General features: G+C 41.3%; 12 protein-coding genes and 1 pseudogene across 18 annotated transcripts in view; 9 read left to right on the forward strand and 4 right to left on the reverse strand.

Moving 5' to 3' along the window:
- The first annotated feature begins 24,387 nt into the window (after positions 1-24,387).
- On the forward strand, positions 24,388-42,132 carry nudt4b (nudix (nucleoside diphosphate linked moiety X)-type motif 4b). Its single transcript, XM_074698618.1, has 5 exons — positions 24,388-24,858; positions 33,231-33,341; positions 36,522-36,566; positions 36,707-36,794; positions 38,610-42,132. Exons 1-5 carry the CDS (start codon positions 24,763-24,765, stop codon positions 38,828-38,830), a joined length of 561 nt encoding a protein of 186 aa, XP_074554719.1. The 5' UTR covers positions 24,388-24,762; the 3' UTR covers positions 38,831-42,132.
- Positions 42,133-47,060: 4,928 nt separating this feature from the next.
- pkp2 (plakophilin 2) lies at positions 47,061-67,494 on the forward strand. Of its 2 annotated transcripts, none has more exons than XM_074698455.1 (13): positions 47,061-47,294; positions 48,398-48,468; positions 51,249-51,841; positions 52,177-52,315; positions 54,805-55,012; positions 55,149-55,326; positions 60,685-60,802; positions 60,904-61,065; positions 61,346-61,522; positions 65,861-66,011; positions 66,183-66,375; positions 66,535-66,622; positions 66,698-67,494. In XM_074698455.1, exons 1-13 carry the CDS (start codon positions 47,087-47,089, stop codon positions 66,764-66,766), a joined length of 2,355 nt encoding a protein of 784 aa, XP_074554556.1. In that variant the 5' UTR covers positions 47,061-47,086; the 3' UTR covers positions 66,767-67,494. The 2 variants fall into 2 exon arrangements, with proteins under 2 accessions (XP_074554556.1, XP_074554557.1); XM_074698456.1 differs by having other exon boundaries at positions 47,061-47,282.
- Positions 67,495-73,611: 6,117 nt separating this feature from the next.
- On the reverse strand, positions 73,612-75,653 carry LOC141810719 (uncharacterized). Its single transcript, XM_074698492.1, has 2 exons — positions 75,482-75,653; positions 73,612-75,046 (listed from the first exon to the last, which is right to left on the reverse strand). Exons 1-2 carry the CDS (start codon positions 75,595-75,597, stop codon positions 73,837-73,839), a joined length of 1,326 nt encoding a protein of 441 aa, XP_074554593.1. The 5' UTR covers positions 75,598-75,653; the 3' UTR covers positions 73,612-73,836.
- Positions 75,654-90,576: 14,923 nt separating this feature from the next.
- Positions 90,577-98,177, forward strand: prdm4 (PR domain containing 4). Its single transcript, XM_074698752.1, has 12 exons — positions 90,577-90,837; positions 91,153-91,220; positions 91,425-91,540; positions 92,088-92,276; positions 92,391-93,161; positions 93,485-93,634; positions 95,898-96,016; positions 96,104-96,189; positions 96,315-96,442; positions 96,527-97,072; positions 97,239-97,407; positions 97,516-98,177. Exons 3-12 carry the CDS (start codon positions 91,426-91,428, stop codon positions 97,871-97,873), a joined length of 2,631 nt encoding a protein of 876 aa, XP_074554853.1. The 5' UTR covers positions 90,577-90,837; positions 91,153-91,220; position 91,425; the 3' UTR covers positions 97,874-98,177.
- Positions 98,178-98,940: 763 nt separating this feature from the next.
- Positions 98,941-108,533, forward strand: tmem209 (transmembrane protein 209). Its single transcript, XM_074697673.1, has 14 exons — positions 98,941-99,043; positions 99,362-99,523; positions 99,606-99,664; positions 101,162-101,523; positions 101,665-101,869; positions 101,961-102,136; positions 102,229-102,300; positions 102,448-102,544; positions 102,682-102,807; positions 103,439-103,536; positions 107,087-107,201; positions 107,395-107,492; positions 107,641-107,714; positions 107,922-108,533. The coding sequence occupies exons 2-14, from the start codon at positions 99,384-99,386 to the stop codon at positions 107,974-107,976; spliced, it is 1,677 nt and encodes a 558-aa protein (XP_074553774.1). The 5' UTR covers positions 98,941-99,043; positions 99,362-99,383; the 3' UTR covers positions 107,977-108,533.
- Positions 108,534-109,420: 887 nt separating this feature from the next.
- ahcyl2b (adenosylhomocysteinase like 2b) lies at positions 109,421-177,086 on the forward strand. 2 transcript variants are annotated; one of them, XM_074698071.1, is made up of 17 exons: positions 109,421-109,784; positions 152,302-152,410; positions 158,433-158,576; positions 160,175-160,275; positions 160,369-160,471; positions 160,585-160,679; positions 160,792-160,898; positions 161,174-161,290; positions 161,411-161,474; positions 163,624-163,712; positions 163,804-163,874; positions 166,746-166,840; positions 167,508-167,606; positions 170,719-170,787; positions 170,883-170,961; positions 171,602-171,722; positions 174,303-177,086. In XM_074698071.1, the coding sequence occupies exons 1-17, from the start codon at positions 109,476-109,478 to the stop codon at positions 174,307-174,309; spliced, it is 1,779 nt and encodes a 592-aa protein (XP_074554172.1). In that variant the 5' UTR covers positions 109,421-109,475; the 3' UTR covers positions 174,310-177,086. The 2 variants fall into 2 exon arrangements, with proteins under 2 accessions (XP_074554172.1, XP_074554174.1); XM_074698073.1 differs by lacking the exon at positions 109,421-109,784 and adding an exon at positions 151,088-151,254.
- Positions 177,087-182,888: 5,802 nt separating this feature from the next.
- Positions 182,889-227,202, forward strand: strip2 (striatin interacting protein 2). 3 transcript variants are annotated; one of them, XM_074697960.1, is made up of 22 exons: positions 182,889-183,149; positions 194,421-194,490; positions 197,686-197,760; positions 201,700-201,834; positions 201,941-202,061; positions 204,330-204,398; positions 204,976-205,082; positions 206,380-206,507; positions 207,607-207,795; positions 208,120-208,170; positions 213,673-213,905; positions 214,765-214,830; positions 214,907-214,970; positions 217,424-217,495; positions 217,620-217,694; positions 217,927-218,024; positions 218,515-218,641; positions 220,944-221,044; positions 222,257-222,323; positions 222,414-222,518; positions 222,610-222,814; positions 223,421-227,202. In XM_074697960.1, the coding sequence occupies exons 1-22, from the start codon at positions 183,042-183,044 to the stop codon at positions 223,669-223,671; spliced, it is 2,517 nt and encodes an 838-aa protein (XP_074554061.1). In that variant the 5' UTR covers positions 182,889-183,041; the 3' UTR covers positions 223,672-227,202. The 3 variants fall into 3 exon arrangements, with proteins under 3 accessions (XP_074554061.1, XP_074554063.1, XP_074554062.1); XM_074697962.1 differs by having other exon boundaries at positions 182,889-183,062; XM_074697961.1 differs by lacking the exon at positions 208,120-208,170.
- Positions 227,203-227,561: 359 nt separating this feature from the next.
- Positions 227,562-235,533, reverse strand: morn2 (MORN repeat containing 2). 2 transcript variants are annotated; one of them, XM_074697964.1, is made up of 6 exons: positions 235,508-235,533; positions 235,278-235,384; positions 235,068-235,118; positions 234,889-234,995; positions 234,656-234,792; positions 227,562-227,922 (listed from the first exon to the last, which is right to left on the reverse strand). In XM_074697964.1, exons 2-6 carry the CDS (start codon positions 235,282-235,284, stop codon positions 227,796-227,798), a joined length of 429 nt encoding a protein of 142 aa, XP_074554065.1. In that variant the 5' UTR covers positions 235,285-235,384; positions 235,508-235,533; the 3' UTR covers positions 227,562-227,795. The 2 variants fall into 2 exon arrangements, with proteins under 2 accessions (XP_074554065.1, XP_074554064.1); XM_074697963.1 differs by lacking the exon at positions 235,508-235,533 and having other exon boundaries at positions 235,278-235,482.
- On the forward strand, positions 229,261-233,641 carry LOC141810905 (uncharacterized; annotated as a pseudogene).
- A 959-nt stretch (positions 235,534-236,492) lies between the features above and the next one.
- On the forward strand, positions 236,493-254,167 carry dhx57 (DEAH (Asp-Glu-Ala-Asp/His) box polypeptide 57). The gene is made up of 25 exons (XM_074698251.1): positions 236,493-236,584; positions 237,170-237,202; positions 237,299-237,481; positions 237,592-237,888; positions 237,995-238,198; positions 241,175-242,061; positions 242,151-242,335; positions 242,425-242,546; positions 243,705-243,900; positions 244,009-244,133; positions 244,210-244,343; positions 244,433-244,487; positions 244,630-244,844; positions 244,940-245,056; positions 245,158-245,254; positions 247,724-247,897; positions 247,995-248,195; positions 248,384-248,660; positions 248,778-248,873; positions 248,961-249,044; positions 249,146-249,283; positions 249,471-249,545; positions 252,092-252,226; positions 252,306-252,506; positions 252,948-254,167. Exons 3-25 carry the CDS (start codon positions 237,303-237,305, stop codon positions 253,089-253,091), a joined length of 4,338 nt encoding a protein of 1,445 aa, XP_074554352.1. The 5' UTR covers positions 236,493-236,584; positions 237,170-237,202; positions 237,299-237,302; the 3' UTR covers positions 253,092-254,167.
- Positions 254,168-254,773: 606 nt separating this feature from the next.
- On the reverse strand, positions 254,774-256,239 carry stmp1 (short transmembrane mitochondrial protein 1). Its single transcript, XM_074698255.1, has 3 exons — positions 256,093-256,239; positions 255,733-255,786; positions 254,774-255,337 (listed from the first exon to the last, which is right to left on the reverse strand). The coding sequence occupies exons 1-3, from the start codon at positions 256,105-256,107 to the stop codon at positions 255,266-255,268; spliced, it is 141 nt and encodes a 46-aa protein (XP_074554356.1). The 5' UTR covers positions 256,108-256,239; the 3' UTR covers positions 254,774-255,265.
- Positions 256,240-256,343: 104 nt separating this feature from the next.
- On the forward strand, positions 256,344-274,856 carry LOC141810572 (dynamin-1-like protein). Of its 2 annotated transcripts, XM_074698252.1 has the most exons (19): positions 256,344-256,553; positions 257,007-257,148; positions 257,664-257,710; positions 257,794-257,865; positions 261,443-261,529; positions 261,867-262,029; positions 262,107-262,227; positions 263,290-263,421; positions 264,885-265,091; positions 265,307-265,427; positions 265,614-265,769; positions 265,852-265,941; positions 266,047-266,139; positions 269,209-269,262; positions 269,528-269,608; positions 271,795-271,926; positions 272,010-272,119; positions 273,770-273,929; positions 274,018-274,856. In XM_074698252.1, exons 1-19 carry the CDS (start codon positions 256,452-256,454, stop codon positions 274,072-274,074), a joined length of 2,127 nt encoding a protein of 708 aa, XP_074554353.1. In that variant the 5' UTR covers positions 256,344-256,451; the 3' UTR covers positions 274,075-274,856. The 2 variants fall into 2 exon arrangements, with proteins under 2 accessions (XP_074554353.1, XP_074554354.1); XM_074698253.1 differs by lacking the exon at positions 269,528-269,608.
- An 83-nt stretch (positions 274,857-274,939) lies between these two features.
- The window catches only part of LOC141810946 (troponin T, cardiac muscle-like), an 18,002-nt gene continuing 8,520 nt past the window's right edge, over positions 274,940-284,421 (reverse strand). Inside the window, exons 10-14 of the mRNA XM_074698811.1 lie at positions 282,261-282,374; positions 282,022-282,134; positions 281,808-281,898; positions 280,879-280,916; positions 274,940-275,110 (exon numbers count right to left, since the gene is read on the reverse strand). Of these exons, the coding sequence (XP_074554912.1) occupies positions 275,071-275,110; positions 280,879-280,916; positions 281,808-281,898; positions 282,022-282,134; positions 282,261-282,374 (396 nt within the window). The 3' untranslated portion in view covers positions 274,940-275,070. The remainder of the gene's footprint in view (positions 275,111-280,878; positions 280,917-281,807; positions 281,899-282,021; positions 282,135-282,260; positions 282,375-284,421) is intronic.

The raw sequence follows: 284,421 nt of genomic DNA on the forward strand, positions 1-284,421 counted from the left end.
GTTTGTTTTAGAAATGAATGGAGCTCAGATCTTTTGAACTCTACTTTCTTTGTTCAAGACTACTTTTCACCTGATACAAGATGGCATGGTACGGTATTAATCAACAGTTACATAGAGCGTGACAAGTAAACTACATCCATTTGTACCATAGTTTAGTAGCTGGCTATATTTAGTGCTACTGGCAGTCAGGTGCTCTGAGACTGTATCACTTTAGTAAACCCTGGTTATGTTCTGCCAGTCATCTACCAAGCAGAGCTCTCATTTTCACTCTTCATTTTATTAAATAGACTCTCAAGTTTGAACAGACCACTGCAGAATAACTGCTGACTGTGGGTTGGAATCAACATCATCACAATTTAGCTAGTGTTTTAGCTTTTAGCTCGTGCTCTATCTCTCTCCAGTTTATCTTTCTTCTGCTCTTCTGTCCCTTTTCTGTCTGACAGTTAGGCTCCAGTGTCCACAATCACTACAAAATTAATCACAGGAATCGTTTTCAGCAGAGAAAAACACAGATCTCTCTCTTCTCACTGCTAAACTTCATTAGCCAGTGTGGTGCTGTCATAAAGTCTAGACGTGCCGTAAATCAATCCAGTGCTGATCAATCCAGATCAGGGAAGCCAAGAAATAGCATTAGGAATAACCTATTTTAGTGCTGATAATCTCACTGTAAAGTGAGGATTACAATCAGGGATATATCTAGTAGGCAGACTTTTTCAAGATAATTTAGAAACTTCTCACAGCCACTTTTTATAAAATGTATCTGTCACTGACGCTATGTTATGTTGTACCTGTTGTATGTGGACTTCATGAAGAGTAGCACCTAAATTCATGCCAGTTTATTAGAAAATAATAAAAGAAAGAGGAAGTTTTTAAATCAAGTTCTTTTCAAGAAAATGTTGATCTAATAACAGATCAGTGAAAAATAACAAAACTGGTTAGCAAAGTTTCCTGTTCTCTCCTGTTCAGTTTTAACTTTAATCTAGTTGGTTGTATTTTTAGATTTACACGATACAGTGCATAAGATCTAGCTTCTGAAAGCTCAACAATTGCTTTTGACAGTCAACGATCAGACATCTTGTTTGCTAGCATCTTATCTGCCAAACTTTGGGGGTTTGTGACGTCCTGCATCTGACTGTGTGACTCCAGAAAAGGGTAGAAATCTAAGTAAGTGTTTACATCTTATGTAAGCAACAAAAGAAAAAAAAGGAAGGTTTAATATATAAGCTTTTCTAGATCCTATCTTCCATTCCCTTTCTGCTGCAGTACCATGATTTGCCACAGGATGGCGCTACAAGTAAACTTTACCTTGGCTGAACCACTTTACTTCTCTTGCCTGACTTGAAATCTTCTTTGCAGTATGTTCAGAAGTGACTGATACGTTTGTTAAAAGTAAAATAAAAAAGAGTGAATTAAAAAAAAAGTCATAGTGAACAGAAGCTGCTTGCTCAGGTAAGAGACAGAACAAGTACATTACAACTGTTGTGTCTGACTGAACAAACAAGGTTGTGATCAGAAGAATAAACAACACATATAGAAATATAAAAGGAGACACTAAAAAGCTCTTTTAAGTGTGTGTATTCCTGGGCTGAGATCTTCATATTACTATAATTTTACGTAAAAGAAAATGCACACCTTTTTCTCGTTAAACTCATTTAGCTAACTGCATTCTCTGTCTCTAGCAACAGTTTTGTCCGTCTGTGCTGGAGCAGACACCTGTCCAGGAGGCCCCTGTTTTCCATGTTTCACAATGGTTTATGATGATGGCCTGGTTTACATGGTAACAGTGAGTCATTCAGGCTGGTATGCAGTCGTTCTTCGAGTGGAATTGCAGGAAATGATTCTCCTCACTATCTGAAATATCTGACAAAACATTAACTAGTCCTGGAGGCTTCAGTCTGTGGGAGGAGGGGTTATGTACCCACCCCTCAGTAATGACAAGTTAAAATGCTTCTCCTGAATGGTAATTATTATTGGTTTCAGTTTATTTGACAGGGACCATGAAAAATGATCAAGCCAGAGTTAGCTATGAAGCCAATTTTCATTTGTGGTCATTTGGCAGGAAAATACAAAAAAAATGTAAAAAAAAAAAAAAAAAAAAAATTAACACAGATTAATCCCATCATCATGATTAACCTGATTAAAAATTTTAACACAATCAACTCATCTGCTGCACAGAATGATTCACAATCCTTGAAATGTCTCTTGCAACAAACTTTGGGCAGTTTATCATAATAGATTTACAAAAATACATGTACAAAAAAAAGTTGACCAACATAAATGATTACACACTCTGCAGGGAGGGGTTTTCTTCTCTGCTAGCACTTTGGCTAACATGTCATTCAGCTAGCTATAATCCATCCTCATGAAACGTCAAGGCCTTGGTAAGTCTACCTTGGACAAATTGACACAGTTGCTAAGTGGACAAACAAACAAAACAACAAACCCCAGACCCATTAATATTGTCAAGGACATGGTTTTTACAAAGATTTTGCAAGTTGCCACTCAAGACACATTGTACAAGGCTCCATCAAGAAGCACAGGCCAAGGGGGTCCAGCACGGTCTAGTTACTACAGCCTACCCTGTTCTGCTAAATGTTTAGTGCGCCATCTTTAATTTTGTCGATTTCTGTAGCCCTGTTTCCACCAAGCAGTTCAGTTCTGTTTGTCTTGGTAGAGCACATATTTTGCAACTTTTTCTTTGACTAAAACCTGGACATGTCCTCACATCACCAACCCGTACCGTCCCACTTTTTGGTACCCTTCTGCTGGGGAGCCAGACACACTGATCCAACATTAGAAGGTGGAGCTAGAAAGACTGCAGTCCATTGATTGGTTGATAGAATTGTCACAGTGGTTGCTGTATTCCTCCTCATGGCACACAGTCGTCACTGAAACAAAGTTTGATTGTGCTTTGGAAGACAGATTGCTGGCTATCTTCCATTGTTGCTCTTTTTTTTACTGTGAGGCCTTTCTCTTCTTCATTGGATTCATGGTGCATCCCATTTACATCAGAACAGGGAAATGGGAAGTGGGAACGACGTCATCTCTGAGTGAAAAGCATTTAAACAGCTAAGTCAGAAAAACTTGCCATAACAGCATTATTTTTATATGTAAACATCGAATAATACTATGCGTACAGCTGATTTAGTGCAACAAACACTGGTCAGAAACGCTAAAATAAACAGAATATAACAGGAAATTAATTCCTTTTTACACCTGGGGCAGCCATCTTTGATTGTAAACTCCTATTCCCAGTAGGAAATTCTGGCCTTGGGGTCAATTGAAGTTGAAATTTCCCACTCGGAAGTCATAAATTCCAACTTCTAGTACAAATGTAACACACATTAGCAGGGTACACGGTGTCACACTGCTATGGCGTCATGCTATTACAAAGCTGACGCAGCTATCAGTATCCAGCTCACAGGCTGACTACCCAGAAGGGCATGGTTGGCTGTGGAAACACAAACAGGATCAGGCCTTAACGATCCAACCCGTACCAAACTGTACTGATCCATACTGGACCGCTTAAAGTACTCAAGGCTTTACACTACAAAAAACAGAAATCTTATCAAGTGTTTTTGTCTTTTTTTTAAGTAAAAATTGTCTTATTATACTCGATATGAGCCACTTTCAACTTATCAATCCAGAAAAATGTCTTGTTTAAGTTATCAGAGTACAAAAATGAGGTTTGAATCGCTTGTAACCAGTAAAAAAAATCTGCCAATGGAACAAGAAAAAATTGCTTGAAAATTTCCTTGAGACTAGAACGATGTCTTAATACAAGTAACTTTTCTCTTGTTCCATTGGCAGATTTTTTTTACTGGTTACGAGCAATTCAGACCACATTTTTGTCCTTAAATCACTTTAAACAAGACATTTTTCTGGATTGGTCATGTGAATTTGGCTCATATCGAGTCTAAAAAGGAATTTTCTACTGAAAATAAGACAAAAACACTTGATAAGCTTTCAGTTTTTGCAGTGTAGCCATAGACTGAAATCTTGTTTCTTAAACCTCTCCTACCTTTTCTGTGCTGTATAACAACTTTATCTGCTTTAACCACCTTAAAATAAAGTTTATCTTCTGTTCTTCCACAAAAGTCTGTGAAGTTAGCCTGAACCAGAGCAACAATGTGCTCCTTACAGCAAAGTGAAGCTATCATGTAAAAATACATAGTGTTACATGTTGCAACAGGAACACTGTGACTGAGTTTTATGGTCTTCATAGTGTTTACTGTAATATCTGCAGCAACTTTCTGGGAAAGGTCTTTTAGTTTATGACAGTTAGCAGCAAAGGATTGTGGGAAACAAATTATTTTACTGAAGAAGAAATTTAAAGTATTCGTTATAAATCAATCAAACCTACTGTAAAACAGCTTTTGACCTTAATACAACACAGAGGTTTTTGTTTTTGAGATGAAATGTTATATTTTAGCATCATTTTATTATTTAAAAAAAAATCTGGTCACATTTTAAAGCTTTTTAAACTCTTGAATAATTTGTTCAAGAGCAGTTTTCCAGCTTCACGTGTAAACTCTGTGACATTCAGAAAATCCAGGTTATAAATAGCACTGGAGGCTTCAGCAGCAGCGCTGAAAAGAATCAGAAACTGAGAGAAAAGAATGAAATCTGCCGTCTTTTCTGTTGTCAGTCACTGTCGCTGAGTTTGTGACAATTCGGCGCTCAGACTCCAGAAACCACTGCCACAGAGTGACGTGGAGACAGCGCTCTAAACTTAGCCGAGCTGCTCTGACGGATCATTTCTCACCGTGACTGCTGACTGCAGGTGAAAACCGTCACATGTCTGCGATGTCAGACCGACTCTTGATGACAAACATCCTGTTTGGGCTGTCGGGTGTCATCAGCATAAGCAGTTATTTGAAAGATGATAACCGTGCTGGGTGGAGGTTGTTGGACGAGGTGGTTTTCAAAGTGGGTGAAATGTTTGTCGTCTGTTTATTTCTTCCTTTTTGTTCAGGTCTTCTCTCTTTTTGTTTCTTTATCTCTCTTTGCTGCCTCTGTCTTTAAGTGTCCTCAGTCAAGCTCACTTACTTTCCTCATTCCCCTCCTCTTATCCTCTCATCCACTCTCTCTTCCTCCTTACTCCATTATCGCTCTTTTCTATTTCATTCTACAACTTCCTGCTCACACCTTCTACCTAGTTTCTGTCTCTCTTCTTTCCTCTTTTTCTTTATTTCTTGCTAACCTTTTTTCCTTATTCTTCTTCAATCATTTTTTCTCTTCTCTTTTCTTTTTTGACCTAGTCCCCCAAACCCTGCTACTTGTCATTTTTACCTCTTTCCACGTTGACCTCTTTTGTCTCCTCTTTTCTGTTTCTTTTCTCTTTTCTTCCTCCTTCCTTTATTACTTAATTTCTCCTTATCCATTCTTTCCCCCTTCCTCTCTCTGTTCCTCTTCTCCCTCCACTCATCCTCTCTTTCTTATCTCTTCTACCCTCCTCCTATGACCCTATACCCCACTTGTGTTCTTTCTTTCTTTCCTTCTCCACCTTGTCTCACCTCATTTACCTCCTTTCTTCAGTTCCTCTTGTCACCCCATCTTTTCATGTCCTATGTTTCCTTTTCCCCTTAAACCCTTGCATCTCTCACCTTTGCCTCATTTGATCCTCCCTCCTCATTTTCCCTCTTCCTACCTCCTTAACCATTCCTTATCCTCAGTTTCCTCTGTCTCCCTCTTTCCCCTTCAATTGTCTTCTTCTAATTCTTTTTCAGCCTCTCTTTCTTTTGTCATTTATTGTTTCATCCTTAATTTCTTCATCTCTTTCTTTGTCTCCCATTCACTCTCTTCATTTTACATTCTTTCTCCTTTCAATCCCTCTTTTCTTTGCCATTTTCACTTTGACTTTTTAATCACTTTTCTGCTTCATTGTTTTTTTCCCATCCTCTCTCTTTCTCCCTCTATCCTTTCATTTCTCTGCTCTGTCATCTTGCTGCTTTTCTCACCTCTTTCTCTCCTCCTCCTCCCTCTTTGACCTCCATTCATCCCATTTCTCCCCACTTCTTCTTTTATGCCCCTTTTGCCTCCTTCCTCTCTTGTTTTTATCTCACTTTCTCCTTGCTCACCCTCTGTATCTCCTCCTCCTCCTCCTCCTTTCTGTCCCACTGCAGATGAAGTGAAGGGGGCTGCAGTCAGAACCCTCCAACCTGTATAAGGCTCTTATATAACCATCCTCGTTACTCCATCATGCAGAAAAGCTAAAGTCAGCAGGCCAAAAGGAAATCCCTGCCTCAGTAACTGCGGCTATCAGGACAGACTTCAGTCTCATTCTGCATCTTTTGGTCCTCTGTCTTGAGTTTGATGAAGTAAAAGACCTTCTCCGTCAGAGATGTTACACAACACAGCTGCAGAGGAATACTGATGCAGGCAGAACCCAGTAAATGTAAATTAGGAAAGAGGCCTGAAGCAGTGAACATCTGTTACTCCTCTGTGTTCCAGGGTAGATTCTTAACTGAGCAAAACAACGAAAGATGTTCCTAAGCTGAACTGCCTAAGAGTTTAAAAGTGTATGATGATAAAAATAACTTCATTTATTCATCAACTTTAAAAATAAAGCAGAGCACATTAAAAGCACAGCAGGCAGGACACAGTGGGACCAAGATCGCAAAAGATATTAGATTATAAACACAGCAGAGAGAAACCAGGCTCTTAAGGTCATATCAGGACACACATACCACTTACGACTGAACTTGTGGTAGTTCCAGGCCAGTGCCTGACTTACAGCAACAGTTCTCTGTGTTTCCACTCACAAAGCTCTGGCTCCAGTTGCTCAAATCTGGTGCTTAAGGGGAAATTACATTTCAGTTTTATCCCTTCTAAGAAACATAAAAAGACAGTGACATATGACATGGGGAGTACATGAGCAGGAGAACTCTGTTATTTATATGACATGTCACACACAAAGAGGTAAGTGCACTACATGTAGCAGACAGAGAGTTGGGAAAAATAATGTCACAACCATAGACTGAAAAATAAATAAATAAATAAATATAAATAAATATATATATATATATATATATATATATATATATATATATATATATATATATATATATATATATATATATATATATATATATATATATATATATATATATATATAATATAATTTTAAAAAATGATATGATCTTGCTTTGCACAAAGCGAGATCACCACAAAACTGCTCCCCCTGGTGGCTGGCTGCAGTTTAGGTCAAGAACTCTGTCTCCCCAGCCATTCCAGATGGGCTGTCGTCCAGCTTTAAAAAATAAATACACATGGTACAAATGTTTCTTGTACGCTGTGGTGATAATAAGATACAATTGGGCAGCATTGTGTTCAAGTTTCTTTTTCATGATTTATTAGACTTTAAAAACAGATTTTTAAATCAAAATCTTTTTTACTGACATTTTCACAGAACAAAATAATTGCACAGTCCAAAAGTATTAGAGAGAGAGGTAGCACAGAAATACTTAAATCGTGCATTTTACTGTATAACAAAGAAGAAAAACAAAAAAAAACAGATTTTTACGTCATGTTTCAGGATGATTGACAGCTGCTATTCTTGCGTAGTTTTACAGCAATAGCAAGATACATCAGGAGGGAGAGTTGAGAAGAGATTAGATTATTGTATCATATAATTATATCATATTATATTATATTATATTATATTATATTATATTACATTATATTATGTTATATTATATTATATTATATTATATTATATTATATTATATTATATTATATTATATTATATTATATTATACTATATTACATTATATTATATCATATTATATTATATTATATTATATTATATTATATTATTATATGGTATTATATCATATTATATTATCTTATATTCATTATTAAAAAGATTGCCCTGTTGTATTGTATTGTATCATTGCTTTCCAGCAGCATGGTGTCACACGTCCACCATACACCACAGATCTGTCAGCGACAGATTTTGCAATGTCCTTTTAGTTTGTTTCATGAACACTGTCAAGCCAGTCAATTAAATTTGCCCATTCACGTCTATAGCTGGGAACCTTACACATTTGAAAACATGCCACACTGATCCTTGGTACCTGTCATTGGGTATTGGTACTCATCGGTACCAATTTTTTGTACTTTTGTGTGTTTAAGCTGTAATACATATTAATATGTGTAATAATAAATCTCGAAGTTTTTCAATTAAACATATTTATTCTTCAATACATATCCTTGAAATGTTATGTTCATGTCCAGCATGGAAAATCACCTACTCTTCCACTCCCTCACAGTCATAAGGATGCATTTAGGTACCTAAACATGGTACAGTTTGATTCTATGTGAATTGGTACCTCATACTACATATGGGGCTCCCACATATGTGGGATTTGGTTGGTACTTTAAAAGTACCTAAATCGATACCCTACTCACATCTGTACTTTTGCATCCTTCTGCTTTTCAACTTGGATGTCCAGATGCAGCCACAGGCACAGACATGTTTACCTCTGATTTCCAATAACTTTCTCTCACCCAGTCAATGATGAGCACTTATTCCACGCCTAAAACCAATTAAACAAACCAACTGCTGCTATTAATAGATGAAAGTAAGCTCTTGTTGAATGCATGTGCTTGAGCAGCAGCCTGTCTTCTCCATGTCTACATGATGAAATGTATACAGCTGCTGCCATGTGATTGGCTGATGAGATATTTGTGTCACCAGGCAGTCTAACCTGATAAAGTGGCCTCCCTCATGATGATATATAACAGGGGGCATTCTGTTCCTCACATGTAGAACTGTACATGCACCTGTCATGTTTTATAGCTGTGACTCACTGTAACAGTTATTGTTCTGCAGTAAACACTCAGGATCATCCTCCCTCATTCCTCAGAACTTTCTGGTTCTTCGTGCCAATTAAAACACACAGAAATCAGTCTGGACTCGTTTCAGAGCCCCGCGCTCTCGTCTATTCTCCTCCCATGATTCTGCTCCTTTACAGATCAAGATGGCATGTGAGAAAAAAAAAGCAAGCAAAGTGTGGTTTTGGATTGGAATCTAAATCCAGTGTGTGATTTGTGTTTCTTTAACAAGTTTCAACATGGCGCTCCAGCAAACCTGTCAGTGGTTTGTATCAGATTAACATGGCAAACAAATCCAGCCTGACAAAGTGCCTCTGTTTTGATTGGAACTGATTTCAGACACTACAAATAATCATGTCTGAGAGCCAATGCTGTCACACGCTTAAAGGACACCTCCTTACACACACACAAACACACACACTCAGATTGTCAGACTTGGCCAAGGTCTCGCCCAGACGTAAATAACTCTCTGGCTTCATTCATGAGACTTCCCTGTGCAGTCAAACCACTGAGACATGGAAACAAACCCACGTTTGCTTCTGTAACTTTATCAGGACAATGCTGATCAATAGCCCGTCAACAGAGCTCTGATAGTGAGGTGTTCAGGGTTCAATACGTCTCCACTGTTTGAGTCTGTTTCCACTGAGAGGTTGGGTCAATAGACTGATTAGTTAATCATCTGGAAACCAAGTTTTACCTTAGCTGCTTTTAAACTAATGTATCTTTTAGCTATGCAGCTCTGATTCTCATTATGTAAAACTTGAGTTTGAATGTTTTAACAGTCTTGCTCAGCAGCCTCTTTGCAAACACATGAAAGGTTTCAGAGCGTCAGTAGATTCAGCAGAGCTGCATCAAGAGGCAGATGCTAGTTTGTATTTTTTGCAGGATGTCTTCCACTGTGACAGCTTTTTCTCTACACTCCTGAAACTTGCTTTTTTTGATCTGTGCAAAAACACTGCAATATTCATCCTTTTTAAAGATCAAACAAATCTGTGATACATCAGAAAGTTTTAAGTGTAAAAAGTGTTTTATCAAGGTCAGATTGCTTACTTGTATCTCTTTTTTTTAGGCTGCTTTAACTTAAATCTCTGATTTTCATATGCATACTACCTTCAGGAAGAGTCAGTGGTCCGTCAGTTAGAAGGTGGGAGTCCAGTCTATGCACAGCAAAAACTGAAATCTTGTCAACTGTTTTTGTCTTTTTTTCTGTAGAAAATGTCTTTTTACACTCAAATTGAGCCACATTCCACTAAAAAGTCCAGAAAACTGTCTTGTTTCTAGTTATTTGAGGACAGAAATGAGTTCTGAATTGCTTGTAACAAATTAAAAAAAAAATCAGCCAGTGAAACAAGAGAAATTGCTTGTTTTAAGACATTATTCTACTTTCAAGCAAATTTCTCTTGTTCCATGGGCAGATTTTTTTTTTTACTTGTTGCAAGCAATTCAGAGCTCATTTTGTCTTTAAATAACTTGAAACAAGAAATTTTTCTGGGCTGATATGTTGAATGTGGCTCATAGCAAGTGTAATACGACAATTTCACTTAAAACAAGACAAAAACACTAGATAAGATGTCATTTTTTTGCAGTGAGATGCTTTTGTTCACTGTCTTTGGGCACGAGTTTAAGAACTGCGCCAGGTTGGGAGCACCAGGCGTCTTTCACAAGCAGAGCATAACGGGCGAAAGGGAGTGTAGACCTGGATGAGGGACCCCAGGTAGGCAGGGGCCGTTCTTGTCACTGTTTTATAAGCCAGAAGAAGAGCTTTGAATTTGATTCAAGCTGCTACTGGAAGCTAGTGAAGAGAGATCAACAGCAGGGTAACGTGCTGTTTTGGGCCACTTAAAGACATAGACTGTATAATTAACCCAACGTCACCTGTCTGTTTCTGAAATGGATTTTTGAAGCAGATTGGCTATTGCAGCCATATTAGAAGTGAGGGGGGCTTCAAGTACAGCTAACGGGTGCCCATCAGTAGGGATGGTTTCTAAATTAGGTACTTTTTTAGGTACTGACAGAATTCTGTCTGTTGTACCAAGTATTGATTTACTTAAAATCAAAGGTACCATGGTTAGGTACCTCAACACATCATGTGACTGTGAGGGAATGGAAGAGTAGGTGATTTTCTATGCTGGACATGATCCCAGCATTGCAATGTTTTATATTGAAAACTAAAAATTTTAATTAAAAACAAAGTGAGATTATAACGTTACCCAATTAATATGTATTACCACATAAACACACCAAAGTACCAAAAATTGGTACCGTTGAGTACCAATACTTATTGCCAGGTACTGGGAATTAAAACCGTATTGTTTCAAATGTGAAATGTACCCACCCCTACCCATCAGTCACATGAGCTGAGTTGTACCTCTGATTGGGTGAGCTTGCGATCTTAATATCCTCTAAACTGCCTCGTTAGAAAAAATTCACCCCCTACAGTGTGTGCCAATAGTGAAGTTAACGATTCAGACAGGAGAAGTTTTTTGAACCAGGATGTAAATGTGTTCATTTCTGCTGTGAAAATGTCTTTTTTGACTTGGTGTGTTTGTGACTTTTGGTACTTCCAGAGCCAGCCTCAAGCGAACATTCAAGAAACAACAGGTTTTACCACTTCTGCATTGTCTCATATTCTTAGACCAGAGGTTGTTGCTTGGTTAAAGAAAAGACGTGCTGCTGCATTTTGGATCATCTGCAGAGGTTTAAATGTACACACACACAGGGAGGCCTGCTAGAAGAGAGCTGCAGGAGTCGATGCGTGAAATCCCAAGGGCCTGTACCAGAAGCTGTGTAGCCTGTTGTGTCAGGTAGGGTCTGATCCTCCTGATGTAATAGAGGGCATATCGACAAGATTAAGCAATTGAGGCCACATGAACCTTAAAGGTCAGCTGGTCATCAATCATGACACCCAGATTTCTGGCAGAGTTTGTGGTCACAAGTTGATTTGAATCAAGCAGGACACTGTTCTGTGGTTGAACCACGGGTCAAGCTGGAAGGACAATAAGCTCAGTTTTGGACAGATTTAGCTGAAGGTGGCGTTCCTTCGTCCGTGTGGAGATATCAGCCAGACACGCTGATATCCGTGCTGGGAAAGTTGTGTTGTCAGGTGGAGCGACAGAAAAAGCTGAGTGTCGTCAGCATAACAGTGGCAGGAGAGGAGTAGAGGACCAAGTGTTGACCCCTGGGGTACTCCTGTCCATAAGTCATGTGACTTCTTGCCATGACACCCTGAAGGATCCACAAGATAGATCCTCAGATGCTGAGTTCAAAGAGTGGGGAGAGGAGAATTTTGACAGTGATACAGCAAAGACCAATAATTTAAATGTCTAGGCCATGATAACTTTAAAATCGGCCACTTTGCCCATTTGACTTACCGGTAAAACCTTACTGAAAGAGGATACCCAACCCTGAATTCCCATAACCCAGAGAAAGATATAAGACTTGGTGGATTACTTTAAGACAACCAGCTGACAAACACTGAAGAAGCTCCAAGCAAGTCATTCTTTGTGAAACCAACACACACTTATCCTCCAATCAGCCTCAGTCAGGAAGAGAAATTTAGCCAAGGGCAGAGGTGTGGACATGGATTTTCTTTCCAAAACAGCACATAGCGTTAAAGTGTTTCCCTGTGAGGTTGTCAAAAACAAATTCCCACATGTGTTTGGGAAACCCCTGCTTCTCTGTCCTGGTGTCACAGCATCCAGAGCACATGTCATGAACACAACTGGTGATTGTTATTGTTGTGTTCTCGTGACAATTACAACTTTAACACCTTGATAAACAGCAGCAGCTTTAGTTTTGATGTGCTAACACCAGCAAATACAAAACATATTCATAGGCTGATGGGACTGATCCAGAGCAGATGTCGTTCAGCAGCAAACAACCACAACAGAGATGAATCATGTTGTTTGGGATGACACTGTGATGTCATTTCTATTGCAGCCTTACAGTACCCCCTCCATCCCTCCCTCCCTCCTCTCTCTGTCTGTATTCAGGTCGCCTTTTCTTGCATAAGAGCTCATTCATAAAACAGCACCACACCTCAGGGAAGGGATGAGGAAAAGGCTGCAGACGGCTGCTGAGAAATATTCAAAGCGTCTGCACAGGGAGGATTTTTGCTGCAGTGTTGGAGAGGAGAGCTGCGTGAGGTCATGTCACGCTGTGGTGCAATGTACTTACTGTAACTGTGTTATGAAAGACCTCATATTTCTGCCTTCAAGAGTCAGCAGGTTTCGGCATTCATCTCAGGTCAGATCAGGTTTGGGGCCACTGTAAAAATGCTCGAGTGAAGAAACTTCAGTTGATATGTGTGATTGGAAACAATCTTTTTGAGCTGTACAGACGAGAAGCAAAGGCCTTTATTTGGTTTGATTGGCTCTGAAACATTTATAATATTCTCAAATACGTCGAGTTATATACGCCTTTAATTACTGTTCATCTAAAAAATTCAGCTGATGCGGAAGTGTCAGAGTAAATGCTCACATATATCATAATTTCTTCATTAAAACCTCCCAAAGTAACTATTAAAAAACATACGTACACACACAAAACTCTTGTTATGAAATTATCTGGGTCTCCCAGATGTAAACAATGAATATTTTTTTGTTTTTAAACATGAAATTAATCTTATCCAGTTTGTGATCCAGTGTATTGCTTGATTAGTAATTAAACCTAGAGTTGGGTTAGCTGTCTTTGCTCAAGCTGTATTAAATTATTAAGTGCAGAGGTCTTCAATAGGGGGTTCACAGCCCCTAGGGGGTCCATGGAGGTACCACAGGGGGTCAGAAATTAACACCTTCAACAACACAGCAACTCTCTCAAACTGTACACAAGGTCACCCACCATTCACTTCAAGCTCCTCAAGACAGAGGAAGACCAATCACACATGTTTTATAGTGACTCTGTTTCTTCATCACTTGGGGGTCCTTGGTCTGAAAAAGTTAAAAGACCATTGGTTTAGGAAACTGTTTAATTAATTTCCAGCAGATTATTTTCTGTCTGACATCATTGAACCATCAAATTAACTTTTTGTTATAACTCTGTACTCAATGAAAGTTACTCCAAAACAAAAAATCCACAAACAGGAAACATACTGGTCAGAGACTTTCCTTTACTCTGTTGAGCAAAGAACAACTCAAGCAACTTTAATCTTAATGATTAGATTAACACAGATCAGACTATGTTGGTGTTAATTTGCAAAAACTTAACCTGCTCTGTAAAGTGCTCTTTAAGCTGTGAGCTGTGCTACTGACTTATCATGAGAGTGAAAAACTATGTGTAAACTGTTGTGTAAACTACCCGTTTACACAACATTTCATCTGAAAAGGCTAAAACGCAGAAAAAACTGTGTTTACACAGAAATGCCGAGAGACTGAAAATGCTTTAGTAAGCATGCCAGGCCTGTAGGTGGTGCTATAACTGTCCTGTCCAGGGGCCCCTTTTGGGAGCTCTCCAACGAAGTAGAGTTGGGCCGATCATATGGTGTATTGGGGAATACTTAGTGCAAAAATGGAGCAACAGATGCTCATTTTGTATAAAGACAGTCAGCAGATTCAGCAGATAGAGCAGCACAAGCACAACATGGTAGTTTGCGCTCGCGCGAAGTGGAGCGTGACATCAGTGTTTCCACTGGGAAATCCGGCTTACTGTTTAAACGGCAACGGTGTCGGCAGTGTTTAAGAAAAATTCCACTGTGGAGACCGTTTTCAAAAGTTTGCGTTTTGTGTCTGCTGAGACACAATTTCTGTGTTTACGCAAGGCTGAAAAACTTTTGCGTTCCAGCTTAAAACCGTTGTCGTGTATGCGACCCTTAACCCCTAAATTCCACCGCAGCGCAGCGGTGCGCTGTGGTCTTCCTCCGATTGTCAAACCTCACTGGAAGCAGCGTGCTGCGCAGTGCAGCACTGCTCAATCCGGAGGGGGAGGGCTGGTCCTGGAGAATCACAGGCTCTCGTGTGAATAGCCATATCACACGATCACCATCCACTCCCATAACTTTTGATATGTCAGTCCACACCTTGCCCTTTCTGCCTGTATACTTATTAAAAGGATGTTTGGGATCATACAGAATGTTGAACTTCTCCACTTTCAAGATCAGCTTCTCTTCATCCATGCCTTTGTGTTGCCTCTGGGACCCTCTGACCGACTGTTTACCTAATGCATGTGCCTTCAGATGTGACGTATTTTTAACATATGGGGGAAATTTACGTTCGAGAGTTCATGCATTGTGTTTTATTTGGAATCTTCCAGGTATTTCACACAGTGACTTCCTGTCTAGTGCTTTCTTATTGACAGTGAAATTACGAGGTTTGGAAGCGGCCGTGCAGAAAATTGACTTGAAGCGTATTTCTCGCGCCTGGGCGTGCATCGGCGCGTTAGCAGCCGCTGGCAGTGGAATTTGCCTGATAGATTACAATGGAATCTAAGTTCTCCGCAAGGGCGCAACGCTGCGCGATTCTGCGCTGCGTCGCGCGACACTGCAGAACGCGACACGTGCAGTGGAATTTAGGGGTTAGCCTTTGACTCTGCTCAAACCATATCTTTGACATGTACACATTACAAGGCGACTTTCAGAAACCCACGTCCCCTACATCCAATGGAAATATAATCTATTCATACATCTTCCACCTCTTATCACGACCCAGCAGCATTGCTGTCAATAAAGACTAGCGGCCTCTGTCCCCAGCCACTTCCTCCAGCTCCTCTGGGGGGATACCGAGGTGTTCCCAGACCAACCAAGAGATTTAATCTCTCCATCGTGTCTTGGGTCTGCCAGAGGTCTTCTCCCTGCTGGGCATGCCTGAAACACCTCCCTAGAGAGGTTTTCTGGGAGGCATCCTCACCAGATGAGGAGATCTTGTCCTTTCAGTCACTACCCACAGCTCGTGGCCATAGGTGAGGGTTGGAACGTAGATTGACTGGTAAATTGAGAGCCTTGTCTTCTGGCTCCGCTCCCTCTTCATCACAATGGACTGGTATGGCATATGCATCATTGCTGACGCTGTCCTGACCCATCTATTAATTTCTAGCTCATTTTTCCTTTTTCCCCCTCAGTTTTTAAAGAAGACCCCAAGAAATATTTAAACTCCTCCACTTGGGGCAAAAACACCTCGGGCCTAGAGTTGGCAGTCTTAAGACCTCCTTCCACCACTTGGCTGAACCTGGAAATCCTGTCCATAAAAGTAATGAACAGAATCAGAAAACCAGAAATCTACTTGATCTGTTTTTATATAATCAGAGTAAACTCATCCTCTTCAAGCCTCCTTCTTCTTCTAGCTGCCTCTTTACCATCAGCAAACATTTCTCATTCATTAGCTCAAAGTTAACTGATACATATGAATGTTTTCAGATGGTTTGTTAACCATGATTGAATAAATTTAAACAGTAAAGCATTTTTAATACATCACTGTGTTGCTTAGTGTTTGATTTCCCTCTTTGCCTTTGGTTTTTAGTTTTTACCTTCTTCTCCAGGTGAGTCACTCCTTTATTTAGCTCCTGTGTGTCACCATTATCATCATCATCATCGTCGTCGTGGGGTTTTGTCCCAGACAACTTTCCCACAATCCAGTGATCACACTGTCACTGTCCGCCTTTGTTTATGCCTTTTAAAACCTACTCTTCACATGATTATAGAGTGTGAGTGTTTTTGTTCTACCTCAAGGAGACAGAGGCGTCATTGTAAGAGAAACATTTGGTCCCAGGTCACCTCAACAGACGGAGCCTCATGACAGCATCTGGTATTAAAGCTTTGAGGTCATCTGAGAGTCATTCATCAAAAATAGGTTCACACATATTCTCATAAATACTGTTTATCTAATTTCTAAATTCATCTGATGATGAAAAACAAAAAGCATCAGTCCCACCCCAGCCTGATGTCCCTGACTCTGATTCATCATCTCTAAGTGATGTTTACACTGTTGAGTCTCTTATCCACAGCTATCATCATCACAGGCTGTAATATGCACCAACAAGTCGGCATTGTGTCCTTCAGGCTGCACAACCAACTTATTGTCATTCCTTCTCATGCAGCCTTGAAGCCTGCTATCTGACCCGTTGGATAAACTGTTAAGAGAGATGTTGATGTGAAATGTTCCCCACTGCGATCTCATGGAGCACGAACTGTTCCTTATTCCAAGCCAGTTCCTGAGTCTCGTACAGGCCTCTATTTCATAACAATGGTTCAAAAAACAAAAGAAACATTTTCATTAACTGTGCTAAAAATGTTTAGTAAGTGCTTTTCATAATATTTCAAGCATAACAAATGAGTTCTTTTTCAAACTTGACAGAAAACCTACTTGATTTTTTTCTTAATAATGTTTTTTTGTGTGCAACCAAAAATTCTGGGCTGGCAGTAATAAACAAACAAAACACTAATACATGTTTCTCCAAGTTGAATTTTAATCTGCCTCCTTCATCTCTTCATTATAAATATCACTATAACTCCTCTGACGTGTCTCAAATTGTCACTTAAAAAGGAAACAAAGCAGAAATCTCCAGGGATAGGTATAGTTTAGTATAGTTTTACAGAGATCCTACATGTAACCATGGTTGCATTGTTGACACATGAGGTGTAAGCAGCCTGTAGGATTGTCACTCATCTTGTAAAATACAGACATGTCACACTTCAAAAACATTTTGTCCCGTTTCTAATCAATACATGACGTAGTTTGTCCCAATCTGTACTTCCAATCTGCTTTGAACACAGCACCATTCTAGCAGACTTCAACACAAGCTCACTCTGAAAGGATGGAATACATTTATAAAAATACTGTAAAACTTCTTACTTATTGACTTGAAAGGTCATGCTAGCACAATTTGCAACAGAAAACTTAACCTTCTCCACTCCTGCTGCTGGGGTGTCCATTGATTTTCTGCCTCAAATGTGGCAACCCTAGCAGCCTGTAGCCTGCCAATGCTAACCGGTGCTGTGACTGGTGTTCTCTGTGAGCTGAGCTCAGCTTAAGACCAGCTGGTGCTGCTGCGAGAGCCAAGAGAAGATGTCGACTGGTCCTTCCATCCATGGTTATTGGAATATAAGAGCTCTCCCCAGTAAAATGTAGGAGCTAGCCATGCTAACCCAGCATCAGGGGGAATACCAGAAAGCAGAGTAGCATCATGCTATTCACAGACATGGCTAATGCTAATACTGGACATGAACACCACATTGGAAGGATTTGACCTTCTGAGAGCAGACAGGATACAGGAGACAGAGATTGAACAATTTTTCTAGCTAATTATATCATTCTATTTACATATTCTTAAATGTTTTACACTATATACTGTCTCATATTGCTTCTGTGACAGTGTCAAGGTTTGTTTTTTTTTTCAACGTTTTAAGATTCACATGGCTCTAAACTCTCCTACTGAACACATACAGGATGCTAACTTAACAACTTGTCAACTTAGCTGCTAGCAAGAGCGGGGTTAAACCACCTGATAAAAGGACGAATAAATTCAATGAAAGCTCAATGAAATGAACAGTCTTGGTTTGGTTCAGTTGTTTTTACCACAAACTTCATCATTTTAAATCATGTGAGCACATGACTATACCAAAAAGGAGCTGGCTAATGTTGAGCTAGCTGTTTCTCAACTGGGCTACCAGTTAGCTACTAGGCCAACCTCATCTGTTATGTTTGAAAATAATCTGTAAACATGTTGAATTTTGTTTTTTGGCGGGCTGATTCAAAGAATCTCAGTCTTTGATTCTCTGAGCTTAGCTTCTATCATGGGGTAGAAACAGCTTGATGGTGAGCACAGATCCATTTGCAGAAGTGTCACAAGCTCTATTTTCAACAGTGACAGCAGCTCATATCCATCTTTGCAGCCTTGGCTGGCTGTCAGGAGTTTGTTTCATCACTGGATGGGCTCCACAGGGACTGTTCCCTTCACCTGTACTACCCGCAAACAGCTGTCCTAATGCTGTTTGTCACATAAATACGTAAAGGGGGGCTTTGCTAAAGCTTTCTTATGATCTGAAATATTACAGGAAAACAGATGACATGATCTAAAGTTAGCCTTCAGCCACTGCATGCTCTAAATTTAGGAGTGATTAAATAATGCATCAGGATATCTTTTGTTAGAAGGCATACCAGTGCAGCTCTAATTTCCCCTGTTGACCAGCAGCCATCCCTTCACATACTGAGGGGCTCTGCAGAGGTCCAAGAAGAGACTTAAGGATGAGCTAATCAGCTCAGGATTTGATATGGTAATCGCTGTTGGCTGCAAACGCTGAGCGGATCACAGGGGAATGAAGAAGCAGATTACGTTCTGTTGGTTTGAATTCTTCTGGCTGTGCATGAATAGATACGAAACATCAACACTAGATATCTGTGTGCACATGAATGTGAATGTGTGTTAGTGTGTCTCACGTGTCGTCAGGAAGCAGATGTCCTCTGACTTTCCTGTTAAAGCGAGGTATGGTGATGGGCAGGCGCTCACTTCAAGCTCCCATCTCCTTCTCCATCTGTTTCAATGTGAGCCAGGAGAAACCGGATCTTTCTATTCCCCTCACACCTCGGCTAAAAGGAGACCTCTTTAATTACCTTCCTCTGCTGTTCAGGAAGATGATGTCGAACCGCACCCTCACAAGTACTTCAATGACTCATCTGTTTTTTTAACTTGATAATTCATTTATCATGCATGTTTAGAGCTGCATTTATCCTTTAAGTAATCTCTTTGTCATTTAAATCATATCGTGACCTAATAAACTGCTGAATTAGGACAATGACGTTCTCTAACATGCAGTAACACAATGACCCAGAAGCTTCTTTGATTTCTGTCTCGTAATACTCAGCTGCCGTTCAGGTGACAACATGTCTTCTACATGAAGTGATTTTTCATCACAGCAGAAGAATCCTGGAGTTATCTGCTCAGTGATAATCTTGTGCATTCTTTCAAGATATGCAAGCAACCAGATGGGTTATACAGGTTGAACACAGGGTTGTTACAGTTTGTGTTTTATGACTGGAAAGCTCTCCAGTTTGTTTTCCTCATTCAGATCCATTTCCAGGAATGTTGAGTGAATAATTCAGGCCTTCAGTTCCTGCTAAGAGAGACACAGTAATCATCAAACAGTGAGAGGAGAATGCCTTGCTAACCACTCTGTTCACTACATGTAGATTTGAGCTAACTGCTAATGAGACAATAATGCACTCGTTAATCTGATACAAAAAAATTCTGTGACATAGCATTAATTCTTAGGTATGCCACCTTGGTATGTTAGCATGCTAGCATTTAATATAAAGTAGTTAACTTAGGGTAAATCTGAGGATGATGGTAATGTCTTTGATAGGTTTTTGCAGTAAAACTAAATTCAAAATAATTAAAAGTAATAAACAACACGTGTGACTCTGAGCTGAAACAGTCATATATAGGATCATCCTCTGGAGATCATGTCTGTGCACTGTAATTGTTGGCAAACCAATCAATGGCAATTCTGATGTCTGGGTAAAATACATTTGAAATATGATATTCTTGGTAGTTCCTGAGCAAAAATTAAAAAAAAATCAAAGAAACACTAAACTATCTTCTGGAGAAACTGAATCAGTCAGATATTATTAAACACACAGGGCTCTAATTTCGTGGACCAGGCGCAAGGGCACGCGCACCTGCCCTGCGCCGGCCTTCGCCGTCCGGACAGGGCGTGACCGGCGCACTTTGCAAGTTTCCTGCGGTGCCAAGAGAGGCGAAGTCAAGGCGCAGAGGTGCGCATCCAAGCCTCCCTCCGCGCAAATGGCAGAGAGGGAGGAGAAAAGCCATGAGTGGGTTTAACACAGCCGAGTGCTGTTTTCACCAATCAAATGAGCGCCTCTCCTCGCCTTGAAATGCGCTGCGGCCGAGGCGCATTGAAAGACTAAAACAGAGAAATATGGGAAATCACGGGTAAATCCTGAGTGACATACATTTATTTTATCTCTTTTTTCTTCGTCTTTTCTCTCCTTCTTTTCTTTGAGTTAAATGAAATGAGAGAAGCCAGATATATACTCAGTATCAGATGTTAAGGTTGTTTATTGTTACGGGACAGTTAATATAGATACAAATGTATATGCTGGTTCAGACAGTTACATTAAATAGTGATTGCTGTGATTGTTTATTGCATTAAAATGTGCCTGACACTCAGGAAACATGCCTCTGAGGCTTTGTTGACATGTGCGCACATGTGCGCCTGTCACCAAATTACAGCTGTGGACGGTGCGCTCTGCTTTGCGCTGAGAATAGACCAGGTTAGAGCTGGTGAGCTTTCAGCGCACTTTCTGCACTGTTTTTGGCATGAAATTGTCACTGCGCCAACATGAATCTGCTGACACCTCCCCCTGGTGCGCCGTCAACTCCCCCTGGCACGCAGTCACACCTATCTCTGCGCAGACGGTCTACCAAATTGTCAAATTGGTAGACGCACAAAATTAACACTGCGCGGGGTGCACCAGGCTTGCGCCCCCTGCGCTGCGCCACGAAATAAGAGCCCCAAGAGACTAAAATTTCATGCTCTCAACCAGATTAAGAGCAGAACTTTTTTTGGAGTTCTTATTTTTTTTATTTCACCTGATATAATGTTCATACGGGACAATGTGATACTAACATTATTACTTACAACTATCAGGCCATTTTTTAGGTAAAGGACGTTGTATGGTTAGTGGGTGGTCATGCAAAACAGATACCTGACAGGATGAGACAAGGCCTCCACTTACAGCTTAGCACCATGCATTACTTTTTATAAACAGTTAACCATGATTTCACAGCGGTTTACATTTCACAGTCATAGAAAATTATCTGCTAGCTAAGGTCGAGTTAGCATTAACCTAACTGCTTCAATTCATGGTCAACCATTGACAGTTAAGTTGGACAAGGTTAACAAATAGAAGTAGAAGTTCTGCAAGATTAATAAACATTCTTACTTGTTATTGTCCTTGTTTGGCTCTGTGGTGTTTTACAAACATCAAGAAATCAACAAGGCAAATGTCACAAGATTTAACATTGCTCATATCAACACCACCATTCACGGTTGGAGTTTCTTTGCGGCGACTACAAACCTGAAGTTCTCCCATCTGCTTGGCTAACTTTGCTACAGTCGCTGAACAGGATCCAGAATGAGAATATCTGCATTGTTAAGCTAGCGTAATTAGCCCTGCTAATTGAAAACAACATTTTTGCTTCATCAATGTGATGCAGGCGAAGGCTAATGCAGTCTATGGTATTAAAAAGCAGAAGCTAAATGTAGCTGAATTTCTTTCTGTGGGTTGATTTGACACATCCTGTGTGATCTGGTCGTCTCTGGTGTTTTTAATTACTGTCAGGGAGTTTTCACCAATCAGAAAAGAAACATTAACAAAAGTCAGGTAACATCTCAGGATGGGTGCTTTGTTCTGTGATAGCCAGAGGTTTTGGTCAACATTAAATAACTTAACGCTTCAATTTGTGTATTTAAGTAGTGTGTGTATGTGTGTGTGTGTGTGTGCACCTACTATCTCTTCACCTGTTGATTGTCCATCCTCTCTTTTTGTAAGAGGCTACATTTTTGTGTGTAATCAGATAAGATAAGGAGTTAACCATCTCACTCTTTGCCCTACTCTGATCGTTCTCACTCTTGGATAAATCTTTGTCTCTTGGGAGAAGTTTGACTTGATGTTATCTGAGCGGGTTACAACATACAGATCATCCTTCGCATGCAGGTCAAAGGTGAACTGAGGATTCCAGTGCACAACCTCCAAGAAATTCCAGCCCATAACTACATGTTGAAACAAAAACATTTTAATGTCTTCTCCTTTCCTCTTGAGTTTTGTAATAAGTACAACAATAATTCTTTTAAACAATGATGAACTGCAACTGAAAACAATGCAGTTTAAGATAATCAGTCAACAAGGGAGGGCCATCAGATACTGTTTAACACTGATTTGACTCAGTTTTGTCAAGAGGAAGAAGGTGTGGTGCTTTTTCACAGGGACAGCTCACTGTAAAGCAAACTTTCTTACAACACAATGACCCTTGACCCTCAATCAAAACTTTGTATTTTGGGAATTTCCCCACCCATAACCACATCAGCTCAAATTATTATGCAAAAAAGATAATAATGATTTTCTTTTGGGAGAATTTGATGTTTACTTCTTTTAATTTGCCATTTGACAAGTTTTACTTTGTATCTCTAAAACTGTAGTTTTTCTTCTTTAACTTGGATAATATAACATCTCTCTTCTCTACTTCAGGAGGAACTTTAAATCTTTATGTAACATGTCATTCACGGTTATCCCTGAGCAAACACAGGTAAGCTCCATGTACACATGTGTTTGAATGGGTGGAACTTTCAAACATGGAACACCCCGAAAGAAAAGTCTCATAAAAGTGCAATAAACGTGTCACAGCTGACTGTATCATGACAAACACAGGGCTGGTTTTATTGGTCTAAAGCTGAGCTGAGCCTGAAGCTTAATACCTCAAAAAGCGGAGAGGACAAAAGCTTGGTGGACTCTAACTTTTACAGCATTATTAAACTCATTTTGAGGATTTTACTGCTTTGATTCAAGAATGGGCTTTCATATTGTGTTTTTTTTTAATGACTCCTTTTGGAACCACTGGATTTAACCTATTATTGACATAGCAGCCCTGTTCTGACATAATTTTTTTCTTTGAAATCCTCTTCAATAAGTTTATTTTTGACATAGAGTCTATACGGTCAGGAATAACTGGATTCTTTTCTAACTGTGCAAACATTTCTGGCTTGTATTGTAAAGCTGTCTTAGAGGTATAAATATTTTTACGATGTCTGCCTAAAGATTTTTGTGATATAACACTTTACAAGCCTCACTCTACATGGGCATGCAGGCTTCAGCCACTGAAGACACAGAAGTGCTTTTTTTCTCCAAGAACTTGGGTAACATGGAAGACTGTTTGACAATTCTGTCTTTGAATTGTGTGATTTAAGAGGTTATAGACTCCTCTGCAGTGAGGATTGGAAATTATTCACATCATTTAGAAGCTTAAGTCCAGTCAAGAAAAGTCAAACTTGATTTCTACCGCATTAAACAGCCACAGTTTTCAACCAAAGTACAGTTCAAGTAAAAAGATAATGTCAACAAAAGTTTTTTTTTTTTTTTTTTTTTTTTTTTTTTTTACAAGTGGGTTAGAAGTAAACAAGTAAACACAAACAGATGTAATACTTACAGGTTAAAATTCTGGTTAAAAAAAATGTTGTAAGCAGAGATCCAGATCTGATATCTGTTTTTGTACACTCCACACCTTTAGTCTTCTACAACTGATGCCAATATAAACAAACAGATAACACCAAACACTTAACAGCCTTCCAAATGGATCCTTATCAAGAAACATGCTCTGCAAAAGGGGAGGTCAATTTCACAAACAGTCCCGTGTCCTGTAGCGCCACTACCACCACGGTTACACCATGCATAATCTGGTGCAAATTGACCCAAATTACGCATTTCTTCATTGTCACTGTTTTGACCAGAAGCGTAGCCCCGCCCATCGAGACCAGCTCAACCAATGACCACACTCCTGTCTCAGAGGAGTGATCTGTGTATCTCAAACCCCAGTCAGGCCGTTCATTGAACTGAGTCAGCGGCCATGCGCAGATGGATCGTAAGGAGGGCTGTGCTGTGTAGCCTGGTGTCTACATAAACTCCGTGCCTGCGGGACTAGACACACACAACGCCGACTGGAAATCCCTGACAGCAGCTGGAGCCTTGACTTCATTTATTCTCTATTCAGACGCACTGATTTCTGTGAGGACAACACAAATCAAGATTGTCTGACGGGTACCTTGGGATCTCTCCAACCCCTCCTCTCATTCCTGACCAGCTTGGACGACGGATGCAGAGAGCAGCAGCAACGATGCGGCGGTTGTGCTGTTAACTCGTTGGACTCCTCTTTTTTTGCCCCTATTTTGCCGGTTTTACCCTCAAGAGGCAAAATACACCCAGAATGAAGCTCAAGCCGAACCAGACCAGGACATATGATGGCGAGGGCTTCAAGAAACGAGCGGCATGTCTGTGCTTCAAGAATGAACGTGAAGAAGAGGTAGGAGCTGTCTTACGCTATGTTTTCACTCAACCTTATGAATAAAACACAGGAGTTATGTTTGACTTTGTGGCCTAATCATCCCCAGTCATTCAAACAACAGGGAGATTATTTTTATCGGGCACAATTATGATATGCTTTATTGATGTGAGAAATATAATTGTGGCGCGCCCTTTCACTGTGAAGCCATATTTGCCCTGTTTTTTAATTATCTGTATTATTCGCAACGTTTCGATGTGTGTTGATGCACCTTGGGCCATCCAGTTCAGTCTAGTTTTGGAAGCACGTAGGGAAAAGAGAGAACGGCGTGTTGTCGAGTTAACGTCAGTTGTCAAGTAACGAGTGTGGGTCACTCGCTTCAAAATAAAACTGACCCGACGAAAAGTCTATTCGAAGCTTGGCTAAAATTAACGCAATACTTTTATTTTGAAAACGTATGCTCCCCGTTTCCTTTTAGCGTACAGCTAGCTTAAAGCCGCAAACAGAGGGGGCGAGGTTGCCCGTTTATGTTGATAGCGGGTTAAATGTTGGGTTTTGTCGGGTGAAGACATAAAAATAAGCAATAAACCTAATGTTTATGATCACGCAATGTGAAGTCACGTCGTTACATTTTATAAAACCGTAGGTTCAGGATTTATGCCATTCATACTGCATCCCGCCGGCCTTGAGCGGGCAGCTGAAGAATTGAGTGGACGATGATTTAAAGGGACCTTTACCTAATAAATAGTGAATGTGCTGTGACTGACTGAGGTTGTTATTGCGTCTTTAAGACTTTCCCCTGTAATATGCAATGCAGTAAAATCACTTAAAATGGTATAATGTGCATTTTATGTATGTTTTTTCCCATAACGTCGTTAAAATACACGATACAGGTTATGTCAGCAATAAACGTTGCATTAATACAAATTACACGTTTTTTTAACAGTGTAAATTATAAATACACTTTTACAACATAGAATGTGGATAAGAAGAATTGAGGCTGACGGAACAGGATTTGATTGAATATTAATAAAAAATTATAACAATAATAATAATAAAAATCAGCCCAACATATCCTAAGACTGTCACATCTGGATACAAGGACAGAAAGATGAATTGATAAAAAAACTACATGTGATTATCCAGAAACATACATATTTGCAGTAATGTTTAGCAGCCAGTCTGCTGTCTGGATTGAACCCTGTTATATTTAGGACTATAAACTGTGTTTTGGGACACTCACAAGTTATCATTCCACATATTTACGTCCAGTAAGTTACAGGTTCCCTTGTGGGACTAATAATAACCATGCTTCTATTTTATTGGTACTGGCAAGCCATATTTATGCCCAAACATCAGGTCCGTTTCTCTATTATTGTGTCACGTTCTTGTGAATCTAAATTAAGTCTCCTGTTTGAGCATGGTATAAACAAAGTGTTACACAATCTACTGTAAAAGTAGTCCAGTCTGTCTCCAGGGCTGGCACAGAGAGCTCTGCCCGAGCCCCCTAGTGTTTGGCTATACAACACAGATATGAAGCTTTTAAACAAACACACAACAGAGTATCCTTTTACTTATGCACAGATGTTATGTCATCCTGGTGCTATTGCATAATTTTTCCTCAGAACTTGTTGTTCCCTTTGATTCTTTGCTTTAAACTTGAAGTCACAGGAAAGGATGGACAGATTATTGTCACAATAAAAGTGTGTAGGTGTGACTGTGAACCTCAGGATTTCAAGTTTTGACATGCTTGTCTGTTCATGCAGAGGATTGTGCTTGACGTAAGAGAACCAATCAGGGGGTTCTGGTTGTGATATAAGGTGCTAACAATGGCAGTTCTCCGTTTAAAAAGAGTTAAACTATGAGGCATTGTGTTATCAATACGTTCCCCACACACATGCTTACACACGGACAATCAGTTTCTAGACACATGACACCTGACTGTGGTGAAATCAAATCCATACACGCTGCTGGACTGTTTTGTTTCGGAGAGGAGAAGAGAAAGCTGAGCTTACAGGGCGAGGAACTCCATGACAGCAATTAAAGTCCTGATGGGGGGAAAGGGACCTGACAGGGGTGCAGATAGACGCCTGTGATAGCTGAGTAGGTCACCTGAGTCTCAGTGTATGAACTGCTTGTGGCTTGTCTGCCAAAACCTCTTAAATGATTTTACATCTCGACAGTTCAGTGATAAGTTATAGATGTACTCAGATTAAGGTCTGTTCATTCAGAGATTTAATTTAGTGTAAATGAGAATTAGATCTTTATTAATGATGTTTTCTTTGTGCTTCATGTCTGTAAAGAAGAAAGTTGTTATTGCTGGTTTTTATTGCTGTAAAGAAATATGTGGGCATGAAGCTGTGAAGTTTCCCTTGTCTGTGCAGAAACTGCCCAAATGCTGCAAAGAGTCTGGATTTAAAGCTGCTGTTGCCAAGTTTGTAAAATCAGCAACTATAGTGACTTCATGATGTTATAAACAATGTTGAATTATTGCTCTTACTTATTGCTCTAAATAAAAACTCTGACCTGGCCCGGTAATTTACCTCATTTGTAGAACGGCGACTTTCACCTCAATGTGATTTCAATGCTCTACTTTAGTTTGAATGTGTTTTTTCTTTGTTTTGTTTTTTTGTTCATTAAAAAAGTTCTCTAAACTTCTTGCAAACTCACTGCTTGCTGAAAGAAAGAAAGGAAAGATATTATACGACACATTTCATGACAAACATGACCAAAATTTTGCTTTTAAAAATGTCATGCTCAGTCAAAATGATGATGAAATCGGATCAATCCTGTGAGTGTGGAATCAAAGCAAAATAACTACATTTGTTTTAAATGATACAGAGGAAGTGCAGTATTTTGTAGCCAGATGTTTCTCTTTGGATGGTGGTGGAGACCAAAATTGAGCTTAAAGTACGATAAAAGAACTCTTCTTGATGTGTAAATATGACACTGTTAGCTTAATAGTGCACCATAGTAATTTAAAAGGTGATAATTTGTTGGTGGTCAATAAATTTGCCACATTTATCAGTTTAATCCTAAAATCTGAATCTCTCTCCTCCCATGTATCACTGTATCACATAAAACTGAATTGAATACATGTTCAGTCCATCTGCGTTTGCTGCTAAGCCTCTCTAAATCTTTATATAGCTCCACAAGTTCATGCATCATTAAGATTGAGGGAGAAATTCTCTCTTCAGCTAAGCTCCATGTTTATCAGATTGTAACCCAGAGGCTACATATTGAAAGCACTGCAGCAGATTGTAAATAATGCTGTACTGGAAATGGGAGGAGGCGGTTATCAGTTTGAGTAGATCCTCTATCATAAAGTGAGAACCGTGTGTGTTCGTCCTCTCCGTTGTTGCCTCTCCTGCTGTTTGCCTCTGCATTCACTGTTTATGACTCCTCTTATTTGTTGATACCCGTGTTATGCTGCAGCTGTGTTACTGTCTTAGCGCTATCGATTCCACCCCTGCTCTTGTGCACTTGTGTGTCTGAGACTTTCCATCATTCTCTCCTCTCGGCACCCAGCCTGACCTGGCATTTGGAGCCTTCTTTATTTGACAGCCACAGGCGTTCCTCCTCAGGGAGGAGGAGGAGGTGTTAATGTCCTCCAGAATATCCCTGCCTGCTGTCCCTGTCTAAGACCATGCCATGCCAGAGGACTGGCTGTCAGAGCCTGTGTTATCCTGCCAGTGCCAGTGCCAGTCACAGAGAGTCAGAAATTGGGCAGAGAATGAATACTAATGGATGTTTCTGGTATGAATGTTGTATTTTTTTGTTGTTTTTCTTTTGATAAGCAGTGACACCCCACATATCTTGACATGTGTCTGCTGTGTTGTTAGATTTAATTTATGCTTTCCCCAGAATTGTCCAACTGCCTTTCCTCATTCAGGGCCCCCTTGGTAAGCAGGTTGAGTAGCAACAGAGTAAAATGTCATCAGGAAACACTACAGGAGGGGGAGAGGGGTTCTCCTTCACCCTGCCCCTTTCCAAATATAAGTGGGTTTTCTGAGCTCAGAGTCCAGCTGTCAGCTGACCGTTGACCCAGCTATCATGACAGTGTGAGTTATTTTGTTTTCAGGCAAAGCTGCTTTTTATGTTCATTATGAAGACTAGAGAAATGGAGTTGAACCATGAGTCAGCTTTCTGTCTCAGTACCTAAACTTTAGACTATTAATACATTGATTGCCAGCTATCTAATGTCAGGACAAAGGAAGCAGGTTTCTGTCAGCTGTAACACTTGAAAACTGAAAAAGGAAGATTGAATTTAAGAGAAGAAAAGGATTAAAGACAAAATAAAGGGATTGTATATTTGTCAAATTGTTGCAGGATATATAGAATAATCAAACAACCAAACTAGTGGCAGTATGATGGTACAGTAAAAGATAATGCATGTTTGACAGTAAAATGATAGTTAATTTGTATAGCACATTTTAAACTCAGTTATTAGTTATTTTCCCCAAAATAAAAGAGCGGCAGAGGTTAGATAAAAAATAACTTTCAAACATTAAAAAACATCAGCTGCAAGAACTAAACTGTAATTTATGCAAGATAAATCATTTAAAATAACTTTTCCTGTGCTTGAGAGTTAGCTTGAATCAAGCTATGAATGTAGAAGTTTGCCAAAAGTAGTAACAACTGCTAGCATTGACTAAGTTCTGCCTGGTAGAGTGCTTAAGGTAACTGAAATCCCAGGTATTCTGTTAGGGATAATCGTTAAATGCTCCACAGTTAGCTGAAGGTAGTAGCATCTGCCTCGTTAAAAAAAAGCGCTAATGCTGTGTTTTCAGCTAAAGGTAGTGGCTAAAACATCATGGCTAGCTGAAAGTTGATATATTTAAAGTTATCTTGAGGTAACTGGAGACAATACTACTGGCAGACTATTAGCAAAATGCAGTGTTAATCCTTGAAAGTGAACACCATTTGTTAGCAGTAATGGATAGAAATATGGTTAGCCAGTGTAATGGATACACGCTTGTTAGCTTAATGTATTGAAAGATACCCAGTATTTAGCCAGAGGTTATGAGTAAGTGCTGGATAGCTTGCTGAAGGTCATGTGATAGCCTATAGTGTTAGCTTATGTTCCTTGAGAAAGGACAAATATTTAGCCAAGAGGGTTTTGGGTGTAAGCATTGGCTAAGAACATCACAGCTTGATCAGGTTTGATGGATAAATCAGTCTATTTAACTTGATGTTAGCTTGATTTACTTGGAAATAGACAAAAGTAGTTGCTAAATGCCTGATTTTCAGCTTTGAGCAATCTCATAACTTAATACTTTAGCTTAAAGTAGATTAAATTGTCAGAAGTTAGCTTATAGCATCTGAAGATAATGCTTGCAGACAGTTAACTTAAGGGGGTAGATAAATGCATACTAGTGTAATGAAATGGAGAGTGGTTTGAGATGAAGTTTAAAGGAATGCTTCAGTTAGTGAAAGATTAAAGAGTAGTGCTTGTGTGCTCCAGGAAATGAATGATTGTTTAATAGGCATGATTGAATATGTATTACAGTAGTTGTATAAAGGGAAAACTCGATAAGGGCTGTCTACAAATTTGAAAATGCTTGTGGAAGGTTTTTAATCTAAATGCAAAAAAAAAACATTTGCAACATGATAATGTTATAAAAACTGTAGTTAAGGTTTAGGAAACTATTGTTTTTAGTCAGGATGGAGTCTTACGTAGCTGACCTGTGGAAAACCTTGTGTTTTAGCTAATTTGATAATAAACTTGTTCAAAACACTTTATGGTTAGATGATAGGAGCCTTCAGTCTTCATTTCAGTTTGATGACCAACGAGCCCTCTGTTCACCATCCTCTGCTACTCCCTCTCATGAACATGTAGCTGTGTTGGTCTCATAGCTGCATGTGAACTAACAAATCTTAATTACACACACTTTGTAATATGTCGATTCAGTGTTCGACATTCCTGCATCCATAAAAGCAAAAACCAAATGTAGCCTGTGCTGTAGTCTGAGGGGCTCCTCTGGCACAGCAACGAAAGATAAAAATGGAACAACCAAAGCAAAAAACTGCTTTGTCCTCACTGCCCCGGAAGCTCCGTGGCTTTTGTTTTGTATACATCTCACGCTGTTGGCTTAGTACACGTTGACACCCGTGATCTCCTCCTAAGCCACACTGGCTGTAGCTCAACACATGGGCACACAGACGGCGAGGGCAGTGAGTTTTCTCAGATATCAGACAACTGAAGTACAAAGAAGGAATGAAAGAGTTTTTTTACATTGTCATGACACTGTAAAAGCCTGCTGTGTGTGGAAAAGGAATGTGTAATAGCTCCAAAATAACACTATTACTCTGTTTTTTCAGCTTTAGCCTCTAACAACTGGTTTTTCACAGGACTGAAGTTTATTCTCAGTTTGTGTGAGATCATCTTGTTGCAAAAGGCTTTCTCTTCACACAGCTTACATAAGCAGGTAATGATGTTCAGACTTTTTTTACGGTTTGCACCAGACTCAGGAGAAATTATGTTCTGCACCAACACTTTCTGTGTGATTGGTGTGGAAGTCCCTATATGTTACAAAGCCAACACCTGCCCTTTAATATAAACACATTTTATTATTAAATCTTTCCATCTCTTGAAAATTTCCTCAACATGAACCTCCTTAATCCCTGTGCTTGACATTCATACAGCTCTGCTCATGCAACCTCGTCCCCTCCTGCCCTTCATCCTAACCCATATCTGTCTGGGAATAAGCAGGTGGCTCAGCTGAGTGAGCGTGGCACGTGAGGGAGAAGGACAGCCGACAGCGCTCGCCGTCAGCGCTCCGAGCATGTGCCGACCAATCGGTTTTTCCCTGGGCCTCAGTCCTGAGCAGATCCTCAAAAAGCCTCTGGCGAGTTTCGCCGTAATCCCATCAGAGAGCGTAAGGTTAGATATACGAAAGCTGAGTTAGGATTAAGAGACAGACTGACTCCTTCAGCAGATTACTGGGTTTGGTGATCAGATGAGTGGCAGAAGTGGACGACCATATGTTTTACAAGCTGCTCCACGTATGTTTCTGCTGGTACCTCTGTTTTGGAAGTGACACACATCTGTCAACTTGATGTTGGTTCTGTCATGGTTTTTTCTAATCAAACAATCTTTATTTATTAAGTGGCAGATCATAACAAACCTGATCTCTTGGCACTTTCCAAAATCATTGATAACGTTTATAAAAGGGTCATTAAATTTGATTTTGTTAACAGAAACCTTGAGTCAAGACGAGGTCATATCTCATCTTAACTCAAAATCTTTAGCCCACCTTTATGGGATCCATAAAATTGATTGAATCCATGTCATCAATGTGTGTCAAAGTTTGCAGCAGGTGTGCTCACGTCTGTTGTGGTTGCTGTATTCATGCTGCCAGGAAACTGCAGACACAGGCACATCTGATCCACGCGTATCAGACTACACTGCAACTGTAGTGTAATTCAAGCAACACAGGTTGGCAGGGGAGCGCTGACAGAAACTGAGCACATCATGCTTGGTTTACTGGACTCGGGTTGTTTTGGAAACGCATCGACTCTGGTTTTGATTTGATAGCAACATAATGCTGTAAAAACACAGAATGAGCTGTTTGTGAGAATTACTCCGACAGCTGTTCTGAAATAAACCATGACTTTTTTTTTCTTAAATGGGAGAACTGCAGTACACCCACAAAAACACAAGAGTAAAGTCAGTCCACCTGGCTTGGACCATAGTATCAAAACCAGAACCAGAACCTCTTTATTGTCGTTGTGCCCGGAAATCCGTCACAACCTAATATGTTAGAATGGAATGAAACACAGAGAAATTTAGAGTCTGTTTGCCACAACAGAAAATAAATTTCAGGAGCAGCACCCGCCATCAATCACATCCTGTCCCTGAGAGCCGAGTGAAAGGGTCAAAGGTCAAGTCATATGTCAAGTCCTCAGTTTAAATTTGACAAAGTCAAGGCCAACCTAAAATGGTACCAAGTTATGCAAATAAACACAAGCACCAAAGTAAGGAAATCTTGTCCATATTGAATCTTAAACTGTTGGAAAACCTCTGCATGTCTCTTTTACATGGCGCCACATTTGTGAGGAACATGAGTTTGTGTGATAAGCAGCAGAGCTCAGTTTGTGGGTTGCACCATTGAAGAATTTGCCGAATCTCACCAGTGCCAAACAGCTTTCTGTGCTGTTGCTATTGGCTCATGTTTTGAGCTTCTGGTACCCCAGGTGCCGATGTTGATGTTGAATTGTCACGACAAAGAAAGACTCCACCTAATACTGATTGCTGAACTTTTGTGCCGAGTTTTGTGCATACGCAACTGTGCAAGAAAAAGGTGTTATACGAAATGTACCTCTGAAATATCGTGGTGTCTCTGCAACACCAAGTCAATGACACGCTCTTGATTTGTCTTTCTCTCTTACAGGTTCTGCTGGTAAGCAGCAGTCGGCACCCAGACCAGTGGATCGTCCCTGGAGGAGGGATGGAGCCAGAAGAGGAGCCATGTGGGGCAGCAGTGCGAGAGGTGTTTGAGGAGGTGAGTTAACCCTGCAACACATTCTGTTAGTAAATTCACACAAACTGAGTCTTATGTCTTAGGTGGGACGATGGATGAACATTCCAATTAACCGATACCAAACTTTAGACATTTGATGGATATGCAGATCAAATCTATATCCCGTCTGGTGGTCCAAACCCAAATCTGGACATCTATGTTCAAATTAGGTTTGCCATTTGGACGTCCAACCATGACCCCACTTGGACGTCAATATGCAGTTCAACATTTGAACGTCGGCTTTTTGGAAGTCAAATGGATGACTAAGCCTGAGAGAGTCAGTAAGCCCACCACATAAAGAGACGTTCCTCCAACGTCATTTTTGGACGCCTAATTTTGGACATTAGTTTTGAATCAAAGTAATATTTGGTTTCTTTGTTTCTATTTCCTGCTCTTCATTCTAAAATGGTGATGTGTTTTCCTGTAGAGGTTAATTTTCCTGTTGCTGCATTTGGCTCAGCAGCAGCTTGAATTGGAAATGTATAACACCTTTGTTACCATCTGCTGCTGAGAAAATCAAATGAAGCTACAGGAAAATGAACAGGAACAGTCTGACACCTTTAGAAACTGGACGACAGTTAGACACAGAAACTAGAAGGAGGATGGAAACAATGAGAATACCTAAAATAGACACGGTGGCAGTAGGTCAGTTTTTAGGGAGGGATGCTGGTTCAAGGCCTGACATGGACAAAGGTTTTAGTTTTTTTGGGTATACATCATAAATAGACGTTCAGTCGACGTCATTTGGAGTAATAGGTTGCATCTTCAGGAGACCAAAGTTAGACAACCTTTGAATGTCTCTTTGCTCAGCGAGCCCCTTTACTACTTACCTCTTCATATAGATGCAAAAGAATTTTGGCAACAGTTCCACCCATTCAGATGAGTAAACATTTGTTAAATTCTGAATGAAACCTGTGAGCAGAATAAAAATGTCTGGTTGTTCTGTGGTCGGTCGTAAAAAAACAAGACTCCATCGTGGTTTTGAGTTCTTTGAATGAATGATTGTCAGCTGACTGAAACATCATGATGTCTGTGGCTGCAAGTAATGAGTGATTTCTGTTTCTATCCTCAGTCTGTCAGGTTTGACCTTGGATAAGTAATGTTGACCAGATAATGAAAAGATTGATTCTGGGCCGAGGTGGTGGTTAACCTCCCTGCATCATTTGACAAGCTCAGCAGAACTTTTCTGTTTACAGACAGTAAAAGAGTCTTTTGTGTGACCAGAACGTTACATTATATCAACCTGACTTTTTGATAATCTGCATGGAAGCCTCTTCATAGTATTACAGATACGCAGAGCAGCATGTACAAATATTGTACACCTGTTGAAAGGGATGAATGGAAATCTTATAAAATGTCTCCACACATTTAGTATTCACGCAAGACCAAACAACTCCTTCCATTACCAGTAAATAACACAGGGGTTATAACCAGAAGTGGAGTTCCCAGATCCAAACATTTGTCTGCATGCTATGGCTGGGATTCTTAAAGGGCCACAGTGCGAGTCACCAGGTGTCTGAGGTGTGCGCTGGTATCCAGAGGTCCCCCTCTCTGGGAAACTTGTGGTCTGAGCCATGTCACTGTTCTAAACTTGGCTGCTGGCTGGATTCCTGTACAGTCACACATCGTGCAGCCAAGTCGAGTGGACACATCAGTGGGACAGAGTGACAGTTGTGAAGAATGCTGAGCGGGGACGCTGAAGGCGAGGAACAGACAGATGTCGTTACCAGTAATTTGATTCATGGGAAATAGATCCCAATTGATGGTTCTCACTGTTATGGAAGAGACATTATGACATTTCTTAGGGTGAGCGCCAGGTCAAGATGCGCTACCAAGAAAATCTATTATTAGGATCACTGGAGGTCCATCTGCAATAATGTCTTTTAGATGTTATATCACCACCTGACTATAACCAAAGTATCCCAAAGTCATGGCTCCCTTAAAGGGGCTGCGAGGAGTTTCTAAGTGTTCGAAAAAGTCTCTTCTAGAAATGCCTGATTGTAATCCCCACTTTAAAATGAGATTATCAACACTAGTAATGGTCATTTCAAAATGCTACTTTTTGGCCCCCTGATTGGGTTGAGCAAGACTGGATTGATTTACAGCACATCTAAGTTTCTATAACAACACCACGCCGGCTGACAAAGTTAGGTAGAGAGAAGAGAGATCTGTGTTTTTCTCTGCTGAAAATGATTTCTGTGATTAATTTTGTAGTGATGGTGGACACTGGAGCCTAACTGTCAGACAGAAAAAGGACAGAAGAGAAGAAGAAAGATAAACCAGAGGGAGATAGAGCACGAGCTAAAAGCTAAAAGGGCTAAGCTGTTTGTGCTAATGTTAATTCCAACCCACAGTCAGCAGTTATTCTGCAGTGGTCTGTTCAAACTTGAGAGTTTATCAATAAAATGAAGAGTGAAGTTACGTTAGCTCTGATGACTGACAGGACACAACCAGGATTCACTAACGTTACACATTATGGACATGTCTCAGAGCAGTAAACTAGAGTAGAGTAGTAAATATAACCGGCTACTAAAGTACAGTACAAACTGACGTTTGTTTCAGACAACAGCACAATGTAACTGTTGATAAACACCTTACATTGTCGCGTTGTATCTAGTGAAAAGTTGTCTTGAACAAAGAAAATTTGTTTTATAAAGAAAGTCTGATCTCCATTCATTTGCAAAACAAACACACGCCTTGTTAAAAGTCATGTCTTCATGACAGTGTGCGTGAGACTCTGGCCAAAAGGTGGCGCTGCAGTCCAACTAAAACCTATTCTCCTCATAGTGTCTTTAAGAAAAGCATTAAGCACAACTCTGCTGACCATTTCTGAAAAGAGCAATAAAGTCACAAGGCCACAAAGAAAAAAGAATCAACTCTAAAATGATCCAAACAGAGATTTCTTCTGTGGTTTAAGCTCTGATTGTTTGTGTTTGTGTAATTGTTTGTCAGGCCTGCGAGGTTAAAGAAGGGTTCAGTACATGGGGGTGGACCTGAACTTAAGAGAAATGTTTACACAATACCTATTGTTTGAAAGAGAACACAAGCTTTGGTTCAAGCTTTAATTTTTTCACTCAGTTTTCATCTGACTGAGGCCACAGCTGCTTGTTAGAATAGACAATGAAAAAACCTTTTTAACGCTGCTCTTTGTTCTTTCTGCAGGCCGGTGTAAAGGGCAAACTAGGACGTCTACTCGGTGTATTTGAGGTAAGCATTTATGGCTTTTCACGCATTTACACATGAGATTTATGTGTGAAAATGTGTAGAGGATTCAGAAGTTATATAATCCAACTCTGTCTCTTCTTATAAGTGAAATACTGAACTTTTTTTTTTTCTGCTCTCTAAAGCAAAACCAGGACCGGAAGCACCGAACGTACGTGTATGTGTTGACCGTCACAGAGACACTGGAGGCCTGGGAGGACTCAGTCAACATAGGTACGGTTTCACTGGCTGACTCACACAGTGCTGCCTTGTGTTATTTATGTGAAAGGTAGTTTATTGGAGGGTTGCTGTATGGGTGTGCAGCGACAACAGGTAACCATAAATCTGGGCTTCTGGTGTCAGCTGCAGTGCTTTCAGCTTGGTAGAATGGGCATCACAATCCTGTCTGTACTCCTCTACCTCTTATTCCTGCTTCTCTAAGACAGTGGTTCCCGAATGGGGGTACACCTGCCCCTGGGGATATGCAAGGGCACTCCAGGGGGTACACAAGAATAAAATATATATATTATAAAAATAGCAACCAAGCAAAACATTTTAGACACTTTCGATGTTTGAGTCAAATATAAGTTTGAGTTCATAAACTGAAAATTATATCCAGTTAGTTATTCAATTCTGTTATACCCCTACAAATAAGAGTCCCTCTCATACCAGAATAACAACACAAATTACAGCATCGAGGTTGAAGCATGGCAGCAATGCTGCTGAAAACACAGAGGTACAGGCACTAAAGAAGGACAAATCAACCAGCAAAATTCTGTCAGTATTTAGAAAATATGCTTGGTTGGATTATGCCCACCCAAGGCACTGTGATTTTCTGAGGGGAGAAATTAGCATTAAGTAGCATGAAGCTGCACATCTTCTGCAGCATTTTTATTTTTCTTATTTTTAGAAAATCTTTTATTTAAAATGAAGTTAATATGTTTTTTGGAAAAGAAATATTTATCTAATGTTAGGTAAAGAATTTCAGTTTGAGAACCGCTCTTTATTTTGATACCAAAAGAGGGCGCTTTACGTCGACAGTTATTTCTTAGTGCACAAATCCTTCTGTTTCAACTCATCTTTTGCTATTTTTATTTTGTATTTATTACATTTGTGCTTATCTGGACACAATTTTCAGGGTTAATGACAATGTTATTGTTTATAAAGAATAGGGATGGATACCTTTTACATTTGAAGTGATACCGTACCGATGACCGGTACCTGGCAATGTGGTAAAAAAGCATTATTTTTTGATAATTAAATGTATGTATTTTTTCCAGTTTAACAAATTTATTCTTCAATATATAACCTTACAGTGCTGTGTTCATGTCCAGCATGGGAAATCAGCCACTCTTCCACTCCCTCACAGTCACAAGGATGTGTGCGGGCACTTAAACATGGTACCTTTTGATCTTTCATGAATCGGTGCCTGTAAAAGTCCCTAATTCAGTACCCATCCCTAACAAGGATATTTCATAAATCAGACACTGATAGTACAGCGCTGTGTTTCACGTCTAATTTTCCAACCAAAACTGCTTTGCGGTTGTCAGGGGGTACTTGGCAGAAAAAGTATTTCACTGAGGGTACACCACTGAAAAAGTTTAAGGACCACTGCTCCAAGATATCAAATGCACATGTCTTAAGTGCATGCATTAAGGTGTGTTTTTTTATCATTCTGTAAATACACACCTTTGTCATTCCAGTTTCCTGTCAAAGAAACAGCTGAAAAACGTGAATGCCTGATGTGGTGAAATTAAACTATACTTCTGCACTGTGTCGCATTAAACTTCCTCATCTCAGTTGAAAAAGGGAAATAATGCAGCCATTAAATGACACGACTTCCTTGAACCTTTTTTCATTTTACACAGAGGAAATAGCCAGTAGTAGAACTGTCAGTGTTTGTGTTTTTGATTCTGTCTCCTTTTAATAACACAAACTGTCAGAATCTGTTTTATGACTCATATCTGACACTATTTTTGAGATCCAAGGCAAACAAAGTAGAGAAATATTCCTTTGAGTTCTTTCATTGTTCTCTGTCTCCCCCTGCAGGCCGTAAGCGGGAGTGGTTCACCGTGGATGAGGCCATCAAAGTGCTGCAGAGCCACAAACCCGTCCACGCAGAATACCTCCGGAGACTCCAGCTCAGCTGCTCCCCAACCAACGGGAACACCATCCTCCCAAGCCCCCCACCCAATGATAACTATCCCCATTACAGCGCTACGGCCACCACTGCCTCCACGGGCAGCGTGCTGGGCACCTCCTGCAGATAGGACTGCACTTTGAACTGTAAACCTATCCGGTCCAGACATCTCACTCAAAGTCTGTACAGCCATGCATGAATCTAACGACTCCTCAGAGTAGCGGCTCCCCTGTTTCTTTCATTTCCGCTGCGGGACAGACCAAAGCCGTCGCCAGGACTGTTAAAGACTCTCGATGGAGCTAAAGAAATCTCTGACAAGAAAACTGTGGATATAAATATCTCAAGAACACTTTTTCTTTGGCTGGCAAACACCAGCCTGATGAGCTGCAGCTTGAGGAGACAAAGCTGCAGCTTGTCAGCGCTGGCATGAAAAACCTGGTGAAGAATGCCTTACAATAACTTTCTAAGAGTTTTATATTTGATTTGTTTTATTTCACTGACACTCGTTTTTTATTTTGTTCTTAACAGAAAGGCTATGATTTCTAGTCAATAAAAGAGGAAATGACCCCAAAGCACGTCACTGTGGGGGATGTTTCCAGAGTTAGTGATCTTTAACCCACCATGCAAACAGATTGTTTCATTTCATGTAGCGTGATAGCATTTTGAAAAGACAGCCCAGTTTTAAGGATGTCTTTGGTTGCCTTTAATTTCAAGTGGGACTTCTGTTGGTAACACAGTGCTACCATCTTTTATTTCTATTTCTCAGATCACCCAGAAAATGAAGCTGTGCTAAGCATTTTGTTCACAATAAGATCAACAGTTACTCAAAATAAATGTCACTTAAAAGGACTGTGAGGAGGATCTGTTATATTAGACTGCAGAGGGGGAGTCTCACTCACACTGTCGTGAAGACATGACTTTTAACAAAGCATGTGTTTGTTTTGGAGATGAATACAGATCAAATCTTCTTTTAAAACAAATTTTCTTTGTTCATGATAACTTTTCACCAGATACAACGCCACGAGGTTAGGTAGAGCTACGGTTTGAAACGTGACAACAAGCTAACTTTGTCAATTTGTACCATAGTTTAGTAGCCGGTTGTACTTGGCTCTACTCATAGCCTGGTGCTCTAAGACATGTCTGTAATGTGTAACATTAGTAAATCCTGGTTATTTCCTGTAAGTCATCTACCAAGCAGAGCTAACGTAACCTCACTCTTCATTTTATAGAAAGACTCTCAAGTTTGAACAGACCACTGCAGAATTTTATCCTTTAGCTCGTGCTCTAGCACTCTCCCTTTTAGCTTTCTTTGTTTTCAGCAGAGAAACTGAACCGACATGGAGACTTTGCCCTTCAGCAAATCAGTTTGATTCTAGTCAACCCAATCGGGAAGATAAGAAAAGGTATTTAAGAATACCTTAAGATTAAGAATGCTCATAATCTCATTTTAGAGTCAGATGACAAGCAGGCATGTATCCAGAAGGGACACTTTTTGTAGATCACTGAGAAACTCCTCACAGTCTCTTTAAGTTAAACAGTCTCTTAATTAAGGGATTTAAAACTAGTTAAAATGCCAGAACTGGACCTTTAGCCTCACATAATACCTCAGCAAACTCAAACTGGGTCAGAGTCGTGACACTGTGTTTGTTAACCTTTAACACACCTCTGACTGTGTTTGTAGTCACTCCTCAGCCCCTGACACGACAAGTCCTCTCACCTTGACCCATCCAATAAAACCGGCCCCTCGTCTGTTTAAAGCCACGAACCTTTCACACCTTTCGTCCGTGTCGTCTGTCCCCCCAGGCTGTCACACTGAAAGCATTTCATGACATTTCTGTCTTAAGGTGGCGTGTGCTGAGAGGATCAGCTGACTTTGTTCCAGCTCCGGCACCACAGTTTTTTTTTTCCACGTATTTCAAATATTGTTCCACTGAAAATTATGTTTAGCTGGTTTTTTTTTCTGGCTCATGGTGCTGCATGTTGAATCAACCATTGGGGAATGTAATTTCCACACACCACATGATTGTTCCAAGAAGACTGGGACTCTTAACAAATGTCTTCATCAAAATGTTTTGATCACAGATTCTATCAGTATGTTATCATATCTGGATCATCGGCTCTTGGGACAGGATGGGATGTCATTTCTGTTCCATGTAACCTGAGATAGTCGAGGATGTGCACTTTTAGCCGATTGAACAATTTGAGTCATGAACTCGTCAGCTCAACCTGGTATTTACAGTTTCATTGTTATAGGCCTGATCTGGAAAACGGGGATGATGTTAGATGTAGGCTGTTTCTGTATTGAAGCATTGTTTAACCAGCACAGGGGTGTGTAGGATGACTGAAGGCTGGTGTTAGCTTTGTTAGCATTAGCCACACTATGGAAGCCAATCTGACACATTTACCCACAGATGCTTGATCCCATCAGCCACGTCAAATAGATTCCACTCACTGAAGACTGTTTTCTGTTTGTTTTGTAACTTTCAGACTCAGTCAGAACTTGAACTTATGTCCAAATGAAGACCCCTGCTTTCACGTCTCAGGTTTAAACTCGTCCCCACAGTCCCTCCTTGTAACAATACATGATAATTTCAGTCTGAGAAGTGCAGTCCAAAGAGAAATGCCCAATTTGAATGTCACATTTCATTTCTTCTCTGCGTTGTTGTGTTTCCACTGAAGAGAGACACCCACTCACTCCTGTGTTGACAGCTGAATGATGAGTCGTAACCACACAGAGATTTGTAAATAGCTTTGAAGAGCAGCGTTGTGTTTTTAACTTGAGCGGACGTGTAAATTTCCTCTTAATATTTTATATATTTTTTAAACCGTGTGTAAATGACAGGAAAACAATGTACAGAAACCCACTGAGAACAGTATGTACAGTCTATTTGTATCAATAACAATGTGCCACAGGTTTAGGATGCTGGTTTGGATCCAGTGTGAGAACAAGTTACATTTTCAGCTGAATGTGTTTGTGCATTAAGAAATTCTTCTGGATGAGATCTCAGTGATTGTGATAAGGGAAAATTAAGCACGTGTTAATTTGGTCTCTTTTTGGAAGCTGTGTCTCATATTGCTGAACAACTCATGTGTCACAAATCCACAATGAATATAAAGAATATAAAATCACAAAATTGGCTTTTCATAACAATAAGGGGTGGATACTACAGAAGAGGAGAACGATCAGGGTTTTTCCTTTTTCTAAAGTGCTGTGTTATATCTCATGATAGCAAGATATAACAGGTCGTTTTCTTGTGAAAAGAAAGGATTTTTTTATTTTTTGTTATCTCAACATAACACAGATCATTTTCTCATGACAACTTTTTTTTTATCTTGGCATAAAGAATGTTTACTCATGATAACAAAGTTAGAATTTGGTTATCTTGACATAATCATTGTTTTCTCTTGAAAACAATTTTTATTTTTCATTATCTCGACATCACAAAGATTGTTTTCTTATGATAACAAATTGATTTTCCTCTTAATATCAAGAAAAGTATTTTTTATTTCGTTATCTCAGTATAACAAATCATTAAATATAACAGATTTTTTTCTCTTGTTAATGAACTAATTTTTTGTTACTTTGTCAAAACAAAGAGTTTTATTGTGATAACATATTATTTCATTATCTCGACATAAAGATTTTTTTTCTAAAGGCAATACATTTTTGTTTCGTTATCTCATTATAACAAGATTGTTTTCTCTTGTTAACAAATTAATTTTTGTTAACTCAACGCTACAAATTTTTATTTCGTTGTATTCATTATTTGTTGTCATTATTTTATTATCAAGACTTTTTTCTAGTGATAAAGTATTTTTTATCTCAATATAAAAAAATGTCATTTTATTGTAACTTTTTTTTTTTTTTTTTTTTGCTATCTCGATGTAACAGAAAGAAGTTAGTTGTCTTTGGGTTAATTTTCAAGTCTGGATATTGCTCTGTGGTTATTTTGATCAACTGGATTTCAGTCATTAGGAGCTGACACTGTCTGGTCCTGGTGTGTCCCAGGGAGGTGAACCAGAATCAGCCAGATATATATATATAATCCGCCAACAAACAAACAAACCGGGCCAATTAAACTAAAGTAAAGTGTAACTTACCGGTCAGCTACAGCTACAGCCAGTGTATGGAAGCTGTTGGTGGGCTCTTATGGGTTAAAATCAAAACAAACACATTATTAATTAAACCGTTAATATGAGAAAAACTATCTTTATTATGTTGAGATAATGACAAAAATGTATTTCTTGTCACATGAAAACAATCTTTTTGTTCACATGTTCAATTATATGCAGATAATAAGTTGTTATCACAAGATAACAGTGCATAAAAAAGAAAACTCCATGGCCGTTCTCGTCTTCCATAGGATACAGCTTCAGAAACAGTTTGAGTTGTTTGAAATCTGTCCTGATTTATGTTTGTGAAAAAATGTTCTGGGGCTAAAATTTTGATTTTTTTACACAGCTCCACAAAAATAATGTCTCAAACAAATGTTGTGATCACAGTCGCACAAATTCAGCTTCCAAGTGTCAGCCTTGTTTGATGAGTCCGACATCTTTAACCTCCATGTGATAACTGTTGAATGAATGTGAAATATGATGTGCCAAATTTAAAAGTGTGATAGTGTCTCAGCAGAGGATTCTCTTAGAGGTTTTTTAGTCCTGTTGTTTTGTTGAAAAACTCATTTTAGTTATTTTCAGAAGAAGTTCTAGTTGATGTTCTGACTAATGAACCACTGGCACTTACTCTTTATACTACATCAAGTTTTTCAAAATCCAGAATCTCAGACTAAAATACAAATAACATCAACTAAACTGACCCCATGGAGTTTTTTGCAGCTCTAATTCATTTTTTCCTTCCACTTGTTGGATTCTGTGTCACCTTTGGGTCTCTGTTAATTTACAAATGTCCCTTTATGGATGAATCATGACAGTAGGGAAACAAACCCCCTCCAGTCAAACGTTTGTGCTCAGGTAACAAACTGTAACACATGAGCATCCACGAAATGAGCGCTGTTATGTGACTTTTGGACAGCATGATTGTTTGTTAAACAATTTGATGTTGCATGGATGTATCCAGTGCATTTTTTTAATCAAAGAAAAGATTTACCACCGTTTTATCATGAGTACTATAATGCACAGAAATGTCAAATGTGAAAACCTGGACTGGAACGATTGTTTTTGAGAAAAGATTGCATTAAAGGGGATCTTATTGCAACTGTTGTTTGATGTCTTTTTTTTTTAGTCAGGGGATCAAGTGGAGAGAAGGAGCATGAACGTTAAGACTAAATATATCAGCTTTAAAGCCGCTCCACACCTTTACTCTCTGTTCCCAGCAGAGATTAGCATCTAATGATCCCATTTACTGGCTGACATATTTGGGTTTGTGTATCAGATGACAGCTCGTGTAAAACTAACCCAGCAGCACATACACACTGACCATGATCCTTCACCACAGCCTGACCCATGTGATCCAGCTCTGTGGGGAGTAACACACAGTATCTGAACAATGGAGCAGACTGGATGAGACAAGCTGATCTCCTCTGAGAGGAAAAACTGCTCAAAAAGCTTCAACCAGCAGAGGGAACCCCAGTCAGATAAGTCACTGTGTCATAAATGTTAATAATTAGTCTAAAGTTAATTAGTTAAAGTCTGTCTGCAGACTCTGACAGCTGATTTAGTTCCTGGACAGACACACCTGTTCCTGTGTCTGGCTGTGGTTAACCACTCACTACTGGAGCCAGAAAAGAGGGCGTTGCTGTCATCCTGAGTGGAATGAAACTCCCTAAAGTCAACTTTTACTTATCAATCCACAGATGAGCAGAGATACCTCAACACATGTCCCTAATTTTACAAGACATGATGCTCAAAAGTTTTCACAGTGAACTGCTGAAGGGATTATTCAACCTGACCACAAGTGAGCAGCATAGCATCCAAAACCTCCATCCATATGTCTAAAGTCACTTCTCCCTCAGGAGTTATATTTTTTAACAGTAGCAAGTATCTTTTTTTTTTTTACAGTAGTATTTGCACAGAATTAGTTTTACATGATGACCTCTGGTAATTTTAAAGTTACCCCCTGATGTCAGTTTTTGGTGTGGTGTATTCACACAGGATAAGCAAGGCCTGTACATAACTTGATGTTTCTTGTGTTTCTGACTGAAAATGCTGCACAGACCCACCGTGCTTTAGTAGCAGCACTTCACTCTGCAGCGCACAGCCAGCCATGCATTTATGTAAAAAAAAAAAAAAAAAAAAAAAAAAAAAAAGATGTACACGTAAGCTTAAGTCCAACAATGTACATTAAAGAACTTCAGGAAATGTAGAATAAATTGTATTGTCTAAAACTTAAAGGCTACTACACAAAAGATCAGTTCTTAGTGAGTCCTACCCCTGATATTTAACCATCAGATAACGAGCCTGTTCAAGTGAGCTTGCAAAGCAACAATAACCAGAGGCTGAGATCTTACTTTAAATCTAGAGTCTCCAAAAAGGAATTGAGTTCACCTGCTGCTTTGCTGGTGGCATTCCCATGATGTGCACACTCTGATTGGTCCATAATGGCAATGAACATGTTCTTCACTGCAGTCTGAAGCAAAATGATGACTGTAATGTTTATAAAAATAATTATAGAGTTGAAAACTCCCCCTGAAGCTGACAAAAAGAAAAAAAAAATGGCAATGAAACATTTCAACTGTTACAAATTGCAGTGGTATTAAAACGTGTTGGCAACAACGATGTTTCATTGAAGGGAAAAACACGTCAAATGATATTATTATCATTATTTCATTGAAATGACTTTTTGCATTCTGGTGTGGTTATATCTCATATATCTGTATGCAAATGATATGTAAATCACATCATTGTAACCCCTCCCCCAAAGTTTCCCCTAAACGCCACAAGGTGACAAGAATGATAAACAATGATAAAACAGTCACATCAAATAATATAATTCCTCAACACGTGAGTATGCAAAAAAAAATAAATCAAATCAAATTTGATGTCATGGTTTTCAAATTCCAATCGTTCCTTTTTTTTCCAGTTTCAAAGTGTTTTCAATGCAAAATTTTATTTTCAACATCAAACATTAAAGTTATCCTTTAGCCCACTAAAACTGATTGGAAAAACCTGCAGACACTGTCCTTAACAAATATAACCACATGAAATTACAGAGATGCCAAATCATACTGGATTACTATTATCAGAGGACCTGTGTGTGTCTCAAAGTATGGACGGTGATTTGCACAGAAATTTTAACTTCAAATTGCAGACAGGGTAAATTCCCATGGGATTAGAAACACAATAATGAACACAAGTGTTACTAATTATCAGAGGTCCCCAGATGAAATTTATCCTGTGCAAACAGAGATTATTACTGTAATTTAGCTACAGATGCGTACAACTGAATTTCCACTAAATCAGTTGACACGACCTCCTGTCTGTCTGAGCCCTTACCCATCAACACATCTCATTTATTAGCATTAACACTATACGCACGGTAAAAATCTTTGCGTACATGGGCCCATGTCCTGTGAAGCACAGACGGCCAGTTCACGATTTGCTGATGACAGAAACGTTGGTTTATTATGTGAACTACTTGTGTTTTAAGTTTTTTAATATGAATCCTTTGCTTTACGAATTGTTGACAACACAAATTTTGTTTATTATACAAAGTTACTGTTTTTGTCTTTTCATATAAATAATTATTTTTTGCACGGTTCATATATGAGGAAAAGAAAGAATGAAAGACAGAAAGAAAAAAAAGTGGGCCATTCAGGAAACAGCCAACAAACAATTATTTTTTGCATGGTTAATATATAAGGAAAGAAAGAAAGAAAGAAAGAAAGAAAGAAAGAAAGAAAGAAAGAAAGAAAGAAGGAAAGACAGGCAGTGGGCCGTTCAGGAAACAGCCAACAAATAATATTTTTGCACGGTTAATATATGAGGAAAGAAAGAAAGAAATACAGGCAGTAATACAGGCAGAAAGAAAGAAAGAAAGAAAGAAAGAAAGAAAGAAAGAAAGAAAGAAAGAAAGAAAGTGGGCAGTTCAGGAAACAGCCTCCATCCATATATTAGGGGTCTTCCCCACCCCTTGGCCACCCTCTGAACACGCCTCTGGGCCATTGTAGTCCATAATAATTCATTCAGATAGACTGAAGTAGGCTTCAAGCGCTTGAAAAGTGCTGCAGAATATGTTTCCAGATACTTTCATCTCCTCTAACAAGAAGTGTTGCGTTAACCGACACCACCATGCAGGCAGTGACACCTGACACCTCAGGTGCGTCTCCCCTGGCCCCGCCCAGTCTCAGTGTCAGTCCGTGGGTAGATTCACCTGAGAGGCAACAACAAAGCAGGACCGAGCATTAATCCAGGAAATGTCCCTTTCTGCATGAACTCGCTCACAATGGATGAGGTGTTCTTTAAATCGGCTTTACCTGTGCAGGAGTCCTTCGTGCTGGATGACACGACCCTGGCTCTGCCCGCCGAGCCGAGCCCGAGGTCCTCGAGTCGGGCGAACTCCAACGAGAGGAGCCTTCGTGTTCAGCAGCAGGTCCAGCTCACCCTGGCTCGGAAGGCGAAAAGGAGTGCGTCAAATGGTAAAGTGTGGATTAATGACTGATGGTTTATTTGTGGATTAATGACTCTGATTGTTACTGTGTGGTTTCATGACTCTGATTGTTAATCTGTTAACACCGTGTTTGAGACTTTTCGGTGTTTCTGCACAGACAGATGCAAACCAGCCACTCCTACGAGCTGCTGGGAATATAGCTCATTTATTTTAAGAAGTGCCTGTTATTTTTATGAGTAAAATACGTTTTAAAGCTCGATTAAATCTCTTTTCATTAATCACTGTGCAGGAAGCATGTCTCAAACGGTTGAATCACACAGTATCTTATCTTTATTGACATAATTCTTCCTAATTTCCTGAGGTTGAGCCCTGTCTGAGGAGCAGTTCAGTTATTGCCTTTAAAAAAAAAAAAAAACTACTGACCCCTGAAGATGTGAAGCTCTTTTTGTTCATATAGTGAAAAAATGAATCAAATGTGTGGGTTTGGTGAACCATATTTCTCCTGTCTTCTTCTGCTCTTTATCCTGTGAGCTCCTCATAATGTTCCAAACATGCTGTTTATGTCACATATTTAAGATCTAGTATCATCCTGATGTATCACAGGTCCAGTTCTGTGACTGGGATGCCTGTGGTACAGTAGTTTGCCTGTCCAACAGGTTTCTGCAGTTTCATTCATCAGCCTAAAGGAAGATGAAAGTGACAGCTGACAGAGTTTGAATATGACATATCACCCACTGGCCTCCTTTCTGAGGGGGTGTTTTACAACTTTTTGTTGCCTTTACTTACAATGAACCAGTGGGGGAAATATTAAAACTACATGAGACCAGGTCAGGGCTGAAACTACTTGCTTATTGATTCATTCCACATGAGATAAATTTCTCACAAGTCACCCTCTTTGATATTTTTATTGTATCTCCTCGTCACATTTCTTTGTTTCTCACGGAGATTTCACATGTATTTGTTTTGCTCTACTTTAAAGTCTGGCCTGCAGCCCTGTCAGCTTGTACTCACGCTCTGCTTCTTTTAACACAGCTCCTGGAGGGGATTCAGGAAGACTCTCTGTTGCTATGCCTCTTGGTAAATACAGTGTGAAATTTTACACTCTGACAAAACCTCCTTAACTTGTTTCAGGTAGTGTCCATTTACAGAGAAGCACAACAAAGAGCTTTGATGCCACAGATGGACCTGTACCACACATGAAGGTAGGGAACGTTTCACCCCTGAACGCTCACTCTCTGTTGAGCAACATCGCTCGTCTGACTTTAACTTGCTGCAGGCGGTAGGGATGGAACGGTTCATGGTTTGATGTACATCGTTGTTTTTAACACCCCAGAATATTCTAATACTCCACCATTAACAGTTTTTAATCAATTATGTCATGTGTAGTCATGTAAAATTGAAAGAATGAGGCAGTTTGCCATTTAAAACATCATTACAGCTGGGTGAGACATTGCCAGTTTCAACATGCCACCTCCTCAGTAAGGAAAGTCTCTATTGGCTTTCCCAGAAGTCACTAAAAGTTGCTTAATGATTTGCCTGATTTGTATAATAAGCATTTGCATTTAATGGTCGTGGATGCTGTATGAGGGAAGAATGACGTGGGAGAGACTGAACGCAGGTTATAAAACAAAAGTCAACCCTCCCCCTTTATTATGGTGTGGGATAGGCGAAAATGACCCAAAGGAGACGTGTTCTTACCGTAGCAGGTGGAGACAGCTGCATGTCAGGAGGACTTATTTGTCTGTGTTACAGATGAGGACAGGCTCACGGCAGCACCTGCCGCTCATTGAGTAGAGTAAGATCAAAACATGCTTCACGCCAGAGACTCCAAACTCCAGAGAAGTAGCTAGACTCGTGGCTAAAGATGTTTGATACCACTTTTTTTCAGACCAATACCTGTACGAGTACTCCCTCTTGAGTACTCACTGATACTGAGTACCAATACCTCTAGTACTTTGATACATAAAATGTAAATTAACAGTGACAGATCATTTTGAACAAAGACAGCACAGTCACTCTGACATTAAGTCCAAAGTAAAACACGAACAACTCTCTGAGTTTAAGATTTAGTCGCATTTCCATCAAGCAGTCAAGCTTTGTTTCAGAGAAGTCTGTGTGCCGCCAAGAGAGCTTCTGAGAGCAGATTGGTTCAGTCTGGCACCCGTACGGAAGGGTGCCAAAAAGTAGGCCGGCTCGTCTCGGTTGTTTGGGGATCTGTCGCGGGATAAGTCAGTGGAAACATCACAAAATGTGAGCCGTACCGAGACGAACCGAACCAGTCCTCTTGGTGGAAACGCAGCTTTTGTTTTTAACTAACTAACAAAGTGGAAAATAAAACTAACAGATGTCAGAGTTCTAGTAATTTTGAAATAAACTGAAGTGCAAAATAAAACATTTCACCTCTTAACTCTTCCTGGTTCGTTCATGTTGTCTGAACAGCACCTGACCATAGACTGTATAAAACATGGACGTAGTCTCGCCGACGTCACCCGTCTGTTCCTGAAACGAAAAATGAAGCACATCAGCTATAGCAGCCATATTGGTAGTGGCAAGGGTTTTGCCTAAAGCCATAGGGCGCCTGTTGGTCATGTGACCCTCAGCTGTGCCTCTTATTGGGGGAGCTCGCGATCTTAATATCCTTCAAACGGTCGAGTTAGAAAAAATTCACCCCCCGTACAGTGGGAGCCAGTAGTAAAATTAGCGACTCAGACAGGAGACGTTTTTTGAACCAGGCTGTAAATAAGTTAATTTCTGCTTTGAAAATAGCTTTTTTTGGCTTGGTGTGTTTGTGAACTCCAGGACTTCTGTAGCCAGCCTCAAGCGAACACTCCGGAAACAGCAGATTTTAGCACTTCTGCCTTGTCTCATATTCTTAGACCGGAGGTTGCCGCTTGGACCTGACGTACCTTTGCTGTGGTGTCACTACAGCGATGTAGTGCCATCCATTGGCGAGGAGGACTTACAAATTTTTTGCCTTGAGTATTGGCTGCCTATCGTCAGCCTTCATCAGTACCGATACTTTGAAATAAGGCCGGTATCGGCCCAATACTGATATCAGTGCTCCCCCATCTGTTTTTGTGGTTATCAACATTTTAGCAACACTCAGACGCGGTTTTATCGACACATCCTCTAACTCTGACCGTCTCCTCTGCTCACCATGTACACAACACACATGTTGCCTTTCACAACTGTCCTGCTCTACTCTTTCGCCTCGCATTGTGCATGACTGAAAGTACACATATGCTCCAAACTGAGCAGTAAAACGAAGAAATGAAGAATAAACATGAACTGAACAACACACGTGTCCTGAATCGAGTCAGGTTAACTGAAGGGTTCAGATTTCTTTCGTAAACCGTTCCATCCTTTGCGGACAGTCTGTATGGCTTTTGAAGAATTAATGTTTCAAGGCTGTCGGTCCCAAACTTGTTGTGCTTTTGTTTTCCTTTTTCTCCGTTTTGTGTTTGTCTGTACAAAAAAAGCATTTTGATGTTGTCAAATACTTTTCTGCTGCTGCATTATGCTGACAACCTCAAAGGCTTTGTAGAGAGAAGATTATTTTCAAATTTAGCTCCATGTAACTAAACAGATTTGATCTTTTCACAGTGTTAGCACAGGATGTAGAACTGGTCAAATTCCTTTTTTGATTTGCCAGATGATCAGAAAATAGATACGTTAACTACATCTCTTTATAAAGACATTGGCCAGCCTTCCAAAGGCCTGTCAGGGGCAGAGCTTCGGGCCAACTTTGGTGTTTGAGGCCCACTCATCCAACATGTCAGGATATGCTTATTTGATGACCTCATATTTCAAGTCTCGTGAAGATCTTGTGAAGGTCTCGTGCTGTTTTCAGAATGGACCATTTTAGCAGTTTCAGACAGATTGAGGGATTTCTACAACAAATAAACATTCAAAGGTTTGCATCTCTGAAAGAAACTCACAGTAAAGTCTAAATCTTAATGTTTCTCATTGTGTTGATTGACAGATGAATGGATACAGCTTCACCAGCAAAGCCTACACAACCAACCACGCACGGAGACCGTCCAGAAGGGTGGAAGTTTCTCCACCACCAAGCCCGGACTTCCCCCTTCGCTACGCTACCTACACCCACCCAGGACCCCGTCAGTTACACCGGATGGGGACCCTGCTGGACAAGCTGGACTCTGACTCCTTCCAGCGTTACGCCTTCTCAGAGGTTCCCTGCATCAGGCGGCCGCAAGCATCCACATCCACTCTAGGGAGCTTTCGTGGGATGTCCCAGCGACAGACTGCGGCTCCACAGCCTGTGTTTGCTAACGCAGCGTTTCAGCAGAACGGAGATTACGTCTCTCGCTGGAGTCAGAGCCAGAGTGTTGTCAAACAGGACAAACAGATGGTGCAGAGTAAGCAGATGATGCTGGGCGCCAACCAGCCTGATGAAGGCTTGGTGTGGTTGGCCAAGGTCAGGAGGGACGGGCAGAAGCTCAACAGACTGAACTCTTACCCTCCCTCCGTCACCAGCATGGAGGTGGACTTTGGGAGGCAGGTGGAGGTGGAGACACCGATCCAGCAGATCCAAACACAGAACGTCACAACGCTGTGAGATCTTATTTTCTCTTTTCACTTTGAACATTTGATGATGCATTTTTAAGGGTTCGTGTCCATTGACAACATATTACGAGCCATTTTTCAATCAGGGGGTGGGACTACTGATAACACCTGTTGACCTGACACATACAACGCTAGTTTAAGATAGTGTTTATCACCTAGCAGCAGCAAAGGCTGATGGGAAACTGAGTTCTGGGCACAGCCAGATTTAAAAAAATGCTGTAAGTGGACACAGGTCCTCCTGACATGTGATCCAGGCAGGTTACTGTATTTGGAGACATTTGAGGATAGTAAACTGTGTCATAAATGGCTCTCTTATCTCACAGGAAGTCGGGGAAAAAGCCTCCAGAGATGACGATAGAGAAAGCAATAAAACAATTGGAGGAGGAGAACGAGGACACCCTGATCTCTGCAGCCAGCTACATACAGAACCAGTGTTTCAAGAGTGCAGAAGCTAAGAAGATGGTGAGTTTAACACATAACACACAAAACCTTTCTGTGCTGTTTTAGATCGTTTTGGATTCTGGCAGGCATTTTTGCGACCTTGCCCACTGTGCAAGAGAAAGAGTCGTTCAAAGGACGTCTTTTCACCCTCATTTTTTGGCATCTAGCTTTGGTCCCCTGAAACTAGGAATGTTCAATACCTCCCTTTTTTCAGACCAATACCAGTACGCATTCTCCCTCTTGAGTACTCAACGATACAGAGTACTGATAGCTCTAGTATTTTTGATACATACATTTCAGTTAACAGTATCAGATCATTTTGAACAAAGACAGCACAGTCACTCTGACATTAAATCAAAAACACAAACTCTCTCTGAGTTTACAATTTTTTTAGATAAATTAAGAAAAGTGAAAAGTAAAACTAAAACTAACAACTCAGAGTTTGAGTAATTTTTTAAAAATAAACTGAAGTGCAAAATAAAACAGTTGACCTCTTAACTTTCCCTGGTTTGTTCATGTTGTCTGAACAGGACTTGACGCACATTTACCGTGGTGTCAAACTGCAACAATGTAGCACCAACTACTGGTGATGAGCACTTACTCAACTTATGATATTTTTCTTTGCCATGAGTATCAGCTGCTGCTATCGGCAGCCTTCATGAGTACTGATACCATGAAATAAGGTCGATATCAGCCTGACACCTGATACCAATACCAGTACTTGCCCATCCCTACTTAAAACTACAGACTGTTCCTCCAGATGTAGGGGGTGTATGCTACCGCGGTGTTGTTTACATTTATGCCGGCATTAGCTGTTGGTTTCGGCACGTTTGCGCATGTCACATGGGTGTGGGCGGGGAGTAGTGGTTAGCGGATGAATGAATGGATATAAACACCTGTTCACGGTGGTGGCGAGATAGAGAGGGGGTGAGTAGGGAGTTTGTATTTTTTGTTGACAGCTTAGAGCAACTGAAAACAAGTGCTTTATCATCCTGTCGTGCCCTGCCTTGCTTTGATTGTTTGTTTGCTGCTCGAGAATAAATACTAACGCAATTCAAACCTGGGAATGGCTTCCTCGTGTGTGCAGCGCGTCAGCAGTGCAATGCTCCCTTACTTAGCCTCTCATTGACTTTGTGATTGGTTTTGAGTCACTACATCCAGACGTTTGCTGAATGTCCATTTATGACGTCCATAGTACCTCTGTATGAGAGCTACCCACTGGGCAAAGAGACATTCAAACCTTGGTCCATGCCAGTTCCAAAGCCAAGTCCCTACCAAATGAGCTATTGACGCAGCTCTGACCATAGTGGCCATTCCAGTCATGTTTTTGTTTGCATCCACCTTGTAGTTTCTGTGTCCAACTGTTGTCCAGTTTCTGAAGGTGTCAGACTGTTCCTGTTCATTTTCCTGTAGCTTCATTTGATTTTCTCAGCAGCAGATGGTAACTGTAAATACAGACAAAGACGTTTCCACTTCAAAGCTGCTGCTAGGCCAAATGAAGCTACAGGAAAATTAACCTGTACAGGAAAACACATCACCATTTTAGAGAGGGGAAACAGGAAATGGATTCAAACAAAATATTACTTTGATTCAAAACTGTTTAAAATTAGATGTTCAAAAATGATGTTGGTAGGACGTCCTTTGAACGTTTGTTTGTACAGCAGGCTCACATTAACGTCCGCCTGATGTCCAAAAAGCCAACGTTCAGATATTGAGCTGCATATTAACGTCCAAGTGGGGTCATGGTCACGTCTGTGTAGACGTTCAGAATCGATCTTGGACAAACAGACGTGATGAAAACTTGAACTACACATCCATTGGATGTCTAGTGTTTAGTGGGTGTTGTCAGTGTTTTGCGACCGTTCAGGGGGTCCAACCCCCACTTTGGGAACCACACTGACGAGCTGTACCAGTGGCCCATATGGGGTCATTTTAAAACGACCTTAGTCAAATTTCTGTATGATATAAACTCCATTTTTATTTAGAAATGAGAGAAAAATAAGGCCTCATACTTTAAAATACAGATTAATTAATTGGTTAATTTGTTATTTTTTCTTCTTGTTGCTCGGGTAAATTGAATCTGGCAGCAGTTTAAGTGAAAACGATCAATGTTTGAATCTGATTTTGCTTTAAGAAGGAAATCTGCATTGATAAAATCTGTGTTGCATCAGTGACAGTATTGCTGTTTTCAAGGATTTTTGCACATTCTGCCAAAGCTGTAAAATGGTTGTTATGAAGCACAAGGTAGAATTTAAACAGACATGGAAGTGACCTGGAGAGTTAAGGCGGACAATAATATTGCAATTTAAGCCACAAATAAAGTAACCAAACTGTCGCTGAATTTGTTATATCTCAGTCCTTCAGGTTCAGTTCTTGGACAGCTTGATGTTCACTTTAGGAAAGAGCCGTCCTGGTTTTCATGTTGTGGCTGACTGGGTTCAGAACTTACCACTGATTCTGACAAAACATTTGAGCCGTCAGGTTTTCAGATCACTCACTTTTGTCTTCAGGTATTTTATCTGCGTGGAATTGGAAAGCTTCTGCAGCTCCTCCGCAGCGACAATGAGGAGGTGCAGAGTGCAGGCGCCGGGGCTCTACGTAACGTTGTTTACCAGAGCGCTGAAAACAAGATGGAAGTGAAGGAAAACAACGGCCTGGCTACCATTCTACGAGCTGTGAAGACCAGCCGCGATGTTGAGACTAGAAGAGAACTCACAGGTCAGTTATTTCATTTTTACAGTGCTGAAAAAACTCAGGGGAACTAAGGTGGTCAAAGCACCTCGTCGTGGATATGTCACTGTCACTTTTCAGACAGTCTGTGCAGACTCCTGAGTGTATCCCCCCTCCTCCCCAGGTCTGTTGTGGAACCTCTCCTCTCACGACCTCTTGAAGGAGCGCCTCTCCAAAGAAGCTTTGCCCGTCCTCACCCAGTACGTCCTTGTGCCCAGTTCTGGTATTTCTGAGGGCGAGAACCCAAAAGACGAGCTCCTGGCTGATGATGCTGCTTTCCACAATGCCACTGGCTGCCTGAGGTAGGCCTCTTTGTTCTCTCTGAAAGCAGACACCCAGAGGTCTTCAGCAGTGTGGATTGTTGGGAGTAATCAGATAGTGTTAGTGGTGTCAGATAATCAGCTGATATCAAAGGAAAAGAGTCTGCAAACCCAGTCTCAACCCCAGAGCTCAAACTCTGAGCAGGCATCTGTCCAGAGCCAGATAATATTAGCTAGTATTAGCTTATATTAGCCTCCATAAACTATTGATATTTGTGATTTTAGCACGCTAACAGCAGTGTTAGCATCTAAAGTGAATTCAATCATCACCTGTTATGACCTGCAGTGATGTCACCACAGCACTCTGCAGCTTTCACAGAAACAAAGAAAATGCAGCGATCAGCTTACAGAGCAAGGATAAATAGAAACACCTATCATCAAGGCGCAGAAATAGAGAAACTCTGCAGTGAAGAGACAGCTCACTGAAATGTTGGAGTTAGAGACGTCTCTGCACCGTCAGACCAGAGACCGAGAACAGCTGATCCACCAGGAGCTGGAGGACACTAAAACTGAACTGGTGAGACAGAAAAACCTCAAAGAAATGTTTATCAACCGAGGGAAGGAGACCCAGAGAGAGCTGGAGACGCTCCAGAGATACAGCTCAGAGGAGACGCTCTCTAGGCACAGGATCGCCCTGAAGGTGAGGGACACCAACCGGCAGAAGAAGAAGAAGCACCTTCACGCCGACTATGAGGAGCTGCAGGTGGCTTATATCGTGGACACAGAAAAGTTGACTGCAGAAATCAAAGAGGGAGCCAACAAAATCAGGACCCTACAGGAAGAGCTGCACAGGATGTCAGAGTCGTACCAGGGACTCCAGCTTCAGCACAACTCCGAGATCCAAAACGCCAAACTGCAGGTCCAAAGCCAGCAGGACCAGCAGGTCATCCTGGCCCTGAGACAAGAACAGGACCTCCTACGTCAGAAGATGAACGAGGAGGTCGCTGCCCTGCAGATGAGCAGCTTTGAAAAGGAGATGATGTTCTGCGCCGAGCTGGAGGAGCTAAAAACCAACTTATAAAGCCAGCAAGGACCCAAACACCATCCAAGAGGACCTGACAGCTGAGCTGAACCAGCAGCTCAGACAGAAGTATGACGCTGATCTTCAGTCCGTCATCAAACAAGCTCAGAGCCAGCAGCAGGAGCTCCAGGATCAGATCCAGAGTCTGAAGAGAGAGATCACAGATAACCAGCTGAAGATGAGCATCATGAAGACTGAAGTCAGCAGGACCCAAGAAAAGATGGCAAAGGAGATCAACGCCCAGAAAACCAGCTTTAAAGAGGAGGAGATCACCCGCTGCAGGGAGCTGGAGGAGCTGAGGAGGCAGTGTGCTCAGCTGCTCTCACAGAACATGCAGCTCTCTGACCAGCTACAGAAAATGAGGAGGGAGGAGACCCAAGAGGAGCAGGCCATGGAGGTTAACGTCAGTGACATGGGGGAGACTGCAGGACCTTCTGGGACCCAGGGACTAGTTAGAAGCTCAGGACCTGAGGAACCAGCTGGGGCTGCAGGAGCTGACGGACTGCCTGAGACGCCAACATCAACGCCATCAGCCTGGAAAAGAACTCGGCACTTTCTGGGCTTAAAGAAACCTCAGCGATGGAAGAAGAAGTGAGACCACCACCACCCCACCACCCCCTCCTGAAAAAAACAACAACATCAACAACAACAGCCTGAAAAAACACGAAACCACCCCAAAAAAACAACCTCAACAAAAAACACTTAATTCAAACCAAAAAAAAATGAAAGAAGACCCAAAAAAGAAGGCTGCACAGTGGTGAAACTGCAGCCTCGCAGCAGGAAGGTCACTGGTTCGGTTCTCAGCTGAGCCCGTGGTCCTTTCTGAGGTTGCATGTTCTCCCCGTGTGTGCGTGGGTTCCCTCCGGGTGTTCCGGCTTCCTCCCACGGTCCCAAACAAAACTCTTGGGGTTCATTGGTCACTCTGAGTTGAGAGGTTGTTTGTCTCTACGTGTCAGCCCTGTGACTGAGTGGCAACCAGTCCAGGGCTTGTCCCGCCTCTCACCCTAAGACAGCTGGGAGAGGCTCCGGCCAACCCTGACCCTGCACAGGATCAGCGGTATTAAAAATGAAAGAATAATGAAATTAAATAAATACAAATAAGTAACAAAAAATATCAATAAACTAAAAAAGAATATATTTCTTTCATTGATGTTTAATTTTGTTTTATGAAGATGTTTCACATAAAAGAACTTGTTGTCAAATCTAACAAAGTTCACTAAGGTCACTGAAAAATGAGAAAAACAACCAAAACTAATTTAATGTTAGAACAAGGGTTTTGTAAACATTTCTTAAAGAGTATTTATTAAAAAAGTATTACAAATAAAGGTTTTAGAGATGACATTTGATGATCAATAGATTAGATAGATAACGAACTTGAAATGGTTTAACTGTTTATATTTTCTTTTTACTGAGTCACTGTTTAAAATAAGATCCAGAGGTGATCAGCTGACGCTGTCATCACTGAAACCTGATTGGACATCTCATTGCTCTTAAAACAAATCTCCTCCATCCTCTCTCCTCTCTTCATTTCCTCACATCTCCATCATCTCTGGTGGGAGGGACTCAGACACAAGTGAATGACGCGAGTGGAAGAAAGGAAGGAACTTTGGAGCTTTGAGCACCTACCTAATTCTTTAATCTATGGAAGATGAGTTATTTAATCTTAATTTTATTCTTTTTCTTGTTGCCAAACTACATGAATTTCCCTTCGGGGATTAATAAAGTATTTTATCTATCTATTATCTATCTATCTACTGTCCAACCTAGTCCGCTATGCACAGAGCCTTTTATGCAGATTATAAATCAGACTATGAGCTCAGTCAGCAGCAAATCAGACTCAGCACAGCTGGATCGACACGCATAGATAATGTGATTGGTTGAATTCAGCAGGACGCAGAACAGAAGCGTCATGGAGGAAAACTCAAACACTGAGCTGACAGCACAACATGAGCAGCTTGGACCCAAAAGGAATTCAGGGTCGGTTGTTTGGACACACTTTGGCTACGATAAGGATGACATTGACTAAAGTAGTGATAACTTTCACCTTTTTCATAAGGTGAAAGTTATTTTCTACTTTAACACAGAATTAAACTATTGTTTTGCTTGCAAGAAATACACATACTTTTTAAAATCTTTTTTTAGCATTTCTTTTTTCGTCACACATTTCCATTCTAGCTGATGTGTGTTTTCAATTCCATTGTTTCAATAAATAACCCTTAGTTGTTCATCTCAGCATGTTCATTTCAGTGTTCATTTCAAAATTATACAAATATTTACTGAGCAAACTGAGTTCACAGTGAGATAATCCTGCATTACCAGAAATCAAGGTTCAATTTTTTTTTCCCATCATCCCCCAACCTCAGTGTTTATAGAACTTCACAAATGCAGAAAGTTAAAAGGATTCAAGCAGTGAAGAGCTGATGTTGGGTTTTGGAACATAAGTTAACTTTTGGCAGGTTAAACTGACTGTACCTCCACAGAGTGTGACTCTTAGAGGTCAAAAATGAACACATTAAAAATCAAAAGAGGTTGGTAGTCAATGGAAAACACTTTTCTCCAGTTCTAATGGTTTGAATAGATCAACAGTCCGCTTTCTGAACATGTGTTTGAAGGGAATGCCGGCACCAACATGACAACAACAATCATCTTAACATGCTTGTTTCTGGCAGGTGGAATGTTTGTCATGTAAAAACTTTCAGATATTTGTACATTTGCATGCAAAGATTTTCTCAGAAACACAAAGTAAACACGAGCTAGGCCTGGTTAATCTGGGTTGTTTGTCAGGTGCTTTGTTCTGAAGCATGAAACAAACTAAAGTCTCCAGGAGCGTAGTCCAGATTCTTCAGTCAGGTTGACGTGAGAGGTTTTTCTTCAGGAAATTCAAGCATACATCACAGTAAACTGGTGTTGTTAAAACTAATAGTTGTTTTAGTTAGACTTGATCTCTGAATTCAGTTAAGTCTTTTTGATGATTGCAGCACGATGCTCAAAGTTTTTTGGTAATAGTAAAATCAGTGTGACACAAAGTGCATTAACAAGTGATAAGTTCTCTAGTAAGTGCACAGATATCATCAGTGTTTACAAAGCAGGAGGCACAAGATGTTCAGCTCCCCACGAAACCAAAGCTAGATCAAATAAGTGAAGACCTGAATAATTGATGCTGCGCCCTCCTCTCCTCTCCTCACCTCTCCTCTCCTCTCCTCTCCTTTTCTCTCCTCTCCTCTCCTCTCCTCTCCTCTCCTCTCCTCTCTTCTGAGCTGAAATCACTCGGCCTCTCTGCTCCATTGTTCCCAGGTTCTCCTTTATGTTCTCTGATGTTTTCATGAATGATGAAATGATCCTGTTTCTCTCTGATTTCCCTCTGATAAGAAAGAAAGAGGCTGTGGAGTGGAGGTCGTAATGAGTGGCTGGATGATTTAGGATTGTGCACACTTTGTAAAATGTTGATCCAAAGATCTTCTGGTTAATTTGCAAAGCATGGAAACCAGGTTTACAGGAAAGTAGTGCAACATGTTGTTGTTTTTTATTGTTTGTTTTATGAGAAGTTAATGATTGGAGGTAGCGGTGGCAGACTTTGGTGATTAGTTAACAGGGCTTGGCATGAACTTTGTTCCTCACCAGCCACAGTGGTTAGTGGTTTCCCAAAATTACTAGCCACTCAGCATTTTTACTAGCCACAATTTTGTTGTTGGATAACTATGTTTAATGTGATTGAAGCCAAAAATGACATGCTAAAGTTTACTTGAACTAAATTTACAGCCTTTTTTAAATGTAAATGACTCCTGTTTACGCTCACATAAAGACTGGGTTTGGTGTGATTCGAGCAACATTAATCAAGAGATTTGCTTGGTTACATGTGGACAAAAGTGTTTTTAAAACACTCATTTTAAAAAAATGAGGGGGGGATATTCTTGTTTTAAATTACCTGGCTTCGCGTGAACAAGGCTAGAGTCTGGGTATCTGATTTTGTTTCAATAAACCATGATGCACACATTGTGCCTTTTCTGAGGAGTAGCCTCTTTTAGGGGCTGATTTGACAGAAGCTCTTTGTTGAACAGGAAACCTGGAATATGCAAATGTGTGATTAGAAACTTTGATAACCACTGAGTACAAAGAACAAATCTGGTTAAGATACCTCATCAAATTGCCTTTGTAATGAATTTTTAAGTTGTAAATAGACTTTATGGATATACCGTGCATCTGAAAAATGATGGGTAGTCTTATGATAAAGGTTAAGTATATAATCAACATTAGCTCCAGCAGACCACTGCAGAAACAGGCTGGAAAACCCCTGATTGTATGAACTCACTTGTTTCCAGAAATCTGAGCTCTGCTGGTCCAGACGGCCGGAGAGCCATGAGGGACTGTGAGAATCTGATCGACTCTTTGGTCTACTACGTCAGGGGAGCCATAGCTGACTACAAGACAGATGACAAGGTGAAATAAAAATGATAAGCAAAAAAAACTTTGATTCATCTTTATCCAGCTGGCAGCTTCCATGATTGAAAAGCTTACTGTGCTGTTTCCATGCTCCAAAGTCCACAGAGAACTGCGTCTGCATCCTGCACAACCTGTCCTATCAGATGGAGGCAGAGCTCCCCAACAAGTACGCCAGGGAACTCGGAGAATCTCGGCAAAACTTGGCTCCTAAGCCGAAACCTGTCGGCTGCTTTGCTTATCGCAGCACAAAGATCACAGAGGTAATCTCTTCAGAGGAGAATCCACTCTGACGTTACAGAGGTGTCTTCACAGTGTGGGATTAAGAGCTGTGTGAAAACTGCAGGATTAATCAGCCTCTTAGATTAAATTTACATTTAACAACAAAGAATCCTCACAGGTCTTTTTCCGATGTTAAATCCCTTTAATGATAATCTGTATCCGAGCTAATCTTGGGGGATTACAAATTCTATGCTTGTGGGAATTTATTGTAATCATGTAAATTAGCTCCAGCTTGTTGTCACCTCATCCAAAACAATCCAGGAGCTGGAGCGACACTGCCCCCTGCTGGAGGACAAAGCAAACCCTCACGGCGTGGAGTGGTTGTGGAGCACCATCATCATCAGGATGTACCTGTCGCTGATGGCCCGCAGCGTGCGTCCACAAACACAGGAGGCAGCGATCGGAGCTCTGCAGAACATCACAGCTGGGAACGGAGCGGTAAGGGGAGACGCAACAAAGATCTTTCTGAAAATAACACACTGTTAAAACTGAAATCTAAGACAGAGTTCAGGTCTTATTTCTAAAAGAGAAAATCTGTTAGACTTAACATGAGCCACATTCACCCATGGCCGTAACCAGCTATGAGGTCACCGAGGTCCAGACCTTGGTAAAAATTTCCAAGAAAAAAAATTTGAACAAGCCCCAATCGGTGCATCAAACACAGAAACACAGGAGAGCTTTTATGTGTTACGGGTGTTTTTGACCAACACGATGACAGTGTCTTGTAAACCTTCATGCAGACAGGTCCGTTATTTTGGGTCTGTGCTGATAAAGCAGTATATCACTCTTCAGAAAGAGGAGGAGGAAGCCGGGGGTTTGATCCGAGGTCCAAACCCGCGGAATATTTCAGCAGGATTTAATTCATTTCATTTATCCCATGGTCTGTGTGAATACTGATTCAAACTGGGTTTAAACCTACTGTAAACAGGTAAAAGACATTCCGGTTAAACTGCCTGATGACAGTTCCCCCTGAGGCCAGTTTAAACTGCTGGACTGGCATAACTGTGAGGTAACCATGGCAACATACTCAAAACATACAGTTCGAAAAAGTTAAAGCTTGATTGTTAAAACACAGTTATTTTTTTATTGATATGTTGAAAATACTGATTTGGTTTGCATTTCCATTTTTTCTATCAAATGTGGAATTTTCTGTGCTGCTTTTATGACAAGAACTGACCGTCTCAGTTTTTTAAAACAGAGTGTTTTGTTTACAAAACATGTCAAAAAGGTGAGAGAATCTGCTAAGAGTTTCTGGCTTTAAAACAACCAATGATGCTCTATATAAAAGAATCAGTGGATGTCATTGACTGGTCTGTACCAATATAACACCAAACTTTACATTTGATTTTTTTTTTTTTTTTCAGAAAAAATGTATAGTTTATTTATATATTTACCTTCATGGGTTAAATATGCATCAATTATTTTTTTTTACACTTTCTTACTTTTGTTTTCTTAAATGCTGCGGTGACTCCTGAATTTCCCCTCGGGGATAAATAAAGTATTTTCTAATCTATTCTATTCTATTACATTTACAGATCATATCAAAGTAAAGTGGAGCTTTACTATTTTTTAAGTATGTATATGTATCTATGCAGATAGATAGATAGATTCTCAATAGCCAGGTATACATGGACACAAATATTCCGCTTGCATTCGGTTTATTTGCTCAAACAGAAAGAAATGTAACCTTTGTATACACCTCATTCCAAAAGAAAAGTGCCAATCCGAATGGACATTTAATTGGTTTCACAGGGGTGGAATATTCCTTTCCCCAAACCGATCACTCAAATGGAAAGTTGTCAGGGTGCGTTCTTTCAGCGTATGCTCAGATATGACGTAAGACCCAACTAGAGACGTTCCTCAATTCCAAAAATGGCGGCGAGCAGTCAGCACTGGAGGAAAGTTTGTTTTGGTCCAAACTTTGAAGAACTGAACATAATTTCAAGACTGGACAGACACTCGCAATACGGAGTATTGCAATACCGTGATAAAAAAAACTGTTGTCCTCCATCTTTGATAAATCACGTGATGTTTATGTTTTTCTGCGCATGCCCCATTGACTCTTCTGTTTGATTATAGTGGCGCATGTAGACCAGAGATTGGAATACTTCTTTCCATGTATACTATTGTTTCCGGAAAAGTCATTCAGGAAGATACCATTCGGAAAGACGAAAAACTCCTCATGTAAACGTGGCTACTGTCCATAGACTACTGTCTCAATGAGAATAGGTTTCTAAAGTCTTAACAACAGAAAATCTCTCTCTTCCTCATTTGCTCAAATGTCCATTACTGTTACACGAACAACCCAAAGTAAACTTCCATCATTTCACACTGTATGATTATACGCAGTCTAATATAGAGGAACTTTTAGCTACTACTGGTCAAAACAGATTTTATAACACGAGTTTGTGTGTGTGGGTTAGGGTGTGGGTGTGGGTTGGAGGGTCAAGGTCTGGACCTCACCAATTTTGAAACCCTGGTTACAGCCCTTCATTCACCTGACAAGGCCAGAAAAGACCAATTCCAGGATATTTTAAGATGTAAGAGTTGCTTTAAAGAGTAGAAAGATCCGCTAATAAGGTAAAAAAAAAAAAAAAAATTAGGACATTATTCTATTTTTGAAAAAACTTGACAAGCAATTTCTTTCCCAGCCTATTTGCAGATATTTTCAGTCTTAACAGGAAATATTTTAGGTGAATGTGGCTCAGGAAGTCTAATGAGGTGATTATTAATCAGGGCTTTAAACCAGAGTTTTTCCCCCAAAACAATAAAAATAATAATACTTATTATTATTATTATTTTTAAAAGTTTTATTTGTATAGCACTTTCCAAATTAAACTTACAAAGGGCTTTACAGACAGCTAAAACAACATAGCAATTCATATTCTGGTAAAATCAGGAACAAATCAAAAGTTTCTGGTTTTAATTTTTGTTCCTCATTGTCGTCCTGCAAACCAGTTTAAAGCTCTGTTTTTACTACAGTAAGACACCGACACCTGCTCTGATGTCAGTGGCTACGTTAACATGCAGTAAGTGTTCGGGTTGAGGTCAATATTCCGGTTTCTGAAACATTCGGAATAACCCTCTTACATGCGTGAGCAAACAGGGTTATTCCTGTTAACATCTGAACACACGAAGAACGTCATGACACATTGGCCCTCATTTGTTAAACGTGCGTACACCCTAAAAATGGGTGTACGCTCCTTTCCACGCAGATCAGCATTTATCAATCTGAACGTGTGCGTCAGGTACGCTCAAATCCCACGCCAGGTCTGAGTTTGTGTACGCATGTTTCATGACAGTGGGGAGAGCTGTGCAGCGAGGGAAATCCATCCGTGGAGGATAATTATTAGATCATATGAGGACAAAACATTTTCAGAAATAAGAACTGATGTTCTGAGATTAATATTTAGATCTTACAGACAAGTTTTTTCTGACTCGCTTTACTGCCACTTTTTCTGGCTGCCAAACAACGTGGCGTAATTTCTTTCTACCTCTGTTACTATGGCATTTTCAATTACCAGCATGGAGAAGTTCCCTTTTTCCTGTAATACGCCCCTCCATGTTGCGAAATTCTGTGGGTTCGGCCAGCTGAACCTTGAATATTTAGGGGCGTGTTAAATAGAGCCCGACCGATTAATCCGGCGGTTATAGCCTGTCACCGATTAATCAACATCGGCCAAAATGTAGCCGATAAAAAAATTATTATCCTAATTATTATAAAAATTTTTGCTCCGTGGAGATTCTGTCGCTCCTGTTCCTGTGTGTTAATTAATATAAGGCTACAACACAGCGTCTCACTTTATAATGCCACGCAGGATTAACCTGGTCTTATAAATTCACTGGTTATTGTCTTTGTTGAAATAATTTTTGAAAAGTTTCAATGTATTTTGTTGTAATTATATTTATTGCATGTTTTGAAAGCAGCTACATCGTTATATATATATATATATATATATATATATATATATATATATATATATATCAGCCAATATATCGGATATTGGCTTCTTTTTGCCCCCAGTATCGGTATTGGCCCCAAAAATCCCATTTCTGTTGGGCTCTAGTGTTATGTAAATTACGATTGTTTTCAGCCACCACATTTATCAACACCTTATCAGGCGTACACCGTGATTGGCCCTGGTACGCACGTTTTATAAATCACACGTGAACGTTGGCGTAGGATCGTTTTTACACCCAATTCCCATGCAAGATTAATAAATGAGGGCCTATGTGCTTAATTTGAACTTCTTCTTACTGTATCCATAGCAACAGCAGCACAGCGGACATCCTGTACTCAAAAGACCAAGATTCATTGCAAACAGAACATGTGCAGAACACAAATTAATGTTTCTTTGGATGGGGATATCTTGAGAGGCGCACACATGACCAAATATTCGGGTTATGAAAGGAGTAACCCAGGGGGATTATAAGGTTTTTAAAAACTAGAACATGAGCATATTTTGGTTTTTATGAAAGGTTATTGGAGCACAGTTGGCTCAGTTAAGTTGCAGTCCATGAGGTTCGCCTTTGTCAGGGTGGCCTGGCATTGAACCCAGCCTGGTAAGAATTTTAAAAAAAGGTTTTTATGATTATTATTGAACACAATCTGAACTACTACGATCCTGAATTTCCCTTTGGGATAAGTGAAGTATTTTTCATGTCATTTCATTCCTTTCATTATGTTTTATGATAACTTGATGTATTGTTGTATTTTTATGTCTAGACCTGTAGATAATATTCATGCATTGTGACACATTTCCTGCACCCTCACAGGTAGCTGAAGCCATCACTTTCACTATTCAGCGGGAAAACGGCCTTCAGCAAATCAAGAAGATGTTAGAGGAAGGAGAGACTGACGTGAAGAAGACATCTATATCTTTAATCAAAAACCTCTCCCGCTACCAGGAGCTACACCCTGATATCGGTAACTACACTTTAAGGATAAAAATTAAAAAAAACCTTGGATAATCAGTGGAATGGTCCTTTAGATATTTTTAGCTGTTAAACCTCTTTGACTCTCCTGAGAAGTTTTCTAGAAATTTCCTGGAGTGTGTCAGTGAATGTTTAGCTCATCTTTGAATTCACTGTCCTGAAGTGAATCAGGTGTTGCCGGAGGTGGTACGGATGCTGCCCCACGATGACACGGGCACCGACCTGCCCACTGATTTAACAGCCTCCCTGCTTCACATCCTGATCAACCTGAGTCACAACGACATGCAGCACATCAGAGCCATTGTCAACCAGGGCGCCCTCCCACGGATCATCAGCATCAGCAGCATCGACAACGGGTCAGTAAGAAGTCTGTCCTGTCAGAACAGGAACTATGAACGCTTCGCTCTTTGAGGATTATGTTCAGCACAGCACAACAAACCTGTGGTGTGTGGTTTTAGTTCATAAATTTCTTGTGAAAACAGTTAACAGAATAATTTTCACTTTTATTTTCCAAGGTTTGGACCAACCAGAGCGGGACAGGCAGCTTGTGTCCTTCTCCACACCATGTGGAAACGCAGCGAGCTTCATGCTGCCTACAGGAAGGTGAGTTCCCATCTATGCAACATGTAAAGACGTAAAGTACAACTAAATCTACAACCAACGCCTCTCTCTGAACAGTGTGGCTACAGGAAAACAGACTTCATCAATCAAAGGACAAACAAGGCTGTGAACTCTGGAAGAGACTAAGTGGAAGAAACAGATACAAGATTTTATTGTTTTTGTAAAATCTGATATCCTCTGCAGTACCAAATGATCCACTGCCCTGAAACCTCTGTTATGGACCGTGTGTGAGTGTGTGTGTAAAGGTTTAACAAGTGATATAATGGTGCTCCTGAGCAGACATTTATCCATACATTTTATTTACTCTGTGTGTTAGTTTTTAATTTGACCTTATTTATCTCTTTGTTCTGACATAACATCACTGGTTTAGATGTTGGGGTCAGCAGTTTCCTTAACACCTGGGATCTCATCAGCAAAGAAGACTATAATCCCAGGAGCCAGGGCACTTACACCAATAGATGAAAAAGTGACATCCAAAAGTTTCAAGCCCCTTTTAGGCTTACATGACATTTTGAAATGAGTAAAGAGCATTTTCAACATTGAAAATCCAGGTTTCTGAATACAGATTCTACGTTTTTATTTACAATCCGTAGAGATTGAAACTGTTTCTGTTTCTATTTTAAGAAAATTGATTTGTTAGTATGGGAAACCAAGCTGTTGTCTTTAGGTAACAGGGAAAAACAAGTTGAGATCTGGCTGAAACAACAAGGCACTTTTATGGTGTAACAGAGGGAGAAGAATGTATCATTGAATTTCTGCTCAGGGCCTCTGTAGGTTCTCCGCAAAAGAGGGGGAGAGTTAAGTATTGCTACTTGAAGGGACTGTGAGGAGTTTCTAAGGCCTGACCCACACGTGTATGGATATATTCCTAAACACACATTTTTCTGTCCAATTGGGCCTCTCAACCACACGAACACGGTGATTTCACTCACATAAATGGAGATTTTTAAAAACGGATAAAAAAGTGAAGAAATAAAAAAATATCCGGTTGAGTGGATCCGTGTAGCGGTGTTCAACGGAGCTGGTGTTGACGCGATGACATCAAGCGCCTAGCATCAAGTCACTGTAGCAGCAGTTAATATCCTGTGTTTGACTGCGCATGCTCATAACGTTCTTCTTCTATGGTTTTCACATTTTGCTAACCTGCCACTTATCGGCCAGGCATGGCATTGCAGGCTTCAGAGGCGATTATTTTCAGTTTGGCCTCTTCGTATGGACAGAGATATTTCTGTGGTGTGGACGGAGATTTTTTTAAACGAGGACAAAGATATCCGATCAAAAAAATCTCCATACGTGTGGTTCAGGCCTAAGTGATCTTGAAAAAGTCTCTCTTCTAGATATGCCTGATCATACTCCACACTTAAAAATAATATTATCAGCGCCAATATAGGTTATTCCTAAATGCTACTTCTTAGCTTCCGGACCGGGTCGAGCAAGACCAGATTGATTTACACTGTCGAAGTCTCAACAACACAACACAGCACAACACAGGCAGTAAAAGGACAGAAGAGCAGAAGAAAGCTAACCGGGTTAGTACCAGGGAACTAGAGCACAAGCTAAAGGCTAACTCAGGAGCTAAACTGTTTGTGCTAATGTCCATTCCAACCCACAGTCAGCAGTTATTCTGCAGTGGTCTGTTCAAACTTGAGAGTCTATCAATAAATTGAAGAGTGAGGTTACATTAGCTCTGATTGGTAGATGACTGACAGGACATAACCAGGATTTACTAACGTTACACATTACAGACATGTCTTAGAGCACTGGGCTGTCAGCTGTGCTAAATATAAGGAGCTACTAAACTACGGTACAAACTGACAGTGTTTACTCGTCATGCTTCAAACCCTAGCGCTACCTAACTTTTGATAAATACCTTACCTCGTGTTGTATCTGGTAGTTTTTAAAGGGCATATTGCAGGTTAAAGACAACTGTTAAAAAATTGATAGGAAAATAACTTAAAAACAACATCCTGAAAGAAATTCCTAAATTAATAAACCACAGGGTCTCCTGGAGATGTTTTAGTACGGGTTTTTGTACTTCCACATTAAAAACCGGCATTTGAACGTGACGTCACAGTCGGGAGTCTCGCAGCGTGTGGCTCTGTTTAATGATAAACACGGATCAGACTGTCACTCTTGTTAATGAAGAGGAAGAAAATCTCAATTCCTATCCATATTATGGTCCTCAGGGTTATAATTATGAGCCTGTTAGGAAAGATAGAGACCAGGAACAGAGCAGGATCAGGAGGAATAACATCCGTAGGAGAGCAGAGTTGTGGTGTGAGGAGAACCAGAGGAGAAGGGAGCAGGTGTCCTGGTGAATGAGCGCTGTTAGCTTGTGACATGTAGCTTAATGCTGTGTTCACATCAACATATTTAAAGTTTGAAATCAGATACACTGACTTAAAAAATAGGTAGAATGTGTAAGAGTTAATCGTACAGCAACATGCTTTGAGCTGTCATGATAAAGTCCATAGAGAGAAAGACACAGAGGTCTATCAAAGGTCTATCTACTAATCTAGAGTCAGAAAACCAAGACTTAGCTACGGTGCTCTGCTCACGTTTCTGTCATGTTGAATCTCAGTTGTTTACCTCTGTCACCGGGAGCCGGGCTGGAGGCTGCTGCTGCTGCAGGTGAAGCTGGAGTTGTCTGACGGGAAAGTAGCTGCGTCAGTCTCAACCGGGCTGGCTCCGGTATCCCATCCTGAACTCCATCCACAGTCCTTGTAAAATAGACTCCAACACATCAATCTTCCTGTCGAGAAATGGGCACCACTAACGACTGTGTTTTTTTTAGACCGATGCAGCAGTAAAGTCCTGTCTTGTCAGCTGCATTAAAACAAATCCGAGCATGAAAGCTAACTCACCAAGTCAGAAAAAGTGGACTCAATGTCCTGTTAAGCTAACATTTCTGCATCCATCCATCCAAACACATCTGATTCATCTTAATGGATGGTCAAATTAAATAATACTGAAGAAAAAACACATCAAACACAACACAAAATGCCCGCACTCACTTATGACAACCTGTTATTCACATTAGGAGTAAAGGAATGAGAGTCCCTTTTGTTATGTCAAATGACGCGAGGCTGAAAAAAGAGCATTTTAAACAGTTATACTGAAAACAGCCACTTCTTCCTCTAAATTTGTGCCTTTTTTGTTGAATATCATACAAAATCAGCAATTGACTTGATCTACTGCCTTCATCAGACCATGTTAAATGTTGACTCAAAAATTTTTTTAACCTGCAATATGCCCTTTAAGTCATCGTGAACAAAGAAAAGTAGAGTTAAAAAGATCTGATCTCCATTCATTTTCAAAACAAACATACGTCTCTTTAAGAGTCACATCTTCACGACAGTGTGGGTGAGACTCCAGGCCAGAAGGTGTCACTGCAGTCTAACTAAAACAGATCCTCCTCACAGTCTCTTTAATGTTGCTGTAACATGATTGTGAACACTGCCTACATTCCAAACAACGGTCCCATAAAATGGCTTTTTACATGCTTTTTTCATACTTCATTTTTTCTTTAAATAAATATTAGAGACAAAAAAGGTCATTTTGATGAACTGATGCAGCAAAATGAAAAGCTGACTGATAGCTACAAATAACACAAACATTACAGGACATTTTCCAATTAAAGGGACCTTGTTGACTTAAAATACTTAGTCATAGTAGTATTAGTGTTTATATCATAAGTTGTATTTAACTCTAGAGGCAGCTTCACTCTTCAGCATACATTTTGTGTTTTGTTGTTGTTAGAACTTGATGCAGAACCAAGGAACCACAATGACACTGTTTATATACTGAAGACACTATGTTTATACAAGCACTGTTTGAAACGTTTTGATTTCCTGCTGTGACAAAACAGAGAGAAGCTGATCTCCTGCTTTCTGCCTTTAGTTTTCTCATTGAGTAAATAAACTGTTTGGACTCTGACATATCATTACAGTGATTTTCAGAAACTTTGTAAGTTGTGGAAGCAAAATCTCAAAACATTCATTTGGACTGTGCATAGGGTACTTGTATAAAGCTCAGTCTTTGTGTGACTCTGGGGCCCTGGAGTGGAATTCACCGTGCAGGGTGTGGCAGGACAGTCTGCGCTGTGGTGAAGCTGAGAGCAGGGAGGAGTCGTGAGGCTGAGTGACAATCAGCATCCTGTGTATGTGTATCAGTAAATCTGATTCCTCACACTCTATTAGTTGTGTACTTGTAGATAATTTCTTGTATGTGTCTATTTTTTTCTTCCCACAAATACAACACAAAAATACACATTCGCAGATTTGTAATTCCAGGCGCACAAATCCTTTTCTACAAGTTACAAATTTCAACACTGACACGCTCACATTTTGCACCTATTGCCGCGGGGCAAAACATACAGGCACCTGTATCGTATTTCGTGACGGTGGGGTGAGAATTTGAACATGTGCAAATCTGGATGTGAACTTGTACAATAATAAGTACGTGAAAAAATTTACCTCGAAAATAGCCGTGTCCTCCAACACACGAACATAAATTGCTACTTACAACCACTCGAATACTCCCCAGGAGTCACACATTCTATTTTCTACGAGTGCAAATCATACACTGTAGAAAAAAAAAATGCAGAAATCGTACTTCCGGTTCACAGAGAAATTTGGCGCAAAACTACAATACTATCTGCTCTGAGACTGACAGACTTTTCGGCCAGTCAGAGAGAAACAGCCCAGCCAATCAGAGGTTTTTATTTAATCCATGGTCGTCCGTCCCATAGGTCCGTCCCACAGCCTACTGACCATAGACTGTAAAAAAAACTACTGACCCACCACTAAAAAAAAGAAAGCCTCGCCCCTCTTGGTTACTGTTGCTACCCCTAGCGTGCTTTCCCTCCTAGCATGAAATTAGCAGTACCGGTGAGTGATACTTCTCAGCGTTATCAGATAGAAGCAGACAGAAAGGTCTTCAGTATGCTTTTGAGAACTACATACACCAATTATCCGTTTTGGTATGTTGTCTTCCGCTTAAAGCTTGACAGACCTCTCATGCAAAGTTAAGCCTGGTTTACGCTTGATGCAGTCGCGAGGAGCGCGCGCCACGAATGACGACAGCAGGTCATCGAAGCGGTGGGCAGACATGCGAAAGTAGTTGAAGTGCATTTCCTCATCTACAGCCCGCATTGGTTTCACGAGCTGGGTGTGTTTTTAGGTTTACTTAAAGTCAGTTAGGTTAACTGTTATGTGTTTCTTTATAACAGAATGGTATATCGCAAGAACAGGCTCACAGTCAGCACCTTTGGCTTTGTTGTCCTTCTTTATTCAAAACACTGCTCGGTCAGCACAACCTCAAACACGGAGCTCATGTAAGTGATGGACACCAGGTGATTTTAATCTTCAGGTACTGTATTAAAACATATCCTTTGGTCCTGTTTAGCTGCTGTACAAACAAAACAGATATTTTCTACTCAGACCTCTCCTTCAGTCCTTGACCAAAAACTTTTTTTTTTTTAATTACAGATTTTAACCCTTAAAAAACAACAACCTCACCTATGAAATTGGTATTTGAACGGTTAAAATCCATAATTTAAAAACAAAAAATAAAAACTTTTGATCAGGAGTGAGCTTGATGAAGAGACTTGAGGCTGGTACCTATTACAGGATTCTCCAACAGAAAACACACTTGATGATGACAAAAGACAGATCGCACAAGATCTCTCTCCCCTGATCTTAGTGTGTGGCTGTATGAATAAAAATGCGAGTCGGAGGTGAGTAAAGTTGTTTCAAGTATTACAGATAGATTTCTTACTTTCTCAGCGACTCTGACCAGAAGAAATCACTCGACACACCCCACACCGCAGGAAAATCACACATGATGTCATCAGGCAACTGGGACAAAAATCAGCCGATTATCCTGTGGTGTGTACTGGCCTTTAGGAGGTGAAAAAGGGTTGAAAATTAATTATCTGACATGTTTTAGAGGGCAAAAGTTTAATAGTTGGAATAGAACAAAAGGATTGTAAATTTGCCCACGGTGAACTTTTGACCTTTAAAAATGTTTGAAATCACATTTTCTAATTTTATGTAGAATCAAATTCCCTCACCAAAAATGTTTTAACTCTCAAATAATGCTTTGTAATAATACAAGGTTGTAATAATTCTTACACATTGTGTATTAAATTCTTTTTTTTGCCCGCAGGCTTATGATTGTGGAATTGTTCATGAGCTAAAGGCCAAAGAGGAATACATGAAGTGCACTAGCGTGACAATCCAGGAGAGCAGTGTTCCTCTCTGACAGCAGGCTGCTTGGTGGCTCCCCAGATGGGATGCTATCTGATGACTGCATCATTGAGATAAAATGTCCCTACGCAGCCAGAAAGAAGACCATAACTCAGGCAGCAGAAGCAAAATACTTTTTTCTCAAACTTGATAAAGTCACTGGGTTACTGACACTGAAGCAGACCCACAACCATCAGATTCAGGGCGACCTGTCTGTGACAGGATGGCATCTTGTGTATGGACTCCTCTGGATCTTGAAATCATTCTCATTCAGAAATACCTTGCATGGGGTAACAACATAACTATTTTAGAAAACTTGAATAAGAATTGTCTCCTGCCCCACATTATATCAGATGTTAAATGCATTGACCTGTTCTTGTCATTCTAATCCTGTTGAAGCCTCCTCAAAGTTGACTTGTTTATAAGTTATAGTAACATCTGTGCATTTGTACCAGTTCAACTGTTTTATGTTGTGTTGTTTTATTTATTATTTAAAATATAAGCAGTAACATGATAAAACAAATGCTGTCATAATAAATTGAGTGGGAGCAACATAACCAGTGTGAAGATTTGTTTTTAGTTCAGCATCCCTTGCATGCATGCATATCCAAATGCCTTCCTATTTATCCATTCAGTTGATGGTGGAAAAATTAAATTGTTTTGAGAATGTAATGTTGAAACAGACCAACATAGACCTTGAAAAGAGAATCTAAGATTTATTCTTAAAAATTTCAGTTTGGGAAAATTGATTAGAAAGAAATATTTTAGTACATTTCAAAATTCAAATTTCATATGGACAATAAAACAGATTTGGAGGAGAGAATGATAACACAGGCACTAGGGCTGAACGATATGGACAAAAATTCACATCTCAATATTGATGTGGGAAGTGGTTGGCTATCCAAATAAATTTTTAGGGCTGATGTCACTGTGGCAGACAGAGGCACTTCATGCCATCTCACGGAGAGTGGGTGTCTGTAAATTTGTGAGACAAACGCAAACTTTAAGTAGCTTGTTGGCATGCTTTTTGTACTGGTATGGGATGCAGGACAAAATGTGAAATGTTTTCAGGCGCTGAATGGAACGCTCCACATGCACCCTTGCACTGGCAATAAGTCTGTTGTGGTTAACTTCCTCCGTTGTGAACTGTTCGTTAACAGGGAATGTTGGGACGTTTAGTGATACACCAGCAGGCAAAATGTCATGAATAGTAAAGCTTTTGTCAGCCATCACCATGTCACCTGCTTCTAGCTGTTGAAGTACTCCGCAGTCTGCTGTTATTGCTTTGTCTGATGTGCTTCCACCATATAGGTCACTAACAAAGGTTATAGCTCCATTGGGTGCCATACCAATCAGAGCCTTATGTGTGGTGAATCCTTTGTAATGACTGTACAGATGACTTAGGGTGTCCAAACTTTCTGTGTTGGAGGCAGCCACTTCAGTACAGTCTAGCACAATCCGACAGTTTGGAAATGGCTGGAAGCATTCTGGCAGGGAGGTTCGGTCCTTCAATCTGGAGGGGATTTTGTTTGCCATCATGCCAACATACAAAATGTCATGCAGGGCACTGGAGATGGTGATGAAGATGTTGGTGACTGTGGCACGGCAGCAATTGAACCTTGTAGAAAGGTCTAGGACACCACAATTTAATCGAAGCTTCATTAAAGTCAAGAGCAACTGGTCGATTAGGGGCATATTTTGGACATTCCAATCAAAGTGATACTGGAGATCAACTTTGGAAAGAAGTGCCTCTAAAAAGGAGACTGTGGCAGCATTTGGCAAACCAGTGTAATAGTTGACTCTGTCAGGGTGGGAGGAGATTTGACTAAATGAAAAAGATTGTTTTTGTTTTTCCAGTTCTTGCTTCAGTTTTTCATTTTCTTTTCTGAGCATGTCATTCTCAGTTTGGAGCACCAAAACATCAGAAGTACTTGGGGTCTGTTGAGCAGTGTTGACGTGACCTGGGCTTGGTTCAGATCTTCCTTCATCCTCTGCAGTCGCAGGGAGCATTTTCTTTTTGCGTTTAGCTGTTTGGCTGATCTGGTCAGGGGGAGCCTTCCCCTCATTCCACGCAAACCGCGACGGCCCGGCTGCTTTGCCATGTGGAAAATGCCACCCACAGACCCTTGAGTTGTGGTTGGGGGTGAAATCTTTACGCCTGGAAAAATAAAGAAAGAACATAAAACAATTTGTGCTGTATACAGACAAACTGGAGTGTATGTTTGTTTAATCCCCCATCATAGTATAATGAGTTCACATGCAGCACAGATACCGCAATCCTTTTGTGTTAGTGCAGGAGATGGTACAGTGGATCTAGATCCAAAATCTTAAGTTTAATCTTGTAAACTCTCTTCTCATTTATGACATCAAACTCGTATAACGACTTTATTCTCGGAAATCATTAATTTTTCTCGTTACGTATGACTTTATTGCCGTAAAAAATTACCTGAATCTCTACATCTGTGATTATTTTTGGCCCACACCATCATAACACAAACAGGATACAGTATCTAGGCTAGCGCTAGCTAGTTGACGTTAGCTGCTAGCGCTAGCCTCCATTTCATTGTATTTTTCATGATTTGATCGGACTTACCGTATCACTTGAAGCCATCTCCTCTTCTCGTTTTCATCCAGAGGAAATCGGTAGTACGGGATTGTTTTATTAACATCATTCCTGTTGTAACAACAAGGGACACAGCACTGCACCATTGTATCGCGGTTTGTGTGGGACACGGAAGTGACGCATTGGGTCAAGATGACGTACTTCTTCTTCTTCTTCTTTGAGGTTTATTGGCGGTTGGCAAACCAACTATAGGTGCATTACCGCCACCAACTGGACTGGAATGTGAACGATAGATTAAGCAGGAACAAAACGAACAGAATAAAACCAAAACAGATCAAAATAAAATAAATAAATAAAACAGAACATCAAACTAGATTCGCCAATCTAACTCAGTTTCTTTAATAAATTCAACAGTGTCACTCTGTAGTCTGTCGGCAGTTTTACCCAGAAGCCCTACTAATAGGGTGACCAAGCGTCCTCTTTTGCCCGGACATGTCCACTTTTTACGTCCTGTCCGGGGTGTCCGGGCGGGTTTAATAAATTCACGAAAATGTCCGGTGTTCACTGATTTTCATAGGACCATTACGCACGTCCGTAAATTGACCGGCGCTTGCAAACAATACTATGACGCGCATCACTTACCGAGAGGCTGCCATGTGGGCAGGTCTGCTCTGCGCGTGCACACACACGCATAGAGAGTGAGAAGATCAGAGAGAAGGCGAGAGAGAGACATAGACGGAGAGCGGAGAAGACGGGGCTATTTAGACAGCGGAGCTGTATTGCACGGAAGATGCCTAAGCGTAAGTGCAGCTTCACAGATGAACTGCAAAAAAAAATTTCCGACATACCGTCCCGATCGGGACAAGTGGGAGGCAGAGTATACCGTGTGCAAAGCTGGCACATATGTCTCAGTGTCCAATAAAGGTGCTGGAGATCTCAAAGCTCACATGGACACTGAAACACATGACATGACAATGGCATTTCATACTGTAAAACACCACAACAGCTACAGGTCCATGGATTGCACCAGTGCCTTGCTAAAAACTGACTCTGACGTTGCTAAAAAGTTTAGGAGTGCTGGTACCAATGCCCGGTACCTGGCAATCGGTACCAGTGCTCAACGGTACAAATTTTCGGTACTTTTTTGTAGTTATGTGGTAAAAAATTTCAATTTCTTTAACAATATTATATATATATATATATATATATATATATATATATATATATATATATATATATATATATATATATATATATATATATATATATTTCAATTTAACATATATATCCTTCAGTATATACTCTTGCAATGCTGTGTTCATGTCCATCATGGAAAATCGACTATTCTTTCACTTCCTCACAGTCACAAGGATGTGTTCAGGTACCTAAACGTGGTACCTTTTGATTTTACATGAATCGGTACTCGGTACTTTTGACAGAATTCGGTCGGTACCTTTTGAAGTACCTGATTCGGTACCCATCTCTAGGTGTAAAAGCCCCCCATTCTGTTGAAGTCACTCATGAAGCACTCAAAAAAATCCAGTACTGTGGTGTTTCCACAGACGGGAGTAACCACGGGGCAGTGAAGATATTAAGAATATAAGAAGCATGTCTGAATTTGTGCCGTTGTCCTCTTTTTTGGAAATCAAAATATGGTCACCCTACCTACTAATGTGAAATCATGATGTTTGGTCTTTTTTAAAGACTGGATGAGATTCTTTCTCTGGGTATCATGTTTCTTACAGTATATCAAAACATGTTCCACTGTTTCTAATTGATTGCAGTGACTGCAGTTTCCATTTGGGTGCTTGCCTGTTCTGTGCAGACTATAATTGAGACCTGTGTGCACTATTCTGAGACGTGTTAAAATGTTTTGTTCCCTGCGCTTGAATCGTACTTTCCTCCCACCACCCACATATCTTTGAATCTGATGCAGACGTCTTATCACTGTATCACTAATATCCCAATATTCCTGCCATGTGTCCTGTGCATACTTTTTCACGAATGATTTAATTTCAGCCTTACTTAGTGAAACCACCATGTCTACTTGTGTTGTTCGAAGTGATTGTTTTGTTTGTTTTTCCTGATTCGAGAATTCTGAGGATTCGAGTGGTTGTAAGCAGGGCTTGACATTAACTTTTTTGCCCACCGGCCACTGTGGCTAGTGTTTTCCCAGAGTTACTGGCCACTCAGTATTTTCACTAGCCACAATTTTGTTGTTGGATAATTATGTTAAATATGATTAAAGCTGACAATGACATGCTAAAGTTGACCTGAAATAGATTAAAAACCTTTTTTTGTGTGAATGACCTCTGTTCAGGCTTAAATCAAGACCACATAAATGTTTAATGTTTTGTAACACCACAGGTCATTATCAGGTACTAGCTCTGATCAGGTTGGATTTTCTTAACTGCCTAAAACACTGTCTGCTTAAATATTTATTAACAACAGTCACTTTTCAGTAATAAACAAGTACTATAATTTTTGGACTAAAGGTTACTCCGTAGTGTGATTATGCATTTTTTTAAAGTCGTATTGGTCAAAAAATGCGTCATGAAGAGGAAAACAACAGATATAAGTCACACTGGACCATACGTCGCATTTATTTAGAATGATTTGGTTTGTTTACACTATTTCCAGACATAAATTTTATAACTTTGATAAGTATTTGTATATCAGGAGGTTTAAATATTGTTCCTCATATCTGTGACCTTCTCTTCTCTACGTGCACTTAACTGTTACTGTGACACCAGGAGCTGTCAGGCTGTCCAAGATGGAGGCTGAAGATGAAGTCTGAGAGCCCGTCAGCAGTTACGTCAGCAGAAAACTTTGTGATCAAGCTCTGCTCGAGCCTGATAACAAGCCATTCATTTGAATCAGGTGTGTTGGAGTCGGTAACATCTAAAACATGCAGGGCAGGGGGTCCTCCAGGACCAGGGTTGGGAAACACTGCTCTACATTACTGCGAGGTGGCTTCAGCATTTCCATTTACTGAAAGAATCAGAATCAGAATCAGAATCAGAATCACCTTTATTGGCCAAGTATTTTCAAGAATACAAGGAACTTGACTCCGGTTTAAACTGCACTCTCTCAGTACAAACGTGGATAGAATTAAAAGAGTAGAAAAATAGAGTTTAAGTAGTAGAAAAAGAATAATAATTATTACAATATTAAATAAAGAACTCTGCACAGAGTAAATACAAAAATATATACACAATTTAAGTTAGGAAAAATAGTGCACTGAATAAATGTCATAAAAAAAATGTGCAACTTGCAACAGGGAATGGAAGATGGATGTGCAATAGAAACAGAAACAGAGACTGTGGCTGTACATGAGGTATATGAGTTTTTTTTTTTAAAGCAGGTTAAGTGTTCATCAGAGTGACGGCCTGGGGGAAGAAACTGTTCCTGTGTCTGGACGTCTTGACGCACAGAGCTCTGTAACGCCGACCAGAGGGGAGCAGTTTAAACAGTTTGTGTCCGGGGTGTGAAGGGTCTGCAGAGATGTTGCCAGCCCGCTTCCTGGTCCTGGACCTGTACAAGTCCTGGATGGAGGGCAGGCTGACTCCGATGATTTTTTCTGCAGCCCTGACAGTTCGTTGCAGTCTGTGCCTGTCGTGTTTGGAGGCTGAGGAAAACCAAACCGAGATGGAGGAGCACAGGACAGACTGAATGATGGAGGTGTAAAAAATGATGAGCAGGTCCTGGGGCAGGTTGAACTTCCTGAGCTGTCTGAGGAAGTACAACCTCTGCTGTGCCTTCTTCCTGATGGAGTCTATGTGGGAGGTCCACTTCAGATCCCGGGAGATGGTGGATCCCAGGAACCGGAAGGAGTCCACAGTAGACACAGTGTTGTTCAGAATGGTGAGGGGGGGCGGAGGAGGGGGGTTTCTCCTAAAGTCCACTGTCATCTCCACAGTCTTGAGCGGGTTCAGCTCCAGGTGGTTCTGACCACACCAGAGGACCAGCTGTTCCACCTCCTGTCTGTAAGCGGCCTCGTCACCATCCTGGATGAGACCAATGATGGTGGTGTCGTCCGCAAACTTCAGGAGTTTCACAGAGGGGTCCCCTGAGGTGCAGTCATTAGTGTAGAGGGAGAAGAGCAGTGGGGAGAGCACACACCCCTGGGGGGCGCCGGTGTTGACTGTCCGTGTGCTGGATGTGATGGACCCCAGCCTCACCTGCTGGGTCCTGCCAGTCAGGAAGCTGGAGATCCACTGACAGGTGGGGGGTGGCACAGAGAGGTGGGAGAGCTTGTGGTGGAGGATGTCAGGGATGATGGTGTTGAATGCCGAGCTGAAGTCCACAAACAGGATCCTCACGTACGTCCCTGCAGAGTCCAGGTGCTGTAGGATGTAATGCAGTCCCATGTTGACTGCATCCTCAGCTGACCTGTTTGCCCGGTAGGCAAACTGCAGGGGGTCCAGCAGGGGTCCTGTGATGTCCTTCAGGTAACTCAGCACCAGGCGTTCAAAAGACTTCATGACTACAGAAGTCAGGGCGACGGGCCTGTAGTCATTCAGTCCTGTTATGGAGGGTTTCTTTGGGACTGGGATGATGGTGGAGCGTTTGAAGCAGGAGGGCACCTCACACAGCTCCAGAGATCTGTTGAAGATCCGGGTGAAGATGGGGGCCAGCTGGTCCGCGCAGGCCCTCAGACATGAGGGGGAGACACCATCAGGTCCTGGAGCCTTCTTGATCTTTTGTCTCTGGAACTGCTGGCACACATCCTCTTCACGGATCGTCAGTACGGGTGGGGTTGCAAAGGGGGGGGAGCTGTCCAGGGGGGCAGGTAGTCTTTTGTTGATGGGATGAGTGGGGGGTGTGAAGGAGTCTGTTTCAAACCTGGTGTAAAACAGATTCAGCTCCTCAGCCAGATGAGGGTTCTCCACAGGGTGGGGGGATGGTCTCTTGTAGTTGACGGCCTCCTGAAGGCCCCTCCACACCGACGCAGGATCGTTAGCTGAGAATTGTCTTCTCAGCTTCTCAGAGTAGCTCCTCTTAGCTGCTCTGATCTCCTTTGTCAGTGTGTTCCTGGCCTGCTTGTACAGGAGCCTGTCCCCACTTCTGTAGGCCTCCTCCTTGGCCTGGCGAAGCTGCCTCAGTTTCCCAGTAAACCAAGGTTTATTGTTGCTGTATGTGCGAAAGGTCTTGGTTTGCACACACAGGTCCTCACAAAAACTGATGTAAGATGTCACAGTGTCACAAAGTCCATGAATGTCTGTGGCTGCAGCTTCAAAGACGCTCCAATCTGTGCAGTCAAAACAGGCCTGGAGCTCCTGCCTTGACTCATCCGTCCACTTCTTCACTGACTTCACTACAGGCTTTGCAGATTTTAATTTCTGCCTGTAGGTAGGAATAAGGTGGATCAGACAGTGATCAGAGAGTCCTAAAGCTGCACGGGAAACAGAGCGATATGAGTCCTTTATTGTGGTGTAGCAATGGTCGAGAATGTTCGCGTCCCTGGTGGGACACGTGACGTGCTGTCTGTATTTTCGGAGTTCATGGCTGAGGTTTGCTCTGTTAAAATCCCCTAAAATGATGAGCAGGGAGTCTGGATGCTTCCTCTCCACGTCTGTGATCTGGTCGGCGAGCTGCTGCTGCGCCTCTGTTACGCACGCCTGAGGTGGGATGTAAACACTGACCAGCACAAACGTGGAGAACTCCCGCGGTGAATAAAACGGGCGACAGTTTATGAAAAAGGATTCCAACTGGGGGCTACATGTCCTCTTCAACACTGTGACATCTGTACACCAACCTTCGTTAATATAAAAGCATGTTCCGCCTCCCCTCGTCTTCCCTGAGAGCTCCGTTACGCGGTCCGCGCGCAGGAGCTGGAAGCCGGGCAGATGTAGAGCGCTGTCGGGGATGTGTTCACTGAGCCAAGTTTCAGTGAAACACAGGGCGGCGGATCTGCCAAAGTCTGAGTTTTTCCTGTTGAGGAGCAGCAGTTCATCCATCTTGTTTGACAGAGAGCGGACGTTGGCCAGGTGGATAGACGGGAGCGCAGTGCGTAATCCCCGCTGCCTCAGTTTCACGAGCGCGCCTGCTCGCTTCCCGCGCCGGCGTCTTCTGTAAACTCCATACAGAGCTGCTGCTCCTCCGACCAAAACATCTGTAAAGTTCCCTGGTTCAGTGAAAACCGGTGGAAAAATTGTACCAGATGTCAGGCCAATGTTTATGAGCTCTTCCCTGGTGTAAGTGACCAGAGAAGGAGAGCAGTGTGCACTAAAAAAACACAAAAACGCACAAAGTACGAGAGAGCGCAGTACCGAGGCGACCATCCGCGGCGCCATCTTGATACTATATGAAAGGAGTAGAAAGTGACAGTAGAATGTGTTATGGTGGCAAAGTTTGAATAAAGAAGGTGTTTGCTGGAGTTGCCTAAAGTGTCTGTCAATGATTTATGGAGAATCGTCAAGGTATCGAGTACAACACCATGTAGCAAGTCGTATCAAGGCTTTAAAATGTAGGTGCTTTTGTTTCTTCTGAGCTTTGGTGATAATTTGCTAACACTGTAATGGCTTAACAATGGCTTAATACAAAACTCTCTTACAAGAGATTCCTATTTCATACATCTAACATGTTATTTAGCTCTTAAACTACCAAAATGCTAAGAGCACTTGGCGCTAGCTTGATGCTAACATACACTGGAAATTGCGTTAATATGCTTGCGGCTAGCATACATTGATACATCATTTTCCCATCAAAATGTGAACTTTCATCATTGAAAAAATTAATGTTCATAACTTCCTCACAAGAGATTCATTGTTAATCCATTCAGCATGTTTTAACTCTCCTACACCACATAACAGTGGTGTGAAGAAGGCTGAAAGAGCTGTCAATCCATCTTTAAAAGGACTTTATGTACGATCACACATAATCTCCTTCAGTACATAAATAAAGAAGCCATACTTGAAGATATCAACAAACCTATTAAAATTAACCACACAGCAATGAGAAAAACGCACCATTTTGGATGAATTGATGACAACCATTATGTGACAGAAAACCCCCAGCAACAAGTGTGTCAGCAGATGTGCATTACTTTAAGTGTCCTCTGGAAACACTTCGGTTGTGTTGTAGTGTATTTGCAGCGCTATTTTTCAATGTGTTGTGCACGTGTTGTGCACGTGTTGTTGAATTGATGAAGGTATTTTCTTTATTTGCTTGTGTTTTGTCGTTTTGCATTTGCTTTCTTGCATGTAGCGCTGCAAGCTCTCAAGGTCACCTCCTTCGCTTCTCCTGAAAACATTGGGCCTTGCACCAGTTAGCACCAGGATTAGCCTAATGAGTCTTGATGAGCTGAGGGATCATTACAAAAGATTTTATGGGTTTTTTTTTGATGGTTGAGATTGAGCAGACAGGGTTTTTTTTTTACCCTGTACACCTTTCAGCACCTGCAGCTGCTTTTCAAGATGATATTTTTAATATTTCCTACATATTACAGCAAATCCATCAGTGAGTTATTTTCATGATAACCTGGTTTAGAAAACAAAAACTATCTTCATTATCTTCATCATTTCAGAAGACAAGAGATCCTTCTTCAATGTTTGATTTCTGATTAAGAGTCAGATTGAGCTGAACAAAGCTTTTTTTAAGCATCCTCAACCACAACACACACATCTTTAAACAAAACAATCACTTCAAGATGAGGAAAAATAGAAAATACAATTATGAAATCAAAGACTCAAATATTTTTTAACGCCATTTGTCATTTTAAGCTGTGAAATGTTTAAAAACAATTAGATTTTTAAAGTAGAATTATTGTTTTTTTTTTTTATTATTATTATTATTTGCAAGACACACATTTCAGAACATTTAAACATTTAAACAACAGAGGTATTTGGGAATTGTTGCAATGCTGTCTATGCCTCATCAAATGTTCACATATAAAGAGACACAGACAATCTACAACAGACATGGGGGCCAGTTAAAGGGGGAACAAAGAGGGTTCAGGTTAATGTAAACATAGAGGAGGGCTGAGGGGCTGGATGGTCCTGAGTCAGGTCCTCACTGACCATCACTGGAGGTTTCTCTTTTTCTTTGAAAAAGTCCCAGGAACCTTCTGGTCTTTGATCTTTTTGGAGCTGCCTGGGCTCCCTGGGTGACCTGGGCTGCTTCAGATGCTTTGGCTAGCTCAGGTATCTGACCATCCAGGACCTGTGAACTGTCCTCCACACTGGTGGTTGGTGTCTCTTGGTCCTCCCTCACTGGAGTCTGCTGGAGTCTGCTGATAGACTCCAGGAGAGAGGCCTTCTCCTGCTGCCACAGGGCCTGTTGTTTCTCAGCATCCTCGCAGGCTTGTTTCAGAGAGGCCTTCAACCTGGAGGTTTCTGTCTGCTCTATGAGGAGCTGTGACCTGTCCATCTCCCTCTGGCATTTCTGGGTCACCAGCTCCATTCGGGCCTGTTGCAGCTCCTCTGACTTCCTGTGACTCTCCTCTCTGTGTTGTTTCAGGAGCTGTGATCTTTCCTCAGCCCACTGGTGTTTGAGCTTCTCCAGGTCCTCTCTGGCCTGGCAGAGGTCAGTCTCCATCCTGGCAGCGTTCTCTTTGACAGACAGGATGTGGGACCTTTCCTGGTCCCACAGGTGTTGAAGCCTGTCCGTGTTGTTTTGGGCCTGGTTGTGAGCAGCCTGAATCCTGTTCCTCTCTTCAGTGTGTTCATTCAGGAGGTTTGACTGTTGTTTTTCCCACTCAGACTTCAGGCTGTCTGTTTCTTCCTGGGCTCGTCTCAGAGCGGCCTCCATGGTGCAGGTTTTCTCCTTCTGTTCTTCTAGGAGACGAGACCTTTCCTGCTCCAGCTGCTGTCTCTGGATCTTCAGGTCCTTTTGGGCCGTGTGCAGGGCAGCCTTCAGTCTGCTGCTCTTCTCTTTCTCTGCCAGACCATGAGATCTCTCAACCTCCAGCTGCTGCCTCTGAGTCTCCAGCACTTTTTGGGCCTGGGACAGAGAGGCCTTCAGCTTGGAGGTCTCCTCTTGCTCTGCCAGGCGATGAGATCGCTCCTCCTCCAGCTGCTGTTGGTGGTGTTTCAGGTCTTCTTGGGTCTGGTTCAGGGCAGCCTTCAGTCTGCTCATTTCTTCCTGCTGTGACAGGAGGTTTGCTCTTTCCTCCTCCCACTGCTGTTTCTGGATCTTCAGATCCTTTTGGGCCTGGTGCAGGGCAGCCGTCAGTCTGCTGCTCTTCTCTTTTTCTGCCAGGCCATTAGATCTCTCCTCCTCAAGCTGCTGTTGGTGGTGTTTCAGGTCTTCTTGGGCCTGGTTCAGGGCAGCCTTCAGTCTGCTCATTTCTTCCTGCTCTGACAGGAGGTTTGCTCTTTCCTCCTCCAGCTGGTGGCTGCTGTTTGCTGGATCCTCCTGGGCCTTGTTCTGTGCAGGCTCAGTGTTGCAGGTCTCAGTCTGGGCGTCTTGAGAGAGATCAGACTTGGACTCTGCTGACTGTGCCTGCTGCAGAGCAGTGTGTAATTTATGGATTTCTCCATAAAGGAGATACTTCTCCTGTCCCCACATGTGGCCCTGGTGGTGAAAGTCCCCAACAATGTGGTGCACATAGGCTTGAAGCCTGGTGGTCTCCTCTTTGTGCTCGGCCAGGCTGTCTTCTGTCTCTCTACACCGCTTCCTCTCACTTTCCAGGTCTTCCTTGAGTTTCTCCAGCTCACTAACAGCTTCCCTTGCTGTGTCCTCAGCCAGGAGAAGCTTCCTGTCAGAGGAAACATTGGCTTCATGATGTTGGAGCTGATGTTTTAACTGCTCCACCTCATGGGGCAAAGCCACTTTTTCCTTCTCAGGTCTTGAGACCTGATCCTCTTTGTCTTCTGGGCTGCCAAATTCCAGCTGAGGGACCTGGATCTCAGCCTGTTTGGTCTGCTGATGGTTGACGCCTATCTTCTTCAGAGGTTTCTCATCAATGAGCAGATGTTTGCTAAAAACCACTGCGCTGCGCGGCACTTCACGTGCAGAAAAAGACTTTTTGACAGTTTCTGCTGGCTGTGGTTTTTTTGCTGACTTAACAGGCTGGAGTCTTGGCTGGGGTCCAGGTGTTGGTCCAGGCTGGGGTGTTAGTCCAGGCTGGGGTCCCAGCTGTTGTCCAGGCTGTGGTGTTGGTGCAGGCTGGGGTCCAGGCTGAGGTGCTGGTCCAGCTGGTCCAGCTGGTCCAGGCTGAGGTGCTGGTCCAGGCTGAGGTGCTGGTGCGGGCTGGGGTTCAGACTGGGGTCCTGGCTGAGGTGTTGGTCCAGGCTGAGGTGCTGGTCCCACCTGGGGTCCAGGCTTTCCCTCAGGTGACTCTGCAGGCTGTGTTGTTGGAGCCGCTGCAGAGCTGTTGGTCACTTTTCTGCAGCCCTCAGCTTCCAGTTCCTCCTGAGTGTAATCTCTCAGCAGAAAAGGAAAGGACGAGGCCAGGTTGAATCCTGACTGTGTCTTCTTCTTCTTCTTCTTCTTTGAGCTGATGTTCTCAAAGTAAAAGTTATCCATCTCCTCCTCAACAAGATCAATCGGCCTTAACTCAAACTGAGGTGCCGGAGTCTGGGGCTGTGAGGGGATGTCTCTAAAGACCTTGTTTCTGCCCTTTCTGGCATTAGTCCTTACATTTCTTTCCATTGTTAATGCTCGTGTGTAGATTCGGTGAATCTCAAGGCGTGTCTCTCTGTCTGGCTCAATTGGCTTGACTGAAGATACTGATCTGCAGCATTAGGTACTGATACACAAAGACTCCTTCAGCTAAGGTCCACTGTGACATCACAACCATGATCTAGAATCAAGAGCATTGTGATGTCACAGTGGACCTTAGGAGACTCCTGGCTAGGGTCCACTGTGACATCACAATGCTCTTGATTCTGGAACATGGTTGTGATGTCACAGTGGACCTTAGCTGAAGGAGTCTTTGTGTATCAGTACCTAACGCTGCAGATCAGTATCTTCAGTCAAGCCAATTGAGCCAGACAGAGAGACACACCTTGCGATTCACAGAATCTACACGAGCTTTAACAATGGAAAGAAATGTAAGGACTAATGCCAGAAAGGGCAGAAACAAGGTCTTTAGAGACATCCCCTCACAGCCCCAGACTCCGGCACCTCAGTTTGAGTTAAGGCCGATTGATCTTGTTGAGGAGGAGATGGATAACTTTTACTTTGAGAACATCAGCTCAAAGAAGAAGAAGAAGAAGAAGACACAGTCAGGATTCAACCTGGCCTCGTCCTTTCCTTTTCTGCTGAGAGATTACACTCAGGAGGAACTGGAAGCTGAGGGCTGCAGAAAAGTGACCAACAGCTCTGCAGCGGCTCCAACAACACAGCCTGCAGAGTCACCTGAGGGAAAGCCTGGACCCCAGCCTGGACCAGCACCTCAGGCTGGACCAACACTTCAGCCAGGACCCCAGTCTAAACCCCAGCCCGCACCAGCACCTCAGCCTGGACCAGCACCTCAGCCTGGACCAGCACCTCAGCCTGGACCCCAGCCTGCACCAACACCACAGCCTGCACCAACACCACAGCCTGGACCAACACCTCAGCCTGGACCAACACCTCAGCCAGGACCAACACCTCAGCCTGGACCCCAGCCCGCACCAGCACCTCAGCCTGGACCAGCACCTCAGCCTGGACCCAAACCTGGACCCCAGCCAAGACTTCAGCCTGTTAAGTCAGCAAAAAAACCACAGCCAGCAGAAACTGTCAAAAAGTCTGTTTCTGCACGTAAAGTGCCGTGCAGCGCAGTGGTTTTTAGCAAACATCTGCTCATTGATAAGACTGAGATCCAGGTCCCTCAGCTGGAATTTGGCAGCCCAGAAGACAAAGAGGATCAGGTCTCAAGACCTGAGAAGGAAAAAGTGGCTTTGCCCCATGAGGTGGAGCAGTTAAAACATCAGCTCCAACATCATGAAGCCAATGTTTCCTCTGACAGGAAGCTTCTCCTGGCTGAGGACACAGCAAGGGAAGCTGTTAGTGAGCTGGAGAAACTCAAGGAAGACCTGGAAAGTGAGAGGAAGCGGTGTAGAGAGACAGAAGACAGCCTGGCCGAGCACAAAGAGGAGACCACCAGGCTTCAAGCCTATGTGCACCACATTGTTGGGGACTTTCACCACCAGGGCCACATGTGGGGACAGGAGAAGTATCTCCTTTATGGAGAAATCCATAAATTACACACTGCTCTGCAGCAGGCACAGTCAGCAGAGTCCAAGTCTGATCTCTCTCAAGACGCCCAGACTGAGACCTGCAACACTGAGCCTGCACAGAACAAGGCCCAGGAGGATCCAGCAAACAGCAGCCACCAGCTGGAGGAGGAAAGAGCAAACCTCCTGTCAGAGCAGGAAAAAATGAGCAGACTGAAGGCTGCCCTGAACCAGGCCCAAGAAGACCTGAAAAACCACCAACAGCAGCTGGAGGAGGAGAAATCTAATGGCCTGGCAGAAAAAGAGAAGAGCAGCAGACTGACGGCTGCCCTGCACCAGGCCCAAAAGGATCTGAAGATCCAGAAACAGCAGTGGGAGGAGGAAAGAGCAAACCTCCTGTCACAGCAGGAAGAAATGAGCAGACTGAAGGCTGCCCTGAACCAGACCCAAGAAGACCTGAAACACCACCAACAGCAGCTGGAGGAGGAGAGATCTCATGGCCTGGCAGAGCAAGAGGAGACCTCCAAGCTGAAGGCCTCTCTGTCCCAGGCCCAAAAAGTGCTGGAGACTCAGAAGCAGCAGCTGGAGGTTGAGAGATCTCATGGCCTGGCAGAGAAAGAGAAGAGCAGCAGACTGAAGGCTGCCCTGCACACGGCCCAAAAGGACCTGAAGATCCAGAGACAGCAGCTGGAGCAGGAAAGGTCTCGTCTCCTAGAAGAGCAGAAGGAGAAAACCTGCACCATGGAGGCCGCTCTGAGACGAGCCCAGGAAGAAACAGACAGCCTGAAGTCTGAGTGGGAAAAACAACAGTCAAACCTCCTGAATGAACACATTGAAGAGAGGAACAGGATTCAGGCTGCTCACAACCAGGCCCAAAACAACACGGACAGGCTTCAACACCTGTGGGACCAGGAAAGGTCCCACATCCTGTCTGTCAAAGAGAACGCTGCCAGGATGGAGACTGACCTCTGCCAGGCCAGAGAGGACCTGGAGAAGCTCAAACACCAGTGGGCTGAGGAAAGATCACAGCTCCTGAAACAACACAGAGAGGAGAGTCACAGGAAGTCAGAGGAGCTGCAACAGGCCCAAATGGAGCTGGTGACCCAGAAATGCCAGAGGGAGATGGACAGGTCACGGCTCCTCATAGAGCAGACAGAAACCTCCAGGTTGAAGGCCTCTCTGAAACAAGCCTGCGAGGATGCTGAGAAACAACAGGCCCTGTGGCAGCAGGAGAAGGCCTCTCTCCTGGAGTCTATCAGCAGACTCCAGCAGACTCTAGTGAGGGAGGACCAAGAGACACCAACCACCAGTGTGGAGGACAGTTCACAGGTCCTGGATGGTCAGATACCTGAGCTAGCCAAAGCATCTGAAGCAGCCCAGGTCACCCAGGGAGCCCAGGCAGCTCCAAAAAGATCAAAGACCAGAAGGTTCCTGGGACTTTTTCAAAGAAAAAGAGAAACCTCCAGTGATGGTCAGTGAGGACCTGACTCAGGACCATCCAGCCCCTCAGCCCTCCTCTATGTTTACATTAACCTGAACCCTCTTTGTTCCCCCTTTAACTGGCCCCCATGTCTGTTGTAGGTTGTCTGTGTCTCTTTATATGAAAACATTTGATGAGGCATAGACAGCATTGCAACAATTCCCAAATACCTCTGTTGTTTAAATGTTTAAATGTTCTGAAATATGTGTCTTGCAAATAAAAAAACAAACAAACAAACAAACAAAAACAATAATTCTACTTTAAAAATCATTTTTTTATTCAACATTTCACAGCTTAAAATGACAAATGGCGTTAAAAAATATTTGAGTCTTTGATTTCATATTTGTATTTTCTATTTTTCCTCATCTTGAAGTGATTGTTTTGTATAAAGATGTGTGTGTTGTGGTTGAGGATGCTTAAAAAAAGCTTTGTTCAGCTCAATCTGACTCTTAATCAGAATTCAAACATTGAAGAAGGATCTCTTGTCTTCTGAAATAATGGATGAAGATAATGAAGATCGGTTTTGTTTTTTCATCATGGAAATAACTCACTGATGGATTAGCTGTAATATGTAGGAAATATTAAAAAGTTCCTTTTGAAGAGCAGCAAAAGGTGATGGACGGTGGACAGGGTAAAACAATCCCTGTCTGCTCGATTGCTCGTTCTCAACTAATATGGGGAAGTTTAGCTCCTTTAAGAGAGCCAGTTCTTTTTGCTCATCCCCCAAAGAGGAGCTGGATCTTTCAGCTCCTGAACGGCTCTTTAATCAGTATTATTTGTAGCCTGATGTTTTTGAGTTACTGAATCATTTACTCAGGACGCACACAGAAAACTACATGGGCCACAAAGTTAACAGCTTTTAATGCCTCTTTATACCACCCAAAACAAAATCAAAACACATGAAGGTTAAGTATGTGCAAAAATAATAAAAAAAATTGTAAAAAAAAAAAAAAAAAACCCAACAACAAATACATATATATATATATATATATATATATATATATATATATATATATATATATATATATATATATATATATATATATATATTCAGAAGTTCAGTATTTTTAAACTGGAGCTCTGCTCTAATAAATGTGGCATTCAAAATGACTTCAAAAGATGAAACACGTTTGGGATCAGTCTAAACTGATGAGGACACAAACTTTCATTGTTTCATTCAAAATGAGAAAGTAACAACAGGTTGGATGTTATAGGATAAATGCTGTTGCTGGTCGAGTAGTGTAAGGATTTCTTCTTCTTCTTTTTTTTTTTTTACCTCCATCACACTCAAAAAAGAGAATGTTTAATTACCACGGATTTACCACAGTTCACAAATCACAGGAAAAACAAAATTACACCAAGCTATTTATTGCATTTTTTTAAGTCACGTTGATCTGAACATATTATGTTTTTCTTTTCCTTTTAAAAATCGTTTTCCTCAAATCTCTTAATGGAAATGGATAAAGATATATCTACAAACATCCCATTAACTCATTAAGCCTTTCTGTCTCTGACGGCCCAGGATGCTGGGGTTTGGTCTGGAGTCTGCCTCATCTCGCGAGAGTTGTTCCTGTAGCGGAATACATGACAGACTTCACACAACTTTAACACGCAGGCTTAGACATCAATTCAAATATTTTTCCACACAGCACCCCAAAAATCCAACCTCTTCCTCCAAGAATTTCAAAAATCTTGAAATCCGACCCGGAATCGACCAAACCGCGTCTGTCCTTTGGACGAATTCGCGCATGCGCATTTGAATCAGTAACAGTCATGGCCCCGTCCGGGGAGGCTTTGTGTTGGTATGTTGATATTTTCTAAACATCTTTATTTCCTGCTAATGGTCAGTTCTACTCTACAGAAACTATCGTATATCATTTTGTTAATACTTTTCTCACTCTGTAAGACTTGACAGCCTTCACAAACCTATGTGTTTTTTATTTATCACCGTAACTCAGCGAAGCTAATGTTAGCATTCCGACCAAACTGGGAGATGTGCAGAAAAGCAGTCTCTAAGACATCAGTTTAATGACATTTAACAGTGTTTACACTGTTTAAATATGATTCAGATTAAACTGTGATGCTTTAGTAAATGTCTGATGTGTTTTTTATTCAAGTTATTTAGTAAGAAGAGAAAAATAAGTCCCCTTCAGCTGATCTGATGTACATCAGGTTATAAGTTCAGGTAAGTTAACGTAACTCACACTGTGTGCCTTCACTGTCTGTGTGTGCTGCTTATATGTAAAGAGTTACTTACAATAACTAAATTAATAATTTGTGTAAGTTTCATAGTTACAACCAGTTTCTCACAGTCTCAACAGTTAGCTGATCGTGTGTTAGTAGGGAGCCTGTCCACGGTGCTGGTCTGACTCTGATGTTGTGTCTCCAGGATGAATGAGATGAACCTGAGTCCTGTGGGCATGGACCAGCTCAGTGTGCCCTCAGTGAGTGCCAGCCACCTGGGTCTGCCCACCTCCCCTACACATAACCCCCTCCCCACCCCAGGTAGGAATGACCCAACTTGATAGTCTCTACACTGCAAAAAACTGAAATCTTATCAAGTGTTTTTGTCTTATTTTCAGTAGAAAATTCCTTTTTTGACTCAATATGAGCCAAATTCACATGACCAATCCAGAAAAATGTCTTGTTTAAAGTTATTTAAGGACAAAAATGTGGTCTGAATTTATCGCAACCAGTAAAAAAAAATCTGTCAATGGAACAAGAGAAAAGTTGCTTGTATTAAGACATTTTTCTAGTCTCATGGAAATTTTCAAGCAATTTTTTCTTGTTCCATTGGCTGATTTTTTTACTGGTTACAAGCGATTCAAACCTCATTTTTGTACTCTGATAACTTGAAACAAGACATTTTTCTGGATTGATAAGTTGAAAGTGGCTCATATCGAGTATAATAAGACAATTTTTACTTAAAAAAAGACTAAAACACTTGATAAGATTTCAGTTTTTTGCAGTGTATTGCTCAGACCGACGTCAGGACTTTGTAAAATCCTATTTTCACTGTGTTTCTTCTTCTTTAATTATTATTATTGTTTAGGCATGCCAGTGGCAATCCCCAGCCTGGGTCCGTCCCTGGGCTCCCTCCCCTCCGCCCTCTCCCTGATGCTCCCCATGGGTCCACTGAGTGACAGAGGAGTGATGTGTGGCCTGCCAGAGAGGAACTACTCACTACCACCTCCTCCGTACCCTCACCTGGAGAGCAGCTACTTCAGACACATTCTGCCAGGTGGGGAGCTTTTTGTGTGAGATGAGAGATAATTTGTCTCTTCAGGAGCATTCAGGTAGACATCAGGACTTAAAGTTCAGGTGTATTGAACTTTCCCCTCCATGCCTGTTGCAGGTATCCTGTCCTATCTGGCGGACCGTCCACCCCCTCAGTACATTCATCCAAGCAGCCTCAATTTGGATGGGACCCTTTCTGTTGCCAGCAATAATCCCTCAGGTCTGGACCCCTACAGTGCCCCTGGAGGCCCACTGGAGCAAGGCTTGGTTCCCATGGACTCCAGACAGGTCAGCGCCCAGGGAGACCTCCATCAGACTGGCGCCCATGAGCTGGACTCAACAGGGTTGGCCATGGAGTCTCGGGTCAGCAGCCCCATGTCCTCAGACAGGATGGGGGAGGAGCTAGCAAACATGGATGGGGTTGGGGTAGGGGTGGTCGTAGTGTCTGACACCCAGCAGCAGCTTGGAGGAGGGAGGCAGCCTCAGCCACACGAAGGCCTGAGCGGTGTGGACTCTTCTGGTGGGGTGATGCCCCTCCATGGCCCCCCTGTGCTTGAACTCCCTGTGGTGATGGAGTCCGATCACATGGGGGGCAGAGTGGGGAATGGAGGGGCTGGAGGAGGTGGAGCAGGAGGACTTGGGGAGCATGGGGAGCTGAGCTCAGGGGTTGTAAGTGTTGTGCTCACTGGGTCCATGGCCAGTCAGGGCCAGCTGGAGCCGGTGTCACTCCACGGACACTCTGGGATGGGGCTGGAGGCTGTGAACGTGTCTCCGATCACTGCAGAGGTGTCGCTGGGGCCAGAAAATAACCTGGTGCTGGTGAACTCCACGCTCCAGCTGGAGGATTCTGCTGCTAACAAGGAGAACATGGTCACTGGCTTCACCATCTGTGAGTGCACATGTATAACTCTTTGACTAAATGTTATTCTTTGCAACCAATTTAAGCATCATTTTGGTGTTTTAATCTGTTTTTTTTCTGGACTTTTTAGGAGAATTTAGCTCATATCAAGTCTAATTAGACTATTTCTACTGAAAACAACACACAGGCTCTTGCCTAGATCTCAGTTTTTGCAGTGTATTTGTTATCAGCGGAATCAGAGTAATCCTGATTATGGTTTCACTTTGAATCAAATCTTGCAGAAGTGTTGTGAACATGTTGTATGATAAACTGATCTTTCCTGTTCAAACTCTTGTGCTGTTTTCGTCCTCTAGGGTGCACTCTGTGCGAGCGCTCGTATACCTCAGACTGTCCAGAGCACGGCCCCGTTACCTTCATCCCTGACACACCCATCCAAAGCCGAGCTCGCATCTCTCTGCCGCGTGCATTGTGCCTACGCATCTCAGTGGCTGATGAACCCATGGGTGAGAAAATCAGAGACTTTAAACCCTGTTAACAGAAAACTGCATGAGTTCTGATACTTTAATGTGGTGCCTGTGCTTGTTTTTGTCATTGTTTATTCAGAAGGAATCTGTAGTGCTGTGCTCCTTTTTTCTGTTATTTAAACACAGTGGGAAGAGCTCTCCAAGGATCTCTTTTTGTTTTATTTTCATCATTTTTTTACACTTTCTTCATTGCTTGTACATTTTAATAACAGTTCCAAACACAAATAAATTGACTCCCACCAAAAAATCTGATATGGGTCTGCATTCATGCTTTATTTAGAGAATTTTCAGCGCGTTACTTTCACACAAAAACACCGTTAAATAAGGCTCTAGTTCTCGTCGTGTCGTAAAACGGCGCTACCTCCGCTGCAGAGCCACAGCTGGCTATGAGGCGCTCGCCGCTTAGTGTATCAGTCCACGCGGCGTGCCAGATATAAACAAACGCAGGGAGTCTGCCAGGACAAAGAGACACGATGAGAACTAGAGCCTTATTTAGTGGTGTTTTTGTGTGAAAGTAACGCGCTGACAATTCTCTAAATTAAGCGTGAATGCAGACTGATAGCAGATTTTTTCAGTCGGAGTCCGTTTATTTATGCTTTTGGTCAAGTAAAATTTGGCCCCGTCTGAGTGCAGAGGAAACCAGCAGAGGAGCAGGGAGGGGGTGTTTGGTGTGAGCGCTCTGGGCTTCTGCTGCACAAAATCACTGCTGTAGGGGTAATTTCTGCCCTAAACCTTTTATAGGACCCAACTTGTTCCATCCCCGAGTGTCACTTTCAAGTCTTAAAAGGCATTGAATTCATGAATCTAAAAGACAAGCCCTTAGTTGGCCTTAAAATGTCTTCAATTAATCTTAAAAAGTCTTAAAAAATGTCAACACATGTTAGTATGATTGTAAATAGCCCCAAATCTTTAAAAAAAATGCTGACATCTCTTTTTGTAAGGTAATTTACGGTCACGATAACGAAACTAACAAACATTGATGTGGTTGCAGTTGGGACTCTATTAATTGTCAATAACCCTATGTAATTGATGTAGTATCTTTTCCTATTGTGTTTATTGTGAAGTTGGTATTAAATTTAGTTTCAAATGGCACTAAAATTTTTTAAAAAGTCTTGAATTTAATGTGCCTTGAGTTTTTGAACCCTGTTTAACTGACCATAAACAAACCCCATATACATACAAACAAACAATGACATCCCCCACCCCTCCGTCCTCCCCCACCCACATATTGCCTGAAAAGAATAAAGAAAACAAGGTTAACAATAATAGAAAGTGAATAAAAAAACACAGGATTTTTCAGATTTGGTTCTTTGTCCAGATTAAGATGACGGTCTGTGCTTTTGATATGCGACAAAAACTGGTTCCAAATTTTTCTGAGGTCCTTTCAGATCCAGAAAGGGTTACAGCTGAAATACACCAGATGCACCTCCAGTCCAGCCCCGTCATGGCACCGGATCAGATAGGTTTCCATTCAAGTCAATCCGTCAACTTTGCCAGATTGATTCCATTGTAGTCTCTGGCAGGTTGCCGCTAATAGGCAGCCATCCGATTTTTACTGAATGCCGGGGCTATGATACATAAATTCATCGCAGAGAATTCCAGCAGGACAGACCTAAAAACACTGAGTGACTTTCAAAACAAAACAAACCATTTAAGAACCAGCTTGTATTTATCTTGACTACAACAATAAACGGACATAATGAGCTGAGCCAGACCAGGAGTCAACAGGTTTGAGGTTTTACAGCCCAACATGAATGAAGAGAGACTTATCAATGGAATGGGAAGAGCAGGAACTCCTCAGTCTGAGATACAGCTTGTTGGACTGAACACGCAGCCGGTGTAAATTAACAAACGCAGTCAACCCACAACGAAGCAAATCTGGTGTATTTGAGGTTTTAGTATAATTTTTTCCTGTGTGACAAAGATACCAGGTCCTTTTTATTTGAGTGAAGACAAAGTGCAGGGAGAAACACACCAATTGAACCGGTTGAAGCATTTGGATCAGTATCTTTCCCTGTGGTCTTGGATAGCAAAACAAAAATGTCAGGACAGTGCCAAAATGTATACCTATAGTCAGCTGGAGCCTGTTTACATCAATCAAAAAGAGAAGAAACTGTGTGATATATTTTGGACAGCTGTGCTCGAGAAAAGTGGGCTCGATGTACCATGAATTACTGTAAGGAGAGAGATTAAATGATATAGAAAATAAAACATATGAAACTTGTGTTTTTGCCTCCCTCAGGAGTTTTTGCTCGGGACCTCATCCCTCCAAGGACCTGCTTTGGACCAATGGTGGGTCAGCACTGCAGCAACGTGGATCTCTCTGACTGGCCGGAGAAGGATTCACCACAAGTTTGGAAGGTGAGAGTAGCAGTTTTATTTTCAGTCTGATTCTCACAGTCAGAGTTCAAACCAGTATACAGAGACGGATCCACTTCTCTCTTTCAGATGTACCACAACAACGTGCTGGAGTTCTACATCGTGACAACGGATGAAAACGAGTGCAACTGGATGATGTTTGTCTGCAAAGCAAGGTACAACAGAACTGTGAGGTTTATCAGAAAGCTTTGCCTTTCTAGGATACAGGAATTTCAAGAGTCCCCCAAGTTAAGACAATCTTTTCCTGTGTGTGTATTTGTGTGTGTCTGTGTGTGTTTAGGACCCGTGAGGAGCAGAATCTGGTTGCGTATCCTGCCAACGGTAAACTGTTCTTCTGTACAACCAGAGAGATCCACCCAGACCAGGAGCTGCTTTTCTACTACAGCAGAGACTACTGCAGGCTGCTGGGTGAGAGGACAGATAGATGAACATGTCCAGTTCTGGTTTAAAGAGCTGATCTGTCACTCACACAGCTCCTCCATGTCTCCTCAGGTGTTCCTCAGGTCCCTGAGGGCCACATCTGTCAGTGCGGTAAAGAGTGCTCCTCCTTCTCTGAGCTGAAGTCTCATCTGAACAGCCACAACAACCAGAACCAGCCGGCCCACAGCCACAGCCCGTCCCAGCAGGACCACGCTCAGCAACAGGAGCAACAGGCACAGCAACAGCAGCAGCAGCAGCAGCAGCAACAACAACACACCCACCAGGAGGAGAAGCTCAACAACGGGACATCCAGCTCCTCCTCATCCCCGTGGCCCTGCCACACCGCCCACCCTGCAGGACAGACAAACAGCGAAAACAGAAGCAGCAGAGACGACGCTAACAGGAGCTCTGAGTCTGCCACACCCAGAGCCAAGGGTCAAGGTCACGCACGGGAGAAGAAGTTCAAGTGCAGCATGTGTTCCAGAGCCTTCACCACATCCACCAAGCTCAACGTGCACTTCATGGGGCACGTTGGGATGAAACCACACAAGTGTGAATACTGCAGTAAGGCCTTCAGCGATCCCAGCAACCTCAGGATGCACCTCAAGATCCACACAGGTGAGTTCAAGAGTGACCCTTAGGACCATTTTATGATGCATCTCATAAAATCCAGCTGCTTTTTGTGCTTTCATGAAAAAAATAAACAAATTGGAACAAGAGAGCATGCTCTGCAGCCCAGTCTGAGGGGCATTTAACCCTTTTTACACCTTTCTGTCCCTCGCAGGTCAAAAGAACTACAGATGCATGGTCTGTGAGAAGTCATTCACCCAGAAGGCTCACGTGGCCTCACACATGATCATCCACACCGGGGCAGAGAAGCGCGAGTGTGACCTCTGTGAGCGATCCTTCATCAGGAAACAAGACCTGAAACAACACATGCTCTCTCACACGCAGTAAGTTACTCATTCACTGTTTCATGAAATGAGAGGAGTTACCTCTTAAGCTGTAAAGGAAGTGCAGTAAAGCTTCTTCATTCTTTGTATCCCTTTTCTTTCCTGTAGTGAACGTCGGATCCAGTGCCCAAAGTGCCACAAACACTTCCTGAAAACCAACCACCTGAGGAAGCACATGAACTCTCATGAGGGTCGCCGAGACTTTGTCTGCGAGAAGTGCCACAAAGCTTTCCTCACCAAATACCACCTCACACGCCACCTGAAGATCTGCAAGGGCCCTAAGGCGGAGAGAGCGTCTCGTAAAGAGCAGGATGTGGACGAGGAAGAGGAGGAAGAAGAGGAAGAGGAGGAGGAGGATGCAAGAGGAAGAGGAGGAGAGAGACTGGTGGACTCAGGCAGTACTGAAGACTGTGGTTTAGATGTTGGAGGATATAACTCTGAGAAGTCTCCGTCGCCTCTTCATTGACAACACGGTGCCTCTTTAGTTTTCTTTATTTATTCACTGATGGGACATTTTTACTTTGACTTCTGGTTTCTGCCAAATCTAAATTTTTTTTAACTGTACAACATAGAAATGTAAATCATGTCTCACATGGATCATGTAACCGCTGCTAAAATAATCTCTGCCAACTGATGAAGATCTGATTGTGTTTCTTTCCTGTCTTCTTTTAACTCAGGCTGGTCATTGTTTGTTTTAAATGAGCTATCTTTTTTTAAAGTTTAGTCTATTTTCAGACTCACTAACTTGGGTGACAGGTTAATGTTCATTATAATGTCTATTAATATCAATTAAAACTTTGTTTTCGTGATTTGGTCCTTTTGATATGTTATTTCTCATGACCTGTATATTCATACTTAATTAAAAGCAGGATTTTCATTTTTTTTCTGAAGTGAACACATTGTGTAAACTAGAACAGATTCTTAATTTAGGAGCATTTAGCATACCGGACTATTAATCACATAATACAGTACAGAGACAGCACTGCTCAAAATTGTAAGTGACCTCTGGTCCAACATGGATAAGAAATTAGCCTCTGTTTTGGATCTGCTAAGTGCAGCCTTTGACATGATCGATCACACAATTCTTTTAAACAGACTCCACAGCCTCATTGGCATCCCTGGTACTGCTTTTAACTGGTTTAAAACATCTTAATGGCAGGAAATTTTATGTAAGCACGGGGGAGCGCTCATCAAGAATCTATGAAATGGTATAACTATATATAGTTTGATTGATTGATTGATTGATTGATTGATTGATTGATAATAGGCACCACAAAATAGCAACAGACAGCTGGTACCAGCTGTGATCAGCAAGAACTAGTTAAACAAGTTAAAGGAAGCTGAGAGATAAATTTAAACAAGCAAAAAATGGTTTAACCATGCAGAATATTCTTGTTACTGGTTCTTAGTAAAGACACAAAACAAACATGATTACATTATGAAAAGAGATGTAAATGTGTGCAGAAGTGTGTATCTGTTTTTTTTCGCCCATTGTGTCCCCCACCCGTCCAGTTGGTGGCGGTAATGCTCTTTAATCTTTAAATTGAAGAACGCACTGTAAAAGGAAGTCCGCGCAACAACTTCCGGTTGAAATACAAAAACATGCAGCGCCGCGGTCCTCATTAACAGTAAAGAGGTGAGAAACATATTTTTTTTGTATTTTCATATTACTTTATAAAATTATGTTACATTGAGTTTGATAATCTGTTAATAAAGTTAATCAACTCTCTACTCTTAATAACATCTCTTTGTGTAACTATAAGCTAACTTTAGCTTCCCGCTAACAGTCCTGCTAACTGCTGCTCCGTTACCTGTCAATTATCCCCACCTGTCAGTTCGTACTCTCTTCCTGATGTATGTTAGCTTTTAAGTCTTGACATATGTTCCCCTCTCATTGTATGAAGCCCAACCGTCTCAGCTCCTCTTGTCTCTGTGTACCCCTGTCCTGTCTCAGCTCGGACCAGTCTCCTGTGAAGATGTGGACCCCGCAGAAGGAGGGGAAGCCCAGCATGATCGACAAGGCGCTGAGGATGAGAAGGGAGGAGCAGGCTCGGCAGGTCGTCCTGGCCTGGGCTGTGCTAAACGTGTCCCTGGCTGGAATGATTTACACAGAGATGTAAGATGAGTTAAGTAAGGTGTCTTCTCCTGTCTTAAGCCCACCATGGTCAGTAACGTGATGTCTGTGTTTTTCCTTCGAGGTCTGGAAAGCTGCTGAGCCGGTACTACAACATCACCTACTGGCCCATTTGGTATATCGGTGAGCTCCCTCTTATTCAAGTTTCTTTACATCAGTCACTTCAACAGTATTTTAAATGACAATTTAGTGTTTCAAACAGAATCTGCTTTATGCAAATGACCAAACATAACAGACGTGATTGGGGTGGGTATCTTAGGGATTTGATCAGTGCCTAGGCCTGTCACGATAACAAATTTTGCTAGACGATAATTTTCCAAAATATTATTGCCGATAAATGATATTTTTGTCAATATTATTTTGATTTTTTCCCCATTTTTTCATTGATGTAATTATGATAAATGGGATAATAAAGTGAGTACACCATATCAAAAGCAAGGAACTTTAATTTCTTAAGAGTATTTAACTGTAATTAAAAGGTCAGGATCTTTTAAATAAAATAAATTAAACAACAAATATAACAAATTTAACAAACAAGAAAGAGAAAAAAATACAATGAAAATGAAATGGACTCTCTTTTAGAAAAAAATACATGTCAATGAAAATAAGTAATACCAATCAAAAACAATAAAACATAGATCCTTTGGCTAAAAAAAAAACGAAACTCATAAAAAAACAACAACAATAAAAACTATAGCCTAAATAAAAGGGAGTTTATACAGTTCCTGAATTGTTTGTAACATGTACTTTTTCCCAGTCAATCCGTACTGTCTGTCAAACATTTTTAACATTTCTGGCTTTCAACCGTATTGAAGGGCTGCATTTCTTTGGTAATGTATCTGTCTTTGAGCGCCCACCATTTGGCGCTTTTATTTCTATTTACTTTGCAGACCAAAAGCCTCAGTAAGAGCGGATTGTCAAAGAACAAGGCTCCGCTGCACCTCCCCTTCTTCTTCTTCGTCGCCACTATTTTCAAGCAAATGTGACATATCAGCTCGTTGGTGTTCATGAGCTCACACTTTGTTCATTCTGATAAAATACAAAATATTCCCACACTGGGACTGTGGCAGGCGGCTTAAGAACCGTATCTTTGACGCCATCACTCATATTAGCGTGTGTTTCCTCCTTACCCCTCAGGACGTTCGCTTCAGCTCTCTCCGTGTGTACGCGCGAGCAGCACCGTCTTCACCCCAAAGATCGCTGTTTTGACAGATGCTCACTCCGCTATAAATCCACTAAATCCACTATAGAACCTAATGCACCCCGATGTTAGGAAAGATAGACGTAGTGAGCCATCTTCTTATTCAGCCTCTTTGGTGGAAAGAGAGGAGGAAAACAAACATGCACGTGTCAGTTTATCAAGGCTGGCAAACTTACCAAGGACGTTTTTATTTATCGTTCGGTTAATTGATTTATTGATTATCGCAACAGGCCTATCAGTACCCATACTCAATAAAACTCTTATCTATGCTACTACTATTTATTATTTCGTGCTGAGGATGTAAAATCATGTACCTGTACCCCTCACTGCACAGGACACCATGTAAACCTCTACCAGACATTTTGGTATGAATTCTTTGATAGAAGAGATCTGTTCTTCTCTTCTGTTCTCCTCTGCAGAGCTGGTGCTAGCCTCCCTCTTTAGCCTCAACGCTCTTTTTGACTTCTGGAAATATTTCAAGTACACCATGGCTCCCTCCAGCATTGCTGTTTCCCCCGAGCAGCACAGCCTCCTGGGTCTGAGAAATACAAGTATCCAGGCCTCTCCGCCCCTGAAGCCAGAGAAGAAGGAGACTCCAGCTCCAGCTCAGTCGTCTCCTCTGCAGGGACAGAGTGTGCTGAGCTTCAGCCCCTCACGGCCTGCCACCACCAGCCCCAAGTTCTCCCCCAGCTGTGTGCCCGGGTACAGCCCTCCTCTCAGCAACCCGTCTACCCCAAACAGTGCAGGAGGGCCATTTTCCCCTTCAGTGGCCTTCGGGAAGGTATCGTTGCTCAGTAACTTCATAAACATCTTCCACAACCAGAAATTTACAGTTATCCATGTGTTTCTTAAAACACATCTGGCTTAAATATTTTAGAAGTATTAGCATCACGCTGAGTTCACTCTTCTCTTTGTTTCTCAGGTGTTAAACTACAGTCCCTCTCCTGGCTCACCTCCATACCCCAGCAGCATCGGACCAGCTGAAGGCTCCTCCATAAGATCTCGCTATCGTACCTCGCCTTCAGTCTTTAACTCCCCTGGCAGTAAGGAGGACTACATGGAGGATTTGAAAAGCCTGGAGAGGTTCCTCCGCACAGAGGAGGAGAAGAGCCACCGCAGCCAGCTTGGTACAATTTACCAGAGCGTTAATTTTCTTTTAAATATACATTTTTTAAATTAAACCCTTAATTTATCACATCAATCCTGTCATCTTTACAGGAAGTCCAGAGTCTGTGTCTCCAAACCACAGCCCAACATTTTGGAACTACAACCGCTCAGTAGGAGATTACGCCCAGAGCCTGAGGAAGTTCCTGTACCAGCCGGCCTGCCGCTCTCAGGCTCCATCTGCTCACAAAGATGAGACGGACCTGGGCTCCAAACAGGCTGCAGAGGAGGTCTTTAAATCTGACTTTTAAACCAGCCTTTAGGAGTGTAGGGTGTGTTTGATTTTATTAGTTTTACTTGTTTTTCTCTTCCTGCTCTGTAGGTGTGGGCCAGGATCACAACCAGTCGTCTTGTTGTAGACCGGATCGACAGCTGGACGGCCAAACTCAGAAACGTAAGAGTTCAAACAAAGTGATAAAATGACAAACTGAAGGAGATGGTGTTCTGAAAGGTCTTAAAATGATTTAGATATTGTGACTTCCATCAGTTTAAGATGAGGGTTTTGAGAACACATGTCATTAACATGCATTTGTGTGTGCAGTGGATCAGTGACACCATCCTGGTCCCCCTGGTTAAAGAAATCGACTCTGTAAACAGCCAGCTCAGGAGGATGGGCTGCCCGGAGCTGCAGATAGGAGGTAAACCATCAGCAGAGGGAGGATGAAACTGCAAAGTTGTTGATTTAGAGAATTGTTTAACTTGCGTTTCAGTGATTTATTGCACTAATGTTGCATTAATTGTTTGTATTTTCTTCGCTTCCTCTTTACTCCACCAGAGGCCAGCATCAGCAGCCTGAAACAGGCAGCAGTGATGAAAGCGTCGTCCATCCCCACCATGAACTCCATCGTTCAGTATCTGGACATCACTCCCAACCAGGAGTATCTGGTGGACAGAGTCAAAGGTTGGTTCTAGGGCTGCAGCTATCGAATATTTTAGTATTCGAGTATTCTACTGAACATCCCATCGATTAATCAAGTAATCAGATAAAATACATTTTTGTTTAGTTAAAGAGCAGTTATTTTTCAAATGAAAGTTTTTCTCTTTAAGAAATAGAATTTTCTGATACAGCATGTCAATAAGAGCACTTGCTTTGGTATCTCCAACATCTGTAAACACACTTTGACATATTTTTTGTGCCATGTACATCTCATCAAATGTTTCGGACCCAAATGGCACCGTTTCGTAGAATGACCCATTAGTCTCCAAACTCCAGAAAAGAAGCTAGATTTGTTGCTAGTTGCTATTTTGTATAAGAGGTAGCTTGAGGGGTCTGAAAACTCTCTTAATATGGCTTCAGCTCTGTTTGAAATACCACTCTTTGATCTTTTTAAAAATTAAACGATTCCTCAAGGCGGAGAAAATTACTCGAGTATTTTTTGTAATCGAGTACCTCGTATCATTCGAGGAATCGTTTCAACTCTAGTTGGTTCATCAACAGACGTGTGGTGTCCGCCTTCTGTTGTTTCTGTGCAGGTCAAAGTGTGTGTGTGAGGATGAGGACCTGACGTCCGTGTGTTTGTTCTCTCTGTCAGAGCTGGCCCACAGCGGCTGCATGAGCTCCTTTCGCTGGAATGGTGGGGGTGACGTGAAGAACAGAAAGTGGGACACAGACCTCCCTACTGACTGTGCTGTGAGTACACACACACACACACAACACACACACACACACACACACACACACACACACACACACACACACACACACACACACACACACACACACACACACACACACACACACACACAGAGCTACAGAACAAAAACAGTGTGTGAACAGGTGCCAGTCCAAGTTTGGTCCATAATCTTGTTTTGGCTGCAACAAACGATTTTGTTCATTATCACTTAATCTAGAACTATTTTGTTGATTAATCCTCTAATTCTCCAGTCTCTAAAATGTCTATAAGTTTGACAACAGACTTCACCATTTGCTGAAACCTAAATATATTCTTTACATGTTTGACACTTTTGCAGATTATTAATGTTGTCAGTTTTTTTAAATAAATACATTTTTTGTCATTTTTTTCCCCAAATATCTTCCTGCCCGTCTTTGAGCTGCTGAAGATGCTCTTTAAATAGAAGCAGAGAATGATGCTCAGACTGAAACATAAAAAGCTTTTAAATGTAATCAGCTGATCACTGGAAATCAGGGTAATGCTTCTAATTTCAGCCCAATCATTCTTTCTTTGTTTTCTGAGTAAACATGAGTGAAAATCAGTTTTCACTCTCCTGAATGACTGTTACACATCAGGTTTTGTAAAGTTTTTTTTTTGGCTTTTAAGCCTTTGATCGGAGAGAGAACAGTGGATACAGTGGGGAAGAGGGTGAGAGTGGGGAGTGACATGCAGGAAAGAGTCCACAAGCTGAGCTAAACCACTAGGCCATCTGCGCTCCACGCGTCATGTTTAAGGGAAGAGCCCCAGAAAAACCCAGAAATATGACACAGTCAGCAAGATCTGCACAGGCTTATAAAGAAGACAGGCTCTGCTCCCCTCGCTGTGGGTTTTGTTGTTGCCTGTGAGATGGAGTGCTGTGTCTTTGCTAACATGTCAAAGTGAAGTTTACTGGAGTTCTCTCTTCAGGCTGGCGCACATTACAGGATTCTTTAAACCTTCACACATTTAGAGAGCACACACTTTATGATGACAAAAGACAGATCGCACAAGATCTCTCTCTCCTGATCTTACAGTGTATGGTCTACACTCTGGAGCAAACCACACACTAACCCAATCTTCAGCAGAGTATCAGCTTCTCCACGCTCAATATTCCAAATCTCACGTAGTAAAACTTAACTTCGGTGTAAACAGGCATGATGGACGAACAGGAAAAAGGAATGATTGTTGATTTCGGCCTCTAATATTGGAAAAGAAAAACACAAAAAAAGAAAAAAAAAATATGGAAAAAGTCTTGTAGACAGCGGGGATGTGGACTGTATACAACAAAATGTGAGTCGTTGCTGGGTAAAGTCGTTTTAAGTATCACAGACAGGTTTCTTACTTCCTCTTCGCTGACTCAGCTCTGGTACATGTGACATTACACACTGTACCTGCTCGTCTCCTCTCAGGCGCCCCACACACTACAGGATTTTAGTCGCAAATATTGGGCATGTTCATTATCTATTATCTGTCAACTGGAGGCCTTCAGAGCGGTTCCAACCAGACAGAATTACTCTTGACACACCCCACACCACAGGAAAATCACACAGTCATTTTCAGACATCAGACAATCTAGCCTCTGCTGGCTTTGATCGTAAGGGGGAGATTGTGACAACAATCAGCCCCATTATCCTGTAGTGTGTAGCTGTTTTTAGGGTGTATTCACACCTGTGGCTCATTTGCTTTTTCCAATTCAGGGGCAAAAATTATACAATTGTTTCAGTTCCTACTAGTTTGTTTGTGTTCACATGGCAAAAGTCTCTTACAGTCCACAGTTGTAAACAATTGCCTCATGGCATCAAATTTTTCTCTCATTGGTCAAAAATCTTATTCCAAAGGCAGTGGAGTTCATTTAGCTTCATTTATTCATGTATTTATTTTAACTGCTTTCCATGAGGAAGAACAACTTCCATGGGGGAGAACAGCAGCCATGGAGCATCAGCAGGGTGTGGCTGGTTTGTGTTGTAGTGTTCATCTGACTAATGTACCAGTGTTCACTTCTTCATCAAAACATACATTTTTATCAAGAGTCTGAAAAATGATGTGCTGATCCACCTGTGGCTCTGTTAGGAGGCACATCTTCACGATGAAGATGGGCTCCTCTGCTCCTTCTTCTGTTTTGACTGAGTAGTTGGCGACTGGGTGCATTACTGCCTCTTATTACCACAGTGTGAACCACAGTTATAGGTCAGTTGTGCTGGTTGCTGAGGTGATTGTGTTGTCACTGCAAATGAACTGCTACAGGGCTCAAATGGACGTGAGCCAAGACCTCCCTATTTTTGCGATCCCGATCCTCGTTTTGTCCCGCATCCCATTTCTGTGTTCACATGTTCCCAACGAACCAGTCTTTTCTCACTATTTTGGAAAAAACTGCCCTAAACCATCCAGGTGTGAACACACCCTTAAGGCCTTTGCACACCAACAGCAATGCGAATAAACGGCACGAAATTGCGAAAAATTTGGAGCCACCATATTCAATCTCTACAGCTATTTTCCTCCTAACAATGTCTTTGTCGTTTTTATGTCTTTTTGTCATAAAGAACCGGTTGCTGGGACACGAACACAATCAATGTTGAATGTTTTGGCATGTGACTTGTAACAACAAGCATTTTGATTGGTCGGATGTAGGGCTGGGCTATTATGGTAAAAATAAGAATCCCAGTTATTTTAAGTGATATTTAAATCACAATTAATATACACGATTATTCATTTATCCAAAAACAAATCAGTACTGATTTAAACACAACTTTAAAGAACCAGCAAGTGGCACATACAGTATTATTGATACACATAAGTCACACACACTCGCTGTGGCTGCACATGGTACACAGAAGAGCTATGAAGCACAGGAACTTGCGTACATCTACACTGTGTGGCATATTAATTGTTTTTCTTCGATTATATTGTTTTTATGATTGTCAGATGGCAAAATTGAAATCACGATTAAAATCCAATTAATTGTCCAGCCCTAGTTGGATGTGTTCTGAAAAAAATAAAAGCTACAATTTTGCTCAGTGAAGTACGTTGCTGTTGTGAAAGCTTGCATTGGAAAACAGTAGGTTCCAAAAAAAATGTGCAAAATATTCGCCTGAAAAAATGACTGGTGTGTAGTGGGCAAATCCGCTCATAAGTGCAGCTCGAAGCATTCCAAACCCATATTTGTCAGTGTTTTCCAGATGTGAAACCCATGCCACCCAATCAGAATGAGCCCGTGTCATCGAGCGCTGACGTTTGACAACCAAAAACTCTTTTTACAGGCATCCACACAAAACCATGAAACCAGAGTTTTCCAAAATCCTCACTTTGGCCAGAGTTTTCAGAAAACATTGTTTTTTGTGACATAAAGCTGCAGTTTTGTGTGGTTGACAGACCGAAACATGAAAATATATGTTTCCCGAATAACCGGCTACGTGTGGACATGGCCTTAGTTTTTTGCCTCCTGGCTCTGTACTGCTAACACAACACATGAGTGAGAGTTACTTCCTGATCAGCCTGATACCTGCTTTAATACCAGACCTGTCCTTCCAGATCCTCATGCATGTGTTCTGCACTTACCTGGACTCCCGACTTCCCCCACACCCAAAGTACCCAGATGGGAAGACTTTCACCTCACAGCATTTCAGTCACACACCGGACAAGCCAGGTGAGTTCACACTGTTGCTTCATCAAGAAGAAGGAAAACAACACCGTTGTGTGATTTCCAGGACTTTTTTTTCTGATTTTGTCTCTTATAGCTGAAATGTTCCTCTGATGAAAATGTCAGACCTCTCTCATCATTTTAAGTAGGAGAACTTGTGAAATCAATGGCTGACTAAATACTTTTTACCTCACTGTAGACGTCACCAAGGAGAACCTTTTCTGCATCCACCAAAGCAGCACCAGCCCCCCTCACTACCAGCTCATCTACCAGGGACACATCTACAGCCTGCCCAAGGTGACACAAAATAACCTGTTCATCAGGTTTCTACAGAAACAGCCTCACTCACATATTGTTGATGATAAAAAGAGAAAAAGTTTGAAGAGTTTTGTCCCTCTGTCTTTATATTTGCAATAGTAGAAACTCATTTTGACTCCTCTTACAGGGCAGGAACAACTTGTTCCACACAATCCTCATGTTCCTCTACGTCATTAAGACCAAGGAGTCAGGGATGCTTGGGTGAGTAGCTCTACTCATAAATGCTGGCCGGCTCAGATAATCTCTGATACAAGTATGTGCGGGTTTGTGCTCCGATGGAGTATTGATTGGTATTCAGCAAAAAGGTTGAACAACCTGAGTGCAGATTGCTTTTTGATTGAAAGCGACGGCGTTGACCTTGTGTGTCTCCTTGTAAGGATAATGAAATTCCTCTCTTCCTTTCTACAGGAGAGTCAATCTCGGCCTCTCGGGGGTGAACATCTTGTGGATATTCGAAGGCTGATGCTCCTGAAAGCTGGAGGCAAGGTTTAGATGCACTGTTTGGATTACCTTTTCAGGTTAAGAGCTGCTCTTTGAGGCGCATGATGGAAAAGGAGCACTTCACTCTAAAAGACAATACGTTCATGTTTTTGATGGACAGTAGAAACATCCTGCATTGTCGTTTTTAGTAACACGTTTTTCACCACAGAGTGCTTATAATAAAACTGCAAAGCTGTATTTTTTAACGTTTCTTTCTTGTTCTGATTTTGTATCATGAGAATGTACCAGCATGGCAGCCTTGTAAATAAAATACCTCAGATGTATGACGTGGAGAGTTAAAGGGCTTGGATGCTGGGCAGTTTGTGTGTGTGTGAAACTCAGAAACTTTTGGATGCTGGCATGCTTTTTTTTTCCTCCTGTAGTTGATGAATGTCTGCAGCTGGAGGGATGCTCCTGACATGCTTGAAGACATTGGAGAAAAACAAGTGTAGTGAAGTTGTAAAGCTTTAGTGATAGGCTTGACACTAAAGTGGATTTGATATTGGTTCTTTTGATACATGATGGATTCAAAAATAAAAGCCTGAAAACCAACAAAGTCTTGTGTTTTTTTCTTGTTTTTATGTGTGAAGGAGGTCTTTATCTTGATCACATGCATCAGCTGTTTGTTGCATGCCAAATATTATTCTGGTTGTTAGATCTATGTTTCTCTCTTTGTTAAAATGTATGTATTAGTGGCACTTCATGTGTTGTGTTTTTGACTTGTGCATACATCCACATGGTGGCAATGTAACACATATTTCAGGATTTGACCTCCGCTTATGGTCACAATATCTCATGACATGCTGCATATCTACCACATGAGCTCTGTAATGTCATGCAGTGTCCTATGCAGCAACGTGTAATCAGTGACTCGAGGCTAACTGAGAATGTCAAGGACCATCAAAGCGATTTCACACTAGTCTGAGGCAAAGTGTGAATGAATTCCATGACGTTAAAGCATGTCCTTCAAAATTTGGTATGTGATTTGGTCCATCCTTGTGTTATAAATCTGCGCCCTGAGAGGGAGGATTGGCTGTACAGCAAGGCTATTAACGACCCTTTCAAGAAGCGGGATTGTTTTGTGGATAAAAGTATATTAAAGGTTTAATTCCGTCACAAATCGCGTTTGTTTTGTAGTTTAGTGTCGTCCTCGTTTGTGAGAAACACCATTTCCCAGAATTCGCTTCTTTGAGTATACCCCGCTGATGGGAAATGTAGTTCATTGTGCACATAAGGCTGACTGTAGCAGATTAAAAACAGTATTTGAATGTTTCAGTGTTTCTGCATAATATTAACTGATATTTTGGAGAAAATGTCGTCTGTGTGGTGAAGAATGTCATTGATAATGGTCTCTGAAAGTATTTTGTGAGATTTTCGCATGGACTACAAGGACCATGATGCACTTGGCCTACGTCGCTCGTCCGCTCATATCCGCTTGCCTCGCTATTTGTGTTGGAAAAAGGACTTTGTGAAACTGCAGCGATGTCAGTCCAGGTTGTGGCAGCGAAAATGGCAGAGGTCGAACTCAAAGACGTCCCCACCGGCAAAGACTTACCGGCGGACTCTCCCCTGACACCGACCTCAGAGGGCCGGAACGAGCCGCACGAGGCCGGCTCCTCTGCGGCTGCCTCCCCGGAGTCCTCCGCCAAAGCCGGGGACGGTTTGCTCACCCCGAACCCCGCGAAGATGCCGCAGGCGTCGGCTATGAAGCGGTCGGACCCGCAGCAGAACGGCGGAGAGGCTTTTGTCAACCGGGACGGGACCGTTGCTGAAGCCCCACGGATGAAGAAGGTGAGTGGGACAACATGTTTCTTCATAGCTGCTGAGTCCTCCATGATCCTGGAGATCCTCTAACCACCTCGAACCAGCTCACCGCAGAGAGGCTCACACCGAAATCTGGCATTGTGTGGCGAGGCTAGCTGGCTAGCTGGTGTCAGAGCTGATTCTGCTCTATCTGTGAAATATTTTAAACATAACCCTCAGCTGTAATAACACAGCATGGGGTGTAATTAGGACTGAACAGTCTGAATAGAGGTTTCCTTAAAGCTGGCACTGCAACATTATGAGGACGTGAACTCTGTCAGGACAAACTACCCAAACTTCAGGTTCAGGACAGGGAAAGATTAAGAGCTGGATTTCTCCTCTGGAAACACAGCTTACTGAGATTATAGTTGATTTTTTTTTCTTTTTTTTTTGCTTATACCTGAAGCCTTTCAGTTAATATGAAACATGTTAAGTCAGCAGGCAGCTAATGAAAGCCTTACATAGTCTTTTCACATTTATGGGAATAACTTAAAAAACATGAAAACATTAGAAGACAACAACAAAACACAAGCAAGGTCGGGGAAATATTACCAGGATGCTTAGCTTTGGTCATATTACTAGTTTCACACCTGTAACATGTGAAAGGATTTTATCAACAGCTTCTAGCCTCATCAGAATCCTGCAAACAGACTGTTTGGTTGCTGAAAAAGTAGACTCAGGTGATCTACAGTGAAGTAGAATACACATTATTCCACAGGTGAAAGCCTGGCGTGCTTTCCCTCTTCCTGGCACTTCACAGTGTTTACGTCCCGATTGACCCCGGGTCAGTTTACTAAAGATACTCACAAGTTGCAGCTTACATGCTAAGCTAAATTTAGTAAGAGTGTTCCTCCAAGGTGTGTGATCTAACTCAGACATAACATTAGTCCGTAACCGGTGACCCCAGGGCACTCCTGTCACCTAGATTTCACAAGCCTGATTTAACCCTCATAACACTCACACTTCAACGAAGGGAGTTCCTGCTCCTGTGGCTTAAATCTGAGCCCAGACCTGATTTAGTTTCTTTCTTAGAGAGCAAATATTTGGAAATCTGCTTGGTTGTTTGGCTTTATCTTTCGGTGTGAATGGTGGAGACGGTCCTGGATCCTGAGCAAAGTGCAGAAACTCACAGTTTTTGATAAGACGCCCTGTGAGGAAACTTCCACCTCTGTTCCTGAGTTATTTTTGGGAGATGAAGCTGATTGATGAGCTGTGGTCATTGTGATGTGCTTTATCTGTGGGGATCAGATTTAAGAATTGATTTTAGATACGTGTTCGGTGAGACCTGCTCTGATTTAGTGACTTCCTGTAGGCTTGTGGTCTGAGCCAGAGAAATGCTTCTGATGGGAATCAGTCAGTGTTTGCTGGTACAGATGAGTCCTGCTCTCTGAAAGTTCACATAGAATACTTTATGTGACTATTATCTCGTATGAAAAATGTATTTTCTTTGTTTTTAACAAGTTTCTGGTTGTAATGTGATTCAAGATGCCAGATAGTTGTTGGAGTGCATCTGAAAACAGTTGGTTTTTTACTGATAAATAACAAAAAACTTCATGTTAAAGTTTGAAAGTTGGGTTAAACGGGCGCAGCTCTATAAGATTTATAAATGAGACTTTGGCAGCTTCAGAGAGTTCTGAGAGAAACTTCTGGAAACAAACTAACAAAAAATGAGGCAGAATGTGCAGCTTTCCACACTCATTATATAGAAAAATAGAAAAAAATAGAAAATACTTTATTTATTCCCGAGGGGAAATTCAGGTAAATTATATAAATAATAAAAAAAAGAAATTCAGGGCCATGTATCTCTGTTTGAATAATTATTGAATACTTAGTGATGACTATCTAAAAGTGTTTTAGAAAAGCTCGTCCACATTTCCTGGTTTCTGCTCCTCCCTGCCGCATTAATACAAATCACCTGTTCAGAGTGTTTCCATAACAAACCTTTGAGATGGAAACGTAGGAGTTTTGCTGATGTCAGGCTGAAACCAAACAAGTCAGATGGGATGCCCTCATCACCCACACCCTCGACATCATCGTCCTCCTAATCCTGTAATACAAGCCCTGGAGGAACCACCAACAGGGGACGTTTGGTGAGAGCTCAGTGTGAGGATGGACGGTGCACCGACAGCAGCAGCAGCACGGAGCAGATGGCTCTTCATACCTCCCTCCGTCTCACTGAGCGGGTACATGGAAGGACTGGGCCCGCAGGCTCAACCGCATTTGGGGGACGGCCAAAAACTGGACGCACTGGAGAGTCAGCGGCACATCTGGATTGTTGAGGAGACTAAGTTTGCATACAGGACAATGGTACAGAGAGATATCAGAAATACTGTATGTATCAGCGTTTGTCATAAAGTCTCTGGTCATGTCTTTGACATAAGAGGTACAACTTTTCTAAGAGAAACACCAAAGTTTTTGATAAATGCTCGGGCTGGGAAAATACGCTGTTCTCCTGATTTAATTCATTTACAATTCTTGGGGCGCCGATTCAATTTAAATTGCGACTCTTCGATATTTCTGATAATTGCGATTTTTAGATGATGATGATGATGATGACGATGAATATTTTTATAGACTTTATCAGAAGCCAACATGTGTGAGTCAGTTTTTAAGATTTATTCAGGGGATTTGACATCTGATTTCTTTTCCAACCCAGTTTATAAACAAAGAATAAAATGAAGGATCTAAATTTGTAAAAAAAAAAATAATAATAATAATAAAAGCGATTTTTAAACAAAAAAAAAATCCCAATTTGAAATTGTGAAACAAAAGATCCCAATACTTTGATGAATTCGATTCATTGATATTTTCTCCCAACCCTAATAAATATTTCCTTTTATAATCCGTGTATTTTAAGTTGATAATTTGAAGGTTGGATGTAAGCTTGTGGCTGAAGTTTGAGGGGTGGTGGGTAGGGATGCACCAATACCGATCCTGATATCGTGGATCCAGGCAACCAGCTTTTTCCCCCTTTTTTTTAACTGGGGCTCTCTGATACTTGAATTGGAAGGTTACCTCTGATGCACTTTCTTTGCTTTTAACTGAATTACCAGTCTACAGGGTAAGCAATATTCCAATTGAATAGTAATTTTAGCACATTCTGAAGCACAGTTTTCACCAAACTGATGGCAAACATTAAAATATTTTATAGTTTAAATAAATGTTAACTTCAGGAATAGCAAATACTCATTTTTTGCCTTTTACCCAAAACATTACCAGTCTTATACAAGAGTAGAGCATGCAGGTACTTATTAAGCACCGGTATAGGTATCGGTACTTTATTTGGGATCCAGTTTATTTGTGGTCTTTATATCAGTCAGTAAAAAGAGCCAAAGAAACATAATTATTGATTATAATATGTAGAGCCCAACTGATATGGGATTTTTGGGGCCGATACCGATACTGGGGGCAAAAAAAAGCCGATATCCAATATATCGGCCGATATCTGATATATCGACCGATATCCGATATATCGACCTATGTCTGATATATCAGCTGATATATATAATAAATTCATTTATTTACACAGGATATATACTGTATATTATCACAAATCATTATAATACCCATATGATTCAAGACAGAGACAGAACACTATTAAATTAAAACAAGGAACTAATTATAAGACTGTCAAAATAAGAACTGTAGTGTTAACCAATGATAAATAAGAACAAGCTGTAAACACAATAATAAATAAAGAAGTCAAACTTTAAACATAGTAAGTATAAAAAAAACAATTTAAAATGTAAACACACAATGAGCAACTTACACGTTGTTAAAATGCCGTGTTATAGTCTTACATTAGATAATGGTGGACGGAGGGGGCGGGCACTCGGGCAGTGTGCAGCCCAACACACAGACTCACAGGAGCAAGAGCGACAAGATCTCTGTGGAGCAAAAATTTTTATAATCGGCAACATTTTGGCTGATGTTGATTAATTGGTGACAGGCATAATCGGCCTGATTAATCAGTCGGGCTCTAATAATATGTATATATTTAGCTTGCATATATCTGTAAAGGAAGGACTTAAATCTTCTACAATCCATTTAATTTGGGGAGATAACATTATTATGTAAAGAGAAAGTAATTATTTAAATCAAAGAGTCTGTACTCTGAGCTTTTAGGGTCAAAGGTCATTTAATTTACAATCATTGTAATGCAAAAACCTCTGCCTGATGGATGATATAGCCACACCACATATGGAGAAAGGAACGAAATCCATGCATACCATTAGTTTGAATTCATTTTAATATCCGCTCTTTATCATTTCTGCTCGTGTTTGATCAACCTCTGCAGTCTAACATCCACAGAGACAGAAGGTTGCCTCCATCCTATTTATAGATCCTGAGGCGTAGTGGGTCCTATAGCACACTGCATTATAGATATATGACCATAGCTCGGCCACGCACATCTGCTGGAGTCTGCCCGCCCTGTGCAGCACAGTGTAAGAGAAGCCATGGGGCTGAGGCAGTGACTGGATGACTGAGTGGCATTTAATCCTTCATCATGTCGTCACATGAGGGGATTATGAGGCCAGCTCTCTGTTGTAGGTGGGTCCAGATGCAGGCTTTCTTTTTTTTTTTTTTTTCCCTAGTGATGAGTTTCATGTGTCACGAAAAGCTTCAGCTTCCAGGAAGTGAGGCTGATACTTCCTGTCTGGGATAAAGCTGACTGGGATGGAGATCTGCAGGTAGCAGGGCTCACTGCTAGCACAGCTGCAGGGGGGGATGATGTGACGCAGTGACCTCATGAGAAATGACAAACACAGGCCTAAGACATCACTCCTGTAGTCTTAACAGTCCTAAATACAATGATGGAACTATAGGTTAATACACTAAGATATAGTTTTAGGGATTATTTAAGAGGGCCATAAGAGATAGAGATTGAATGATGTGAATGCTGATAGATCAAATATTGGTATGCAGAATGTGGGTGCACAGAAAAAAAATGTTGCTCATTTAACTTCAGGGTCACATTTTTTACATCTTTAATTTGCAACCAGTAAAAGATGAACTGTTGTGTAACCTTTGCATCAAGCCCTCTGCTCGTCTCACTTAAGGTCAGAGTGCTCTCTCATCTGATTGGCTGCTCTGTTTATTAATGTTTTACCCATGAGTGGCCATCTGAGCACAGCTTCTAATCTTCTTGGACAAATAAGACAACTGAACCACCCGAAAGTCTTGTTTTCAGAGCCAAAGCGCTGCGACGTGTCTGAAGACTCTGCAGCACAGTTGGTTCGTGAGGTCATCCCTCTCTGAGCTAAAGTTATGTCATCCAGTAAGCTGGTGTTCCTGGTAACGCTCAATGCTAAACAGGCTTAAACTGGCCTGTGGCTGCTTTACTTGAGCAGAGGACTCTTCGTGGGATTCAGGGCTCTGGATTGAGAAAGACGGTTTGGGTTTGGTTCAGTGCCTCAGTCTCTGTCCACTATTTCTGCAACTCAATCCTGCCTACTCCAGTTTAGAGGACTATTTAAAGGCTTTGTGGAAACTCCAAATGAAACCACAAAAAACAGTGTTTGTCACAGCAAGCTGGCTGTGAAATTCTCACATTACAGTACTTCTCTGTGTGGGAAAACAAAGTCATGAATCTTTCTGGAGCTGAGCTCGTAGGGTTAACAAATCTAACTTTTAGTTTGATCACAAACATTGAGAAGTCTGTGGATTTTTATCTTCGCTCTAAAGATCATGTAACTCATCTCTCGCTGTATAGAAACCGAGCTCAGTCTGAGCCGTTTGTGTGTGCAGCCCAGTGATCTGATGCGTTCCTGCTGGGGATCCTGCTTTCCTTTTTGGTATCCATATGTCGTCACAGTGTAATCCTGCTTTGTCTTGGACAAATACATTTTGAGAACACTCATGTTATTACTATCAATCGCCTGAATAAAATCAATCCCTTCTCAGACGGCTCCAGTCATGTAAAAATGCGTGACAGAAATGTAGCCGTGCAAAAACTGTCTTAAAGGGGACATATCATGCTGATGCCTGATGTAATACTTACATATAATATAATAAATTTGAAAACAAGACCTTCCACCCCCTGAATTTTCAAAAAATGAGATATTGTATTTTTTCTGATATCCTAGAATGAGATATGATGCCTCTGAAAATAGATCATTGCCATTTGGCTGCGAGATTTCAACCTTCGTGACGACACGAGGATCCTTTCTTTTTATTGGAGTAATCTGATAAAGCAGCTCCTCCTCTGTGATGTCAGTTAGTCACACAACCGCCACCGAGGGATACACCTACCAAGAGCCGAGTATCCCCCCTCAGATGCTGGATGCAGGGACTCTGCTCTGCTGAGCAGCTCGGCTTTACATGGTGAATTAGCAGTTAAAACACTGTAGTTTTAGCAGACATCGTAACACTTGTGAGACTGTGATATTTGCATGTGTGTTCTGACATGCACTGTGAACCTGGACCACAATAATGCTGCGGTAATAACAAAGGGAGGAACTGACGGTAGAGGCGATCTTTAGACTACACTTTCAGCATGATGGATAAAACAGACAGAGAAAAGTGAAGGAGCAGGATGGAGCCCTGTTATAGAAATAGTTTATTGGTGAAGTCTGCCTATATTTCCACGTATGAACTATACATGTTACAGTACCGCTTTGACTCACCACACTGAAGCGTCCTGAGATGATCTGTGTCCAGGTGGATTGTCTTCCTCCTAAGCTGCAGAATCGTCCAGGTCTGACTCGGGGTCCAATACAAAAGGACGTATCCTACACTCTGCCATTTTATTAGTGCTATCAATGCCTTACAGTGAAGTTTTGGCAAACAGCAAACTCGCTCGGTCTGCCCCATTCAATATGGCGATTTTATAAATACTGCCATGCTGCAAAAACCACCCCCTGGCTCTACCCCCTCCGCCCCTCTGATAGAACTGACCAATCAGAGCACAAAGGGCTGTGACGTTGCGAGGTTACTGGAGGTCATTCTGGAAACGGAGTGTTTCAACGAGATCTTCAGAGTGGCCTAAAATGAGGATATTGAGAACGCTATTGTGGGGCAATGAAGGAACTAAATGACTTGTACTGAGGGCAGAAATGCTTCACAGGCATCCTAATCTGGTATAGTGAAAAGGAGAAACAAGCATGATATGTCCACTTTAATGTGCACTGGAGGCCAGAAACCTAAAGGTCACAGGGGAGAAAGAGTGACAAATGTAGTCATCCTAAACATTCCTTCACTGCTGGTTGACCAGGAGAATGTGGAACCATGGTGTGAAACTTGAGAAATGTTGTGAGAAAGTGCAAACGACCACAGTTTACCCCCATTTCTCTTCCCATTAATGTCAGGATGTACAGAAAGATGGGCTTTCCGTCTTGTGTAAGGGGGTTTAATAACTCTGAAGAGGTCTCTTAATCCTAACAGCACAGAGGTGGTTGGTGAGAGTATTGTCCTACCTACTTCCAAACCCTTTCTGATTTGATTTTAGCAACGGGCTTAATGCATTACAGGAAACCCTCTCTTTCTGATGAAAAGCTGCCGCATCATTTGGAACGAGGAGTCAGATCTCTGCTGTGAAGCTGGGTTGTCCTGCAGCTCTGTATTAGAAGTGAAACGGCTCTGCTGAGAGTTTTCGGTGGTTGTGGAGCTGTGGTGAAGACACTGAGTGCGTTTGACTCGTCTGAGGTCGTGTGCAGGGTCAGGGAGGGTGGTGGACGAACGTGGTCATGAGGCCGTGCAGGAAAAGAACAAGAGAGAGAAACGAGGGAACATGGAGCTTTTCTTACATATGAAGCATTTATTTAACATGTGCTCAGAGTTGTGTTTAAAGATGGAGATTTCAGATCTTTGCCTGACTGCAGACCTTAGATCTTCATTCTGGTTGTTGATAATTTACGTCAGGGTTTTATCACAGACTATTTAATTTTTAATCTTAATTGTTATAATTTAGGGGTGCATAGATCACAATTTTCTGATCACCAATCTTTAATAAGCCTGACCTGCCAATACCAATTTGGGCCGATACCCATTTTTATTTTTTATTTTTTATAACTGACAGCATATACCTTCAATGTTCCACTCTTATTTTATTGAAAATCATTGAAAAATACCTGTATTAACTTAAACAACCAATAAAGTGTCCTGAGTTTTATGTATCAGAGCAACAAGCCACAATGGCTGGCTGTCAGACCCTCCCAGGGGTATATAAGATCAGTTTCATATGCAAGGATGGGCCGATCACTGATCCCCCAAAATTAAGGAATTCGGCATCAATCAATCAGCTGACCGATCAATCGGTGCATGTCTAATATAAATCAGTGTCTCAGCTTTTCACCCTGCTGATATCATCACGCTGTTAGCTGTAAGAGACTGAAAACCTGAAGTTTCTCTGCTTCTCTGATGCCACTAGATCCTGATCCAGGATGAAAACACTCATGTTGTTTTTAGGGGTGAATATTGGCAAGGACCTCACAATACTTTACCCATCACAATACTTGTGTCACAATACAATATGATCATGATAATATTCTACACAGTTAACTATTTGATCGATAACAGCTTTTCTGTTTTAATGTTGTTAAAGTAATGAAACTCAGATGCAGTGTTTCATACACTCAACTTGAAAACATAAAGTGCATCAAGTTTGTCACTTGAACGACTAAAATTGAACTAATATTGCAAAGAAATGATTGGGTGAAAGATGTGGTCAGTTGGTAAAACTGATGAATATCACTTGGTGTAACCAGTGTGAATCATAAAAAATCTGATGTTGCACAAAACATGACTATGATTATTATTTTATCAGTCTACTACACTGTAAAAATTAAACTTTAAATGATTTTAAACTAAATGACCCGCGAATAGAGAGAAAACACTGATGTTTACTGCATCAAAACCCACATCATCAAGTTTAGGAATAAACTATTTTGAATAAACTTAGAGATTATATTTATTATACAGTTAATGGGCAACATACCATGGAGTAGCTCTTTAGCGCCATCTTCTACAGTGGAGGTGCAGAAGTCGTTTTGTACTTCCAACTCACCTAAAATAGGATTTTTTTTTTTGATAGAAATATCTTTATTTTATCACAGCTTAAAGTATGGTGGTATATTGCTGTATCAATGTTTTTTCACACCTTAAGTTGTTTGTAGAGGTGTAAAAATATACTGATACAGTGATATATCGCAGTACTTTGAATTCTAACAGAATATTTTTGTTTTAACTCTTATCAATCAAAAGATAAATGAAAATGAACATATAACATATTTTAGGTTGAGTCGGAAGTAAAATACGACTTCAGCTCCTCCACTGCAGTAAATGTCGCCAAAGAGCTACTCTGCTGTATCTTGCCCATAGACTGTATAAAAAATGTAATCTCAAAGTATATTCAAAATATTTTATTTCTAAACTTTATGATATTAGTTTTGATGCCATAGACATGAATGTTTTCTCTCTGCGTAGGTCAGTTAGTTAAAAAATCTACAGTTTATTTTTTTACAGTGTAGTAGACTAAAAAGACCATGTTGAGAGTTTTTATGCTATATCAGATTTTTAATGCCTAACGTTGATTACATCAGGTGACCATGTCTTTTATCCAATACTTTTTTACAGCATTAGTTTAAGTTAGAGTTAAACTTGATTCACTTTATGTTTCCAAGTTAAATGTGTGTTTAAAAAACTGCATCTGACTTTCATTATTTCAAAAACAATGAAGTACAAAAGTTGTTTTCAATCAGATAGTTTTGTAGGGATGGGTACCTTTCACATTTGAAATGATACGGTACTGATGCCCGGTACCTGGCAATCGGTACCGCTACTCAGCGGTACCAATTTTCGGTACTTTTTTGTGTTTCTGTGGTTAAAAAATGCAAATTTATTTAGTAATAAAATACATATTTTTTTTGACTACACATATTTATTCTTAATTAAATAACCTTGCAATGCTGTGTTCATGTCCAGCATGGAAAATCACCTACTCTTCCACTCCCTCACAGTCACAAGGATGCATTTAGGTGCCTAAACATGGTACCTTTTGATTTTACATGAACCGGTACCTGATACTTTGGACAGAATTCAGTGGGTACCTATAAAAGTACCTAATTCGGTACCCATCCCTATAGCTTTGGCCTAATCTGTCTTTTCAAATTTGAGAATTGTATGATCTACATAAACATAATGTCTGTTTTTTCTTAGTTAACTGTGTAGGGTATTGCAGTACATCACAATATTGTGATATACTGCGTATTGTGATACATCGTGATACTGTCATATCATGACTCAAGTATCCTGATTCAGATAATGGGGTTCCTGCTGATTGTGATGCTAACAGATGCTATCAGCTCTGCCTCACCTCATGGTCTGTGGAGTCAACAAACTGAAGCTGAACTCTCTGAACTGTTTTTCTATGCACTGATGTGACGTGACGTGTGATCAGTTCTTCTGTGGTGTTGCTCATGTTAGAGAAAGTTTATGACCATCATCGAGCATCTTTTCACAGCTGGAGGATCAGTAAGAACGCTGGGTAATGAAAGTCTAACAAAGGTTTTTGGATGTGAATCATGTCAGGACAGTTGTTGAACTCTTCTCCAGGCAGCACAAGAATCAGAGTGTCTCATATTTAATTGGTGCAGCAGTCAGTGGCGCTGTCATGTGGTTTCTCATGCCACCGCTTTAACTCAGAGAGAGGAGAGCGTGTATTCAGCCCTCTTTTCCACCAATTACTACGTCCCAACTTTGGCTCCATCTCCTCTGTGTCTGCTGACCTCATGTGCCCCGTCATAAAGTGGATTTAAAGTCTTCTGTAGAAAAACTCAGAGCCCTCTCTATCATTTCTCATGGTGCTGGTGTGTGCAGCGCTCTCTGTCTGCCTTCTCTCAGCGTAAATCTCTGCACCTCGCAGTGCGATCACGCCTCCCCTAACCGTCTCCGTCCCAGCCTCAGAGGCCGACTTAGGACACGGACTGTTAGTGCTTTACACCAGTTTGAGTTTCTCTCACTCCAGAGCTGCCAGAGAGTTATCTCTTCATCGCCGTCCAGATGGGATTTTCCAGAGATTCATTGTTGTCGTCAGGCCGGGGTGATTGGATTGGATCACAATTTTCTCTCCATCTCACAATTCAGCAGATATTTTTAGGTAACAAATATTTATGAGAGCCACAATTTTAGCCACAGTTCACCTTAGCACATAAACAATACCGACAAACACGTTGACAACCATCCTGAAACCGTGCATGTGTTTAAATTGGAGCAACTTGAATGAAGGGATGGGCCTTTAAAGCAAAAAGTAGTGTTTATTGTTTCTCCTCCTGCAGACATAAAGTGATAGAGATCCATTTAACGACAGTGCACAGCTTTTATAGGACATGATAAACATATATATTCTAGTTTCAGAGAGCAAAGTTTGCGCTCTGCCTCATTTTCTTTCACCAAGCTCCTCCCAGAACTCTTTGATGCTGTCTAAGTTTTGTAAACTTTTTAATCTCACAGTGTTGCACCTGTTTTACCAGCAACAGGCACCAAGAGTTAAAAAATACATTTTTAAGATGAGACACTATAGTCACATGACTTATTAAAGAGACTACGAGGATGGGTACCTTTCACATTTGAAATGATATGGTACCAATACCCGGTACCTGGAAATTGGTATCGCTATTCAACCATACCAATTTTCAGTACTTTTATGTGTGTTTATGTGGTAACAAATATTTGTTTAATAATGAAACCTCGAAAGTTTTTCAATTGAACAGATTTATTCTTCAGTATTTAAACTTGCAATGCTGTGTGCATGTCCAGCATGAAAAATGGCCGACTCTTCCACTCTCTCACAGTCACAATGATGCGTTCAAATACCAAAACATGGTACCTTTTGATAATACCCAAGTTGGTACTCAGTGCTCAAGCAGAATTTGGTCTGTATCTACAAAAGTACCTAATTCAGTAACCATTCCTACAACAGTACAACAGTATCGTTGTTATGATTGTATGTTGTGCTTGTGCTGCTGTATCTGCTGTATCTGCTGACTGTCTTTCAACAAAATGAGCATCTGTTGCTCCACTTCTGCACTTAGCATTCACCAGTATGCTAGATCAATCATTCCCAAAGTCTGGGTCCTGACCCAAAGGTGGGTCCCCAGAGATTCTTTATGGGTCACCAAATTAGTTTCCAGAATGTTTACATGAAATCTATGCTTTCCTTAGCCAGAAGAAGTGTTCACTGATGATTAGCTCTTCATACTGTCAGATCTGGTTATTTTTACATCATAAAGGGACGACAATATTTACTGTAACTGGAAACATGTAACTGCTTTAAAACAGTCTGAATACAATACAATATAACTGGATTTCTCACAAAAATGAAGACAAATACAGAAACAGAGTGAACGCTGCGCTCAATACGTGTTGCTCTCTCTAAATATGTCTCTTAGGCGTGTTAGCTGGTACAAAAGATGTAGGTGATGTCAACAGCATTAAAAATACTTTGTCAATCCATTCACTACGGTGGCCGAGACCTGCCACAGATGCAACAAAAGTACCTGCAAACAATAAAGAGACGCTGCAAACAAAAATAAAAACTGCTGCAAACAATAAAAAGTGCTGCAAACAAAAAAAAATACGCTGTTACAAATAAAAAGAAGAAATGCTACTGCAAATAAAAGAAACATCACAGCAAATTAAAAAGTTAACGCTACAAATAAAAAAGGCACGCTGCAACGGAAGTAGAATACCGGGGACTATATTTGCCAACACACCGGCGTTTCCTGAGAACAGACAAAGAAGCTGGTGAGGAAGAAGAAGACGGTGAAGTTGGCGAAGAAGAAGAAGACGGAGAAGTTGGCAAAGAAACAACAATAGTGGAGTGGAAATTGTTTTGAGAAAGAGAAAGTAAGTGAGAATGCTAGTGTTTAATGTCACTGTGTGTACTTTCTACTGTGTTGTTTGGTCAGGCCTAGCATTCTCACTTACTTTCTCTTTTGTTAAACAATTTCCACTCCACTATTGTTGTATCTTCGCCAACTTCTCCGCCTCTTCTTCTTGGTCTGTTCTCAGGAAATGCCGATGCATCGGCAAATCTAGTCCCCGGTAATCCACTTCCCTTGCAGCGTCTTTTTTATTTGCAGTGTTAACTTTTTTTGCAGTGGCGTTTCTTTTTTTATTTGTAACAGCGTTTTTTTTTTTTTTTTTTTGCAACGGTTTTTATTGTTTGCAGCACTTTTAATGGTTTGCAGTGTTTTTTTTTTTTTAATTGTTTGCATGTACTTTTGTTTCAATCAGTGACGGGTCTCGGCCACCGTATTTAACAGTTTGGACATATTTTAGATTGGATTGCCATGGCTTGTTCCCCCAAAAGATGGGTCTCTGGGAAAAAAGTTTTGAAAACACTGTGCTACATGACTAATTCAACTATACTTTTGTGGAGATCTACCAAAAGCTGCTTCTAGATAAGACAGTTAGTAGTAGCGCCTACTACAGGCCTGGCATGCTTACTGTAGCGTTTTCAGCGTATAGCGTTTTATTTTCCACTGGGTCTTTGTGTTTTGGGTTGAAATGTTGTGTTAGCGGGGCCTTTGGTTCCAGTTTCCACCATCACTAAAAACTAAATCACAGAAATCATTTTCAGCAGAGAAAAACACAGATTTTTTTCTCACTGCTAACTTTATCAGGTGTTGTGGTGTTGTCGTAGAGACTTTGACATGCTGTAAATCAATCCAGTCCTGCTAACCCCGATTGGGAAGCTATGATGTAGCATTTAGTAATAACCCTTCATTAGACCTGATTATATCATTTTAAAATGTGGATTAGGATCAGGCTTGTATCTAGAACAGACTTTTTCCAGGTCACTTAGAAACTCCTCACAGCTTCTTTAAAGTTGTATTGTTATGAAATGAATATTTTGATATTTGAAAATCAGGACTCGTTCCTCCCTGAATGTCAGATTTGAAATGTTTATTGGAGCCACAGCCTGACGTCGCTGCCCTTTCCTTCAGCTGGATTTGTGTGATTTGTTTGTTCAACTTCTTTCTGTGTGTATTTGCAGCTGGTGACTGTGCATTAACACACACACGCATGAAATGCTAATGAGTGTTTGAGTCCCTCTGATTGTGTGTGATGTGGAGTTGGTTTGGAGAAGTATTATTGGCTTGAATCTATTCTTTTGTGTTACCTGGTGTTCAGATGTTGATGCTGTTTCCTAAATGTCACCGAGGTTGTTCTTTTTATTCTCAGAGTTCAGACCTTTTGTGACATTTCTGGACAATAGTTAATGAGGGTTTCGCTGGCTGTGGTGTGAGCGAGCTGCTCTCTGTCTCTCTGTGGGACTGAGAAACTATCATGAACCACCTGTGCAGAGCTTTTTCATCCCCACACACACCCTGAGTGTGTGACTCCCCCCGTCTCCATTCATTTCCTGCCCCGTCATCCCTGAGCGTGTACTGTACCGCTCGTTGAGTTCCTCATCTCTCCATCTGAAAGATTTTTACACGGCTCAGGTTCTTGGAACAGGGAAGTGAACAGAATGAAGGGAAAAGGGGAGCGCTGACTCTTCCTGGAACATTAACGCTCAGAGGAAGCCAGGGCGGTGTGAAATTTTAAACCCCTGACTTCAGTTTCTGTTGAGCGGGCGAGTGAGCCAGCACCAACCCAGTGACTCTGTGTGATGTGTGTGTGATGTGTGTGTGATGTTCACCCTGCAGCCCACAGCGCTGTGTTTACATGGGGATCAGAGGACAGTAGTGGACGCGGACACTGAGCTGGCTTTGCAGCGCTCTGAGGAATGCAGCTCTGTACTGGAGCTCCACATGTGAACAAAGACCCAACATTGTGTTTGAAAAGTGCTGCCTCACAAAAGGGCCCTCACAAAGCCTGAAATGAACCCCGCAAACCAATCTGTCTGCCCGGCTTCCTATGAGTCGGGCCAAAAGCACCAACCCTGGCAGGCAGACGGAGGCCGAGCTGAGGAGGGAGAGGAAATGAGATGATTAAACAGGCTCTCCTCATCTGAAATCTTATTAAAAACAAGTCTCTGACACAAATTTAGCAACTGTTCTCTGTCAACATCATTTCAGTGATTACATCCTGGATCCATCTTTCTGTAGCACTGTCATCAAAAGATGTGCATCATTACTTTTTACCCATATCAGCTTTTCTTCTTCTTTTAGGCTCAATGCAAACAAGCTAAAAGACATCTCTGAAATAGGGTTTAAAGATAAGTTTATGGCGTTGTCGGTAGGATTCATGGATTTGATAACACACATGCATTTAGGTTCCTAACAGTGACATACATCCTTCAGGATCAAACCTCTCAGAATTTTTCAGTCCACATGCAAGTTTTTCTTATTCCTGAGGATCTGTCCCATCATGTGATGCAGCATGACAAGAAAAACGTGAAAGCATAGACTTTAAAATATGGATGTAGCCCGAGTGACGTCACCTGTCTGTTTCTGATACAGTGAAATGAAGCCAGTCATCGGATGCAACCATATTGGAATTGACGCCAGCTTTGAGCTTCCTTTCTAAAAGTCACTTGAGCCGAGTTGCGTCTCTGATTGGACAATTAAATGATCCTATATCTGTCTTCTAAACCGCAGAGTTAGAAGGTAATTAACCCCTCACTGTGTGACGATAGTGAAATTAGCATTTTAGACTCAAGCAGTTAGTAACCGGGCTGTAAATATGTTTTTTGATGCCTTAAAAGTCTATTTTTTGGCTGGGTGTGTACATGTTTTTTGGACTGTCACAAACAGAATTTTTTAAGCACTCCCACATAGGTGTCATTTTTCAAAACCGGATGTTGCCCCTAATTGAGTGGAGAATTGTGGCAGACTGCAACAACTGTCAGAAGTTTAGCTAAACTTAAAAAAAGAGATTCTTACATAGTGAGAATGTCTGTTGGGACACAAAGTTTGGCACGATTTGGGTTTTAGGGAACACTGTTTCGATGCTCTTAAAAACACCACAAATGTAGGAGCATTTTTATACAAGTAAACCAATTGATAGACACCCCCATCCATCCCCTGTTTTTATGAGGAGAGAGCACTGCGCTGTGAGGAAAATGAATGAATGAAAATGAAATATCCAGTGTCCATGGATGTTTCCTCTGTATTCCTTTCAGTCGCCATCAGCTCTTCTTCTGTGTACTTCGGTTCATACAGGTATCCTTTTGGTTCCAAAGTGAATGGAACTTCATCGTCGCTGTCATAGTCACTCATTTTGAAATTCCTACGCTGCCTCACAATCCTTAGAGTACAAACAAAAGAATTATGATACTTGATCAAACTTACACAAGGCTACAACCGGCGCCTGAAGCATAGCTTGTCTACATTCCCTACAGCTGAAAGGAGCACTAGCGCTGCGCGGAAGGACACATGACCAGTTAGTTAGGTCCAGATAAATGTTTATATTTCCGAAGACTTAATGCACTTAAGAAATATTTTATGTAGCGTACTCTTAAACTGTGGTATTACTTTTTGATTTTAGTTCTTGTAGGCAGAGAAAATAGCTTTTGAATCTGGTACCGTCTGTCCCTGTTAGCGTCTATTTCCTCGTCACCATCGATTACAGTCTGTGTCTTACTGAGGGAGAGGAGACAACTTTCTACTTTATCTAATGTCCTTAGTGGTTACATAGAGCTCATACAACCCCACTTCAAAAAAACTGAACTATCCCTTTAACTTCTGACAGCCTTAACTTCCTAACAGTTAACATAGGATAACTTTTTTTTAGCTCCTCCAAAAATTGGAACCTGGAATTGATAATATTGAAATGGTACCCAACCTTTGTTGCTAGAAAACAGTCGATCGTTTACTCCTTTGACTGAACTGAAAACATTATTTGAGCTGAGCCGACACCTTCCTGTTGAATGAAGTCCTTTTGGTCTTGTTTTGGTGTAAACCTACTTATTTTTATCAGGAAGAGACTCCACTATTTTTAGTTTTGCTCCTTGTTTGTTGTGAGTTTCTGCACTGATGCTAAACTTGGGGCTACGCGGAGCTGAAACTGCTGACTCCAGAGTTTACAGTCAACTTAGAAGTGGCAAGCAGCTGAACCAAAACAATAATCTGATGCAGGCTGGTATGATCTTTAGCGCTGAGGGAGGTGTTTGGATCCCCTATACGCATTCCCTCCATGTTTAAACTAAAACTGCTCTGTTTTCTCCAGAGGTTTATAAAAAAAACTGATCACTGCAGAAAAATCGCTTCACACTCTCTATAAAGCAAACATCAGTGACCCTCAAATGGGTTTATTCAGAAATAGAGCAGCACCACCCCCGGTCTGTGTGCTTTTGATGTAATTATACCTTCCCCACGGGGAGTAAAGGCTATTTATGGGAACTGGAGGAGAGAAAACCCCCTGCAAACACACACTTCTACAACACGAAGCACTCAGCAGAGTCATTTCTGTCACATCTCTTTGCTTTGCTTTCAGGCTTATTGGTGATTTCATCGAGCTTAATAACTGACATCAACAATCCATTTGTCGTCCAATCCTGTGAAAGGGTTTATTGACGCTGAGCTACGCTGGTGGAAAACTGTGTTGTTGTGATGAAAAACATTAACTGATGAAGGTGGATGAACAGATGAGTGGATGATACTTAACTGGAGACACAGATGGATGTTTGGTTTAAAGCATCACTAAACCTAACTATCCTCTGTAGCATTAAGTGTTCCCTCTCAGTTTAGAAAGTTAGACAATAGACCATGTGATCAATACCAGAGCTGTCGGTGTGATTGGAAATCAGTCGACAACAGGAAGCTTCATTTGCTCCAAACTGTGCCCTACTTTGCTCTAAACGGGCAACAAAACCCTGTTACACAACAGGAGTGAGCTAATTTGTGCAGGAGATGGTTCGATTGAGGCGGATGTATGGAGCACAATGTTCAGCCTTTAAGGAGAAATCCACATGTCTTCAGCTGACCTACATGCAGGAAACTCAAACCTAATTGATGAAAGCGCTGACTTCTCCCTGAATGACACATGAAGCCTGCAGTCCTGGCTCTGCTGCTCCATTCAGAGGCAGAAAGAGAGACAAGAAGAAGAGGTTGTAAAAGTTAGAGAGCCTTCAGAGTGTTGTGTATCCTCCTCTCCCCCCTCTTCTGTTTGGAAACAGAGAGGGTTTAATCTGTCACTAAGTCCCATCATTCATTGCCAGTGCTTCTTTAGCATCAGTGTGCTTTAACACCGTCTGTCAGAGGACAGCTCTATGTGCTCCTCTGCATTTTCTCCACTGAACTCACAGAGCTGTCAGGTGGAGCCATCAAACAGGAAGTGCATTTAATTAGAAATTCCTCTGTTTTTGGCACATGATGCAGCTTAATGTTTCTGACCTTGATGAAGCACTTTGGCTGCTCATCTGAAAACAAGTTATACCATACGCTGCCATACGCTGCACGGCTTCAGGGATGCATCCAAATATCTGAACAGCTGTTTAACCGATGGCAGTGATACTTCATGCAGTCACTTTATGAATCAAAGCCTAATTCCCTGATCTCTCTGAGCTCTTTGTTTTGCACCATCATCAGGTCAGATAACAAACTTCTCCAACATTTAATCTACAGGCAAAATTAAAGCACCTGTGAGTGACTCCTTGGTGCCCCCTGCAGAAAAACTGGATCATGTCATCTAGTGTTGGCTTTATCCTGTCTTTGTCTTTGGTCCTGGCAACAATGCCATCAGGGAAGACCAAGAGGAGCAGTGGCTCTACTCCTCTATTGGATGTCCGGGCTCTGAACCCTACTCTATGGCTGAACCCAGACACCCTGCAGAGAAAGCTCATTTCAGCCACTTGTGTTCACAACTTGTCCTTTCAGTCACTGCCCACAGCTTGTGGCTATAGATGAGGGTTGGTACGTAGATTCACTGGTAAATTGAGAGCCTTGCCTTCTGGCTCAACTTCCTTTTCACCACAATCGATCAATATAGTGTCCACATTTTGGCTGACACCACCTTGATCCGTCTGTCAATCTCACACTCCCTTTTCCCTTCACTTGTGAACAAAACCTCAAGATACTTAGACTCCTCCACGTGGGGCAAAGACTCTTCCTCAACCCACAGTGGACAGTCGCGCCTTTTCCAAATGAAAACCATGAACCATGGGGAGAGTCTGGGAAAAGTCTTGCTTTGTTGATACAGAAATTGAACAGCCTGTAACAACCTCTACCTGCCTGTAAATAAAAAGTCGGACTACTTAAAGCCCCATTTCCTCTGAGCGGTTCAGTTTGGTTGGTCTTGGCACAGCACACATTTTACGACGTTTCCACTGACTGATCCTGGGACAGATCCCCAAATAACTGAGACGAGCTGTCCCACTTTTTGGGACCTTTCCGTAGGAGTGCCAGACGGAATTGATCCGATCCTGGAAGGTGGAGTTTCAACACTGCAGACTGTTGATTGGTGGAAATATTCACCACTCCTTGTGTTGCAGCAGTTGCTGTATTTCTAGTGGCACACAGCCTTCTCTGAAACAAAGGAGGATTGTTCTTTGTAACAAAAAGCCACATGCCAATCACAAAGAAGACAAATTTCTGGATGTCTTCCATCGTTGATCTTTGTTTACTCTGTGGCGTTTTTCTTCTTCGTTGGATTTATTAGCAGGGTACACTGTGTCGTGATGCTATGCCATCATGCTATCGGCTAATGGCATACGGCTAAAATAACGCTTACCACAAGGGGGCACAGTCAGCTGTAGAAACGTTACCGATTTTTCTTGAATTGTTTTTTAACTGACAGCATAAACCTTCAATGACCCAATCTTATTCTACCGAAAATCATTGAGCTATACCTGTGAAACAATAAAATCTTTATGTTTTAACTTAACCAATAAAGTGTCCTGAGTTTTAGGTCTCAGAGCAAAAGGCAACAATGGCTGGCTGTCAGACCTTTCCAGACGTATACAAGATCAGTTTCATTTGTAAGGATTGGCCGATCCCCAATCCCCCAAAATTAGGGAAATCTGCATCGATCAACCGGTGCATGTCTACTAATAAGCAAATGTTCAACATTTCAAACTCCAGTTTTCTCTCTGCATTTTGGCTGAGGTACTTTTATTGCGTGCAATGCAGGGACATGGCATCAACATTCACACATTTTGACTTGACATAAGTCTGATGCTACTTCAGCACTTTTACCTAGTATCTCCTTTGTCCCAGCTGTCACTGCCGTTTGATGTTTACACAGCCTAAAAATAAGGAGAGTTAAAGCCAGTCTGTTGTATCTTACAGGTTTAAGGCTACAGATGTGGTAATGTATCCTTCCCCTCTTGATTTGCACTAAAAGAAGAGTTATCGCTTTATATTAAGGTCCTGTAATAAGCATTAATAAGACCTTTGTAAGTACTTATAAGATACTTATTAACATTATTATTTGTTTATAAGACTATATAACTGATTAATAAGTGTTTAATAAGGTCATTGTAAGGGTTAAGCCCACAGGTTAGGTTTAGGCATGGGGCCCTGAATGGTTGGGTTTAGGGGAAGGGCTGGAGTAGGGCTCATGAGAGACAAAGGCAGAAGACAAAAAACAAAGAGGGTTAGGGTTAGGGTTAGGGTTAGGCATGAGGCCCCACAGGTTAGGTTTAGGCATGGGGCCCCGAATGGTTAGGCTTAGGCATGGGGCCCTGAATGGTTAGGTTTAGGGGAAGGGCTGGGGTAGGGCTCATGAGAGACAAAAGCAGAAGACAAAAAACAAAGAGGGTTAGGGTTAGGTTCCATATAGCTTATAGATTAAGTTGTCTTGTAGTAACTATTACCATGACCTTATTAAACACTTATTAAGCAGTTATATGGTCTTATAAACAAATAAAGTTAATGAGAATCTTGTAAGTGCTTACAAAGGTCTTATTAATGCTTATTACAGGACCTTAATATAAAGCGTTACCAAAGAAGAAGATAAAAGAAGATATGAAGATATCCTCATGCATCATTACTTGGTAACATCTTTGTTAAAGGGTTTGTAGATGCAGCTGTTGCAATTTTTTTAGTGTTAGTTCAGATTCCTCTCACAATAACTGGTGGCTGTGTAACAACAGAGGGAAACAAGCAGCTGTGCTTTCTCTGCAACAGAAATGTGAAACATAAGCAGCAGTCTCTCACGCTGTGAGCACTCGCTGCACTAACCTTTCATCTCTATAATGTGTCTGTATGTTCCCTCATACGTGCTGACACAGTATATAGGGTCAGAGGGACTTCCTCTGGGGCTCCTGGAGTCAAGCCCTGCGCTGGCACGGAGCCCCTGGCACCGTATACATGCTTTGTGTGTGTGCCCGGGTGCGTGTGTGTGTGGGCACGTGTTGAGCCATTTCAAGTTGCATGTGGGCTCAAGTGCATGTGGTGGTAATTGCGTGACTGTGTGTGTGTGTGTCTGTGCGCGCACCATTATTTACAGTCTGAGCACTTGTCTGTGTGTATAAATCAGCAGGAGCCGTTCTTACATCACAGCCGCCCTGGGGCCAGCACGCCGCGCTCTGATACTCACACCACCTCCTGCTCGCTGCTTCCTCCTTCCTTCTTCCTCCTCCTATTGGTCAGGCTGCTGAGGAGTCTTCTGTGTTGGACGAGTTGGATGAGGGGACGGTTATCGAGCCTCAACTGTAGCCGCCACCCTCCCTGTCATGATTTCACGCTTCATTGCTTTTTCTTCCTGTCTTCTGTAGAACACACACACACACTTTCACACATGTTGCATCAAACACTCTGTCCTGTAGATGAGTGCATGCATGAGTCGGCATCCGGCCACAGCTACCCTGGCATGTCAAGGTTATTCCAGCTGGCGTGCACCCATCTAGCCAGCACGGTGGCATACATTAGTAATCCCAGCATGCTCCTGTGAGGACGTTCATGCTCTCTTGTGTTTCTGCTCAGCTCTGTTCCCAGTCTGAGCAGCTCTCTGCCTGCGTGGCTGACGGAGCTGGATAAACACAGACACTTCCCATAAAGCAGGTATTTCAGCCACAGCTGTGCACCTGACTTTATGGCTTTCTGCTCTTCCTGTTCTTTGGAACAAGAACACTGTTATCAGAATCTGGCTGCACATTTGTTTCCAACTAATAAAGTAATCTCCAGTTGTAATCTTCCACACTCGTCCCTCTTTATGCAAACCTCAGAGACTCCACGACCTGTGTGTTTTTGTAACCTGTTAGACAGTAACTCGACTTTTGACTTTAAAGAGCCACCGATGCACAAATTGGTTATTACTCAAGCCGAAAGGTGAAGAGAGGGTAATGACGCTCTGGAGTGTACTCATCATCTCCCTGCTGACCAGTCAGATTTAACAGGGCTGTTAAATGATTTCCTAAAGAACATCAAAACGGTGATTAGGTGAGAGTTGCGTGGTTTGAATTTAACTGAAAAGATTGGTGTGTCTCTTTGAAGTCGTTTTGATAGCTGCATCTTTGGTCCTCTGTGTAAGCAATTAAAGACAAAGCACAAAGACATATTTTTATTCCGGTCTTGACCCCGTGAATCTGTTTAGCTGCGTTTCCACCAAGCAGTACGGGTCGGTTCAGTACGGTTTGGGACGGTTTGGGACGGTTTGGGACGGTTTGGGACGGTTTGGGACGGTTTGGGACGGTTTGGGACAGTAAAGTCTCATCCCGTTTGCGTTTCCACAGCAAACTGTGCCCTCTCGTGGTGGGCGGTGTGTAAGCCGCATGCCGGAAGCCACAGCTGGTAAACAATAGCGCGACGCCGTAGCAGCTTACCCCGCGATTAAATCCAACAAAGAAGAAAACGCGACACAGTAAACAAAGAGCACGGATGGAAGACATGCAGCATTTCGTCCTCTCTGTGATTTTCATGTAGCTCTCTGTTACAAAGTGCAATCAAGCTTCGTTTCAGAGAAGTCTGTGTGCTGCCAGGAGAAATGCAGCCGCTGTCGGGGTAAGTGACGATTCTTTTGACCAATCAACCGTCTGCAGTGTGTTGCGCCACCTCCCGAGAGCGGATCGGTTCAGTCTGGCACCCATACGAAAGAGTCCCAAAAAAGTGGGACGGCTCGTCTCGGTTTTTAGGGATCCATCCCGGGATGAGTCTGTGGAAACGCCGCTAAAAGCGCACCGTACCGAGACGAACCGACCCGGACTGCTTGGTGGAAACGCGGCTTTAGTTAATTTTTCTGCAAAAGGCATAAAGAAGGTAGAAGTGAGTTATCAAGCAGAAAGAGGTTTTTCTTTTCAGGTATTTTCTTTCAACTTAAAGGTAGGGTCTGCTGGAATTTTCATTATTTGTTTGTAAACACAACATTTAAACAGGGCTCCTCCTCCTTGGCTCAGTGCCAGCAGCAGCACACACCCACAGCCTCCAACTGTGCTAGTGTGAACACACTCACTAGTCCAGCAACCACCTGTAGCATAGCGTTTTTACGCAGGAGAGACTGACTTGGCATGTTAGCACAAGCTAATTACAGGTATTTAACACACACTTGGTTAGCAGAAAGCTAACTCACATCGTTCTTCATCCCGTGCTGCTCTCCAAGTTCCCGTAAGGGAGTGAAAGTTGAGCCAAGCTTCACCCTCATTTAGTAAAAAGCTGTATCTATTTTCATGTTTTGTCTCACTTCGGTTGTGTTTTTCTTCCTCCATGCTAGGTAGACTGCTGTATCTGCTCTGATTAGCTTCTTTCACTCGCTAGCATCAACATGCAAAGTCACTTGCTCACTGGGTGCGCTTTAATTGACACATCAGAATGCAAAAATGTATAAAAATGAAATAATGTAACATTTAGTGTCCGTGTTTTTAAACACGTTAGACACGTCATTATCCTCTGGCAAAGTAGGATCACATCTGATCAGCTCTGTAGTTAGTCTGTTGCTGAACAACAAATGTACACTTTGCGAGCAAAACATCTGGGAAATGTAGTCTTTGTCCTGGAAAAATTCTGTATATTTCAACCACAGGTGGTGCTACAGTTAACTCAACATGAAAGTCCTCAGAGATAGGGATGGGCACTGACTTGGGTAATTTTATATGTACCAACAGAATTCCATCTGTTGTACCAAGTACCATGTTTAGGTACCTAAATGCATCATTGTGACTGTGAGGAAGTGGAAGAGTAGGTGATTTTCCATGCTGGACATAAACAGAGTATTACAAGTTTATATATCAAGAAATAAGTGTTTATTTATAATCATCAAACAATTATAAACAATAAACAAACATAAAAACAATTGTAATTTAATTTAAAAAAAAATGGGAATTCATTATGAAACAGATTAATATTACCACATAAACACTAGGGCTGGGAGAAAAAAATCAATGTATAGTCATATCGGGATTTTTTTGTTTGATGATTGAAAATCATGATTTTTTTGTTCAAAATTCAATATTTTTTTCAAAATTAAGTTCTTCATTTTAGGCTTTCTTCATAAGCAGGATTGGAATAGTTGAAAAGTTAGATCCCTTGAATTAATCTTAGAAACTAACACACATTTGATGCACATTTGTAGGGAAAATATGGCTCCTGATGTAGTCTGTAGACGTCATCATCATCATCATTTAACTTTTTTACATGGTCTGGTGTTAAAAATGTGAACTAAAAATCACAAAAATCAGAAATATCGACTATTTGCAGTTTCAATCACATCAGTACCCCAAAAATTGTAAAACAATCAAATTGGGTAAAAATAATATTGTCCCAACCCTGATAAACACACAAAAGTGAATTTCCCTGATTTCCCCTCAGGGATAAATAAAGTATTTTCTATTCTATTCTAAAAGTACCAAAAATCAGAACCGTTGAGTACTGATACCGATTGCCAGCGTTGGTACCGTAGTGTTACTTATCCCTACTCAGGGAGCCTTCTGAGAAACAGAGTTAAATCAAACTTTAGGTATCTATTTCAATTTATTTGTGAAGTTATCAAGTTCTGAAACACATTTGAAAAAATCTAAAAAAAAAGTTGTCACACAGGGGAAAATAAGTTTTTCATCTCGCTTAGTCCTGACTCTTGAATTCTACCTCCTGAGACTGGCTGTAAACAGGAGGTGGTAATAATCTGTGTGTTCCTGATGTTGACATGCTGGTGTGGCTGTCAGCTCTGTCACGGTGAGTGTGTATCCAGGTCCTCTGGATGTGCTGACATCTGTCAGCGTTGTGTTCATCCATGACTGCTGACCTGTGTTTTGACCCTGCTGTGAACAGCTAACAATCAAAGAACGAAGGCTTTCTCTTCTCCTGCTGCCACCAGGCATCACACCACTCAGGACGTCCTCCACACAGTGTGAGGTGAATCTGAGGGCACAGCACCCCATGCTAGCTGGGTTTGAGTTTGACGTGGCTTCAATTAAAGAGGAAGAGTAGACATGAAAAGGATGAGATGCAGAGAGAGAAGAATAGAGAAACACAGGCACCTCTGGGTCTGTCTGCTGCTGACTGTTTTAGCTCTCCTCACACACAAACACAATAGTAAGACAGGAATAGAAGCTGGAGTCACTGAGACGCGTTTCAGTCCACAGCCCTCTGATGTGCTTCCTAAAAACATGCGCATGATAAAATCTGCTGTCTTCACCAGTGTGTCAAGTTGTCTACGATGAAATGCTGCGTCCCAGAATCTGCCGGATGTATCAAACCATGATGGAGCAGAGACTGACCAGACATGGATCTTGTTCAGAGGTCTGCAACCTTTACTTTCATGAGAGCCGTTTTGCCTCAGCTCACCTGGATTAAAGTCATCTAGGAGCCACAAAATCTACTTTATCTTCAAAACAAAGACGAAAAAGTAAAAAATTGTAAACATAGCAAACTCGTGAAAAATCGTTGAAACTAGAAATTTTTTGTGTTTATAAAATTGTGCACTTAATGTCTTGTTTTTTTGTATTAGATAAATTTGCAGATATTAAAAAAATAACAAAATAAATGTGGAATATTATGCATTTTCTAATTTTGCAAAAATGAGATTTCATTTGTTGCAAAATTTTTGTAAAATTTAAAATATCAAATTTTGCAGAATTAAAAAAAAAACAAATTTAAAACGTGTGAAAAAAAAATCAAAAACCTCCCCTAATTATGAAATGTAAAAAATTTCAAACTTTTATGAATTTGCAAAAAAGAACAATTTTGCAAAAGAAAATGAATTCAAATAATAAGCAAAAATTTATGAAATTTCAATTGGTTGCCAAATTTTGCCAAATTTAAAAGTCAAATTTTGCGAAATTAAAAAAAAAATCCAATTAAAAAAGTGTGAAAAAAAAACAAAAAATTTCCAAAACATTGAAATTTTCAAAAATTTGCCAAATTTTATGAATCTGCAAAATAAGAAATTTTGCAAAAAGTTAACTCAAATAATTAGCAAAAATATTGGAAATTTAAAAAAGTTTGAATTTTTTTATAAATTTTAAATTTTTTTATTTGAAAAATGACAAAAATTTGTAAAGATCTAAAAAGAAAATTTTAAAGCTTTATTGACAGATGTTATGCATATTTGGTTAAATTTAGTTCCAAATGTTAACCCATGATTTTATTTAGTGTCAATGTCTTGAATCATCAATACTCCCTGTAAGAAAAACAAAAAATCTTTATTTTAATATTTTTTAAAGCTAAAAGGAGCCACTGCAAAGGAGTTAAAGAGCCGCATGAGGCTCCAGAGCCACAGGTTGAAGACCCCTGATCTAGTTGAAGTTAGCCCAAAAACTCATGGAACTATTTTCTAGGAAGCACCTGAATGCTAAAGTTAGCCATCAGGTCATACATGCATTGTTGACCCTATTCCTCTGGATTTTCTGCATGTGTTTAACTCATGTTTGTAGGACTTGCAGCTCTTGGATGCAGCATCATGTGAGCATTAAAGGCCTCACCCTGTCAGACATCATAACCATCATCTTCAGTTTAATCCACTCTGCCCCAAAAGTGACTAAATATCTGAGCCGGCCCGTCTTTTGTTGATCTGTCGTGTCTTCTGTCCCTGATCGTTGAGTTTGTCATGCTTTGGTGAACAGACCTCTTACTCTCACCTCCTTTTTGAGGATTTTGCAGACTTAAGGGCTTTTTTTTCCTGCAGATTGCTCCCAGATTCAGGACAATCTGGCTGCAGCACTTTTAGGATTTAGCTTGAGGATATTTCCAGACGTTTGTTTATAGCGCTAAGCCGTTAACAGAACATGTTCCTTTTTCCCCTCTCTGTGCAGCCTGTTTTTAAGCTATCACTAAGTTTTCCAGCCTTTCAGCAGACGGGGTTCAGACGTTACAGCTATTAAAAGCCTGTCAGCGCTTTGATTTTAGAAACTCATCTCTGCACCTAGCTTGTTTTATCTCTGCTCTGTCATCGTGTTTTCTTCTGCTTTCATCACACGAGCACTTAGACTGATATCAGCCGGGCTCTGTGAGGAAACGGAGATGGACCATTAAATCCAAACACTGGACAGATCCCGCTGAAGGATGAATGTGGCTGCGGAGTCATCTCTTCGTCCACTCTGCTTCCTGTCTTTACTCAGAAACCGTATCACAGCTCAGCTTGTGCCGCCATCCCTCTGTCACTGACACGGATCCTGTGTTTCTCTGGTTGTTATGAGATCTCCTGATGGTTTCGAGCTTCCCTGAACTGAGCAGGTGTTGACACAACATTAGAGTAAGTGTAGTAAGTCATGCCTTCAGGCAACGTCACGACCGACGTCAAACCTCTAAGGATATCTGTGTCCTGTTTCTTGTTCATGGTCATGACAGAATGCTCTGTTATCTTTCATTCCTGTGTCTGATTTTGCAGAATCTGTTTTTTTTCTTTGAGTTGCTTTTGGGACATTTTAGCGTTTTATTGATAGGAAAGCTGAGAAAAGGCAGATTAGAAATAGAGAGAAGGGGAAGGCAGGCAGAAAGTAGGTGTTAATGTTTTAATTTAAAAAGTGTCCTTATCCTTTTTTAAAGATAAATCTATGAGGAAGATCTGTTTCAATTGGACTGCCTTGCCACCTTCTGGTCCAGAGTCTCTGCACACGGTCGGAAATGACTTTAAAGGGGACATATCATGCTGATCCCTGATTTAATGCTTAAATATAATATAATAAATTTGAAAACAAGACCTTACACCCCCTGGATTTTCAAAAAATGAGATATTGTATTTTTTCTGAAATCCTAGAATGAGATTTGATGCCTCTGAAAATAGGTCATTGACATTTGGTCGCGAGATTTCGACCTTCGTGACGACATGAGGATCCTTTCTTTTTATTGGAGTAATCTGATAAAGCAGCTCCTCCTCTGTGATGTCAGTTAGTCACACAACCACCACCGAGGGATACACCCACCAAGAGCCGAGTATCCCCCCTCAGGTGCTGGATGCAGGGACTCTGCTCTGCTGAGCAGCTCGGCTTTACATGGTGAATTAGCAGTTAAAACACTGTAGTTTTAGCAGACGTCGTAATACTTGTGAGACTGTGATATTTGCATGCTTGTTCTGACATGCACTGTGAACCTGGACCACATTAATGCTGCGGTAATAACATAGTGAGGAACTGACGGTAGCCGGCTATATGTAGTGCTATCGGCAGCCCAGTGCTCTGATGTATCTGTAGGCTTACATGACAACAAGTAAACACTGTCAGCTTGTATGTAGTTTAGTAGCTGTCTATATTTAGCACAGCTGGCAGCCCAGTGCTCTAAGACATGTCTGTAATGTGTAAAATTAGTGAATCCTGGTTAGCTATGTCCTGCCAGTCATCTACCAAGCAGAGCTAACATAACCTCACTCTTCATTTTATTGATAGACTCTCAAGTTTGTACAACACTGCAGAATAACTGCTGACTGTGGGTTGGAATCAACATTAACACAAACACTTTAATCTCTGTGTTAGCCTTTAGCCTGTGTTTCAGCCTTAAGCTCGTGCTCTATCACTCTCCTGTTTATCTTTCTTCTTCTCTTCTGTCCTTTTTCTGTCTGACAGTTAGGCTCCAGTGTCCACCATCACTACAAAATTAATCACTGAAATCGTTTTTTGACAGAGGAAAACACTGATCTGTCTTCTCTCTACTTAATTTTATCAGCTGTTGTTGTGTTATCATAATGACTTTTTTGGCCCATTTTTGGCCTTAAGTTGCCAAGTGCTAAAGCTTTTATGTGATGGTTTTGAAGTAATGCAAAGATAATGTTTTTAACACCTGATACATCAGCCTCCCTGTGCCACCGCTGCCTGCTCTGCGGTCCTAAAGGTTGAAATTACTGAAACGTCAGGCTCAGATTTATCACAGTAATGTCAGAATGATAAACAAGTTTAGCTGTTCATTCCTCGTCTCAGTAATCTTGGCTGTAGCTCAGCTCGTGTTGCCAGAGACGGAGGCTGGGTTTCCTCCAGAGGGTCTGAGCAGTGAGGAGGTGTAAACAGAAAGCCTCCCTCTGGTCCTCACAGAGAACACTTCCTCCTCTCCGCTCCCTTTGGGTTTGTTCACAGAGGATCTCTGGACAGGTCCCTCATCCTGGAGCGCATCTCTCCAATATTCACACACTCAAAGATATCATGGGTCATGTTCTTTGGTTTTTATGTCACCGAAAGAAATATGTGGAAATGTGAGAAAAATCTTTCTTTCTCACAAGAAAGAGCACAGAGGTCATAGCGCCCCCTAGACCCTGAATCTCCAGCATGAATTGTCATGGTGCTGCACTATGTACTGTCTATGAAGATGGTTGGTGTACTGTTCTCACGAAGTGAAGTCAAAAGATTTAGAGCTTCCCCTACTGACCAGCTGCAGCACAGGCTGCCTTATCATGTTAACAGATGAGAAATGGGTCAAACTTTCAGAATCCACATAATAAATTAGAAGCATCAGGATGATTTGTGTTGAAAGGCTAATTTTTTCAAGGTAGTTAAGTTTTAATTTTTTTGCGGTGATAAGGGGATTTGGAGTTGGGATGTCCCAACCCTGATCTCAAGTATCAGATCACAGCCTATCTGGACATTTGTAATTCGTCTGTAGTCGGCATTTTAGCTTAGATTTGCATCTGGAGCATCCTTGGATTTATGCGCGCTATTTTCCATTTAGAGGAAGTTGAGGTTTTCATAGAGGAGGGCATGATTTTTACAGCAGGAGCTGCTGGACTAAGTTAAATGAAATAAGCTCATGGTATTTTTTACTTGTTATTTTTTACTGTTCATTAGAGTTACAGCACAAAACAAAAATAAAAGTGTGAGGCTCTACTTGGAAAAACTTGAATACTAGACCAGGACTTGGTCTTGAGCCAACTGCCATCGCTTTTCGAGCGAGTGAAAGTCTTTAGGAAAAAGGCTTATCTGTTTGGCGTTTTGTTTCACTTTAGCCGCGTTTCCACCAAGCAGTCCGGGTCGGTTCAGTACGGTTTGGGACCGTTTGGCACAGTTAAGCCTGATCCCGTTTGCGTTTCCACAGCAAACTTTGCCCTCTCGTGGTGGGCGGCGTGTAAGCTGGATGCCGGAAGCCGCAGCTGTTTAACAATAGTGTGATACTGTAGCAACTTACCCCGCTATTAAATCCAACAAAGAAGAAAAACGCGATACAGTGAACAAAGAGCATAGATGGAAGACATGCAGCATTTCGACCTCTCTGTGATTGGCATGAAGCTCTTTGATACAAAGAACAATCAAGCTTTGTTTCAGGGAAGTCTGTGTGCCGCCAGGAGAAATACAGCCGCTGTCGGGGTAAGTGACCATTCTTTTGACCAATCAACGGTCTGTAGTGTGTTGCTTTACCTCCCGAGAGCAGATCGGGTCAGTCTGGCACCCATACGAAAGGGTCCCAAAAAAGTAGGGATGAGTCAGTGGAAACGCCGCAAAAAGCGTGCCGTAGTGAGACGAACCGAACCGGTCTGCTTGGTGGAAACGCGGCTTTTGTGTTTTTCTTCCTCTGTGCTACATACACTATCGTAGCCACTCAGGATAACTTCCTCCACTTATTATCATTACCATGCAAAGTCACTCAGGCACTAGTCGTGCTGTGATTGGCTGAGGTAACTGTGTCTACTGTCCACCCAGAAATGTCCTGAAACAACCAAAACATCAACATAGAGGCAGAGGAGGGGGTTGAGGCAGATAAAGATACTGACACACATGTATAGAAACCCATAGGAGATGATCGAGAAGGATTATACCTGTAAAGTTGGCCTTTATTTTTTTTCCTCATTTGAAAATAAACCCACTCAGCATTGTACAAAGGTCAAAAAAGTGCAGTTTAACCCCTCCTGTGAATACTCAGTTGATTTCATGTCAGTAGGAACAAAAGCATCAGGATCAGCTGTTGGAGGGTTTCTCGCACACAAACAATCAGACGTCAGATGAGGCTGCACGTCTCTGCACACCCAGTGTTTGTCTTGGTGTCAGAGATACTGAGTTTCCTCCATTCAGTTTTGTCTCTGCAGACAATGGCTCTTTGGTTTGGGATAGAGGGGGCAAAGGTGACCTGGTCCGTGGTGAATCTCTGAGGTGGAGGTCGAGGGACAGAGGACGACTGTTTGATTTAGACGGGTTATTCTCAGGTCAGGATTTTGTCTCCTGGAGGCAGCAATTAGTGTTGTGAAATCTTCAAACTCCTGCAGAACCTGATCCTGCACACAAATACCTGTCCTGTAGATGAGTGTAATCTAACTCTGTTTATATCCTGACATGTGGCAGCAGATGGGAGAGCTAACAAATGATTCCCCTGTGAGCTGAGAGGAATCATAGTCTCCTCAGACCCGGCCTGTCGTGTCACTGAAGCTCAGGACTTAAGCCTGGAGCTTGTAAACGGAGAGCAGTGAGCTCAGAGCCAGGTGTAAACAAAGAAATGAATCAGAAACATGAACCCCCAGGAAAACATAACCCAGCACAGGACCCTGTTGATCAAATCAAGGCTGCAGAGAGCTTAATAAAAGAGGAAGATTAATTCATTCTTCAGGCAGAGATGGCAAAGCGAGTCAGCCTGAACCCTGAACATGGAGCTGCAAGAACACTTCTGTAAGTTAAGTATTCTCCATGAGTTTAAGAATGGACCCCAGACCCAGCTGACCCCTCAGAGGCCCAGTTCTGTTCCTCGGGAGTCTCTGCTTCATCATTTGACCTCATTGTGTTTGATTAGGATCCAGTTCCTCCTTAAACCCAGGTGTGAAAACATCAGGAATGAGTCGATCTCCTCTGGTCGGGATGAAGCTGTGTAAGCAGAAGAACGTTCATGTAGAGAGTTTTATTTTGAAACGTTCTGGTCGTCTGCAGAGACATAAAAGACATTTCTTGTTTTTCTTTTTGCATGCAGCATCTCTGGAAACCCTGCAGACACACAGCTGTTGAGACACTGCTGCATGTCCCTTCTGTTGTATACCAGCTCATATCCCTGTAGATACAGCTGAGTACACATACATGGCACGCAGAGTCCACTCCCAACAAAGCCCAGCATTAAGGGAAAACCTCAGTTTATGAAAAATGTAATAACAAATAGGATTATTTCCTTTACTGGAGACCCAGGCACAGACTCTTCCTTTTTCTGGTTCCTCTGTGTTGAAATAGACAAAAAGAAGGAAGAGGAATGTGGGATGGAAAAGTGTTTGGATGGCTCACACAACAGCTGATTTCCCTAGATTATGAAATCTGGGATTTACTTTGTCATTTTTAAATTACTTGTAATCTCTGGCCTGAATCCAGAACCAAAAATCTCTAGTTTTCAATTTCGTAATAAAATGCTAAGTGTGAAATGTCAAGTTAGAGGTCATAGATATGAAGGAGTTTATGAGCCACAGTCAGAAAAACAAATTAAGATTAAGAGCCTGAAGTTGCAATGCTGTGAAAAAGAATATGTAACAAGAGAAAATAGAACAAAGTCAAAAAGCTAAAAGAATGAAGTTATGATGCCGTAAGTATAGAGTTATAACTCTTTCAGAATAAAGTTATGTTCAGAGAATTATGTCAAAACCCTACAAGTTAAAAGTCGTTACATAAAGTGAATACAGTCATATTGCTCAGGGGAGGAGGATCTATTTTAATTGGAAAGCAGCGCCACCTTTTGGCCAGGAGTCTCACACACACCGTTGTGAAGAAGTGACTCGTAAGAAAGCATGTATTTGTTCTGGAAGTGAATTATATTGAATCTTCCTTTTCAAGACAAGTTGTTTTTTTTTTTAGTTTTTAGTTTGACTTTTCTTGCCTTTGATCAGATATAAGAGGACAGTAAATAGGGTTAGAAACAGGGTGAGTGTGGGGCCACCTGCGCACTGTTCAAGATAATTTTCAACCAACACAATCGACGAGCAAAAGTATTTATCAACAGTCACATAGTGCTACAGTTAAAAACTTGACAACAAGCAAACTTTGTCAGTTTGTACCATAGTTTAGTGGCCGGCTATACTTAGCTGTGCTCACAGCCTGGTGCTCTAAGACATGTCTGTAACATGTAACATTAGTAAATCCTGGTTATGTCCTGTCAGTCATCTACCAATCAGAGCTAACGTAACCTCACTCTTCATTTTACTGATAGACTCTCAAGTTTGAACAGACCACTGCAGAATAACTGCTGACTGTGGGTTGGAATCAACATTAGCACAAACAGTTTAGCCTTTTTAGCCTTTAGCTTGTGTTTTAGCCTTTAGCCCATGCTCTATCACTCTCCTGTTTATCTTTCTTCTGCTCTTCTGTCCTTTTTCAGTCTGACAGTTAGGCTCTAGTGTTCACCATCACTACAAAATGAATCACAGAAATCTTTTTCAGAAGAGAAAAACACAGATCTCTCTTCTCACTACTTAACTGGTGGTGTTGTCTTCTGCCGCGTTTCCACCAAGCAGACCGGTTCAGTTCGTCTCGGTACGGCCCACATTTTGTGGTGTTTCCACTGACTTATCCTGGGACAGATCCCCAAATAACCAAGACGAGCCATCCCCACTTTTTGGGACTCTTTCGTATGGGTGCCAGACTAAACTGATCTGCTCTCTGTAGGTGGACAGCGGCTGTATTTCTCCTGGCGGCACACAGACTTCTCTGAAACAAAGCTTGATTGCACTTTGTATCAAAGAGCTACATGTCAATCACAGAGAGGATGAAATGCTGCATGTCTTCATTGCTCTTTGTTTACTGTGTCACGTAAACTGTGTCGACCTGCTACGGTGTCACGTTCTTGTTTAACAGCTGCGGCTTTTGGCATCCGGCTTACGCGCCCCCTACCATGAGAGGGCACAGTTTTGCTGTGGAAACTCAAACGGGATCAGGCTAAACTGTACCAAACTATGCCAAACCGTACTGAACCAAACCGGACTGTTTGGTGGAAACGCGGCTATAGAGACCTAGACGTGCCGTCAATCAATCCGGTCCTGCTCGACCAGATCAGTAATCTGAGAAGTAGCATTTAGGAACAGCCTACATTGTTGCTGGTAATCTCATTTTAAAGTGTGGATTACAATCAGGCATATATCTACAAGGGTGACTTTTTCAAGATTAATCAATAAAGTCCTCACAGTCACTTTAAAGGGACTAAGTTGTAATATCTCAATATTTAATATTTAATGCTACAAGAGTAAGAATTCAATTCATCTTGCTGTGGAGACAAACTTGTTATATCAAGTAAAAGAAGTTATATCATGAAAAAAACTCACATTTTAGTCCATAGTTAGTCTATAATTTATTTTGTAGGGACGGCTCAGGAGAGCGTACTGCAGCCACCCAGGCTTAAATAAGAACTGTGAAACATCTCAAGGTATAGTTTATTGGTGGTTTCGCATCCTCATCTTCTGACTGATGTTCAGCCTCCAGGTGTAACAGGAACAGATGAGGTGTGAGTCTTCTGGCTTTGTTAATTAGTGACATCAGTCCGGACATTAAGCTGTAGATGTTAAGTTATATAAGAGTCCTGTTTGACCCTCAAAGACGCTCATGACATGAAGTTATTCAGTGTTTGAGCAAACAGGCTGATCTAACGGCGGTGGAGAAAGCCTCTTGAGTTTCATCTTTGCTTTCAAAGACTTTGAAACGTTTCAGTTAAAGATTAATTTTTAAGGCGAGGAATTGTTCTTCTCTTCAGACGATTCCAAAGGTTTATGAGGAGCGCTGTACGGAGAGGAAGCCTGGCATGCTGCGAGTGGTGTGCACACCAATGATCGTGATCTGTTTGAAGAAAATCAGAGTCCAGCTTTCACCTAGAGTTGATTTAAGGTTTCTCACCTTGTTTCATTTACCTCTCTCCTGTTTTTTTTTATGTAGATCTGCAGCAAACTCATCACAAAAGGCTGCGTGCCACCTCAGTGCCACACAAGATTCAAGTTTCCTCACAAACACAAGCCTACCTGTAACCAAATCCACTCTCATAGCATTGTTTTTCTGCAGCGTCTCTTAATATTTTGTTCTGTTTGTCTCTTAGTGAAGGTGCCGTCTCTGGAGAGAGAGGTTTGCTCTGTAAGGTTTAAGGTAAAAGGAGCGTTTGTGGATTTTGATTCAGAGGTTGTGGTTGAAAATGAGGAGAGTGTGTAAGCTGGTTGGGCTGAAGATGAAGAAAAGACAAGAACAGCATGAAAAGGTAACACTGGGTACTCCTGGTGGTGGTTTTATATCAAACAGTAAAGTAAAACATTTAATTAGTGCAGTTTGGTGGGTTTAGTTTTCTAAGTATAGAAATATAACACTTAGAAAAGCTTAAAGAGTTAAATCTCTGCCATAGTTGGTGCTCTAAAACCTGTTGCTGTGCAAGAACCTCTGTGACTCTTCAAGAAAAAACATTACAGTTCAGTAATGTTTAAAAAAAATGTATTTTAATCTCCACTCATGCACAAGTGTTGCTGTACTTTCGGCTTTGTAAACCATGAATTAAATGTTTATGTGGTGCTTTGGAGGCTTAACATGCTAATGCTAATAAATCTTTGGTGTAGTAGAACAGACTGCTTCTCCATTGAAACTGGGGAAAGCTCAAAACTTTCACTCCTCCCTCACATTTTCTTCAGCCGTACATCTGTGCCTGTTTGTTTTCCTTCCACCTCGCCTGGAGGAGTGTGTTTTGCTGCACCAGGCCGGTCCAGACGGTCTTCCCTGGTGTTCAGCTAGATGTCCCCAAACAGAGCTGTGGAACTCAGGGTTGGAAAGAGGGTTGGCTGTGCTGACATTTTCTGGTGTTTATGGTGATGATGTTTTCAAATCAGCAGATAAAACACTGAGTTTGTGTGTGACACTGAGTTTATGTTTGTGTGTGTGAGTGTGTGTGTGTGATCTCTGAGGTCACACACAGCAAGAATAATCCTTTTCACATCCCTGCTCTACCTTTGCTGCATCAGTGTTCTTTAATAAAAGGGAGTAGACTGATTAAATACACCAGGGTTAGGAATTATTAAAGAGTGTGTTTTCTGCATCCCCATAGGTTCAGTATGAAATTATTAAGTACAAATCCTGGAAGTTCAGACTTAAAGTGTTTAGATTTTTAAACCTTTGTATTGTCAACTGATCAAAAAACTCTGTTCCAAAAAGAGCACGGGATCTGCTGAAAAGATGAAGTTATCACATAAGGATCTCCTAACCGAGTCTCAAACACCAAGGTCTGCCTCTTGACAGGCCTCCATAGGTCTGGCCAATCAGAGCAAAGGGGGTTTGTGGAGTGGGGAGCCTTAAAGAGACAGCCGCTTAAAGGGGACATATCATGCTGATCCCTGATTTAATACTTACATATAATATGATAAATTTGAAAACAAGACCTTTCACCCCCTGAATTTTCAAAAAATGAGATATTGTATTTTTTCTGATATCCTAGAACAAGATTTGATGCCTCTGAAAATAGGTCATTGCAAGTTGGCCACGAGATTTCACATCATCGTGACGACACGAGGATCCTTTCTTTTTATTGGAGTGATCTGATAAAGCAGCTCCTCCTCTGTGATGTCAGTTGGTCACACAACCGCCACCGAGGGATACACCCACCAAGAGCCGAGTATAAACGTATAAACTCTACATGCTACAGTACCGCTTTGACTCACCACACTGAAGCGTCCTGAGATGATCTGTGTCCAGGTGGATTTTCTTCCTCCTGAGCTGCAGAACCGTCCGGGTCTGACTCGGGGTCCAATACAAAAGGACGTATCCTACACTCTGCCATTTTATTAGTGCTATCAATGCCTTACGGTGACGTTTTGGCAAACAGCAAACTCGCTCGGTCTGCTCCATCCAATATGGCGATTTTGTAAATACTGCCATGCTGCAAAAACCGCCCCCTGGCTCTCCCCCCTCCGCCCCTCTGATAGAACTGACCAATCAGAGCACAAAGGGCTGTGACGTTGCGAGGTTACTGGAGGTCATTCTGGAAACGGAGCGTTTCAACGAGATCTTCAGAATGGCCTAAAATGAGGATGTTCAGAACGCTATTGTGGGGCAATGAAGGAACTAAATGACTTGTACTGAGGGCAGAAATGCTTTACAGGCATCCTAGTCTGGCATAGTGAAAAGGAGAAACAAGCATGATATGTCCCCTTTAAACAAAGTGTTTCAAACATGGGCTGAAATAACGGTCTAAAACACCCTAGAAAAATAGTTTTTTTTTTAAGCTGTGAATCATGTTAAGATACTACAGGGGGACCAGAGGGACAATATAAAGACTTTTTAGAAAAAGCAGCTCTTTAAAGGTAGAGTCTTCAGAAAATCCTTTAAAATATTAAAAGTCACCTTTTACAGGAATAACTCTGCTCAATTAGCTCCTATGGGCCTCTGTAGGTGTGTGTCAGTGTCTGTGTCTGCCTCAACCTCCACCTCTGCTTGTATGTGGATGTTTTGGTTGTGTTGTTTTTGGGCGGAGAAAAGGCGTGGTTACACCAGCATGCTCAGTGTGCAAGTGACTTAGCTTGTTGATTAGTGTGTGAAAGCAGCTAATCAAAGCAGCTACAATAGCGGACATAGCACGGAGGAAGAAAAACACAAACAAAGTGAAACAAAATGCCAAACAGATAAGCTTTTTTCTAAACAAGGGTAAAGCTTAGCTTAACTTTCACTTACATTCAAGAACTTGGAGAGCAGCATGGGATGAAGAGTGATGTGAGTTAGCTTTCCGCTAACCAGGTATGTGTCAAATACCCTTGATTAGCTTGTGCTAACAAGTCAGGTGCACGGCTCTCGGGTCTCTCCCACGTAGAAACCCGATGCTACAGGTGGGTGTGTGCTGCTGCTAGCACTGAGCCAAGGGGGAGGAGCCCAGTTTGAATGTTGTGTTGTGTTGTGTTAATCAAAATTCCTGCAGACCCTACCTTAAATGAATCGCCAGAGTGTGAGGTGTGTTATCTTCAATGAAAATCAGTGGTAGGTCTTAAAACTCTGATTTGTAGTAGCAGTTCTTGTCTCAGCTAAAAGAGCACGATGCTTGAATCTGATTTGTAGTAGTTGCTTGGCAACATTTTGAGTCATCTGCATCGTAAGCGTGCATCTGTCCTGGATCATGAGGTCAGATACGAGAGTGAGCATGCTGTGCTGGTCCTGTTGTTGGCAAACACAGACCATCTCAGTGGATTTACTCCGTGTTTCACATCTGAACTTTTAACCAATAGGAAAACTTCCTTCCTCCTCGAGGTGAGTGTGAGGTGTCAGTCTTAGGTTAGCTCCCATGTGTCTCTGTATTGAGTTAACATTCATTATTCACACGTCATTAGCCTCCAATCAGTCACCATCCATAATGTAAGGGAGAGCAGAGCATGCTGGGAGAGATCAGAAAGAGCTGTCAGATGATGTCGGCTTGGGATAAAAAAAAAAAAAATTCAGTGTTTGATAATAGAGGACTGAAGGCTGTGTGGGATTATTTCTGTTTATTCTGTTCAGAATAAGAGGTGAAAAAAAATCAAACCCTGTGTTGGGAATATTAGATTTTGTCCTGCCTCCAGCAGCTCTCTGAATTTCACACACATTGATTGAACTGCACGTAATGATTTTTCCAAGCGGACAGCCGGTGTTTTGGAAAATAAGCTTTGGATGAGTTGCTGAGTCATGTAGATCTATTCCTAGGTGGCACTAATGTACGGGACCAGGAGCAGAGTGCTGCTGCCTGCATTAGTCTGCCACGGTGCCGTTCTTACTCATACCTCTCTGTGAGGATGTTAAGAAGTCATGGTTGTAGTTTTCTGACTCTTAATGTGTTGCTCTGATGAAACCAAGTGAAGGAAGGCGAGCTGCAGGTCCAGCTGAGCTGTGTTTGTTTGGAAGTGTGGATTAGCACATCAGCTCATTCACTGCCGCACTTTAAATACACCTTAAAGTCTCATTGTGGCAAACTGGAATAGAGATTAATGAGATTTATTTCTCCTTCATTTTGGGTCAGTGCTTACAAAAGTTGAGCCTCTTTGGTCGAAGGATGGTTTTCTACAGCTGATTTACTTTTTCTGCCTTAATACTTGGTGAATAGCTCTGGAGAGTCTGTTTTATCTTCTAATCACAAACCCCAGGATCAGCATCAAACTCTCCATGTCTGAGTAACACAGCCATTAAGGTGAGCCCGTATCTGCCCTTATTCTGCACAGCAATCAAATTTCAAAATAAAAACCCCTGGGTCATTTTCTCTGGCTGCACTCTTTGTTCTGAGCCCTGAACTAACCTGTGATAATCTTGTCCCAAAACCCTGTCATAAGCCCCTGTATTCCCTCCTCCTCCTCCTCCTCCTCCTCCTCCTGAGCTCCCAAAATGAGGCTCAATCCTTCGCTGTGGGCCTGAGCTCCTAAAGCCCCTCATCTAACCAGCATCTGATAAACCTGAAGTGACCATGAGCCTTATTACAGCTGGTTATAGGATTCAGGCTTATTAGCACCATTAGCTGACCTCCTGATTGATGACCGGCAGCGGCGTCCTGGTGCTGCAGCTGCGTCAGAGACGTGTTTGTGTCGTCAGCTCCTCCTCTGTCTGAGTTTTTAAGACAAATGATGACAGTTCAGGGTCCCCTGTGGCCCTGTTTCCACCAAGCAGTTTGGTTCATCTCGGTACAGTACGCATTTTGTAGCGTTTCCATTGACTAATCCTGGAACAGGTCCCCAAATTACCAACCTATACCGTCCCACTTTTTGATACCCTGTTGGGGTGCCAGACACACTGATCTGGCCTCAGAAGGTGGAGCTACTACCCTGCAGTCGCCTCCTGCCAAGAAGGGTCACAGTCACCAATCAAACCTTTACCAAACTGTACTGATTCATACCAGACTGCTTGGTGGAAAGGGCTTTTGTCACCTGGACCCTCCTCTTACAGAGCCATGCTGTTGTAGTCCTGCAGAAAGTGGTTTGTCACGGTCCCTCTCAAATCTGTAAGGTCTCCCTGAAACAGTCTTAGTCTGGATGGCAGCATGTGTTGCTCCTAGACCTGCAAATATTGTTCAGCATTGATGAAGCCTTCCCAGGTGTGAAGTCTGAATTCCACCAAGCAGTTCAGTTGAGTTCAGTTCATCTCGGTAGGCACGCATTGTGTAGCGTTTCAAATGACTAATCTTGGGACAGGTCCTCAAATAACTGACCCATACCTTCCCACTTTTTGGTACCCCTCTGTTGGGGTGCCAGATACACTGATCCAACCCTTGAAGGTGGAGCTACTGCAGTCTGTTGCTTGGTAGTAATAAAAGAACTAAAGAACACATAGCCCTGCCATTTTTAAATTTTCAGTCGACCTTCAGTCGAAAGAACTTTCCTTTTGTTTGGAAAATGACATCACCAAACAGCGTGAAACTGCTGTGGGAAAGAAACTGTCGTGTTTTTCTTCTTTGTTGGATGTATCAGCAGGTTTTACTGTGTTGCACTGCTTTGCGGCCATGCTATTACGTAGCTGACGCAGCTACCGGCTCGGCTGTGGAAACAAAAACAGGATCTGGCTTTACCGATCCAACCCATAACAAACTGTACTGATCCATCCTGGACCACTTGGTGGGTACAGGGTTTAAGCTCCCCATTCCATGGACTCTTCTGACCCCGGAACAACATATAGACATAAAAACAAGTCTAGTGTGGTCCCTTTCTTCTTTAGAGGACTCTGTGTCCATGGTTTCCAGAACAAATGTCAAACCACAGGACAGTTTTTCTACTTCCTCTTTTAAACAGGCTCAGGTCCAGAGAGGTCTCCAGAGTCCCACTGCAGGCATGTCTGATTTCAATGCAGTGATCTCCACTACAGAGTCTTTAGGAGGTTTTGGGAGTTTGAAAAACAAAAGACATTATTATGATTCCTTAAAGCACCATCTTAGAGTTTAAGCTTTGAGTTCTGTACTCTGGAGTGATTGTCATGTTTCAGTACCCCGCCTCTTTACTGCACACGCAAACCCTCTGGGGTCAGCCGGGGCTAAGTTTAGCTTCAGTTGTGATGCATGCGACTCAGGGACCCCAATCTGTGGAACAATCAACAATTAAACATGAATACAGAGGTAGGAGAGAGGGAGAGGGAACAATTCGTGGCATTGTGTTTGCTGGCTCATGGTCGTTGGACCAGTTTGGGCTGGATTGCTGGGAAGCAGGGGCTAAGAGGAGGCAGAGGGAGAAGTGGTGGACTATGAAATGATCAGAGCGAGTCCTCTCAATACACAGACCTGGGGTCAGATACACGCCGTGCTCCTGCACACATACTCGTGCAGCCATGCTGAAGAAGAAAAAGGATGGAGAGAGCAGTGCGCCCTGCGTGAAGAAGGTAGGAGATGAGATCACGAAGCTGTCGAATGATCAGCTGATAAATTCATCTGTTAGTCGACTTTTACTGGATGGATCTGCAGCGAGTTTACAGGATCTTAGCGGCTCTTTAGAAGATCTTATCTTTCTGTCTGTTTTATGACAGCTGTTCTGTTTGAGGTGCTGATGATGGCAGTGAGAGGTGAACATGACCTGAGAGGAACGTGGGAGAAAGGCTTTAAACTATCCATGATTTCATGTGTCCCTGTCAAACCATGCAGTGATGACTCAGACGTTCTTTGCGACTGAACAGCAGCTTCCTCATGTGTCACTCACTGAATGCCTCATATGAATGAATGAATGAATGAAGACCCCCACACACACACAGTCACTCTCACACACACACACTCAGCTCACTGGTACGTGCACATTGACAGAGGACAGCTTTGACTGTCAGGAGTTTCATTTTGTGATTCCTCTCTGATAGAAATCTCATATTTACTCATGTTAAGCTCAAGGTTTTTTAACTAGGACGATGATAAAGGAGGATGAACAGCCGCCCTCCTCTGTTTAAGAAATCTTTCTAAGCTTTTTAACGTTTATCTGCAGACGATGTCTGTAACAAAACCTGTTGCTTTCCTCATGTGTATCTCGATGGTTTGTGATTTTAATCATCAAGATATTTATAATCAGTAACTCACAGAACAAACCTGACAGTACTTCATCAGAAGGAGCAGGACGATCTGTGCTCTGCGTCCATTATCTCTGAGAGTCGCAGTGACCTCAGAAGTCTTCTCCTTCCTACGTAATCAGCTGTTTTATCCCTGTTTTCTGTTCTGTCTTATCTCTAAAATACTTTTTTACTTGATGCATTTCTGAGGAAGAGGCGTCACTAACGCAGACACGACCATGTGCCTACATGTGCTTGAGGGTTTTTGTATTGAACCTGATACTGGCTTTATTGACTCACCTGAAGAAAAGTATTGGATAAAAATGTCCATGTGATCTCTGTTAATGCAGTTAGTGTCACAAGAATAAATTCCTGATCTCCTTTCTGCTCTCCCATCAGATCCAGTTCGCGGACCAAAAGCAGGAGTTCAACAAGCGTCCCTCCAAGATCGGCCGCCGCTCTCTGTCCCGCTCCATCTCCCAGTCCTCCACAGACAGCTACAGCTCAGGTAAGACACATCACAAACATCAGAAGGGGGGTTAAGGTGTGTCTTTGAATAAATATGCAGCTTGTCTTAGCCTTTAACATTCTTAGAGCTTCTTGATATGAGTAGTCTGGACCATCTAGCCCAGGAGTCTGCAACTTTTTGCTCCATGTCACCTGAATTGAAGTCACTCTGGAGCCATAAAACCTACTTTACCTTCACAATAAAGACAATACAGTGTGTACAAGTTCATACATAGTGGGAAGTATATTGAATAATTATCCAAACAAGATTTTTTTTTAATTTATAAAATTGTGGAACTACATAAAGAATACTGAACTTGAATTAAATATTTTTATGATATTGCTCAACTCATATTTTTTTGTTTGCTGATTTCTTGCCACACATCAAGCATGCATATTAATTTGGCACATTGGCAGTTAAATGAATCCATCCACGCAGAATTAAAATCTGTATTTCTTCCAGATTAGTCTTTCTGTAGATGTAGTTATCTTACAGGGCTGTAAGACTTGAGGTTAGCCACAGGTGCATGGAAAGTTGGTGGGCTGTTGATGTTATAAGAGGTGAAGTAGAGTGGTTGCAGGCTTTATTATCTCCGCCAAAGAGGTTGTGTTTTTTGGGGGGTTTGTCTGTTTGTCTGTGAATAACATAACTCAAAAAGTAACAAACAGATCTTCATGAAATCTTCAGGAAATGTTCAAAATGGGATAAGGAAGAACAGTTTAAATTTTGAAGGTGATCTGGATCACCGTCTGGACCCAGGACTTTTTTAAACGATTCTGTATAATTGTGTGATAGGGCCGTTTCCACCATATGTGTATATAACTCAACCATAAATGGTTGGATTGCTTTGCAAAACAATAAGATGTAAAAGTATGATCCAGATCCTGGCAATTCTAAGATCTGGAATATGAAAAATGTACTGGGTCATCATCATTTTCAACACTGTCAGGTAACAAATTATCGCTCAAACCTGCAACTCAGGCTGTATTCAGACCAGAAAAGTCCTTTGGTCCACTTGTTTGGTCCGGACCAAAAGCGGACTTTATTTTTTATCGTTTAGTGCGGTTCGTATTCAGATTGTACTTTTTGCAATATATTCTATTCTGTAAACACATCCACGTGTGTGACGATCAGTGCTCTCATTGGACAGCACTGACAAAGGTGGCACATAGAATACAGACCTGGAAATGGAGGTAAACATGTGTTTGTGCTCTTATTAGAGCTGCTAAATCATTTTCAGTTTCAAGAGCAGCTCCTTCAAAGCAGCTTAACAACGCTCTGTTTCAAATTTTGGAACAGCGAAGACGATTGAGCACAGCAAGGAGACGCTATGCTCTGCGTGTACTGACCCACAACATGCTAGCAACAGCGTGGCTAAACAGAAGACGGAGGATCATGTATGAACCAAAGACGGTTAGGTTACGGTGGCTTTATAGGCCCAAAAGGTGCATGTATCCTGTAGTTAGTTTGGATGGACCTTGGTTTGTAATCAGAACCACGAACCGCACCAGAGTTCGTTTGGAAGCGGACTGAGACCACCTCAAAAAGTGGGTCTCGGTCCGGTTGTTTGGTCCATACCAGGGTTTGTCTATTCACACCTGCATGGAAAGTCCGTGGGAAACGAACCCTGGTCCGTTTAAAGTGGACCAAACAGTCCAGGTCTGCATACGCCCTAACACCAAATTGTAGCGGACCGTCTGCTGAAAGGGAGTATAACATTAAAGTAGGACTAGTGTTGGTGACAATCACAATATGCTTGGTGGAGGTCTGAGCTCTCTGAGTGCTTTCCTAGTTGACACATGTGATGCATATTTAGATCAACAAAATGTTTGATTATGATTTTATTTAGTGTTAGTGTCATCAAGGTTTACATGGAGCTGGGGTCAAAGAGCCACAGGTTGCAGACCCCTGGTCTAGCCCGTTACTCGAGATCTGCAGGACGGTCTCCTTGCAGCCTGTTGCAGTGAATCCCTTTGTGAAAAGTGTTAATTCCCCTTTCTACATGCATCCCTCTGCAAAATGTCTCCACCTGATGGACACAGCTCAGCATCCTTCAGGTGATAAACTGTCTGGGTTGGACATCCATCTCTGAAACCTGAAGTCTGATTCACATGTGATGTGGTCCACCTTCATATAAGGTGATTCTTGGTCTGCTGACACACTATCTGTGTGTTTTCACACAGAGAAGAGCTGCACAGTTTACATTACACCACCAGGACCTTTTATGCTCTCCATGCCGAAATCCTAGATGGAAATTAGGAACATTTCCATGAATAATTTGGGTTTCCTCAGCCTGGAGGTTTTGCAGAATAACCTGAAACTCTAGGAGCTGATGGCACTGCATGTTTTTTTAAAATTAGAAATGAAAGACTAAAGCAGATTCCCTACGATATCACTGTTTTAATTTACTCAATGGGACTAACCTGACTAATCAAGGCTGAATAAAAAACAATGGGTCTTGATAAATATTATAATCCAACAAAGAGCCCAGTCAGGTGTCTTAAAGATGCCATTTGTTTTCTTATTTTGAACATTTCCTCATGAATTCAGTCCAGCTCTGAACTTTCTGACCTCAGTCAGCAGCTTTAAGATTAAAAACCTTCACTCTCTGTTCCAGCTTCATTCTGAGGTGAGAATTGAATTTGTCCAGCTCTCCTCTTCTCTTTTCTCTACTTTCTCTGTTCATTCTTTTCTCTTTCACCTCCTCCTGCAACCAGATAGCAGCTCATTATCTTCCTCCTCCTCTCCAGAACCTTCCTCTGCAGCCTGAGGCTGACGGATCATGACTGAAATAATGATCCAGAGAGTTTTTTTTTTTTGAGTTACGAATGATGATGATGAGAGATGAGTGCTGGGTCAGCATATTTTCCATTTTTCACCGTATTGTTCATATCCTCGTTATAAGGAGCCGTGGACCCAGTGACATGTGTCAGTGAAAGCAGTTCCTCTAACTCTGAACTCTGTTTTATCACACTCGCTCCTTCCTCGCTCCTGTGCAACCACTACAAAGAAAGAAATGTCTCATATTGTCCACCTGATCAGGAGCACACTACCAATCTCAGCTCTCCTCTGTGAAACTGAGCGTGGACCAGGACCAGATCAGACTGGGTGTCTCTGCGGCACAGTAACATACTCAAGCTAAAGAACAGGCTGTTCTGTGCCAGGAAGGGAAAGGATCAAAAAGGTGGTAATCCATGTGCCATTCCTCCTGAAATCTATCATCCGTTCAGACGGAGGGAGAGGAGGGAGAGGAGGAGATCTCAGGGGTCATGAGAGTGGAGGAACAGATACTTTCAAAGACTTCTGGGGAGGAGACAAGGGAGTGTTTAAGTGAAGGAAATAAAGGACTTGTGATCATCCAGTGAGCGTTAAAGGAGACATTTTATCAGTAAACCCTGAAAGAAAGACCGTGTTAACACGCTGACATTGGGCTGTGATGTTTTGTCTCAGTGGCGTTGAGGCGGCTGTGTGTCAGAGTGTATCATCTCCCACTCGGCTGGTAGACGTCCCAGGCTGAACCCACAAACATCCCATCAGAGCATCCAGTCCAGATCAGCCTGGCTGGAGGCGTCTGCCCTGGAAAGATTCCTGCGTTTGATCCTTTCTCAGACCGCAGATCTGCAGAGGCATGTGTTGGTTCCCAAGAGCCCGCTGAACCTGCTGACCCAGCCCGGCGCGGACCTGTGCTGGAGATCCACTGGACTCATTTAAAGCTCAGATATTAACACTTCACATGCTGCAGCTCTAACTGCTGGATGAGGGGTAGAGCTGAAACGATTCCTCAAATGATTCGAGGTACTCGATTACAAAAATTACTCGAGTTATTTTCTCCGCCTCGAGGAATCGTTTAATTTTAAAAAAGATCAGAGAGTGGTATTTCAAATAGAGCTGAGGCCATATTAAGAGAGTTTTCAGACCCCTCAATCTACCTCTTATACAAAATAGCAACTTGCAACAAATCTAGCTTCTTTTCTGGAGTTTGGAGACTAATGGGTCATTCTATGAAACGGGTGCCATTTGGTCCGCAACATTTGACGAGATGTACAAGGCACAAAAAATGTTTCAAAGTGTGTTTACAGATTTTGGAGATACCAAAGCAAGTGCTCTTATTGACATGCTGTATCAGAAAGTTCTATTTCTTACAGAGAAAAATTTTCATTTGAAAAATGACTGCTCTTTAACTAAACAAAAATGTATTTTATCCGATTACTCGAGTAATCGATTAATCGATGGGATTTTCAATAGAATCCTCGAATACTAAAATATTTGATGGCTGCAGCCCTAAAGAGGAGCGGTGCCCTCCAAACATGGAGTATCTGTTGTGTGTCTGGATAGATTAATGTTTGTTGTGGCTCATTTGCACCCTGACATTGATTGTTTTCGTGTCATTTTTCTTTTTATTTCATATTTATTTAACCATAAATCAAAGTAAGAATTGAAAAAAAAACATGTCAGCGTGTCCTGGGTCCCAGAACACATGTTCATCAGTCAGAGCTTCACCATCCTGACGCATCTTCCTCCAGCTCCTTCAGTCTGCTTCAAACACATTTACAAACAACTGCTCACTCAGAAACAAACCGTCCTGCAGCAGAGTCAAGGCTGCAGAGGATCTGAAACTGTGTTTTTCCATTTCATGATGCACTCTGGGTCACAGAGCAAAGACTGCAGCTTCCAGCATTTTTCTGAAGAATAAAGTTGCATAAATAAAAGGGAAGCAAAGCAAGAGTGGGAGAAGACGTGCAGAGAAGGGTTGCACGCTCAAACCGCCAGGCCAACCGATGGACCTATTACAGACTTGTTGTTTTTCTCTTCTGGCCTGCAGGCTAACTCTGGTTGAAGCCCATTTCTGCCAGATAAAGAACAAATGGAAAAAAGAAATTAAGTCATAATTATGAGAAAGGTCTGAATGGGCTCTATAACCTCGTTTCCACCAGCGATCTGGTACGGATCAGTACAGTTTGGTACGGGTTGGATTGGTAGAGACTGATCCTGTTTGTGTTTCCACAGCCAACTGTGGCCCCTCTTGGTGTGTGGCATGTAAGCCAGATCCCGATAGCCACGTCAGTTATGTAATAGCGTGATGGCGTAGCAGTGCAACACAACTTACCTTCTGTCGCACCGGAAAGTGACGATTCTTTCAACCAGTCAACCAACTGCAGTGTTGTAGCTCCACCTTCTGGGGTTGGATCAGTTTGTCTGGCACCAGAAGAGTCCCAAAAAGTGGTACCGGACGGGTTGGTAATATGGGGATCTGTAACAAGGTTAGTCAATAGAAAGGCCACAAAATGTGTGCCGTTCTGTGACAAACCAACCTGAACCACATGAGGCTGCCCCTCCTCATAATGATGACTTAACATTTTTTTACTTTTTCAATTTTTATTTTTATTTTTTTAACTGGCTGAAACAGGCTTCCATAGCCTCTATCTCATGTAAGACGGATGAAATACTTGAAAATGTGGTAACAAAGTGTCCATATTTACTCAGTAAGGGAGAGTGCTTTACAGAGTTAATGTCTCTGATGATTCAGAGGACAGACGGTGAGACGGCAGGAGTCAGAGATGAGGTTCAAGTAGAGTTTGTAATAAACCGTTCAGATATTGATGAGCAGATACACAGCCATGCTTTGCTCCTCGATCGATAAGGCATGCATTAGTGTCAGGACTTTTTCTTTTATCTGATTTTGATGTTGGGGATGACTGTTTTTATGCTCATGGCTCTTAGGGGGTTGAATTTATATGAGCTGAGTTCACAAATTTCACTCAGTGTGGGAGTGGAAGGAGGACACTCATGATGTGTGTGTGGTTTTTTCCTGTTGTGGGAAAGTCACTGCTTTTATTTTGATGAGTCATGAAAGCAATTGTGCTTTTAAATCTGTAACTTGAACTCCTTTAAAGGTCTTTCAGTTTGGGAACAGTAGGATAAATTTGTATATGCCAGGGAAAGAAGGTGCTCCTGAGATGAGTGTTTCTGACCCTGTGTGACAGACTAACACCCTTATCTGTCTGTGTGATTCCTCCTTCAGCGGCGTCGTACACGGACAGCTCTGATGATGAGACGTCTCCTCGGGACAAACAGCAGAAGAACTCAAAGGGCAACGGAGACTTCTGCATCAAAAACATCAAACAGGCCGACTTCGGACGCAGAGAGATCGAGATCGCTGAGCAAGGTGAGCTAAAGAGTCGTCTCTAAAAAAAGTCTCACTTCTGGATATATGCCTGATCTTAATCCACACTTTTTCTTCGCTTCCTTCACGGGTCGAGCAGGACCAGATTGATTTACAGCGCATTGAAGTTTCTATGACAACACCATGCTGGCTAAGTTTAGTAGTGAGGAGCGAGATCTGTGTTTTTCTCTGCTGAAAATGATTTCTGTGATTAATTTTGTAGTGATGGTGGACACTGGAGCCTAACTGTCAGACAGAAAAAGGACAGAAGAGCAGAAGAAAGAGAAACAGGAGAGAGATAGAGCACAGGCTAAAACACGGCCTAAAAGCTTAAACATAAAGTAAAGACTAAATCATGAGCCAAAACATGAGCAAAAGGCTAAAACATGGGCTGAAGGCTAACGTAAGACTGAAACACAAGCTAAGGCTGAAACAGGGGCTATGGCTAAAACACAGCGTAAAGGCTATGTACATGAGCTGAAGACTAAAACAAGAGCTGAATGCTAAAACATTAAGTAAAGCCTAAACCATTAGCCAATACATGAGCAAAAGGCTAAAACATAAAAGTAAGACTAAAACACAAACTAGGACTAAAACACAGCCTAAAAGCTAAAACATGAGCTAAAGGCCAAAACACTAACTAAAGGCTAAAATCACGAGTTATTTTTGCTAGAACACATCCTAAAGGCTAAAACACGAGCTAAAGGCTAAAACACAAGCCAGATGCTGAAACATGAGCTTAATTGCTTGAACACAAGCTAAAGGCTAAAACTTGAGCTAAAGGCTAAAACACTTGTTAATCTGTTTATGATAATGTTGACTCCAACCCACAGTCAGCAGTTATTCTGCAGTGCTCTGTTCAAACTTGAGAGTCTATCAATAAAATGAAGAGTGAGGTTACGTTAGCTCTGATTGGTAGATGACTGGCAGGACATAACCAGGATTTACTAATGTTACATGTTACAGACATGTCTCGGAGCACTAAGCTGTGAGCAGAGCTTAGTATAGCCGCTACTAAACTATGTTACAAACTGACAAAGATTGCTTGTTGTCATTTCAAATAACAGGGCTACATACTATTGATAAATACCTTACCCTATGGCATTGTATCTGGTGAAAATTTGTCTTGAACAAAAAAAAAAGTAGATTAGGTTCAAACAAAGATCTGACCTCCATTCATTCCCAAAACAAACACACACACCTTTTTAAAAGTCCTGTCTGCACAACACTGAGCCAAATGGTGTCGCTGCAGTCCAATTAAAACAGAGCCTCCTCACAGCCTCTTTAAGACACGAATGTGTGTGAGTGTGTGTGTGTGTGAGTGTGTCATGCTGGGTGTCCATATGTCTCCAGCCACTCTAAGTGAGAAACACCATTTAAAAACCAACACATTAACACACGTTCCTCTCATCGTTCCCTAATTACTTCACAGAACAGAGCCCCAGCTGCACCCTGCAGGCTTCACTCACACACATCACTTAGCATCAGCAGCTCCTCCAGCTGGATGAGCTGTGGGGTGAGCTGTTGGATGAGCGGGGTAAAGTTTAGGACGGAGTGGAGGATGAGATCCGTGCAGCTGATTTCTCTTCTTGTTGTTTCAGAGATGCCGGCGCTGATGGCTCTGAGGAAACGAGCACAAGGAGAGAAACCCCTCGCTGGTGCCAAGGTGGTGGGCTGCACCCACATCACTGCCCAGACTGCGGTGAGTAAAACCCATACACATACACACACTCTCAGCCCAAACATGAAGCAGCTCCCCTCTCACAGCTGTCCCGCTCTCCTGTCTGTCTCTCAGGTGCTGATGGAGACTCTGTCAGCTCTGGGCGCTCAGTGCAGATGGGCCGCCTGCAACATTTACTCCACCCAGAACGAAGTGGCAGCTGCCCTGGCAGAGGGAGGTGAGGCTGTCCTGGGGCTCTCCTTTCTGTCACACCTGCCTTCTTCTTAAATTTTCACATGCTCCATTCTTCACATCATGCTTCCTGTCGTTAAGCGTTTCCTCTGTCTCCAGGTTTCAGTGTGTTTGCATGGAAAGGCGAGTCAGAGGACGACTTCTGGTGGTGCATCGATCGCTGTGTCAACGTGGAGGGCTGGCAACCCAACATGGTCCGTACCTCCTTTTACTGAGAGCTTATGTTTGCATGGAGGAATCATTTCTCCACCCAGACCTTTTTTAAAATCCAACTTTTCACCATGTATCCATCAATCTCTGTACCAGATCCTGGATGATGGAGGAGACCTGACTCACTGGATCTACAAGAAATACCCAAACATGTTCAAGAAGATCAAGGGCATCGTAGAGGAGAGTGTCACCGGTGTGCACAGGTGGGACTTCTCACACACAAATATCTCACTGTTTCCACAGACACGTTTTTTTTCCCTTTTTTACTCCAGGTGCTTCAGTTTCTTTAAATTTGAAATGAGATGTTTCAGGAAATTTCACCACATTTTTACAAACCATCAAACAAATGATGCTCCCAGTTTTTGCTGTGGTAACATCGCCATCTAGTGGTCACCTCCTGTAATAATGCTGTGATTCCTGCAACACAGCAGCTCTTCATTCTGTGTGTATGTGTGTGTGTGTGTGTGTGTGTGTTCAGGTTGTACCAGCTCTCCAAGGCAGGGAAACTGTGTGTCCCGGCCATGAACGTCAACGACTCGGTGACCAAGCAGAAGTTTGACAACCTCTACTGCTGCAGGGAGTCCATCTTAGACGGGTAAGTGACAGCGTCCTGTGAGAGAGCAGGGTGATTTCCCAGAAAGCCTTTTTAGCCTGTGGTGAACAACAAATAAATGAATGTGAGGCTTTCAGTGAAGATTTGTGTTTGTGTCCTCAGCCTGAAGAGAACCACTGATGTCATGTTTGGAGGCAAACAGGTGGTGGTGTGTGGATACGGAGAGGTAAGGAGATTTTTACAGACTCATCCAAACCACAACATGATACATGTTCACAAAACAACTAATGTTAGAGCTGCTGTCATGTCAGGGGAGATAATGAGATAACTAAACCAGCAAAGAAGAAGAAGAGCTTGTGAAAATCTTCCACACATTTAATTTAAAAGCTTCTACAAACAGGAAGTTTTGTGCACTTAAAAAACAGCAAAGTTTGATGCTGTAAACATCATATGTGTTGAAACTTTTAGGTTAAAACACCCAAAGCTCATGATTTGAGATCTAATCTCTGGATTACAAGTAGAAACATGCTTCAGATAGAGAAAAGTTATAACCCTTCAGCCCTGTTAAGAGTCACAGTTTACTTTTTTGCCAAGAAGTGCACTACTTTAACTTAAATTGTGTATATATTTTATTCTACTCTGTACAAAGTTCTATATTTAAAATTGTAATTATTATTATTATTTCCCCTACTACTTAAGTTCTGTTTTTTTCTACTTTTTTAATATTTAGGGGTTTTTTTTCAGTGTTTTTCTATCCACATTTGTAGTGAGAGAGTGCAGTTTAAACCGCAGTCAAATTCCTTTTATTCTTGGAAATATTTGGCGATTAAAGCTGATTCTGATTCTGAAAATGTACACAAAAAATGATTTTGTCTTTGCTTTTTCATTCTATAATGATTAAAACAATGAAAAGAGAAATAAAAAATTGGATTATAGCAGCAAAAGTTGTAAGGTGCATATTCATAAATAAGTAAAAAGCTTTTGTTGACTGTCAAGGAACCATAAATAAAAAAGTTATGTGCAATATGAAGCCATGTAAAGTTAACCTTAACAATAAGCAGGAAAGTTTGAAACACAAAACCTTTAAGTCCTAATCCAGATACCCAAGCTATGGTATCAGCTGATTCTATCTGATCTGATCTGATATGAATATTAATTTAACATTCTCTCTTTAATACGAGGATGAGACTGAGGCCCCATTTCCACCAAGCGATCCAGTATAGATCAGTGCAGTTTGGTACTAGTCACATCAGTAAACCCTGATCCTGTTTGTGTTTCCACAGCCAGCTGTGCCCTTCTTGGTAGGCGGCATTTAAGCCAAGGGGCAACATCTGGTCAGTAAAAATGAAGCCTATGCGGAAGTGCTTAAAGTCACTATTTGTCGAGGAATCCACTTGAGACTGGCTGCAGAAAGACCGGAAGTCACGTACACACCCAGCCATAAAAACAGACGTTTACAGCATTAAAAATCATATTTACAGCCTGGTTCAAAAAACAGCTTGGGTCTGAATTGCTGATTTCCCTATCAGCACACACTGTATGGCAAGTGAATTTTTTTTTTATCGCCACGATTTAGAAGTTATTAGGATTGTTTGATTTTCCAATAAGGGGCACAGCTCAGGTCACGTGACCGGCCGGTGCCCTGTAGCTGCTCGAAGAAAAACTCACAGCCGGCGTCATAGCAAACATGGCTGCGTCCGTGCATTGGCTTCGTTTTACAGTTTTAGAAACAGACGAGTGATGTCGTGGATGCGTCCTCCATGTTTTATACAGTCTATGGTTTGAGCTAGATACCGACAGCCCATGAGTTATGTAATAGAGTGACAGCATTGCAGCACGACACAGTATACCTCACTGATAAATCCAGCGAAGAAGATGAACGCGACACAAGACATCCAGCAATTTGTCTACTTTGTGATTGTCATGTGGCTTTTTGTTACAAACCCCCATCAAGCTTTGTTCCAGAGAAGACTGTGTGCAACCCGGAGAAATACAGCAGCCACTGTCGCATGGGAAGTGGCGATCATTTCAACCAATCAATGGGCTGCAGTGTTTTTAGCTCCACCTTCTAGGGTTGGATCGGTATGTCTGACGCCCCAACAGACAGGCACCAAAAAGTGGGACAGTACGAGTCGGTAATTTGGAGACCCGTTAATGGAAACACCACAAAATGTGTGCCGTACTGAGACAAACTGAACTAAACCGCCTGGTGGAAATGGGGCTTTTGATTAAAACCTCTTAGTGTTGAGGACACCTTATCACTTGACGCATATCTTAGGGTGCATACTTTTGCTAGAATGTAGCTCCCTCCTCTCTTAGTTTGTCGTCTCACTTTGTGAAATATCTTTGTGTGAATGAATGTCTGTCTCTTTCAGGTGGGAAAAGGCTGCTGTGCCGCCCTCAAAGCCATGGGCTCCATCGTCTACGTCACAGAGATCGACCCCATCTGTGCCTTGCAGGCGTGGTGAGACTCAGCTCTCCTGTTATTTTACTCTCATGCTTCTGGAGCTGATGTGGTTTTGGTCTCATGCTTCATGTTTTCTCTCTCGTCGCAGCATGGACGGCTTCAGGCTGGTGAAACTGAACGAAGTCATCAGACAAGTGGACATTGTCATCACCTGCACAGGTGGGTGCAGACACCCCTTCTCTTTTCCCGCCTCTGGCGCTGAGAAGGACTCCTCCTCTGTTTTTTTTTTGAATGGATGTTGAAATGAATGACAGCCTGCAGCAGAATCATTGGATTACTGACAAACCATCTCTCAGCAGCTGCTCTGGGATCCGTCCTGTCAGCTTTTGGACGTAATCCACAACAAACAGCGCATAAATCCATTCTGAAGGTGGAAGACGTGAAACAGACGGCCTGTCCAACAGTTCAGTCAGTGTTCTTCTTTCAGGATGACTGCACAGATATTCAGTCATTGTCGTCAGTGTCTGACGGTTACTAATCAAGTTCCCAGCAGAGCAGCCAGAGAGCCGTCCTGAACTCTTAATTGGAGCAGAGAATTAGTGGCCTGTCTGCTCGGCTGCATGAAGCTGCAGGCAGGTCTGAGGCTCTCCTCAGAGCGAGTGCACGGACAGAGGAGATAATAAGAGGATAATAAGGTAGAAAAAGAGGGATTGGATGGATGTCAGATTTTCCTAATGACGTTACAAAGAGCTGTAAAACAAATAGAATCTGACAAGCTTTAGCTCTAATCACATCATGCACTGGTTGCTCCATTAATATCGATTCAACAGAGCTCTCGCAGCTAAATTCAGAAGACTTGAACTTATCAGTGAATTAGAAGGCTTATAAATGTAAATCTGAAGTTCATTAAAGCATTTTTTAGGAGAAACTGAATTTCATATGACTCCTCACCCTGTCAGGTAGGAAAGAATTTCTTTGATCGTCATTTTTAACCTTTATTTCCATCTTATAAATCCAGCATTAGCAGCAGAGTGCTCTGTGTTCCTCCTGTAATTATCTCTAATCTTCATCCTGATCATTGAGGAGGCTGTGATGATCAGTGTCATGGAATCACTCGCTCATATCATATCACACCCTGATATCTTCCTCTTCCTGTCAGGACCGAGTCATCTTTTCCCTTTTCCTCTGCTTCTCTTGAAACTGGTGGAGAAGTGTTTTCCTGCTTTTGATGAAAGTTCTTGAAGCCTGATATCACTCAACTCTTCCTCTGAGGATCAGCAGATTTGACATGTGGTGTTCGGGTGATAGTAAACGTGAATTAAAGCCACACTCAGCAATAAGTTGGCCCTCACCCATAGGGGCATGTACACCAATTACAATACATTGATATTTTCAAACATAAAGTAGGTTGCAGTAATGCATTTGACCACTGGGTATGGCGCTGAGTTAGATGCATTAATCATTTTCAGTAATGATGAGTTGTTATTGAAGAATGTGGATTGTTTGGGGCGTGTTTAAAGGTTTTTATTGTTGTAAATATCACCTGTCTCCAATAGGTGGTGCTATTCCTATCACCTTTATGCATTTGTATATGAGTCCAGTGTGTAACTGTGATGATGTGTTAAATTTGAAACATAATTTTCTGTATATGTTAAATAGGGCTGAACAATTTTGGAAAATAATCTAATTACGTTTTTTTTTTTTTTTTTTACCAATATTGTGATTGCGATTTAGAATGAAATTTTTTGGGGGGTTGTGTCGTGTCAGGCCTACATTTCATGTTTACAAATAACATATACCTTTAACTATTACAATCACAGTAGAATATTGACTGATTGATTTAACTTTAGGCCTTATAGGCCTGTAATAGAATTATCATTAATTACCTTAGATAAAATCAGAGAAAGGAACAAAGCACTGTAGAACAGGCCTATGATGAACAATAAAATGAAAAAATAAACCTGAATCCTCTTGTCTATGGATCTCACATAAAATACAGTGCAGAAATGTAAACAAGACCAAATCTCTGTCTCAATCACTGAAATATGTCAACATGTGGAATTCACTTTTTTATAAAATGAAAAAGACACACCGTGTGATCATTAATATTAATGGTATAAAATTTATACTGATCTCTCATCAGTACCAAAACACAAACTAAAGTAAATGCACTTTAATTTTTTTTGTTTGTTTGTTTTTTAAATTGCAGACTTTGCAATTTGAAAATTGCATTATATTACATTACAATGTCTGTTTAAATTTGATTAATTGTTCAGCCCTAATGCTGCTATGCATTTGCAGACGGTGGTGCTATTGTATTATCAGAGATTTGAGCTCATAGATGTGTTGGGAGATGGACCTTGGCGGTGTGTTTGAAAATTGAAGCAGATTGGACTTTTTATGAAGAAGCTACAATGAATGACTTCCTGGTTCATGGCAAGACGACAGAGTTTGACATGGCGCCTGTAACACACACTTAAACTACAGGACATGACCTGATCAGTGGTGCTTTATGAAGGCCTGAAAGATGTTTCTGAGCATAATTCAAGGGATTTATTTTTTTAAAGAGAGTTTTTTTTTACAGAGTAAAGCATGAATTCCTGTTGACAGTAACTTAACTTAAGCTGAAAAGTATTATAAAGATGAACTCAGACTGAGTGTTTGTTATGACTTAAGCATGTTTAAGGCACACAATTTGGGGTTAAAGGCGCTGAGGAAGAATAATACTTTTTAGGGTTACAAGACGGCTTTCGACACATCTGCGGTCAGGCTTGGTGAAAAAGCTGAAAACAAACAAACAAAGAAGTAGAGAATAAAGCACCATTGTTGTGATATAAGGCCTGCCCTGACGTACAGGAAGTCCTGAAGAAGTTTTGGACCAAGTTGCAGAGCAGGAAGGCTCATTAAATCACATTCAGGCTTAATGAAGCGTCTTAAAGACAGATAAGACTTAATTAAATAGACACAGACTCAGCCCTGAGACCTTCATCAGGTCAATTCTCAGCTTCCTTCTCATCTGTCATTCTCTTTCTGTTTCACCTCAGTGCTTATCTTTTCCTCCCCTCTCCTCCACCTCCTTTTCTCCATCAGGGAACAAGAACGTGGTGGTCAGAGAGAACCTGGACCGCATGAAGAACGGCTGCATCGTCTGCAATATGGGACACTCCAACACTGAGATCGATGTGGTCAGTTCCTCATCCCCACCAATCTGTAGCTGTAACACGATTCACAAAGCTGTTCTGAAAAGAGATGAAGATTTAAAGCCTGAAGCCGATCAGAGTGACCTTTAACTCTTTTTAGAGATCAATAAACCACAGAGGAAACCAGAGACACAATAAACAAAAGAGCTCCTGGTGACAGCAGGTTTAATGTCCCTCTGCGCACAGCGAGGTTTTAAGAGATGTGATGGGAGCTGACAGATTAGTCAGAGTTACTGGGGTGGCACTGAAAGGACAGATCCATAAAACCCCGGAGTGGTCAGCATACGTCTTTAAAAAGCTATCACACCCTAACAGGGAGTCTTACGCCAGGGGAAGTTTGGCTCCAGAGAAAAAAGAAGAAACAGAATGTCTTTCTTCTTTTACTTCTCATCTGAGCAGAGGTGCAGAGAATAGAAGCTGGAGGAAATATTTTCAGCTCCCAGGATGAGTTTTAGAGGAAGGAAGAAGTTCAGACACCAGAGGAGGTCGTGACTCACTTTTCAGAGTTCTTCGGTCCTGGAATAAACCGAACAATCTGAGTCAAACTTTATCTCTGTGATGATACAGAGGCAGCACTTCTGCAGAAATAAAAACAGACAAACAGTTAAAAACAAAGACACAGGAGATGATTTCTGATGCTATCGTCCTGCAGGCAAGCCTGAGGACTCCTGAGCTGACCTGGGAGAGAGTCCGCTCTCAGGTGGACCACGTCATCTGGCCCGACGGCAAGAGGATAGTGCTGCTGGCTGAGGTACACACACACTTATATATACACACACACACACACACACACATACACACACCGTATGAGGCAGTGTTTGGAGCAGTGTTGCTTTTTGCTGCCGCCTTAGTTTTAGTCTTTTGCACGAAAATGTTTTTCTGTTTTAGACACGTTTTGGTCATTTCTGTATGTGATGGCTTTAGCTCAGTTTATATCAACAAAAACTCAAAGTTTTTAGTACAGTTTTAGAAAAAGAAAATCTAAGTATTAGTCTTTTAACTTGTTAATTTAGTTCAGTAAGTTTTGGAAATTGGAATAAAGGTTGCCAGGTTGTATTAAGTGTTGTAATTCATAAAACAAGCGTTAACCTTACCGCTTTAGCATAATAACTAGAGTCCTTGCCAGATCAATAGCTTAAGCCTGGACTTTCCCACTGATGCAGGTGTAATGCTGCTGTGTTGTACTTCATTGTTGTTGGGCAGAAACCTTTTATCTCTATATTTCAACTTAGATAGTTTTCTTGAATTGATATATTAAATAAATCAGAGCATTAATGGTTTTGTATCTTAAGATTACTGATTAGACTGGTTAATAGTTTGATAGTATGCTGTATTTTAATGTTGAACTTAAATCTGTTTCTATTGATCATAATTTAAGAGTTCACGTATAATTAACTTTCCATAAAGAGTCGATATTTAGTCATAACCTCGACCCTGAACCAACTTTTTTCATGAAATCAACTAAAAACTGAATTTAGAATATCGGCCCTTAATGTTGCCTAGTTGTGGTCAAACTTGGTTAACTAAGGTTGGATAGAGAAAACACATTTAGTAACACAGCTGCAGACATCACTGGTGTTTCTCTGTAACTGGTGACCCTCAGCCAACAATCACTGACATGTTTGACTGAGTCACCAGTAAAGCCTGGCTCACACTACAGGATTCTTGCCCCGATTTAACCCAGATTCGGTCCTCCCCACAATCAGGGAAGAAATCTGGTCGGGGACTAAAATCGGCCCCAACATTCAGCCAAGATTATTTTCTAGCGTGAGCGGTTGACAGATGAATCTTTAGATGATAATTTTCAAACATGTTTGATATTTATCTGGATGATTACAACATTCATTCTCACTGAGGATGACAACAGACAATTAGAAAGAGCCCCAGAGACCGGACAACAGACAACAAACGCAGGCTCAAAGTGCAACTGAAAGGCTCTGGGTCAGCTGACTGCGCGCTCCACTGGCCCACTGGAGCCAGTTCAGTAATGCCTTTAAAAATAACACATAACCACACCATTTTCATACAGTAGCAAACTGTTGTTTTATCAGTGATGGGTGTGAGATCATGCCATTATTGGCTGATACAGCAACAGTTTCACCTCTGTCCCTCTGCGTACGCATAATGGATGAAAGGCACCGCTGCAGACAGCTCCGCTTCTCTCCCCTCTTGTCCCACCAGTGCGCTAAAAACCTCAGATCAAACAACTGAGCACATGTGGTGCATCACTCTCTCTGGTCAAATAATCTTGGTGAAATCCTGTAGTGTGTGCTGGTCAGTATGTTCAAATCTTGTTGTTAGAGTGTGCTTAAGATTTAAGAGAAGATGATCAGTGAAGATTCTCCTTATGTGTGAGATACAACCTGATTTCAGAATCTTTTAAGATTTTTAATAAACTGTAGTGTGAGCCAGGCTTTAGAACGGTCACTCTTTGCTCCGGAACACCGGTTGCTCTGTAACAGTCAGAATTGGATGGTAGTTGACTCCATGGTGTAGTATTTTTTTTGACAACTGACCAAAGAACAACCAGACATTTTTATGATACTTACAGTTTGAATTTAGTGTTTAAAGAGCACCAACTCGTCTGAATAAGTGGAGCTTAAAGCTGCTTCTGTTGCCAAAATGCATCTTGATGTTGCATCTTGGCCTGAGGTTGGAGATAGGTCTGTGTGTGCACTCGCAGGTGTGTTGTGCAGAATGTGCACTGAGTGTCAGGTGGTGGTTGTGACCAAACAAAGATAGCATGCAGCAGCATTGCTGATACCTGTCAGCTTTTGATGTACTGATTACACGCACAATAGGTAGAAAGGCCATGTATTTTGAACGTCTAACAGGCCACACTAACATTTTCCTCTAGTCTCCTCTCATCAATGAAAACTCAATAACGTCTTGCCATGTTTGAGTCATCAAAGAGCCATGTTTAGCTTGTCACTGTCTCATTATCGTCATGAAAAAAAGGGGCATCAAATAAATAATTTGATGCCAACACTAGTGTGGGGTCCCAGAGTTTCTCTTGTTACACTTGTTTTCAGCCCATATCTTGTAGTGATGCAGTGAAGTTTTACCACTAATTCAAATCTAAAACACACACACTCCAGAAGAAAACATTCATTCTGAGTAAAAGACTTGATCTCATATTCATCACACAGCATCTGTGAGACAAAGAGGAGCTGTTTCCTCTTCTCTCAGCCCTGACGATCTGACATGAGCGGTAATGAAACTTCAAACTAAATCCTCCGTCCTGCTCCTCTCATGAGAGTTAGTCAAAGATTGGATTGGGACTCAGAGTGTACACACAACTGTACAGCTTCTTCTTTTTTTTTTTAATCCTGTGTCTCTGTGCTCGCTCTTGTGCTTACTGCAGAGATTTTCATTTTACACACGAACCCCCTAATTTCTGCAACACTTGGAATCTCCCAATTAACCTCTCTGCAATGCAGCATCTCAGACAGCTGCAGGAGGTGACAGACAGAATAAAGATGAGAGAGGAATAAGTTCCTGAACTGATGCACAAAAACCAGGACCAGCATGGTTTTATTCTGAATGTTTGTGACCTTTGCTCCCAGCGGATGGAAAATAAAATGAGCTGCAGCAATGATCTAATCCTGTCTCCCTGTGGTACTTCACAGAAACAGATGGAGTACAGTTTATTTTACCCTAAAAAGAAAACAGGAAGTGATTTATCAGCAAAAAAAAATGAGAAAGTAAAAGAAAGTGTGGCAGAGAGCTAAGAGTCCATAGGGGGCACCAGAGTCCGTCTTTACTGAAAGCTCCTCCAAAGTTTCTCCAGAAGCTTCAAGATTTGATTAAAGTTTTGCAAACCACCTTTTCTCTGACCTGAAGTGTGTTTTTTCTCTCTGCAGGGTCGCCTGCTGAACCTCAGCTGCTCCACTGTCCCCACCTTTGTGCTCTCCATCACCGCCACCACCCAGGTGTCTATATTTTTCTCTTTGTTGCAGTGTGTCAGACATAAAGTCATGTAAGTGAGAAGTGTGTTAAAGTGTGAAAAACTTGTGTTTTCTTGCAGGCGCTGGCTCTGATAGAGCTGTACAATGCCCCAGAGGGACGCTACAAACAGGATGTTTACCTGCTGCCTAAGAAGATGGGTGAGATTTCTGTCCTTTCAGCTTTTAAAGACACCACTTCGTGCAAGGCTGCAAAAATGTGGCCTGAAAAAGACAGGGAGTAAAGAATAAGAGACGCTTAAGACGCCAGCAGGCAAAGAGAGTGACAGGAAGTAATTACAGTTTGTTTTTGCCCCAGCAGACCGCCTGCAGGCGTATTACATCCACCACCATAGATTACACACTTATTATCATCCGCTCAGTCCAGGTCGTCTCCCTGGATAGCGTACCTTTCACAGCAGAATGAATTAAGTGTGTCTGAGCTCATGCTGCATGTGTGTGAGTACAGAACCTACAGCTGGTCTGCAGCGAGCTCCGGCTCATTCCTCAGCTTCTCCTTCAGAGTAAGGGAGCAGAAGATAAACAGAGAGCTGAATGTAGGTCACGCTGTCAGTGAGCGCTGCTGCTACTGCCGCTGCTGCGTGTTGACAGGAAGATGATGGAGACAGAGGGAAGGAAAAGCTGAGATAAGGACAAGGAGGAGAAAGATAGACAGCGCAGAGGAAATAAAAAGGAGTTCTGGTTCATCTCTGAGCCTCTTCCTCTCCTCATTAAATGATTTATCATCTACAAACTGTGCCTGCTGAATGCCAACATGCTCTCCCTCCCTCCTCTCCTCCAGATGAGTATGTGGCCAGCCTACATCTCCCCACGTTCGATGCACATCTCACAGAGCTGAGTGATGAGCAGGCCAAGTATCTGGGCTTGAACAAGAACGGGCCCTTCAAGCCAAACTACTACAGGTATGAAAACAGAGAAATCACTGAAGCAGTCTTTTTGTTGGATATTTTTGTCACAGAGCGGTGTTTCTTTCTCTGATTTACAATCTTGGAAAATATTTGAGCCTAATATTCCAACAAAAATGTTGAAAGACTAAACCAAGAGGTTGTTTTTGATGCTTTTGTTGGTGTTTGTGATCAGGGGAAGCAGTCAGTTCAGTCCAGTTGCAGCATTTCATCTCAGATATTGTTTTTCACTTTAGCCTCGTTTCCACCAAGTGGTCTGGTAGGGATCAGTACGGTTTGGTACAGTTCAGTAAAGCCTAATCCTGTTTGTGTTTCCACAGCCAACAGTGCCCTTCTTGGTAGGCAGTGTGTAAAAGCTGTCTTATGCAGAAATCAGACGCACAAGGGAACGCGTGAGGCTTTTATGCTTTTTAACACCCCACGGCATCCGTTCATTCCCAAACTGCAGGGGGCAGTGTATCGCAAACATACGTCTAACAGAGAACTAAACAGGAGTTGAAGAAGTTTGCCTTTGTTTACAACACATGTACATATCTGTCCCGGAGATTTTTACAGGTTCCTTTAACAGATTTCTCTTCTCTGCCAAGAGTGGCCGCTATGAATTATTTACCACTCGGTTATCTCGGTGATCTCTCATCACGGACACATCAAGCCTTAAGTTTGATTTCCATGGATGCGTTAGCTACGTAATGGCAGACGCCATAGCAGTGCGACAGTGTACCCTGCTAATAAATCCAATAAATCTGTTTTGTGACGTCGTTTTCTGGACAAAAATAAAGTTCTCTTCACAAAGTTGACTGGAGATTTAAACATGGCAGGGTCATGTGTTCTGTATTGCTGCTGTTGCGCAGGAAGTGATGATCTTTTCAACCAATCAACAGACTGCAGCGTTTCTAGCTCCACCTTCTGAGGTTGGGTCATTTTAGGGTGAGTCTCAAAGCTCCAAAGTTCCATCCTTCCTTCCACGTATGTCGTTCACTTGCGTCTTAGTCCCTCCCACCAGGGATGATGGAGAGACATGAGGAAATGAAGAGAGGAGAGAGGATGGAGGAGATTTGTTTTTAGAGCAATGGGACATCCTCTCCTTCGGAGCGTCACTTGAAGCGAGTGTTTCATTGATGACGGCATCAGCTGATCACCTCTGGATCATCTGTCAGTCAGCTCTAACAGCTGTTTGTGTGTCTGCACATGTGCGCTGTAATAACTCTGATCAAACGTAAACAGTAACAGAGATTTGTGTGTTCCTTTAACCAGTTAAACACATACGTTACCATGAAGAAAACCTGCTCTCTGTTTATTCTGTGTGCTGTTTAGAAGCTCAAGGATCACTTTTCCGGTAAAATGCGTAATTGTGAGATTATTTATGAATGATTTAGCCTTTATCTAGAGCACATCTGATCGTGACCTCTGTGAAGCTTATTAATATAACCCACCTTATTGTGTCTCAGGAAGATATTATTGATCAGTCAGTTTTCTGTATTAATCCTCTGATTATATTGATTTGATGCTGGTTGTGTTCAGTGTTTTGTGCTTTAAACTCACAGCAAACACTTTATTACCAGATTTATGATCAATTTCTGAACGATCCTCTGTGCCTGTTTTCAGCTATTCTTTTCTCTCATTAAACTCTGTTGTGTTTGTGAAGTTTCATGTAAAGTTTGAGCCGCTGCAGCGTCCAATCAGAGAGTGATATTCCATATGGGGGCGTGTCTGTCAGTGAAAGACTTCCTCAAAGCCAGCTCTCGTGTCTCCTCGATCATAGCTCCTCCGATCAGTCTCCTCCATCCTCTCTCCTCTCTCCTCTGAGCGCAATTATCGCTTTGGGACAGTCTTCAAAATGGCGACTGGGAAAGTACTTCCGGTGTCGTGGAGGAGATAGGACAGAGGAAGCACGAAGTTAATGCATTGAGACGCACCCTCAGTCTAGCATTCTAACAGAAGGGTACCAAAAAGTGGGACGGTATATGCCAGTAATTTGGGGGACCTGTCCCGGTTTTAGTCAAAGGAAACCGCAAAAAATTTGTGCCATACCAAAACAAACTGAACTGAACCGCTTGGTGGAAACGGGGCTCTTGTCTCAAGTCAGCATTTGGTCAGTTTCTCTTGATTCTCCTGGCAAGTCCTGAGTTTAACCTGTGAATCTGCCGCAGACCTCCCTGGATCGAATTTGTTTTTGTGTTCTGTAATAAAACGAGCGACAAACACGGCGCACAATGAAGAACCAATGCATAAAAATCTGGTGCAGACGTGGGGGTAAATATCCAGCGTCCAAGCAGAAACCTGCTGTAGTTAGGTCGCCCCCCTGCAGCGTTAGCTGTCACCTGTGTTTCATGCTAACCAGCCTTTGTTGGCATGCTAAACATGCTAAACCGAAGCGCTGTAGATGATGAAGATTGAACCTGCTGAACATCAACACTTTAGCTCCGTCACTGTTAGCATGGTCAGCGTTCTGCTGCTAACATGGCTGTAGACTCTGGTAGTCTGGGTCTGACTCCATAAAGTCTTAAAGAGCTCAAATACCTGATCTGTGTGTCAGCTGTCGGCCTAACTTCCCTTCCTCTTCTCTCTTTCCTGAAGGTATTAAAGTGAGGCGGACTGAAGGATACAGAAACTCCATGAGTGGCACAGAACCAGAGGAGGAGGAGGAGAACATGAGGAAGGATGGACAGTAGTTAACACGCCTGCTTTACACCTGGGGAGGGGGGACAGGAGGAGCTCCAGTGAGCTGAGGGTGGAGGGTGGAGGGTGGAGGGTGGAGGGTGGAGGGGGCGTGGCTTTTCCCTGAGCTTTTGGCAGTCTTCTTATTTATTCAAGCTGAACATCAATAACAATAACATTAACTCCGCCAGTAGGTGGCGCTCTGACGTCTTCTTTTCAAAGACGCTTCTCTTCCCTTCACTCGCCATTTCACCGTCACCTCTTTCTGTCTTTAGGCGCTCATTCGTGTGTCCAGTCGTCTGTCAGTCCTCCACCCTCCCCTCCCTCCTTCCCTCCTGTCATCAGATCTTATATTGTTTAATTAACTATTAAAGATGAAGCTATTGATGCTAAATATATATAAACTATATAAAAAAGCTTGATTAAAAAAAATCTGTGTGAATGAAGATGACCTTTGAAGATTTAGTGATGGACATTTTTTCCTGTCCTTTTTTTTGTCGTCTTTCTTTTCTACCTGTGATTACGTTTTTTTTCTCTTATGTGATATTGAAAGGGGCGGGGTTAAACTTAGGGGTGGGGTCTGTTTTGGGATCTCAGGGTCCAATCATATCATGTCTTTTTATTTGATTGTGTCATGGAGATACGCCATCGTGTCTGTTTTTAAATATTTTTACGTTCCCCTTCGCTCAGTTCGTCGTTTGTTGTTTTTGTATTGGGACTGGAAGGTGACGGCCCGTCACTCAAAGCCACAGTGAAACCATCTCATTGGCTGCTGCTCGCTCAGCTTCCAGCACACGTTTCAAGTATTTCAAGCTAGCGCAAGCTAGCCTTTTCATTCTGTCTTTTCCTTTTCCAAGAATGATGATTCTGTATTGGAAGTGGGGCAGGTTGTCGGATCATTACGAGGGGTAAACTGTATATTTAGATATTTATATTGAAGTTAAGATTTTCTATCTTTTTCTCTCCTGTGCATCTAATATCATCACCTTTTTTGAAAAAATCAACATAAAGATAAGCAATTAAATGTTCAATGATGAGTCTGATAAATGTGCTCAAACCCCAATTTTGAAAACTGTGACAGGAACTACTAACAGAGAAACCAAATGTGCAGCAGGGCCGGTACTGAAGCAGACATTTTCAATCAGGGTGCTCAAAGATTTACTGTAACACACACACACACAGCTCAGCTCTCTGGTACTCAAAGATACACAGCTCATAAAAACTGGACTCCTGGGATTTCCAGCCTTTCAGAGATCTCTCTGTCTGATTTATTTCGGTTTCCTCTCGCTCCCAAAAAAGCGTGACTCTCCTGGTCTAACGTGCCGTACAGTGACTGCTCTCTGCAGCTTCTCCTCAGCTGACCTGACAGAGGACGTTAGCGAGTCCTGACAGATATTCCACCCGACAGCCGAGTGCACCCCGCCGCTATACCGGCTCCGCACCTGATCCAATCAGGATCTCTTTGTTATCCTGCAGGGGAGCCTCTGCCAGCTCTGCTCTCTGAGCACAGGAACACATGCACACCGTAGCTCATTGTCCGTTTACTAACCTGTATACTCTAACACACGTGGTTATCAGGGACAGACACAAAGATTAACCAGTTCAAAAATCAACGTCTGCACATTTCATACAACTCATGTGATCCTAAACACATCATTCCTTCATGGTAAATCAATCCAAACCGAACTAAAGGAACACTGATGTTGTTTTTATTAGCATCAGGGAGCTAGTAACCGCTCACTCGTCTGTACAGTTCACTTCTTAAGCTGCTAGCTTTGTGCCACAGAAAAGTAATGCAATCCACTCCAAAGCTGAGTTTTTTATACACAAACACGAAATGTTTAATTTGTGAGCTTCAAAGCTGTTAGTGAGGTGATTTTGTCACAGCTGGAAAAGGCCTAGGAGCTGTTCTACCTGCTTATGCTAAGCTAAGCTACGCTACACTAGCCTGGCTCACGGCAGGAGCTTCACGTTTATAGCCGTGTGTGGTATCAAACTTCTCATCTTTGAATAACGAATAGGTTTATAATAATCTTACTACAAACTTTACTGTGTCTGAAGTTTTTTTTTTTTTTTTTACATGAATCTAGCGTGAGCCCTTCAGCCACCATGTAATAAGATCCAACACTGTGTCACAGCCCATGCGACCTCATCTCTCCACCGTTCCTCGCCGTTGTGTTTGCATTTCTGTCTCCTCGTGCTGATGAAACCCCCTTTTTGAAGTAGCGTGACACGTTGTCGGTATCGTACTTTTAACTGTCGTCTTGAGTCTTATTTCCAGAGTGAGTGTGGATCAACATGAAAGGAGAGCAGAGGTCGTTATAAATGTGTGTGCGAGTGTGTTTCTGTGCGTGTACACATCCTTTCTTTGTAGGCCATGGTTGCTTCATTAACAGCTGCCTCAGGTTCCTAGCCTGTGCGTCAGGGGGAGAAACCAGTTTTTGTTCAGTCAGCGGTGAGCTGGCCAACACGTGGGTGGGCGGGGGACGACACCAGCATCATATGTGTGTATACAAACTATATACAGATATGACAACCTTTAAAAGTATAGGAAGGTTAAAGAAGACTCCACTCCTGTATTTATTGTTGTAAATCCTCATACAGTGCAAACTGGCAAAAATCTCAAACATGTTTTAAGTTGTCTAATAAAGAAAATAAACCCTATGTTTAAATATTGCAAGTGATAAATGTAGATGATGAGCAATAATTTAAAACATTCTGTAATCTTAATGAATAAAGATGTAAAAATTGTAGCTGTCCTGTCTCTGTGATTTCTCTGAGCCTAGCGTGTCCTCATGTTGCTCTGTGATGTGTTGTTGTGCTCTGTTTTTCTAAGGGATTGATTTCTGAGTGGTTGTATTTGTGTGTGTGAGTTATTTGTGTGTGTGCAGGGGGTGGTAGGGGGCTCGTGTGCAGCTGCTGAGGTCCGTCACAGCCCTGGTGAGCTCACAGTGAGGGACGTCTCCGGCGTCAGCAGCTGGGCTGTGAGCCTTCATTTATTCCTGACACACTGAGCGACATCAGCGTGATAAATGAGGAGTCAGACGCGTGTCGAGCAGGACGTCATGATACTGTTTATAAAGAGTGCATGCACTCTTTTCTTCAGAAAAAAATCTAGATTTTGATGTCATTTGATTTTTTATTCATCGAAGGCTTCTGCAAAGAATTGTGGGATTTGTAGGATCCTGAGGAGGATGGAGTGTACAGTATCTTAACATCGGTATAGCTAAACTCCAGCCTGCCTTCGGTCACCCTTTAAAGTTACCTTAAAAAATAAAAACTAGAATTAATTTTTCATTTTTAATGACTTGAGAGTGTAGAGGACATGTTGCAGTTGATTTCTTTGATTGTTGGCTGCTCTCAAGTGTCCTCACAGTTTTTTCAGTTGTGTACACATGCCTCATACTCTCAAAACTACACACAAATCAAAACACACAAACAATGGATAAAACCCCTCATTTCTCCTGCAAAATGAAACTTTAAATTCACAACAATCTTATTTATTTATTCTCAAATTGTGTTTTGTTTTCAAATGACACACACAGACCACCTAGTGAACAGGCATTAATAAGAACCAGTTGAACACTGATGTGCTCAATGTAAAATACTTCTTCATTCATCAGAAAGACTAAGGCATCTTTTATGTTCAGTTTTACACTGACTACAGACATTATGGTGTAAAACATTTTAGAATATTGTTTTTATACTCTGAACACACAAATACATACAAACAAATATTTTATTTTCACATCAAAACAATGTACACAGTGAACATCCCAAACAACACAACGTTCTTTCTTTCTCTCTTCATCCTTTAATGTTTTCAGTTTCCTGTTCAGGGGGCAGAAGACATGGTAATCTTTAAATTCTGCAACACAAAGCAAGAATTCATATCTCAAATAAACACAACTTGTTCATTTATTTTTATTCCCTCCTCCGTTAAGGTTATGCTTTTGGGGGGTTGTCTGTCTGTGAACAACATAACTCAAAAAGTACCACACAGATCTTGATGAAATTTTCTGAAAATGTTCAAAATGGGATAAGGAAGAAGTGATTAAATTTTGGAGGTGATCTGGATCACCATCTGGATCCAGGATATATTTAAAGGATTCTCTATCATTGTGAGATAGGGCCATTTTCACCATATGTGTATATAACTCAACCATAAATGGTTGGATTGATTTGCAAAACAATACAAGACAAGGTCACCATAATTTCTGACAGATGTAAAAGTACGATCCAGATCCTGGCAATATTCTGGATACTAAGATCTGGTATATGAAACATGTATTGGGTCATCATTATTTTCAACACTGTCAGGCAACAAATTATGGTACAAACCTGCAACTAACACCAAAATGTAGCAGACAGTCTGAAAGGGAGTATAACATTAAAGTAGGACAAAAGTGTTGGGTGACAATTGCAATATGCTTGGTGGAGGTCTGTGCTCTCTGAGTGCTTTTTTAGTTTTTTATTATTTTTGATTTTTTTTTAATTGATTTTTTTTTCAGATGAAAAACAGAAAACAACAGTCCAGCCTTTGTACACAGTATCTGCTTATTGGGTCCATGATACTACATACAGCATTCACCCGAGAGCACGTAAAACAAAAGACAAAAAACAGACAGAGATCAAGCAGTGTTATACATAAAAACAATCTCAGATACATTCACACACTTAATCCTGTGTCGAGGTTCACCTAATTTCAGAATTCTTCCCCACTTTGACTTAAAGAGGTTCATTCTTCCATTAATGCAGTACCAACCGCTCCACTGTGACAACATCAGATACCAGAGACACACTTAATCATAACAGCCCTCCTCGCCAACATTAAAAGAAAGTGAATAGTCTCTTTGTGTACCTTTACAGAGTCTGGGGGGAAGGGGCTGCCCTATCACCCAACTAATCTCTGCACTTCATGCCCGCCAAAATGATTCTATTTCTTTACATTCCCAGAGACAGTGAAGTCTAGTCTTCAGACACACTCTATGTAAACATTAGTACTACTGTACTCATTGAGTACTGTGTGCAGTTCTGCAATTTTTCACAAGAGTAGATTTCTTACCTGTTCTGGTTTCAGGATGATGGATGCTACAGTGCAGTGGTTCCCAAACTATTTTCAGTCATGTCCCCCCTGATATGCGTTTTTCTACCAGTACCCCCAAGCAAGCGCCAAGCAGCTTCAGTTGGAAAAAAAGACACGAAACAGCACTGATCTATTAGTGTCAATTGAATAAGGTGCTCAGTTTAAGAACTTAAACCTATTTTGGATTCAAATATTGATTGAATAAATGATGTAAAGGGGATTTTGCTTGGGTTGCAATTTTTTAACACACATTTTTGAATCTTGTGAACCCACTGGAGAGTCATCACGTACCCTCAAGGGAACATGTACCTCCATTTGAGAACCACTGCTACAGTGTACCTGCTCAGATTTGGCTGCAGCCTTTGTCCACCTCCCTCACTGTTAGACCATGATGGACCACATGGTCAACCAAAGTGGTTTGGCTCTCATCAGAGATCACAGTCCTTGGCTTTCCTCATCCTCCCCATCTTCCTCCTCTAACTCTCCTCCGTCTCTGGCGATGCCTCTGTTTCAAATGTTTGCATCCATTGCTCCTAAACAGGAAAGCTTACCTGTTGCCCTTTGATGCTACAGCTCTGATTGCTGATTGTAAAAATGTGTGACAGGCGTTTGAACATGTAATGAGTCAGTGTGCATGGTAGGGGAATCAACTTTAAAGTTTTGAATGACTGCGTTCTATTATTATTATTATTATTTTTAAATCTTCATGAAATCTAAGCCAAATGTAGAAAAGTGTGTGTAGTGTTTTGAATAAGTGTGGTTTTGAACTGCAGCTCAAGTGTAAAGCAGGAGTTAAGTTTGTAGCAGAATTGGTTCATTGGGTTGGTGCATGGGTTACATGTTGGGTTCATTGTGTCTCAGGTACTAGAATTTGTGTGTAAAGACAATCTGTAATGCTCCTTAGAGCATGATTAAGATAATTTCATGAAGGCTGGATTTCAAACTCTGCTGCTGAAGAAGCCAAAAACAATCAGAACCCATGACGTGTGTGTATGATCTGTGTGATCTGATTGTACAGCTTGAGTCTCAAATGTTCAAACAATGACTGGATAATGATTTAATCATGAACTCGTCCCCTCATTCACCCCCTGCAGCTCATGACCACATTTAACTGTACCATCCAATCATGTCATCCTAAGTGGTCTCCAGTCAGGGGTTCATGTGTGCGTTTGATTTTATGAGTGTGTGTTTGTTGGATGTCGCTCTGCAGCCCACACACTCACCCCCACCTCCACACATCAATAATTTACCTGTGTGGGGTGGATGACAGGAGGTGAGGCGGCTGCATGGGGACCTCATCAGCCTGACATCAACATTTAAAGGGGAAGACGAACAGATTAGCATGAAGAGGATGGACTGTTCAAACCGGTCTGTGTCAGGAAAGCATCTCACTCTGGATCATGATGCTTTGAGCCAGCTGGGTCAAACCAAGTTTTGTTTTCACAACACCTGTAGCAAATTTCAAACTATAATAGACAACAAAGCTAAAGCCTGGATCCAGAGGTCATTGATTTAGGCCCACACCTGTATGTTTTTAAAGGGCGCCCATCTGCAAAAACCCTCATGGACACATTTTATCACTGTTTTAATTTGAACTTTTTTTTAGATAAAGGGATAAATTGCCCACATACTGATGGAAAATCTGAAGCCTATTTCTCTGTTTCTTTTTACATTTTATCTAGAAGTTAACACAGAAATGTAAATAGACTTTGCTTACTTCAGTACTCTGTCCTCTGCAAACAATGGCGATCAACCTGTGATCTAATTTTTTAACGCCAGAAAATTAGCTCCTTATCTTGATCAAATGAGTGTCTTTTTCCAGAGATTATAGACAAATTAACTCATTAACTCTTGAAAAATGAGTTAATTCAAATGTATCTAATTATGACCTCACAGGGCTTCCATTGATTGGCACCCTTTAAAACAATGGAAGCGTATTGCTGCCGCACCCAAGAGGGTGGCTTTATTTACCATTTAGAAGCTGGATACTGTGGCGTATTGCATTCACTTAAAAAAAAAGAAATAACTCCTGTTTTTACAACATAACTATCTCATAAAAACATAAAATATTTATTTTGATTTTCTTGTTTTTATGAGATATTATCTTGTAGAACAAGATGTCTTATGATGACTCGTTGCTGCATGTTTTTGCTGCTAATCAGAGGTGCAGGGTTAAAACAAGTAAGGTAGGCCTTTCAATGTATTTTAGTTAACAGTTACATGATTTTTATTAAGATGACGATTAAAGATTTACAGGAAGTCCTTTTCTTTTCAGGTTCCTGTTTTTATGAGAAAGTTATGTCGTAAAAACAGAAGATTTTTTTTTTCTCGGGTGAGTGCAATACGCCACTGTAGCTAGAGGGGCATGAAAGGCTTCATGGATACAAGCTGTACTAGTCGCCTGACATCTAAAAACAAATTACGTTTTAGGAATAGAATGAAACTGTTTGTTTGTTTGTTTTTTCTGGCGTGGGAGCAATATACTTCTGTACAGAAAAAAATGTGCGATGGGTTCAGTAACAGCTAAATGTGAGTACTTTGGTCTAGATTTTTAGGTTAACAAAATGGATTTAATCACGACATGTTAGGGCCTTCATACCCTTTAAAGTAGAGAGCCATATAGAAAAATATCAAGTCAGCAATAGTTTCCAATGCGTCAACTTCTCTTTGGCAAAATAAAAAAATTTGGTTTAAAGGGATTAAGGTTAATAAAATTTACAAGGAAGTGTGTTTCTGTTGTAACCCGTTAATTTTAGTCTCGAATTAAATCTGGGCTTAGTTTTGTTCTCTGAAAGTGATGCAGTCCCTTTACTTTGATCAGATTCTACCCAAACCATGGAAAGTTGATCGATGATTGCATTTTTCCTCTCCATTTCCCCAAGTAATGAGTTCATTTCAGTTGTTTTGTCAAGATTGCAACTTATTTATTTAGTCTAAATTCTTTTCTATAATGACATTTTAGGGCTACCATACACTTTGAAGTTAAAGGCCTTTTAAGAAAATGTTGAATTAGCATCAGCTTTAAATGGGGCATGTGCATGATAATTAGTTACAATGGTAACTATGGTTACTATGGTTAGTAACTATTGTTAGTTACATAGATAGTTACTTTTCTCTTGTTCTTACATTTCAGAACGTTTCTTTTCTTTTTTTTTTTTTTTTTTTTTTTTTTTTTTAGGCATTGGGTTTGGTAAAAATTAACTTTATTTTATGGAATGTGTAAATGTATGATTGTAAGTATCATCCTGTTGAAGCGTTTTTATTTATTTTGCTCTTTTGCAATATTTTTTGTATGGTGTTTCCCCCTCTCCAGTATGTATATGTGTACTGTTTGGAGGCTCAGATATCTCCTGCCCTCCACTGTCATGTTGCCTCTCTCTAACCCCGCCCTCCCGGTGCGCGCACTGACAGCGGACCGAGCAGACCGGGGGAGTAGCGGCAGCAGCAGCAGAAGGAGGAGATCTTCAACTTGGGCTCCGGAGCCGCCGAGCCGGGGCTCCTGCTGCTGCGGCACACACTCAGCTCTCCAGCGGACCGACATGAGGAGGACGTGAGCCGGCAGACAGAGAAAGATGCAGGCGGAAGACATGGAGGTACCTATCATTAATAACCTTATCGATAACGGCGACAGGCAGAAGCCGAAAGGGAAAGATGTGTTCAAGGACCAGAAGGAGTCGGAGGTAAATCTTAGCGGTGTTCAGTGTCAGTCTGCTGCTGCTGAAGCTTCTGCTGTGGGAGCGCGCTGAAGCTGTGTGTGTGTGTGTCCCTGTGTGTGAGCTTATATGTGTGTGTGTGTGTGTGTAACGTCCTTTCTATGCATTGAGTCGTTGCCTTGGCTCGAAAGCAGCAGGCATGGAGACAGGCAGGCAGACAGCGAGGTGTTATTTTGGCAACCGGCTCCTATAAATAACCCAGCAGTAATCCTGCAGCGGTGCTCAACGTGCAGAATGCAGGTGGAGAAATGTGACTGCTGCTGCCAGGACCTCACCACCAACACATGCATTTACACATATACTACAGCTCCACCAGGCTGAGGCGTTCATCCTCCTCAGATAATCCATTCACACAGGATCATATCAGAAACACACATGGGTGACTTTGGATTGTGTCCTTGAAATAGCAGGCATGTTCACCAAAACCATACCAGTCAAATAGATCATGTTATGGACAGTGGACTCTCCTTTACTCTGTGGTATCCTCCCTTTTCAAAGCAATTTATGAGAATGTAGTAAATTCAACCTGGAGCAGAAAGTAGGATTGTTGCCTTTCACCTAAATAAGCATGGTGGTATCTGCTGACTTAGGAAGATCTGATTGTTTTATGGTCTGGGTGGACGGACCTGAAACCCATTCTTGTAGTAGAGGAATTTGCACAGCTGAAAAATCAACATTTAAGCTTTTAAATGAACTTTTTTGTGCAATTTACATTCATGAAATCAGCTGTTTGGGCTGCAAAAAAGCACTTTCCACTCTGAACTCCCTGGACTTGTGATTTATTTGACATTTCTTCTTGTGAAATGATTAAAAAGATCAACACAGCGGTTGGTGTAATTAACAGTCTTTGATTTAAATCCTCTGCTCTGACTCTGTTGATGTTGATGATCATCTGCAGCCTGCAGTATCCCCTTATCCAATCATAGAAGCCGATTCATTCACTCAGATCTGGTTAACTGACAGATTTGATGTAATCCCCCTCCTGAAAAGCAGACCCTGAGTCTCCTCCTCGTTCAGCCGTGCAGCTTTAATTCATCCCCTCATGAAAAAATGAGAAGATGTTTTCACTGCTGAGCTCCTCAGAGGAGGCTGTGGTCCAGACACAGAATCAGTGACGTGTGTTTGTTGTGAGCACATTGTATGTTTTCAGAGGAACTGGAGCGTACTCATCTCCACGCCGTTGGATTCTGGGACGATGGCTGGTTGATGGTCTTGGGGGTGGGGCTGTGACTGATCCTGGACGTTGAAAGCTCTTAATGTCAGAGCCATGTGTTAATGTTGACGCCCCCCGGCCTCTGCACAAAGCTGGGCTGGTGTGTCTGCTCCTGTGAGCCTCATGTGTGACTCAGTCATGGACATAAATCGTGGTTTGTGTTGCAGCCATTGCTCGTCTTCGTGGCATATGTCGGTGGGAGTGGGGGTGGCCTGACTTGACTTCATGCCCAGTGTTTGCACACCAAGGAAAGCTGTGCCAGCCTGCAGCCTGGACGCCTCTCGTTATCAGCTGGCCACAGAGACGGAGAGGGGGGACGGGGTGAGAGGATGATGGAGAGGGAGGGCTGATTGTGTTTCTGCTGACAGGAATTAAAGAAACATGTCAGTTTGGGATGTTAGGAGCTGTCACTTCACTCTCAGGGACGAGCTGAGCCTCCTGCTCTGACACTGGGCTCCTCTCCAGACAGAAGGAGCATTGATTCATGTGAGCAGCTTGTCTATCAGTCCAGTCAGGATTAAATCTATTAACGAGGGAGGTTCAGACACTCAAATGGGAGAGGTCGTAAATTTCCCCAACTTCTTGGAGTCTGAAATGAAGCTGATGGAGCAAAATAATCTCTAAGCAATAAACCAAAAATTTGTTGGAAACTGCTGGAAATTGTTTTCTAGCAAAAGAGTAGACAAACCTGCAGCATTTTCTGTGTTTGCACATTTATAAACGGGTAAGATAAATGATGTTACTGTCCTGACTTTTCTTGAACATAGTTGAAAGTATCAAATTTTCTAAAAGAAAAAAAAAAGAAGGAAAAAGATGCAAAATTCAATCACCAGGGAGTCCTGGGTCCAGGGCAGTGGCGATTGCTCTAAGACTACAAGGGAAGCTCAGCTTCCCCTAAAATGTCCCCCAAAAAGTGGTGTACTGCTGTTTGAATATTTCATTGACAAAATTTGCGCTAGAATTCCTTCATCTTTTGTTCAGAATCAGCTCCTATCACAGGTAACTGGCTCTACCTCCTTCTCATTCATCCCTGCAGCGTCTCAGCGCTTTAACACAGTCGGACGCTGAGCGTCTTCTGACTTCATGGGGATGTGTAGAGTGGGTTGTTCCACTGTGGAAAGTGGACAGTCATTGGATAAACACTGGGCTTTGTCCATCAGACGCTCAGTGTGTCTGGGGGTCTATGAGGCAGTGGGCTGGCCTGGACGCTGGGCTTCTGCATGATGATTGGATGATCTGAGGACAAATTCCTTTTTGATTGACAGTGAAATGAGCCAGACCTTAAAGTATAACCATCCACCGGAGCATCTCCTCAGTTGTTCTGGACTGATCCGGAAGCATTATCGATCCCCAGCGAGTTTACCTTTCATAAAAACGACAAGCGTTGATGAATTTTTAAAGTTGTCAACAGAAGCTTTATTTGCGTAGCCATGTTTAGTGCTCTTTCTCCTTTCTAGCTCTTTCTAGTGTTCTTTGAGACATCCCCTTTCACAAAATACTGATTTGGCAGTTTTTAAGTGAAATTTTAGCTTCAGGCGGCAGGGGCTCGTTTTTAAAGGTGTCTCATTTTAGGGATTGAACAAAGGAAAATGATCAGCACATCAACTCCAGGCTTTATTAACTCACATAGCATACTGACCCTTTAATGGGGGCAAAACAAAGCTGGCAGGCTCGAACCAACTCTCTGATTGCAAAGTGAACTCTCTATCAACACATCATGAACGAGAGATGCACCAATCCAACTTTTCTGGTCCTGATACCAAGGTTGATACTGAGGTTTCTGCCCGTAAAAGGGAAGTTTTTCCTCTCAATTGTAACTTACTAAATGGTGCAAAGCTCTTTACTCATGATGGGTTAAGGTGGGATCAGATTTATTTTTTTGTCTTGATGTTGGGTTTCTAACAAGCCTGGACCTGTCAATGTTTTGGAAAGTATCTTGTGATAATGTTTTTATGATTTGGCGCTGTACAAAAAAAGATAGATTGATTGACCAAAACGTGGGCTTTGTGTATCGACCGATACCAATCCCGAACTGATACTAGTAATAAATAACAACCTGTATGCCTTACTGTGGGATAAGATTGGTAATGTTTTGGATAAAAGGCTAAAAATGAATATATGGAATTATTGAAGTTAATATCTATTCATACTATCAACTGTTTAAATGCTTTACAGCAGTTTGGTGAAAGGAAAGCTTCAGAAGTTACAGGAATTACTCTTCAACTCCAAACTATTATACCCTGTAGACTGGTGATGCAGCAAAAAACAAAGAAAGTATATCAGAGATACTTTTTTTAATCAAGGAGCCAATAGCGCTAGTGAAAAAAAAAAAAGAAGAAGAAGAAGCATGGAGCTGGTTGCATGAATCGGCACCTTTGATTTACACCTTTTGATCGGTGTATATCTATCATGAGCTGAACTTTCTTAACTCCCTTTTGTCAGCTTGAACTGGGGCTAGAGCTTCACTCTACCAGCTTGAACTGGGGTTTGAACTCCCTTTTAATCAGGCTATCAAGGCTAGCTAAGGTCAGTACCCAGCTAAGAAACAGAGACACCTGGCTCTGAGGCTAAAGCTCGGGGTGAGTGTTGGGATATTCTCTTTGAGTCACACAACAGTTTGGGGCTCTATAAATGGCCATACGAGGTACAAATTAATAGCTACTTAAAGGTTGGGTTTGCAGAAATTTTCATTACTTGTTAGTAAACACAATAATCAAACTGGGTTCCTCCTTGGCTCAGTGCCAGCAGCAGCCCACACCCACAGCCTCAGACTGTGACTACATGAACACACTCACCAGCCCTGCAACCACCAGCAGTATCGCGTTTCTACGTGGGAGAGACTCAAGAGCTTTGCACCTGACTTTGCATGCACAAGCTAATCACAGGTATTTGACACATACCTGGTTAGCAGAAAGCTAACTTGCGTCAGTCTTCAGCACATGAACTCTCCAAGTTCCTGAAAGTAAGTAAAGTTGAGCCTCATTTAGGAAAAAGCTTTATCTGTTTGATGTTTTGTTTCACTTCAGTTGCTTCCCTTCCTCTGTGTTACGTCCATTATCATAGCTGCTTCTTCAACTGGCTATCAACACACAAGGTCACTTGGACACTGGGCGCGCTGTGATTGGCTGGTGTAACCAGCAAAAACACTGACACACATGAATAGAGGTCCATAGGAGACGACTGAGCAGGATTAATTCTGTAAAAGTTATTTTTTAGGAAACTCCTGCAGACGCTACCTTTAAAGCTTGGGGCTTGTGCAGGTGTAATAGCCTCTTACTTGCAGAGAAAAGGAAGATGTGGCTGCTCTCAGTAAAAACAAGGAGTGTGAGGTTGATTTTGAGGTTTCCAGTCAGCATATTTACAAATTTGGAGAATCTAGGAGCATTTTCCAAGTCTCATTTGCAAGTTTGCAAATGTAGATATGCGTAGATCAATCCGGCAGTTTTTTGGTCCTAAAAGAAAAAAGTGATATTTATACTGAAGACAGGGGCAGTGAATGCAATGTCAATGAAAAATTATTGGATATCATGTTTTCTTTTATTTTGTCCCTTTTTATTCTGAATAACAATTATAAATAAATGTTTTTCATGCAGGGCTGGAAGATACTGATCACACTCCACTGAGTAACAAGAGCTGTCTCGGTCTATTCTCCATTCAATCTTTCAGGCTTTCATTTGTAGCTCATTTTACCCAATAATTGATATTTGGGTCCTCCTGAGAAAAAATACGATTCCTTTAAAATTTGATATTACATGGTGTTTGGAATAAAAACATTAATATTTAGCCATAAAGCAGCTCCTCTGACCAACGTTACCGACCTCCTCTGATGTCTAACGGCACACACACTGATGCAGCCCTCAGTCAGAGTGTGGTGTGTGTGGTTGTGTGTGAGGTTGTGTGTGAAAAGGGTCTACTTTTGTGTTTTCAGTAACAACAAAAAAGGGGAAAAGGGAAACCAGCTGTCAAACAGGGGCTGGTTTTCATCCTTCACGTAGAGCTGAGTCGTTCAGCGACACGTCAGAGTCACTGAACTCTGAGTGACACAGTCAGCTGTGTGTGAGTGTGTGTGTGTGAATGGGATTAGCTAATACATGCTACTTGCAGGTACTTTACATAGTTTACTTTGCAATCAGCACCTCAATTTGACATATAGCGTGATGCTGGAATGACTGGAAAAGCACACCAGTGGTACATTTTGCACTTAAGTGTTCTTTGTTTTATTATTTGTTTATTCTGTTTAAATTTTAGCTCTTTCTTTTGAATTCATTCCTGTAGCCTATGTGGTTTTATTTTTTCACTTGCAAACTCTTGCAGTTTAATGTTTTTATTCCATATCTTTAGTGTTTCCTCAGCAGGGGGCGCTCTGCACAGGGGGCTGTGATTGGCTCTGTCTCATGGTGAACATCAGCTTGGGCAGGTGGGGGGTCTGTGGCAGTGCTCTGTTACTGTGGGACCCTCGCTGGCCTGTAGCAAGGTGGGCGCCTGATTTGAGGCGTCCTGACCTTTGGGCTGTTAGTGGCAGATGACCTCCTGTGAGTGTGTTGCCTGGCCTGGCTCCCCTGTATTTAGCCACATGTTTGGGTGCTGTTTACACGACAACAACGGTTTTAGGATGAATGCCAAAATTTTGTTGCATTCTGCCCTATGTTTACACGAAATGGTGTTTCAGCCGACCTAAAACGCAAACTTTTGAATACGGCCCCCAGAGTGGAGTTTTGCTGGAACCCTGCTGACACTATTTCTTTGTTAACAGCAAGCCGGCGTTTTCAGTGAAAACTGGCGTCAAGTTCCGCTTTGCGCAAGTGATCAAACTAACTCTACTTCAATGGAGATCTACCAAAGGTTGCTTCTGGACAAAACAGTTATAGCGCCATCTTTGGTCCTTCAGTCCCTCAGCATTTCAGTGTAAGGACAGATTTTTTCTCTGTGTTTTAGCGTTTTCGGATGGAACAGGGCCTTAAACAATGTTATCTCTGAGTGTGAGTGTGTGTGTGCTGTGGTGGGGGTTGGAGTGGGTGTGAGCTGCTTTGTGCTATGTTTTCAATCTATGAAAAGTGCTCAATAAAGAAAGTTTGATTTGACTTGAATTTTATAATAAACTTGCAGATAGATTTAAGGGTGTATTCACACCTGGATCGTTTGGGGCAGTTGTTCCGAAACAGTGGGCAGCCCCACCGAAAGTCCGGTTCGTTTGGGCATATGTGAACACAGCAATCGCGCTCTGATGTGGGACAAAACAAGCAGGTTGAGATCACCAAAAATAGGTGGTCTCGGCTCGCATCCATACGAGCCCTGTCGCGGTTCCTGTGCAGTGAGAACACAAAAGGCCCAGCAACAGGCACAACTGACTCATAACTGTGGTAGTTGTGAGAGTAGAATATGTTGTTGTGCACCCATCAGAGCCCGTTTTTGTCTGCGGTGACGTGAGCCAGCACGTTTTCGTCTCGAGACAATTATTTTCCAGACGCAGTCGGAGCTCCAGGAAAAACTGCACATGTTGTTCATAATGCACACACTGTTACATTAGCCAGATAAACGCTGCAAAACCATCCACACACGTTGTTGATACTCCATGGCGGGTGAGAACATGAATGAATGAATGAATGAATGAAGATAGGGAAACTCATCATCTTCCGGGTATGATTTCTGACCAATGAGAGAGAAAATCGATTGCACGTAACATTTGTTGACAACTTTGGACCGCAAGAGACTTTTGCCTTGTGAACAGAAACTAACCAAGTGATGACCGCGACTATTGTATCAGTTTTGCCCCTGAATCGGAACAAAGCAAACGAGCCACAGGTGTGAATACACCCTAAGATCCAGCTTGAGGTTAAAGGGGGTACTGTGGTGTTTTTAGTCTTTGTTCTGGCCCTCTGGAGCCTCCGTAGTATCTTCACACAATTAAAAAAAAATATATATCCTATTTTTCTCCCACAGGTGTTTTTAGAAAACTTTTATTTTTTAGCTTTTTTTCGACCTTGGTGTTTGAGGCCCGAACCTCCAATGTGTCATGATGCAGTTAGAAGGTGACCTGATCATTTCATCATGTCTGGAGAAGATCTGGTCCAGCACTTCATATCTGTATTGCAATGCGGGGGCATATGTCTGAGGCTGGTTTAATACACTGTGTTAATGAAAGACTCTAACGAGTGGATGAAGGCCTTTAACCACAGAAGCAGTCATAACCTACTGTAGGATCAATAATATAACAGCTGTTCCTGTTGTTTCTGATTGTTCTCTAACAGCTGGATCGATATAAAGCATTTAAACTAAAGCCATAAAGAGCAGAGCCTCCTCTTTAGCTGTTCCAGCTCCTCTGGGGTATCACACTGCTGCTGTAAAACAAAGCATTCAAGGACGTATTGAATGGACTCCTCTTTGGTTCCTGATACTCAGAGCTTGTTGCAGATCGTCACAGTGAAGCAGCACCTGGTTCCCTCATTCCCACATGATGTGTGTGCGTGTGTGTGTACTTCTGTTTACCTGACACACACTCCAGTGCTTCTCATTTCCCGGTTTACAAGAGCAGTAATGACATCAAATGAAATGTCTCTGGCTGGATGTCAGGCACAAACACTCTGCTGACGTCTCGTGTATTTCAGTCCGTGCTTGCTCCTGGCTGCAGCAGGTATTTATAGCAGACAGGGACATGACAGCTCTGAGTTGTTTAACCAGGATCGCTGACTCAGAGCACATCCTTATTTACAGTCCTGGCCCCGGCACAGTCTGCACGGGTTAAACACCTCAAACTCTGAGTGCTGCTCCAGGGTCTTTCTTTTTATCCTCATCAACTTTAAAAGTGAATCTGTAACTGTCCCTTTAGGCACATTTCATCAGCTCACACCCCCTCCTCAGAGATAAGACCACAAATAATCCAGTTACTACTTTAAGTTTTCAGTCACCACAGGCTGAAAGGACAGTTTACACTCCCAGTGTGTTTCTTAATGCCATGAGACTTTGTGCTGTTATAATTTAAATTGTTGAATAATTATTGTTACATTTCAAAATGCTGTAAACAAAAACATAGGATCAGAATTTTGTAGCAGCTCTCGTGTTTTTCTCTGAGTGCTTTCCCTCTCGTGGTATGTGCTAATCACAGGGTGAGGCTAATGTCAGGGCTAAGAGAGACCCTGGCCTGGATGCAGAGGTTAATCTGCTCTTAAACGGGGCAACGCTGAGTCCAGCGACCTCCTTTCCCCCCCCTCGCACCTGGTTCTGTCCTAACACACCATCCTGAGCGTGACGGAGTCAAACAGAGGCTGTGCAGAGACGATGTGTAAGCCTGGTTCTGTGCTCGCTTTGAGCCTGTGAGACCACCGTACACAGCCACATCACATCCACTACCATTCAGCAGCAGCAGCACACTGACACTTCAGGTACACAAAGTGAGACGTGCTGAGGGCTGTTAACCCCAGGAAGGCTGCAGGCCTGGATGGAGTATCAGATCTATCAAAAATGCTAGAAATGTTGTGCTGGCTCTGCCACAGCTGCTATCCAATGGAAACAGGAAGTGATAGATGACTGATGTCTGACATGCTTTGATTCAAAGCATGTCAGACAAGTGCCATGGTCCTAGTCTTTCTGGTTTTGTGAAATTTATTTTGTGATCTTAACAAGATTGAATAAGATAAAACTTTATCGACCCCCAGGGGAAATAATTTTGTTGCGGCATACAACAAGTGAAAAGTAAGAGCGAAGTAAGAGAGTAAAATAAAAAGAGGTGGGATTAATTGTAACAGACTAGATAAGTTAGAAATGTTTAAGGTGTAACAAACAGAAGCAGACTGTGCAGATAAAATAAAATTAATTTGAATATGAATAAGGACGTATGTTCAGAGGCACAAGTTACAGGTATTTATTTTAAGTATCTAATTGTTTAAATTATCTTATTTACGTTTTGGGAAATTTATTCAGAACTTATCTAAAATGTATTTTTCTTCTGTGATTTTTTTTTTGTTGTTTTGAGAATTTTTTTTTCTTTTTGTGAAATTAATTTGCGCTATTTGAAATATCAATTCCAACTGGCCTTTCAGGGCCACCGTAGAATAGGACTAAATAAAAAAAAAAGAAAGAAAGAAAGAAAAAATCATCCTGGACTTCCACAAACACTACACAGACCTTGCTTCTCTGACAGGGACTGTGTTGAAAGGGGCCCACACTTTAAATTCCTAGGCGTGAGAACCTTTCACATTTCAAACGATACGGTACTGAGGCCCAGCACCTGGCAATCGGTACTGGTACTCAGCTGTACCAATTTTCAGTACTTTTGTGTGTTGACGTGGTAATAAAAATTTATTTATTTAATAAAAAATCTTTAAGTTTTTTAGTTTAACTTATTTATTTCTCAATATGTAAAGTTGTTGCACTGTGTTCATGTCCAGTATGGAAAATCGCCTACTCTTCCACTCCCTCACAGTCACATGGATGCTTTTTGGTAGAGCTGCACGATTTGGGGAAAAGGTGCGATTTGCGATTAGGTGGACAATATTGCGATTGCGATTGTGCTTGCGATTTGATAAAAAAAGTTGTGTCATGATGAGTCTACAGACTTGCTTGGTTATCATGGAGAAAAATCAGAATTGCATGTGCTGACATTGCGATTGCGATTGCGATATCCTCTTTTGCAATTACATAATTGCGTGTGCTGACATTGCGATAATCGTGCAGCCCTACTTTTTGGTACCTAAACATGGTACCATTTGATTATACGTGAATCTGTACTTGGCACTATAGACAGAATTTGGTTGGTACTAGGGCTGCATGATATTGGAAAAAACTGACATTGCGTTTTTCGGGGGGTTTGCGATATATATTGCATTACTAAAGAAAGAAGAATTTTCACCAGATGACTTGAATAGCTCTGTTTGGGAAGAATTTGGTTGACTCACAATGACACCATTGTATTCCTATAATACCAGTTATTCCATGCTAAGGGGGTTTATCTGTGAATGATGAAGATTGATGTAAATGAAAGGGATCCAGGAGGCCATGTCTCTGTACAAAATAGAATAGGTTTCAATTTCAGTTGCTTTTTTCCATTTCTCCAATAAATGGGGGAAATGGGATAGTCACATCACATGCGCAGTGTGACTATTGCGCATGCGCATATTGCGATGGTGATGTTCAAACGATATACTGCGCAGGCCTAGTTGGTACCTATTAAAGTACCTAATTCGGTATCCATCCCTAGTCCACATCACAGACCAGCTCCCTTGGTCTGCTGACACCACAGTGGTGATGAAGAAAGCTCAGCAGAGACTCCACTTCCTGAGGGTGCTCAGGAGAAACAACGTGGAGGAAAAACTGCAGGTGGACTTTTACAGAGCCACTTATTGAACCTGTTCTCTTCAGGCCAGTGCTACAAGTCACACAAAACCAGAACTAACAGACCCAGGGAGGTCCTCACAAAGCCCAATGAAGATTGAACAACTCATTCTCTCATGGGCATAAATAAATTTGCAATCCCTCCACTCAACGTGTGATACACACTGGTGCGTAGGTGAAGGTGTGACTATTCTATTTATTGCTCTATTATTGCTTTTTATGTCTACTGTTTTTATTTTTCTCTTTTTTGTGCTGTTTCTTTTCTACTGATGTTTATTTCTTGTTGGAGCACCAGACGCAGCAGCGCTCCGTATTTCACTGTGTGAATGTCACGTCATGACAGTAAAGGCTCTGTCTTCTTTCTAAGCGTGAGTGGATGCTCCAGAAAAGAGGATCTGAGTGTAAAATGCAAACAACTCGTGCTGCCCAGAGATCCAGCAGCCAATCACACACAGACAGAGCTGATGCAGGGAAAGTGAACAAGCTGAGAGTGTGTGGGCGGTGTGAGCGTGTGTGTGTGTGGAGGTGAAGTGCGTACGTTAGTGACACACAGAGAAGTAGGTGTTGTGAAATGTGACGAGGCTGCAGTATGTTGGAGTATCTGCTTGTCTCTGAGTGTCAGGGTATCTGTGAGGAGCCGATGAGGAAGGTGTGAGTGTGTTTCATGCTCATGAGGGTGTGTGTTCTTCTCTCCACAGAGCTCCATGGAGTCTCCAAACCTGGAGTTTGAGTACGGAGACACAGACACGCTGACGGCTGAGCTGTCAGGTAAGACTGAGCACCTGGTTCTGCAGTGGGACGGAAATGAGCTTCTGATGTGGTCAGGTGTGATGATATGATCCTGTAATAAACCAGGGTAACAGGATCCAGGTCTACTCGTGTGGTTCCTTCTTCTGTGATATAATCCAGTATTTTTTAAAGAAATCAGAACAACAAACATGTTATTCATTAGACACATGGTCTGAGTCATGTCGTGAGTAATCGTAAACACAGATTCTACGTTAAATGCTGCCAGCAAGTGTGTGTTTGGTAGCAGAGACAGAAGATTCACAAACAACAGACAGAAATAAAATGAGATGATGAATGTTTTTTTAAAAAAACCCTCAGAGGAGAAGATCCCTCCTCTTCCTCAGGTTCTCCAGCCCTGATCCAGGTGATGTGCAAAAACTCTAAATGTCAGAACTGATAAGAAGTCAGAGAGTGTGTGTCCTCCTGGTGGATTACAAACGGGAGCTGATTGGCTCAAAACGTTAGTCACAGACACACGCAGAGTCTTTCTAACCACAGCTCCTCAGGGGGTGGAGGAATGACGACTGGTCTCAGAGCAGAGATCTGTGAAAGCGTGACGAAGCACCTATGTATGTATGAAATAAATGAAATCATCTTTGATGAGACAGCAGCTCCAAACCTGTTCACTTCCATAAGAGATGAAGATTACCTGGTGAGGAGTTTTGACAACAACCAGTAGACATGCTTGAAGGTAGACAACGTGTTGGGACTGGATGATAATGGCAAAAATCAAATTAACTGAACCCTATAATGCAGGATTCTCACGCTCTCAACTCTACAGTCTGTTCTGTAAATATTTGTATAATTTTGAAACAAGTCACTTAAATGAACATGTACGGATGAACAGTTAAGGTTTATTTACTGAAACAATGGAAAATACTTGGTAACTTTTGCTTTTGCCTGTTACCTGGCAATAGCTATCAGTACTCAACGGTACCAATTTTGGGTACTTTTGTGTGTGCTTTTGTGGTAATAAATACTTTTTTTTTCCCGTGATAAAATCTCAAAGTTTTTAAAAGTTTAACGTATTAATTTCTCAATACATAAACTTTCAATGTTGTGTTCATGTCCAGCATGAAAAATCACCTACTCCTCCATTCCTAAGATGTGTTTAGGTACCAAAACATGGTACCATTTGATTATACGTGAATCTGTACTAGGTACTACAGACAGACTTGGGTTGTTACCTATAAAAGTACCGAATTCAGTACCCATCCCTTGGTGTTGTTATCATGAATGACTCACATGTTTACATTTTTTACATATAATAACATACAGTATGTAGACATCATCATCCAACTTCTCACTTGGTCTGGTGTTAAAGAAGCAAACTAAAAATCACAAAAATCAGAACTACTGAAGGATCCCTAAACAAATCAAATCAAATCGGCAAAATTGTGAAAGGATCGAATCATGAGACAAAGCATATAATCCCGGTCCCAGTCAGTGTCCATTGTGACGTGTTCTCATTTCATTGTGAAGAATTCAAAAAACCCTTTTAGGATCTCATCATGATCTCATATCATGAAAATGGTACTTCACTACTTTTTGGTCAACGTCATCCTTATTGTAGCCAAATTGTGTCCAAACAACTGACACTGAACTCTTTTTGAGTGCAAGCTGCTCACGTTGTACTGACAGTGTTTGAGTTTTCCTCCATGACACTTCTGTTCAGAGATCTTTCAAGACCTGCCTAATCCAACCACAGTCAGATATTGATGGCATTTTCTACGTGTGCTGATTAAGTTATGCTCATAGTCAGATTTTTTGAGATGCATGTAAACCTGCTGGGCTTGAAGCCTTAACACGCCAAAGGTGACACGAAGAATTGCAAAATTGCGAAAAATTTGGAGGCTCCGCAGCTATTGTCCTCCAAACGATGTCTTTGTAATCATTGTCTTTGTAGTTGTTATGTCTTTTGTCACAAAGAACCGGGTGCTGGGACACAAAAACAATCAATATTGAATATTTTGGTATGTGACTTGTCAACAATGAGCGTTTTGATTAGTAAGATGTGTACTCGTCGCAAGCAAAACTTTGAAAATTGACCTATGTCCGAAAAAATGAAAGCCGCAATTTTGCTCAGGAAAAGAACGTTGCTTGTGTAAAAGCTTGCATTGAAAAAACAGTAGGTTTGTAAAAAAAAATGTGCAAAATGTTAACGCGAAAAATATGCATCTGGTGTGCAAAGGCTTTTAGTCAGCACAAGATCAGACTTAAATGCACTTTAACAGCTCGTTTGGACTGAGATCAGACTGAGCTTAGCTTGATTGACACACCAAAGTTATGAAATTGCTATCAGTCTGCACTTGGACTCAGCAGGTCTTGGTACGCCTGTGGGTTTAGATAGAAGAGGAAGTAGATGATCATGATGAATAGGTTCACTGTGCTCATACAGTCTCCAACACAACAAACAAACACCATGGCACATACTGACATGAATACATAAAGAGCTACATCTGCATCCATCACGGCCATCTTTGTTAGAATGCTTCTTCCTCGTCAGGTGAACAGGAGCTCGTACACAGCTTTGATTATCAAACAAGGACACAGCGTGACATGCCATGCTGTGTGAAGCAGACTCGATGGAACAGTGTCGCGTGGTTACTCTTCTCGTTACTTCTTCTTTTTTCTGGTTTTCTGTCAGCCTTGATTATTTTTTGATTAATCACCCTACAACACATGCTCATCAGCAGACTTTTTTTATGGTGTGTAGCAGCAGCAGGAAGCTTTCCGAGTGTGTGATCAGGTGAAAATGATGAACTGGAGTACAGTAGTTATCCTGTTTACACTGGGAGCAGCTCTCTTTGATTCTGATCTCAGGGTTACTGAAGTTCATCAGAGTTTCTGACTTGGATTTGGACGCTTTCAGGTTTTGACTCTGACATCTAACAATGTCTAAATTCCAAAGTCAAACTAAAGATTTTTATCGTAGATCTTTCTAATAGACTTTATGTTATAACACAGCTTATTCTGATCTCGTCGCGTTTGTGAACTTTTTTTAAATTTTGAACTTTAAATCATCAAAACAAAAAAGAAAGATATCAAAAGTTGGCAAAATGCAACCAGGAAATAATTGTCCTTTCATTTTTCTTTGATATAGAAGATGAAAATGTTTGTTGATGAGTCTCCTGTCTCTTCTTGTGTGGACTGATTGTGGTTTTCTTTCCACAGAGCTCTACAGCTACACCGAGGAGCCAGAGTTCGCTCTGAACAGAGACTACTTTGAGGAGGACTTCAGGAGCCATGGTGGGTTTGTCACTCTGCGTGTGTGTGAGAGAGAGATAAGACATTTATTGTGTGTTTTCCAGGTGATCTAAACACATCGTGGAGATGTGTTTATATCACCTGAAGGATACAAAGAGTGTTTTTTCTACCGATGCACAGAGGAGGTGAGAAAGTGATGGTCTGTAAGAGTCTTTGAGACACTCAGAGGTCACAGGAGTCCTCTTCCTCAGCCTGGATCTGCCGCCTGTTGTTGCTCCTGTTTATCGCAGACTTTACAGGCTCTGACAGTGAGAGTGTGTGAGGCTGCAGCTGACTGACAGAGCAGCACAGAGTCCTTTCATGCTGCAGCTAAGTGCTCGATAACAGCCTGTGTGAGCACGAGGTGAAGGTCTCCTCCAGAGCAAACGCTCCATGAAAGCTGTTTGAAAGGGAACTGAAGGCTGATGAATTAAAGCATGAAGGAAAGGTGTTTCATCTGCTTATTAATACAGTATTTACCTGTAACAGACTCTTGGTGCCTGGATCCCAGACCCTTAACCTTTGCTTCTTAATGTGGTCTTTCTGCATCCCCATGACAGGAACACCTGACAGATTTCACCTGCTTCAGCAGAGAAGCCTTTGAAAAGAGCAAACTGCTGAAGGTTTCAGGGTGCCTGCTTTTGAAGCTGAGGGGGGCGCTACGTTAGAGCATGTCAGAGATTATGTTAGAGGAAATCAGTGCTGACCACAGGATGAGTCATCTTTTAATTAGTGCAAGAGTATAACTCATGACACATTTTTTTTTACTAAACAGCTGATGCTCTGATAAACTCCCCATCAACGTGTAGCACAGCTACCTGTCTCTGTGTGTCTGTGTGATCGCTGTCAGAGGAGATCTCCTGCAGCACCTTTGGGTCAAACCAACTATGGGAGAGGGGTGGATCTTTTTTGAGTTTTGATATAAGGCACAAGTGCAGGACTTGATCTGAATCAGAAAAATATTATAGATTTGTATTTGTTTTGTATTTGTATTTGTTTATTATTTCGTGGACAGTCCTCTTTAATGTACTGTACAAAGTAAAAGAGGCAGCTTTAGCCTTTGCGGCTAATTTCCAGCTGTAGTCCCCAGCCAGTTGTCAAAAGGCAACCTTAAAAAAAATTACAATACAATAAAATGCATTAAATTTATGATAACATCAAGCCCAAACAAAAAAGAGTAGACACAACATATTACACACGGATCAAGCAGACACACAATGCATATCAAATCAGTTCATCCAACAGATATAAAAGTGCCAGTTGCCCCCAACACAATAAATGTACAGGACAAGTACGCAAGTTCAGGCCTGGTTATGACAACAATTCTGGTTTTCCAGTAGCCAAGCTTTAAGCTGTTTAATGTATTGTGCTTGGAACTGAGTTCCAGGTGTGAGATGCATGGACAGAAAAAGTGGTTTGACTATGGGCACTTTTTCTATCACAGGACAGGACCACGCTTAGAGTTGAGAGACAAGTCAGGAGAACAGGGAGAGGAGGGGCTAAAAAGTGGGGTTTCCCTCCCATATCAGGGGTGTTAACAGGTCTGTTTAAAAAAATGAATTTTATGTTTGAGACAAACTGACAAAGACCCACACTAAAGACAATTTCTCCATTATTTAAGTTTAAGATAGTTATCGTTTTTCTATAAAGACTCTTTTTTATTTTTATTTCAGATAATGGAAATGTTTTCGTTAGCTGTAACAACCCTGACATGGAAACACATGCATGTCTGTTGTTAGACTCAGTTTTTAATTAAAAATCATTTTTGTTATGTCTTATTTTAAAATTATACAAAAGAAACAGTCTTTTTGGTATAGCTAGTGCTAGAAGCAGAGAAACTTCAAATTCACAGTAAAATGTTAGTGAATATCAAAACTCAAGTTACTGTTAATCATTACTTCATAGGAAACTATAGTATGCCAATTACAACAACTGTTCATCAGCATGCATGCTCATGTTACACCCCCCGGCCAAAAATAAATAAATAAATAAATTAAAAATAAAATAAAATAAATAAATAAATAAATAAATAAATAAATAAATAAAATAAAAATGAATGAATAAATAAATAAATAAATAAATAAATAAATAAATAAATAAAGAAAGAAAGAAAGAAAGAAAGAAATAGATAAAAAAATAAAAATAAAAAAGAACCTTTCAAGAGCTCTGTCCTTAAAGCTGAGACTTGTGATGCTGATGCTTTCTGGGTAGGAAGCAGGGACAGTGCAGCCATCTGCATCAAGCTGGAGCCTAAAACGCTCTAAAGCTCTAATACCTGGATGTAAACAGTCACAGCTGACAGATATCATCCAGGAAGATTGTCACTTCTGAGGACCAGGTGCAGATCTGGTGCTGTGTCACAGCAGAGTGTTTTGATCAGTTTACAGACAGACTCAGGGATTTCTACAACATATTAAAACACATTAAAATCTGCACATCTTTCTAGTCTGGTCTCCATGTCTGGCTGTTTCTGATTTGCAGGTCAGAAACATGAGTGATACATTTTCTGTTCTTCTTTCTAATGTGAAGTTCAAGCTGTGGTCAGAGGGAACTTGAACTACAGTCAAAGACCTGTTGAGGTAAATTCAATCCATGCATTTAGCTCTTAAATTCATTTCTATCATTAGTCTGATTTGAAAAATATATCAGTCAAAGTTTTTTCATGGTGTTTGTGAACCTCACGCTCAAACCTTTGCGGGAAACGTGTTAAAACCAGTTCAGCTCCGTCGTCTCACCTCTGCTCTGCTTCACATGGAGCTGCTATTCACCGAGCACCTGTCTGAGGCAGAGCTGACCCAGCACATCAAAGCTCTGCTCTTTAAAGCCCTTCAGAGAATGAATATCCCCTCAGACACAGAGGGAGGAGGCGACCCTCACCGTGTGAGGTACGGCGCAGCAACATGAGTTATTGTTGATTCAAGAAGAGAGCGTGCTGGATACACCGTTTCTCCTCCTTGACAGGGTTCAGTCTAGTGTTTTCATCCATGACTGAGGGGCTGTTGCACACATTATAAAGAACTGAAACACTTCTTCATACAAGCTCCGTCCTCCTCATCTGTCCTCCTCATCCGTCCTCTCGTCTCCACGCTGAGAGCTGATGAACAGCAGGATCAGAGGAGAGCCGCTCTGCCTGCTGTTTGAAAGAGACGGAGCACTGAGCTGCCTCTTTACATCACAGCCTTTCATTAGAGGATCTGTGTGTGTGTGTGTGTGTGTGTGTGTGTGTATGTGTATGTGTGTGTGTCAAAGCCGCTGACATTTTGCGTCATGGTTATTTTTCTCTGCCGTCCCTCTGCAGCTGTCTCACTGTGATTATGACAAAGAGTCTAATTTCAGCTCCTCTCAGAGAAAAGCTGACTTTTTGGGGACAGATCTATAATTACAAAGTATGATTTAAGCAGACAGGGCTGGGCAGAGACTGCAGATCATCATGAGGCTCAGTCTAAGAACAGAGGACTAGCAGTGAGAGGAGAAGCAGCATGCACTTTCTTTAATCCTGAATCATTTTTGCAGCTTTTCAACCTGCAACCGCAAAATAAAGATGTCACAGACATTTCTCAACATAGCTCATGGACTTGTAGAGTCTGGCTGGGTCTGTAACAGACTCATCATCAGCCTTAAATCACCTGAGATAACTCCTGACCCTGCCCTCTTTAAGATTTAGGAATCACTAAGTTAACCCCTCCAACGTGTAAACCAGGAGGATTCAGGAGTTACAGATGGAGAGGAGCACATGAGGACATAGCTGTACATTTCCTCAGATAACAGGATTTCATCCTTTGTCTCCTCGTCCTTCAGGAGAATAATTTCATTACAGCCAATGCTCATTTTCTGGAGGTCAAACAAGGGCACTAACCAGGAGGGAATCATTTGAAACCACTTCGTCATCGTTAAGTGAGGTAACGACGTGTTATAAAACCTACTGTTCTGCTCTTCCTGCAGCTCGAGGCAGGAGGTGGATCGAGCTGTCGGTGGAGGAGCAGAGGACCTACGTGATGAGGCTGCTGGACGCGCTGGAGGTGACGGACAGAGACAAGAGGCTGAAGGTGGCGAGGGCCATCCTCTACCTGGCTCAGGGTGTGTGGGAAGAAAACATTACGCTCAGCAAATATCAGTTCAAAAAGTGGAAAAAAAAGCTGTCCAACTTTCTGCCATCAGACGTTAACACACTGTTCTGCCTCAGGAGTGTTCGATGAGTGCGACACAGAGGTGGACGTGCTCCACTGGTCCAGACACAACGTCTTTCTGCTCTACGACATGGGCATCTTCACAGCCCTGCTGGAGCTGCTGAGCATGGAGATCGAGTAAGTGAGACTCACTGAGGAGGTGGGAATGTGGTCCTCACATCTAAAAGTCTGATTCACAAACTGGGCTGATAAATGTCAAAGTCTTTTTAGTTCGTTTCCAAGGTCAGGGTTTTTCACCCTCCCTGCTCTCTTCCTCTCTCTGTCTGTCCTCTGCTGGTGGCTGAGTTCAAAAACAAAAAATATCTCTATGTATATGACTCATTTTAAATGCTAACAGAAAGTACTGTTTTTACCACAGTGTCAACAGGCAGGACTCTCTCTCTGGACTGGTTTGATGGGTGTGTGGGGTCTGGTTGTTTGTGGAAACACTCTGCTCTCTATCAAAGTTGTTCTGAGGTTTGGACCAATCAGAATCAAGTATTCAGCACAGCCAGGAAATAAATAATTAAAACCAACCTTTACTCAGACTCAAACAGTTCTGAATCATCACCATTGACCAGGTTTGTTGAATAGTGTTAAAGGTTCAGTGCGTAGAAATTAGAATTTTAGCAACTACAGCGTTCAGATTTCAGAATGAGTCCATCTGTTTCTAAACCATCCCATCACTCAGTGACTCTCAGCCTTTACTGATCAAACAGGATCCTGAAGATGGCCTCATTTATTCTGATTAGTATGTTGATGGCGTTGATGCTGAGGGACATGTCTCATATCTGGAGAAACAACAGGCAGAAAGCTCCATGACAGACACATCACCCTCTGATAGCTCCTGTTCTGTTTGACAGAGTTAGCCTTCAACAATGAAGCACAAACACACCTCTGACTGTCAGAGAAAAAAGAAAACTCTAAGAGAAACGCTGACGTTTGTTAGACTGTACCATAAACAATAAACAATGACGTTTACAACCAATAAATATTGCTATGGAAACGTTCTTCAACAGTACGTTGAACCTTTACCTGTGGAGCAGAAAACAGCAAACTTCAGCGTTGTCCTTCAGACCAAACTTTTTCATCGATGACTCCCAACTTGGAAACTCTACACCCATGTTTAATCTCCCTTTAGTCGTTGTCTGTCCCAATTTCTCTTCATTTCTTCCTGATCTTTCTGGACCAAAATCTGATGTGTAGATCTGATTTACACTCAGGTGATGTATGTTTGTGATTCTCCATCAGAAAATACTCTCAATGCCAATTCTTTCCTAAAAAAACTACAAAATACACTCTATCTGCTTCTTCTTCTTCTTCTTCTTCTTCTTCTTCTTCTTCTTCTTCTTCTTCTTCTTCTTCTTCTTCTTCCTCTTCAACAACAACCTCCCCATCGCTTCTTCTTTACCTGACTACCAGGTAGATTTCAGGACTGGTAGCCAGGCTCGTACTAAAAACTGCATTTCGCTCTTTCGGTCCCCCAAAATCTGCCCTAAACAAACATGGCTGATCATTATGTCTGCCTTTGTGAACAGGACCCACACTATTGTAAATATGAAAAGCTATTTTCTGACCTAATAAAAAGAAAAAAAAGTTTTATGGGGATGATTGTTAACTTATTTTAAGATACTTCACATACAAATATGAAAATTAAATCTCATTTCCAGCGTTTGTCTTCCGTAACTTCTACACACTGCACGTTTAAAGAAAAGGATAAAACTCATGAAGAGGTGCAAAACAGGTCTTCATGAGTTTTAGAGATGTGTTGTGAAATTCAGGAAGGCAGGCGCTATTTTGATGTAGTATTTAAAGAAACTTTAAAATTAAAGCCAAAATCACGTTTTCTGTAGAAAAAGGTTGACATGGAGTTCTTGTTTCTGAAACTTCTCAGATTAAAGCCCTTAAAGGCATTAAAGATCCACTTACTCAGAGCAACCTCTCATTTTTGCAGCCCTGGCTCTTAAACACTCAGTCTTTCTGAATCCTCTCTGCACGTCTGAGGATGTTTGTAGGAAACAAAGGAAAAGAGAAAGAGCAGGAGAGCAGGAAACAACAAAACCTCCATTGAGGATTTGGTCGAGCCAGAGATCCTTCAAGGCGTTTATGTTTCTGCTGGTGCCAGCCTGTGGTGGGATGTGGAGCTTCTGTGTGGTTATGTAAGCTGCTCTGAGGCATCGTGGCACAGCCTGAACCATCGCCATGCTGCACGGCAGAGCAAAGGAAAACAAACACACACACATACACACAGTGCTCTGCAGGTCTGCATGAAGCCTGAGAAATGAGACTCAGGTTGTGTGTCCTCACTGTAAAGTTTACATGTCTCATATTATCTGTTGGATGTTTGCACAGACGGCTTTTCTTCCAATGAAAGAAGCTAATTTCCTGGTGTCTTTGTGTTTTCAGCAACAGCCAGGCGTGCAGCAGTGCAGTGAGGAAGCCGGCCATCTCTCTGGCAGACAGCACAGAGCTCAGGTGAGCACAGTGACTAATCCAGCACATCATGAACACTCAGGTACCCTCTGATCCTGTAGTCTGGCTCTCAGATTGTCCTCTGTCCTCCTGTTGTTCTGGTCTGTTCACAGTCACACATCTTTAATTTCCCTCCATTTCCATTCATTGTTCTTTAATCTGAATGGAATTAATTATCCCCTCCACACACACTCACACACACTAACGTTCACATCTGCACCGAGGCTCATTGGGGCGCCCCCGTGTTGAGAGTAATAAATAATTACAGCCCAGAGGAGCACGTCTGTACATAATTGGAGCCTAAATTGAAAGTCACTGCAGTGGTTGTGAACAAAAGGAGAAGCTAAATGAGGAAAAGAGCGCCTGGCTCACATCAATTATTTATGAATGGGTGATACATTATCCTCACAGAGAGCAGAAATCACTTCCTCCTGCACAGATTGTATGAAACCCTCGTCTGCTGCTCACACTTATCTTTGATCGCTGCTCATTGTTTCCTCTGGTGTTACCGTCCTCTTCCTCGCAGACCTTTCACGCTGTAATTCAGTGTTAAAATACGGTCTGTTTGTTTTCTGTGCAGAGTCCTGCTGAGCATCATGTACCTGATGGTGGAGACCATCAGGGTCCAAACAGAGGACGACCGGCCCGAGTGGAGAGCAGCCAGAGAGGCCTTTCAGAGCGAGCTGGGTGGGTTTGAAGCTGAGTGATTCATACAAACAGGGCTTGACATTGGCACACACCAACCTGCCAAATAAAGGTGAATTCCAGCTGTGGTGGGTAACACTGCCACTCCCACTAGCCACTTTGACAGGTTGAATTATTTAATTTTTTTATTGTATCTGAAATACTAAACCAATATCAATATGAGACTATGACACTACAACTCCCAGGAGCACACAGTGTTTGCTCATTGGTCCATCTGCAAAGTCTCCTGCTGACGTAACTGCTGACAGGAGCTCAGACTACATCTCCAGCCTCTGGCTTGGACACCCTGACAGCTCCCGATGTTTAGCGCCTGATAACATGATTTAAAAGTTCACTGTTTTTACTCTCTGTTTTAAAGAGATTCCAAGATCTGAGTCACAAGCTAGTGTCAAAACTGCTGTAACTTTTCAAAGTTAGGGCTTGATCTGATGGTGCTAATTTAAGCTCACGCTGCACCGATCTCACCAGCAATACTCACTTAGAGCAGAGGAGGAGAGAAACTAGTCACAGGCATGAGAAGCTGTAGGAACAATATTTAAACCTCATACTATACAAACACTTATCAAAGTTATATGTAAAAAGTTTACTCTGCAAATTCTGTAAACAAACTAAATAATTCTAAATAAATGAAACTTATGGTCCAGTGTGACTTATATATGTTGTTTTCCTCTTCATGACACATTTTTTGACTGATATGACTTAAAAAAATGTCTGATTACGGAGTGACTTATAGTCCAAAACGCCCAGTAGTAACTCTATTACTGAATCATTGTTGTAAATAAATATTTAAGCAGACAGTGTTTTTGATAGATTTTTACAGTTTAGTTTTTATCTTTTCAATTAATCTTCTTCTTTCACCACTTTCATTAAATGCAATAATAAACTCCTCCTTTTATCACTTTGTCTCAACTGACTGCATATTTTTATATTAAAGGAGCCCAACCGTTTCAAAACAGGACACCTGATAATGACCTGTGGAGTAAAACATTTATGTCGTCTTGATTTGAGTGTAAACAGGGGTCATTTACATTTGAAAAGGTTGTAAATCTAGCTAGACTAAACTTTAGCATGTCATCATCAGCTTTAATCACATTGAACATAATTATCCAACAACAAAATTGTAGCTGGTGAAAATGCTGAGTGGCTAGTAACTGGAAAACAACTAGCCACAGCGGCTGGTGAGCAAAAAAGTTAATGTCAAGCCCTGCATACAAAATACAGAATGGATATGTAGTATCATGTGTTCATTTCCCCTTTGACGTGACCTTTGACCTCTCAGGCTCACCTCTGTATAACGGGGAGCCCTTCGCTCTGCTCCTCTTCACCATGGTGACGAAATTCTGCAGCATGAACGCTCCACACTTCCCCATGAAGAAGGTTCTGCTGCTGCTGTGGAAAACTATCCTGGTGAGAACAACATGAGCCCTCTTGAGCATCTAAAGCTTCCCTAGAGTTAATTTTTGGTTGAAGCTATGGTCTACGATCTGAATCCCAGTTTGGCTGATGAGACACATTTGAAAAATGAAGCCTCACTCACCCCTCCCCTCCGTGTTCCAAGATCCCGCCCCCCAGCTCGTGTCGCCCTCTTCGTCTCCTAACAACACGCCCCCTACGACAGAGCAAGAAGCCAGCCGGCAGAAAATGTAACAAACAAGACAGTCACCCTCCTTGTAACACACAGTGGTAGCTTTTTCAATTGGACAGGCACGATCAAAACCATGAATTAGCCGGCGAAGCAGGTCTGGCGTTGCCACTACCAGCTGATGAGAGCAGAGCCGACTGTGGACGAGGCTATACCTTTCTCGGCGTGTCTTCACCAGCTCAGTTTACAATGCTAAAGATGTGTGACTAACTTGTGCTAAAATCTATTGACAGAGTTATTCAGCTGACATCTCCCACTGTGGTAAATAAAGTCATTACCTGTTCAACAGAAACTCAGCTGTCTCTGCGTCAGTCTTCAGTCCCAAATCCCTCTGCAGCTTTTTCCACCGGTCGTACATTTCTCCAATATTCAGTCTCCATGGCACCTGTATCCCTCATAATTCTTCCTTGCTTCAGCCTTTTCCTTGAAACTTTTTCGTTTTCTTCCCTTCCCTGTGGAGGGTAACAGTCACAACTTCCTGGTTTCGGTCTTCTCTGGCTCCATGACGCTTCCGTAGCTGAGCAGTTAGCTGAAGTGAGAGGGGTAGTGGGGAAGGACGAGGTGGGACCATGGGCATGACGGTGCGAAGCGAGGGAGACAGGGGATCGGATGGACTCACGGACCAATCTGAACCGCGCACGCCATGCGCGGTTCGGATTGGTCAACTAGTCTGCAGCTTTGGAGCGGATTTACTGAATGGATTTTTTTCATTCTTTTTGGTCTTTTTATATTGTGTAGATTGGACCATAGAACCATAACAGCCCTATAAACTGTGTTATTAAGATGTACAAAGCTTCTAAATCGTACACCATAGCTTTAATGCATTCTGTTCATCAATCTTGTGAATCCCTCTTCGTCCTCTAGTTCACGTTGGGCGGCTTTGAGGAGCTCCAGCAGATGAAGGTTCGTGGTCGGGAGCGTCTAAACCTCCCTCCTCTCCCTGAGGACAGCATCAAGGTGGTTCGAGCCATGAGAGCCGCCTCGCCCCCGGCCTCAGCCATGGAGCTCATCGAGCAGCAGCAGCAGCAGAAGAGAGGACGCCGCAGCCGCAGGGTACTGACCCCGCCCCCAATGCTCACACAAACACACACTCTCACACACACTCACACATTCAAAGCTGTCTTTAATTTTTACTACGACTAATTCTGTCATGACTCAACGTTTCTCCTCCTGCAGCTCACCCTCTAACTCAGGTCTCTCCTGTAGCTCTCATCGCTGGCTCTCTGCTGTAAGTCAGGGACCCCAGAGATGAACCTGGTGCTGGTCCGGCTTTGACGGTCCAAAGCTGGGTGTTTTTACTAAAGCTGTAGACTGGAAAGGCTTTCTCTCTAACTGGCCTCTGGTGTCTCATTGCCCCTCTTCCTTGTGTCCCCACAGAGTGCCTTTGTTGATAGCTTGGAAGGAGACAGTCCCTTTCCCAAGAAGCAGGTCTTTACCCACAAATTCCCTCTTTTACCTTCTGCATTTTCTCTCTGCATCCAGCTGGACTTAGAGCACTCCTCCCCCTCCTCCTCAAACCTTTTCTCTCTTTCTCCTCTTTTCTCCTCCTGTGAAATAACCTCACCAAATCATGTCAACATGCACTAAAACCAAGACCGTCAGAAACCATCCACGGGCTTTTAAAGCAGGCCCGATCATTTCTTATTAAAGGAACAGTTCAACATTTGCGAAACACACTCTCACCCCAAGGTAGCTAAGAATTAAAACACTGTGTTTGGATCTGAATGCTTTATATAAAGCTACTGCTAGCTTAGCTTAGCATAAAACTCAGAGCTGGAGGAAACAGCTGAGGCTATATGTTAGCTACTTCCTGGAACCAGGCCTCAGCTTGAGCGTTGACGTCCTGATGTCCAGTCGACTGTTGGTCAGTTTCTTAATGTCAATAAACTCAGGGAAAAAAACAACTGCTTTTCCAAAATGTGGAACTGTTCCTTTAATTTAAGCATTTTTACAGCATGTTTCTTCTTCTCTGTTTGATATATTTTCACTTTTCTTTCTTCTTTTCCCATTTTTTTCTTTTCATATTAATCCATAATAAAACTAAACCTCTCTTCACATGTTCTAATGATCTTAGTTCACCTTTAAAGGCCCTGTGAGGACTTTGTAAGTGATCTGAAATACTGAACAGATAGTCTGCTCACCTTCTGGACACCAAACTACACTACAAACAGAGTCGGATTGTTGCTGCCTTTCAAACTACAAATAAATACATTACCTCGCTGTAGGGCTGAGAGATTATGGCAAAAGTCAAGAACAAAATTACTTCTACCTCAATTTCAGTTGAGTCAGCATTGTTCCACTCTAAACTCAGTTTATTCTGTAAATATTTGTAAGATTTTGAAACAAGTAATGAACATGCACAGATAATTAAGGATTATTTATTGAAGCAATGGAATTGAAAACACCTATCAGCGAGAATGGAAATGTTTTGAGAAAAAAAAATCCTTCTGAAAGAGAAAATAAAAAACTTGCATTTCTTGCGGCAGAATGATAATTTTAATTCTGTGGTTTTAATGTAAAAAAGAACTTTGACTTTATAAAAAAGGTATTTCACCACTTTTTGGTCGATGTCATCCTTCTTGTAGCCAGAGTGTGTCCCAACGGCTGACAGTGAATTCCTTTAAGGGCGCAGCGCCGTCCCCCAGTGGAGAGTACGGCCAGCGGTCACACTACTCCAATATGAACCAGACTTAAGGCACATGCATTACCTGCCTGCGTCATCGTATATTAACACAAAGCGTGATCTGATCAGAGTCAGCACAATGAGACACAGAGAGCACTGCTACAACTTTAGAGACTTTTTGGCTGATGTTACGTTGTTTTGGTCTGACACAGCCCTCTAACACTCGCTTTGTTTAAAATGAGGAGCAGTAGCAACCATGGATACACCATGGATCATACCTCATGTCCACGTGGTTGTGCTCGTGCATGAAGTGAAGCACGCTGAAGCTCACCTCTCCGAGGTGTTCCAAAGAGGAAAAATGAACCATGCTCAAGCATGGCACGCTTGCAGTCTCATTGGCCAAATGAACTGGTCTTTAGGTTTGAAGTGTTCTTAAGCACGGTACGGTTTGCCAGTGTGACCACATCCTTTGGTACAAGCTGCTTGGCTCGGTGTTTAAGTTTTCCTCTATGATGCTTCTGCGCCGAGTCCTGCTGAATCCAACTGATGGAAATTGCATTACCTTATGAGTGTCGATCAAGCTGTGCTCAGTCTGTTCTCAGTCTGACTAATCTGTTTACATACTTCTTATTAGTCTGATCTCGTGCTGACTGAGCTCATAGTCTGATTTCTTAATCTGTATCTAAACATACTGTGTGTAGCAGACTGGATGGGAAAGTGTCACATGGCTTTTATTACTAATTGCCCAACCCTACCATGTCGCTTTGCATCCTGGGAAAATTTGTCTAGAACAAATTAAAGTGAAAAAGAAGATCTGCTCTCCAAAACAAATGCACACCTTGGTGAAAGACTTGTGTCTTTACCACACTGGGTGATGGTGCTCATGGGAAATGGAGTCAATGCCAAACAGAAAGTCCTCACAGAGACTTTAATGTTCAGTTTTCTTTTCCTCCTCATTCTTCCATCTTTTTCCTCCTTTCTCCACCTGGATTCCTGTCCATCCTCTCCATCCACTAACACCACTCTGTCCTCTTCTTCTACTCCTCCTCCTCTCTCCTCCTCCTCTGTCCACTGTCAGTAGGGGGCGGGGCTTGAGAGACAGGGCTGACTTGCTGGCTGTTGTCATTGGCACTGGAGCGGTCACTCTCCACAGTCCCATAAAGACGGTCACCCCAGGCTTCGCCTGTAGCAGCACCCCCCACTCCCCCTGTAGTTTTCATCACATTGCTGCCGGGCCTGCTCTGTAGACTCTGGACTAGGGGTCAAATTCCTTAAAATGCATTCATTGAGGAGGCGGATGAGATCTTGGTGAAGGTGTTTTCTGCTCCTTAGGTTTGGGTCTCAGTGGATCTCTCTCTTAAATGGATGGCATTGAAAGCAGTTGTCCCCTAACCCTGATGGAAAGACTCAAGCTTTATCTCCCACACAGCAGCGAATGGCTTCCTCATAGAGAATGGCTCTGAACACAGTCTCACCTCTCCTCCTCTCCCCCTCCCTCCCTCCCTCTCCCACCATACACTCACTAAACTCCTCACGTAGTCCAGCTGTAGAAGTAGCCTTGGCGCACCATACATCGACTGCACCGGCTCGACTAATGTTCTGACTCATGCCTGATGCTTGCACTACTGCTCCAGTCATTCATCAGAGAACTCAGATACTCTGCCTGCTGATGTGTGAATGTGTGTTCTGCACTGCAGTTGAATGAATTTTAAAAGAAATGGATAATGAAAAAGTGTTGCTTGCAAATGTTGAGATGTTGTGGTAAGTTCAATCTGTCATGATCTTGCTCGTGGTTGCTGTGAAGAGATGTCATTTCTCTGCCTTTTTGATCATGTAGTTTTCCTTCCAGGGTTTGGTCACGTTGAAAATGTGTCAGGAATTAATACAACAAAAAAAGAGTATTAGGAAGAGGGATGTGCATTTTGATGCTTAAGATGAGGCTACAGCTAAAGTTTGTTAGCTTAACGTTTGACAAATGATAAAAACAGTTAAAAAAGAAAAAGATAAGTGTGTTTAAAATTAAAAGTATTTGGATCCTGTGCCAAAAAAACATTCTAAAGATTTAAATTATTTTTAATTTTCCTGTCCATTAATATAAACCTATACAGGCTCACAGTCAGGATCTATCCAATTGTTGCTATTTAGCCTTAACAGGGAACTGTACAATTTTCAGCTATTTCCTGTGAACAAATTGAAAAAGAACAACTTCTGTATGTAATGTTTCCAGCTGTTTTCTACAATTTCATTACAAAATGTCCCTTTTAATGGTTATTACAGTCTCTAAATGATTCATCCCCCTGACTAGAATCACTCAAACGTGGACAGATGAAGCACGGCAGTGCCTAGGGATGGGTACCTTTCACATTTGAAATGATACGGTACCAATGCCTGGTACCTGGCAATCAGTACCAGTACTCAACGGTACCAATTTTTGGTACTTTCTTGTGTTTATGTGGTAAAAAATATCAATTTGATTAATAATAAATATACTTTTCAATCTAGCATATTCATTCTTCTATATATAACCTTGAAATGCTGTGTTCATGTCCAGCATGGAAAATCACCTACTCTTCCACTTCCTCACAGTCACAAGGTTGCATTCAGGCATCTTAACATGGTACCTTTTGATTTAACATGAATTGGTACCCAGTACTTTTAACAGAATTTGGTTGGTACCTACAAAAGTACCTAATTCGGTACCCATCCCTAGCGGTGCCCCTGTGGAGAACATGTCATCTGTAAGGAAGCTGAAGCCCAGACCCCCAACAGGACAATGATCCAAAATAGACCTCAAAGTCCACCTAGGCTCAGTCTCAGAAGAAGTCTTGGAATATTCTACATTGACCTGATAAGGCCCAATCCCAATTGTCACTCTTTCACCCCCCCTTTGTCTTACCCCTTTGTCTAACCCCTCCCCTTGGCCCTCTGCTTCGGGACCAAGGGGAAGAGAACAAGATGCCACTTGATCCCGTCTTTGTCATTTTTACAAAGTGATGATGAACTGATGTCAGATCAGGGCGACAAATTCACAGCAAATTTACTTTACTCCAATGTACTACATTACATGAGTGATGAGACAGCTAAGCTATGAAAAGCTAACATTAGAGAATTCAGGTGTAGCAATTATTAGCTGTAGCTGTTGCTTTAGCAGCACTAGCTAGATCGTTATAAAAAGCAATTTTAAAATACAACCAACAAATCAAAACATGGCTGATATTTACCTGGGGTAGAAAAGGATTAGAAATCTGATCTGAAAAAAATATCCTTGCCATAGGAAAATTTGTCATACCCCTTGATTTCAAGTGAGGTCCTGGTTTGTCTTCAATTCAAGGGCTGTGTAGCTCTACACCTTCACCTTATGGGCAACTGGGACACCCCTCCATAAGACTTGCAAAACCAAGGGCTAGGGTAGAATGGGGATTGGCCCCTAGACTCCAGAAAAGGTCGGTGATGAAATTTGAAGATGGCGGGTTCCAATCCCAAGATTATGAGTAAACATTAGGATCATTGTTAATAAAGAAACAAACGCTGACAGATGCTGGTCCCTGTCTGTGCATCAGGTCTGCAGCAGATCAGAACAGCTGAAGGGTTAGATTTTAGAGACCGGAATATTCATTAAAAAGGGATACTCGTTGATAAAATTTCAGAAAAGACTTGCAAATATAAGTTACGTCAAGCTAGTTAAACTGATCTTGTTTGAAATATTTTTTGCAAACACCTGAAATTTTTGAACATTTGCAAATAAACCTTAAAGTAGTTTACAATTAGGGCAGAAACATATTGTTTTCAGCAGGAGTTAAAACTTGCAGCTCCCTTTCTTTTTGCCTGATTTAAAATACGAAACACGTCTACTAGCTGCAGCCTGCATGTCATTTATCGTGCATAACTCGCATTATTTTGCAGTAATAATCAGTAAAGCATCAAATTCTGCAGAACCCTGCAAGTTAGAGATGGAAACAAGTGTTCTGGATATTTATCTTTTGCAAATAAATGAAGGAGATGAACTAAATGTAGTTAGGAGAAATCAAGTTGATAGTGTTGACTGTTTCCTCAGGTAGGTTAAACATCACTGCTCATTATGAATGAGGGAGAAGAATGAAGAATGCATGTTATTAATGGCTGCATCAGTTAAACATGTTTTATATAGCAAATCTCCCTTAACGTATGCAGCATTTCAGATATTCATAAAATAATCTGTTCATGTGTTTTCCTCTGGGCGTCAGCACAGCAGTATATTTGTGCGTCATGTGTCTTGACGTGAGTGTTGGTCCCGGTGCAGCTGACAGCTCGTCCTCTGTCTCCCTCAGCCGCTGGTGAAGCAGGACAGCCTGGACACCTACAACGAGCGCGACCCTTTCAAGAACGACGACGCTCGAGACGAGGAGGAGGACCCCGAGGACACCGACAGCGGCATCGAGGGGGAGGTGGACCCTTTGGACCGCGATGTCATCATCCAACCGCCACCTCCCCCACCTCCTCTCAGACCCCCCACAGAGAGGGTTAACTTCCCCAAGGGCCTCCCGTGGGCCCCTAAAGTCAGGTTAGCTGCAGTGCTCTTTCCTAAACTCTGTTATTGAGTCAAATAAGCAGCTTTTAAACATAAAACACAATAATTAAAGCAAGTTTGCTGAAGAACAGGCACCTTTAATCATCCCAGGATGCACGTTCAGCCCTGACAACCAGAGGAGACTCTTTAAAGTGGAAACTGCATTTTAAACTGATACTTAAACTGATGCCTGTGTTAGTGCAAAGCTCTCAGCTCTTACTCCGCTGAATAAATCCTCCATATGAAGTTTGGCAGCCCGCCTCTTTGACCACTAAAGCAGAGAAAACCTCCCACCCACAGCCCGGACTTCACACCATTTGGCGTGCAGCTCGTGTCAGCTTTCCTCCCTGATTCTGCGCCACCGTTTTCAAACTTGGGACCAAATTAGAAAAACTCCCTCTCAGTTTTCTCGCCTCATTATTATCTCACAATAAGCTCTCCATCTGTGGATCTCAGAAAGAAGCATGTGTGTCCTCCCAGGGTGCTGCTGCCTCTGCTTCAGAGCCATGAATAATACATCTGAGGGAGGACATAAACACTTCACACAGAGCATCCATCACGTCCTTCCTTCAGTGGATCCATCATTAATGAGTCTGAATTAGAGAGCTGTAACGCAGCGTGCTGATAGAGTGTGTATCAGTAAGAGGCTGTGAACTCTTCACATACGGTGACGGATGAGATTTAAGAAAGCTGAGGCAGAGCTGCTCCTGAGCGTGTCTGCGTGGGCGTGAACACACATTAAAGTGCCTCCTCTAAAAATGTCTGCCTGCTAGCTTGTTGATCTGCAGAGTAACTGCAGCAGGTGTTGGTCATGAATCAGAGATCTAACTGCAGCGTGTCCGTGTGTTCACAGAGAGAAAGACATCGAGCACTTCCTGGAGACGAGTCGGAACAAGTTCATCGGGTTCACTCTGGGGAAGTAAGTGTTCACCTCAAATGATGTTATAAACTCACCTTTCCTGTATCAGTGAATGAGACTGTTCATTGTTTCGTAGTGACATAGAGACTCTGGTTGGCCTGCCGAGACCGATCCATGAGAGTGTCAAGACTCTTAAACAGGTGAGTGGAAACGTCTCCTTCTCTCAAGAACTCTCTGACTGTTTCTATTCGCAGGCTGTAAACTCAGAAAGCAGTGCATGAGGAAAATAAGGTTTCTATATTTCTAAATTATTCTTCTTTATGAAGACCACCCTGGAGGAGAAGACCGTGCAGAATTTAAGATGGTGCATTAAGTCCAAGTTGGGGCCTCAAACTCCAAGGTCTGCTCATAGCTCTGCTCCTCTAGAGGGCTGGCCAATCAGAGTGAAGGGATTTTGTGGAGACAGAGACAGCAGCTAAAACAAAGTGTTTCAGACACTTGTATTCACACCTGGATCATTTGGGGCAATTGTTCCCAAACAGTGAGTGCCCCCCAAAGTCTGTGTCATTTCAGCATATATGAACACATCAATCACACTTGGGACAAAACAAGCAGGTCCAGATCGCCAATATAGGTTAGTCTTGGCTCACTTCCATTTGAGCCCTGTAGCGTTCCTCTACAGTGAGAACAAAATTACCTCAGAAACTGACTCATAACTGTGGCTCACACTGTAGTAGTGGAGGAAGTACAGCGCTTGAATGCCAACTATTTGGTTAAAACAGTAGAAGAAGAAGCAGAAGAGCCCATCCTCCTAAGGTGGCATGTCTACATCTTACCAGGAGCATCAGCACACTATGTTCAGGGTGCTGTCTAGACTCTTGAAAAAATGTACAATGGGGAAAATAAGTATTGAACACATCAACTTTTTTCTCATCACATTTCTTTTCAAAGCTGCAATTCAAACAAAATTTCTACCAGACATTGGTATCAACTCAAATAATCTACACATGAAAAGAAATCTCAATGTTCAGGTCCATAAATAATGATTATGTGGAATTAAGTACGATAACACAGAAAAAAAGTATTGGACACACCATGGAAAGGCTGAATACTTTGGTAAGGAAATGCACCATACCACCTGAAATCTGTCAGTAATTATTACTTGAACTTCCAATCAGTGCAAACCAACATCAGCTGGGCTAGAGCAAATTGATGGTCCTATAAAAAAGGTAGTTTTTTCACCAAGCAGTTAAATACCACACACCTCATGATGGATAAAGGCAAAGAGCTCTCTGAAGACATTCACAACCTGATTGTTGCTCAGCATCAGAATGGAACTGGTTACAGGCTTAAATCAAAGCACCTGAATATTCCAGTTAGCACGGTTGGGGCCATTATTCACAAGTGGAAGAAGCACCGCCTTACCATCAACCGGCCACGCAAAGGAGCTCCTCGGAAGATTTCTGACCAGGGAATCAGAAAGATAGTCAGAAGAGTACTCAACGAGCCAAGGACCATCCTGAAAGTGCTCCAGAAAGACTTGGAGGCAGCAGGTACAATTGTTACAGAGAAAACAACAGGCAATGCTCTCCATCGCCATGGCCTCTATGGACGCTCAGCCTGCAAGACTCCATTCCTCAAGAAAAGGCATGTTGAAGCTGGTTTAAAGTTTGCTAAACAGCATCTGGACAAGTCTGTAGAATACTTGGAGAATGTTGTCTGGTCAGATGAGACTAAAACTGAACTTTTGGGCTGTCATACTACATACCATGTTTGGAGGAGAAATGGCACTGCACATCAGCCAAAAAACACTACACCAACAGTGAAGTTTGGAGGTGGAAGCATCATGGCATGGGGTTGTTTCTCATCTCATGGTGTTGGCAAACTTCATATAATTGACGGAGCAATGATTGGAGCCATGTATGGGGAAATTCTTGATCTGAATCTGCTGCCATCCACCAGGATGATGAAGATGAGACGTGGCTGGACCTTCCAGCAGGACAACCATCCAAAGCACACGGCAAAGTTGACTCTCAAATGGTTTCAGAAAAAGAAAATCAATCTGTTGGAATGGCCTAGTCAATCACCTGACTTAAATCCAATTGAGCTAAAGAAAAGGGTTCACCAGAGGGCACCAAAGAATATTCAAGATTTAAAGACAATCTGTGCAGAGAAATGGGGCAAAATCACACCTGAGCAGTGTGGGCCATTAGTTAAAACATACAAGAAGCTTCTGGAAGCTGTCATTGCAAACAAAGACTTCTCCACTAAGTATTAGATGAGTCTCAGTTTGCGTGTTCAGTACTTCTTTCCTGTGTTATCGAACTTAATTATTTGAGTTACTACCAATGTCTGGTAGAAATTTTGTTTGAATTGCATCTTTGGAAACAAGTGTCACCTCTTTCAGATTCTTCTTCCACATTCCTAAATCTTTTTTTTTCACGTCTTTTTCTGCGTTTATTGTGTCCACAGTGTTTTTCTGATCGATACCCTTTCACTGCTGACAGTGACCACCCACTTGAATCCATACCGTCTGTTCACACAAAGTGAAGTGTCATTACTCTGAAGAATCTGTTAGGATGACAGACCAGTTCACACTTCTTTAACAGCTTTGTTTTAATGTGAATACAACGATTTTTATTTTCTTCTTCAGCACAAATACATCTCCATCTCTGAAGTCCAGATGAAAAAGGAGGAGGAGCTGCAGCAGTGTCCTCTGACTCTGGTCAGTAAAACCACAACAACAGATTTTTAACACGTTATTTCCTTAATCATGATACTGTAACTTAACCAGAGCACAAACAAGACCAGCCTGTGCTTTACTCTCTGTGTCTGTGTCTGTCCTGCAGGGTGAGGAGGAGGTGGAGGAGACACCAGCAGAGATGCTTTACCTGGGCATGCTTCCCAACCTCTCCCAGTACGTGGTGAGTGTAACCCTTTACACACTCACTGTCTTTCCTTTTTACCTTCATCGACTCCATCCTAACCTGAAATGTGGATTGATTTATCTTCAAATCAACAAAAACACTCAGAAAACGCACACTTTCATTTGTAATTTGCTTCTGTCCATGTCACAGTCACATTTTACCTGCTGTACATCATAACACAGACCCTTCACCGTCCCCGTGTGTAACATTGCGCCTTGTTTCCTGTCAGATTGCTCTCCTGAAGCTGCTTCTGGCTGCAGCGCCGACCTCCAAAGCCAAAACAGACTCCATTAACATCCTGGCTGACGTGCTGCCTGAGGAGATGCCGTAAGTAGCTTCACGCAGAGCGATGAAGGCTGCGGGTGGAATAATAAGCAGCTTTCAGCGCCTTCCTCACCCTGAAAATTATAACTCAGGAGCATTTTCTGCTCGTTCCTTTTTGGTGTTTATCAGGGAGAAAAGTCTCCGCCTGTCATTTTTAGACAAACACTGTTTACTTTAAGTCTTCAGTACGTCCCAGTTTTCGACTATCTGACACATCAGAGAGCTGAAAGACTCTTCCCCTGTGGAGACGAGAGCAAAAACCATTCAGCTGAAAACATCCTCAGCTCTGTCTGACGTTTCTGTTCCTGAGTCTTTTCTTCAGATGATACTGTCATGAGAGCGATGTGAGCGTTAGTTTTTAAAGAGAGAGGACAGTCTGTATCCTCATGGTCACAGTTTTCTTTTGCTGAGACAAAGCTGTTTTTATTTGAGAGACTTTAAAGGGTGTGTGTTTACGTGACTGCGTGTGTATTCGTGTGTGTGTGTCTTGCAGAATCACAGTCCTTCAGAGCATGAAGCTGGGGATCGACGTGAACCGTCACAAGGAAATCATCGTCAAGGCCATCTCTGCTCTGCTGCTGCTTCTCCTTAAACACTTCAAACTCAACCACATTTATCAGGTCACACACACACACACACACACACACACACACACACACACACACACACACACACACACACACACACACACACACACACACACACACACACACACACACACACACACACACACTATAAACCATGCCCCTCCCCCTCTCTACCTCTTAAACCCTCCACCTGATTATCCAGTCATCCATTCCATTACTTTCCCGTGATCCTCCTCCCTACCCCCACCGTGTGCCTTCCATCACCCCCCACCTTCCACTCATGCACACATCTGACAACCTCTTCATACGATTAAAGAATAGATACACATATACAGTGTGCTTTATTAATCCTGAAGGTAAATTCAGAGTCACAGCAGCAAAAACAAGATAGTTTAAAGTGCAAAACATTAAAGAATATAGAAATAGAATAATATGTCCATCAGAGACGACAGCTTGTCCAGCATTCTCCAGCATTCTCCAGTCAGCCTCCACCTCCACAGGGTCCAGGACTGAGCTCGACTTTTCCTGTCCGCTCAGAGCAGGTGAAATCCTTTCAGTGTAGTGTTTGTGTCTGGTGTTAGCTCTGTTAGCCATAATGCTACTCTGCCCTCTGGTATTCCCTCTGTTGCTGGGTTAGCACTCGCTCATCCATCGTATTGGAAATAGATCTTACGTTCCCAATAACGATGGATTGAAGAACAGGTTGCTCACATCACAGCACCAGCATGTCGTCTTCACCTCCTTCTCTTCAGCTTGTGGAGAACACCTGCCCTAGCACCAGTTAGCATCATCATGCTACAGGCTGCTAACAGCTGAAGTCTAATGTATCAACAATGCAGCCAAGATCTCAGGACACTCACGAGTAAAATTAAAAAAAAGACCACTGCAAACGCAACTAGCTTGGTGTCAGTGACCAAAAATTAAGACATAGAAATAAGAATGACAGATTCTGAAAACAAAAAGAACCAAAAAGAGAAGAAGAAAAGGAGAAAAAATACAAAGAGAGAGCTGCTGCAAATAATCCATGTGTGGTCTTGTTTTCTGCAGCTGAGTAAAATTGTTGAAAATCAAGTCATTTTTATTTAGGAAAATCTTCAGACTCTCATTTGGACTACACCGACTCTTTGTGCTCATCATCAGCTCAAGTCCTCACGAGAGCCAGAAAGAGAAACCACATCACTGCTGCTTTGGCTTCTCTTCACTGGCCCCTGATGAACTTTAGAAATGATTTTAACATCTAAGTGTTGACTTTTAGATCAGTTTCTGGACTTGCACATGAGTGTATTTCTAATCTCTTCAGTCTGTACGTGCCCTGTTGTCTCCTGAGGACCTTTACTGTCAGAGCTCCCACGCTTTGGAACATCCTGCCTGAGGATATCAGACCAGCAGACTCTTTGTTCTCTTTTAAATCTTTTAAAAACACATTTTGCAGCATTCTTGTGCTGCACAGGAGATGTTTTCTGAGTGTTTTGACCTCTGAAATGCTGCTTTTATTCCTTCTTAGGCAGGATTTTTTATCCTTTTATATTAATTCTTATCTTTTTTTTTACATCCTTTGTTCTGATGGTGGGTTTGAGTATTTTGATAGATTTGATTGTCTTGTGTGATTTTCATGGTTTTCACCGTGTCCTCCCCACATTTCTTTTTCAGTTAAGTTTTATTTTATGATCACTTTGTGACCCTGTTTTGAAGACACCATGAATCATTATTGTTATTTGCTTCAAACCAGTGGCATTAGGTGTATTCTATATTACCATCAGGAGTCATTCTTTTACACTCTAATTATTGACAGAGTGCCCTCTGCTGCCACAAGTGAAGATTACATGTGGATCCACTGAGAAGTCAAAGTCTTTCACAATGTTTGACAGCCCTGCTATGAAACAGCCGCTCACAGTTTCTCTTAAAGATGAGTTTATTAAAAATATCCTGAACAAACTCAGAAATGTGAGCACATGACGGATTCAGATCCTGATTTTAATCTTACTAAAGCTTCTTGGATGAGATGAAGGATTCGTGTAGAAATCCCTCGGGTTCTTGCCCTTCACCCAAACAGAAAAATTCATCAATGATGAGGATTATCAACTACAGGATTATTTTTCTCCTCTATCTGTCTGTAACTCATGGAATTTCACCATCACTGTTTTTCAAGCCCACATCACCATCCATCAGTCTGTACTCTGTGAGTTCTCTGCCCCTTTGAGAAGTTCTTCATGGCAGAAAAAGAAGAATCAGGACTTAACTGAAGCTGTTTTTGTTGTCACGCTCCACTTTTAGCCGCTGCTCCGCTCTCAGACTCTCAGGCTCTCTAACTCTTCCTCTTCTCTTCCTCCTGCAGTTTGAGATCGTCTCCCAGCACCTGGTGTTTGCCAACTGTATCCCACTCATCCTCAAGTTCTTCAACCAGAACATCATGTCTTATATCAGTGCCAAGAACAGGTAGGATCCTCTTCTTTTACCCAGGACTCACACACGAGAAAAATCCCTTCTTGTTTTCCAGAAAGACAGGTTCTGTGTGGTGCAGCTGACAGAGGATTTTACAGTTTGTACCATGATGTATTGGCCTGCTTGGTCAGGATGACTGCATGAACGTTCATCAGTAGGTTTCCTGGTGTTTGCACAGATGGCAGCACAGCAGTAGTGCAGAGACAGGAGGTTCAGGTGTGAGGGAAAGAAAGGAGGTGATACGAGGTGAAAGACCTCAGTCTAAACTGTTTAAACCAGAGGTCTGAAATCTTCACATTGGAGCCATTTTCCCTCAGCTCACCTGGATTTAAGTTATTCTGGAGCCACAAAATGTTTTTCATCTTCACAATAAAGACAAAAGAAAGTGTATAAAACTCTAAACTTAGTAATAATCTAGTGATAATTAAACAATACGTTTCTTGTGTTTATAAAATTGTACATAAGATGTTTTGTTTTTTATTTTTCATAAATTTGCAAAAAAAAAAAAAAATTAATGCAAAATAATTGTAATGTCATGTATTTCCTAAATTTGCACATTTCTTATATTTCAACAAGCTGCAAAAAAAATTAGAAATTTAAAACATTTGCAAAATAAAAAAGACATTTTATTAATGTGCAAAAATTCCAAAATTCAAAATTTGCAAAATGTCATAAATTTGCAAAAAAATAAAAATGAAAAATTCAGAAATTTGCTAAATTTTCCAAAAAATGTAAAAGTTTCAAAATTTGCTTGATTTTTCCAAAAAAAATTGGGATATACAAAATTTGCAAAAATTTGCAGAAATTCAAAACAAATTTCAAATTTGCAGAAAACTTCCAAAAATTGCAAAATCTCCCCAAAATTTGTTTTTTTTTCTTAATTTGAAAAAATGTCAAATTACTTGCAAAAATCTCTAGTAAATTTCATTTTTTTCTTGCAATAGGTGTTGCATATTAAACATTTCAACAAAATGCCAGTGCATGATTTTTTTTGTCAGTTTCTTCGGGCTTGAATACCCAAATATGACTGTGTGTGAAATACAGCTTTATAAGAAAAATAAAAAGTTCTTATTTCAATAATATTTTTTTCAAAGCTTTATGGAGCCACTGCAAAGGAGTCAAAGAGCCTCATGAGGCTCCAGAGCCACAGGTTGAAGACTCTTGGTCTAAACCCTGAGTTCATGCTTGTTTCTGTTTTCATTGCAGCATCTGTGTGCTGGACTTTCCTCACTGTGTGGTCCATGAGATGCCTGAGCTCACTGCAGAGAGTCTGGTGAGGATGTGGATGAAGTCCAGCTTGTATGGTGATCTTTAATGTTTGGTTGTGGCCTTCATCAGTCCTGTTCTTTCTTTCTACCTTCAGGAAGCAGGAGACAGTAACCAGTTCTGTTGGAGGAACCTGTTTTCTTGCATCAATCTGCTGAGAATACTGAACAAGCTGACCAAGTGGAAACACTCCAGGACCATGGTGAGAAACTCTGCACTCACAGAATAAATGAAGCTTTTATTAATTAGCCATAATGTGTCGTGCAACCTTCCCCCTTCCTTCCCTCCGTCAGATGCTGGTGGTGTTTAAGTCCGCCCCCATCCTGAAGAGAGCTCTGAAGGTGAAGCAGGCCATGATGCAGCTCTACGTCCTGAAGCTGCTGAAGATCCAGACCAAGTACCTGGGCCGACAGTGGAGGAAGAGCAACATGAAGACCATGTCGGCCATCTACCAGAAGGTCCGCCACCGGCTGAACGACGACTGGGCCTACGGAAACGGTAAACAGGATGGAGCAGAGACTGAGTTAGGGTGGAATTTTAATGATAGTTTACAGACAGAATCAGGGATTTCTACAACATATGAAAATGTAGAGGTTTGATAATCTACACATGCTCAGTCTGAACATCCAGAGTTGGTACTTTATATCCATGATTAACACATGAGAAAGCAGAGTACCCCCTCTTTAAAGACTGACTCGTTCTGGTCATTAATTTGTCCTTTCTTGGTTCATAGCTCAGTTTATTCTCTCATGTTTTCATAAGGAATCCTTCATGGAGGCAGTTAGAGCCTCAGACCTCGTTTCCTCAGAGCTCTTTAACAGACAGAGAGCAGCGTGAGGCTCTGAGAGCTCTGATTCTTCATTTAACTGGATGTGACCATGGGTGTGTTTGTACATCGCTCTGTAAGATGACTGTGTGTGTGAAATACAGCTCCCCAACAGCCAATCAGTAACAGTCTGGAGTGTGTTACCATAGCAACAGCAAAATGGGGGACCGTTCAGGGTCACAGTCCCTCGCGGGAGAGCAAGTGATCTGTCACAGTAAGTGTTAGGGAGTGGAGAAAGCACAGTTATAGATTGAATAATTCTCTCTGCTCTGGTTCAGACATCGACGCTCGGCCCTGGGACTTCCAGGCGGAGGAATGCGCCCTGCGGGAGAGCATCGAGAAGTTCAACAGCCGCCGCTACGACAAGAACCGCAACGGAGAGTTTGCGCCTGTGGACAACTGTCTGCAGAGCGTGCTGGGTCAGCGCGTGGACTTGCCAGAGGACTTCCACTACAGCTACGAGATGTGGCTGGAGAGGGAGGTGTTCTCCCAGCCCATCCAGTGGGAGGGGCTGCTGCAGGACCCCTGATGGACCAGGAGGAGGAGGAGGAAGAGGAGGTCAGGGGAGAGTCCTGGAACTGGAGAGTCGCTTATCTGATGTCCAAGATGAGGAGGGAGGAATGGGGAGGGAGGGATGGGGGTGGATGGGGGAGGAAGGAGATTCTGGAAATGAAGAAGACGTGAAGAGAGAAGACAGAAGAAGACGGAGCCTTCTCTAAAAGATGCCACACACTAACGTTAACATGTGCCTACGAACACGCATGGACATGACAGGCAACAGAGGTAGCAGTCAAACAGAAGCAGCTGTAGCAGGAGAGTGTTTGGGTCTGTTATACCGCCCCCTCCTGGTGTGTCGAAAGAATTATTACTTTCTCCTCCTGTCTAAAGAAGTCGGTGCTTTTTGACCCATTAGTGTTTCTTTTTTTATTTGTATGAACATGTTTGGTCAAACTTTGTAGAATGATACTTTTCTGAAAGGAGGTGAAAATTTAAAAGTTTTTTTATTATTATTATTATAAAAGTCTACAGTGGGTGTTGAGATGTCAAGGGGCGATGGATTTCATAGTTTTTCGTATGTCTCTTTGAAGAAAAAAACCCGCAGGGTCATTTTTAACAGTTCAGATGGCCACAGGTTCAGATAATCTTATAATATTCTTATTACTCTCACCAAAAAAAGAGAAGTATACCAGCTATAAGTGTACAGTGTTTGTTTGTGAACGTATACGTGTGATAGTAAAATGAAAACAGGCAGATGCAGAAAGAGTTTGGAGTCAGATAAATGTGTTTTCTGGGAAGAATTGAATCCTAGCTCTCCTTTTCTTAAAAACAGAAACAGGTCCAGAATTCTTGCTATTTCAGGCGTCTGTAAAACTTTCTTATTTTTAGTTTAAAATCCAGAAATCAAAGGGAAGAATCTGTAGCTACTGATGTCACACAGGATCATCTTATGCAGACTTTAGTTCCTGTTTGGTTCCAAAGGAAAGCTCAGGAGATGTGGTGTTTTGTCAAAATTTAACCCTGAATATTTAAATCCTTTCTCTTTTAGAAACTCTATAGACGCGGTAAACACAAACTGTGAAGCACAGATCAAATGGGCGGTACAGACTGGGGGTTTGATAGTTACTGTCAAAGGCTAACCTCAGCATCCATCACGTTCTAACTAACCCCTGAGATTAAAGCGTAGCAGCAATATCAAAAAAGAAAAGCACACAGTGATTTCCTCTCCAGCCACAGGGGGCAGTAATGAGCCTCTGAGGGTTTATGGCACACAGCATATACTTTGTGAATATATCAGTCATTTTTTAACAGTATATTTTATTGAGTTTTACACATTTTTATATCACAATATGGAAGGTGCCATGATAAAAAAGACACCCCAAAACATTCGACAAACTACTTTTCAGACTAAGTGCCAAATTCAGTGCATATTACAGTCTATATGAAATTAAAAAAAAGAAAATGACAGAAAACAATAGAATGAGTTCAAACATTGAAAAGTTCTCAGAATTAACTTTAAAGAAGGGCTGTCACTTTAACACTTTAAGTAGATAAAATAAATAAATTACACTGCAAATTAATGTGTGGTAAAAATTAATGCACAATTCACTCATTGGCTGCCAGCCATATTCAGAGCATCTTGAATGATCTTTCAAGACCCAAATAATATTGTCTATGACCATGTAAACACCAAAACTACCAAAGAAGAGTGGACTCTCTTCTTTTATGTCTCATTTCCTGTTTTGATCCCCAAAACATTTTTTGATTGCACTCATCCAAATTCTTTATTTGGGGACCTTAAGCAGATATCAGCTTAAAATGCAATTAATTAGATTAATTAGTTACAAATCTTATAATTAATTAGATTAATTTTTTTAATCCCCAAGTTTCATTAAAGAAAACTCATTCATCTTTAATATCTGAAATATCTACATTTTTAACAAAAGTGATAAATGGCTCCCTAATTTTTTCAAACATTTCCTGTTTCCCCTTCTGTGTAAATGTTGCTCTTTTCAAAAGAAGTCTTGCAGTCATTCGTCCAACCCAGTGTTAGCAATTGATCTTCTTGCATTCAAGAGACACATATCTATTATCATGTGATCTGTTTTCGTAGAAGTATTATTTTTAGAGTATAAATCCAAAATAAGAAGTGCTGGATCTGTAGCAATATGTTTATGAATGTCCACCCAGTTTTAGTACAGACCCTCTCAGCTCTCTGTAATAGCAGGAATTCTGTCTGTAGGTTGGTTGTGACTCCCTGACCCTTGACTCCCCTCCTGACTCCCTCTTTAATCTGCCTGACAACAGCACAATAAGTCAACCCACTGAGCTCCTCGTGGTGGCCTTGGTGAGCACTTTGCCACCCTTGCTTGGAAGAACACAGCTGTCACTGAATCGGTGCTGTTTTTCAAGTTCGTCTCTGACGTTTTTTTTTCCTAAACTACCTAATAAACCGAGCTCCAGGTTTTAGAGTTCTGGATTCTTGGATTTAACCTGAAGCACACAAACAAGCACAGAAAACATGCAGCATGGTCAGCTTCAGTTCTTGTCACTGCTTGGGAGATGTCATGTATAAAACACTAATGTGGACGCTCAGTCTCGTGCTTCTCTCTGGACGTGTGCATGTTTTCGAGGACCTCTTCGTATATTTGGAATGGCTGTTTTATTTATTTCTGTTTCATGATGTTTCCAGCACAGTTAGAAGTGTACTTTTCTTTCAAAGTTTATATTCTGCATTTCAAGGGATTTTTATTTTGTCTTCAGGAAGACTAAATCTTGAAAATAATCTTGTATACTTTATAGATTCTCAGGTTTATGGAGATAATATATAGCAAAGATTTAAAGCTTCCGTGCCATCACTTAGCTCACTACACGTGGAAGAGAATCCACATTTATCTCACTAAAGCTACACCTGGAGCACTATTTACTGCATAAGCTGTACACGTTCACTGAGGTGTTCACAGTGACTCACCGTGAGTTGGTTTTTATGTCTTTTACAGTTCAGGTTCAGATGTATTTTTTTGTATCTCGTGCCAAAGTTCAGTGCCATCTCTGCTTTCCTTTAAGTCTTCTTGCCTTCATGAACATGTTCGAAGTTTCAGACAGGTCACCACTGAAAGGTTTGCAATAGAAAATGTTGTTTTTTACCTGAAAAATGTACAATCGATGGAAACTATTTGTTATATCTGGTGTGTATTTTACCAGAAGTGTTAAAGCATTGTATGGATGTCTCTGCAGTATACATGTGTTTTTGTTACACACATTTCCATTTCTGTATGGTCAAGATAAATACTCAGAACTGAATTTATTCAGGGGTATGTGCAATTACAGATCCATAGAGGCATTATCAGTGGAATGAGAAATATCAGAGCTGCATATTAAACTATGTCCAACAGTTTGTGCAGAGATTATTTATCAGCTGGGGTGCTGCAAAGGGTTACAGAAGGTCACACACAAAGCTCTGCAACAGCCAAGACTGAAGGTCAGACTGACCACACACACACACACACACACACACACACACACACACACACACACACACACACACACACACACACACACAGCGCTGTGTTCCTCAGGCCAATGTTCAAACACATCCAGTCCAGCCGATGTGGACGGAGACAGGAGCATATGGCGCTCTGTGATTGGCTGGTGGCATCATGATGTAAGACTGACCTCTTCTCATCTGTCACCTTGATGGAGTCAGTGACAGATTCAGCTGACTGTCAGGATGGAACACGACCACAAAAAAAGACACAAAAGGCAGACTCAAATTTTTAAAAAGTTTAATAAAAGCAAAACTTTACGATTGATCTAAACACACAAGAAAAAAAATCACAGAGAATGACAAAAAGAATAAAAAACAAGGAGATACAACAACACAAAGCAAATTATGACACTAATAAATAATCCCAGCTGCTTTTGAATGTAAAAAATGAAGTTTGTGAAGAAATAATGGCAGCATAATGCCAGGTAACAACTTGGAGCTATATGACGTAAACAAACCTTTTTTACTTTACAAAAACTGATCTCTGGATGCATAAACATACATGTTGGTTCACAAGTAAATCTGTAAGCATTTAAACCAGTAAATAAACTCACAAAAGTCTTTCATAAACACCAAACTTGTACTTTTCACACTTTTTTTTTCTTAAGTTACACAATATTGTTGTTTTTTGATGAAACATTAAACTGAACTTCCAGACCCAGAGCTGCTTTGCCGTGAAACTCTCCGGCCCAGGCCAGTCCCTGTGTGTCAGTGAACACACCTCCTCCTTCCAACCTGAGCACACACACATTCAGAATCAAAAAAACACAATTTCTATCAAATTTCAAAATGGCACCGTACGTGGAAAAAGACAGTGACCATTCGGCAAGTCCTAACTTTTTTCATGTAAATTATCTTTTGGATGAATTAATATATTGCTTTTTAGAGATAATGAATTACATCTACACAGCTTTGATAATCAGGCGTTGAATGTCTATATCCTGTGGGATACATTGTCCGGATAGGAGTATAAAATGGGAAAACTTGTTCACAGATATACATGTGTTTTGAGGACAATACTCTATAGATCCCCAATCATAGGAAGTTGTAAAATACTATTTAAAAATGTATAGTAGTATATATACATATATAGATATTGCTCAAGAAATAATCAGAATAATGTAACTCCAAGTCAGTCACACTTCTGGGGTGTCAACCTGCTCAGTTAGGAAGCGACACTGGTTTTGAATCAATTTCACTTGTGGGCGTCGGTGGTGCAGTTGGAGAATGCGCTTGGTGATCGGAAGGTTGCAGGTTCAAGCCCAGCTCTTGGCGACACATGGCGATGTGTCCTTGGGCAAGACACTTAACCCCTAGTTGCTCCCACTGCTGCGTCAGTGGTGTGTGAATGGGTATGAAAAGGGCTTGACTGTGTTAGATGTACTGATGGATAGCTGTCATAGTAAAGATTTGATCCATCAGTGTGTGAATGTGAGAGTGAATGGTTGTGGATGGGTAAGTGTGACCTGTGGTGTAAAGCAGCTTTGGGTAGTCCATGACTAGAAAAGCACTATATAAGCTCCATTTACCATTTACCATTACTTGCTGTAAGCAAATGAAATAAATAAGATGGAGAAAATGAAAGGCAATTATCAAGTTAACCCTAATAAAGTAATAGTTCTGCAGGCAGTGGCCACGGGCCATTTCCCTGTCACTTTCTGTTTTCATTGATTCTGGTAATGAATTTGATATTAAGTATGGTATAGTAAAGTATAGATTAGTATAGTATGGTAAAGTATAGTATAGTTTAGAATAGTATAGTATAGTATAGTGTAGTGAAGTGTAGTATAGTTAAGTTAAGTAAAGAATGGTATAGTAGGGTATAATATAATAAAGTCAAGTATAGTATAGTAAAGAATAGTAAAGTATATTACATAAAAGTTAAGTTTAGAATTGCACAGTAAAGTATAGTATAGTACAGTAAAGTATAGTATAGTATAGTATAGTATAGTTAAGTAAAATACAGTATAGTATAGTAAAGAATATTAAAGTAAAGTATAATATAGTATAGTATAGTATAGTATAGTATAGTATAGTATAGTATAGTATAGTAAAGTATAGTATAGTATAGTCATGTATGGTATAGAATAGTTCAGTAAAGTATAGTATACAATAATATAGGATAGAATAGTATAGTATAGTAAAGTATAGTATAGTTAAGTATAGTATAGTATAGTATAGAATAGTCTAGTATAGAAAAGTATGGCAAAGTTAAGTATAGTAAAGTATAGTATAGCATTGTATATTATAGCTTGGTTTAGTAAAGAAAAGTATAGTATAGTATAGAAAAGCAGAGTATAGTAAAGAATAGTATAGAATACAAAAGTCAAGTTTAGTGTAGTACAGTATAGTTAAGTATAGTAAAGTTAAGTAAAGCCTTGTATCGTAAAGTATAGTATATTATAGTATAGAATAGTTATGTATAGTATAGCATGGTATAATAAAGTTGAGTATAGAATAGTATAGTACAGTATTGTATAAAATAGTATAGTATAGTAGTGTATAGTATAGTTTAGTTTAGAATAGCACAGTATAGTATAGTACAGTATAGTAAAGTATAGTATAATATAGTATAGTATTGTATAGTATAGTAGAGTATCTTATAGTATGGTAAAGTATAGTATAGTATATTAAAGTATGGTATTGTATATTTTAGTATAGAAATGTATATAATAGTATGGTATTATTTTCTATAGCATAGTAAAGCATGGTATTGCATAGTATAGTATAGTAAAGTATAGTAGTTGTAAAGTAAAGTAAAGTATAGTTTTGTATTGAATAGTATAGTTAGGTAAAGTACAGTATTTTATAGTACAGAATAAAATAGTATAGTTAAGTATAGTATAGAATAGTAAAGAAAAGTATAGTATAGCATAGTATAGTGTAGTCAAATAATGTATAGTATAGTATAGTATAGTATAGTATAGTATAGTATAGTATAGTATAGTATAGTATAGTATAGCATTGTATAGTATAGTTTAGTATAGAATAGGAAAGTACAGTTTTGTTTAAGATTGTATAGTATAGAATTGCACAGTAAAGTATAGTATAGTTTTGTATCGTACAGTATAGTTCAATACAACATAGTATAGTATAGTATAGTATAGTATAGTATAGTATAGTATAGTTTAGTATAGTATAGTATAGTATAGTATAGTATAGTATATTATAGTATAGTATAGTATAGTATAGTATAGAATAGTATAGCATGGTAAAGTATAGTAAAGTATAGTAAAGTATGGAATTGATAATTATTGTATAGTATTTTTTATTATAGTATAGTATTGTATAGTATAGCATTGTGTAGTATAGTTTAGTTTAGTGAAGTAAAGTAAAGTATAATACAAAATAGTACAGTAGGGTATATTTTAGTATAGTTTTGTGTAGTAGAGTAAAGTGTAGTACAGTAAAGTATAGTTTAATATAGTATAGTATAGTACAGTAAAGAATAGTTTTGTATAGTGTAGTACAGTATAGTAAAGTATATTATAGTAAAGTAAAGTATAGTTTCGAAAGTATAGTATGTTATAGTATATTATAGCAAGTATTGTTAATATAGTATGTTGTAATATTCTTGAGCATAGTTAAGCATAGTATTGTACAGTATAGTAAAGTATTGTATAGAATAGTTAAGTAAAGTACAGTATAGAATAGTATAGAATAGTATAGTATAGTATAGTATAGAATAGTTAAGTTAAGTATTGTAGCATAGTATCGTATCGTTAATTAAAGTATGGTATAGTATAGTATAGTATAGTATAGTATAGTATAGTATAGTATAGTATAGTTTAGCATAGTATAGCAAAGTATAGTATAGTATAGTATTGTATAATATAGTATAGTATACTATATATAGTAGTGTATAGTATAGTATAGTTTAGTTTAGTATAGTACAGTTTAGTATATAACAGTATAGTATTGTATAGTATAGTATAGTGGAGTTGAGTATTGTAAAGTAAAGTATAGTATAGTATAGTATAGTATAGTATAGTATAGTATAGTATAGTTTAGCAAGGTACAGTATAGTATAGTACAGAATAGTTAATATAGTATAGTATAGTATAGTATAGTCTAGTGTAGTATAGTTTAGTATTGTATAGTATAGTTTAGTAAAGTATTGTATAGTATAGCATGGCAAAGTAATGTTTTGTATAGTGTAGTACAGTATAGTTTAATATATTATAGTAAACTAAAATATAGTATAGAAAGTATGGTATGGTATAGTTTATTATAGTTTAGTATTGTTTAGTATAGTTTAGTTTAGTTTTGTATGGTATAGTATAGTATAATATAGTATAGTATAGTATAGTATAGTATAGTATAGTATAGAAGTGTATAGTATGATAAAGTATGGTATAGTATAGTTTAGTGTATTATAGTATGGTATAAGATTCTACAGCTTTGTAAAGCATAGTATAGTATATATAATATAGTTAAGTATATTATAGTATAGTATAGTATAGTATAGTATAGTATAGTATAGTATAGTATAGTAAAGTATAGTAGTATATAGTACAATAAAGTATAGTATATTATAGTTTAGTATATAATAGTCTGGTATAATATTCTTTAGTATAGTATAGCATAGAATAGCAAAGTATAGTATAGCATAGTATAGTATAGTATAGTACAGTACAGTATATTACAGTATACTATAGTAGTGTATAGTAAAGTTTAGTATAGTATAGTTTAGTATAGTATAGTATAGTATAGTATAGTATAGTATAGTATAGTTTAGTATGGTAAAGTATAGTGTAGTTAAGTATGGTATTGTATATAATAGAATGGTATAATTTTCTTTAGAATAGTAAAGCATAGTATAGTATAGCATAGCATAGTATAGTATACTAAAGTATAGTAAAGTGCAGTATAGTTTAGTAAAGTACAGTATAGTATAGTACAGAATAGTTAAGTTTAGTATATTATAGTATATTATAGTAAAGTATAGTTTGGTATAGTTTAGTATAGTATAGTATAGTATAGTATAGTATAGAATAGTTTTGTATAGTGTAGTACAGTATAGTTTATTATATCATAGTAAAGTAAAGTATAGTATAGAAAGTTTAGTATGGTATAGTATATTATAGTATAGTATTGTTAAGTATAGTTTAGTTTTGTATAGTATAGTTTAGTATAGTACAGTATAGTATATAACAGTATAGTATAGTAGTGTATAGTGTAGTATAGTATAGTTTAGTATAGAACAGTATAGCATAGTACAGTATAGTATTGTATAGTATAGTATAGTGGAGTTTAGTATTGTAAAGTATAGTATAGTATAGTATAGTAAAGTATAGTATAGTATAGCATAGTACAGTATAGTATAGTATAGTATAGTTTAGCAAGGTACAGTATAGTATAGTACAGAATAGTATATTATAGTATAGTATAGTATAGTCTAGTGTAGTATAGTTTAGTATTGTATAGTATAGTTTAGTATAGTATTGTATAGTATAGCATGGCAAAATAATGTTTTGTATAGTGTAGTACAGTATAGTTTAATATATTATAGTAAACTAAAATATAGTATAGAAAGTATAGTATGGTATAGTTTATTATAGTTTAGTATTGTTTAGTATAGTTTAGTTAAGTTTTGTATGGTATAGTATAGTATAATATAGTAAAGTATAGTATAGTATAGTATAGTATAGTATAGTATAGTATAGAAGTGTATAGTATGATAAAGTATGGTATAGTATAGTTTAGTATATTATAGTATGGTATAAGATTCTACAGCTTTGTAAAGCATAGTATAGTATATATAATATAGTTAAGTATATTAAAGTATAGTATAGTATAGTAAAGTATAGTATAGTATTGTATAGTATAGTATAGTTTAGTAAAGTATAGTAGTATATAGTACAATAAAGTATAGTATAGTACAGTTTAGTATATAATAGTATGGTATAATATTCTTTAGTATAGTATAGTATAGTATAGCAAAGTATAGTATAGCATAGTATAGTATAGTATAGTACAGTATAGTATATTACAGTATACTATAGTAGTGTATAGTATAGTATAGTATAGTTTAGTATAGTATAGTATAGTTTAGTATAGTATAGTATAGTATAGTATAGTATAGTTTAGTATGGTAAAGTATAGTGTAGCTAAGTATGGTATTGTATATTATAGTATGGTATAATTTTCTTTAGAACAGTAAAGCATAGTATAGTATAGCATAGCATAGTATAGTATACTATAGTATAGTATAGGGCAGTATAGTTTAGTAAAGTACAGTATAGTATAGTACAGAATAGTTAAGTATAGTATATTATAGTATATTATAGTAAAGTATAGTTTGGTATAGTTTAGTATAGTATAGTATAGTATAGTATAGTATAGTATAGTATAGTATAGAATAGTTTTGTATAGTGTAGTACAGTATAGTTTATTATATCATAGTAAAGTAAAGTATAGTATAGAAAGTTTAGTATGGTATAGTATATTATAGTATAGTATTGTTTAGTATAGTTTAGTTTTGTTTAGTATAGTATAGTATAGTATAGTATAGTATAGTATAGTATAGTATAGTTTAGTATAGTATAGTAATGTAGTGTATAGTATAGTATAGTATAGTATAGTATATTATATTATAGTATAGTATGGTATAGGCGAGCCAAATAATTGTTTTTTATCATTTTTAAAAGTTAAAAATGTCACTTTTCAAAAATTTGTAAAATTTTAAATTTTTACCCCAAAATGGGCAACGTATTCCTAGGGATACAGAGTGTAAAATTGAAAAAAAAGAAACCAAATTAGGAAAAAATCATGAAAGTGTGTAATTATTGCCTAGATACATTAGAAAATAGCAATTTAGTAATTTTCATAACTTTCTATATGTGCTTGCCCATTTGAGGGATAAAGACTTAAAAAATGATCCAACTAGAATGATTTAGATGACTTTGTTTGTATAATATGTGCAAGTGTTTCCTGAAATTACAACAAAAAATATCACTTTTCAAAATTGTTGAAGTCTCAAAATTATCCAACCTCTTCATAACAAGCTGTTATAATGTGCTGCAAAGATGCTGCACAGAGCTTTCTGCAGCGTGCTCTAGAAGTCTTAGCCCATTCCACAAACAATATTCTTGCATTTTCATGCTTTAACCACCTATTCTACTTTAAGTATTGTGCCATAGTGTATCAAATCAGGGTACATTTAGAAATGAAAATCCCAAGATGTTATATATATATATATATATAAATATATATATATATATATATATATATATAGAGATAGATAGATAGATAGATAGATATGTAGATAGATATGTATATAGATATGTAGATAGATAGATAGATAGATAGATAGATAGATAGATAGATAGATAGATATGTAGATAGATATGTATATAGATAGATAGATAGATAGATAGATAGATAGATAGATAGATAGATAGATAGATAGATATGGTGATGGTGATCAGAAAACATGTGAAGAAAAAAACTTGCATGTTTTTATTACCTGTTCTTGTGAAATTGACCTCTGTAAGTGGAGCCATCAGGGAAGGTGTATGTTCCTGTGCCTTCATACATGTTGTCTTTAAATTCTCCTTCATATTTAGCTCCTGAGGGATGCTGCAGGGTCCCTCTGCCGTGCAACTATGACACACACACAGCATAAATGTCTCACTACCCACAGTGCAAGAAAAACCACACATTAGAGGATCAAAGCTGCTACACACGATAAGCACTTACTGCGTCTTCATGCCACTCCCCAGTGTATATCATACCACCTGCTGAGGTGTGTGTACCTGTACCACTCCTCACTAGGGCTCCTGAAGCAGCCATGCTGCACTCCCCCTCTGTGGGGAAGGTGGCAGAGTTATCTCACTGTCGTGTTAACGTTTGGAGATGTGTCCTCTGACATCACTCACCGTATCTGTCTCCATTTGGGAAGATGAGGGACACCTTTACTGGCTCTTCACCTGCTCAAAAACAGATTTATTTACCAGGTGGAAACCAAGGGGCTTTTGCTGCATTACATTTTTTCCCCCCATTTTCAAAATCAAAACAACTACATGAAGTTGTGTGTATGTGTGTGTGTTCTTATTGTTAAAAATCGAATCTTCACAGTGACACCTCACCAGACATCAGTGACAGCTTCCCTCAACTTGCAGCTTAGCTGTCAGAGTGATATTTACACGCTCTGTGCGCCACAGGCCAACCCACCGCAGAGTAATCGATCAAGAAGCTGTGAAGATGACACAAACAAACTGAGAGCTACACTTTCTCACTGCAACACTTCAAAAATAGAAAGGATCGACTCTTCTAAAACAGGCTGCTGTGCATGCAGCTCAATGCAAACAGTAGTTACCATGGTAACAAGTTCTTCTTCTTCGGGTTTATTGGAGGTTGTAAAAAAAAAAAAAAAACTTATTGGCGCATTTCTGTCACCTACTGGTGTGGAGTGGTAATCCAATGTAACGCAAGAAAGAAAGAAAGAAAGAAAGAAATAAAGAAAGAAAGAAAGAAAGAAAGAAAGAAAGAAAGAATCAGAACTCAGAGAACAATGTTTGCTTTATTCTTTATCATTCAGTCTACAATCAGTCAGAATCTTAATATAATCATGGACTCCATCAATATGTACAGTCTTTGAATCAAAATGAAACTTCCAGGCCCCCATGGGAGCCTGGAAAAGGGCTGCAGCCTTTTTTTAATTTCTTTTTTAAAATGACATTGTTATTTTTTTTTATTGATTCATTTTACTGTTATGAAATTAATGAAGTTAATTTTTGCAAAAAAAAAAAAAAAAAAAAAAAAAAAAAAGGTAACAGAACTGTAGAAATGGGCGTCCATTCCAGTATGCATGAGTTGTTTTTTTTTAATTTTTATTTTTTGCAATGCAAAATGCAACATTTTTTTTCCATCCTTTATTCCACATTTCAATTAACATTGTAGGAAAAAGAACAAACTCACATTTCCATTCACATAAAATTAGCTTACATCTAAAACACAGCAAGCTTAGTGAATAAAATGAAAACAGAATAAAATGAAAGTCAATTAAGATAATAAAATAATAACAAAAAATAATAATTAGGGCTGCAGCTTTTCTTCCTGTAATGTAATCTTTACTGTAGCATCAGTTTGGGCTGAGATTAAAATCATCATCATTAAGTTTTACTGTTGTTTTTGTTTCCTTCCTCGCAAAGTTTCTTGTGCAATATTTTATTATAAAGATAATATATATATATATATATATATATATATATATATATATATATATATATATATATATATATATATATATATATATATATATATATATATATACGAAAAACAATTGGAGGTGTTAATTTTTTACGTCATCAAACCCCGGAAGAGAAACTTTGAAGACTCAGATTGACCAATCAGAGGAAAGCAAACTGCCGGTGGCCGGAACCAGCCGTCTCAGGTTTGTTCACGTTTGTTTTGAAAGTAAAGTTTGAAAGTAGCTCCCCAGTTAATTCATTTGACATTGTGATTTATTAAATAATGTTTTACGGACTTCATCCTCTCCCTCTTCCAGTGTAAACAATCTTCGTCCGAGCAGCTCGTTGAGCTACAGAGAGCCTGCTAGCTGTTAGCCTGTTAGCTCGCTGTGTAAACTTCTCTGTCCTCAGTTAGTTGGGAAACACGCACACACACAGCACATGTTCACTGTCTGTGAGAGCTTCACTCTGCTCATGTGTAACGTGCTCAGCAGACACAGTGTCAGAGAGCCAGGCGTCGAGCTGAACGGTCATCGCCCTGCTCGCCTCGATTGCATAATTGTAGCCGGCAGCGCTGTGAGTGTGTTGGTGTGCGAGAGAGTGTGTGTGTGTGTGTCAGCCACCATCTCATTACTCCTACATGAGCTGAAGAGCCACAACAAACCACCCCACAAGCTCTGTGTGTCTGTGTGCAGAGGACGAACAAGAGAACCGTCTGCTCAGAAGCTGTCTTTGATTCATCCAGGATCATTTGTCCATAACATTTATCCCAACTTCATTTTCTGCAGATTGTTGCTGCGATGAAGAGGCACTGACTGACCGTGAGTACCCTTCTGTCTATTTTCAGCAGCTCATTATATGTTGCTGTACTGCTGTGAGGCTTGTGAGTAAATAAACTGATTCAATTGTTTTCACAGAGACATGAATGCAAGGAGAAGAGGTGGGAGACCAAACAGAGGAGGAGGGAAATTTAACAAGCCCAAAGGAGGAGGACGAGGAGGCGGAGGTAGTGGAGGAGGTGGAGGCAGGAAAGGGGGAGCTGGTGGTTGGGATGATGATGATGATTTCAGCCTTGATTTTGGACCTCCTCGATCCAGCAGGTAAACATTCTTTAAACAGATTTATTAGATAAGTCATTTCTTACAGTGAGCTCAATCAAACGTTGTTTTCCTCCACTTTCTCTCTGTTTACCTGGCACTGCCTCCTCCAGACCTGGCAGAGGACGAGGAGCAGGCGGCGGTGGCAGACGTGAAGGTGGCAGAGATGGAGGAAGAGGAAGGGGGGGTAGAGATCGAGACAGGGACAGCAGAAGCGAAGGGAACGGCAGAGGCAAGGCTCTACCAAGGTCTCTTGCAAGGACCAGGACATATCCAAAGACTGGGGACAGCACAAGGCCGGAGATGAGCACCATGCCCTTACAGAGGATCTTTATGACGAATGAGAACCAAGAACAACTGAAGGAGCTTCTGCGAGAGCTGCAAACCCAGGACTTTGACGAACCTTATGAGTATGTAAATTTTAAAGAAGTAAAACTAAATAATCTGTTAAACAAAAGAGAAAGAATTCAAGGAAACTGTTTTGTCAAGATGATGTGATGTCCCTTTGTTCTTCAGTGAATCGGGCTCAGAATATACAGAGGGACAAGAAGACGAGGAGGAATTTGACGAGTTGGATCACCGTGACGACGGACAGTTTTGGGCCACGAACGATGATCCTGTGGAGAAAGCAGAGAGCCCCGAATATGATCCAGAGTCTGACGACGAACGACCAACCCCTGAACCCATCATCTCCTTATTTGCCATCGGAAAACTCTGCAGGTGATGTACACATTTGTTAGTTTGTTCAAGGATTTTAGAGCTCAGGTTAAGAGTTGTGTGATAATAACATTAACTCTTCCAATACATGCAGCTATCTTGAGTTAAAGTCTTAAAGCAATTCTTGAAGCTCATGTTAGTGATTACTTTTTGACATTAGTGTTTGCAAAACACTGAAGAAGGCTACACTTTCTGCTTGGCAGGACACAACCTTTCAGCTGAGTGCACTGACATCCAAAAAGAGACAGATGGGCATGTTTCTCTGTCAGTGGGCTGCCAACACTTTCCTTTTTAGGAGAGAGCAGTGGAGGGAAAAGTGTACAAGCATTTCAAACCACAACATGTAACACTAAAAATTTAATTTAGTACAAAATAGTTTTAAAAAATCTGCCTCTATATATGTGAACTGGTTATGGGTCAGTGAGAGGTGTTGGTTGTTTTTTGAGGCTGTTGTAGCTCGGCTATGAGCTATGTGGATGCCCATTTTGCTTCAAGGATAAGTTCGGTTTATACAGCTTTTACATTGTTTATAGAATGAAGTAGAACAAAATACTCACCCAGAAGGCTTTCCTGATCCAAGCAGTGCTTCGGGAGATATTTAGATCCAAAATCGTGCAGTGGACGTCCGTATAATGGGATCCATCGGGGCATAGACAGCGCCGCTCCTAAAACTGCATTAATCGTCCAAAAACTTGTGTTTTTCACCAATATTCCATCATGGTCCGCTCCGGGTTAGTCCTCTGCTACAGTCTGTGTCACTCCAGACAGCGCTGTGTGGCTGTAATGACCTCTGAACTGACGAAGACTTTGTTTACGTTTGCCCCTCCGCGCATGCGCAGTACTCTCTTGAGAGCTGACTCCACTTCCTCCTTTCTTTGAGCTCGTCATCTGTTAACTCTGGCTCAAAACTGTAGTGACATCCATCATATTCAAAGTTCTCCTCCACAACATCTTCATCAGATAGATATTTGTCCATTTTACACAAAACTGGAAGAAGAAAGTCGTCATGTAGCCTGCCGTCCTCCCCTGAAACAATGAGCCGCACTGCGCATGCGCGGAGTGGCAAACGTAAACAAAGCCTTTGTCAGTTCAGAGGTCATTACAGCCACACAGCGCTGTCTGGAGTGACACAGACTGCAGCAGAGGACTAACCCGGAGCGGACCATGATGGAATTTTGGTGAAAAACATGAGTTTTTGGACGATTAATGCAGTTTTAGGAGCGGCGCTGTCTATGCCCCGATGGATCCCATTCTACGGACGTCTGCTGCACGATTTTGGATCTAAATGTTTTCCAAAGCACTGCTTGGATCAGGGAAACCTTCAGGGTGAGTATTTTGTTGTTCTACTTCATTCTATAAACAATGTAAAAGCTGTATAAACCGAACTTATCCTTTAAAGAATGGGAAGGAACACCCGGTATCAAAACTGTATCAAAAGGGTATCAGGTAGTTGCTGGGTGTTTATTTGGAGAAGACATGACAGTGGATAGAGCAGGGAACAGGATGAGATTTGGGAGTGACCATACACTGTGAAAAAAATAGACGTTATCTTGCTCGGCTCGGATCTCAAAAACTGCTCCCCCTGGTGGCTGGCTGCATTTCAAGTCAAAAACTCTGTCTCCCCAGTCGTTCTAGATGGGCTCTGGTCAAACCTTCCTAAATAAATACACCTGGAATGAAGATATTGTTAGGCTGCATTGTATTCATGTCCTCTTTGTTCTGAAAAGTTTTGTTTTCATTACTTTTTAGTTTTTATTAAAGGTTAAAAACAGGGCGTTACGCCATGTTTAACGATGATTGACAGCTGAAGTTGATTATGTAATTTTTTGGGGATTAGTAAATTATGTCAGGTAGAAAAACCAAGAAAGATCAGACTTTAGAAAGAAAAAAAAAAAAAAATTTCTTTCTTATCCTGCTCCACTCAGATTCTCTCAGAACCCATCATAGCCTCTATTAGGCAGACTTTGGCTACATGATGGCAGCACCTGTAACGGGGGTATTTTGGCTTCAAAACCTTATAATGGTTAAAGGTGGAGCCACACTGTCCATTCTGTACAGAATCTATGGGAGTGACATGTAGGAAAGGGTCTGCAGGCTGGAGTCAAACCCAGGGCTGACTGCTCGAACGTTTGCCCCATGGGGCATGCGACCAAACGCTGGGCCATACTTGTGCCATTTGATAACAGATCTGAAGGAATTTCTGTTACTTGTTAGTTAAAACATCATCCAAACTGGGCTCCTCCTCCTTGGCTCAGTGCCAGCAGCAGCACACACCCACCGACCCCAACCATGACTACATGAACACACTCACTAACCCAGCAACCACCTGTAGAATCGCGTTTCTACGTGGAAGAGACACGAGAGCTGTGCACCTGACTAGACATGTTAGCACGGGTATTTGACACATACCTGGTTAGCAGAAAGCTAACTCACGTCACTCTTTGAATGAAAGTAGAGCCAAGCTTCATTTTCATATATTTCACCCGCTTGGGGTAGCTGGCTAATCAACACGCAAAGTCACTTTCTCACTTGGCGCTCTGTGATTGGCTGATGTTACCACCCTTACTTATTGCCAAGAAACATCCCAGGCAGAGGAGAGGGTTGAGGCAGATACAGACACTGACACGCATGTTTAGAGACCCAGAAGTGACTATTGAGCAGGATTATTCCCTTGAAAGTTAATATTTTGATTTTTAGGAAATTATCAGGAGAAACCAAAGCTATCCAAAAGGCTGTAATGATATTCCAAGCGAAACATTTTCTGGTTTTATAGCTGTGAAAGGCATGGAATTTTCCGCACTGTGGATTTGAGGGGTTTCCAGATTATCCAAATCCCAGAATCAGGTACTGGAACGTGTGTTTGAACAGAAGTAACTGTTTTAAACCATCCCTGGTTCTCAGTTCTGCTTCTGTCCACGAAACACGTTGGGTGAAATTTGAACCTTTCAGGACTCTGTATTTCCCTCCTCATTTGTGCAGGTTTGGGTTCGACAGAGAGCGCAGCAAGCAGGCGCTGGAGTCTGGTGGAGGGGAATTCGGCACCACCCTGGAACAGCTCCTCCACCTGGTGTACAGCGAGCGCTTTGGTCAGAAAGCACTTTCAGTGGACGGTCTGGAAAGTGTCCCCATGGATGAGTGTTTAAGCCAGAGACAGGAGGAGGCTCTGGCTCTAGCTGCCATTTACGGGGATCGATTCAGTGAGCGCATCGCTAACTCAGTCTGGACTGTGACCCTGGACCTGCCATTCCTTGCAGACGACGCTAAGAAGAATAGTGAGCGATCCGGGAGTCGAGGTGGAGGTGCTGTAAACATGCGTGATGTCTGCAAGTTCTACATGAAGGGACAAGGCTGCCGCTTCGGGGACAAGTGTAAGTTCAAACACCAGCTCCCCACGAAACGGAGACCTGGAGCTGGCTCTCCAGACCTGAGCAGCCCGAGCCAGCCCGGCTTCAGCAGCTTCACTCCTCCTGAGTATGAACTACAGATCAGGTTCCCAAAAGGAAACCGCTACCCCTTCCAGGCCCCGATAGTTGCTTTTAACACCACTGATGAGTCTGTTGGAGCTGCTGGGAGGCTCAGCGTGACAGAGAGATTATTCGGAGAAGCTTTGGCTGCAGCGAAGAGCAGCGAGCCGGTTGTTTACACTCTGATCACCATATGTGAGGATGAAGACACCATGAGGGAACTGCTGGCTGTTAGTCATCATAAATACAGCACGCCGCCGCCTGTAGTGGTTGTTCCTCCCCCTCCTCTCGCAGTATCAAAGAGTAAGAGTGTGAAGAGTGATGTGTCTGAGGACAGCAGGGGGAGTAATCACACCTACAGCAGGAGGAGCGCCCAACCTGTCAGCCAGAAACCCGTGGATGGTGAGTTCACAGGATGAGTTATCCCTTCTCTATTTATCTGCTTTCTTCACTTGTGTTTGAGTCTGAATCCATCATTTCTGTGTCTAAAGTAAGAGAGACAAAAGAAGCAGAGGAGCTGGATGACCGGGATGAGGAAGATGAGGATGAAGCCATCCCAGTGGAGAGCGAGAGTTATGTCAATCTGAGGAAGAAGATGATAAATAAGCACAACCTGAAGCTGGACAACGTTCTGCAAGAAAACAGCAAGCTGTGTCGAGAGTTCCAGAGGAAGCAGGTCTGAAAAAAAGCTGCCGTCTTCTCTTTATCTTGATTTAAATGCGTGCCTTAATGAGTTACTCACCTTTTATCCTTTCATTTGAGCAGTCATCCCGGCGCTTCAGGTCCATGCTGGAGCAGAGGAGGAAGCTGCCAGCTTGGCAGGAAAGAGAAAACATCCTCGACCTGTTGGAGCGGTGCCAGGTGCTGGTGGTCAGCGGGATGACGGGGTGAGTCACACCAAGCTGCAGAAAGTGCTGTCACATTCAGAAATACTCAGATTAAAGGGGGGGCTATTTATAATTATGATTCAATAAACACATGGTTTTGACTAATTTTAAGGAAAGTTGCAATCTAAATTAAGACAAAAGCCTCATAAAGCTTTAAAACATCACATAAAGACCTTAAAAATCTTTAAAATGTTCTTTAAGGTCGCGAAATAAGTGAAACTACCTTTAACTCTATCTAAAGGGTCTTCAACCTGCGGCTCTGGAGCCTCATGCTGCTCTTTGTCTCATTTGCAGTGGCACCTTATAACTACAAAGAAAAAAATATTGAAATAAAGAATACTTGTTTTTCTAACAGAGTGTTTTGATGTTTAAAAATACTGTCACTAAATAAAATCATGGGTTAATATTTTGATGGAATAAATATGCATCACATCTTGGAATAAAGCTTTCAAAATTTTTTAAAAATTTTTACAGTTTTGTTGGAACTTTTTGATTTTTTTTAATTTAAATTCTTTGACTTTATTCCACATTTAAAAAAAAAATTCTTAAGATTTTACAAATTTTTGCAACTTCTTTTTTAAAATTTCTGCTAATTTTCATAAATAATTTAAATTCCATATTTAATAATTTGGCAAATGTTGGAATTATTTTTATAATTTTTTCAAAAATTAAGAAATTTTTCAATTCTAATTACATTTTTTAAATTCTTTTACAAATTGATTATATTTTAGCACTTTTTTGCACATATTTTCAATTTAGTTTCTTTGAAAAAAATTTCAAATATTTTTGAATTTTTGAGAAATTTTGCAACTTACTGAATTTACAAAAGTTTAGCAAATCAATGAAATTTATCATACTTCAAAATTTTCCCTTTTTTAAAATATTTTCAAATTTATTAGAAATAAAAAACTAAGACATCACATGTACCATTTTATAAACGCTCATAACTTCTCATTTTGATTATTATTCACTAGACTTTTTTTTCACTATGTTTAGAATTTTATACACTTTTCGTCTTCATTATGAAGATAAAGTACATATTTTGTCCCCCAAATGACCTAAATTCAGGTGAACTGAGGCAAAATAGCTGTTATGAAAGTAAAGCTTGTAGACCCCTGCTCTATGTGATGGATTCTGTTTGCTGTCCCCTGTGTACAGCTGTGGTAAAACCACTCAGATCCCTCAGTTCATCCTGGACTCCACACTGAGCAGTCGACCAGGAGACGTGGCAAACATCATCTGCACTCAGCCCCGTCGTATTTCTGCCATCTCCGTGGCTCAGAGAGTGGCTCAGGAGAGGGCAGAGAGTCTGGGCAACTCTGTAGGGTACCAGATCCGTCTGGAGAGCGTCAGGGTACGACCACATTGTACCACGATGATGTCTGTGCCATTTCATGATCTTCATGCTCTTAAATATCACACCATAACTCTTCACGTCTTCTCTGTGACGTCTCCTCACTAGTCTGCAGCCACCAGGCTGCTCTACTGCACCACGGGCGTCTTACTGAGGAGACTGGAGGGAGAGGCAGACCTGAAAGGCGTCTCACACGTCATTGTGGATGAAGTGCACGAGCGGACAGAGGAGAGGTGAGATCATACAGACATCAGCTGCTCAGAAAGTTGGATCAGATTCTTTACTCACTCTGTGACCTCTTCTTTTCAGTGACTTCCTGCTCTTGGTGTTGAAGGATCTCATAGCGCAGAGGCCCGACCTGAAGATCATCCTGATGAGCGCTACACTCAACGCCAACCTCTTCTCTGAGTATTTCTACAACTGTCCCACCGTCCACATACCAGGTTCATCAGCACACTGAGGTTTTTATTCATGTTTTATTCTGGTAGGAGACATGTTTTATTGACTTTCTGATACAACTCTGTGATTGCAGGGCGGACATTTCCTGTTGACCAGTTCTTTTTGGAGGATGCAATCGAAAAATCTCGGTAAGTAAATCTGTCTTCACTTTGAGTTAACTTAAAGCAGTCTGACCTGATTCATTAAGATTTTAGAAAAGAAGACTTACTCTCATAGGGGAGGGAAAAGTACTCCAAGTCCCAAACGTCACACCTGGTTTTGTCCGTTCAGTTACGTCATGGAGGACGGCAGCCCTTACCAGCGCTCAGGGAAACAGAACTCATCTTCCACGAGTGGACGAGGAGCCAAACCAGATCCCAGAGACATGGTGGATGATCTTGGTGATGACGTGTGGAACTTCATGTCCTTCTGTAAGAAGGACTTTGTCAAAGACTCAGTTCCAGACCAGCAGCTCAGCCTGCAGGAACTGACCCTCAGATACAAAGGTGAGTGTAGAGGAATCAACAGAATGAGCTGATCTGCTCTCAAACTTCACCTCTCTGTGAAGTAAGACGCTCTGGTTTGTTTCCTGTTCATACAGACTCTAAGAAGTCTGTGCTGAAGACGCTGGCTGCGATGGACCTCGATAAGATCAACATGGACCTGGTGGAGAGCGTGCTGGAGTGGATCGTGGACGGGAAACATGGCTACCCTCCAGGTCAGACTGGGTTATTCAGCCTGCTCAGGTTGAGTAAAACACTCTGAAAGTTCCAGCAGACTTTTGAAGGGTTTGTGAGAGTTTTGTGTTTCTGTATTTAGGCGCTGTGCTCGTGTTTCTGCCCGGCCTGGCTGAGATCAAGATGCTCTATGAGCAGCTGAAATCCAACCGGATGTTTAACAACAGAGGAGCAACCAGGTCAGTGTTCACCGGAGTGTTTTCATTTCAGTTTAATCATGTTTTAAAGATTCATGGGAACAACAAACGTAACTAAGGAGAAACTTTTACTACACTTCTAAAAACAAGAGTATAAAGCCCTGTTTCTACCAAGCGGTTTAGTCCAGTTCATCTTGGCACAGCAGACATTCTACAGCGTTTTCCGTGACTAACCCCGGGACAGATCCCCAAATAACTGAGACGAGCTGTCACACTGTTTGGGACCCTTCTATACGGGTGCCAGACTAAACCAATCTGATCCCGGAAGGTGGAGCTACAACACTGCAGACCATTGATTGGTCGAAAGAATCGTCACTTCCTGTGAGATGGCGGCTGCATTTCTCCTGGCAGCACACAGCTTTCTCTCAAACAAAACTTGATTGCAGTTTGTAACAAAAACTTACGTGCCAATCACAAAGAAGACGAATTGCTAGATGTCTCCCATCATTACTTTTCCTTAACCGTGTCACATTTTTCTTCTTTGTTGGATTTATTAGCAGGATACACTGTGTCATGCTGCTATGGCATCACTGTGATGCAGCTATTGGCATCTGGCTTACACACAGCCTACCACAACAGGGCACGGTTGGCAGTGGAAATGCAAACAGGACCAGGCTTAACCGAGCCATCCCATACCAAACTGTACTGATGTAAACTGGACTGCTTGGTGAAAAGGGGACTCATGCTACCATAAATTCACTGAATAAACCCCTGGACACTGCGAAGACTGAAATCGAAGCAAGTGTTAACATCTTATTTTCAGTACAAATTGACTCATTAGACTGAGCGACATTTACCTGATAAGTCCATAAAATGTCTTATTTCAAGATGTAAAGACAAAGACAAAGATGATTCTTGATTTCAATGAAAAATCTGCCAATGTGGTTAAAAAAGTGTGCTTGTTGATTTTCTTGTGTTAGGACTTCATTCTTATTTCAAAAAACTAAATCAGTAAATTTCTCTTAACCCACTGGCAGATTTTATTAAATCATCTTTTTCTTTTTGATGTTTTGAAATGAGACATTTTTCTTGAGTTTTTCAGGTGTATGTGAAAAGTAATTCTAAGAGATTACTTAGCCTAAAAAAGAAGACATTAACACTTGCTTCGATTTCAGTTAGCTGCCAAATGTAACAGTGCCGTAAATAATGATAATAATGATAATAATATTGATAAACTTTATTTATATAGCACTGTTAAAAAAAAGTTACTAAGTGCTTTACAGGCAGCTGAAACGACAAAACAATTCACAATTAGGTCAAAACAGGCAGCAAACAATATTGGATATAAAGAAGGAAATATAAACAGAATATGAAGACAATAAGATAAAATATGATTTAAAATAAAAGAAAATAAAAACTTCAGTAAAGTAAGGGAAGGCCCTCAAATAAAAGTATGTTTCAAAAGAGGTTACTGACTCGACAGACCAGATTTCAGACTGTTCTAGAGCCTCAAAGCACAGACTGCAATCCGCTTGTCTCCTTTAGTTTTCAGTCTAGTCACTGGCACATTCAAAAGACCTCTACCAGAGGACCTCAGTGGGCACATAGGCTCATACATGTGAAAAAGTCTAAAATGTAGGAAGATGTAAGGCTCAGTAAAATCTTAAAACCGATTTTAAAACATTACAGGAACCAGTATAAGGAGGATAGAATCAGAGTTATGTGCTCATATCTCCTGGTTTGGGTAAAAGCCAGAAAAACTGTATTGTAACTAACTGTAAAGTGACCTTGAGTGTTATGAAAGGTGCTTTTAAATAGGAATGTCCCAATCATGTTTTTTTTTGCTCCCGATCCGATTCCGATTTTTTTATTTTGAGTATCTGCCGATCCCGATATTTCCCGACCCAATCTTTCAGCAATGCATTAGGAAAAAAAGAAAAGAAAAAAACTCCTACAAGTTGCCCTTTGAGTTCTTTTTATTTTATTTAAATGAAGGTATCATTCTAGCCAACATGGACATAGCTTTTTTTCTCCACTAAGTGCAGCATTGGATCAACAAAATAAAATCAAAGCTTCTCAGTGGTGCACCACAAGATTACCTTGTATGTGTGTGACAATAAGGTTGCAATTTCTTGTTTGCAATTTTGTTGTACTTGTTATAATGACAAATTAAGTTCTATTCTAAAATGAATGATGATGTTCTATTATACACATTTTAATTAAAAACAAGAACTTAGGCCCCAGGCTTTTTCCGATTCCCTCTCCCTCGATCTCGGATCGTTAAAAAATGCCCCAATCAGGCACGAATCCGATCAAATGATCGGATCGGGACATCCCTACTTTTAAATAGAATGTGTTATTATTATTGTTATTATTATTATTATAACTGTAGAGGATTGATGTCTCTCTGCTTAAGGCAGGTAAAAATACTGTTCAGGTGTTCAGTCTGAAATGTGACAAACAAAAAGTCTCAATCTGAGTCTCAGTCTGGATCTGATTCCTTCTCATCAGGTGTGAAGTGTACCCACTCCACTCAACCCTTTCCAACGAGGAGCAGCAGGCGGTCTTCAGCCGACCCCCAGGCGGCGTCACAAAGATCATCATCTCCACTAACATCGCAGAGACCTCTGTGACCATCGATGACGTGGTTTATGTCATCGACTCTGGAAAGATGAAGGAGAAACGGTAACCCTGGTTGAACTCTGTTTTTTTTTCTTTTAAGTTTGAGTCATGTTGCACATCTTGTTTGTGTGAAGCTCATTTCTCTCCTGGTTACCTTCAGGTACGATGCGACGAAGAGCATGGAGAGTCTGGAGGACTCATGGGTGTCTCGAGCCAACGCCCTGCAGAGGAAAGGTCGAGCGGGTCGCGTGGCGTCGGGGGTCTGCTTCCATCTCTTCACCAGCCACTGCTTCAAACACCAGCTGGCTGAGCAGCAGCTGCCTGAGATCCAGAGAGTTCCTTTAGAGCAGCTCTGCCTCCGGTACGTCCCTCTGACCTCTGATCTAGGACTACCTGCTTTGTCTCCCCTGCCAATGCAAACAGCGAAGAAGTGGCTGATGCGAAATTTGTTTCAGGATAATAGAAAGATTTGGTTTGGGGTTTCTTTCCCTCGGCTTTAGCTGCAGAAGATGTAAAATATATTTAAAAAAGTATTTTTCCTTCCCTCAGAATAAAGATCCTGGACGTGTTTGCCGAGCAGACGCTGGAGTCGGTTTTCTCTCGCCTGATCGAGCCGCCAGCCGTGGGGAGCTTGGATGCCGCCAAGCAGCGCCTGTGTGACCTGGGAGCTCTAACTGCAGACGAGAAGCTGACCCCGCTGGGCTACCACCTGGCCTGCCTGCCCGTGGACGTACGGATTGGGAAACTCATGCTGTTTGGTGCCATCTTCCGCTGCCTGGACCCGGCGCTCACCATCGCTGCCAGTCTGGCCTTCAAATCCCCATTTGTAAGAAACCTCTGACTGCTGACATATCCCCCATCTGGGAGTCACCGCTCTGACTTTGCTGGATCCAAAGACTCATGTAAACAGACTTCAAACATGTGTCTTGTGTGTTGTTTTCAGGTGTCTCCTTGGGATAAGCGAGAAGAAGCCAATGAGAAGAAACTGGCCTTTGCTGTGGCCCAAAGTGACCATCTGGCCTTGTTACAGGCGTATAAGGTAAATTTACAGGAAACACTCCCAAACTTTCAACTTTCACTGACGTTTATGTATTTCTGACAGCTGTGATGTTTTTTTCTCCTGCAGGGATGGTGCTGTGCTGCGAAAAATGGCAACCAGGCTGGCTTCCTCTACTGCAGGGAGAACTTCCTGTCATGGCGAGGTTTACAGGTGCGGCAGTGTTCAGTATAAACTCCTCAGTTTGCAGTTTTCTGGAAAATAATCCTCTCAGCTAAGCAAATACATAGATAACACTTTGGTTTTTCTCACAGGAAATTGCCAGCCTGAAGCGACAGTTTGCAGAGCTTCTGTCTGACATCGGCTTCATCAAGGAAGGACTGAGAGCCAGGATCATAGAGCGCATGAGCTCCAAAGGCACTGATGGTGTTCTGGAGGCTACAGGCCCTGAGGTAAGACACACACACACACGCAGTAATGTGTTAAGAAAATGAAAATGCAAACTGATTTGAGGCGTCTTATGGCTCAAAGTGTGGTTCACAGAGGAGAGGTGTTTCACTCAGACTTTTGAAGGTTCAGATCTGTGACTTGTTTCAGAGGGATTGTATTTGAATTGTATTTTTTTTCTATCTTCTTAAGGCCAACCTGAACTCAGAGAACATCAGGCTCATGTCCGCCATGCTGTGTGCTGCCCTCTATCCTAATGTGGTCCAGGTAAACTTCATGTTGTCTGTACGAAAAGAAATGAAGGCTGTGTAGATGTTTTAAATCAGGTACTTCCAAAGTCAGAGCCAGGGGCCAATCATGGCCGAGGTACATTTTTTGTTTTTGTTTTGTTTTGACCGTCTCAGAGCAACCAGTGTTTTGGAGTTAATAGCGACCATGCAAACTGGTGACTCTCAGCAGACAGTATCAGTGATTAACAGCCAAGAGTCACCAGTTAACAGGGTCACCCTAAATAATTAACTCTGGACGTGGTTTTCTGCTTTTTTTTTGTGAACCTGGTGTCAGACTCAGCAGTCTGTGTGCTTTTTTTGGTTTGGGAGAGTTTCTGATTTATTGACACACACTCACGTCCTGTGGCCTGTACTACGAAGCTGGATTAAGTCATCCAGAATAACTCTGCGACAACTCGCTGAACTTCACCGGATCTCAGTCATCCAGATCTGCTGTACTACAAAGCTCGTTATCAACTAGATAAGTGAATCAGGCTGGGATCTGTGCGCACACACATAAAATGGGCGTGGTTAGCGGCCCCGAAGCATTTTCAATGGACAATGGAGAAGAGAGCAGCCTACTTAACAGCGGAGGAGCAAATAATCCTGCAAAAATACAATGAGTAAAGCAGTATTATCCAGGCCAGGAGCAACACGACTGCGGCCGCGAGAAGCCATGGGGATTGCTGCAATAAATCGCAGACTCTGTGAATGCGTAAATTTCCTAAATGCTGATATTAATAGACGTATCTCATCATGTGACGACACGGGCAGTTAGGTCCTTATTCATTCATGTTGTCAGTCAGTGTGTGTGTGATCAGCATCATATCCGATCTTATAATTAGAAAGAGTCCACTTTCCTATAAATCCCAAGGAAAACGCTCAGTATAGGCAATTTCTTATAATTAGAAAGAGTCCACTTTCCTACAAATCCCAAGGAAAACGCTCAGTATAGGCAATTTGTATTGTAGATGCAATAGCAGTGGGGAAAAGGTCGTGGGAGCAAATAAAAAATAAATATAAAAACATCCTTCAAAGTGGTCAGTATGAAAGATTCCATTTGCACACATTTCTACTTTTCCCTGACAATGTCTCAGTTATGATGATCAGTAAGATATTGTTTGTTCACAGCCCATAAGAAAAAATGTTGGGTCAAAAAGACAGGGGGCGGTCCCGCGCCGGAGGACTTCACTCCAGCTGAGCAAATTGGTGACTGAGCGGTCTTTCATGCCCGCCCGAGAGAACTGATTGGTCAGCGGGCGGTCTGTCACACCCCGTGAGCTCTTATCCTGGAACTTAACGTGCTCCGGACCAGGTTTGGCGTTCAGCATCAGTTAACGGGGCAACGTGTCTGGATAAAAAGAGATCCCCATTCGTAGTATGGAAAACCCAAAACTTATCCAGGAAGTTATCTCTCCAAGAGCTGATCCAGCTTCGTAGTACAGGCTCCAGAGCTGTCACAGTCTGGTAAGTGTCCACGGATAATGCTGTCATGAGCGGCAAGTGACAGATGTGTGTTTAATTCTGGGTACATGCCAGATTTCTCCGCTAAAAACGTCTGTCCACCTGGTATCTGTCCACTTGCTGATCTCTTCGATCTACTCACTGCTGTTTCACAAAACCTTGTGTGGTTTACCATCCGTAAAAGAAACTATTATTCTCCACAGTGCTTCTGCACCCAAGTTGCACACGCATCCGGCGTCGTTGATAAACAAATAATTCCCCCATAGGTACCAACCAGATTCTGTCTGTAGTGCTCAGTACCGATTCTTTTAAAATCAAATGGTACGACATTTTGTTAAACCCATCCTTGTGACTGTGAGGGAGTGTAAGAGAAGGTGCTGGACATGAACACAGCTTTGCAGGGTTATATTTTGAGAAACAGATTTTTTAAATTAAAAAACTTTTAGATTTTGTTATGACACAAATTAATATTTGTTTCCGCTTGAACACACACAAAAGTACCTGGCGATTGGTACCGTTGAGTACTGATACTTTAAATGAATGGATTTATCGGGATGTGAAAATGTGAGAGTTGTTAAAAAAAAACACATAGAAGATACAAGACCAGATTAAAGTCATAAAATCAAGCAGAAAACAAAACAAAAAATGGTGCATAAGAAGAAGAAATCAGAAATATTTGGAGCTTAAAATGTTGTTTGAGGTCAAAATAGTCTGAATATGTAAAACAATCTGATCAAAGCGAGATCCTGATCCTGACACAAAAAGAACACGTTTGTTGGTCCAAAGTAGAGTTTGCTGATATTAATGCAGCACGTAACATTGCAGAAAACTGACCACTGATCATCTGGGGTCAAAAGACACCTGAGGGACAGGTGAGCTTTGATTTCATCAGTCTGTGATGAAGGTACAAGGATGTTTGAGCTTACCTAGAGATTGAAAAAATGCCAAAAGAAAGAGTTCACAAGTAGAGCATTCAGGTGTTACTTTAAGGGTTGATGAATATGTCAGTAAAAGCTGCTGGCTTACAGAATCAAATGGTCTTAGAACATTTTTGGTTCTGTGTTTGGTCCTCTCCTCCAGGTTCGAGCTCCTCAAGGGAATTACAAGATGACGAGCAAAGGAGCGATGAAGATGCAGCCCAAAGCCAACGAGCTCCGCTTCATGACCAAGAACGATGGCTGCGTCCACGTGCACCCGTCCTCTGTCAACTACACCGTGAGAAACCAGACAGAGAATGTTGCCTTCTTCCCAGAGCCCTCATGAGTTAATCTCACGACTCTTTCTGTTGCTTTAGGTTCGCCACTACAACAGTCCTTACCTGGTTTACCACGAGAAGGTGAAAACCAGCCGTGTCTTCATCAGGGACTGCAGCATGGTGTCCGTATACCCTCTGGTGCTTTTCGGAGGTGGTCAGGTCAACATGGAGCTGCAGAAGGGAGAGTTTGTCATTTCTCTGGACGACGGGTGGATCCGATTTGCTGCTGCTTCTCATCAGGTCAGTAAACAGGGTTAACAGACATTTAAGTGAAAGAATTAAGAAAATCATGTCACAAATGAATTTTAATGTCAGACTTCCACTTTGTTTCCTTGTCCTTAATGCAGTCACACTGTGTTATTTGGTCATAACTGAGCATGACTTCAACTTTTCTCAACAGACGGTTGTTTTAATTCACAGCTACAACAATGGTTTCAACTGAGGGACAATCACATAAAAATAATACTGATAAGCATCAAAGACAAAACATGTCCCATTCTCTGAGACTTGTTATGTTGATAGTTTTCTGGATTAAAAGCCTTTATTTTGACTACGGTATATAATGATAAATTCTCATGTTAGTACAGAAAAATAACTTTTTGAGGGATTAATTCACACATAAGCATCATTTAACCATAGTAACACAGATTGTGTGTCCGTGTGTGTTTTTGTTTCACACAGGTGGCAGAGCTGGTGAAAGAGCTGCGCTGGGAGCTGGACCAGCTGCTGGAGGACAAAATCAGGAGCCCGAGCATAGATCTGTGCAGCTGCCCTCGCGGCTCCCGCATCATCCGCATGATCGTCCACCTCATCACGACACAATAATACTGCGACTGAACACACCTCTTTCGCTTTGTGTCGCCCTGTTGGGTTGGAATGCATGAAGCTCTGCTGTAAAAATATGTTTCTGCTCCGGATTCGTACCATTAAGGGATTTTAACAAGACATTGCTGCATCAAGTGAGGCTGCTTCCTGCGGCTGTGTGACTCTTTACAGTTTACATGAAAACAAAGCTACGGTTATAGCTGCACTAAAGCAAGAATTGCCTTTAAGAGAAAAAAACGTATGCAGGTGATCAACAAACCTCCACTATTGTAATTTCATGAATGAAGTGCTTCCTGCTCTTTAAAAAGTTTTACAATGCCATGTTACTGTGTCTTCAGTAAATCGGCTCACAGAGAATCTGGATTTGATGTCATATTTGTATCTGTTGTGTTTTCATTTGAGTTGTGTCTTTCCCACAACTGAGAAGCTTTTTGTGTCCATATTGGATTTCTTCTTATTCTCACAGTGGCAGCAGAGCCGTTATGGTTGTGTGAGTATTTATTTTGTAATGCATGATTGAGATATCCAAGAGCTTCTGCATGCTGTTTGGTTGTTTTACATTCACTGAATGTATTGATCTGTAATAATGATGTCATGACTACATTTTCACAATGTGAACGCAAAGGGCTTTTTGAATCAGGAGAATTTGGTGAAACCTGCCAAAGAGTTAAAAAGCTTTTTGTCTCTAATGAGCGATGAATTTCCACTGCACAGAAAATAAAATTAGGAAGGAAAGTTGGATGTTTGCTGTTATTTCTTTGAAACACAGTGAATTCTCCTCATGTACTCATCTCTTGTTTAGTTTGTGTTTTATTTTAAGATACACTGAATCTTGAGAGATAACAAAGGAGTTTGCAGGCTTGGGGTGAGGCGGGTCCAAACAACAGGTTGTAAACAAACAAGGTATCACGAGTGCCAAGTCCAGATCTGGTTAGAAAACATTAATTTTAACCATTAAAAAGCAGTTTTTGTTCTTTAAAGATGGTAAATTTCCAAGGAAATTTAAGTTTTCCTGTGAAAGTTACTATTCTCTTCAGTTTGATTTAACAGGGGGCAATGATCTGGCATATTAAATATATTATATAAGAGTTTGTATAGTATATTATATATATATATGAGTATTAATAAAGAACTTCCGAGTCTGATTCTGATATTTGAAGCTGCCTCTATTTTTTTCACTTTGGAAAATTTGTATAAAAATATCAGTTATTGAAATTAATCCAGTTAAGTACATTTTTATACTTTTCAAAGCTTCCCAAATCAAGGAAACCACAGTCTCACACTTTAAGACCAGTCCAGAAAACAGGAATACACCCAAAACAGGTCCTTTAGTGCCAAAAGTCAGAAGTGGAGAATATCAACTAAATTTCCCATAATGCATTGGATTACAAAGAGTTCACCGGCTTTAGATGGCCAAATTCAAACATGATAAAAGAGAAGGGAACAGTGCGGAAGAAGAAAAGGAAGAGCTATTTTGAACTTTTTTTTGTCACAGTGGTCATATGTACCTTAAACTCAATACTTGCTAATGACGCCACCTGGTGGACACATTTGTTAAAACAGGAGCAGCTGGAACAGGAGGCATGACTGCAGTGTGTTATCCCCACAATTCAGACAAATTCAGACAGAGATTCAAAATGTGTTAGTAACACTTAAATTCATCCATGACACAAAGACACTCATTTATCACAAGCAACTTTATTGGAAGCTGAATGATTCAGAGGTTTTTTTTCACACTTATGTCATAAAAAGTTTGGCAGTTTAACAGGTAATTTGGAAAATTGTAAAGGAAAATCTTAATTTTGTGCAATGTTGAGCTCTGTTAATATTGACTTTGGAGATCATATGCACAATGAACAAGTGGAGGTAAAACACCACAGTGCGTTCCAGAAAAGGGCCAGCCAACAGTGCTGAATGCTGGACTTCAACTTATCACAATACTAACTCTTAACCCAGAGTTTGCGCAACTGATTTTATAAAAATAGGCTTAAATGGAACGTGCCTCTAACAGTACTGAGAGAAACAAATGTGGTTCCAGGCACTGTTATTCTCTTATATATTTTACATTATCAATCCTTTCAGCAAATATTTACTTCTTAAACAGTAACCCTGTAAAATAAATAGCCTCTCTCCAGACTCCATCTCTTCTTGATGGTAACATGGTCCCGCTTTGGTCACTCTGGGGGCTTCTTCTTGGCCTCGACGTCTTTCTTAAAGGCATCAAACTTCTTGGCTATGTTGGGAACCTAAGTGGAGAGAAGCAGAATAGTTAGACATAAAAGTACAAGTTCAAAGGTAGATCTACCAAAAACCTATTCAGACTAATCCAACATTCTTGCACTTTTCCAACCATTGTTCAGGTTTTAATGCCGAGTAAGACTTGGAGCTGCTCTGAAGAGTTAGTCGATGAAGTGTATAATGTTAAGAGCTTGTTCATACATAATGAAAACAGCTATACCAATAAAGGATGGCCCATAATGGATGGTATAGTTGATGGTAGCTGTGAGTCATTAGTGAGGAATAAAAAAGCTCCTTCACCACTTGTTTATACCTGCCTGGTCTGTGCCACAGGGCGTGGTAGATATCAGCCAGTTTGACAGGTAGAGTACTGAACGTTTCAGAAAACATACTAGAGACTTACATCGTAGTTTTGAGCCAGGTACATCCCCACAACATTTCCCAAAGTGAAGCCAGCCTGCAGGAGAAACAACAAATGTCAGAGAGGGACAGAAACACCGTCCTACAGAGCAACTACCACCAAGAAAAGTGTCATGTTTTGTTTAACAGTGATATCTCATTTACTTTAATTATTAAGTTTAATATTGACTGTAGGGTGAATTAAAACAACTTTTTGAAGTAAAAAATAAAACTTTAAAAATATTTTTAGACCGCTCACATCCAGTTAACATTTAGCTACCAGTTAGCTCAGCTAGCTTAAATTAGCCTGGTTTAGTACCTATCAAACGTTCGTGTCTGATAAAATACTATCAGCTTAACTTACCAGAAACTGTAGCATGATGAGGTAAAGAAGCACTGGCAACAGTAAACTAACTTACTGACGGAATATGAGGCAGTAAGTTAGAGAAGAAGCTACCAGCGTCTGAGGGAGCTGACGGTCATCAACAATGCATCTACGCATGCGCGACTACAGCAAAGCAAACTATCGCGTGATTACGGAAGTGTAGTCTTTTCCAAGGAACAAGCAGAGCCGATCAACCCGCGTGAGAACTACAACTCCCACAGCCGCATATTCGGTGTCGTTCCTCAGTGGGTGTTGTTGCAATGGTGGTGTCGGTGGGACATTGAATGACTTTGGCTCCATCTCGAAATTATCTGTTTAATATCTGATATTCTGAAACCATGGAGGCTCTTATTCCTGTCATTAACAAGCTGCAGGATGTTTTCAACACAGTGGGCGCGGATATCATCCAGCTGCCGCAGATAGCAGTGGTGGGGACTCAGGTAATAAATAAACTGTCTGATTTCAATGTGATTTTAATGTAGCAGGTGATGCTAGCTCGTTAACCTTGCCTTGCTGTGATGCATAGCGAAATATTAAAGGTAATTAAACATTTACAATAGTAAATATATGTTTGAAACCATAGTGTCTACATGGGAAAAGCTTTGAGCAGCCCTGCAGCTTTGGGTATCGAGCAGGCTGCTGCAGTATCTATATGCCAAGCCCTCTCTGGCACAGGCAGTCAAATCTATTTCAAACTGTGCTATTTCAAGAGCCCATCCCCATGCTCTCCAACCTCTGTAAGCCTAAAGCAGGTTAAAGCGTGAGAAAAAGACCGGTGGGATTTTCTGTGCACCTGACCCAGCGTGGTGACAATTCAGGGTCATCTGGTAAATGTAGTCCTTGGTTTATCCCCTGTCTTACTCATCCCCCTGCATGTCTTTTTGTGTCTCCAGAGCAGTGGTAAGAGTTCAGTGCTTGAAAGCCTTGTGGGAAGAGACCTGCTGCCCCGTGGGACTGGAGTGGTAACCAGGCGACCTCTCATCCTCCAGCTGGTCCATGTGGATCCTGGAGATGCCAGGAAGAGTGATGAAAGTGGTGGGTACCATAATCCCTCAGATCTCAGCAGTGTTTCACATACTTAGTCACTCCAGTGTCCAGAATTTGCTTCTTTTCTTTGTACTTGGAAAAAAGGATTCTGCAGAGTTGACCGTTATTTTTTTGTATCCTGAAAATCAAACATGTAGGAAATGAACCCAGAATTTAAAAACATGATGTAATTTGTAGCCCAGACTTTCTTATTTAAGTTCTGTCTCTGTCACTCTCTTTTCACTCACTACAGATGCTGGTGTGAAAAAACACTGTACTTCACAAAGGTGCATTGGTACATGTGTCTACCTGGATTAGCTTTTCATCCTTTCCCTCCTTTAACAGCCACACCTGTAATTCCAGCTGCTGTATTCCTCTGATTAGCAATTCTTTTCAGGTGCCTTTATGTTAGCTGTGCTTGTTTAACCTCCTGCACTCAGTAGTTTGACTTTAGGTGGTGATAGGAAACACACATGACTGCTTAATCTGAGAATACTTACACTTTGTTAAATTCTGTTTCACAGGCAGAGAGGGTGAAGAGTGGGGAAAGTTTCTGCACACTAAAAACCAGGTATGATGTGTTTAATACTGTCTAATAGTCTTGAGTCTTGCTTATTTATATGAATTTGAATATTTGCATTTGTCTTTTTGCAGATCTTCACAGATTTTGATGAAATCAGGCAAGAAATTGAAAACGAAACAGAGCGAATATCCGGGAATAACAAGGTGAGACACGGTTGATGACCTTTCACCTCCTGACCAGAGTCTAGTGATGAATCTGTTTGTGGGAGAGACATAAAGTAATTACAAGATGTTGTAAAAAGAGTTCACTCAAAGCAAGGCTGCAGAAAAAAAAATGTACGGGCAACTCTTGAATCAACTACTGTATGAGCAACAGGTGAGAAGATAGCACATAAAAAATGTATTTTATCTTTCTCCTGACGGTTACAAAAAGAAGTGCACGCTATTTGTGATCTGCAGGTGAACTGGGGACGAGTGATGAATGTGTACGACTGACAGAGAATCAAACTAATCCCGATGTAATGAGATAAAAAGACTAAAAAGTAAACATGCACTGATCCATCTGTGCCGATTTTCTTAATTTTGTGTGATCGGTGATCAGCCCATCCTTACATATGAAACTGATCCTCCAGGAAGGTCTGACAGCCAGCCTTTGTTGCTTTTTGCTCTGAGACCTAAAACTCAGGACACTTTATTGGTTGTTTAAGCTAAAACATAAAGATTTTATTTTTCATAGGCAATGTTCAATGATTTTTAATAAAATAAGATTGGAACATTGAAGGTTTATATTGTCAGTTATAAAAAAAAAAAATAAAGATCGGTGTTCGGCTTAAATCAGTATCAGGTCAGGCTTTTTAAACAGGGTGTCGGCGGGGTCTTAAAAAGTATTAAAAGTTGATAAATCAATTTTGGGAAAATTAAGGGCCTTAAAAAGTCTTAATTGTGGTTTTATGAAGTATTAATTTTCATAGGTATTCAAGCTTTGACCCAAAAAATATCCATGAATATTTATTTTCCTCCTTGTAACTGTCCCCTGATTGGGATGTTAAACATTCAGCCGATAAAGTTCTAAAATAATAGAATAGAAAAGAATAGAATTACTTTATTGATCCCAAACTGGAAAATTATTGTGTTAACAGCAGAAATCGATAGAGTCAGTAGAAAAATACAAAAATAAAAAAGAATAGAATAAAAAAAATACATAAAGACTCTAGTTACAATAAAACACAACAATAAGGATTGTGAACAGTATAAACACCAGCTATAAATTAACGTCATTTCTAGTTTCATAAAGACAAATTAAATACAACATTAAAGCAAATCACACTTTCTCCGGCACATGTCCTAAATTTAAAAAATGATTAAATAAATTCTCATTTTCTTCAGCAAGTTGGCCTTGAATAACTCCTGTTTCTTGTTGTGGTAGTGTCGATAAACCTGCCTTTAGTTTCATTTGTTCTTTCAAGCTTTATTCCTCCTTAGCTTACATCATTTCTGTAAAAATGTAAACTACAACTGTTAAAAAGTGGATGCCAACAACAACTGAAAGTTGCGATAAAGTCTTAAAACTTTTTTAAAGGTTTTTGAAAAAGTCTTAAAAAGGTATTGAAATCAACCTCAGGATTTTAGCATATACCCTGTTAAAGATCGGTGATCAGCCAGAAAATTGTGATCGGTGCACCCCTACTAAGAAGAAAAAGTTTGACTGAGGAAACTACATTTCACAACAGAGCTTCAGAGGGATGTTTGCCAATGTGAAAGCATTGTATAAAATCCAAAATGTTTGACTTAAAGTTATAAAATCAGGTTTCCCAGCATCATCTTGAACGTATGCTCACATGTATAAGTGTAGACCCTGAATATAACATCAGATTTTTTCAGATCAGCATGTTTGTTTCTGTTTTGAAATTAGGGACATGTGTCCTTGCACATTCCATAGGTAATGAAGTGTCTCTTTTGTGTCTCTTGCTTGTGGACGAGGCTTGTTCATTGATGGTTCTCAAGTTGAACCAACTCTGTATCATTAATAGGAATACTCTAATGGAAAAGGGATATTTGTGGCATTAATAAACTTAAGTTAACAGTTTAAAAAACCTCACTGTTACCTGTCAGGAGTTTCAGCAAGGATTGTGAAGAACTGAAACCCTGTTCATTTTGCACAAAACACAATCATTGACTTCATGAGGAGTCTCTCTGAACCAGAGCAGACAATAAATTTACTTGTCCTGCAGAGACTTAAAGATATTCTTGAATATCATGAATGTTATTTAAAGGGGCTGTGATGAGTTTTTAAGTGATCTTGAAAAAGTCTCCCTTCTAGATAAATGCCTGATCATAATCTTCACTTTAAAATGAGATTATCAGCACCAATATAGGTTATTCCTGAATGCTACTTCTTAGCTTCCAGATCAGATCAGCAGAACTGTATTGATCAAAGTCTCTATGACAACACCACACCGACTGATGAAGTTTAGTAGTGAGGAAATGATTTCTGTGATTAATTTTGTAGTGATGGTGGACACTGGAGCCAAACTGTCAGACAGAAAAAGGACAGAAGAGCAGAAGAAAGAGAAACAGGAGAGAGATAGAGCACGAGCTAAAGGCTAAAACACGAGCTATACTGCAGCAGTTATTCTGCAGTGGTCTGTTCAAACTTAAGAGTCTATCAATAAAATGAAGAGTGAGGTTACGTTAGCTCTGATTGGTAGATGACTGACAGGACATAACCAGGATTCACTAATGTTACACGTTACAGACATGTCTGAGGGCACCGGGCTGTGAGTAGAGCTAAATATAGCCGACTACTAAACTACGGTACAAACGTACAATGTTTGCTTATTGTCACATTTCAAACTGTGGCTTTATGTAACTGTTGATGAAAACCTCATGGCGTTGCTTCCTGTAAAAAGTTTTCTTAAAAAAAAAGCAGAGTTAAAAAGAAGATCTTTTATTTCCAAAACAAACATATGCCTTGTTCGGAGTTATGTCTTCACACCAGTGTGCATGAGACTCCGGGACATGAGGTGTCGCTGCAGCCGAGTTAAACTGGATTCTTCTCACATGATCTTTAACTATCAGTAGCTTTGCCCTCTCTGCATTGTTGGTTTTATTCTCTGTGATGTGATCAAGCTAACTGTCATCTAACATGTAAAATCTAAATAAGGTAATCTTCTGTTCACAGCAGCTGTCTGACATTTTCAGACTATGTTCAGTTGTCACAGTCAGCGGCAGCAGCTGAGCTGAACAGTAATGGCAGCTATGCCAGACAGCAGAAATGCCTCTGGACTCATCAGCATTCGCCTGTCTTTCCCTTGGGCAACAGATCTTCAGTTCTCACCTAGATCATGATCACAACTCTTTATTTAAAGCATTTCATTTTAGTCACAGTTCTCAGCAAACTTTTATGAAGTTTATCCAGAGTGACTGGGACATGACGCTGCTTTGAGGGTGTTTTCAGGATTCACAAACACTCAAAACTTGGCTCTACTTTAAAATCAAAGTAATTAAAATCAAACTTCTTATAACTCCAACTTTCTGTGACAAACAACTTTAATTTTAAGAGAATTTATGCTCATACACAAGAAGCACAAACCGTCCCTGAAGCAGAGACTCAGCAGCATCTGAAACAGTCCTGTGTGAGCTCAAGCATTACCTACTAGGTTATCATGGTGATTGGATTTGACAGTTGTCTGAAAACAACTTTATTTCCTCTTTTGTGGACTTATAGTGCTGGGCTGTTAAATAAAGAGTGCACGTATATTCCTCCCTTGTCCCTCTGCAGGGGATCAGTGATGAGCCCATTCATCTGAAGATATTTTCACCTCACGTTGTCAACCTCACGCTGGTGGATCTGCCAGGAATCACCAAGGTAATGCACGCTACTTCCTGCTCTCCAGGAGATGCTTTGATCATCTTGGACTCCTGGGGAAACCCTTAAAGAACGCTTAAAAACCAAGATTTACCGCTCTCCCTGTCAGACGCTGCTTTTGTTATTTGATGCATGTGGATTTCAGGGAAGTAGTGACTCTTTGTGGATGCTTCCACACCTTCTGTCAGAGCCGGGGTGCTGCAGGCTTTGATTCCAGCCTCATTAGTCCTCATCTCTGGTGGAACATGTGTTAATCTGAGAAAGCCCCTGCTGTTCTCTGGAACAAATCAAGCCGAGACGTGGAGTCTTTACTTTTAATTGGTATTGTTCCCTTCAGGTGCCCGTGGGTGATCAGCCTAAGGACATCGAGGTGCAGATCAGGGATCTAATCCTGAAGCACATCTCTAACCCCAACTGCATCATCCTGGCTGTCACCGCTGCCAACACAGACATGGCCACCTCGGAGGCTCTGAAGGTGGCCCGGGAGGTCGACCCAGATGGTAAGAAAGCAGCTGTCATAAATGATGTTTAAACAGTGAACGGTAAGGTATAAAATGTGAATCTGTGCCACTCTCAGGCAGGAGGACGCTGGCTGTGGTGACGAAGCTGGACCTGATGGATGCTGGTACTGATGCCATGGATGTTCTGATGGGGAGAGTCATTCCTGTCAAACTGGGACTCATCGGCGTGGTCAACAGGTCTGAGACATGTTTCTGTTTACTGTACTGAATATAGGATAAAGGATCCATTAGTCAGGGTGTAATAATAGAGACGAGAGGCTCAGTAGAGATCAGAGGAACACGGCTGAGTGAGCTGTCATACGTTTTTAATGCTCATCTATCAATATGTATTGATTTAAATACTACAGCTGATGCAGTTTGATGAACACCTATTACCATTATCCTCCATATACAGCATCAGGATGAACCGTACACCAGGCAGCAAAGACAAAACACTGACATGTCATCACCTTCATTTATGAGATGGTCTTTATGTTCCTACGGTGGCTGGTGGGTGTCAGACAATCTGCAAAAGCCACAACACATGGCGCAGATGGCCAAGTGGTTTAGGTTACCCTCCATGAGGTTTTCCCTCGGGCGGGTGACCCAGGTTTGAATCCGGCCTGTGGCCTCTTTCTCCCATGTCATTCCCCACTCTTACCCTGTTTTCTGTTCTATCTATTGTCCTTTCCACTACCCAATTAATGTCAAAAAAAGCCAAAAAATATCTTTAAAAAAAAAAGCCACAACAGGAATGCAAGAGCAAAAACACGAATGCAAAAGCTACAACACAAGCAACCACAATGAAAGTTAAAAAGGTTAGTTTTCCCAACAGATACAGAAAAGTTGTGAAAGTAAGTAAATGATTAGAACTTCATCTTTGATAAACACAGCATCTTAGGGGTCTCACCTTGGGATTCCATCATAGTACTTCTATTTTTTTCTTTTACCAGAAAAATATGCCATCTTATGTTTAGCTTATATTTAGCTAGCTATGAATCAATAACTTTAGCATTAAAGCTATATATTTTTTAGCTTTAGGTAGAAAAGAAAGCAATCTTTTACTTACTTTCACAACTTTCTCTCCGTTAGGATAATCTATTGTCTTAACTTCTGTTGTTGCTGCACATCCAACGTGTTTTGGCTTTTGCGTTTGCAATTCGTCTGATACCTACCGGCCACCATATTTTCCTAGTGTTTCTATTAATTTCCTTTATAACTCAGACTCACTCTTGTTGTTTTGTTGTGTTCAACTTTCAGGAGCCAGCTGGACATCAACAATAAGAAGTCAGTGGCTGATGCAATCCGAGATGAACACGCTTTCCTGCAGAAGAAGTATCCATCACTCGCAACAAGAAATGGAACCAAATACCTGGCCAGAACCCTCAACAGGTAAATATCCAAAACGTGTGTCCTAAATCTTGTTTGTCATTAACTTACATGAAGTATATTGTGTATATTCTGCACTTACTGAAACAGTGCATGAAATCTGACAGGGTACTGTTTTCCCAAATCAAACACTGCTGCTCTGCACTTACCGGAAACTACAATCACATTTCACAGACGTTCACAGACGTTCTTCACAGAGATAGACTGATATATTTTTTCAGGGCCGACACCGATTATTAGTAGTCAAAGTGGCTTATAACTGATATTTATTTCTGATACTCAGTCTTCCTTTGTTCAAGTTAGAGTGAGGTAAAGAGGCGGCCTTTGGCCTACTCACTAACAGCTACAGCGTGCCCACCTGTCAGTCAAGCCAGCCACACCCCTGATGATGTGAAACTTGTAGGTTTGAGCTCGTCAGACTAAAATCATGTTTATGTCTGCTGTAAAGATAAGCTTGTTAATGGGCTTGGATGTGGCTTCTGGCGTTTCTGCAGCTACTTCTAGTCGACACTCCAGGAACTGCAGTTTATAACATTTCACGTTTTTGGAGGTTGCCACTTGGTTAAACCTCAGTAACAATATGATTAATAATTAAACAATGGTGATACTCATCAGGATATAAAAAGGAAAGTTCTGTTCATGAAGATCTGTAGTTAATCTGGAGAAGACTCAAAACAAATTTCACTGAATGTCAGTATTTGCTGACCTGTGGATTTGAACCCAGTGTATGCTGTATAAGAGCTGCAGGTGTAATGGAGGTGAAGCAGAGACACGCACAGATGCACTGAAACAAAACCCAGAAATTTCCTGCATGTTTGAGCAGAGCTCTGTGTTTTTGTTGTAAAACAATCTGAAAATCACGTCTTTGTTCTTCCTGTTTCTCTGCTTTGTGTTTGTGATGCTCTATTGACCACTGCTACTCTTGTCTCTTTGAACTCAGTTTGCACCAGATCTGTACTTTTTCATTACCTTTAGGGGTTTCAATAAGTCAAAGATAAAAATAAATACTTTATTGTTTTGGTGTTGAAAGGTTAAATATTTGGAAGTGTGAGGATTTTTTTATGTTTTGTTATCTGTGATTTGGAGAAATAACTTTGAAAAGAGACAAAAACAAGTCCTAAATCATCTGTTTACATAGTAGAAGTAAATGAATGCATGTTTTGCAGATTATTATTTTTTCACTCATTACCTTACGAGGCAGAATTCTGTGTGCACTGGATAACCAAAGTGCACCTGAATGAAAAATATACCTATACAGCTTTTGTCCTGGTGGACACAGTGAGGTTAAGCTATAAAGACAAAGCATGAAACGTTAGCAGACGTCAGCATCATCAACTCTGTAAAGAGGATCAGTGATCAGAGATTGTTTTGTCTTTTATTTTCAGACAGTAGGAGTTTATTCTGTCCAATCACAGCTCAGAGTGATAATGAGTGTGACCTCTCTGTCCTCTCCTCCATAATATCAGGCTACTGATGCATCACATCAGAGACTGCCTCCCTGAGCTGAAGACACGGATCAACGTCCTGGCGGCTCAGTACCAGTCCCTGCTCAGCAGCTACGGTGAACCCGTTGAAGACCAGAGCGCCACCTTGCTGCAGCTCATCACAAAGTTCGCCACAGAGTACTGCAACACCATCGAGGGCACGGCCAAGTACATCGAGACAGCAGAGCTGTGAGTACCCACATGTCTCTCTGTCTCTCAGCCACATGGTGGCGCTGTTGATCCAGCACAGACAGAATGAGCAAAACAACTGCATTGGTTTCATCATTTAATATGAGACAACTTGTAAGTAGAAGCACGCACGGCGGCTGTGAAGGAGGAGCTGACAGGAGAGCAGGCCACAGGGTTCACATCACTGCTAATATCCCCCCGCTGCTGTTTTTCAGGTGCGGTGGAGCCAGAATTTGTTACATATTCCATGAGACTTTTGGCAGAACGCTGGAGTCTGTGGATCCTCTGGGAGGACTCAGCACCATCGACATCCTAACAGCCATAAGGAACGCCACCGTGAGTGCAGCGTCTCCTAAATGGGACATCATTAGGGAGCTGTGTGTCATCGTTAGCTCTGAGGAATAGAAACAGGACTTTTCCTGTAATACACAGTCTGTGCTGTCACTTCTGTTGTTTGCTCACTTAAAAGAAGCTGCCGTAGTAAAAAGCTCGCCTTCATTTCTCTCTCCCTTCTTTCATCAGGGCCCGCGTCCGTCCCTGTTTGTGCCTGAGGTTTCCTTCGAGCTGCTGGTGAAGAAGCAGGTGAAACGCCTGGAGGAGCCCAGTCTGCGCTGCGTAGAGCTGGTCCACGAGGAGATGCAGAGGATCATTCAGCACTGCAGTAACTACAGCACACAGGTAACAACTCTGTCAGAGCAGGGAGCGCAGTTATTCATCTGTTCCTCTGCTCACACATCAAAGCTCTGACTGCTGTTTGCAGGAGCTGCAGAGATTCCCCAAACTACATGAAGCCATCGTGGAAGTTGTCACCTCGCTCCTGAGGAAGAGGCTGCCCATCACCAACGAGATGGTACCATCAGATTGATCTCTTTTCTATCTGAGCTGCATCACCTGCAGACTCCAGCTTCCAGGTTTGGGTGTTTCTTGATGATGATTTTCTTCTTTCTTGCTGTAGGTTCATAATCTGGTTGCAATAGAGCTGGCCTACATCAACACCAAACATCCAGACTTTGCAGATGCCTGTGGAGTCATGAACAACAACATAGAGGTCTGTATCCACTCCGGGGAAACCAGAAAAAGTATAAATACTGTTCTATCAGATGTTTAAAAGGAGATAAAAACCAGATTTTTTTAAATCACAAAGTGTGAAAAATGAAACTAACTACCGTAAAATACCAAATAAACGCCGGGTTCCAATTAAACGCCGGGTTCCAAATAAACGCCGGGTGTAGCAGGAGTTTTGACAAATAGACGCCCGTTCCAAATAAACGCCAGGGGTATGTTAAGTGACTCGGCGCAGCCTACAATCCGCAGTCAATTTCTTTTGGGTTTTTTTTCATTCCACGGTTGTAGTTACAGAACACACATGCAAACGCTGAGCTCACAACTGCCAGTTGACTCTTGAAAACTGATTTTTAAAAAAGAAACATAATCAGACTGCACCTTATTAGGTGTGGTGCAACGGATCATGATTGATCTGTGATCCGTTCGGATCGACGTAATCGGTTCGGCACACATGACCCTACAGCAGTGTTTTTGTGCAGCAGAAGCCCGGAGCACTCGCACCAAACACCCCCTCCCTGCTCGTCTGCTTGTCTGCCGTCTGCTCATATGCCCCGTCTGAGTGCAGACCCAGACGGGCCCATATTTTACTTGACCCAAAACACAAATAAACGAACTCCCTCCGAAAAAATCTGATATGGGTCTGCATTCACGCTTTATTTAGAGAATTGTCAGCGCGTTACTTTCACACAAAACACCGCTAAATAAGGCTCTAGTTCTCATCGTGTCGTAAAACGGCGCTACCTCCATTGCAGAGCCACAGCTGGGTACAAGGCGCTCGCCGCTTAGTGTATCAGTCCATGCGCGTCGTGCCAGATATAAACAAACGCAGGTAGTCTGCCAGGACGAATTATGCAATAACAATGTAAAGATGAGGAGGCTTTGAAGAGTCAAAGAAGACGTTACCACTTCCGCTGAATGTTATTTTCTGGGAAAGGAATTAAACGCCTGTTCCAAATAAACGCCCGGTCCCAAATAAACGCCTGGTCTGCTCAGTGATTGAAACAAATAAACGCCTGGCTACTATTTGGTATTTTACGGTATACTAACTAGCTATAAAGCAGTGACATGGAATTCATCTGTTTGAACTCATGAAGATTCATTTCCCTGCATTGCAGAATATTCAAAGTTTTGTTTCACAGAAACAGTTCTAGATATTGCGACTAGCTCGTGTCCCTTAAATCAGTGGCTGTCAGGATCAAGTTATTTAAGACCAAGTCCTGTTACATCCACAAACAGAAATCATGGTATCACAGCTGGTAACTCGGCTGGATCATATGACCCAAGGAAATGTAGAAGGTTTGAGCGCTCTTATTATTCTCTACGGCTAAAAGGTAGGGTCTGCTGGAACGTTGGTTACTTTTTAGTAAACACAACACAACATTCAATCTGGGCTCCTCCTCCTTGGCTCAGTTAGAGCTAATCATTGGTATTTGACACATACCTGGTTAGCAGAAAGCTAACTCACCTCGCTCATTGTCCCGTGCTGCTCTCAAAGTTCCCGAAAGTGAGTGAAAGTCGAGCCAAGCTTCACCCACACAAGCTTTATATGTTTGGTGTTTCGTTTCATTTTAGTTGTGCTTTTCTTCCTCTTTTCTTCCTCAGTGCTATGTCCACTATCTAACTGCTCTGGTTAGCTTCTTAGACTCCCCATCACAAAGCCAGTTGAACACTGGGCGCTCTGTGTTTGGCTGATATTACTGCCCTTACACCATCCAGAAACGTCCAGAAACAACCAAATATCAACATCCAGGCAGAGGAGGGGGTTGAGGCAGACACAGACACTAACACAAATGTACAGAGGCCCAGAGGAGACAACTGAGCAGGATTATTCCTGTAAAAGTTGACATTTTATTATTTTAGGAAATTCCTGCAGACTCTACCTTTAAAGCCTCTGTGTTGAGTTTAATCTGTTTTTAGAACAGACTGAATTTTAATTTTACATCATTTTAAACAAAACCATCGAAATACAGTGAAATACAGTAAAAGTATTCTTACATCTGATGATTTTAACAACAGCCGAGCGGGTGGGTTGATGCTAGAGGAGAATAATGCCACATTAGTGAGACAGCAGAGTTTCTGGATATGTAATACAGTTACGGTTTAAGAAAGAAAAGTTTTTTGGGGGTGAAAACTCACCAACACATGCACAGAAACAGTCAGTGGAGACACACAGTTTTGTCCGCAGTAAATAGTAAAATATGTATACCATATACTCATTTACTGATCCGATCATATCTTCAAAAAGATTTGTTTTGTCTGAAGTGATTCTTGTGTTTTATTTAAATTCTTTTTTGTTAAACATCAGAATTTGTCTTTGTTTTTTTTACCCATCAGGGATTTGAGTCAAATAATTCAAAGTGGAAAAAAAAAAACCTTTCATAATATTAACCCCTTACTGCCTCAATTAATTTAAAATAATACAAAAAATGTTTTATGTGTTTTTGCAATTTTAAAGATGCTAGATTGAATGATGATTGTAAATTTAAATGTTGTACATGCAATAGTTCCCAATAAGTTATATGATATACATAGATAAGATAAGTTCACACTTTGACCTTGACATTGCAACGTAGTGCATTTGATACGATCCTTGATATGGAATAAATCAAAAGGCATTAGTGGGATACAAAAGTCACTTCAGCTGCATTAAGACCTGACAGGGTATGTTGCAAATTTGCAACAACAAGCATCAAGGGGTTAAGTGATCTTTTCCTCCTCTATTATCATTTTTTTTGTTTGAATTGTGAGGATAAAAACTGATTTTTGTTATGTCGTCACACGTCACAGTGTCATACACATTAACTTAAACTGCTAGAAATCTTGGCAAGTTAAGTGTCATACCTCTAATTCATCAGAGGAGATTCTTGTCCTCCAAGATCCATGACATTCTCATTTCTACAGAACACACAAGTAAGAGTTAGCATGTGGATCATTTGAGGAGGTTATGTGTTTAAATCTGCTGCTTTTCATCACGATTTCACCTCATGTGTTGATGTTTTCCATATTTTACCAAAACCTTTATTAATGTCTCCATTTTTCTTCGACCCTGTAGGAGCAGAGGAGGAACAGGATGAGGGAGCTTCCTGCTGCAGTTCCCAGAGATAAGGTACCAACGTTTGAAATGGATGAACTGCTGTGTGTAGTCTGCAGTGTTGGGGGTAAAGAGATGATTTGTGCAGCGTTTATCACTCGTTCAGGATGAGGATCTGTGAATGCCTCGGATAGTTTCCATTCAGGAATTCTTCTTCTCTCCTCCCCTCCAATGACTTTCCACTGCCAAGCTCCTTCCCTCTGTCTCTCTGCACATTTCTTCACACTGCTTATTCTGCTCTCTTTCTCCCTCTCCGTTTCTGCTCTCATTTTCCTGCTAGTCTGTTGGCAAAGGCCCGCCTGGCCCCGCTGTGGTTTCTGGCGAACTCCACGCGTCTGGAGTAGACATGGATGGTGCCAAGGTGGGCACGTACGCAGCTCGATGGCAGTGTGCGGGGGCTGCTGGTGGGGCGGGACTGATAGATGGAGGAATGGTTGGATGGGCATGGGCTGCTGGCATGCTCTCTGATCTTTGTCTGCTGATGCCACGCTCTTGTTTGGTTCCTCCTCAGCCTGTGTGGACTTGCACTAACAACTTTGTTTTCTGCAGAGTCTGTTTCCCCAAAGCTGGTCCTCCTGTTAGAAAAAGCCTCCCTCTCCCTCTGTTTGCTCCTCAAACCTCCGCCAAACCTTAACTCTTTGGTTGCTGTCTGTTTTTCTCTCACTTTGAAAGGAGTAGAGACATTCTCAGTGCTCAAGTCTTTGTGGTTTTCAGATTTAATTGGACTCACTGTAGGGGTCCTGTGGAGGTCTGGCTAAGTGGATTAAGGCGGCAGTGGTTTTAACATGTCTGCTGAATGTGCCACAGTCATTTGCTTAACTACGATAGAAACAAAACGTAATAATTGTCAAGAATCTCTTAGTGAAAACCTGATCCTTTGTGAAAATTTTCCACTGCTGCAACCCTACCATGGAAGAAAACATCTGATTAAACAACCTTTATGAGATAGAGTGCAGAGAAATGTTGGTACAGACATGCATGTTCCTCAGAGGATGGAGCCTCCTTATGTTATGCTAATTTATATTTGGTGATATGGTTTCTTTCTACATCATCTGACAACACTCAGGAAGCCATGCAATGACATTTCATTCCACTTGCACTGCTGTGAATTTTGTGCAATGAAAATGAGAAAAGTCTCAGTCTAAGTTCTGGGGGCTCCCTGCCCACACAACCCCTCTGTTATACCCCTTTTTGACCGAGCTGGTGTTAGTGCCAGTTCCGGACCAGTGCCTGACTTAGCACTGGTCCGTTGTGTTTTCAGTGACAAAACTCTGGCTTCAGGGTGCTCAAAACTGGTACTTAGCAAGCACCAAGTCTTTCCTGGGCCAGAGCGAAGCACAGAGTATCACAAGGGCTGAGGGTGGGGCTACCGTGACCAACAATCAGGGGTCAACACGGCTATTCCTGAAAAGGAAAGCTGCTGAGTGAGTCGTCTGTTTTGTTGGAGTTTCTCATTCATAACTTAAACTGGAGGCGAAACTGAAGCAGCATTGCATTTTCTATCATAAACCAGGTCTTTACCTTGTTATTTTATGCAACAGACTAAATAGGCTCATGTTATTGATCTTATTAACATGATGGGATGTCATTTCTGCCTCATGTTCATATGTTCACATTCCTCCTCTGCTCTGTCTATCGTGTACAGCTGGGGCTGGGTACCTTTCACATCTCAGAGTCAGAAAGTGATTAGACTCTCTCTCGAAAAAAAAAAAAAAAATTTGTCACCCAGCTCCACTCAGATTCTCCCATAATCCCTCATCGTCTCTGCTGATAAATGATAAATGGCGGAGCCATGCTGTCCACTCTATATACAGTCTATGACACAAACAAATGCGCACACACACACAGACTAGCACACTCTATGTAGCAGTTGGGAAAAGTAATGTCACAAACGCATTTAAAAGATAAATTTCTGCCTATTTTTAAGCACTCCCTGCACCATCTTTGTTGCTGCCCCACGCCCCAATCATCTACAGCTGATAACACACACACACACACACAGACACACACACACACAGACACACACACACACACACACACACACGCACACACACACACACACACACACACACACACACACACACACACACACACAGATAGCTATGTATGCAGTGACATACTGATAGCTTCATCTTGGCTCCATGCAGATGGGAAACCAAACCAGTTCTTTGGAAAAAAATGATTAGAGCCAACTAAGCAATGGAACTAGCACCATACCAGCACCAAACGAGTATCGGTTGATTACTGGAACTCTATTCTTGGATATGTTAGCATGCTAATGCTAGCATTTATCTAAAAGCACCTCTCCTGAACAAAGACCTTAACTCCGTCAGACTCTGCACACCGCTCAGTTTGAATGTTTGGCTTTGAGTTCCTGTGACTTCTTTGCCTGTTTGTCTTGTCTTCCATGGTTTTTAAGCTCCACCGTCTAACCGCTCTTTCCCTGTGGATCCTTTTAAATCAGTGCTGTTTGTTTATCTGATCGTTTCATGATGTGATCGTACTTTATCTTCATTTCCCTGTCTTTTTGTGCTCCTGGCTCCTCAGGCTCCAGCAGCAGGCCCCCCTAGTGAGCAGGACAGCACCGGAAACTGGAGGGGGATGCTGAAGAAAGGAGAGGAAGCTCCCGGCTCTGGACCTGGAAGTCCTCTGAAAGGAGTCGTCAACCTGCTGGATGTGGTAACTGAGCATTAGCCTCCTGCTGGTGAGATTACAATTTGTTTAATTTCATCACATCAACATTTCATCTCTTTGTCTTGAAGCCGGTGCCTGTGGCTCGGAAGCTGTCGTCACGTGAGCAGAGGGACTGTGAGGTCATCGAGCGCCTCATCAAGTCGTACTTCCTTATCGTACGCAAGAATATTCAGGACAGGTAGGCCTAGTGACTTCCTGATGTTTCCTTTAACTTTAACACATCTTTGTTCCGCTCTGTTGGACTGGGTCACATGTTATAATCAACTATATTCACACAATTCTTCTGAATCAGTGTTCAGTGCTCTGTCCAGCAGCTGAAATGAGTGCATCAACTGTGTATTTCTCTCTGTTTGAGTCGTGTTTACATTCTTACAAACCAGTTTCAAAGAATAAAAAAAGGTTCACTGAGGTAAGAAAAATGTATTTTAGTTTCTTGATTCAGATTTTATTCTGATTTCATGAAACTGACCAAATACTTTTCTTACCTTTTTATCTTTACAAGCAATTCAGGTGACAGTTTAATCTTTTAGTATCTTGTAATAAGACATTTTTCTGGACTTGTCAGGTGAATGTGGCTCATATTAAAGGGACTGTGAAGAGACTCTATTTAATCAGACTGCAGAGACACCTTGTGGCCCGAAGTCTCACGCACATTGTCATCAAGACGTGACTCTTAACAAGTGGTGTGTTTGTTTTGGAAATGAATGGAGATCAGATCTTCTTTTTTGAAGAACTTTTGTTTGTTCAAGATAACTTTTAAACGGATACAGTGCCCCAAGCCAAGGTATTTATCAACAGCTACGCAGAGCTACAGTTTGAAACCTGACAACAAGCTAACTTTGTCAGTTTGTACTTTAGTTTAGCAGCTGGCTATATTTAGCTCTACTCACAGCCTGGTGCTCTGAGACATGTCTGTAATGTGTAACGTTATAAAATCCTGGTTATGTCCTGCCAGTCATCAACCAATCAGAGCTAACGTAACCTCCCTCTTCATTTTATTGATAGACTCTCAAGTTTGAACAGACCACTGCAGAATAACTGCTGACTGTGGGTTGGAATCAACATTAGCACAAACAGATTAGCTCCTGTTTTAGCCTTTAGCTCCTGTTTAAGCCTTTAGCTCTTGTTTTAGCATTTAGCTTGTGTTTTAGCCTTTAGCTCGTGATTTAATGTTAAGCACCTGTGTTGGCCTGTAGCTCGTGCTCTCGCTCTCCTGTTTATCTTTCTTCTGCTCTTCTGTCCTTTTTCTGTCTGACAGTTAGGCTCCTGTGTCAACCATCACCAAAAATTGATCACAGAAATCGTTTTCAGCAGAGAAAAACACAGATCTCTCTTCTTTCAACTAAACCTCGTCTGCTGACATGGTGTTGCCCTAGAGACTTAGACTTGCCGTTAAATAATCCCGTCTTGAACTGATTGTGAAGACAAGAAGTTTAATTTAGGACTAACCTTTATTGGCGCTGATAAACTCATTTAAAGCGTGGATTATGATCAGGAATATATCTAGAAGACTCATTTTTTTTCAGGGTCACTTAGAAACTTCTCACAGCCCCTTTAAGTCTAATAACACGTTTTGTACTAAAAATGAGATAAAAACACCAGATTTCAGTTTATCCGGTGTAGATTTACTGCCTGACTGTTAACAGTTCCTGAAAAGCAAAAATCTTTGAGTCTTTCTCTCTTACTCACATTTTGGATTTCAGCAGCTAAATTCTTTATCCACAGCAAACCAGAGGGTGATACACTCTCTTCTCTTAAGAGAAACGTTGCAGTCCCTGCACTATCCTCCCTCCTCGTTCTCAGACCTCTCTTTCTCTCTGGTCTGCAGCGTGCCGAAAGCAGTGATGCACTTCCTGGTCAACCATGTGAAGGACAGCCTCCAGAGCGAGCTCGTTGGCCAGCTGTATAAATCTGGTCTCCTCAACGACCTACTGACTGAATCAGAGGACATGGCTCAGCGGCGTAAAGAGGCTGCTGACATGCTGCAGGTAACCTGTGCTGTTTGTCCCTGATGAATTAAAGTTTTTTAGTTGTTGTTCTTTTTATTTATTGTTTTTCTGTGTTTTCTGTCTGCAGGCTTTGCAGAGAGCCAGCCAAGTGATTGCTGAGATCAGGGAAACACATCTGTGGTGAGAAAGAAGAGCTGAACCTGATCTGTTATCACCTCATCATGCCTAAAGGACCGACGCTTCATGCTCTCATCATGTCTGAACATGAAGCTTTAGATGCACTGATCTGATCCCTGCTCTCATGCGCAGTAGGTATCACTAAGGCACTCGAGCCAACCGAAGAAATGTAAGTTAATGAAGTTTAATTACATGCTTGATGTTGTTAGGTTCATAAAAACACACTGCCCCTCACAGACAATGTTCAAAACCCAACCTTAGAAAGTGTAGTGGCCTCTCACGGCTTCCAGAAGGAATGCAGCCAAAGGCAAAAGTACTTTTCATTTCTGACAGACGGTGGTTAACCAGAATGGAAATGGACTTTTGTGTGAAGTGGAAATGAAAGTTTGGACGCCGTTCTGGCAGCTCCACAAAGCATTCTTCAAATGTTATGGCTCTAGGTTATAGAAAATCAACAGATCCTTTTCATCTGCAGCCGTTTCATTCAGAGTAGCTGTCATGTGTCAAAAATACGGGACCTGAAAGTCTCAGCAGGGATTGGTTTTCTGCAGTGAAACAGTCCTACCAACATCTCTTGATCTTTGCACTGTTGTCTCCACACTGTACTGTTAGACAGTCCATCATCCTGACACTGTACGCCATCAGAACCTTTATTTATTAACCTTATTTAAGTGTGTGGATAATGTGATGAGCACTGTTTCATTTTGTTTACATATCAATACCCGTATGTGGAATTTAAAGTGCACTGTGGTTCTGTGTGTTCCCCAAATGAATAAAAAGTTATTTTAATGCCACTGTGATGTGTTTATCCACTCTGATGCTGTAAGAACGTAGAGGTAACACCACAAAAAGAGACACTTCTTGGATTAAAGCACTCATCTTTTATTGTTCAGTCTAAAAGCAGCTGCTGTTTTAGGATTTAAACATACATTCATGCCATCCAGGTCAACACAGCTACTGGCTTTCAGACGCTTCCTCGTAGGACTCCCGCTGACAGCTCCGTCTATCTCACCCTGCCCTTGGCCTTTCCTCTTCCTTTGGCGCTGTGGAACAAACACATCATTAAACAGACTTGTGCACACTTACTTCAATCCTAATTATTAATATCACATCCTTCCTAGATATTCTGTTTGAGTCTTTGGGTGCGTACAAAGATAACCTGGGTTTGGCTCAACATTTTAAGACTTGTGTTATTTACTGAGGGAGCAGTCTCAGAATTAGCTTATCTATAGACTCACCTCATTTAAACAGAATATTTTGTCATTAAAAACTGCTTCTATTAAAAGAAGTAAAATAATTATTGATAAAAAGCTGATTTAAAAAAACATTTTTTTAACAACTGTTTTTTTAATTCTTCAAGCCTTCACGTGATGTAAAGCTCCTGTGAGTAGATCTCAGCTGTTTATAAAGCAAACTAAAGTTAATACTAATTTATCCAAATTATCCAAGTAAGCTAACCACACTATATTTACTTTAATTGTGCAGTTTGTATTATTAAAGGAACCTGCTCGCATCTTTGAATTGACTTTTGGTGATATTTTATTTATTTTTTATTTGCTCCCACGTCCTTTTTTTCCCCACTGAAATAGCATCTACAATACAAACTGCCTATAATGAGCGTTTTCCTTGGGATTTGTAGGAAAGTGGACTCTTTCTAATTATGAGGTCAGATATGGTGCTGATCACACACACTGACTGACAACATGAATGAATAAGGACCTAACGGCCTGTGTCGTCACATGATGAGATACGTCTATTAATATCAGCATTTAGGAAATTAATGCATTCACAGAGTTGGTGATTTTTTGCAGCAATCCCTCCGGCGTCTCGCAGCCGCAGTCGTGCTCCTGGCCCTGGATAACACTGCGGTACTCCTCGTATTTTTGCAGGATTATTTGCTGCTCCTCCGCTGTAAAGTAGGCTGCTCTCTTCTCCATTGATAATGCGCCGGGGCCACTAACCACCCCCATTTTATGTGTGCGCGCACAGATCCCAGCCGGATTCACTTATCGAGTTAATAACGAGCTTTGTAGTACAGCAGATCTGGATGACTGAGATCCGGTGAAGTTCAGCGAGTTGTTGCAGAGTTATCCTGGATGACTTAATCCAGCTTCGTAGTACAGGCCCCTGGGCAGCAAGTAAGCGTGATTACCTTGGCCAATTACAGCCCGCCCAGTGAGCATGTGACTTTGCGTGTTGATTAGTGAGCTGAAGAAGCTATCCTGAGTGGCTACGACAGTGGACTTAGCACAGAGCAAGAAAAACACAACCAAAGTGAAATGACTTTCACTTGCTTTTGGGAGCTTGGAGAGCAGCACGGTGTGCAGAGCGACGCAAGTTAGCTTTCTGCTAACCAGGTATGTGTCAAATACCCATGATTAGCTTGTGCTAAGTCTGGTGCACGGCTCTCGAGTCTCTCCTATGTAGAAACTTGATGCCACTGGTGGTTGCTGGGCTACTGAGTAGTGTTGTGCGAATCGTGAACAAATTGTTCAATACCGGAGAATCACTTTGCTGACTCGAGAATCATGATTCTTAGCCCCAAATGACTCATTTACTGACTCAGTACAAAGCTCATGGTAGCCCAGCCCCTCACTCACTTCAAGGGAGAATGGCTGGTACGTAGAATGGCTCAACTCACAGTGTATACGGGTCATTAACTCACCCACATTACATACGATCACTAACTTACTCACAGTATGACTCAAAGCACATACGAGTCACTCACCAGCTCGAACATAGCATTGCTCGACTCTTAGCACACACGGGTCGCACTAACTCACTCACAGAATGACTCAAAGCACATACAGGTCACTCACGCACCCCCTTCCTCCCCTTGAGTTACAAATCACTCAATAGCTTAATAGGTTGCACGGCTCGACTCACAGCACATAATCTCACTCACCTCATGCTGGCGCAGACAAACTTTTCCAAATTGCAATGTCTCGCCATATCGCTGTCATCTCACATTTTATTCTCCTGTCTATGCTGATCTCTCATTGAAACAGCACCACTGCCACCTACAGTACTATTGTTTGTTTACAAGCCAAGTATTAGATATATGATGCCAAATTGCTTTCTGGGTAACTGACTCGGGTGACTCAAATGACTCAAAAACCAGATTCACTTCGGTGAGTGACTCATTTAAACTCGATTCAGTAAAAAGAATCGAGTTTCCCATCACTACTACTGAGGGTGTTCATGTAGTCAGGGTAAGAGGTTGTGGGTGTGTGCTGCTGCTGGCACTGAGCCCAGGAGGAGGAGCCCAGTTTGTGTTTACTAACAAGTAATAAAAATTCCTGCAAAAACAAGTACCTTCAACTGCTATTGTCTACATTACACACTGAAAGTAAATCACATTTCTCATACTGAAAATTACCGACACATACAGGACTAGATCATAATGAGATAGAAAACACTACAGGAACAGCAATATTAAAACCTGAGGGCTTTTCACAGGAACTTTTCACATTTATAGTCATTTTGTTTGCATTTCTATGGCACTCTATATCAAAGATATTTTTCCAAGTTTAAGACTTTTTAAAGGAAACCAGGGTCCGTAGCTTTAAGTTAAAGCTTCCTGTAGAATCGTTTTGGACTGACTTGAACAGTCTCAGAGATAACTGAGCTGCTTGTTTCTTTAGAGTCACTGCAGGTGGACCAAAGAAATATCACCCAACACTTTTTTAGTGCATAATACTTTTGAGTTTTTAAGTGCACCAGTTTTCATTAAGAGATTACAATAAATGAAGAATAGTTAAGTTGAGTGTAGAAAATCAATGATGGAAGTTAAAGAGGGCAGAAAGCAAAGCCTCATGCTGTTAGAGGAAAGGTAAAGCACACGAGTTGTTTCCTCTGAGCAGCAGCCTTACCTTTGATTCTCTCTGCATCAGAAGATCTCAAACCTCCTCACTTTCATTTCTAAACATCAACTTAAAAAGCAGCTGCTGTAGATACTCACCAAACCATCGAACAGACATCTTTCTGTTTTAACTGCTGCCTTTCAGGGTAGTTAAGATCAGCGACTTTTCAGAAACTGGTCCTGATAGTGTCTTTAAGCAGCTTTCATACCCTCAAAGTAACCCCCCCTCCTCTATTTCACCGACTTCAAAGCTGAAACATAGCTGTGGATCAAGAACTCAGTGTTTGTACACTTCCTGGATGAGTGCGTAAAGAGGGGGATGAGTAATAGATGAATGAAGGAGATTTGCTGCTTCAGTTAAAGGAGAATAAAGAATATTACACAGCAGATTAAAGTCATGAGATGAAAAGTGATGAAATAATTCATGCATCCATTAAATATCCAACGTGCTGATGACACTACATGGATCTTTTTTTATGGCTGTGTGAAACATGTAAATATATGAATGTATATTTGACTTGTTCACAGCCATAGAGAGGTGAGTGTCTATGTTAATCTCACTCGTTACAGACTGAGTCACATGTTCCCACTGAGCAGGAGGATGTGAGTTTAAAAGGCCTTGGGGTCAAAGACAGAGCAGCACATGAACAGGGTGAAGTTTACATCTGCAGTGGATGAAACAGCGTTTTAAAGTTTTATATCTGACTCATCATTTCCCAAGGCTCTTTAAAGAGGGACAAAACTACGGCCGAGGATTAGGGCCATTCTAAAAATGAAAAACATAAAGTAAGATTTGAAGGATAAAATCAAGAAGTTAAAAGAATTACGGCGTGATTTAAGGAGAAAAACTTTTATTACAGGCTATTTTTAATCTTTATGAATGCTTTAGTTCTAACTGTACCTCCATGATAAACTCACACATTAAGACTTCACATTAGCTGTCATGTTTATCTTATAACACTGTGAATAATTTATATGCTTTATTCGAAATTACTCTAAATTATTCGAATTTACTCTAGCTCCGTTTCCACCAAGCGGTTCAGCTCAGTTCGTCTCGGTACTGCACACATTTTGTGGTGTTTCCACTAACTAATCCTAGGAAAGGTCCCCAAATTACCGACCTGTACTGTCCCACTTTTTGGTAACCTTGTCAATTACGATGTGACACCTGCTGTATTTCTCCTGGTAGCACAGAGCCTTCTCTGACAACAAAGCTTGATTGTGATTGGCATGTGGCTCTTTGTTACAAAGACCAAAGGAGACAAATTGCTGGATGTCTTCCATTGCTCTTTGTTTACTGTGTCACATTTTTCTTCTTCGTTGGATTTATTAGTGGGGTACACTGTGATGTGCAGCAATATTGTCACGCTATTGTGTAGCTGATGCGGCAGTCAGCATCCAACTTACGCCCCGCCTACCGAGAAAGGCACAGTTGGCGGTGGAAACACTAACAGGACCAGGCTTTACCGATCCGACCCGTACCGGACTATTTGGTGGAAACAGGGCTTTTGACTTGATCTCATACATCACAACTTTATAGACTCTAATCTTGTACATTCTGAGTTATTTTTACTTAAATCTTGAACACAACAACTGTTTTTTTCTATTGTAATCTCATAACGTTATGATTTTACAGACTTTAAACTCTTAACCCTACAGGACTTTATTCTTGTACACCATTCTAACTTTCATCTTGTAATTAACATTTATACCTAGAAGTATCTATAACTATAGGTATCAATTACATACTAAGATTTAAATCTCATTATGTTTTAGCTTAACTTTCATGCAGTGGCGTGTGCAGACTTTTTAAAGGTTGGGGTAAAAGAAAAAAAGGCACACACAGCGCGTGTTACCATGTATTAGCCCCCCAAAAAGGCACGGTAGCGCACCTTTGGCACCCAAAAGTGCACTTTTGCATGTGTTTTGGCTCCCAAGAGGACTCTTAAGCACATATTTTGACAGTTATGCCTCAAATACACCAGATATGTCAACTGACACCAGTCCAACAAGCTGTTCAGTCCAACAAGCTGCATGACTGATAGACAGCTGGCGTCACAGACCGAGGAGTTCCTGCTCTTCCCACTGCGTTGATAAGTCTTTTTTCGTTCATGTTGGGCTGTAAAACCTCAAACCTGTTGACTCCTGGTCTGACTAAGCTCATTATGTTCATTTGTTGTCGTAGTCAAGCTAAATACCAACTGATTTTGACACAGTTTGTTTTATTTTGAAAGTCACTGGGTGTTTTTAGGTAGTTCCCGGTCATGACTTCCTGTCCCGCTCAATCTTTCCTATGTTGAATTTATACGTCACAGCTCTGCGTACGTCATAAATAGGATGGTTGCATATTATCTGCGAGATGACAGACCAGCCACGCAGACAGACTGCAACAGAATGGATCCAGTGTAAATTACACATGGACTTGAATAGAAACCAACTGATCTGTTGCCATGATGGAACGGAGATGCACTGCAGACACATCTGGTCTATTTTATTGTAAGGTATATGTTTTGACTCATAAGAGCACGTCAGCATGTGTTTTAATTTCATAAGAGGCCACTCTCGTACGCGTTTTGCCGCCCCAGAGGGCACTGAAGTTGGTTTTTCAACAATTGAGCCATGAGAAGGGGGAAACGCCCCCTTTCTACCCCCCTTCTCTGCACATCACTGCTTCTGTGTTAATCTTGAACATTATGATTTTACATCAATTGTAATCTTTTATTATTACATTACTCTCACTTTTACTTGTACATAAATAATTTTTCATTTTCACTTTAATCTTATAATATTTTACATTCACTTGGACAATATGTTAGGTTTGGCCCTAATCCTCTGTCGTATAAAACCACCTCAATACTTAATTATTTTTCTCTCAGAGCTCATATTAGCAGCACCCTGAGGTTTCCTTGGAAAGTGTCAGATGTGGTTGAAAAGGTGAACAGGACTTACCTCTGGTGGTTCTGAACACGCACCAGTAGCTGATTGATCTGTGGGGACAAACATGGACAAACATGCTAAGCACATGAAGACAGCAGACAACATGAGCAGGCAGAAGCTGAGACAGAGAGCGGACCTCGTGGTCCATAAGAAGAGCTCAGCAGGACAAGGACTCACCTGATCTCCACAGGTTTACCTGCAGGTGGGGACTCCTGCTGTCTTTCTGGATGTTTAACATCTGTGATTCCTTTGAGTTTATCGCCTGTGTATCTTTTATTTCCCTGAGGACCAAGACTGTGTTTCAGATTCCTCTTACCACTCCTTGTTGAGCGTGTATCTAACAGCTGTTTCTGGGTGTTTTTGTCACTTAGCAGCAGACAATAGAGACGAGCTGAATGACTGCACGGTATCCTCGGCAGACGTTTTCATGAACACACACAGCTTCACCTTCAGTACCGTTCCCGCCCCACTTCCCAAGACCCCACGGTTTGTGACTCTTCAACACACGGGCAGCAGAACTACACAACAACCAAGCGGCTCACACTCCTCATTAACAGCTACTCACAACTTCTGCTGCTCATTGATTCGGCTCTGGAGGACATTGATCTGGAAGTCAAGCCACATTCATTTTAGATAGGCACCCTGAGGACAGCCTGCACTTGAAAGCAGAGGCCGTATGCTTTCAGCTTTCATATTCTGAGGCTCTTCATGGCTCTGGGCTGTACACCAACCTGCAGTATCTTACCGTTTTTATTTTACAGTAATTTTAGTGAGTCTTCATGCATTTAATCAGCTTCAGCAGTGAGTAAATATCATCTGCTGTCCAGGCATCTTTAATTCCCACTTCTCGTCTTCATTAGCTAATTATTGCCTCCATCTCACAGCCAAACATACTGTGATGAAGTCCATGTCATATGATCGTCCTGAGATAAAGCACTTACGTCATATTTCTGCTTCTTCAGTTTCTCACAGAGGTCGAACTTCTCAGCTTCCAGCGTCATCAGCCACTGCCACAGCTCGCTGGCTTTTTCCCTTCAGAGCAAGAGTCAAAGGTCATCCAGACAGACTACTGAGAGGCTTATTAATACTCTGAAACTCTAACAGAGGAATTACAGGCTGGTGAATTTTCCTCATGGAGGAGAAAAAGGTTCTTACTTCAGCTTGTCTTCACTGAGGTGGTCGATGTTGAGGGGCTTCCTCCTGTCTGCCAGGATTTTCTTTTTCTTTTCTCTCTCCGTCTGCCTCTTTGCGCCCCTCTTTCCGTCTTGCTGGATGGACGGAAAGTGTTTAAGGAATACACAAAGCAAAAACTGTCACAGCAGCCACAGAACACAGCTCCATTGAGCGAGCATTTGTTGGATTGGATGGTTTCCTATCTGTGTTTGCTGACTAACCCTCTGCTGGACTCCACCGTACTGCTGAGTCATGTTAGTCAGAGCCTTCTTCTTCTTGGCATCCTCATCGTGCTTCTTGCGGGCCTCCTCCTGCTCTTTCCTCTCCTTTTCTTCCTGGAGAACAGATCGCACAAGATGGTGAGAGATGAATGCAGCACATGTCTCATAAACTAACAGCGAATTGTAAAAATAGTGGTATCTGTCCATGACTCCAGAAATTCATTATCTATCCCTTGATTAGCTAACTTTCCATGATATATATGTATGCGTGAATGTATGTATGTATGTATGTAAATGTATGTATGTATGTATGTATTTATGTATGTATATATATATGTATGTATGAATGTAAATGTATGTATAGATGTATGTATGTTTGTATGTATGCATTTATGTATGTATGTATGTATGTATGTATGTTTATGTTTGTATGTATGCATGTATGTATTAGTGTATGTATGTATGTATGTATGTTTGTATGTATGCATGTATGTATTAGTGTATGTATGTATGTATGTATGTATGTATGTATGTATGAATGTTTGTATGCATGTATGTGTGTATGTATGTATGTATGTATGTATGCATGTATGCATGTATGTATGTATGTATGTATGTATGTATGTACATTTGTTAATGTATGTATGTCTATTTTTGTATGTATGTATATGTATGTTTGTGTATATGTATGTATATGCTTATATGTATGAACATATGTACGTATGAAGGAATGAATGTATGTATTTGTATGTATACATATGTATGTATGTATATGTATATGTATGAATGTATGTGTGCATGTTTTATATGTATGTATACATATGTAGGTATGTATGTATGAATGTATGTTTATGTATATACAGTGCTGGCCAAAAGTATTGGCACCCCTGCAATTCTGTCAGATAATGCTCAATTTCACCCAGAAAGTGATTGCAATTACAAATGCTTTGGTATTAATATCTTCATTTATTTTGCTTGGAATGAAAAAGCACAGAAGAGGATGAAAAAAAGTCAAATCAATTATCATTTTACACAAAACCCCAAAAATGGGCCGGACAAAAGTATTGGCACCCTCAGCCTAATACTTGGTAGCACAACCTCTAGACAAAATAACTGCAAACAACCGCTTCTGGTAACCATCAATGAGTTTCTTACAATGCTCTGCTGGAATTTTAGACTCTTCTTCTTTGGCAAATTGCTCCAGGTCCCTGAGATTTGAAGGGTGCCTTCTCCAAACTGCTATTTTGAGATCTCTCCACAGGTGTTCTATGGGATTCAGGTCTGGACTCATTGCTGGCCAATTTAGAAGTATCCAGTGCTTTCTCTCAAACCATTTTCTTGTGCTTTTTGAAGTGTGTTTTGGGTCATTGTCCTGCTGGAAGACCCATGACCTCTGAGGGAGACCCAGCTTTCTCACACTGGGCCCTACATTACGCTGCAAAATTTGTTGGTAGTCTTCAGACTTCATAATGCCATGCACACAGTCAAGCAGTCCAGTGCCAGAGGCAGCAAAGCAACCCCAAAACATCAGGGAACCTCCGCCATGTTTGATTGTGGGGACCGTGTTCTTTTCTTTGTAGGCCTCATTTGTTTTTCTGTAAACTCTATGTTGATTCCTTTTCCCAAAAAGCTCTACTTTTGTCTCATCTGACCAGAGAACATTCTTCCAAAATGTTTTTGGCTTTCTCAGGTAAGTTTTGGCAAACTCCAGCTTGGCTTTTTTATGTCTCTGGGTCAGAAGTGGGGTCTTCCTGGGTATCCTTCCAGAGAGTCCCTTTTCATTCAGCCGCCGACGTATAGTACTGGTTGACACTGTGGTACCCTCAGACTGCAGGATAGCTTGAACTTGTTTGGATGTTAGTCGAGGTTCTTTATCTACCATCCGCACAGTCTTTCGTTGAAATCTCTCATCAATTTGTCTTTTCCGTCCACATCTAGGGGGATTAGCCACAGTGCCATGGGCTCTAAACTTATTGATGACGCTGCGCACGGTAGACACAGGAACATTCAGGTCTTTGGAGATGGACTTGTAGCCTTGAGATTGCCCATGCTTCCTCACAATTTCGCTTCTCAAGTCCTCAGACAGTTCTTTGGTCTTCTTTCTTTTCTCTATACTCAATGTGGTACACACAAGGACACATTACAGAGGTTGAGTCAACTT

The sequence above is a fragment of the Halichoeres trimaculatus genome, unplaced genomic scaffold, assembly GCF_033239565.1.
Source record: "Halichoeres trimaculatus isolate MK-OKI-2021-1 unplaced genomic scaffold, fHalTri1.1 fHalTri1_scaffold_21, whole genome shotgun sequence".
NCBI classification, from domain to species: Eukaryota; Metazoa; Chordata; class Actinopteri; order Labriformes; family Labridae; genus Halichoeres; species Halichoeres trimaculatus.

Bases quoted from the DNA above. Each gene is read 5' to 3' on its own strand.
- prdm4 (XM_074698752.1), top strand. From the start codon at position 91,426: ATGAATGAGATGAACCTGAGTCCTGTGGGCATGGACCAGCTCAGTGTG. The intron at 93,635-95,897 runs GTGAGAAAATCA...TGCCTCCCTCAG, and splicing joins AGTGGCTGATGAACCCATGG to GAGTTTTTGCTCGGGACCTC. The intron at 96,443-96,526 runs GTGAGAGGACAG...ATGTCTCCTCAG, and splicing joins AGACTACTGCAGGCTGCTGG to GTGTTCCTCAGGTCCCTGAG.
- strip2 (XM_074697960.1), top strand. From the start codon at position 183,042: ATGCAGGCGGAAGACATGGAGGTACCTATCATTAATAACCTTATCGAT. The intron at 201,835-201,940 runs GTGTGTGGGAAG...GTTCTGCCTCAG, and splicing joins CATCCTCTACCTGGCTCAGG to GAGTGTTCGATGAGTGCGAC. The intron at 222,519-222,609 runs GTGAGAAACTCT...TCCCTCCGTCAG, and splicing joins GGAAACACTCCAGGACCATG to ATGCTGGTGGTGTTTAAGTC.
- morn2 (XM_074697964.1), bottom strand. The intron at 234,996-235,067 runs GTGAGTGATGTC...CCTTCCCCACAG, and splicing joins CCCAAATGGAGACAGATACG to AGGGGGAGTGCAGCATGGCT. The intron at 227,923-234,655 runs GTAATAAAAACA...GTGTGTGCTCAG, and splicing joins GGTCAATTTCACAAGAACAG to GTTGGAAGGAGGAGGTGTGT.
- ahcyl2b (XM_074698071.1), top strand. From the start codon at position 109,476: ATGTCAGTCCAGGTTGTGGCAGCGAAAATGGCAGAGGTCGAACTCAAA. The intron at 160,276-160,368 runs GTGAGTAAAACC...TCTGTCTCTCAG, and splicing joins ACATCACTGCCCAGACTGCG to GTGCTGATGGAGACTCTGTC. The intron at 161,475-163,623 runs GTAAGGAGATTT...TGTCTCTTTCAG, and splicing joins TGGTGTGTGGATACGGAGAG to GTGGGAAAAGGCTGCTGTGC.
- tmem209 (XM_074697673.1), top strand. From the start codon at position 99,384: ATGTGGACCCCGCAGAAGGAGGGGAAGCCCAGCATGATCGACAAGGCG. The intron at 99,665-101,161 runs GTGAGCTCCCTC...TCTCCTCTGCAG, and splicing joins CTGGCCCATTTGGTATATCG to AGCTGGTGCTAGCCTCCCTC. The intron at 102,808-103,438 runs GTTGGTTCTAGG...TCTCTCTGTCAG, and splicing joins TCTGGTGGACAGAGTCAAAG to AGCTGGCCCACAGCGGCTGC.
- pkp2 (XM_074698455.1), top strand. From the start codon at position 47,087: ATGAACTCGCTCACAATGGATGAGGTGTTCTTTAAATCGGCTTTACCT. The intron at 55,013-55,148 runs GTCAGTTATTTC...CCTCCTCCCCAG, and splicing joins GACTAGAAGAGAACTCACAG to GTCTGTTGTGGAACCTCTCC. The intron at 60,803-60,903 runs GTGAAATAAAAA...CATGCTCCAAAG, and splicing joins ACTACAAGACAGATGACAAG to TCCACAGAGAACTGCGTCTG.
- nudt4b (XM_074698618.1), top strand. From the start codon at position 24,763: ATGAAGCTCAAGCCGAACCAGACCAGGACATATGATGGCGAGGGCTTC. The intron at 33,342-36,521 runs GTGAGTTAACCC...TTCTTTCTGCAG, and splicing joins TGCGAGAGGTGTTTGAGGAG to GCCGGTGTAAAGGGCAAACT. The intron at 36,795-38,609 runs GTACGGTTTCAC...CTCCCCCTGCAG, and splicing joins GGAGGACTCAGTCAACATAG to GCCGTAAGCGGGAGTGGTTC.
- dhx57 (XM_074698251.1), top strand. From the start codon at position 237,303: ATGAATGCAAGGAGAAGAGGTGGGAGACCAAACAGAGGAGGAGGGAAA. The intron at 242,062-242,150 runs GTGAGTTCACAG...CTGTGTCTAAAG, and splicing joins CAGCCAGAAACCCGTGGATG to TAAGAGAGACAAAAGAAGCA. The intron at 249,045-249,145 runs GTGCGGCAGTGT...TTTTTCTCACAG, and splicing joins TGTCATGGCGAGGTTTACAG to GAAATTGCCAGCCTGAAGCG.
- LOC141810572 (XM_074698252.1), top strand. From the start codon at position 256,452: ATGGAGGCTCTTATTCCTGTCATTAACAAGCTGCAGGATGTTTTCAAC. The intron at 262,030-262,106 runs GTAAGAAAGCAG...TGCCACTCTCAG, and splicing joins CCGGGAGGTCGACCCAGATG to GCAGGAGGACGCTGGCTGTG. The intron at 263,422-264,884 runs GTAAATATCCAA...CCATAATATCAG, and splicing joins CTGGCCAGAACCCTCAACAG to GCTACTGATGCATCACATCA.
- stmp1 (XM_074698255.1), bottom strand. The intron at 255,338-255,732 runs GTAAGTCTCTAG...CTCTCCACTTAG, and splicing joins ACCTGGCTCAAAACTACGAT to GTTCCCAACATAGCCAAGAA.
- LOC141810719 (XM_074698492.1), bottom strand. From the start codon at position 75,597: ATGGTGCAGTGCTGTGTCCCTTGTTGTTACAACAGGAATGATGTTAAT. The intron at 75,047-75,481 runs GTAAGTCCGATC...TTATTTTTCCAG, and splicing joins AGATGGCTTCAAGTGATACG to GCGTAAAGATTTCACCCCCA.